The sequence below is a fragment of the Anser cygnoides genome, chromosome 1 (genome assembly GCF_040182565.1).
Source record: "Anser cygnoides isolate HZ-2024a breed goose chromosome 1, Taihu_goose_T2T_genome, whole genome shotgun sequence".
Lineage (NCBI taxonomy): Eukaryota > Metazoa > Chordata > Aves > Anseriformes > Anatidae > Anser > Anser cygnoides.
The window spans coordinates 184,264,562-184,485,848 of NC_089873.1; the positions used below are offsets into that span (position 1 = coordinate 184,264,562).

General features: G+C 42.5%; 9 protein-coding genes across 31 annotated transcripts; 4 read left to right on the forward strand and 5 right to left on the reverse strand.

Annotated features, from left to right (window-relative positions):
• Nucleotides 1-17,502: 17,502 nt before the first annotated feature.
• Nucleotides 17,503-63,756, reverse strand: ATP7B (ATPase copper transporting beta). Of its 12 annotated transcripts, XM_066989539.1 has the most exons (24): nt 63,386-63,756; nt 62,863-63,029; nt 62,390-62,516; nt 59,669-59,727; nt 41,185-42,412; nt 39,373-39,603; nt 38,093-38,256; nt 37,155-37,316; nt 35,181-35,257; nt 34,641-34,815; nt 33,831-34,064; nt 33,547-33,638; nt 33,307-33,434; nt 30,967-31,121; nt 30,626-30,760; nt 29,616-29,810; nt 27,842-28,024; nt 26,156-26,354; nt 24,713-24,859; nt 23,189-23,331; nt 21,745-21,948; nt 21,515-21,632; nt 20,643-20,745; nt 17,503-19,651 (listed from the first exon to the last, which is right to left on the reverse strand). In XM_066989539.1, exons 3-24 carry the CDS (start codon nt 62,496-62,498, stop codon nt 19,387-19,389), a joined length of 4,506 nt encoding a protein of 1,501 aa, XP_066845640.1. In that variant the 5' UTR covers nt 62,499-62,516; nt 62,863-63,029; nt 63,386-63,756; the 3' UTR covers nt 17,503-19,386. The 12 variants fall into 12 exon arrangements, with proteins under 12 accessions (XP_066845640.1, XP_066845649.1, XP_013035109.3 ...); XM_066989548.1 differs by lacking the exon at nt 62,863-63,029; XM_013179655.3 differs by having other exon boundaries at nt 62,863-63,756.
• A 68-nt stretch (nt 63,757-63,824) lies between these two features.
• On the forward strand, nt 63,825-69,063 carry ALG11 (ALG11 alpha-1,2-mannosyltransferase). Its single transcript, XM_013179668.3, has 4 exons — nt 63,825-63,939; nt 64,828-65,061; nt 65,799-66,730; nt 68,660-69,063. The coding sequence occupies exons 1-4, from the start codon at nt 63,845-63,847 to the stop codon at nt 68,929-68,931; spliced, it is 1,533 nt and encodes a 510-aa protein (XP_013035122.3). The 5' UTR covers nt 63,825-63,844; the 3' UTR covers nt 68,932-69,063.
• Nucleotides 69,064-69,844: 781 nt separating this feature from the next.
• On the reverse strand, nt 69,845-95,476 carry NEK5 (NIMA related kinase 5). Of its 2 annotated transcripts, XM_066989600.1 has the most exons (24): nt 94,817-95,476; nt 94,570-94,710; nt 92,667-92,763; nt 91,947-92,044; nt 89,873-89,956; nt 89,696-89,766; nt 87,593-87,679; nt 87,114-87,168; nt 85,366-85,566; nt 85,200-85,281; nt 84,495-84,622; nt 81,398-81,475; nt 80,705-80,904; nt 79,814-79,880; nt 79,356-79,475; nt 78,425-78,508; nt 78,216-78,320; nt 76,456-76,536; nt 75,538-75,606; nt 73,802-73,925; nt 73,477-73,605; nt 72,406-72,543; nt 71,138-71,246; nt 69,845-70,748 (listed from the first exon to the last, which is right to left on the reverse strand). In XM_066989600.1, the coding sequence occupies exons 2-24, from the start codon at nt 94,684-94,686 to the stop codon at nt 70,526-70,528; spliced, it is 2,547 nt and encodes an 848-aa protein (XP_066845701.1). In that variant the 5' UTR covers nt 94,687-94,710; nt 94,817-95,476; the 3' UTR covers nt 69,845-70,525. The 2 variants fall into 2 exon arrangements, with proteins under 2 accessions (XP_066845701.1, XP_066845702.1); XM_066989601.1 differs by having other exon boundaries at nt 72,406-72,519; nt 94,570-95,476.
• Nucleotides 95,477-96,435: 959 nt separating this feature from the next.
• NEK3 (NIMA related kinase 3) lies at nt 96,436-110,606 on the reverse strand. 3 transcript variants are annotated; one of them, XM_048068313.2, is made up of 16 exons: nt 110,336-110,606; nt 109,699-109,927; nt 108,866-108,959; nt 108,537-108,634; nt 106,976-107,059; nt 106,242-106,309; nt 106,030-106,116; nt 104,866-104,920; nt 102,790-102,990; nt 102,389-102,458; nt 101,661-101,704; nt 100,663-100,765; nt 100,126-100,269; nt 98,314-98,448; nt 97,548-97,674; nt 96,436-96,621 (listed from the first exon to the last, which is right to left on the reverse strand). In XM_048068313.2, exons 2-16 carry the CDS (start codon nt 109,813-109,815, stop codon nt 96,555-96,557), a joined length of 1,494 nt encoding a protein of 497 aa, XP_047924270.2. In that variant the 5' UTR covers nt 109,816-109,927; nt 110,336-110,606; the 3' UTR covers nt 96,436-96,554. The 3 variants fall into 3 exon arrangements, with proteins under 3 accessions (XP_047924270.2, XP_013035161.3, XP_047924269.2); XM_013179707.3 differs by having other exon boundaries at nt 100,126-100,272; nt 110,412-110,605; XM_048068312.2 differs by having other exon boundaries at nt 100,126-100,272; nt 110,336-110,605.
• A 2,349-nt stretch (nt 110,607-112,955) lies between these two features.
• CKAP2 (cytoskeleton associated protein 2) lies at nt 112,956-125,195 on the reverse strand. Its single transcript, XM_013179529.3, has 9 exons — nt 124,986-125,195; nt 122,771-122,858; nt 121,063-121,135; nt 118,533-119,350; nt 116,965-117,154; nt 116,224-116,391; nt 115,616-115,688; nt 114,703-115,132; nt 112,956-113,876 (listed from the first exon to the last, which is right to left on the reverse strand). The coding sequence occupies exons 1-9, from the start codon at nt 125,032-125,034 to the stop codon at nt 113,639-113,641; spliced, it is 2,127 nt and encodes a 708-aa protein (XP_013034983.3). The 5' UTR covers nt 125,035-125,195; the 3' UTR covers nt 112,956-113,638.
• Nucleotides 125,193-145,422, forward strand: VPS36 (vacuolar protein sorting 36 homolog). 3 transcript variants are annotated; one of them, XR_007165045.2, is made up of 14 exons: nt 125,193-125,411; nt 126,156-126,224; nt 130,400-130,470; nt 131,706-131,820; nt 133,252-133,341; nt 134,594-134,680; nt 137,820-137,852; nt 137,962-138,039; nt 138,451-138,585; nt 139,459-139,524; nt 140,045-140,109; nt 140,697-140,841; nt 143,082-143,158; nt 143,245-143,294. XR_007165045.2 is itself a non-coding variant. In XM_048068314.2 (14 exons), the coding sequence occupies exons 1-14, from the start codon at nt 125,316-125,318 to the stop codon at nt 143,336-143,338; spliced, it is 1,161 nt and encodes a 386-aa protein (XP_047924271.1). In that variant the 5' UTR covers nt 125,193-125,315; the 3' UTR covers nt 143,339-145,422. The 3 variants fall into 3 exon arrangements, 2 of the variants coding, with proteins under 2 accessions (XP_047924271.1, XP_066845756.1); XM_048068314.2 differs by having other exon boundaries at nt 140,697-140,781; nt 143,245-145,422; XM_066989655.1 differs by lacking the exon at nt 140,697-140,841 and having other exon boundaries at nt 143,245-145,422.
• A 9,335-nt stretch (nt 145,423-154,757) lies between these two features.
• On the forward strand, nt 154,758-179,794 carry THSD1 (thrombospondin type 1 domain containing 1). The gene is made up of 6 exons (XM_013179695.3): nt 154,758-155,097; nt 158,584-158,767; nt 160,182-160,320; nt 165,281-166,240; nt 173,744-173,902; nt 177,479-179,794. Exons 3-6 carry the CDS (start codon nt 160,263-160,265, stop codon nt 178,852-178,854), a joined length of 2,553 nt encoding a protein of 850 aa, XP_013035149.2. The 5' UTR covers nt 154,758-155,097; nt 158,584-158,767; nt 160,182-160,262; the 3' UTR covers nt 178,855-179,794.
• A 1,045-nt stretch (nt 179,795-180,839) lies between these two features.
• LOC106035094 (fibrinogen-like protein 1) lies at nt 180,840-194,513 on the reverse strand. Of its 3 annotated transcripts, XM_013179697.3 has the most exons (9): nt 194,364-194,513; nt 194,031-194,089; nt 192,718-192,799; nt 191,173-191,383; nt 189,855-190,014; nt 185,540-185,637; nt 185,371-185,459; nt 184,018-184,208; nt 180,840-183,004 (listed from the first exon to the last, which is right to left on the reverse strand). In XM_013179697.3, the coding sequence occupies exons 3-9, from the start codon at nt 192,787-192,789 to the stop codon at nt 182,815-182,817; spliced, it is 1,011 nt and encodes a 336-aa protein (XP_013035151.2). In that variant the 5' UTR covers nt 192,790-192,799; nt 194,031-194,089; nt 194,364-194,513; the 3' UTR covers nt 180,840-182,814. The 3 variants fall into 3 exon arrangements, with proteins under 3 accessions (XP_013035151.2, XP_013035150.2, XP_047924341.2); XM_013179696.3 differs by lacking the exon at nt 194,364-194,513 and having other exon boundaries at nt 194,031-194,282; XM_048068384.2 differs by lacking the exons at nt 194,031-194,089; nt 194,364-194,513 and having other exon boundaries at nt 192,642-192,772.
• A 6,448-nt stretch (nt 194,514-200,961) lies between these two features.
• LOC106035104 (phosphatidylinositol 3,4,5-trisphosphate 3-phosphatase TPTE2-like) lies at nt 200,962-219,327 on the forward strand. 5 transcript variants are annotated; one of them, XM_066989658.1, is made up of 19 exons: nt 200,962-201,072; nt 202,046-202,137; nt 203,948-204,025; nt 206,317-206,364; nt 206,912-207,073; nt 207,439-207,558; nt 210,269-210,368; nt 210,993-211,056; nt 211,567-211,631; nt 212,243-212,303; nt 212,517-212,598; nt 212,682-212,770; nt 213,860-213,921; nt 214,917-214,997; nt 216,005-216,110; nt 216,780-216,877; nt 217,234-217,329; nt 217,736-217,806; nt 219,056-219,327. In XM_066989658.1, exons 2-19 carry the CDS (start codon nt 202,088-202,090, stop codon nt 219,156-219,158), a joined length of 1,536 nt encoding a protein of 511 aa, XP_066845759.1. In that variant the 5' UTR covers nt 200,962-201,072; nt 202,046-202,087; the 3' UTR covers nt 219,159-219,327. The 5 variants fall into 5 exon arrangements, with proteins under 5 accessions (XP_066845759.1, XP_047924248.1, XP_013035164.1 ...); XM_048068291.2 differs by lacking the exon at nt 200,962-201,072 and adding an exon at nt 201,402-201,547; XM_013179710.3 differs by lacking the exon at nt 200,962-201,072 and adding an exon at nt 201,543-201,679.
• Nucleotides 219,328-221,287: the final 1,960 nt, after the last annotated feature.

Consider the following 221,287-nt stretch of genomic DNA (forward strand, 5'->3'; position numbering starts at 1 on the left):
CAGTGAAACACATGGTGGATGTCGAGCAATATTTTATGTGGTGTGAGCACAGACCTGGTGCCTTCTGCTGATAAAAGCAGCTGTGGCGCAGAAATTGCTGTTGTTCTTGCCCTGCCTTTCTGCTATGTTGTTTTTTTTCCAGGATGAACTAAACTCAGATGCTCTGCTCTTCTGAAGGCAGAGCTGGAGAGGCTGATCTAGAGGCAAATCTCCCTGTGACCCTCTGCACATCCAGGAGAGTGGGGAACAAGGTCAACAGTGACAATTTCTCCTCCTTTCAGTCAAACCAGACTATGATTTTTCTCTTGTATGCTAGCATTAGCAGCTCACTCCCCTTATGGGATATAATCCCATATATATGGGATTTTACACTGAAAAGACTCAAGGACACGGTGTAGAAACCTTTACAATTGCTGCTGAAGAATTGAGTGACTTCTGCAACTGTCAGGCATACCTGGGCTGTCACTCAAGTTCAGTCCTTTGTGATCTGCTGTGGGATAAGGCTGGGTGTCCTGATTAATTGTGCTCAGGACAAATTATGCACTATGTCTATCCTGAAAGATCCATGAATATTTATTGCTCAGTGAATAACCAGCCCATAAAAAAGCCAGCTGATTCAGCCATGGTAGGAATGCTTTGCAACTTTTGTTATTATTATTCTATTATGTAAGCCGGAGATAAAAATGACCTATTAGACCATTCAGTGCAACTTCCTGCAAATTCAGGGGACTTACGCATTCGAGCTTTATCATTAGGTGCTATAGAGAGAAAGAACCTTTCAGAAAATAACAGTATGCAAAAAGCACTTGTCACTTAATATATTTTAATGTCAAAAAGCCAAGAATTTATCTCAGTTATTCAAATCCACATGTCAAATTAACATCCATTTAAACTAAAATTAGGTATGTTTTCTCTCACAAAGAACTCGAAGCACATGAAATGCTCTTATGAGAGCTCCTATTCACTTCCTCCTGCACAGGAGAGCAGAACAGCGTTTCTCTGGTGAGAATGCTCTCAGTATAATACAATGGTTGCGAAACTTGAGACATTGCACATTCCAGCAGAGAAGAAACCAAAGTTTAGCCAGGAAAAAAAGGGTGTACTCATACAGTTTTAAACTGCTGGTAGCTCCCCCCAAAATACTGCACCCATCTGGCATTCAGATGGCATCTGACATCGGTGCCATTCGGTGGCACTTGCTGGGGTGACATTGCTGGAGAAAGAAATGAGCCATGTACCAAGGGCTTACAAGGGTTGGTATTTCTCAGTGGGAAATTAGGGGACACCTGCTCAGCTCTGGACTGAGGACGAATTTCAGGCATGAAGCCAGTCTCTACTGACTTTCTGGAATGATGAAAATGAGAGGAGCAAATAAAACAACCATTGTTGTGCTTGAAGTTTGCCACCTTTAAAACACACAGATGGATGCTGTAGAGCTGTGAAATTCAGAGTAAAAAAATACATGAATACACCTCTCTTGATAGAGTTGTTTGCGAATATGGCATAGGTTGGCTGTTTGGGGCAAGAAAGAAGAGGACATGCCTGAAGAACTGAAGAAGTTTAAAGCACGGGCTCACCTAAAGGAGGGTGGAAGGGCCTAAAGAAGCTGCCAGATCTACCTGTGTCTCAAAAGCTGCTATACCTATAATGCTCTGTCCAAATGCTTGCCTAAACAGTTTTTGATTGCTTCATCCCTAACACTGGTGTGGTACAGCCACCACCTACCCTCTAAGGCTTCACTCATTTTAATATTTTTATGGTGTCTGAGGTGAGTCTCCCTAATTGCACTTTTGATTTCCTACCTGTAGTCCTGTCCACAGCAGACATGGAGAAGTCTTTCTCTTTACCCTGTATTTATTTGTCTGACGCCTGTTTCTGTCTTCTCTATCCAACTCTCCCTAGACTAACCTGTCCATCTCCTTCTGTCCTCCTTCACTGACCATGTGCTTTAGATATCTGGAAGGCTTCTGTCCCTACTTCTGGCCCTCCCTCCACAGGACTGAAAAAAATGAGATAAATTACAGCATCCAGATGCAATCCCAAAGATGCCAAAAGTCTAGGTCGCAGCAGAAGATACTGTATTGCAGAAGGTATTTGGCAGGAAAAAAGAAAAAAAAAAGTATAATTTGTGTAATTTCAGAAGGATAAAACCTAAATACAGGGAAACATGGTGAACCCAAACACACCTTATATGTTGGCAGTGCCAATCATTTAAAGCCAATAACCCTCCTGCTCTCCCTTTGGTGCTGTGGGAAGGTCTGGCTTGTGCCGGAGCTCACCTGCCCTCTGGTGTGGGCCATGCACTTCTTGTTATCCTTCCCTGGAAATCCTCTGTAAATTGGAGAAAAATATGGAAGTATTTTGGAAAATATTACAGAAAAAATATGTCTGGGCTTTATCCACACTGAATGCCAGTCCTGACTTCAGTCACAAGCCAACTGATGCTGATAAACCCAAAACTCGTCTTTCTAACTGACATTCAAGAGTTTTTCCTTTTAAAATTTCACTGAAGGCTATTTTGTGTTCAGGGCCACAATGGTGGAAGTGATGGACTGCAACTTTGTACCTCTAGAAACACGGAACAACCCAAAGCCCAATGGGTCTTACAGAGGGATGGCAGCAACTTCCTCACAGAGCAGTAAAGAGATTGAATCATTAGTGCCAAATCAGCATAAATATTTGAATAGGAGAAATAAATAGCTCCTGAGCTCACCTGCACGTTTGTAAAAATGCAGTCATCAAAAAGCATTCCTGACGCATCTGTGGAGCTAACCCGTGGGAGATGCAAAACAGGAAAAAATGGTGAGGAGTTATTTAAGGCAGCTGACATGTCTGCAGGTGTCAAGCTGGAACGGTAAGAGACACAGAATAAAATTAAATCTATTCAGTATATGTATGTATATATATCTGTGTGTGTGTGCGTACATCTATAATTTCCAACTCTTCATGACAGTCATTGCATAGGAGGAGTGTAAAAGAGCTGTGACTCATGCAAAATTGGAGGTATGGAGAGCATCCAGTCAGAAATACAAATCCTGCCACTCTGCCAAGAAGCAAGACTGAATTGTTGAGGAGTGGATGAAGAGAGTGTAAGAAAAAGAGAAGGAGCAATTAGAGAAGAAACAAATTAGAATCAAATAATAATAAAAAATAACCATGCTTTTGACCTTTAGAATTCAACATCTACTTTGAGTTGAAGAAGAGAGGAACCACTGAGAAGATGTATTTTTTAAACAACTCTGTAATGCTGAGAATCTCTCCTCTCTTTTTTCTTTTTCTTAATTTTCCATTACTTATTGATTGAAGCAGGAGAATGACTGGCAGAGAGGGAGAGAATTGCAGATTCTTGAAATTTGGGGACTTTGGGGGAAGATTTTGGTCCTGATCCAGAAGTTTTCTCAGTCTATGCAATCCCTCAGAGTACTCAAAATATCCCAAGGTCTCATCTAAATCTGTATATAAAAATACAAAAAAAAAATAATTATCTAAATCTGTATTTAAAAAGCTGTGATTCTTCTGGATCTTCAGGATCTTCAGAAACCATGGTGGCAGTTTTAAAGATAAACACACCTTGGATTTTGGATCTTCAGCTTTGCACTACACTATCAGTGACACAAAGCCACCAAGCAAACAACCAACTTTCCTTGGCTGCAAACTATCCTCTTCTTTGTGATTTTTTTGCCCCCTGCTCTACTCATTGAGCTGTACTACCTCTGCTCTTGGAAGTGGTGCTTTGGTTACTCCCAGCAGGAGCTGTGCACCTAATGATGGACCAAATCGCAGCACTAATGCTGGGGACCTCAGCATGGGGCTGTTACTGCATCACCTTCATTAGCACCCCATTCTTCACCATGCCGCTCAAGGACAGCATGCCAAAAATTAATTAAGGGTAGTATCTCACACAGCTATCCATCCTCCAAGTCTTTAACGTGAGTATAGCATCACGATTTTCTTATCCCGTGGCACAGCTTTCTGAGCATTTTGGCGTGGGAGCTCTTCCAGTAGAATTACTGTTATTATTATTATTCATGTGAACACATTTCCAGGGCTCTGCTCAGGTAGACTGAGAACACTGAAATAAAAGTTGGGTTGAAAAGCTGTTATTTAGCTGCTCATCCTGCCAGTAGATTTCCAATTCATGCATGTTTTGTTTTTTTTTTTTCCCTTGTCCTTACAGGTGGACCCGCACACTCGCACCCTGACTGCCTTACTACAGGCTGAAGGAAATGAGTAAGACCAAAAGTAAAGCAGGCGCCTCTTTTGTGAGCACGCACAAAAAAGCCACTTTTCCCATAGCGATGTTAAGCTGCAGCCCAGACACAAAGTCACACCGCAGAGAAAGCTATAACTTCCCCAGTCGTTCCCTGCCATATACACACTTCATTTTTCAAGTGATTGTTACTGGACTTGCATCATACCAAGATACGTGGCATTTTCTTCTCAGCGCCACTCAGACTTGCATCTGTGCAGCCTGCAGCTGGGTTTAATGTAAAAAGGTGGCCCAAACAGCAGCCCGAGGGAAAGTCATTAATACTGTGAAATAATTAAGAGATGAAGAAACAATTGCATGACCTGACCCTTCACATGGATCAGCCGAGGAGTGAGATCTCCCCAGGAGCAGATGTAATCAAGGGTGGATGGAGACAGACCCAATTAATAGTGTGGATACAGCTTGAAATACCTCTCCCTCCCTCCCAAGCACACCTGGCCCTGGTAGGGAGCAGAATGGGGAGAAGGACTTTGTGTAAACTGATGTTCCTTCTAATGAAGGCATAAATAGCAAGGCCTGCAAGGATCCCTCCATGGGGAAGCAACAGCCCTGCACCAAAAGCAGCAGCGTGCTTTACACCCAAGACACATCATGCTGCCCGTTCAGGGGTTTCTGCCTTGGAAATCCAAGGGTGACCACTGCCAGGAGTCCCCAGGGGACCACTGCTTCCCAGGGCGCACCTTCCTCAACCCTACAGCCACTTTCTTCCCACAGCACCAGCTCTGGAGAGCGTGGTGGGCTTTCGTGTGCATCTTTGGCTGGGTGGGTTCGTGGCTGGAGGGCAGCAGCTCCTTGGTGCTTGGTCTCACGTCCCCACACCCAACTGTCCCCACAGAACATCTGAGTGCTCCACCCACCTCCTGGGTTCTTTCCAGGCACAGGCCCACGGACCTGGTGCACTCACCAGCAATCGTGGAGGACTGGCGCGGGCAGACACAAACTGAGCCAGGAGCCAGGTCATGGCCATGGCTTGATATACATGGAAGGAACAGACCAAGCCCAGATTTTAATGCCAGAAACATCTTTACAATCCTGGTATTTTTAGCATCCAATCCAAGAATCTCACAGAACAGCATTTATAACCTACTCCAACCAGAGTCAATTCCAAACAGATCTGACTGGGGAACAGCAGGTGAGGAGATATCTACAACATTTCTGCATAAGTATTCCCACAGGTTGCTCTTTTTGCTACTCCTCTCTCACAGGCATCTGTGATTCAGCTCCCATCACAAGCACTTTCTACCAGCTGAGCATCTGACACTCTCCAGCAGTTTTATCCTGCAGCTCTTCTGTATGCTAAGGACTAATGTTGTAGCAGCGTGACAGGCTGGAAAACAAGCAGTCTGTGCTACCAGCGTGCATGGCCTGGGTGCACACCGCTGCCATACTGGAAGCCCAGGGGCACACCAGTGTCCTTTCCCAGAGTGCTGCAGTTTACTTGGGAAGGAAACAGGCAGACATGAGAGACACAGATAGGTCTGGATATCAGGGTAGGACAATGACCACACTATAAACCTAAGCTCTGCACTTAGGATCCACAGAGTCACAGAGTGACAGCACAGCAGAGGCTGTCAGGGAGCTCTGGAGGCCCCCGGCCCCAAGCCCCGCTCCAGCAGGGCCCCCCAGCGCAGGGTGCCCAGGACCCCGTCCAGGCGCCTTGTGCCGCTCTCCCAGGAGGAGACCCCACAGCCTCTCTGGGCAGCCTGGGCCAGTGCTCAGCCGCCCGCCCAGCACACAAGTGCTGCCTGGTGCTCAGAGGGAGCCTCCTGCCTGCCCCTTGGTGCCCACTGCCCCTGGCCTGGTATCCATCCAGCCTGTACATCAACAGCTTGTCTGCAAAGATCTTGTGGCAGACGGTGTCAAAGGCCTTAATAAAGTCCAGGTAGACAAGTCTAGGTAGTCCAAAGATTTAAAGGTTGATATTCAGGCACAAGATGTGACTAATGCACGAAAGGCCTGCATACCTTCAAGGGTCTGGGCTGGGGTGACCTGTCTGACAGCAGGAACACGTCTCTCAGAGGGCTGACCCTGGGTTTTGGGGGCACTACACACGGCAGTGACCAGAGCCGCCTTCTCCTCTCCTTGCCTGAAGCCACTGCTGAGGTCCCAGATATAGCAGCAGGCCAACCCCTCTCCTGTAACAAGAGGAACACAGTTTTTACCCAGGTACTATGATAGTACACCACAGACATTATGGGAAACCTGTGGGTTAGATTTCCTAAGGAACAGCTAAGTCATCCCACAGACAGCTCCGCTCCAGGTGGTCGGTGTTGGCACTGTCACTCCTCCAAGACCCACGCTGGCAGCAGCAGCAATAAATGTCACCCTCCGTCACCCTCTGCTGTGCTCTGTCTCTCGGTTATCATACCATGTGTGATATGCAGGGAAATGCAGGCAAAAATATCAAAATAAACCAGGCAGAAGTGCTGGTTGGAAGGAGAGTCTGTGGCCAGGAAAACCCAAAGAGACAGTAGCTCCAGTCTGGACAGCTCTCCTCATAACGTGCCTATTTTCTGCTGAACAGCAAACAGCAAGAAATATATGCAATGTTTGGCTGCTAAAATGATTTGCATTTTATGTAGTGGTGCTGGACCACTCTGTTGAGTGCTGGCATGTGAAATTATCAGTTCACAACCTCAAGTACAGAGACAATAGCTGGTGCAGCACACATTGCCATTGGTGCGTATTTTTAGACTGTTGTAGGCATTTGCAGCCATTTTGAAGTGCCTCGATAATTTTGCAGACTTTTTTTTTTTTTTTTTTCCAGCGGGAATCAAGATTGCTTCCTGAGGGGTCATATAATCAACAGTGTGCAAAACAATAATCAAAGGACTCTGCTTTCCCCTCAGGTCAGGGCAGGCCGTTGGGGCCTACTGCAACGCTGAGGCTGCACAGCCATGCTTTCTGCTTGTTTCTCTGAAGGGCTTTGAGATGTCAGACACAGCATTTTTTTGTGACTCTGCCCACTTTACCATTTACTTAAGCATCCTCACTTCACTCACAGATGCTCGCATCCAACAGCTTCTTGGGGCCAAGGACACGTGGAAGAGACTTGGGCTGTCGGTCAGTTTTGATGAAATCTGGATTTGTTGGGAGAGCAGAGGCAGTGAGGGCAAGAGAAGACTCCAATACACAAGAGGTATTTGCCATCACGGAGAAGCTTTTTGGCAGCTTCCACAGAAAATCCACTCTCTGCCTTGTCTCCAAATTAAACACTAAATGGGCCAACATAATTATCACATGTTGATGGCTTTTAATACCAATAAAAATATGTGCATGTATGTGCATTTGTGTGTATGTATATGTGCAAACAGGCATTTCTGGGTGTATAATCATACCCACAATGACACCCAGACCTACCAAAGGCCTGGAGCAATTCAGACATCAACATGGAGATCAAGAGGGACCAAAGAAACAAAAACAGATATTGGGAATTAATTAGGAAGAAACAGAGAGTAGAGCAGAAAAACTAAGTATGGCACTGTCAAAGTCAATATGTGTGTCATCTTTTGGACAGTGTATGTGGTTCTGGGCTCTCCATCTCCAGAAGTGGAAAGGATGCAGTGGTAAGAACCTGAGAAGTGGGAAACGTGGGATGGCTCTGGCACAGCTATAGGTCTATAAAGGTCTATAAAGTCCTGAGTGGCACAGAGGAAGCTGCTGGTCTTCACTAGGAACAAATTCAGGAGGCACCAAAAGAACCCGTGTTGGCATGGACAGCATTCACTGCTCCAGGTGTTAGGTGTTTCCTGTTTTTCAGAAGTTTATTTTTAATCACTAGGCTTTTCCAAGTCTTCAGAGGTTTGAAGCATGTGACCTTAAAAGTAAGAGCAACCTTAATTCTCCTTCAACCAAGTTCTGCAGCCGGCAGCAGTTTCGTGCTGAGCACCAGCCAACCAGCCATTTCCATGGTGCTAGAAGTTTTCTGGCACTTAAAAATCCATCAGAGAAGTCCTGCAGATTTGTTAGGTGATTGCACTGTGAAAATCCATTCACATTAAAGGGTAACATCTGAACCGAGAGGGACTTCCAACGTCACAACCAGCTCCATGGTATGTCCACAAAAAGAAAAGGTAGCAGCATGACCCTGGTGACAATAAACTCTCATCGTTTGGATGATTATGTCCTAACCAACCCCGTCAGTGTCCGTGTTTCTGTGTTGGATGCCATCAGTAATTCTGTCCCCCTTCACTGATTAGTTATTGTTCATAATGAAAATCCACTTTGCCAGTTTACCACACTAGGCAACCTCAGTATATTCATCATCACGGCATCCGAATATCCAGTGCTGAAATTGCAATCAAAGTGAGAGATGATCCGTGATATGATTTTTCTCTCATTCCCCAGAGCTGGCCAGAAGGAAACAGCAGTGAGAGACAAAATAACCCTCTTGCTTTTACATATACCAGTCACAGCCTTCGGGGAGCTAGAAAAACAGACCTCTTGTATTGAACTGTAAATTGTTGGTGCAGGATTATGTTGGACTATTTACATTTTACTACATTGGCTCAGCATAGGCCTTTTTTTTTTTTTTGATTTTAATAAAGGAGTTGGCTTCTGAATGTTACCAGCCAAGCTCTTGAGGATTTGAAAAGCATGCCCAACCAGTCTACAAAAAGGAAGAGCTGCAGAGGTGGAAGCCGTACCCCACCAGGCTTGCAAGGAGCCAGGCTGGAAGCTGGCTACGTATCCTGGCTACTGCGGGTAGCTGTTGTAGTTGTTAAAGAGCTCGTAGCTATTCTGCCCAAAGCACGGTGAGAAGACAACTACTTACAAGTACTTATTGAGGGGGAAGGTCCAGATGGCAAAATACTACATCAGCAATAAGGCTGCACCAGTAGTCCTCTTGTGACATAGCTGTCCCATGACACAGTTCAAAATACAGCTTAGCTCGGATCTTGCTACATTTTATGGATTTTCTCAAATACCTAAGAGTAACTTTGGGCACAGATAAAGATAGATTCTAGCAGGGCTTAGGCATGGCCTAAAAACAGCACTATTTTTTTCTCATTATTATTTTCATCCTTAAAGAGAACTTTAAAAGTATTTCAGGAACATTGAGTGTTTCCCATGAATGCACAGGTGGATGTCCGGAAGCTCTCAAGCAGGCATCCTCCAGGCCTGGCCATGCCATCGGGAGATGATGCCGCCCTGGAAAGACCAGGGGAGCAAATCATTCAAAAAGGGCACAGCCATGTAAACGCTTTCTGAAGCAAAGCATGTGGTCATCCATAAACATATTTCTTTAGTGTGCCCATGAGTGTTGAAGAAGACCTGCTCATCGTGGCAGTGAAACAATGAAGTGACTTGGAGAGAAGCTGGTAGGTGTTGGTGGATGTTCATGACCTCATGTAGGGGCAGGGACAAGCAGGTCGTTCCCGTGTGGTGAAAGGTGTAGCCCTGGGGGATGTGTGATCCCAACACAGTGCCATGTGGTCCTCAGCACAGGTCCAGCGATGGTGGGAACAGGACATCTGATGTGGACACAGAGACTGGATGTCCACGGGGGGGTTTGTGGCTGAAATGCCTTCCCCAGCTTTCTGAGGCCATGGGAAATGCTGGTTCCTGTAGTCAAGCCAAGCTTTTTCTGTAGGAAAGCCATCTACCAAGTCCTTGCTAATTGCTTTTGTGGTAAATTCAGTGGGGGCTGAATACCACTAACAAGGATAGCTGTTCTGCAGTTAATTATCTTCCGAAGGAATTGGGATTCAGCCAAATGCCAATGAAGTCAGAGGGAAATGGGAGCTGCACCACGCACGAAGCAATGAAAGAGCTTCACCAGCACTCCAAGAGCTGTATCGTTCCCTTCACAAAACCGGGTGGATACATCTTCCTGCAGTTCTTTGCAGGCACTTGTCACACCAGAGCTAGCCATTCCTTCTCCAGGTGGTGTCACTGGCATCCTGTGCCAATATTTTAAAAGAGCAACTTACCTAAGATGAAAGACTAGCAGAAGGTGGAAAAGTTAACAGCCAAAGAGAATGGCTCATCCAGCACATGGGTATTGACTATTTAAATAAACAGCCCAGAGGTCTTGCCTAGGTTTCCTTCGTATTTCAAGAAAGCTCAGCCAGCCTCCTCGTTTCCAAAACACCCAGCCTCATTAGAAACACCTTCTTTTAAGAAATCACTTGTGTGGAATTGCTTTCAGAGCACAGGAGGGGGTAAGGCAGGCAAGCTTGCTGTGGGCAAATAGATGAGAGCCGTAAACATCAGAAAAGGGAAATGTATAATCACCCCAATATAAAGCACTCTCACAGTCACTACTGAGTTACTGGGAAATAAGCAGTTGCCTTCATTCCCCTTGATTCTCGGCTGCTATTAGCCAAATGAAATAATTAAAATTATTCAAACCAGGCAGTTCAAGATTCCTTCCCATGCTCCTGCTCCACTGCCCCACCTATCCCTGTGTCGAGGATTTACAGGTCTGAAATTTGTGAGAAGAGACCCTGCAAATATGCTCAGGGTTTGGTACAGTAAGAGTGCATGGGATTTACTGCACGTACTGTCTAAAGTTTACCTGCAGAGGGACCATGGCCATTTCTTCCAGTTTCTAGGAAGAAAAAAACCTACCAAATCTGACTTACATCAGTCCCAGTCACACCTCGGGTAATACACCTGAGTCCTGCTCATCTGACCAAGATATACCTGACCAGCTTTATCAGGGGCAAGAAAGGGGAGATGGACCTGAAGGCAGTGCGTGATGGGGGCAAAAACCCCAGCCAACTGTGTCAGCTTTGCTCCAGCCTGTGCTCCACATGGGCCTGGAAAATAGAGAGCGGGACGATGCTGGGATCTGCCAAAACTGTGTAACACCCACCAGGCACATCCCGAAGGTGGAAGCCTCCTTCAGAGACTGCAAGGAGGTTTTTTCTCTCTGTCAGTAAGGCGGGAGAGGGGATATGAGACACTGGTGACTTAGGCTTGGTTTCTTCAGACTCAGCCCTTAAGCTGCTGTGCGTGTGCCTCCCCTGCTGCATTTCCAATCGGTGTGCTACGTATGGGACACCAACAAACCCGGAGGGGAGGATGAGAAACAGAGAAGTTAAATATTGTCACAGGCGGCAAGGTTAACTCACCTGCATACAAAAATCTCAAAATAAGAGAGTATAAAATGTGCTAACAGCTGCTGCAGGTGAAGCAGCCCTCAGGGTACGCGTGCCAGCACTTCCCAGGTACTTCTCTGGACGTGCCTGGTGTGCGAGCCATGGTGTCAAGAGCTGGAATCACTCAGAGCATCACAGCTGTGCTTTGTTAGATCTGGGGTGTTAAAGGTGTGGGGTTTTCTTTGTGTGTTTGTTTTTTTGGTTGGTCTGTTCTTTTGTCGTTTCTTTTTGCCGAAGCTGGGGTATGCATTGCAAAAACGCTGTGGCCATTTGCAGCACCAAACGCGCACATATACAGCACAGGAGATCGAACGAGGACAGCGTTGGTGATAGGTGCAGTCATTCTGATTACACCTGCTGCCATCTCTAACGAGTGTGTTTTAATTCCGAAAGAAGTAAGTGGAAGGACAGCACTCACAGTTAGCGGTGTCATTAGCACGGACGGGTAAATGCAACGCTCGGGTATTGCACATGCTTTGGCAGAACTTTTCATCTGCTCCTTTCATTACTCTTCAGGTTTCTTATTAGAGGCTTTTCCGGCGTGTCTCTTTTCTGACTTATTCATACAAGAATGACGCCAAAAACGCTTGAAGAGCCGGTGAGGATGGCGAGGGGAAAAAGCTGTTGGAGAAACAATCATCCATGCCTGAATCAGAGACTAATAATCTGTCTGCTGGTGAGCTGTTCGGTTTGTTCATGTGCTTTTATGAAGCTAAGCGAGCTCTTTTAAATTTCCCTTTTTTAATTATTTATTTTTATTTTTACAAACTAGCCAAGCAATCGTGAGAACAAGGCAGGGCTGTAGCACAAAACGTCTGCTCGCTGCTGGGGCAGGCACTGCTCAGGTCACTCAACCCCTGCCGTGGTTCAGCCTCATGCAAAATACAATCAATGCTTTCCTCGTGGAAAAGGTTTGATGTCTTATTGCTGTGAAGCCCCTTTGTCTCAGGGCTTTCTCTCATTACTTTGACGATTGCTCAAGAGCAAGCTCGTATTTCTACTGCCTTATATTTGTCCAAATTGTTTAGCACAAATGCTGCTGGTGTAGACTTTCTTACTGCAACTTGACCTTGGCCAGGGTGGCATTGGCCAGGTCACCTTTACAGCCAAAATCTGCCTCCCTCCTCGGCATGAGGAAAGCAACACACTGCCCAGAAGCCTTCCTTCCCTACCACTGCTTCATCCCTAAGATGGAGAAGGCTCAACCTTCGTTTTCTGCAAGCAGAACAATTAAACGACAGCCTCTGAGTAAGTTACTTGTGGCACGAATATATTGGCAGCTGTATAGGTTGGTTTTTTTTTATCCTCCTGCCACACAGAGAGGATAAAATTCCCGACACAAATGGCAACTCTGCAGCAAGTACCTGACATAATTACAGTAATTATATTGTCTCCGCGCTCCCTTATGAATCAGTGACAGTACGGGCTTAATGAGCTGCTTCCTGTTCGGCAGGTTGCTCCCAGCCTCTCGGATTTGCAACTGCAATGCAGAGGTGTCTCAGAATAACATTAACCCTTGCAAGGGACGAGACCACGCTGGGGATGTGACCCGTGCACAGCCGGGTCTCCCTTCCCGCCAGGAAAGCCTCCACAACACCCTGTACTAAAGCACCCAGCCTTCCCTGCAAACCCGAAGTCCCCTGCCCTTCCTGCTGGAGATGCTTAGCCCTACAAACCAGCCCACTGACACACCGGGAATTTAAGAGGGTCGCGCCGTGTCCCCCAAGGGACCTAATTAAATCCACAGGCTTGAGCATGGTGAAGGTATAGGGAGGAGCAGACTCCTCATCAGATGCAATTAAAATCTGCTTTCTTATTAACATAATAAGGGAACGGTGCCGGAGGAGGTCTCAACAGGAGAGCAGAAGGAAGCCTCACGCCTGCTGATAGCCCGATGGGGACAGGGCATGGCAACGCATTGCCCCAAAGAGCAGAAATGTCTAAAAATATAATAGAAGCAGAGAGAGAAATGTGAATTTTAAAGCAACTTGCTTTAAGAAAAGCTAACACCAACCATCCTGTATCAATGGAGGCTATCAACCGTGTGTATCCATCCCCAAAGTGCCCTTGGTGAGCTTCTCCCTGATGGGTGCCCCGCGGTGCTGCATTGCCGGGGGACTGCTCCTCTTCCTCTTCAGCAGGCGGTGTCAAGGGATGGAGGAGAGCTGGGTTACGAGGGCTGAAATAACAGCAAAGAGCTACAGCACTTTGTGACAGTGGCTTTTCACAACAGTTGGCACTTGCCAGTGGCCAGACATGTCCCACACTGTGTTCGTGGTAAAAAGAGGTGACAGTGAAGGACAAGTAATTCAGTGAACTTCTTTTAAACCCAGATCATGTATTTGCTTTTTAGAAAAGTCATTTGGATTTTGGATAGTTCTGTAAGTGTTTGGAGGCCTCAAATATTCCAATTTATGCCTGCATTTGTGTGATAACTCTCACGAGGTGTGCAGCTATGGTTCGGAGGAGCGTTGAGCACGTGCCACTTATTCAAAAGGACTGACAGAAGGGTTGACAGTCAATCACTGATTGATTTCAAAAGGATTTACATTTGGGCTTTGGTGCTCTCCTACAGCGTGACTTCGCCCAGATTATGATTCTGCTGAAAACAAAAGCCAACCAAACAAGAAGTCTTGCACCCTCGGGTACCTGGGGAGCTTAAACTTCTGCCTAAAGGTGTGGGTTGGTGCTGAGCATGCAGCCAGGGACAGGACGCTCAGCCTTCCTGCAGCACTGCTCATCTCCTTACATTTCAGCTTGTCAAAGGGAAAAAAGAAAAGAAAGCTAACAATAATTTTAGCAGACAGCACATGCGGAGCTCAGGAATCACTTAGCTGTCAAATAATACAAACAAGGTAGCAATTCAGAGCTCAATGCAAATAAATGCCTGCCTGAAATCTTCTGTTCCCCAGCTAGATAATGTCAAGCCAACCCAAAATTTTAGGCACGCTGTATTCTTTGGCTTAAACTGCCCCCTTTGCATTTTCCTTCCCCTCGTGGCTAATGAGTCAATGAGCACTGACTGTACTGGATTTTCAGATGCTTTGCAGATTAACGGGATTCTCTGGCTTGGGCCAAGCCTGCAGTGACATCTCGTGGTCCCCTGCGGGGTGGGGTGCTGGCTGCCAGGTGGCACAGCCCCAGCCAGGGCCACACAGCCACCGGGGCTGCTGCACTCACCAGCACTCACCGATAGTAACCAACACTCACTGATAATAACCAGCACACATCTCGCAGGGGAGTTGCCTGAGCCTGGGGCAGCTGAATGCCCAAGTGAGGAAACAAAACCTCACCTCCTCATGCAAAAACCCTTCCCCTTTACCTGCAGCACCGGGGGAAACTTCAGAAATCATCCTTTTGTGCTCGTGAAAATCAGATCATTGCACAGAGAGCCTGCAGCTGGGCTGTGCTTGCCTGCAAAACCCCAGTGCTTTTAACTCGAGACAAGGAGAGGAATCATCTCCCTCCTCCTGCCTTTGTACCTGTCTGGGACTCACATGTGAGCGGGATGCTTTGCCCTTCGCCACTTCTTCTTTTGTTGTGGCTCTCAAATAGTTTCCACTGAAAACCAGCATGCTTGCTGGTGGCATCTTAGTAAAGGAAATTAAACCAGACATTTCAGTGTTATCTCATTTACCATCCTGCGCTCCACCGTATTATTTCACCACCTACTCATTTGTTTTCTTCACGCACAAGCCCATTCAGAGAAAATACGATCTCTCTGAGACTGTTTAGTCAGGGAGAGGATGCAATCAGCCTGCATAGAAATCAGGCGGTCCGTTTGCTTGGAACACAGGGAGGGAGGAGGAAATCAAACAAAGGGAATCGTTTCTTTTCGGTGAACTTAGGGCACCAACATTCTTATGCGAAACAATAGCATGAGAATGAAAATGGTTGGAAAGCACCACTGAAACACTACTCCTGGTCTGCTGCACTAAGAATCACGTGGAAACCAAAGCAAAAGATCTTATCCTTTAGATGTCTTCTGTGTTCATAAATATATACATAAATACACATACAGACAAAGACTCACTACTTTTTTCCAGGGCAAAATAACTAAACGGCAGTCAAGATTTAAAGAAAACAATGTCACCCCTCCAGTATGGCTGCGACATTCCTGTGTGTATCATCAGATAAATCAACTTTTAGGCTCAGACCTGCAGCATTTGAGTCATGCCAGGGGAACTTGCAGAATTTAGATACCTAAGACCACAATTGGGATTTGAAAAGCCCCTCCGTGCTCTCCAATCCATCAAAACGTTTAACCCCGGGAAAAGGGAGATGTGTAGTGTACTGGTGAGCAGCCAGGGCACTGAGCTTAGGGCTTACCTGAAGAGCCCTTCCTTTCAGGAACCCGCCTCCAGCCCTTTTCCTGCGCCTGGCTCCCAGTCCAGCAGAGCACCAGTTTGGGGCCAGCACCGCGCTGTGCCAGGGCTCTGCAGGCAGATCGCTCTGCTGAGGACAGGGAAAGCTTATAAGTAGGTTATGCAGAAATGCAGATACTGTCCTATGCCTTGTACACCCCTCCAGCGAGTCAGCTCAGATTTAACAAGAGCATAGGATCACGAGTGTCAGGACTTGCACTTAAATTTTTTTTCTTGCCTACACGTAGCGAGTCTAACTTCCTTACAGTCTAACAGGCAAGTTTCACAGCAGTTTACAGTTTAAGACGCTACGCAAATACAGTTACAAAATCTGTACATATTGCCCGGTTTATGAATGCATTAAATAAATGTCATTAAATAAATGTCAGAATACATTAAATAAAGTCAAAGCTAGTCTTTCTTCCAGTCCTTTGGCACCTCTTGAGAGCAGGATAGTGTGTTCAGTTCAGAGTCCTCTCTTCTGGTGATGTGCCAGCTCATTTTCTTTCCACAGAAATGAGAGAAAGCACAGCTGGAGACCACATTGAGAGGTTGTCCAAGCAGTCACCTGGCCCCAAAGCAGGATTCAGGATTCACCTCTGGCTAAAGCATTTTCGACAGGTATGAGCCTGACTGCCACACATGGCCAAAGAGCCCCTCTTGGCAATCTCTTCCCTGCTAGACAGTTCCTCCTTAGCCACTGATCTAAATCCTCCTTGATTCAATAAGCCTATTATTTCTTCTTCTATCCACCTTGAGCACAAGCCTGAAACGATGAAAGGACCAAATTGTTCTTCTTGTATTTGAAGACTTGTAGTTCCTTTAGGAATGCTGTTGGCAAACCTACTCAAACTCTTTCAGTCCGCTTACATTTCTTATTCTCAGGTACTTACGTTCCCATGTTTTCTAGACTCCTTGTAAATCTCATTGCTCTTTTCTGAACTGTCTACGTTTCCTAACAAGCATGGCATACAAAACCAGACCTGCTGCTTCAGCTGATACCTCACCAGAGTTGTTTTATGTCACGTAGATGACAACTGTTACACACCTCTGTGTATGTGTCCACACTGCAGCACCGCAGCGCTGCTAGAATGGGTCACAAAACAAATGCGAGTCAACTACTCGACCTTTTCCTGCCAAGCTGACCTTTAATTCCTCTCTGTCCTCTCTGCAACATTTGTCAGTCCTGTCCAATTTCTCAGGACAATTTGGAATTCTAATTCCACCCTTCGGCATGCTTACAACCTAACCTGCCTCAATGCACAGTATAATTGTCTTTTTCCCTGCTTACTCTGCCTGAACTTGATCTCAAAGCAGTCACACTAATCAGCCACAAAATCTCTTACCCAAGTACACTGTTATTTTGAATGTGTGTATAACATGATCTTTGGCTTGAACTGTTTTTCAGATGTGTTGTTTTAATAAGCAGTAGACTAATCTAACCAGCAGACTGGTCTGAAGTTCCAAAAAGTGGTGATCAAGTCAACCATATAATCAAGTTAGCCTTAGTTCTGCTGCAGTGTATCAGAGAACTTCTTGCAACTTCAAACAGCACAAAGATGTGACCCAACAGACTGATTGGCTGAATTTCTTGGGTTTCCTTTTGTCCGTGGGAAGCATGCTGAGTCACACTGAACCGCTTTTGCACGGCACGTCACATAAACCAAATGCTCATTGGCAGTGACATCTTGCATATGCATCCTGCGGTCCAACAGTTACTGCTTACACTTTTTTTTTTTTGGTGCACCCCTACAAAAAACAACAACAAAAACCAAGACACACAGACGTTTGTTTAAAAAAACACCATTTTTTTACTGTAAGCACTGGTAAGGAACACAATATAGTGAAACAGTAGACCACCTTCCCCGCAGGGCCGTCTGTAGGCACCTGTGGCACGTTTGAAAAGTGCGTGCCGTGAAAGTAATCTCTGCACATATAAAGAGATTTTACAGTTTTAAAACTGATTTGTATTTGTATTTAAGACAATGCTGTTGACGTTTTCTAAGGACAGCTCAAAAATAATATTAAGAGGAAGAGAGAATAGGAAGACCTGCCTGATGCTTTAGGAACAGTCTCTTTCCTGACTTGTAAAAACAAAAAGAAATTAGGAGGAGCGGGATTGAACCCCCGTTGGAAACAGTCTTATATATAAGTCAGTGAAATTAAATGCTTATTTCACATTGCTCAGCATGGTAATTTCTGTTCTTTCGCCTTTTAGATCAGATCATAAAACTGGTCTGCTTACTTCAGAGTCCCACAGTCTAGCAGTACAGCACCACGGGACCAGATTCAGTGCACTGAAGCAGTCGATTGCCCTGACTGACTCCAAAAGGTGTTAAGGGATGAATTTGACATTCAGAGTGACAAAGTTATTGCCAGCTTTGGTAAAGATGTTAAAGTGAAAAACATTTGTTCAGCACCTTCATTTCTTACTAAACTAGAGAAAAGATGAAAATTAAAACCAATTCAAAACATGAAAACCCATTTACATTAAAATTCAAGCTATTACAGATCTTTTTAGTCCAAGCCCTTCTGTCATCAGAAACAGTAAATTATACAATGGCAAGTAGAAGTCCAACATTTTAGGGCCGCTTTTCCACCACGTCCCATTTAACCTTTTGACTCCACTTTAATCAACACGCAAACTGGAGTTAACATGCAATGAACCAACATTAGACCTAGTCCTGCTTTCTGTCACTCCATGGTGAATACCTCCTTCACTCACGCTGATATAAATTCTTCGCTCAGAGGGAAGAGCCAGCCAACTGTCCAATTGTCTGGGACTTCAAAGGATCCTGCAAGGTATCCACAGGAAAATGCTGTGCTAACTTGGACCAGGAATTGCATTAAGAATGGAATATTCCTAGTGACTATAAGGAGTTTGTCCCAAACAGGAATATCTGTAAACATAGTAAGAAGTCAGAGAAGATATCTTGTGTGAAGAAAGGGGAAAAAAGAGCTGATGTGGAGCAAAAGAGAAAACCCAGGAGAGCAGTGGGAATCACTGAACAAGTTTAGCAGTGGAAATGTGCACCAAAAGGATGTGGATACTTGAAAGCAAGTGAAAGTCTAACAAGGACATTTCACAGAGTTCTAGTCAGTGAAACACTGAAGCATTTTTGGTCCAACAAGATGCACACGAATCCTAAGTATAAAGTGCTCTCACAGTGATGTGACTAGTTTGGATTCTGCTTAAAAATACAGCTTCCAACCACAGAGCTCCTTATGCCACGGATGTTTTCACTTGGACACTGAAACTAGTATTTGGAAGCTCTGAAAATAATTTTGCTTCATATACTCTTCAAAGAATAACGTTAGAAAGAGTGAAAAGTATGAAATTTGGTGCCCAGCAAACAGTCCAGAAGAGAGAAACTCCATTCAACTCTGAAATTACAATTTTACATTATTTCACTATTTGCTGTGTGCAAAGGAGCCAGTTCACTACAGAGCCCCAGATTCTTTCAGCCACTGGACGTAACTGGTGACCTGAAGGAATCCACAATCCACACAACCCAACACCAGACTGAGTTGCAATCATTTTGTGAGCTGAAGGAATAGCTTCACTTATAACCTTGAAGATCTTGATGGCATAACTCAGTTCCTCTCGTCACTGGAATGTTTCCTGCTGCACTAAGAACACAGCGCTTCAGATGTACTGTTCTTCATCTCTTCCGTTCATGAGCAGCGACCACTTGTCCCCTTCCTCCTCAAAAAAGCCATTATGTCTGGGCAGCTTGTCTGAAGTCAAGGAAGAGAGAGACACTTGACTAATCTGATCCCAGGGAGCTGGTCTGGATGAATCCCTCCTCCTATCATCCATTCCAATGTGAACACTGATTTGGGAAGGAGTAAGTGGCTTCATGCGGCCTTGAGCTTGTGCCTCATAACTTTCTGTGTCTGGCTTCTTATAACTAAGAAGAGAGAGAGAAAAGACATTTTGTACCAAGAGGTCAACGTGTGGAAGTGACTTCGGCATTACAATAAATCAGAAACTTCTGATAACCTGATTGCTACCTGCGCTTTAGAAAAAATATTAATGGCTAAGAGCAGTGGTCACAAGGCATTACGACAGTTCAAACAGTAAACGAGAAGGTCTCTCAAAATGAGGTTTTTCTTCAAGACCGTGATCTCATTGAGCATTCACAGGATCAGAATCATGATGCAATAACAGACTTCCTACATTAGTTGACACTACACTGTACACAACAGAAGACCCAAGCTACAGTAGAAATATTTGAAGGTTTGGACTAATTTTAGAAACTCTAAAAATTCTGATTTTAAAAAGATGCTTGTTCACAAAGCTCTTAAAAGTAGGTCCATTGCAACTGCACCCAAAAAATGTAGAATATAAAGTTAATAGAATTTGAAAAATCTTGTTATATTTCAAAAAGTCATTCACTTCCAATAAAATAAAAATAGGATGCTTTCACCAGTTGCAAAGGTCAAAAGAATAAATGTACTTTGCTTCTCTTTTTCTCCTTGGCTAAATTAAAAAGACTAAATAATAAAAACAGGTGCAAGTCTTTCAAAAAACCATTTACTGCTATGTTATGGAGAACTCCCACTTGAATTATTTGTTCAGTTGATATTCACAACAAGAACAGCACCGATCATTACCTCCCTTGGTACTGAACTTGGTTCACAGTCTCCAACACAGCTGCCCTTGTGGCATCCACTCACTATTTTAGCTGATAATTAAAGAACACTCAATATAGTCTTAGTCCCGGTGTGTTCACGATAGTGACATCCATCTCTTTTGGAGCCAAGAATTAGACAGAACATCCCCGTGCTAAAGGGCTGTCAGGTGTTTTTAGGTATACAAAGCCCAAACTACTGTCTCGTTTGAGTGCCAGCAGCAGCGCTGCCGACAGCTCCCCAGTTGCTCAGTGTAAGCCAACTTGCCATTTCAGCTGCAGGGAGGACAGCACGACGGACACAGAGGAAGCTGCCATTGCAGCTGATCCCATCCAAGGCTGAAGCACCAGGCCAACGGGCATGAACACACCTAGGAAAAGAGCATACGGACGTCAGCCAGGGCAGCCTGTCCCAGTGCAAACATTTCTGTCCCTGCATATCACAGAACAGAGCAACGTGACTTACTGAGACCTCTAGAAACACAAATAGATAAACATGTATTTACTTACTTAGTTTTAAATACGTCCCTTCAGTTGCAAGGGACGGTCTTTGCACAGTTTCAGCTACAAGACTGCAGCCACAAGGTAAGACTACTTGTCCCTTCTGCACATATGAAAAAAAGCAAAAGCAATAGAAAGACAAAGCAACAGGCCAGACAAATGAGGGAGAACTTACTGACAAAGAAAAAGAGAAAGAGAACTGCTGAAAGTAAGTTTTAAGTAGGAATATGGAGCACGAGAAGATGTCTGACAGAAGCAGAGAGAATCTAAATAGTACGAGAAAAAACGTGCAGTCCAGGCTGAATAGAAGAGGAAGCACCAAGAAATGGGATGATCTCTCTCATTAGAGCTGGTTTAGAATTTACTAAAACTGATCCCCAAGTACTGCTATGTAAAATAAGAGCTTTTTTTTTTAATTTTAACATACAAGAATTCATTAATGAAAACTTAAAATTTGGAGAATATAGACTTCTACCAGCATTAATATAAATGTACATAGATATTTTGTCCTCCCTCTGCCAACGTTTAGATGCTTCAGGAACCTCTCTTCAGCTGCTAGAGCAGGAAATCCTGCAAGAGGCACCACAGAGCTCAACTGTGCTGCTGTCTTCCTCAGGCTGAGCTCCAGCAGTCACCCACCTGCTGCTATTGGTATTCCAAGCAGATTATAAATTAAGGCAAGAATCAGATTTATCCGTATCCTTCGTACTGTTCTCTTTGATAAGTGAATACTGGCAACAACATCTAGCAAGTTGTTCTGCAAGACAGAAAAGCATTGAAAGGTTTCCACATGCTTTCTTCAGAACACCGAACTAAAAAGAAGAGCAACAAAGTGATGAAAGAAGACAGGTCAAAACTGTAGTGCTCACTCGGATAAGAACAACATCTGCTGCTTCAATGGCAACATCAGTGCCTGTTCCAATCGCAATTCCGATGTCGGCCCTGGCTAGTGCAGGGGAATCATTGACTCCATCACCAACCATTGCAACCTTCCTCCTCTCATTTTGGAGCTCCTGGACCTTTGCAACCTTGTGAGAAGGAAGAACTTCAGCGAATACTTTTTTGATCCCAACCTACGTACAAAGAAAGAAACACATGCTTGTTGGTGATATTCTTCATGCCAAAAGGAAAAGCAATCAAAGGAAGATCACCCAAACTAATTCTGGTCCAAGGCAACACTTGCAAGCGGCACAGAAAGCCGACGAGCAACATGCCTTTGGTGTAAGAAAGGGATTGATTACAGTCCTCTTCATCAACACTGCAGAGAGGCTGACAAACCATGCACTGCCCTTGGCATCGTGCCTCATAGGGCTCCTGAAGCTCTACTGCCCTGGCAAGTAAGGGTTTGATGGCTAAAACAGACAGTTTTCAGCTAATCATGCTGCTTGACGGATATGCACCAATAAAAGTTTCAGGGAAACGCACATAAAAGTCGTATACAATCAGGCACTTACACTAGGGAAAACACAAATGTTAACATAAATACGCAGGTCTCAGGGAAACTGAAAATAAAGCAGATGGCTGGGTAAGTTTACCCATCCACACCTCCACTAACCTGGAGGTGCTTAACCAATAGCTTAGTGCTGCAGGTGAAGAACAGAGGTGGATGTACTAAAGAGGGCCGTGATAATACCCCTGGTCGGGCTGCCTCATCAGGTAGAGAACAGCTTTTCACTACAAGAGGTAGAAGTCAGCTTTTTACCTTTCAAAATGTAACATTTTTCCCCCATTTTTCCATTGGAAAAGAAGTAAGTGACAAAATTTCAGTGAAAATGTTAAGTTGGCACAGACTAAGCTCGTTTGAAAACTTCACCTGAGTGCCCGGAGCCGTAAACCAAAGTCTGTTTCTGAAAAACTTCTTCCCTTAACAAAGGAAGGTGGGGTGGGAAAGCACTTTAAAACAACTGAACGCAAAAGGTGAAAGAGTGAATTAAAATAAGATCCCAACTTCCAAATCCCAACTTCCCTTACTGGGGACAGCATTGGACCTTAAAGGCACTTTCCTTCATCACTAACGAAACGTGACTGCCCTTCAGTGGAGGGAAGCAGGAGGCTTCAGTTCAGCAATGGACTAGTTACTGCAAGGAACTCTGTGCCCCTGGAGAAGTACTGAATGCTTCTCTTCACTGAGATCCTAATGCAGTCACTGGGCTTTACTATGCCATACGACTTCACCTGATTTTCAGTCCAGCTCAACAGAAGTTAATCTTTCTTTAACACATCCATGGAAACTCTGATTGCTTACTCCCAATCCACTGGGATAAGCAGATCCTTCGAAGCCCATCACACGTTTTTTTAAACGCAAAAAGGTACCTGAGTAGCAATGGCTTTTGCAGTTTTTCTGTTGTCTCCTGTTATCAGCACCACGTCTATTCCCATGTTTTTCAGCGTGTGCACAGCAAGGGCTGCCTCCTGCTTGACAGTGTCTGCTATCGCAATCATTCCACACAGGGTACCTTCACAAAGAAGCATCCTGCGTTAAAAACAGCTGTGGGAAGCAAAGGGGCAACAAAAGAATAGGACTTTCCCTCCATCACACCGCGGTGGCTCATAAAGCAAAATTTTCTGAGCAATATCGGCTTTCACAAGCCTGAACTCCCCCATCTGAAGTTTTCTAAGCTACGGCCCCTTTCTTACACACACATACATACACACCCCTCTAATTTACCTGTTCAAAACTAACAATAAATTCCTTTGATAAAACTCTTGGACCAGGAAGAAGGGGAAAAGAAGCGGGTAGCTTTTAAACATGCCTGACTCATTGGTTTTATGGTATGGACAAATATGATTGTGGGCCAGAGAGAGTTTTGTGCCCAGGTCACATGCTGAAGCTATTCTTCCAGGATGCAGAGTATGTGTTTTTATATCCCCTAATCTTTCAGGGTTGGATCTCTACTGCAATTAATTACTTCTCTACAGGAACGTTGTGCCTATCTTCCAACACATCGACTGAAAGGTATATCCGTGTTTTCTGCACATGACTTACAAAAATCCCATGCTGTTTTATCACTGCGTGTTACCTTTTCAAAAGCAAGGCCTTAAGAAGGTTTTAGTCCCCAGTTCCTCTGGTCACTATCACTACCAATAATAGGAACTCCAAGTGTACATCAGGGTCCTGATTTGCAGCATTTGATTTTGCTGGACCCTGATGGAGCCCCAGTGGAGACATGCAAAGGCCTCTGAAAATTACTCTGTGGGCACATCAAGATTATATATTCACTAATCAAATCAGAGGCCCCAAATCAAGACCACAGGTACACTGGCAATCTATCACCATTACAGCAGCCTCTCGTGTTAAGGTACTGTCTAGGATCCCTTTCTGTGTAGCACAAAACAGAAGCCCTCTGGAAAATCTCATTTAGTCTAATCTAGTGTTTCTTTTATACTTGAACAATCTAACGAACTGCCACGTTTATTCATGAAGTATTTTGAAATCAGTAAAACAACGGGTCAACCTGAAATCCTTAAGTGATGTAAAGTCAGGGTGGGCAGGGTGGGACATCAGTTTGTGGCTGCATACCCTGCACCAGCACTGCTTTTTGGAAGCAGGAGGTTCAGAAATGAATATTTAAATTAAAAATTACCCAACAAGATCTTTAAACACTGAAAGTAATAATTATTATTTATAACATTATAAGTTATTGTAATATTATAATATCACAATTGTATTATTATATATATAGTATATATATTGTATTATTATATAAATACTGAAAATAATAAGTAGTAGTAGTTTCTTGACACTAAGTTACCAATGAATTGGTTCCCTTTGTTTTTATCCCTTCCACAGTAGAACCATTTGACATTTATTAAGTCTCTTCAAAGAACAGCAGTTACCATCTATAGCCACTAATACGGCAGTCTGTCCTTTGGTTTCGTGGTCTGTCATTGCATCATTTACATCATTCGCAATGTGCAAGCCATTGCGTCGCATCCACTCACGATTTCCAATCAGTACCGAGTACACATGGGAAGCTGATGGACCTTTGTGGGGAGAGAAAAGAAAAATGAGAAATTTACAAAAACGAGACATGCCAGAGACATTATGTTTGAGAACGACAGTTTCAAGCTGCATTAGCATTGAAACACTCTGCAGAGGTTTTGTGTGTGTCTTTGACTGGGAATGGCCACATCAAAGACACTTCATCTGGGGGCTTATCAAATTAAATGAGGCTTATTTGAAGTGCTGCTGTCATGGCCAAACCCAAATGCATAGCCACTACCTGATGACAGCCTCATAAAACTCTTCTCCTTCAAGACTCACTTCTGAGCCCGTTTATACACAGAACTGCGTCATGAACTTAATGGAAGTATTTGCACATATTTGCCTTTGTGAGTTCGCATTGTTTTTCTGGATAAGTGCAGTGTGCACACTTCCTAAATGTCACGCCACATTGTTCTCACAACTAACAACTTCTTTCAAATATAAAGGCTATTTTTGGTAACAAAAAAAGTAGTTTTGTTCTAACAAACAATGAAACAGTATGGAGAGCACTTCATTAAGAAGTCAATCCAACTTCACAAAAGCCATCTGAAGCAAGAGAGAAGACATTACATCAACACTATTCACAAATGGCACAGTTCTGATGATTACACTTCTTATTTTATTTAATTCTTCTAATAGCTTTCTCAAAAAGGTCAGAAGAGACACAGTCTTCAGAGAACTGATGAGCTTCTTAAGGAAGGCTTTCAATATGTATTCTTTCTCTCGTACAATAACAAAGATCAAAGTGCCTTTCACAGAGCCTGAAACAAAAATAAATGTATTGGCTAAATCAAAAACATCAGGCACTGCAACTTTTATTGCGCATCTGCTGAATGTTTTTGTTGTGTTTTCGTTTTAATTAAGTGCCTTGAGAGATATTGAAACAGAAAACAAAAGGTCCAAGTTATTACAGAACTAAAAAGTAGGACATAAATGTAGCAATAAGATAACGTATGTTAAAGGTAATTGCCCCAAGTGAGATCATGCTAATTGTCAAACTTTGCTCTCTGCTGGACCATTCTTCTGTCCAAAAGGGACCTTGCTGACTATGGCTTATTGCCTATGTATTGTACAGACTTTTGGAGTACTCAGCACTGTAGCATCTAGATCCTTAATTAGATTTCTGAACTCCAGAGCAATTGAGAGTAGGGGAGAAGAGAGTCTGAATTTTCATTAGGGTGTATTTTTGTCCCTCGTGTTCTTTGTCTTTCTCTCCATCTTTCTGCTGTTTCTAGTCTGGCAGGATTCATTGGCCCTTGCATTGCAACCAGCAGTCCCTTTGGGGGCAGACGTACCTTCTGATTCAGAGAGCGCGATCAGTGTGTTATCTTCCAGAGGAACGCTGCTGTCCCCACTCCTGTTAGCGACCGGCTCACCCAGACCCTCCTCGGCCATGCCCAGGATGGCCTCAACACCGCCAACTTTACAGCTGATGCCACAGCCTGGGACTGCCTGGAAGTTGGTGCAGTACCCCAGGCTCTGAGTGCCAAGCTCCTGCAGATGTAAGCAGAGTTCACCGTCAGTACCGTGTGGTACAAATATTAGACAACTCCCACCAAAAAGAGACTTTATTCTTCCTCTTGACAAAGACTTAAAGCAGCATAGAGCATCAATAGTGCAGAAATTAAAACAAGGATGTTCTAGATGTGCTGGGGTTTTCAAAGGCAAAGAAGTTACAGTTTGGTTCATGACCTCAGCCAAGACTAGGAACTAAAAAGAAATACTACAACAAGCCATACAGCCTCTGGAAAGAGGCAACTTCTAGTTAGCTTCACAGACAAGTGGCTGTGTGGCATTAGCCCTTATGCATATACACACACACATATAAGGACAGTGAAAACCTGCATCTAATTCCTGTGATCTGCTGATCTGGTGGATGATTCTACTAGGGAAACTTTTTTTTTTTTTTTTTGTGGAGTGAAGGAGAAGCCAGTGGGTACCTTCAAGATGAGAAAATGGATTACCAGGACCCTATGGGTTGTTTTTTTTTCCCCATTCTCTTTGCAATTCATTCATTTATAACCAAGTTATTCTGGCTTATCACTTGAAGTCAGAACTATGTGTACCTTTCAGTGACCTCATTACAATGCCAAGATGATAAGGCACATGGTAAGAATACCTTCAAACAGTATAGCATTTGAATTCATATAACCATAAGCCAGTAATAATTGGTGCATGTGACAATGACAGAAGTATCAAGGAAACTAAGACAAATTTGGAAACAGAAAATGTTATATACAAAAGAGGCAACTGAATCGCTACCTACACTCTTTTTTTCCTTCTAAATTTACATGTTAACTTCTAAATTTCACCACTGAAAGATCTATCATTAGTAAGTTTCAGATTCATCAACTAATGACAAGAAGCCCAGTGACTTTTCTTAGCAGCAAGAAGTTGGTTATTTTTAAAGCAGGTTTCCTACGCTGGTTTCTATTTGTGCCTTCATTCTTCCTGAAATACTTGATGAACACATGCGATATGTAAGTGACCTCTAAGGATCACGTGTGAAAACGTGAGTAATCTATTAATTCATTTGTGAGATTCACACGTATCACAGGATAGTATTCACGTTTATTTTAAAGCTTTTTGCTTAATCTATTCAGATAAGCAAGTGACTAATAGAAGTGACTACTACCATCAGGTAATATGTGAAATGTCACCACATATTTGCTTCATGATGCTATTTTAAACATAAGCATTCTTCCTGCATGTATTCTATAATCCTTTTTTTTTCCTGTTATTTCTGGGAAAACGTCATAAGATCTTGCTTGAGGACTCCATAGAATTACCAGAAAACCAAAGCTTAGAATATGCCTTCTAGGTATCATCCAGAGTAAGATGCACCATCGTAAAATGCGCCAGCTTTTCAGCCTATTACTTTTCAGGGAGGCCTGTCCATCTGGAACTTGCTCATTTCACACAACATCGCTGCATTCACGTAGATCCCTTCAAGCCTGAGGTGAAACAGAAAGGCTAAGTACCTCTTTGCAGTATTTAGTGACTGCCACTCCTAAAGGATGCTCACTGCTGGCTTCTGCAGTGCCAACCACCGCCAGGACCTTCTTCAGAGAGAGCACAGCTGTGTCTCCCAGCAGAAGTACCCTCATCACTTTAGGAACTCCACAAGTGATGGTCCCAGTTTTATCAAACATCACAGTCTTGATCTGCAAGAAAGAAACCACAGTTATCATCTAAGCTGTGTGATCATAGGGATGCTTGCATGCTTTAGGCACATAAATGCAGGACAGAGATCAATAATCAGTTTACTGTAACCATACCAAGATGAATAAACCTACAAAAGCCAGGAATTCCTGTACTGTGAACTGTCTGTGCAATAGGACTCCTTATGCCTTCTTATTCATTGCCCATATAGCTGCTGTATCGTGCTGTACCTGTATCAGGATCTCAGACAACACAGTCACTGCAGGACTTGTCTGTGTGTGTGTACGTATTCCCATGCAGGATTCATGTAATGGCACCTTACCCACTTTTACCATGAGGTATGCAATACTAGGAGGGCTTTTTACAACTGCTGTTCCAAATGATTAACAATAGCATTTAGGAAAGAGGATTCAAAGTTGTTTGGAGATAGAGCAGGTGGGAGAGAATTCAAGAAACTGCAACAAATTCAAGAAACAATGATCTAACCAAAGCCAACCTCACCAAATTCAGCAATCACTTGTTAGCCAGACCTGTGGGTCTTGAGGAATCCACAAAGAACCAAGAAACACAGTCCCACATCCACTGAAACCCAAAGCTAAAGTCAATTCTAATCTTGAAAAATAAACACGGGACAGAGAAACACACAAACCAAAACCCTTAAAGGCAGCACTATTTCCATTCTCAGCTATTCCAACCCATCAACCCTGCAGAATCCAACAGGTCACCTAATTTGCCAAGCCCTGACCCAACTTTTCTCTGTAATCCAAAAGTTAAAAACAAAACAAAACAAGCTAACACTAATTAGAAGTATTTTTCCTGTGGTTTTTTTTGTAGTTGTTGTTTCATTTTGTTGTTGCTTTTGTATTTGTTGCTTTTTTGTTTTATTTTGCAGAGCCTCATAAAGAGCCTTCTAGCCTTTCCTACCATGTCCAGTAAAACAATAATTATTATCAGTCTGATTAACTTATTCTTACTATCCTTTTCACTTAAAATATTCTGTTTATGTCCAATCTAGTCTCCCATAGCATAGTTTAAACTAATCTTCTTTTTACTGGCATTGGACATGTCAAATCCTTCTTTCTCCTCCTCCTCCTTTCATCAGTTTTCTGCCTTTGAAAGGATTTTTCTGCCTCCCCTCCATCTTTTTTTTTCATTTTAAACTAAAACAACTTCAGATCATTCCACTTTTCTCTTACATCTTACATTTTAAACCACGATCACGAACAAGATACACATTTCACAGCAGCCCTCTGAGAAAATAAGAAAAGTGCTGGGATATCAGGCTTTCACGGATGAGAATGCAAAAACCAGAGACCTCTCAAGGCCGTGCAGAACATTAGCAGCCTCACAGGTATTAGACGGCAAAAACTGTTGGCTCTCAACGCATTGCTGTGACTACTTTGAATTGTGGAGAAAGGAGGTCAAGGTCATCATCTTTACCCTCATGATCAGCTGCCAATGGTAAAAAAAAATAAATAAAATAAGAAGTGAAAATGCTGCAGTCTTTCTCTGGATCAACGGGATTTCCTGCAAAATTGTATTTTATGTTGCAACAGCTGGGTAAGCTACAGAAAGTACAAATGAACTATTAACCTTGTGTGCCATTTCCAGGGGTTTTCCACCTTTGATGAGAATACCGTTCTGCGCAGCAACTCCTGTGCCCACCATCACAGCCGTTGGGGTAGCCAAGCCTAAAGAACAGGGGCATGCAATGCTCAGCACAGTGATTGACGTTTGAAACGCAAACCGCAGTATCAGTTCAGCTTTTGTAGCGTGTTTGTTCTGATTCTGCAAGAGAGAGGGGGGAAAAAAAAGAGGTGCATGTTTGCTGATAGAAGGTAACACAAGTGCAGTCAATCATATCCAGTTCAAAAAAAAAACCCACACATTTACCCAGAAACCTCCAGCAGAGGAAAGCAATCTATTATTGTTACTGTAATGGTAGAGAAACATCAATATTATGAATTGTTTATGGCATTATTTTGTGGCTTTCTTGCTGCTCAAGCACACATATGCTTCAGGACTTTCTGTCGAACACCACCTATTTAAGCAATACAGCAGAATTACCCTCACATTAAGGGGTCTGACAGAGTGACCCTGCTCTCAGGCTCCTGGACAACTGTAACTTCCTGGCGTTCCCTTCATAATCTACCAAAGCCGAACCCTACTTCCAGGTGCACGGATCACCACAGTTGCTGAGCACAGCAATACACATCCTAAAGATAAGAGAAGCTCTCCTTCCTTCTAAAGCCAAGCCCACTATCTGCCATGGAACAGGATGTCCAACAAAATATCAAGCATAACAGAAATGACTCAGCGCCTTTCAATACAGTTATAGATAATGCTTAATGTTTAATCCAGAAGGATTAAATAATTTCAGTTTATAAGAACCCCACACAGAAACAAGGGCTAAAAGCACAGGTATATTTATACCCGCAAATATATTTTAATGAGTTTAATTATCTACTCCATGTAGAAAACACCACACTGTACAAAGACATTTGCCATGTTACAACATCAAACCCTGCACACGCAGAAGGTATATTAATTTCATTGGGAGATTTCACTAACATCAAAATCCAACTCTTAACGAAATTACTTACAGGAAAATATTTCTGAATGATATCAAATTTTATAAAACCAATTGTGATCCATACTATCAAAGTCACTGTAGAAATAATGATGATAAATGGAACAAAATATCCACTAAACCTATCTGCCAGTTGCTGGATAGGTGCCTACAAAAAGAAAAAGAGATATTTACATGTTTATGATCAAAACACAAATATGCAGAATTCATGAAAATAATAGTCTTTATCTGATTCTTTTTTTGAAGTCTGGAAAAACACAGTTTGCTGAATGTGTAAATATGTCAAAATAAAGAATTTTTTTTTCTTATTTAATCAAAATCTGTGAATAAGGCTTACTTTCTACTACGTTTTACCTTTGACATTTGAGCTTCTTCCACCAATTTCACAATCTGTGCTAGAGTGGTATCGTTACCAACATGGGTTGCGTTAACAAGAACTGAGCCATGCGCATTTATAGAACCAGCGATCACTGTGCTCCCAGGCTTTTTAGTGACTGGCATGGCTTCCCCTGGAAAGAAACAGTAAGAATAAATGTGCCAGACCAGTGCAAACACCTCTAATGACAGTGAACTTATCCATTAGCACACAGCACATTGCATGCTAGCAAAATCAGCACGCTGAATAATGACATGAAATCACATCTTGTCTGTCTTCTGAAGATATGTATAAGTGGTGTCATACTTCTATAAACCTTTTTCTGGGTTTATTTTTGCAGCAAGTGCCTTAGCAGACATCTCTGGCTCTTCCTTTTCAGCCTGCCTGAGATCTAGGGCTCTCATTCTCCGACCTTCAGAAACATAATCCCCAGGCTACAAACACCAGTGCTCTGTCTTTCCATCGCACACAGTACAGATGCCTGCATCCTGATATTTGAGTGGGCCCTGGTATAAATCTACAGTCTCTACTGCCAGATTTTCCAAAAAAAGGCCATGGTTTCTCATGCCTTCACTGGAACTTTGAGACAGGTGGGAGGAGAAGCAATCTTTCTGAGGATCTTGGCTAAGAAATGCATCACAAAATAAACAGCCAAAGGGACAGGGCCACTGTGAGAGAAGATAGTTAATTTTGGGGCACCCAAACGCAGGTTATTAAGGTAACAGAAAAGATTTCGGATAAATTTTCTCTGTATATAATGTTTATGAAAAACTGTCATTTGGCACCAGCAGAGGTTAAAAAAAAGCACAACCTGCGGACTGTGAACAGGAAGACCCAGCACAGCTCCTCAAACCACAGAATGTGGAAGTAGTGTACAACAAACAGATGGCTCAGCCACCTCTGTTTTCTGTGATTCTGCTTAGCAAATGGGTCAGAAACTAGATCTTATGCTTCATTCTTTCCTTTCCTCAACCAAAAAAAAAAAAAGTTAGCACTACTATCCCAGCAGGTAAAGTCAGCATCAGCCATCTCATTCCTTTCTCAGCTTTTTAATAAATCACTTCATTACTGAAGGAATTTGGCAAGGCTTTATTTGATTAATTGGACAATAACCAGTTTAATCTTCAAAAGCACAACAAAGTTGATCAGTCCTCTAACAAATCCAGCCTGCTGCCTGAAAAACACTACACTGCTTGGTGCGGTAATCACCAGCAACTGTAGAAGCTGGGGGTGGATGGAAATCCTACACCTTTCCCCAGAACAAAAGAGCCCGAACACCTGGATTATGACAATCCCTCTTTGCCATTTTGCTCTGAACCTCTGAGCTACAACTTGTCCTGACCTTTTGTCAGACCAATAATGGAGGAAGAAGTGTAAGGTTCCTTAGTCCTAACCCTCCAGTATGCCATCCCTCAAAAGGGCCAGGAACAAATTGACCTTAAAAGGAACTGCTACAAATTTCTCCAACTGATATTTTGTACAGCCATAGGAGTTTAGACATTCTGTCTCCATTTCTTCTAGCCTCAATTTTCAAAGACTAGAAAAGTTACTTCTGTGGCAAAGCTCCTATTCTCACATGGTCTCTCCAAGAATCTCTAGAAAACCTTTATTTTCTGTTCTTAAGGTAAGTGATAAGGACTGGTTCTCCTAAAATTAAGGGCGTCCCTCCTCCCCAGGCAAAGGAAATACATAACTACATCAAGCAAGCCAATGACAATGTAAAAGTTACAGATCCTTTAAGTTATTTATAAGAATTACACAATCAAACAAATCCTTATTATATTAACAAAATGAAATGAAAATTTCAGAAACTGTGAATAAGTCCTGTGACCCTTAATGAGCCCCACGTCATGAGGTTTGCTTTCTCTCTCCTTGCTCACTTGGCAGTCCCTGTTGGAAGCCCTGTCTGATGTCCACACATATACACCCCAGTATTTCAGCTGTACGTCTCCACTGCCCTTTAGAAGTTCTGAAAAGGTACCATCTCTACAAATATATTCCTGGGGAAACTGCCAACATATCTCTGTAGTAATGACAATAGTGTTTAGCCTCCATCCATCCCATCAACACATCAGTAAAAGTCACCAAACTGAGCTGAGATGCTTTTTTTTTTTTTGGTTGGCTTTGTTTGTTTGGTTTTTTTTTTGAGGGTGCATGCAGACACAGGATTTAGATTCAAGCTCACAAAGCCCAGGCACAGAGTTCATTAAGCTGGGAAGCTATTAAGACAACACCTTTTGTTTTGGGGCTGTTTTCTTTTCTTGTAAGAAAATGTTACAGAAGATTTCACATCCCTGCATAAGTTTAAGGGAAATTACCAGTAATGAGAGACTCATCTGCCATAGAACTGCCTTCAATGACCTTTCCATCCACAGGGAACTTTCCACCAGGAACAACTTTTACAATATCACCCCTTTGAACCAGTTCAACAGCTACTTGCTCCTCCCTGCAAAAGATACAAGTAGAACAGACAGATCATTTAGGCCAACAGCTCCAAAAGAATAATGCTTTCACATTAACTCATCAAGCCTAGGCTGAGTTTTTTTGGTCATGAATACCTGATGATAGAGTGATCAGGTCCAAGAGTCACCACAGTGGCTTCCGTGGCTTGAAGAGATATAAGTTTAGCAAGAGCTTCTGAGGTCTTACTCTAAGAAACAAAGATATATGGTTAAGACATACTGAGATATATAAATGTTGATGCCTACTGAATATGATGATACACAAACTCTAAATGACCATAGTACCATAAATATCAGAAACATCTGACTCCAAATTAATCCGAATAGTTTTATTCTATTCTCATTATAAATTCACAGTATTTTGTGTGAAGATGAGTTACCTTTGCTATGTGTTCAAGCCATCTCCCAAGGGCAATGAATACAAACAGCATTGGAGGAGTGTCAAAGAAAGTGACAGGACTTTTCTCTGCCTTTTCAATGATGGCCACCATCAGGATCACACAGGAATACACATAAGCAATCGTTGTGGCCAGTACGATGAGCACATCCATATTGGCCGTCTTGTGCTTCAGTGATTTGTAAGCTTGTAAGTAAAAATACCATCCACCAAGAAACTGTTGGTGTAAGCATGGACAAACTTGTATTAAGATCACAGCAGTGAAAGCAAGGAGCACATAATACCCCCTATAACAGAATTATGAACATGCAGTAGATAAGGGAAGGGATTGCTGTCCCATGTGAGCTTTATATTGATGCAACTTCAGTAGAGTCATCTACTTGGAGGTTGATTCCCTTGTCATCCTCTCACTCGCCCTTCCTTACTCCCTAAACAACTCTACCAGCTAAATACCACCCTCTTGTTAGAAATGCAAAATAAACAAAGCACAGAAGTTGAAGGGATTTACCTGTAGTTCCCCAAACAGTTTGCAACCAATCAGGTATTTATTTGGTTTAACATTACTTTCCCCTCTTAGAAATGCAACTGGCAAAACCATGGCAGGAGTAAGCGCTGTGAGCAATTACAGAATTGACATTTTGCAGAAAAGTCCCGCTTAATTCTATATAGGTGGTACAGAGAAGAGTGAAGGTATAATCCGTTAAACCCTTCCAGTCTCTTCTCTTTATCAGATCAGATTATGTAAATGGCAGATGAATAAAAAGCAAACCCTGAGGAAATACTCTGGACATACCTGAACAAAAGTGCACAGGACAAAGAAGAGAAGATTTAATATAGATAATCCAGGAATGAGATTCTGTTCCAGCACCATAGACCCATGGTGTCCGCCGTCAGGTATTAGCATATAAATCATTAGGATTAAGACAGGGATACCAAACACTAGGCTGCACAAGAAAGACTTCCTCCACCTGAAAAGTAGAAGCTGTAAATCCCCGCTCATGGCACACCCCACAGTACCCAGGCCAAACACCATGATGACAGTGCAGAGCAAGGGTATTAGTGCTGTACAAACACACAGCTTTGGGATATTTGGGAAAGATCCAACACTTCAGGACAATTTCAGTGTCTCCTACATATTTAAATGTAGAGAGCTTTATCTGTTAAGAACTGAGGCTAATCAAAGTAATGAAAGTATCTGAACCGAATAGCAAATCATAAAATTAAATATGCTTTATACAAGGATAAGCTAAATTAACTGGGGAAAGTAAGGATGGTGAATTACAAGAGATGATCTACATGCACTCATTACTGAGAGAGGAAGAGAAATACTTACTGCTGTATTTCTTTTTTATGATCCAAGTTATGTGCATTTGGAACTCTTCTAGACACAGAAGCATGAAAGCCAATTTCCTTTTTATTAAAAGGGGAGGGAAGATGAGTTAGCTTTGATTAAACTAACTATATTACTCATAACATACTTAAATGACACTACTTTTAGAAGAAATGTCAGAAAAGGACACTGTTCCATATTTAATAAATGCCATTTTCTTATTTATTTTCAGATCCTGCCAACGCGAAATCATATATCAGCCAGTACTCAAAACATGGACTATAAAGGACTTTTGTTATCTATACACAGAAAAAAATCATAATACAGTAAGTATCCTGGTTTCTTAAGCACAGGCATCTCCCATTGCTGGAATTCTGCTGCCCTCCTCTTCAAAGGTATTTTACGCACTTTCCTCCCCACTGGCATCAGTATGAGAGAGAGAAAACACCACAAAGGAAGGAAAAAATGTATACAAGTCTCTGGGCTAGTAAACCTTGCTAGCACGGATGCATTAAAACGAGTCCAGAGGAGGGCCATGACATGATCAGAGGGCTGGAGCACCTCTCCTACGAAGACAGACTGAGGGAGTTGGGGTTGTTCAGCCTGGAGAAGAGAAGGCTCCAGGGAGACCTCATTGCGGCCTTCCGGTGCCTGAAGGAGAGATAGGAAGGACTCTGTCAGGGAGTGTAGCGAGATGACGAGGGGGAATGGCTCTGAACTAAAAAAGCGCAGATTTAGATTAGACATTAGGAAGAAATTCTTCACTCAGAGGGAGGTGAGGCACAGGCACAGGCTGCCCAGAGAAGCTGTGGATGCCCCATCCCTGGAGGTGTTCAAGGCCAGGCTGGATGGGGCTTTGGGCAACCTGGTCTGGTGGGAGGTGTCCCTGCCCATGGCAGGGGGTTGGAACTGGGTGGTCTTTAAGGTCCCTTCCAACACAAATCATTCTGTGATTCATCTTGTTAACAGTGCAGTTCATAGATACATCTGAAGCTGAAAATCAGGATTACCAGACTCAGTTTAAACCTGCAAAGCTAACTGCAGAACAAAGCAAAGGTGCAAAAAGCCAGTCTGCCTGACACTTCCGTGAGCTACTGCATTGCAACCACTCCCCCACAACCCTCAAAAAAAAAAAAGTAAACTTAATAGCTGCATTATTAGATGCTCCTGTAGCAAGATGTACTTCACAGAACTACTCTACCAGCCTGAACAGTCTACTACTTACACGTTAACCACTGCTGCCACATCAGCTATACAGACAAAGAGCTTTTTCTGAACAAGTACTCTTAAGTATATGAGAGGAAGACAGTCTCTGCTGTTCTCCTGACTACTTTCTGTGTGTGGCTCATACAAGTTCTCTTCTCTTCTGCCAAAGCAAAAGAAAAAGCTTTGTCGGCACCTGAGCCATGATAACGGCAGATTTTATGATCTCTGCGGTTACTGATAAGCCAGGATTTTTTTCCTTTAGAGGCTGTATCACATCCTGTTTTGATTTAAGCAGTTTCTCTCTGAATTAATATGGGAATAAATGCCAGCGCATACAGAGATGTTTAATACTCGTGGTATGAACAGAGTTTAGCTCCCTGCTGTTACAAAACTCCTTTTACAGTCTCTTCCAGTGACAAGAGAAAGTAGTAGTTTCTTCTGAAGTACCACTTCACTGAAACAACTGGAAATTGTTGATTCCACACACAGAACAGCCAGAATGGATATACAGGCACTTTTACCAGACAGAGGTTTTAAAAGTTTGGGGTTTTTGTAATTTTTGGGGGGTGTTTTTAGAGCAACAGCCTGGGATGCTGTGTAATTCTGTGAAGCACAGCAGCTTCACCACATAGGCAAGACCATACACATACGGCAAACACCATACATTATCTGCAAAAGTCTGTGACACTCCCCAAATACCAGCTGTTTTATTTTTTTTAATTTCACCTTATAATTGTTCTTTTTTTTTTTTTCTCTCTAAAGCCTACCTACCTCAATTATTTTTATAATGTCTCGAGGTCCTGTAATTTCAGGATCAAACTGGATGTGAGCTTTGCAAGTAGCAAGTGCAACTGAGGCGTAGAATATGCCATTTGTTCTCATAAGTTTGGATTCAATGTTGTGAACACAAGAAGCACAAGTCATCCCTGTAATCTGAAGAAAACACAATTTTAGGTACATTTAGCAGCGTTTGAAATGAAAAGCAGCCTCTTCTCACTGTCAGTGTTAAGAAGGACCAGTCAATTAGCTTTAGCATTGTTGATGCAGGTTCAAGGAAGATAATTATTTCTCTTTTCAAGAAAACACTAATGACTGTTCAAACTCTGCTGGTAGTGACCAAAGCCCTCAGCATGAAGACTTTATAAAGCTGTCTTAAAGGAAACAAAGCTGAGAATATAACTGTCCACTTTTATTATAAAATTCTGCAACCAGCTAGCTTACTGAAATTTCCTGGTGGCTTCAGTAAGAAATGCTCCCACTTTCTGATCTATTAGCGTAACTGCAGACTGTTGTTACCTTTCTTACAATAGGTGTATGTCAGAGAATAAAAAGACTTTTGAAGAATCTGTCCTCAGTATGAACAATTTACTAATCTTACCCAAAATTCTCAGGCCTCTACTACAAACCCCCTAACATTCCCATCATGTGTTTGATGATATGTATTTTCTGTTCCATCTGTTTCATTTCCTCTTGCTAAAAAAAAGCCTATTTTATACACACAACTATTACTTTGTTTCAGCACCTTTTGACAGGTCCTTCTAAGATAACTTGATTTTCTCTTTTCAGCAATTAAGAAAAATCAGTGTCACCTGACAGAACTGACCTGCTGAGGCAACAACTCCTTAAAAAAAAAGGAATTTATAAGGAGCTGCTTCTTCTAAACCTGACATTTCTAAACTGACATACATTTTCAAGCATACATTACTTACAAGAAGCTCCACATTTCCTTCTGTTTCTGCATGATCTTCTATGACAGTTGCCTCAAAACCCAAATTCTGGATCAGCTGTGCTATTTCAAGAGGCTGTATGAACTCTGGCTTGTATTTTATCTCTGCTTTACCTGCCATCAGGGCTACCAACACTGAAACAATTCCTGTAGTGGCAATAATAAAAAAGGTTAGATAACATAGTTCGTTTGTGAGGAAGAAAAATAAAATATTACAGGTGATTTCTGATGTGGGCTGTAACAGCTTAGAGTCTTTTTATATCTAGTGATCTCTCTCTGCCTCCTTCTAGCGTTGTTCCCTGGTCACAGCAGCAAAGATTTTACTGAGATGCAACCATAACACAGTTCCCTTTAGCAATGACAGGAGTTGCAACAGGGACTCTGGAAAAAAGATGAGTCTTGCTATGGTGTAATGAGACAAAAAGAAAAATCATAAGCAATTTCTACACTGTTTGCTACAAGCTCTACCCTGGACCCTCTAAGTTTGGAAAGCCCTAAACAAATTCCACTGCGCAATGTTAGACCTTTTATTTTATTTTTAAACAAATCTAGTCTTAGAATCAAAAAACAAAGCATAAAAATCACAGGCAACAAAAGTGATCTGAAGTGCTAGATGTTTCTTGATTTGTATATTGATGCAGTGAGCATCACTGGGAGACTGCATCCATAAGCAAAACCTTCCTCTAAGGCATGCCAACATGAGACTGGGGACACAGGAATCTGTACGAAAAACCTTCCTAAAGCATTGGAGCAAACAATACTATGGCTCATCAGTTCATGTTCCGTACAGTCAGGGCAGATGTAGCTCTCCAGAATGCAGAGTTTGAACCTAATAAGCCTTGCTGTGCCTCAAGTAATTACCCAGGCACTGGAGCCACACATTTATTTGCACTTGCTTGTGCAAACATATGCTGAAGAACAAGTTTCACATCGCAAATGTGTCAGAGCTCTTGACAGCTCTGGAAGAGATGGATTGCTCTGTAAGGCCCTGCGAGCACAATGAGAACAATGACTCTGTTCTTGTCTTGAGCCTTATTTGAAATGTCCATCATATTACAACAACTTCCTGTTGCAAAACAGTTACGTCCACCGGGTAGGTCCACCAGTGCAGCAGGATAGTTAAACAGTGACATGGTTAAATTAGCACTAACAAAGAACGTGAAGTCTATGCAACCTCAAGACGTTCTACCACAGACTGCACAGAATACCTCCTCCAACCACTAGACCCATTCAGACGCATTACAGGAATGTCACATTTATTACCGTCTTCTTTCTGCAATTTTCGTTCGATGGTAGACACGCACGATGCACAGGTCATGCCAGTGATTTGCAAAAAACACTTCTTGGCTTCACTGGGCTGGTTTGGCCCATCAAGGTGAGGACCCTCCAGAAGAGCATCTGAGGCACGATCCTGGCGAGGAGACTCCGGAGCTCGAGGCTGCACCGCGGCATCGCTGGCGTCAGGCCGATGCTTGTGTTCTCCTGTGCCAGTATCTTGAATAAACGCACAATAAAGTGAACAAACACTATTTGAGGCGCGATACGATGAGACAAAACTACAAGCAGGCCATATTTATCAGTCATGCAAAGTCTCAGTTGTTTGAAAGGTGATATGGCAATCTTGGTTTCTTCATGGAAATGATACAGATTGCTACTGTGTGTGTAACAACATACACTCACCTGCGCTCCTTACATGACCATGTAACCCTGCACAGCCCCTTTTCCACTTTCAGATGGCAAATGGCTCCCTCCAATTTCAACGCCTAGACCTGACAGCTACCTCTGCTCCATAAAGATCTATTGGGATCTAGAGGGGCCTTATCCAGCACAGAGAACACAGCCCAACCCGACGGTCATTTTGTCCTTGCTGCCTTCTACACAGAGCTCATAGCACTTCATCTCTACCAGGGAAAAGGACGAGTTTCTCAACAGGTTTCTCCTTCTGGAACAATGTTTATAATGCAAGTATTGCAAAATGAGTAGTGGGAGGATTTGCAGCGCTCAGACCTCCACACACACAGGCCCACTGTGATCATCTTTGTTCTTTGCCAGGTTACAACCACCCAATAACTAACTCTTCCAGCTGCACTCACAAACCAGATCTCTCAGGCAGCATATTTGTATAAAGGAGCAAGAGTTGCCTCTGAATGTGTTAAACACAGGGGCTTCCCTCCTTTCCCACAGATAGATCAGGAGCTCTCCTACCAACAAATTACGAAACAAACAAATCAGAATTAAATGTCACATATGGACTCCTCCTCATTTGTAGCTGTTCCATAGGTTCAGAGGGATTGGACCCACAAGAAAAGCTCACAGGACTGGGTATATCGGGATTAAACCAATTCATTCCAGGTAAACTACATCCGTATCTGAGAGGAAATCTGTTCGGAGCTGAAGCAAGTAAATATTGCCACTTTTGGAATTCACCAGAGAGATTACACACCACAGCAACTTCTTAAACATTGAGCACGTGTACAAAGTGTACAAACTGCGCTGCAGCTGACATGTAAAAGCACTGCCTGCTTCCCACCAAAGCGTACATGAAGCACTTACTTTGCTGAAAGCAATGCTTAGGTCTTGGATAAAAATACTGAAGAAATAAAGGATTAAGACACTAAGAAGAGATTTTAACTAAGTAAAAAGTGGTTTTAAATGAAATGTATTTCTTTAGGTTTGTACTTTTTTTGTATTTTGGAATGTAAATTAAAGCATTCAGCTTGACAGATCTACTTACAGCAGCCTGTAGGAGGCTGGAGTAGTCCACAGGAGGAAACCTACTGCAGAGGGTAGGGGCATCTGCCACTTTGAAGACTTTGTGCCAACTTCCAAGCCTTTAGGTTTCATAATGCAAACTAACTCTTCTACCTCCTAGTGCAGCTTTTTTTAAGAGCTGAAATGAGGTGCTTCACAGCTGAAAGGTCTCTCCATTGCTAAGTGAGATCAGATCAGACCAGACCCTTAAGAAAGGTAACACCAACACAACATTTTAAGAGTTATCTCCAGAAGAGAGCCTCAACTCAGATAGCTCATGGCCTAGCTTGGCACTCTACCCCCAGAAGAGAAAAACACTGTTACCTGCCAGCAGGGACACATCAAACCCCATATCTTCTATGGCAGCTCTCAACTCCTCTCCATTTGTGACAGCTGGATCATAACGTATGGTCCCAGTCTTGCCAGCTAAAGAAACTGCTATGTGCTGCACACCTTGTCTCTGCGATATTGTCCCTTCTATGGACTGCACACAGGAATTGCAGGTCATACCATCAATCCTAACAACAGCCGTGCACGTCATGTCGTCCAGTGGCTCTCCAGCAAGACCGCATAGCAAAGCAGGTGGTGGAGATGCTTGGTTATTTGCTTCTGAATCATTAAGGAGGTGCACTTTAAAGTTTCCAGGTGGAAGGGACTCAATAGCTTGCTGCAAAGCTGACAGGGTAATTAAATTTGGGCTGTACTGTACAACGGCACATTTATGCTCCAAAGATACGTTAATACTTTCCACGCCTGGAAGAGAGGATATGTTTCCTTCAATGTTTCTGACACAGGACTTGCAGTGCATGCCTTCTATCTGTACAGTCACGGTAGCTGTGCTACACATCTTGGCAGCCTGTGGACCCAACCCGCTGCTCTCAAGACTTGCCGGTGTCTCCTTGGGGTCTGCGCTCTGCAGGCGCCCAAGATCAAGCACGCCAAGCTTCAAAGGCGTCGATTTACTCTTAACGGTGCAGTCGTACCCCAGGCTACTGATATGGCTCTTGAGTTCCTCGGGCTGAATGATGTAAGGCTGGTAAGCGATGATTGCCTCCTGGTTAGCGAGCGACACCTTGATTTTTGCCACACCATGCAGCTTCTTCATCTTTCCTTCGATGCTGGTGACGCAGGACTGGCACGTCATGCCTTCTATCCGAAGCTTTATTACCGCTTCTCTCGAGCACGGTAAACTTACAGACGCTGGTGTCAACCTCTCTTCTGCGATGTTAGCGTCAAAGCCCATGTCCTGAATTTCCTGGCAAATCTGTGCAGGGCTTATTTCTGACTGCAGGTACTTTACTAGGGCATTATTCTGTTCAAGGGAGACTTTAATACTCACGATGCCCTTCACCTTGGAAATTCGTCCTTCTACTGACTGCACACAAGACTGGCAAGTCATCCCCAGAACAGTGACTGCAACAGTGCGCTCTTGGGAAGATGGTGAAGGCAGGGTTTCAAAGCTCTCCTCGTAGCCCATGTTGTCAAAAGCAAAATTCTGTTTCATTGTAGGTTCCAGCGCACAGCTAGGAGGGGAATCGGTGTTGGACAAAGCCTAAAGAGAAAAATAAAAATAAAATGTATGTACCTTTATCACTGTAAAAGCAGCAATATTCTTCATAAGCCCTCAAAGCAGTCTACTTCCATTAAAATATTTCACAATGTTAACTTACACTTGGACTACACTACCAGTTAGCTATGCAGTATGAATCAGGCCTCTGACACTTCTCTTGAGCAACAATTTTAGAAATATCCACATTCCCAATCCAATCATTTATAACTTGTGCGCTCCTGCTGTGCAGCCCAAGCTCTGCTCTTCGCAGCAGACTGTCACCGGCACAAAGGGTCACAGGAGAGCGCACACTGAACATCTCTCCACAAACATCAGGAGCCAACAGTTTGGCCAAGCCACTACCAAAACAAAATAATACGCCCACAGAAAACAGATTTAGGAAATGCCAGAGCCCAAAACCAGGCAGGACCAGTTGCATGATACCTGCAACACCATACGTGTACACACAAGGGTCTGGATAGTCTGCAAATATACAGATCTTTGAATTTAAAATCTACTCTCAAAGATTTTAAAAGACATATATAGGCAGATGCTTCCACTATATTTTAATCTACCTCGTTGTGAGGTACCTAACAAAGATCAGATATTGAGCTCCAAGAGCTCGCTGGTTTGATCCAACACCAATTTTCCGAATGTCACAGCCATTACTGAAGTAGATTAGCCTGAAGTGGATTAACCATCAGTCAAATCATGGCCCACAATACTGCAATTCTACAGTTCAGTGCACTCAATTCAATTGAAAAATGCAATATTAATAAAAATTATAAAGGCAATGTTTCTCACGGAAGAGGTAATGAGAGCACAACTCTCCGTCATCAAAGGACATCGCAATGGGGAGGACTTAGAAGGGGAGGGACGAGCCCAAGATCTCCAAGTTTCATGGAAAGAACTTCAAAATTCATGTTTGGGACTTGAGGCAAATTTATCTCCTAAAGATCTAGATGGAAGCTACTATGACAAACCTATTAACTTGCTTGTGAAGGGCTCTCCACCGCTTAATAAAGCAATACGTGTCTTCTTTCTGCTAAAGAGAAAAAAACAAACAAACAAAAAACTCTCTCCTCAGTACTGCAGCACAAACGAAAAGCATTCAGGCTGCTTATTAACACTAGACTGCTCCCAGTTCATTTCATGCAGCATTCAAAATTCATTAACTTGATTTTGTTTCATGCTTAGAGAGCTCGGGAATAATGATGTCTGGGTCACGACCAAAAAGGCAAAAATTAAAACTAAGAAATTTGCTTTCAGTCTTCTCTGTACTGCATTTATTAGAACAGAATGAGAATACTCCCTGGGAAAACAGAAGTGCTGGTAAACAGACAGAGGCCACTGCTTCAGTCGTGTGAGTGCAGCACTCCTCTGAATCTCATCTTCAGGTGAAGGCAGAAATGGGTTTCCTGATGATCCCATCACCTCCTGCTCTACAGAACAGTTCCCTGAGTTTTTGCCATGGATGTTTATGGAAGCCTCTAAATAAAAATCGAAAGCAATCGAGTCTTCAGGCTTGACTCCCATTAGCGGTGCAGGCTCAGTTCACAGAACCACAGCAGGGCAGAGGCTGTCAGGGAGCTCTGGAGGCCCCTGGCCCCAAGCCCCGCTCCAGCAGGGCCCCCCAGCGCAGGGTGCCCAGGACCCCGTCCAGGCGCCTTGTGCCGCTCTCCCAGGAGGAGACCCCACAGCCTCTCTGGGCAGCCTGGGCCAGTGCTCAGCCGCCCGCCCAGCACACAAGTGCTGCCTGGTGCTCAGAGGGAGCCTCCTGCCTGCCCCTTGGTGCCCACTGCCCCTGGCCTGGCGCTGGGCACCCCTGAAAAGAGCCTGGCTGCAGCCTCTTTGCCCCCTGCCTGCGGGGATTCACAGCCCTGGGTGAGATCCCCCTGAGCCTCCTCTTCTCCAGGCTGAGCAGTCCCAGCTCTCCCGGCCTCTGCTTGCAGGAGAGGTGCTCCAGGCCTTTCGTCATCTGGGTGGCCCGCTGCTGGGCTCTCTCCAGTGTGTCAAGGTCTCTCTGGTAGTGGAGGGCCCAGAAGTGGACCCAGCACTCCAGGTGTGGCCTCACCAGCACTGAGCAGAAGGGAAGGATCACCTCCCTCAACCTACTGGCAACACTCCGCCTAATTCAGCCCAGAGCCATCAGCCTTCTTAGCAGCAAGGGTCACGTTCAGCTTGGTGTCCACCAGGACTCCTGCTTTAAGGCCACCAGGTCGAACATGACCCCAAGATAACTAGGAGCGACGGCCACCACCAAGCCATGGATGCTTTGACCAGCCTGGAGCTGCAGTGTGCACCTTCAGCTCTGCAGCGTTACAAGGCAGCCCCTCGCTATCCTGGCATGAGCCCACCCTCTGTGCCTCCTTCCCTCTCTGCTTGTGGGCTCAAGGCTACACTCCAGAGATGCTGGGGAAGAGTTATGTAAATATTTTAGCTCCTGTGTCCCTTTTACTCCTGCACACATGGCAGTCCCTCTCTCCTTGCACTTTCCTCCCCAGAAGTTACTGAAATCCTCAACATAAATAGAAATATGCAGCCAGCCCCTCCCCTCAAAATGAAATACAATTGATTAATGGTCCTTATTTAAGTGCAGAAAAGACAATTCCATGCTTATTTCCTCCTATTTGTGCCCTCACAGTTTAAAAATAATACGGAGTCATATATGGGGAAAAAAGCCTGTTTGAAAAGTGTCTCTCACACACTTTATTTCAAATGCTGCATAACCTTAAACATTCATTTATGTTCATATCTACTTTGAGAAGCCTATTTCAATACTGTCCTTTGTCTCCTCTTCCCTGTCTCCAACTCCCATGAGATTTGGGTCATAGTGAGAAGCTCTTATCTTCATGAACACTCAGCAAAGCAAAAAGATTCATGCGTGCTACAGGAGCTCACTGCGTGCATTTGCTTTTCTTTGTATAAAGGCATTTGTGTTCCTCATTCTTTGATAAAACTGAGGAAGAGCGGGGTGAGACACGCAGCCTCCTCGCCTGCTCCTATCCAACATGTTTCTGGCAGCAACCTGCAGACGGAAAACAGGCAGCATCACAGCTCTTGGGTCCTTCGCTGCGTCTCCTCCACCCCACACTCACTAAACATCTCCATTTTCCTATGCGCCTACTGAAATAAAAGTGATTCAAATTACATAAAGTGATAAAAGGGTATTTACTGGCACCCAGTCTGCTGAAAAAAACATAAAAGCAAGGACTGATTTTACTATTTCAATGCATTTTTTGTCACAGGAACATCAAAACTTGGCCATCAATTGATGTTTTGGATAAAAAGGTGTACCAGCATTTAGAAGAATAGGCAATATTTTGTTCATTATTTGACAAAAACTGGTATTTGTGCTCTGTATGAGAAACATCCTTATACACATTTTTTTATTATTATTAACAAGGAAAAAAAATAGAGGAGAAGTGGGTATAAAAAGAAGAGAAAAAATATCTCCCTTAAAAAAAATCAAAATAATTTGAGAATCTCTCCCCCCTCCAAAACAAACAAACAAAAACAGAAATGTGAACATATTCAAACACACTATCTAGAAAGTCTTCAGTATTTTTTAACAGCTTCAAAAAATGCTCCCAGGATAAGGAGCATAGCCACATCTACAGGCATGTCTGTGCCAAGGGGTGTTTCTACACTAGATGAGAGGACAACAGCAAGTTCACGTAAGGAGCTGACCGTCAGGCATACAGAAATGTGCACATTCCTACATATAATCTCTACATTCCAGCATGTATTCTTCCTCAGGCACACACTAGGTCTCAAAAGAGGGTTTCTTGATAGCAGCTATCAGCTGCACGTTAAATGGCATCCAGGAGACTCTATCAGAGATACCACCTGCAAAAAAAGCCCAATCTGGGACACCCAGGTAACATCACCGGTACCAAGGTCACCAAACAAACACCAACACTAAGAGAATGGCAGCTGGTTAATCCTGGTGCTGCACAGCCTGACTCTTCCAGGCATCACCCCTCCTGCTTGCTTCTGCCCAGAAATCTGAATGAATCAAAGAAAAGTCATCTGTCTGAACATCTCAATCTGAGCAAACTGGCTGCAGCGACCAACTCTTTTCGCCTAACATGCCAAAGGAGGCCTGCTTACTTTTAAGGGGACGTGTACACAAAGTCTGTTTGCTCTACAACACGCCGGCATATTTTTACAATGACTACGTAAAAATTATGTAAATAATGAAAACATGAAATTAGGACAATTATTTCCCTCCCCTGTTTTGCACATAAAAGTTGCCACTCAAAACACAAAACAGAGGGAGGATCTGGTCTGAAAACTGAGAAAACCTAATGAAAGCTGAGCCGTGAAGATCATTTAAACAACAGCCCTTAAATAGAAAAACAATTTTAAAAAAAGGGAAGAAAGTTAAGTAGGGTCCCATTGGAAGAGAAGCAGCAATAGCTGGAGATGGCTTTAAAGGAAATGCCAGAGGTGAAACTATTCCCATCTACAGCAGGCAGCTCCGCCCACGAACCATCTGAAACCATTGACATGAATGGGTCTGATCCCAGCTCCCAGGACAAGGATTTCAGAACAAACCCATTGGTGTCAAGAGTTGCCCTCCTTGCTGTCTCAGGCAGGAGTTGAGCCTCTGTGCCTGCCCTGGAGAAAATCTGGGCCTGGGGGCAGCAGGAAGAGGCCAGAGGCTCCCGTTCCCCTGGCAGGAAGGAGATCGTTGAACAAGAATACGCCGCGGGGCTGGAATAACTTCTCGGGAGAGCGTGGAGGTGGAGCAGAGCAGGGTGACACTGCTGGATTGGGAGTGCCCGAGTCTCAACTCACAGCTTGATGCGCAGCAATTTGCCCTGTGGTGTCCAGAGCTCGGTGGCAGGTCCAGGGGGAGAGGTGTCTGCTGCCTGTGGCCTGTGCAGCTGGTGGGGCAAAATGGCCCTCAGAGACCCAGGCTAACCAACGTCCCCGAAAACGAGCTGCTTCTTTCGGGTACTCCCATTCAGAAGTACAAAGGCCAAGGGTTCAACACAGCACTGAAGGGCTACAGAGCAAACCTGAGGAAAACAACTGAGCTGGAAGAAAAAAAGACGACAAAAAAACACACCGCACTGGGCAAGGCCCTCCCTCACACATGGTGACCAGCATGTGTCACCTTGTCATCCCTTTCCCCCTCACTTCCCCTGCCAGGGAGGTGCAGCCACCTCCCGAACACCGGTGTAAAGCCCTCAGTCTCCCAGATATGACGCTGAGGCCATGCTGGCTGCACCCCACAGCTCCCCAAGCATCACCCACACTGACATCCCCACAAGGGGAGCTGGGGCTGCCCTCAGACATCCACCGCCTGCTGCTGCCACGCTGCTCCTGCTCCTCATCTTTCATAGCCAGGCCACACCATCTTGTGCCTCAAGAATCCTTGCCGCAGTTGTCCCTCCTTTGGCTGGGACACCAAATTTCATATCCTGAAGTTCAAGAGCTGGATGCCTCATCACAATTCCAGGCAGTCAGCTGGCACGGAAACGGGGCTCGGCCCGTTGAGCAAATTCCCGAGATTCTCCCCATCTGCTTGCCCACAAATGCCAGATCTCAGCCTCTCACCTGGTGTCTCTGAAGGTTTTGAGCTGCTCTTTCCCCCAGACATCCACAGGCTGAAACCAGCTATTGCCCTCTTCCCTCGAAGCGCACAACTGCCGAAGAATTAACTTATCTGCTGCTTTACCTTCCCTGCTTTGCTCTTTCACAAGCTGCTGATTCATGGCTTTGGATTCAGGCAGGCAGTAACGCACAACCGAAAAGCCACATACTAGTAATTAAATACTTCAGATGTTTTCCCAGTTTGTTATAGGTTGCCAGCGAACAACAAAATGAGGACAGAACAACAGAACAGCCTTGGGAACGTCAAAGGTCCAGAGTCTTCAATTTCATGCCTCTAACAGCGTCATTTCTGAGTGGGCCGGAGGCAGAAATTCAGCTCTCTTCCTCCTGAGCAAATCTCAGCGCAGCCTGTCCATCCATCTTGTCAGCACATTCTGTTTAGCTGCATCAGGTCATAAATGGTTGTTCTTCCTTCCTTCTTCCCCCTCCACGCCTCAAGAAGATCAACACGTGAGTACCCACTAGTGTTAGTACCTACTTCTAACACAGCTTTTTGTTTTCCAAACGGTTCCTGAGTCTTAAACAAGGAAAACACAACAAAACAATCTCCACCTGGAAATTGTGATTAAATGAAAATACTACTTTAAAGCCATGTAACTTTATGGTGGTTTTGTTTTCAAAATGCTAAGCTGCCCTGATGCTTCTGGCCTGGGTTTGCTTATCCCCTTTTAGGAACGGGATTTTCCAACAGGACAGAGGATGGGGAAATGTTTATGCGGTTGCATTCAGTGTTACTGAAATGATACCCATATACACCATACTTAATAAGCCTTAGAGACCTAAACAAGTGTTTTTAAATTAAAGAGAGCTATATAAACCATACTAGGCTCAGTGGGAAAGGGAAAAGCCTTGTCATAAATGGATGGTTTCTAGCTTCGAATTAGAATCAAGCAAAACGCCTTGTGATGTTCTTCACTGCTCCGATATGAGCAGCCCAATATACTCCAGCAAACTGAATACAGAAGAGATCTTTTGGCAGAACAAAGTAATTTATGCCATGACTGTTTTATAGCAAACATTTATAGTGCGAGAAGTAGAGACAGGCAAAGCTTTCACATATAGTTGGTCTGCCCTCGCTGTTGTTTCATCCCAATCTGACTATTTATTTAAGCCATTTTAGTAAACACAGTTTCAAAGAACACACTGTTTATTCTGAGAGGTTGTTTTCCTTAAATATACACTGATCCAAATCACATTATTATAATTTGTAACATAAACTTTTAAACAGCAAAACCTCTTTTTTAAGTAATAAACCTCATAATGTTTTTAGCAGCATTGATCTTTCTAAACCTCTTCTCCATAACAGCCAACCTCCAAAATTACAACTCTGAATTGCAAACTAAATAAAATGTTGCCACAGGTATATTATCAAGAATTTTTGTTAGTATTCACTTACTAGTTATAAATAAACTACTTACCTACAATTATGACCTTTTAACGTTTCTAGAATTCCAGAGAATAACCCAGTACTAGCTGATGTCAAACTACTCAAGCAATCACAGCTCTAGAGGAGAAATATTTCCTCACTAAGAATCACCACTCTGTATTATTAGAGGTGGAGCTGGAAAAACGCTCATTAGCGAATACAGCATACCTCATTATTAATATTTGCTTTCAAAGATTGATTTCAGAGGCTCTCAAGAGGACTTGGCATTTGTGTACTACTTGTTGCAGGGCACAGATGCATGCTGGGGATGGAAATAATTTAGATAAAGAAGGTTTAGCACATTAATATACAACCCATGTCCAACATGCTTGGTTTAAAATTCTCCACTTCAGCAACATCTCTTCCCTCCCAACACAAGCAACAGCTCACTGACCTGTCTTTCAATTGTATTGACTTCTGGCAGTCCTAGGGAGTTATTTTGCAAAACTTTCTCTTCTTTCTGCAAGTTACTGCTTGCTTCTACCGTAGATCCTGCTTTGGGTTTTTCACCGATAATCAGTAGTTCAGGCACATCACGAGCTGCCTGCCGCTTACGAATAGACACCAGGGTTATGTTTTTGTTGTTTAAAGTAGCTAAGCAGGACAGTTCCCTTCTTATTTTACTGTCCCCTTTCCTCTCCATTATCTTTGCAGGCTTTAAATACTACAACGCCAAACGAAAGCTTTAGGAGAGCAGTTAGGCAGTGTGCCTTATCAGCAACTCTTCTTTCAGCTACGTTTACAACGGCTTGGGGAGCTCTGCCCGCCTCATCAGCGTGCTCATTAGGCATTCCTAATGAAATCCCAGATGTAACCTGTGATCTTTGTGTACGCTGCCCGCTGCACTCAGCTACCTCCTCTGACTGCCAGTTCAAACGCTTCCCACCAATTGGCAGCCCTCGTGCTTACCAAACCGCAGTCAGCGCCGCTCGGCTTTGCGCACGGCGTCGCGGGTGGCTCAGCCAAGGCTGCCTTTCACAAGCTGCTCAAACATGACCTGTGTGCAGCCAGCCGGTGCATAATTAACTCAGACACCCAGGCGTTAGCTCCCTGTGGCCACGGGCACGACCACGGCTCCTGCGAAGGGTAACGCTGCTATGCCGCTTGCCTTTTTCGTGAAGTAACCAGGGATTTCTTGGATTTTTATCCAGGAAAGGGTCCCCTCTAACACTTTAAACATGCTTATGATAGCTAAGATTCCTAGGCTGAATGTCTTTCATTTATTTAGGGCACAAGGACAGTCGTTCCTGGTTTCAAAAGGGAAAAGAAAAAGACCGAGCACCATACTTATGCTTTTTAAAGCGCAGCTCTTTACCATCCCCAAGCTTAACTAAAAATAAACAAACAATCAGAAAGCTAAACCGGCAATTAGTGCCACGGAGGAGAGGAGAAAAAAAAAAGAAAAAAGAAAAAAAAACTATTCCCCCTGGCAAACCCAGTTCCCCTTAGATCCTCTCATCAGCTCCAGGAATGTCTAATTAGACAGCCATACGAGGTAGGCACCATCACTACAAGTGTCTAGAGCCGAGCTGGATGTATTTCCCTGGGGCTGCCTGCCCCAAATTCACAGCGCTGTTCTAACCTGGCGAGCGGGACCTCAAGTTTCCTGAGCATCCAGCAGTGCAGTCCACTTCTAAAGGCACCCCTAAACAGGTACCTAAAGACTGCCCATGAAGGGAAATTACACCATATAGCCAGTGCGTCAGCAATTCACACCCCCCCAACTATGCACTGACCTCACTGCACAGGCAAGCCTTAAAAGGATCGCTTTACATTTAATCAGAAGCTCTTGGATTTGGAAAAAAAAAAAATAGATCACCAAATGTACTCCCATGCAGAGATCAGCACACAGGATCAAAGTCTCGGCACAGCTCAGACACGGCAAAGAAACCTGAGGACACGCATGGCACTCCAGCTGTCTGGCAGGACAAAGTCAGAATCCTTTTAGTTTTTTCCCTTGACATCTCTCGCACCCCTGCTCACACCATGCAACGAATGCGAGTTCAGAATCCTCTTATAAAAGGAAGGTCTTCTGCCAACGAAGTGAAAACCAAAATATCGTCAGAGCACCATTTTGTGTCACTGTCTTAATACACAAGAACAGTGATAACATTAAACTGGAAAAAGAAAAGTGAATTTCAAAATGTTTGAGAAATGGCACTTCAAAAGAGCTTTACAAGCATGTAACGATGCCAGAACAATTTAGGACAGGTCCGACTGAAGCTTTGTTAGCTACGAGGTCAGAAAGGGAACATCCCAACAGAAGCTCTCTCTCCGCTCCCCATTCTCTCCCAAGTGACTGCAGAGACCCAACCTACATAATGTTTCCAAAAAAAAAAAAAAGGAAAGAGGTAAGGAAAAAATCACTCCCATGTCAACAAAGCCAGGCGACCATCCTTGGGACCGTGCCTGGGAGATGGGCTCCCCAAGCAGTTTGTCAGGTGCCCAGCTGGCAGCACGGAGACGTGGATCTCGGTGGAGCCTCTAGCAGGGTCACGTACAGTATTACCTGAGCTCAGAAGCGGGGGCTGGAAACGATCCCAGGCTGCTGGCTTTTACTCAGAAGGAACTTTTCCTTTTCCAGACTGCTCAGATCTTAAGTACTGATAGTTTTACCACCACGCTACAAGGCGTAAAGCATCTGTTCTGTATTTATCAATAGAACTGGTTAAAAAGGCACCTGACTTCAGATGGAACACTTCTCTTAAAAGTTGTCTTTAATTCTTCAAAATATTTCATCTTTCTGACTTTACCTGGCTTTGAAACAACAAACCGAAAATCCTACAGTTTGACTTATGTGAAAACATTTAATTACAGTGTCTTTAAATACTAGGGCTACATCTACTCATTAAAGATAGACATCCAAGTTAATGATCTATTTTTTGTCTTTCTAAGGCAAAACAATTCTCTGACCCCAAATCAAAGATACTGAGAAACTCAGCTCTGCATACTAATTTCTATTCCAAATAATGGAAAATTCAAATTCTAGAATATCTTAGGGAACAGAAATTGCAGTTTCTGGCCAGCTCTAAGGTATATACTCAGTCCACTCACCTCAGATAGTATCTTTATTATTCAAAATATCCCAAACCCTACCTGGCATGTTGCTACAAGTGACTAATATTCATGAGATATCATGTGATGAAGCTTGCTGTAAAACAAATTTGAGGTTCACCCCAGGCTGAGGTTCAACTTTGGCTGAAGGAATAAAGAGATATTTAGTAAGTCTTCTCCCCACCTCCTCTCATCCATCCCCCCAACTTCTGAGCAATTCTAAGGTAAAAATCTATTTGCTTGTTCCTAGAAGTAGTGGAAAAAAGTTCTTACTTAATGCCCTCATGGTCCTCCTCCTTCAGCAGCACTGAACGCTGACTTGGAGGTGGAGGAGAAGCACACGAGGCTGTGTTTTGAACACCTCTACAAGGTATTTATATACATAAATATATATATACTTTTACAAGGTATTTACCTACATTAAAAAGAATTATTTTGCTGGGAGAAGAGGACAGTTTGCTACAGCTCTTCAGACGAAAGGGGGTATAAGATGTATTTCAACACAGCTAACTGATGTGAAGCTGTGGGCTCCAGCAGAGATCTGTGGCAATGGCGAATGAAACCCGTGCAGCTGAGGTACCAGCACCAGCTCTTGGACAAGCGCTGCCACTCACAAAGCAGAAACACCCCAAGCATCTTGTAAAACAAAACCCCATTTCAATGTACCTTAAAAAAGCAGTCTGAAAGCTCAGAGGCCCTGCCCTCTCCCACCCCCTCCACAACTCTCTCGTGGCCCAGGAGCCAGGTCTGAGGGATGCGATGTGGCACCCCAAGGGCAGCAACGTCTGCTGGAGGAGCAAGGCAGCTGCTTGGAGTTACCCACCCAAATTGTTTTCCCCATTCCTGCTCAATTAATTGTCCCTTTGGAGCTGATGCTAACTGTGTCAGCTGCTAACAGCAGGTGAGCATTTTACTGAGGGCTGAAGGAAGGAGCTGCTGCCTGTCTCACCTGGTAACAACAATGTGCCCTGGTTGGAGGCTAGATGTTGCACAGCTGAGAAGCTTTACCAGGAAGAATCACTCAGGGGTGGTAGCATGGGATTTAGACGGCAAATACAAAATCTGGCTGCTGCTTTTGCAGCTCTCTGCTAATGCTGGAGGAGATATTTTCATCGTCATTCAAGAAAATACAAAACATACCAAGAAAATTAAATCCCTTTGACTTAAAGCCTCAGCAGCTCATAAAACGTGTTTTCCCCTTTATGCTACTTGCTACTACCTGAGAATGTATTAAGCCCAGAAAAAGTACATGTCTTTGTGTAAATTATGCTTCCTGGGTGCATTCATCCCTGGCTTTATAGGATGACTTGTCCTGTGCCTAATCCCTCTTGTCCTTCTTGTCCAAAGCAAGTATGTTAAAATATTCTTAACAATGCCTCGAAAGATGAGAAGCTTGGGAGCAAGTTAAAAATCAGTAGCCTGGAGATAAGGGGGTCATATTGCCATCACCTGACAGGCAGACAAAAGGAACCGGTTCAGATACCTGAACATCATGTCAGTGTAAAGACAGAATTCAGTATTTACACTAAACTAGAAAGCCAGTCTGCCTTTGAATGTAAAAACATCATTTTTCTACTCTCCTCATCAGATATCTGAAATACAATCCATCCCAAGGCATGCAAACAGTGACATCAGGCTAAAAAAAATAATAGTAATTTCACATTTGACTGTGTTTTGGGTTCTTTTAGACTGTCTTCAGGATGCACTCCGCTAAACTTTTGGAAATTCTCCCCCATTAAGATAGAGGCAGACTGATTTTGTTTTGCATGTGTGTGTGACTGCAGAAACTGGAGCTTTAAGAAGAACAGAGAACTGCAAAGCTCCTAGAAACATTACAAACAACAATGCTGCTAACTCTCAGTTATCAACAGGCTGCTACAAACACCTAGCCAGAGTGTGAAACAGAATTTCTCCTCCCTCAGCGCCCTCTTTAAGCCAAAAGAGGAGCAGTGATTAAATGCGTGCACCACTTCTTCAAGCAAGCCCCTGCTCTTGCCCAGCAGCTACTTTCAGCCGGATGAAGCCACAGCTGCAGCTGAAAGTTCAAGGGAAGCTTGGTCACATTCACGGTACAGAGCCACATCCTTGACTCTTCTGAACTAACTGGCATACTCATTACAGAAAAAAAAAAAAAAAAAAAAGAGACCTTTTTATAACTTAAGAGGGAACAAACTGGACAACTTTCCCTCTTCGATGGCATTTGCTCTCAGTTTTGAGCCATGAAATCAGAAAGATACCTCCTTGGCTACAATGTCCTGAGAAGGTTGGCAGCCATCAGATACCCAAGTGTTTCTATAAGGTGAACGATATTCAGATTCCTCTCAATAGATAAGGAAGCGTGATCACACGTAATAGCATTTCTTACGCTGTAAGAAAAAAAAGGAAACCTTTCAAAACTCTGAAATACAAGGAATCAAATTCCTACCTGCCATGAATAAAATTGCTTAAGAGTTGATGACCTCATTTCAAATCAAATCAGCTCAGACTTTGGCTCCAGCTTTTCAGGAAGCAGACTCAATCTTCTCTAAATATTTAAAAACGGTTGTTTGCTCTAAACCAGCAGGACTCGGCAGAGAATCTCTTTTGTAACAGGGCCCAAAAACGCAGACTCATTTTTTCACTCCACGGCTTCTTCACGACTGCAAATTGCGTGGACTTGGTACTTTGTCTGCTTTTAGCAGCGTTGATTTCAGCATGATAATTTCTGTTATCTGTATTTATAGTGCAGGAATTTGTTTTCAAGTGCCTGGAAACTACCACGCTGATCATATTACCCCCGGAAAAGGCACACCTTTTGGGTCAGAGTTTAAGTGCAAAGAACAATTGCAATCGGGCTGAATTAATTCAAGTCCAGCTCCCCAGCAACATTCGGCCGTGTAGCAGGCGTGTGGCACCTCGTCGGGTGGTGGTGGCACGAGTGTGGCAGAACTTGTTGGGCAGTGCCACTACAAACCCAGGATCTGCACTGCTGCGTTCCCACTGCCCTTAACTCTCTGATGCTGTCCGTGCTTTGCTGCACCCAGCTCAGAGCTGGGGTTTGGTTATAAAATTCGAGCAAAAGCCTTTCTGAACTCCACACAGAGAAAAAGAACCCGCATTTTTTCCACTTTGACTGCACTATTTTAAATACGGCTTGAGAATGAGTAACATTACATAAGTAACAATTTTAGAAGGCTAATTTGAGACGACAAAAAGACCTGTTTATTACCCGTGAACTGTATCAGTCACTGCTAAAGATCATAACTTTTGTCAGCTAGCTTGGCCATCTACATTTAGAAATAAGACTCAAGTTCTTAAATCTAGTTTTGTTTCGTAAATTTCCTAGTATTTTTTGTGGGTTTTTAAAAATACGTTTTACATTTGTTTTGAATAAATACTGAGTCTCTGAACTGTGATTTAAGTAACTGGGAAGCCTGAAGGTTTTTTTGTTTTATTTTGTTTTTTGCTTTTTTTTTTTTTAAGTAAGCTACTGTTGACCTTGTTGCAGGCAAACTAATAGCACGCCCTCTCAAATCTTGTGGTCACATTTGACACGCTGAGATTTCAGTTTGATGAGTCGCCTGACACTGTGTAAAGGACACAAAGCCCATCATATTTGTAAAGCATGAAAAAAAAAAGAAAAGGAGAGGAGAGGTAGAGAGGAGAGAAGAAACCAACTTGGATTTAAGCCTGTATTTCTGGTTCTGCAGCTACTGTTTAATCCCAAGTCCCACTGCTCAGCCTTTGAATAGGAGCTTGTTTCATCACCTTCACTTCAAGAGAAAGACAAAGCAGGGGTTTGTGTTGGCACTATGAATGCCACATCTAAAATACAAACATACTGCCTTTTTTAGGACAGCCTAGATATGTAAGGCAAGCTCAAATTCAGCTTCTCTTTACTGTTGTTTCTGCCTATCTTATATTGACAGCTGTCTAAAACAACTTCTTTGCAGAAAGAAAGGCCTCTCCAGCAATTCCCAAATCTCTAAGAAAACTTGATACCATCACTCCTCACCTCAGCACCTGGGGTCCTCTGACATCCAGTCCTCACCCAAACCCCCATTGCTCTCCTGGTGTTCCAGATAAAACTGCCTGAGAAGCAGGGCTACCACTTTCAAGATCATCCATTTGGTTCTTTTACTCTTTTTCTTGCCCTCTCCCCGTGGTCTGGTTGCTGTTACTGGGTAGAAAAACACAAGAGGGTTTGGGGACCTCTCTGTGGCCTTACCCTTGCGGAGGGCAGACGCTAGGCGACCCTGCCAGCAGGGGCTCATGAGGACACGGCTGCAGCGTGACTCCGACAGCCTGCCTGCGAGCCCGGGGCTCTGCCACAGCCCAGCCAGGCCAGCACAGGGGCCCTGCTCATTTTGGAGCCTCCTGAACTGCAGCTCTGCCCTTGGGCAGCTTTTTCTTCCTGAGTGGAGATCAGAGAGCTGCCAGCCCCCCAGCTGGCTCCCTGTGCCCCGGCAGGCAAGAAGCGAAGAGGGGAACTTCTGATGAGGACGCTACAGGCACACAGGAGCATTCGGAGGTCCAAACTGTAACATGAGAGTTGCTGTTTAGCTAACCTATTTACGGTGTTTTCCTGCAAAATTCCTGTTTGCTCTTCAGGGCCAGGAACAACATTGTGCTGTCCAGGTCTAATACCCGGCGTGAGCGCGCTGCCAGCTCTCGGTCAAGAGCCCCAGGCAGGGAGGTCGCAGCTTCTATCAGTGGACAACATGTACTTCTCTACGGGTGACCATGAAAACACGTAGACTTTGCCTCGATAGAGCAACACTGATCCACTGCAGAGGTTTATAGGAACTAAGAGGAGAGAGAAAATATAAAGATGAAAAGATACTTGCTGTTATTTTTTTTTTCTGCTGGAATATCTGATGATAATTCCGTAATTATCTGATGATAATTCCATCAAGTAACGAGTGGCAGCCTATGAGACGTGGTGAGGAAGAATGAAGGTAGAAATGTCATAGCTACAGTGACACTGAGGGATGGAAGGCAACAGCAAGGCAACTGCTACTAATTTTAAGCTCTCTCTTCAACTCAAACATATGCTTCAAAAAACACCTGAAGGAAACGGCAACAGAGCAAACCTCTTTCTGTTTACAGAAAAAATGTATCTGAAACATGTAACACCTGGACTGAAAGACGCAGTTAAAACCCTGCTTTGAAATGTGTACAGCGTTTCTCAGGTTGTTTTCTGTGGTATATGCACTTGGCTCATCAAAACTGACTGTAAAAGCAGTCCTTATTTATTGCATGAGCGCCCAGAGGAAACTGAAGACATTTGACTCCTTAAAAAAAAGAGCTCCTGGGAGCTTACAACTGTGAGACAAAACACTTTTGGGCAGCGAGATGGATGGTATTTCCATCTCTCAGCCATCTTGTCATTTCCAGAGTTCACCTCAGCCTGTTCTACAGAAAAAGGATGTCTCCTCCAAGGACACGTTTAGTCAAAACTGATGCATTCTGCAGCTCGGTATAAAAGAAGGTAACCATCCTGAGAGTTGCCAAGCAACCTGCTGAGATTTATTCACTGTGCTCAATTCCTAGGAAGCAGAGATGCCAATCCATGGAAATTCAGGGTCAATTCATTTATTATTCCCTCCTGTTACCTCTGCTTGTTGAAAGAAAAGGTACTGCGTCAGGGAACGACTTTTAAGCAGCCCTAGTTCCCTCCGCAGAAGAGAATCTCTGAATCTGCACCATGGGAAAATTGCCACCCCTTCAAACTTTCTTTATCCCCAGAATAGAAAAAGGTCAGAGGAGGTGGCAAGGCACAGTGCCTGCATCTCTCATGTAATTCTCTTCTGTCCTGCTCTGCAGCCAGTTTCTGGCTATTTTCTCTTCCCTGATCCGTGCCAACGAGCCAGACATGAGCACAGAATGCAAATCCTGACTCGTCCTGGATCTGCATGAAACAGTTTGGGTTTGCAACCAAACAGTACTCCCCCCTGCCTCCTGAAACAGGCAGAGAGACGCACACACAAATGCATGTGCACAAACGCATCCTGAACAAGTCAGGGCAGGATTTTTCCTTTTCAGTCTGTGAACCCTTTAAAGTCTGATGGTAGGGCTGAAAAAATAAATAAATAGCAACTCAGTGAAGTTGTGCATCTTCCTGAGCGGCTTCATAGTTGATTTAAACAGATATAAGTTGATTTTCTTTTCAGTTGGTAAGTTTCATAGTTGATTTTTAACAGATACAATTTAAGGTACTGCTGTGAGAGAGATGATCCTTCATGATCTCCTTCCTGTCCTGACTAGGTGTATATGGCCACAGAGACATCAGCATCTGCATAAAGGAGGAGGAAAAGAAATGGGGGTGTAGGTCTGCTATCACAGACACTCAGAAATGCTCCACGGCCCCTCAGGAACCCAAAACTTCCAGCTGAAAAGGCTGGGACTTAAAGTGAGTCTACGTGTTCCTTTGCAAGCTCAGGGATGTAAGCGGTAGGGCTACAACAGTTACCACCTCATTTCTGCCTGTGCTCTGAGTTGCTTGAACGTTTCCTTCACCTGCCCTGAAAATGTCAGACATTTTTCCTGCTGCTGACTGCTCAGGAGAACTGACAAGAGGCCATGGGAAGTTAAAACACTGGCCCGGTCCACAGAACTAAACTCCAACAGTGGAATTGATTTGTTTTCCTATGTAGTCCTTGTCCAACTGGGACAACTTGCGCGAAAATAATTTTCTATTAATCAAAACCAGTGGGTTCCTGCAGCTGGAAGATGCCTGGTGATGCAAATAAAGGTATTTTATAGGAACTCTTGCAAAAATTCTGTGTAGATCCAAGCTGCTTAATACTTAATGTTTCTGCAATTCTCCATTGATTCTGACAAAAAAATAGGGCAGTTTTTGCTCGCAAACACACAGGGCAGGCATCCGTGCCCTGGAACATCTAGCTAAAAAGTAAAGCTGACAGTTAGAAAAACAAAATCCTAGAATTGCAACTTAGTTAGAAACTTTAATATTATAACATAAGTAAGAACAACCCCATGGTGTTTTGTCCTAAATATATATATGCTACAATTTATTTCCAATACTTGTTTTTTGCTTCATGAACGTTTAGTACAACTTTATTTCTGCCTTCTGTTACTACGCAACGAAGAACAAATGTACTGTAACATTCAACAACCTAACACAAGAAACGTGCAAAAAAGGAGAAACTTACTGTGTATACGAACGATATAAGATTCCTCCTGCTAAAAACAGTCCCCGGCATTTTGGCAGCTAAGAGAGAGAAACTTGTATGAGAAACTTAGTACCACACAGGGTGTATTCCAGAAAGAAAGTAACCAGCAGTACAAGAAAGTATAAAAGACCACATGACTGTCATATGAATATCCTTACACAATATTAATCCAGTTTCTTTGTGTTTATCACTTGCCAGTGGTCTTACTTTTTACCAACTTTCTTGTACGTGGAGCACTCAGCAAGAATGAGAGTTACAAAAATGTACTTAAAAGCTACCTCCAATGCCTCACAGGCTTGAGGAGAACGCATTGTGAGTGGATTCTGCTATTTGTTTTGAATCCTGCTTACTTGTTTGCATGGATCTTCCTTCAGAGTGAGGACCTTAATAAGGAAAGCAATTAAAACAGGACAAAAGTGCTTACAGAGGCAGCAAAAGATGAAAAACTCAGTACATCTCTGAGCAGGTAAGAACAAAGCCAACTTCATGACAAGGCTCGTTTCATTTCTTTGGCATGTCAGCCACGTGGAATTTCTACAGACAAGATGTTTAATAGCATTCCCCCTGCTGGAGTAGGAACGCTACAGACAGCCCAGCACTGCTGTTGCTGACGTTATTGGCAGTACCTTAAATGCATTCATCCAGTATCTTCTGCTACATATGCATTAAGGTGGGGAAGTTGTGAAGTGATGACAACCCAGTTAGTCTGCGTTGGATATTCACACATTAAAGGTATCCTTTGCAGTCTCTAAGGCTGTCTGCAACACAGTTTTCACATTGCTCACATCAAAAGATGAATACCCTGTGATTAAAAAAAAGCTAACAAAAAAAAACTTTGAAAGTATTAATACAGCTTGTCTTTAATTACCCCTAGATGGACTACAGAAAAAATAAAACAGATCAGCAGACCAGAGCATCTCTCCTGTGAGCAGAGGCCAGGAGAGCTGGGACTTCTCAGCCTGGAGAAGAGGAGGCTCAGGGGGATCTCACCCAGGGCTGTGAATCCCCGCAGGCAGGGGGCAAAGAGGCCGCAGCCAGGCTCTTTTCAGGGGTGCCCAGCGCCAGGCCAGGGGCAGTGGGCACCGAGGGGCAGGCAGGAGGCTCCCTCTGAGCACCAGGCAGCACTTGTGTGCTGGGCGGGCGGCTGAGCACTGGCCCAGGCTGCCCAGAGAGGCTGTGGGGTCTCCTCCTGGGAGAGCGGCACAAGGCGCCTGGACGGGGTCCTGGGCACCCTGCGCTGGGGGGCCCTGCTGGAGCGGGGCTTGGGGCCTGGGGCCTCCAGAGCTCCCTGACAGCCTCAGCCCTGCTGTGGTTCTGTGAACTATAAATTATTAGAACTAAGAACACTATTTGGTACTCCCACCACCATGCAGATTTCTCCCTACAACGAGCAAGTTTACATGCTTCCAAAATAAAGAGAGCATCCCAGGCAGTCTGAGGTGACTATAAAATATGCACAAAGATCTGCAAAAGAAACAGGGGCCCCACTGTACTGCACTCTTCTCCTGCTTAGCACTGGTAAAGATCTGGAAAAGTTGCACCAGACTATGTATTTGTTTATGCAGATGCTTTATTTCAATGTGGCTGAGCTATAGGTTATATGCAGCCTATGTATAGGTTATATGCAGCCTTAAAAGACATCATGTTTCCTGGATTATTCTACATGGAAGTACCCGTCAAGAAATAAGTGTACATTATAAGGAAAGCACCATGAAGCCTCAAAAAAAAAAAAAAACACCAAAAAAAATACATCAGAGATAGCTTCTCCTGCCAAAACAATTCCTCTGGCCTATCTGTTGTTTGCCTTGGGAGCAAAAGCAAGACAAGAACAGTTCTACGAATACTTTGCTCTTGAACTGTCACCAGGAAAATTACGTGACTGTAGAGGCTTTGTAGCACTAAAGCTGGCCAGTCGATCTGCATCCGTGCAAAAATTTTTCTGGGAAGTGCCAGACCTATGTCCCACAGTGGCAGTGCTGTGCACAAAGCATGCCTGGCTGTCCGACTCCCTGAACAAACTCTGAGGCTCTCCCTGCTGGAAAGTTCACGCACTGCAAATCCAGTTTGCTGCCACAAGGCAGCTGTTTCTGTTGTGCCTGTGGAGATCAGCCTTTTTCTTCCATTTGCCAAAATGCACAAACATATACATTCCTTAAGAGGAGATTTTAGGAACTCACAAAAAAGTGGTTATACCATTTCAGGAAAAGCAAAATATTTTGTTGGGCTCAAGCTAAAACATACTCCCGACATTTAGGAATCCCTGAAGAAATGATATGCCTTGCACTGGAAGCTCTGTAGGCTAAATCCTCATTTCTCATTCCCACTACCACTAAGCTTGCAATGAGCCTTGACTGGAAAGAACAAGTTTCACTTTTCTAGCCATATGAAGTCAAAGGTGTCTGATGACTGAACAGAGACTTAAATTCAAAACACAGCATCTGTCATGTATGGCTCTGGCAACAAAATGGTATGTAGACGTCTACCTTTTTTTTTTTTTTAACTTGCTTCTCAGAACTCATTCAGTCTCATCTTAATTAAGCCGTGGCTAACTTGTGATCCACCAGCTTCATAAATAAACTCAATCTAAGACTCATACCTTCCAAGGGAGTGGCTATAAGCTCCTTTTCAAGTCAGTGGAGAGACACACAACTTTCATCATCTAAAACAGACCGGACTGCTTGTTCCCTAGAAGAACTATACCTCTTCTCTGAACCCGGGCAGTTAGCTTCAAATGTTGACATTGCAAGAAATGTGTCTCGAGTTGAGAGGTGTGAATCCAGCACAGATCTCTTCTGCAAGCATCTGACATGGTTCTCAGGCAGCTGGTCTGTTGGGGAAGAGAAGAAGATTAAGGGAGAGTAACTAGGGCCTGTTGCTCCCAATGTATGAGAAGCGTTGGATCAGGAATGAAATGTTAGAAATGTTAAGTCACTCTGGCCAGGCTTCCCAAGATAACTGTTCCAATGTAACTGCTCACATAAAGGCAGAGATGCCCTCGAAAAAAGTACAGGCAGTTGTAATTAGGGCAGTGAAGGCATTTAAATAACATCAGCAACAACTACTACAACTCTAACTTTCAAGGGTTGACACGTTTCCAACTTTCACCCCCATGTGAGGCTCCCTGTAAGCAGCACACAACCCAGGTGGGTCAGCACCAACTAATCATTACTTACACTCAGCTCTTTCCACTTCCAACACAGCAGAGGCTTTGTCTCTTGGCTTCAAGCTATAGCAATGTTCAAATAAACTCCTGGCCCTACAACATCTGCTGATCAGGAAGCCACAGGAGGACCTTCACAAGCATCCCAAACAGCCCCAAGACCTCAAAACACACCAAGAGCTATGACATGGAAGAGAGAGCTTCAGCCTCAATGAGGTTGAAAGATCAGGGTTTGGTAGAGGTAAAGCATCTTTGAAATACCTTCCAATTTTGGACAGATCAGCTCTGCAAGAGACTGGAGACAGTCTTACCTGCAACAGATCTGCCTGCACCACTACCACCCACTGAACCATGTCCCTAAGCACCACGTCCAACCTTTCCTTGAACACCCCCAGGGACGGTGACTCCACCACCTCCCTGGGCAACCCGTCCCAGTGCCTGACTGCTCTTTCTGAGAAGAAATGTCTCCTCATTTCCAACCTGAACCTCCCCTGGCACAACTTGAGGCCATTCCCTCTAGTCCTATCACTGGTTACCTGCAAGCAGAGGCCGACCCCCAGCTCCCCGCACCTTCCTTTCAGGTTTTGGCAGACAGGGCTACAATGTGTAAACGCTCCCCCTCATCTAGCTCTCGGCAGCCTCACACGGTGAGGGGGCACACACCGGGTTTCTCACCCCGCTCCCCAGGCGGCCATTTTAGGCACACGAAGCCTCCCTGCACGACGCAGCTGCAGCAGCAGCGTTTGGAAAAGCAGCACAGCCCAGCTTATCACTACACCATTCCTCCGGTCTGTGAGTATCCCCCCAGTGGAGACAAAACAGAAGGGGAGGTAAAAGAGGAGGTGAAAACCCGAGATCCAGCAGTACCCACAGCAAACCCCACAAACAGCGCCCCCCTACTTTTGCCCCCACCACCCCCCTGCTGCCTTTTTCCCTCCCCTCAGGCGCCCATTCTATGCCCCGCCCCCTGCCTGTCCATCTCCCGCGGGGAGCCAATGAGAGGGAGACGCAACGCCCGCTTGGCCCCGCCCCCCGGGCTGCCTCCTCTTCCGTCAGGACGCCACAAGATGGTGGCGGGCGGGACGGGCAGGTATGGGAGGAGGGGGCGGCACCTCTGTGGGGAGCGGGCCCCGGGCTGGGGCCACCCTCAGCTGCCTCAGGGAGGGGAGCCCGGGGAGGGGAGGGGAGCCCGGGGAGGGGAACGTGGTGCTGGGCTGTGCTCTGAGGGCAGGCTGAGCGGCTCTACAGTAATGCAGGGCCTAAAGGGGCTGGCTCGGCTGAGGGAAAGCTCGAAAAAGTCTGTTTAAGGGTTGTTTGCTGTGGCTTTGCAGCCTTTATATGGCTTGTAGCCTTTATATGTCTTTATGTGCCTTTATGTGGTGTGTATATGGGTGTATAGTGTGTAATGTAATGTCTGTGTATGTCAGCATGTTATCCTGATACTATATATGCCATGTATATATATATATATGTATGCACAAATATCTAGTATTAATGCTCCAGAATTGATCATCGGAAAAAATCTTTCCCCAAACAACACGCTTTTATGATAGTCGTTGAAATGAACCACCAATATCAGTGATCTAATTCCCGATATCGCCCCATAGCTCTCTACCCATAAGCCCATCTCTCTATCACAGAATCACGGAGTCATCTGGGTTGGAAGAGACCTCCAAGATCACTGAGTCCAACCTCTGACCTAACACTAACAAGTCCTCCACTAAACCATATCACTAAGCTCTACATCTAAACGTCTCTTAAAGACCACCAGGGATGGTGACTCAACCACCTCCCTGGGCAGCCCATTCCAATGCCTAACAACCCTTTCGGTATGAAGAAGTTCTTCCTAATATCCAACCTAAACCTCCCCTGGTGCAACTTTAGCCCATTCCCCCTCGTCCTGTCACCGCGCTGTGTCTCTTCTATGTAACAATTAATTATTTAACTCCTCTACTTAACGATTTCCCACTCCTTTCAGGTTGCTGTGCTCGCTGCTGGTCCCGGCGTTGTTTCTCAGCGGAGCTCTGTGCCTCTGCGTGGCGGTGCTGCTGTGGGCAGCGCGGCTCTGGCTGCAGGCGAGGAAGCAGCGGCTCAGCCCGGCAGGGAGGGACGGGCAGCGGCCCGTGCTGGTGGCGTTTTTTCACCCGTATTGCAACGCGGGGGGCGGAGGGGAGAGGGTCTTGTGGTGTGCCATAAGGACGATCCAGAAAAAGTAAGCACACGTTTATCAAATACAACATTTCACGCTCAGCTTCTTATGGTATTCTTTATGCAAATTGTGTTATTTTTGCATATTTAAATGGGTATCGTTAATGTACAGGCCCTAAAGGTTTTCTTTTTAGATCTGTGTTTCACCTGGTTGCGCCTTCTTGCTTCAGCACTCTGCCCGGATTTTATTCCATCCTGTGTCTTCTGCACAACTGCGGCACCTGTCACTTCTTTCCTCCTAAGCCGAACCGCTCCTCTCTCATCGTTTTTTTTTGGTATCAGTATTGGACTTTTAGGGACACATCAGTTACCTGCACACAAATTCTAGTTTTGATACTCGCCTCTTGTTGCGGGAGACAAAGTTAATATCTGAAGTGGATTCAGCATTGGCACAACCCCTGGCTTTGTGCAGCCTTCTGCATTTTGTTCATGCTGTGTGCTAGATGGACATCTAATGTAGTGCAAGGCACTCTTAAGTCTGATATTGATTAATACGGAGCTCATTTATCTTTTACTCTAAAAAAAAACAGTCTTCAGTCATCATGCTTTACTGTGGGTCAGAAAAAATAAAATAGAAGTATAAGGGAAAGAATTCATAGAATCAGTTTAGTTAAATCAAAATCATTACAGAGATGTTTGCTTTGAACATTCTTTTGGATTAATTTTGAATGGATAATGTTTTAGTTTCATGTTATAAAACTTTATGAGAACGTGTGAAATCCTTTTTCCTTACTCTTACAGGTACAAAAACGTAACGTGTGTTGTTTACACTGGTGACAGAGATGCCACTGGAGAAGAAATAGTAGCAGGTGCTTTCAGAAGGTTCAATATTAAATTAACTCATCCTGTGAAGTTTGTGTTTCTAGAAAAACGCTATCTCGTGGAAGCTTCTCTTTATCCTCACTTCACTTTGCTGGGACAAAGCTTAGGCTCTGTGTTCCTTGGCTGGGAAGCTCTTCTGAAGTGTGTTCCTGACATTTATATTGACTCGATGGGTTACGCCTTCACGCTCCCCCTCTTTAAATATTTAGGAGGTTGTCGCGTTGGATGTTACGTCCACTATCCCACCATCAGCACCGATATGCTGTCTGTGGTCAGGAATCAGGACACCAGGTTTAACAACGCAGCCTTCATTACAAACAATCCGCTCTTCAGCAAATTCAAACTCGTCTACTACTACTTGTTTGCGTTCTTGTATGGATTGGTCGGTTCTTGCAGCGACGTGGTTATGGTTAATTCTTCGTGGACGCTCAATCACATCCTTTCCATCTGGAGAACTGGGGCTTGCACTAGCGTGGTGTATCCGCCGTGTGACGTCCAAACTTTCCTGGATATTCCACTGGAAGAGGAAAAGAGCACCGCTGAATGTTCAGTTGTTTCCGTCAGCCAGTTCAGGCCTGAGAAAGATCATCCTTTGCAGATCAGAGCCTTTGCTAAGCTGCTGAAAGAGAAGGGACTGGGGCAGCAGCCATCACTGAAGCTTGTTTTAATTGGAGGCTGTCGTAACCAGCAAGATGAAGAGCGTGTAAATAACCTGAAACGTCTTTGTGAGGAGCTGGGAGTTAGTGACAACGTGATGTTCAGAATAAACATTCCCTTCGAGGAGTTAAAGAAACACCTGGCCGAGGCCACTATCGGCCTGCACACGATGTGGAACGAGCACTTTGGGATCGGTCAGTATCTTTGCTTGTTTTTCAGCCGTTTGTCTCAGCGGTTAGAACGCAGCTGGGGAGGGTTTCACTGCGTGGTTAAGACTCTTTGGGGTAGTGTCTGAGCACAGAGGTGTGCACGCCGAGCAGGTGCCCAAGGCCCTTTCCTGTCGGTGGTGATATTGCTGAGGTAGAGCCTACAAGGCCAACTGAGATGACTGACTGCCCCGTGAGGCTGTGGTACAGGCTGGGTCACTGTGGGCATCACAGACTGTATTGATCACGGGCATCCTTTAGGCACCTGAACAGACAAATCCCATCTGAGATGCCTCCAGCTATTGCTCTGAGGACCCGTCGCCCTAAGGTCCTGCGTTAGGCTTGTCAGACTCGCGCAGATGCCGTCTGTACCCTGTGGAGCCTCAGAAGGCTGTAGGTTCTTCCATTTAATCATAGAACAGGGGCACAATTCGCACTCACACAATCTGCATCGTACTAGCAAGCCCCCTGTGGATGCCACCAGGCACCCTAGGCCACCTCATTGCACAAGGCGCCTGCGCTGAGGCAATGAAGTCCTTAAATTTGTCAGTGCAGCACGGAGCTGGATCCCAAAGAGGAGTTGGGGCCTGGTTTGCACCGTGCTGTCGCACAGACGTAAGGGGTTGGGCAGAGTTTATTGGGATTAGTTGAGCCTCCCTGACTTCGAAAGGGAATGTAGGATTGCCTGTGCCATGCATCTACATCAGGGTAAGTGAGCAGCCAAGCAGAGGGGTGCTGTGCTTGGCTGTAATGTCACCAAGCTGCAGGCAATGTCATCAGACTTTATTAGCATACAAGCAAGTAGCAGGAATGCTAGCTTATATATAGTTTGTAGGAATTTGGTATATAAAAAAAAATCTTACTCTGGAGTGTCTCCCAGAAGCAACTGCTACAACATACAAATAATGGCTTCTCATATTTAAGCCCCCATAAAAGTTTATTCTTCCCCCCCCCCACCACAAAAAAAAAGTGATACAGTTGCACTGTGCTTCTGAATTTCAGCACGATTTGACAATAATCTCCAATGGATTTGTACCTTTAAAAAACATGTTCTAAAACTTTAGGGCATTATTTATAGTTGGCAATCTTTGAGCTAGTGGAACTTAATAAAAATCAAATCAGAACTGAGAACAATCAGTAATTAAAGTGATCTGAGCTCTTATTTGGAACCATAGAGGAAAGATGAAGTTGATGTATATATTGTGTGCTGTTCCTGTCTTGCTGCTTTTGACTGAGGAAAGCTTTCTATCAAATACTCGTTTCATTAATACTTCTAACATTAAGAATACAGAAGCAGTGGTAATTTGGCAGGACAAACGTAGATCTTGTTAGAAGCTGTAAAGATGTGTTTATTTGCAAAATACTGAATTTCTGCTTGAATATCATCCAACTGATATGAGTCCAATCAGCCTTTCTCTCAGATTATCGTTCTAAATCTTAAAAACATTCAGTCTGACTGAGAAAATGAATGCAGCTACATGCAGCTTTATTTTGTAATTATTTTTTTTCAGGCTGCCACTAAACCATAAAAGCAGGTTTTTGTTTTCAGTCCAGCTTTGCAGTGTTCTGCCACAGAACTACTTTCTGTCCTCATCTTTACATTCATTTCAATATCTAGCTCTTTATTACCTCATAATGTATCTCTTATAAATCACGTGTGCTACAAGAACCCCAACTTAACCAGTTACATCTGATTTCAAATTTCAATTTTATGTTTAAGGGTAACTATGATTTCAGTCCTTAGGATTTGTTTTTCCCATAAGACCATTTACTGTGTATTTTACAAACTGATGTAAAACTCCAGCCTGTAGTAACTTCTAGGAGAATTTTATTGCAGTCCTAAAGTTGCAGTGCACAGTCAAAAGCTGAAGTCTGTGATGTACCCATTCATATCAGCATGTTTTGTATCTTTCACAGGAGTGGTTGAATGTATGGCAGCTGGCACAGTTATCCTGGCTCACAATTCTGGAGGCCCCAAACTGGATATTGTGGTACCCTACGAAGGACATATTACAGGTTTCCTAGCAGAAAACGAGGACAATTATGCTGAGAAAATGGCTTATATCCTTTCTTTGTCTCCTGAAAAAAGGTTAGAGATCAGAGAAAATGCTCGCCGGTCTGTGTACAGGTTTTCTGACCAGCATTTTGAAGAGACATTCCTATTATCTGTGGAGCCATTATTTAAATAAATGTATGCGAATAAAAATGCATATGAGTAAAAGTATCTTTTTATATTTGACCAGGTACGACCTGTAAATGTAAATATATGTAATTTATGATCCCTGGGTCCCGTTCAATAAAGACACTTTTTTTTTTCTTTCTGTCAGGATATCTGCTTTATGTAACAGAAATATTTTGCTGGGAAATACTTTACTGGGAAATAAATGCTTCTGAAAATGTTGTGTTGACTATGTGACAGTACGCTGTCGTGTACAGTACACAGTGAACTGCAAAACCTTCTGAATTCACAGTGCTTTCCTGGGTAACAGAACTACATCTGTAAGATCTTTTGTTTTAATATTTTGTTTTCAGTCAGTCTTTACACATTTCATGCCACTTTACCTACAGCCACACTTTTTTAAATCAACGTTTTTGTTTGATTGCTCTTGTACCCAGAATTTTTTTTTTCTAGCTGTTAACTAGCTGTTTCTCAAATGGGCTTGAATGAGATTTCGTTACCTACAGCGATTCCTCTAGATTAATCCTATGGTATTTGCTAGCTTGCTTTTTGATAAGTGTAATAATTGCACTTGTCTATCCTCCTTACATTAGCTATTACCTCATGTCCTTTTACAGTATGATAAATGGTATTTTTCTAGCCCTATTCTACTGAAAAGTTTTCTGTTCCTTGGGAATAGAAGGGTCTAGATTAGAGAACATAATTAGATGGTATTCAAATAAGAACGTTAAAGCTCTAAGCTACTGCTTATTATAAAAGAGAACAAAGTGAGCAACATATTAAAAAAAAGCATCTGCTTTCATATCAAAAGTGGAGATTTTGAGCCATCACAGCAGTATTTTATGTTGCATAGCAAACTAAGAAGTGCAGAAAGTTACTGAAATCACTTCAGAATGTGTTTTTTTTTGTTGTTTTTCCTTTATTTAAACTTCATCTGAATTAATGACACTGTGAAAATATGGCTGGAAGAACTCATTGTTCAACCATTGGAACCCTGTCCTATGCTAGGAACTGGGGAACACGCGATTCTCATGGTGCTAGTAAAACCTTTTACTCCTACTGTATACAACTGCTCAATAGTTGGAAGTACTGTGTGCAGTCAGTGCTATGCAAATTAAACTATTGGAATTATAAAGCTTCATTAGTGGTACTCAGATTATGAGAAGCTGGAAAAGTTTCTTAAAACAGGATGTTGATTGATCTACAGAAATAAAATCCACTGAGTAGGAGCCTTTCTGAAGTGATACAAAAATGGTTAAAGAGTATGCAGTCAGAAATTTGCCCAAACGAGTGTTGTCAGAGACGTCCCAGGTAGCTTAGAACAAGAGAGAAAAGTGCTTTTTAATCTGGATCGCAATTTTTCAAAATGTAGACATCTAAAATTAGCCTGATTTTTTTTCCTTCTAAAAAAATGGCAAAAACCCTTTCAATTTTAATTGAATGCTTAACTCTGTTGAAAAGTAGCTGATTTACTTGGCATTTAATGTCAGCTACCTGTTTTTTTAAAATTTGTCATTGATGTGGTTAAAATTTCAAGGATATTAATGGTCTGAAACAGTAATCATGCTGGTGCTCTACGTAGCTGTTGCTTCTTGCTTGACTTTTTAATTATTTGTGTCAATACTAAGGGACTCACAGTTATTTTCTAGATCATCATCAGCTTTTCCAAACAGTTTGCTAGTTAAGCTCATCTTTTCTTCTTGTGTTTGACCTTTATTTATTGAAAGCATGGAAGACTCTATGGTTCTCTCTGCCAGAGAAGTTACCACTTTTTCCAGAGATTCTTCCAGCTCATGTCTCAGTTCGTCTTCAGAATCTTCAAAATTTCTGAAAATTTGAAAGAAAGTTTTATTAATTCTATGTATCTGTTACGAGTGTTTCTAGTTTCCAAGCCTTTGAGATTGTTTAAAATGTTTTTTAAAGAATATGCAAACTACACACAAACTGCTTCTTCACCTTTCTCTGGAAGATTGTTTACCTATACTTATAAGGTAAAAAAAACAGTTGCAAAGCCACGTTAACAATTCTGCATAATATTTTTAATGTCAGCATTGGCATTTGACATTATAGAATTGAAAATCAGATTAGCAGACTAAAACAAATTTTCTTCATTTATAAATTTAAAAGAACTGAGAAGAAAAGCTTTAGGCAATGCATGCTGTCATCTCATGAAAACTTCAGGTGAATGGATTTTTCTATTCAAGTGCTTGACTTACGTGTCATCATCTGATCTTGGCTCAAGTCTACCATCATCAACAGCAACACTGGAGCACCTTTCTGAGTCATCTTCCTTGCTTTCTTTTGGCGACAGGGTTAATTTCCCTTCTGGAAAGGGAGAGAACATTCCTTTATTTGTATGTATATTAGCTAATTATAAAGGTATATGTAAAGTAATAGAAAACAAGTAAACATTTGATTTTTTTTTTCCCCAGTGACCAACAATGTAAGTACCGTGCTTAACTGACTTGATCACGCATGTTTTAGTCAGTGGTTTATAACTTCTGCTCAGCGGCACCTCGCATGTTTGTAGACTTTAACCACAAAACTAGAAAGGGTAAGAAAGAAGGTAAATCTGATGTTGGTGGATTCAAGTTCCCAACATGAGGGCCTGCACTTTCAGAAGAAAACTTAGGGGACTGCTGTTTGGGAAAGACTGAAAATTACTGCTTGAACGCAGTAGCTATTATTCCTTAGAAATACTCATTTTCAAAGACTGAAAGGCAACCTCAACATGAAAGGAGGGAGAACAATGACAAGAGTTATTGTTTTAGTACCTAATGGATAAATTCTGTGTGTAATCCACTAGCAACCTCTCAGTTTGGGTAACAATGTACTCCACGATGTCAGCTTGAGTAGCAGGGCAGAACTGGGTGTTGAGGGAGTGTGGTATCTTAATAGATGTAACAGATAAATGAAAAAGAATTTAAGAATACCTGCATGACCTTATTCTTGCTTTAGTCCTATGAACTGCTGACATTAGTGAAAAGTGGTTTGAATTACTTTTTGCTTTTCCTTTTTTTTCAGTGTCAGCTGTATCAGCATGCACCATGCTGTAACGTCAGTCACCACGGTAGTTTAAGCCATTATGTACTACAGTTTACAGCTTTTCTTCAGAAATACCTATGTTTGCATTGTTTTTTACAGGGTTCTTCAACCTCAACAGTTTCACGGGCTAGATCCGTGTTTGTGGTATCTCCCATCTTATTGGCAGTACCTCCGTCTACCGAAGCAAATAAAAAAAGCATATATGAAGTAATAATTGGTAAGCAGGGCTTGCCCTTTCCCCAGCTATTGAAAAAGTCCTGAAAAAGGACGTTCCTTCACTGCTACATGACAGACAGCAGTGGTTGCTGGCAGAGGCTGCCCATGCTTTTCTTGTTTGTCAGCTGCTTCAAAATGTTGGTTCTTGTCACAGATCCTCTGCCAATGGTACAGTAACACAATAAGGAAAACCATGTAAAATTGGCAGTAATGGACATCCTACCTAATTCTTCTTCAAGCTGGATGAAGGAGGCATTAGACAGCTCTGCTTTTGCTAAGATATTCAGGAGAGTCCCAGGTGCTGTTTGTTTCCATTGCTTCCTGTGTTCTGTGATGTCTTCAGGCAGAATGACACGGTCAGCGGAAGAAAAGGAAGGTTCTCAGGTCACTAAATCATCACTGTGGCTTGGCACTTTTGCTAGAATTAGACTTTCTAATTTTGACACTGAGTTTTTCCTTTCGTGTAATGCTGGAACCTGATTTTTTTCCCCTTGTGGAATATTTTCTCTCTTTTTTTTTTTTTAATAATTATTTGATCTGATTGATAGTGTAGAGGAAAAAAATAGTCTATTTATTTAGTCTGAAAAATAGACTATTTATCACTAAAAACTTCTTAACACCGGTTTTAATGCTAAGTAATAAGCATATTAAGAATATACAGGTGCAGCTTCATTGAGCTGTCCTTGTTCTCAAATTTAGCGGCTTCTTAGGGCTGAAAAGCTTCAGAAGTTCCTGTTTTTCTTGTTCGTCATCTAAGACAAAATGAACAAGAAGTGACACACTAACAATGCTCTGCTTTGTCTTGACTATCCATGCCAAAAATTCAGGCTGTCTCTGTGTGTCTGGGGTAGTGGGAGAACGGGGGAATGCTGGAGCCCCTTGTTCACAGCACCCAGTGACTGGAGCTGCCTGGCACTGTCAGAAAACGAGCAATTCACCTCTGCAGAAAAGGAGCATCACCACAAACATACCTGCGTGAGGGTGCAGCAATACTAGTGTGGTGTGGGAAACCAGAACTCCACCACGCTCTTGGCTGGCTGGCCACAGACCGCCTAGGTCTTGTGTATCATAACTCAAGGCCCAAGGAAGCGGTGGTGGTCACTTGCATAGACTGGCATTTTCAGCCCGTCACCGAGACCACAGAGTGCTTCAGATAAAAGTCCTTCTAATTAAACGCCTGTCAGATCATGTGAACATACTGGTATGGAATTGTTAGCAAAAGTATGTAAGTAGTCTGGCTGAATTTTAGTAGCTCCCTAATTTAACTTGCTGGAAAACATAAAAACCTTCTTACAAAATTCATTTTCAGCCATAGGATGTACAGATGTGACATCGGCATTGGCTAAAAAATTCAGTAGTGTTTGGGGGGTTCCAGTTTGCCACTGCTTCCTGTTTTCTTCAGTATCACCTGCATCACTGGACCCTAAGGGGAAGAAAAGAGGAGGCAAAATTACTTCATTTTTTAAAAATAGATTTCAGTGGAATTATAATGTTGATTAATAGATATAGTGAGAGAGAAACATCAGACAAATTTGCTATAGCCTACAGTTACTGAATTTACCTTACTTTTAACTAATTTTCAGGATTAATCCTAAGTATCCCATTTCCTTAAGAAATACCTGTTTGGTATCCAGAAAGTTCTTCCAAAGCCCCGTCCATGGGATCTTCATAAACTTCCACCAGTCTCTCCTTAAGATTCTCCATATCCACAAAAGTTAACATCTCATTGGCTTTATCTTGTACCTGAAAAAACAATAGAAAGAGAAAACATATATTTGACAATAACTAATTTCTTCTGTGTTCACCAACCATTCTCGTGTATGCACAGGCAAGTTGTGTAACCAAACACAAAGCAGCTGGACTTGAAAGTCTCACTGTGAGCTGTGTGGCCCTGTGATACAACAAAATGACAAGAAACAACTGACAAAACAGTGCTTAATAAGTGTACATATACTGGAAAGAAATTCTGTTTGTTGCTGTTACAAATACTTTAAACATTCTAATATAAAAATATCGATAGGTAGCTATTACATCCAATCAGCTAAAAATGTCATTTGAATAAATGAAATCACATCATGTGTGTAGTCTCACTTCTGTTATTTCCAAATAACACCTGGTTCATCACAATAATTTTGCTTTGTGATGTAATCATAGTAAAAAGAAACAGCTGTGCGAATGTACTATTGAAATAACACAATTATCAATCTAAGCTTTTAGTATTATTGTGGAGGAGGGTATTTCAATCAAAGAATGGACAGGAAATTTGTTGTAATACAACCAAGCTTTCCCCAGAAAGGATGGAAAAAACTTTATGCAAGCCAAAGAGAATGACACGTGAATGAAAACAAAACTAAACAAAAATAAGTGTAATAGGATGTTGGCTTAAGAGAATAATTTAGAATAACAGTTGTGTATTTCATGCTGGAGAAACCCTCCTCTCAGTTGAAAAATCCCCTTTCTGAGCCATGGATAGCATGACTAGATTGTCAGGTTCTCCCCAGAAACTATAATAGGCAGAAAGTTAAATTATGATCCCGTTTCTCTGTAATGATACTGACTTTCTTCGTGCACAGCTCTACTAACGCTGTTCCTACTGATAGTATAAATCCTGCATGTGTCTTGGCCGTGGTCATCCCCTCTGTTTTAACCTATCTTGAAAATGAAGCAGCACCAGAAGGAATAGCCTGAGAAGACTCAGTTTCTGACCTTGGACTTGTGTAGTTTATACTCTGCCTGATGCTACTGGTCTTGCTTGCTCTTTTTGGTCTGTTACATGCATAAGCTTCAAGCACAATAGAGCCCTCGCAGGAATTTCTGGTTTTGTAGTGTTCACCAGTATGGGCTGAGTCATAGCTGTAGTTTTCTAGCGTATATAAACTGATAAGGCTTTTGCAGAGTTATGTTTTCTATAAAACTGTACTAAGTTCTCATTTTCAAGAAGTAACAACCACATTTTCAAAAGCAGTATAGCTAATAATTGCAGAAGTGGCCATTATCATTTCAGAAAATACTCAAAGAAATGTACTGAATTCACAAATCAAATTTGGCATTTACAGACTAATTCACTTTTGAGCTGTGTTTTTCCCCTCAGCCCAATTTACAAAATGAAAATATCTGCACCTGTTCACCACTTCTCATGTGAAAGATTGACCCAGATACCATCCAATTTCTCAAGCAATTATCTCCTTGAAGAAAGTCAGACATATGCAATATGTCAACAAAGCCTCAACATGAAGCTTCATTATAACACAGGTAGAGGATGACAGTAATATAAACAGTTAAACCTTACCTCACAGAGCTACTGTCATGGTTTCAGATTACTAAAGAAAATGCTTTGAATATAACTGAAGCCTACCTCTGCTTCTTGAATGTTGTCTTCCTCAGGAACACATTCATCTAAATTAATTTCAAACTTTATTCCTCCCTGAAGAAAATTCAGACACTTCATTAAAATATATTATTAAATAAAAACATTTAATTAAATGTACACAGATGACATGGAATTTAAATGGAACTTGAAAGTTATTTTTCTCTTAAAATAACTTCAATTTTCTTCTGTTTATCAAGATAAGTTGAACAAACAGGACAAAAATAGATTGCTCTGAGGTACACCTTACGGCTATTTTCAAATGACTGCATCCACTAGAGAAGGCTGGGACATTTTAAGAAAAGATGTCTTTGATAATCGTTTAATTCAAATCCTTGCAATACACGGAGTTGGTTCGTACAGTTGGTTCTCAGCCATTATTAATATTTGAACACTGCGCTGCTTCAGTGCAGAATTTCACAAAACACCTTTAGACCACTTCAGAATTATGTTATCTTATTATCTTATTATCTTATCAGAAATTTTCCTAATATCTTATGTGCATTTCTATTCAATTCCCAGCCCCTTTTACAATTTAAAAGCACTATGGAGAAGAAAGTTTTACAACAATATGTTAAGAAATTAGCAGCCTGACATAGCTTCACTTAGAGTAAACAGGCAGTTTGATATAAAGGTAAGTGAGGACTGATTACTGCCTGAGAAGATTTAAAGGGAGCCTCCCTCAAATGACCAGAAAAGCTCTGCTGTATGTTTCTTTTCTTAGTGATTCTATCCTGTCACAGGAACTTTTAGCAAACAGCATTAGACCAATACTCTTAATTGATTCTCAAATAACTTGATTTCCAGAGCTACTGTGGCATAACAGAATCATTTGAAATGTACACATTTAAGAAGAAAATGGGGAAAAAAAAAAAACACAAAAACAAAAACAGTAAGTATGGATACCTTTGTGCTATATTCCTTCTCCAAAATGTTTTGATCTTGCCTGTCCTGGAGTCTGACTTGTTTAAAGTTTTCTTCCATGTTCTGGAGGGAGAGAAAAAAAAAACAACTTTAAAATGCACTCTTTGGAACCAGTATATGTATATACCCTATATAAAAAGACTCTTTTTAGTAATAAATGTTGCCATTGATTTCCTTTTATATACACCAATAAGAATAGTTCATTCATTGCCTTATTTAGATTCTAATGCCAAAAGACATAATTCTGGCTTATCTAGCAGAAAAATAGGATTTTTCAAAAACATGTTTAGAGGATACAGTACTGCGTCCAGAAATAATGCATCTTTTCTTTTCTATGATCATATGCAAGATGACTCAAGCTGATTTCATTTCAGCAGACTTTGGAAGTGATGAAAATCAAGATTATAATTGAAACCTATACCCATACAAAGTCTAGCCATGCTTCATATTATCCTGTTTGCTGGTTAACACCTAAAAGCTATTTAATTACTCCTCTGCATATTCCTAAGCCCTGTGTTAGAACATGCCACATAAAAGCAAAGTAAATAATTACACACAGCTCCTTCAGTGACCTCCTGCTATGAGGACATGTCCTCAACCTCAGGTGAAGCCACAACAATTCACAGATTGTACTTTTTAGAAACACCTACGCAGTTTCTCCAGTAGATGGAGTGCCCATGAATTAAGGTGACATCAAACAGGTGTAAAACCTTTTTTTTTTTTTTTTAATTATGCATTTCCCATGGGAATAACATTTCTGTCCCGTTGTGGCTTTGATGGCATATGGCATAGCTTATCCCACCAAATGATGTGTGGCATCATTTTAGTAAAAGCCAGCTCCGGGATCCATGAATATCACTGAAGAGTGTCCTACTTAAAATGTCAGCTTTGGCCTGAGTTGCAGCTGCAGTAGGGTAGCAACGTCTGTCACCAGTTTATGTGGAGGTCTGCCCCTTGCTGCTGAACAGTGCAGGAAATCCTGCGCTACATGAAGGAAATTCTGACTGAAGAATCCTATTAGCTAGATCAGCGTTGTTTCCCTTTCAGAATAAGCTGGCAATTTGCACAGTGAGATAAATTTTAATAAGTTGAGGCTTTCATTCCATTCACTTGAGGAGAAGCAGACTTGTTGCCGCAGAACTCCATGTGGTCTGGACACCTCATCTGGTTTTCATCACACCAGTATTTTAAAGTAAAAATGGAACAATTCTGAAACTCCATTCCACTGCCTGTGTTGGTAGTATTTGACGACACAGAAATGATGGATTCCTGTAGCTGAAATCTTTGGCTCTGCTTCTTCCTCCCACTTCTCCCAGTCTTCTGTTTAAGTAAGGAATCCACAGAAAACTGGAATGTAACATACACCCTACATTGGATCCTTACAGGAAAAGTAATTATGTTCTACTCTGAGCTCGTGTTTACTGTGTCTCCTGCACAGGATTCTCATGAAGGTCTGCGCTGTGAGTGGTTTCTTTACTTCACTCAGAAAGCAAGGAAAAGAAACTCACCACAAAAAGAAAAGAAACGAAAGTACCTCCCAATAATTATAGGGGAAAAACAATTACCAAAACAAATCAGAACTCATCCCAATAAAGTTTCCAGGCTATTCAAGAAAGGAACCTAGGAAGATTTTCAGATGCGGTGCAAACATCAGGTACGATTTAAGCTTTAGCATTTTTCAGGACTCTCGCAGAGTGAATCAAAGGCCACGCATAAAAAGTTTTGTTTAGACTATGAGATACCTCAAGTGATTCTTCTTTTGTTCCAGCCGTATCCGTGCTTTCAGACTGGTTTTCAGCTTTCCCTTGCCTCACCAGATAGGTTTTATCTTGTATTTTTTGATTGTCCTAGGGAACAGGTTTATAAAATTTTCATTTCAATTACTAATTAAGTGTACTACCTTAAAAAAGGAGAAGAAAAAATGACTGCATGCAAGTTTGAGCTTTGCTACCTGGAGTACTCCTGCTCTGAATCTGAATTCTTTTATATTGCTGTGGTATTCTTCCCGAATTTTCTGTAACTGTTTCAGGTATTCCTATTAAACAACATTAAGGTAGAATACATATTTATTAGAAAGACATACAGAAATAGCACTAACTCAACAAAATATTCTATGGCTATCAAACTGCGTATATGTGAGAAAAAGGGATCTGTGTCCACTATTGCCAATTTTAAAGACTGCTTAATACTTCCTATTAGAGGACGTTTAGGAGTTATAACTGTTCCAGACTTTAACCCTTTTGAAGCTTTTCTGAATGTTTTATGCTGGATTTTCTGCCCAGTTACACCTAAAATAGTTAATTCCAACAATAAACTAAGAATTGTCTGAGTAATGACTCAAAAAAATTCACAATCTTAAAATAGAGGACTGAAAATTAGGAGGACAAAAAAATTATAAACCATTTATTGTATTGCAACCTCCTTCCCAAAATAAAACAGAAGTTTATTGTTTCTGTATAAAATAATTTCCTAAAGTTAAAATATGGAAGCAACAGACATAACATACTATTATATCATATTCTAAATGTTACCATATGATTTTTGAGCAATGACTATACATACATGAATAGTCAGGTAAGACTATTTTCTGTGATTTGTAAATGTGAGGATCTGATGTCCTCCACCATTAGTTTGTTCAGTGAAGGAATTCCTCTAATCTCAGCAGAACTGAAATCAAAATCAAGGTCCTAGTTTTTAAAAAGATTATGGAGGTCAGCTTTTGTGCAAGTCTTCACTGGTTTCTGCAAGATGGAACCAGATGAGCACAGAGCTTATATCTTCCTAGTGGTCCAATGGAAAAAAAAATATCTCACATAAAGAACACTATTGTCAAGGAGTGTAAGAAAACAGCTTTAAGCAACTCTGGAAAATATTTTATTTACCTGTTCTTTCATTTCATTCTTTCTAGGCACGTCCTGATGATGCAATTTGAGATGCTCTTCCATTATTTTCTGCTGCTGTATTTGGTCATGATATGGGTCAGCAGAGGATGGCCGCAGTCCCTGTGGGTGTACAAATAAATCCCTGAGCAAAGGAATTTTCATTTAGAATCCCTTTCTTCAGGGCCTATTCAGTTCACTTTCCCTCTTCCACTGAAGATTGATGTAAGACAAGTGTGTATTTTTGCAGGTAAGAGTCATAGTAGAATTTTACATTGCTACAGTTTGATATTAGAAAATAAAACCTCAAGATGACCATTGTAGAGCAGATCAACAGACCTGCTAGAGCAGAGCTTTCTGTCTGTCAGTGCTACAGTCTATTGGAAAGACATCAATTCATCTCTGGGATTTTCATTCAGTTTCTTTTACAGATTTTATTCTATGCTTCAGTACTTACTTACCAGCTGTTTTTCCACTTTAATCTTGTACTGCTGGGCTTCAAAACGCCTTTGAAGATATTCTGCAGGCCTGAGAGAAGAAAGCGATGTTCACATACTATATTTTATTTCACAGCTTCTATCTTCTGCACAAATAATTCTCTACCAGCTGTGTTTGCACTACGTGAACATATGTGTAGGGATAAAATATGTATAAATATGGAACAGTAAAATAACAAACAGAAAACATACTGACTTTGGGCGTTCCCCTTGCCATTATTTTGGTTACATTAATCTTCTGAAGAGCAAAGCTCTTCTTCACCTTCTATTTGATAAATGGTACGTGAAACTGTTAGTGAAAATAAAGTTATTTTTCCTGATCCTCTAAATGAGTGGTCAGTCATGGAATGGACAGACAATCTCAAAAGTAAGACAAAGGTTCTGCTTCTGCTTTGTAAAAGAAAGGCTTTAAAGTACACAGACTGCTGGAGAACGTGCCTTTATATCTGAAAACAAAATGTAAGATCTGCAGGAAGACGACATTTGTGTGGCCTGCCTCCCACTCTGTTCCCTCAAGTACAGAACAGCTTTTGCTCTTTAGATCTTTCTGATTCTGGTGGGAAGGAAAGACAGTGCTTATCCTGTGTTTTACTCCACATCCAGTGAAACACTGAGATTTGGGAGACATTTTGATAGTAAGATTTCAAACATCAGGACAATACAATCAGAAAGAACTTCTGGATAGACAGAAACAGGAGTTAGATTGTACAATAAACTTAAGTAATAAAAAATAAAAATCAAAGAACAAGGAGAGAAGGAACTACACTGAATATGCCATGTTTACAGTGCTAGTTAATCAGGAAGGCTGATAACTGCAGGACAATTCACTACCAATAAATAGTGAGAAATAGTTACCCGTCAGGTGGGGGAGGTGGAGGTGCAACTTGTCCTTTTTGTTTATAGTATTCCTCAACTCTTTGGCTGATGTGAGAAAGGTCATAATGTGCATTACCTTTCCTCTGCAAGTTGTCAAGTTTATCATAGTAATGACCATAATGGCCATGCGCTCTAGTATTCTCTGGCCTTTCTGCCATCTTAAATCTGGAGCTCTGTGGCTGAAAATACAATGAAGAATGTTAATTGCCCTGTTTTCATTTGTATCAATACCAGTTTGAACTATTTCCTGTCCTCCCCATTATAAGCTGCATGGTAATAAAGGCTGTCTACAGTAGAGTTAGTGTTAAGTTCTCCAAGCCCTTTCTTAAATAACCCAGAAACTTCCTAACTTGCTACATACAGGGTGTATTTAATCTTACTGTGGTCTTTCCCTTTTCCCCTGCTCCATCAGCTCCTGCGATTAAGCAGCAGCCCACGCTGTGCGAGTCAGTCCACATGGGGCTTTGCACCCTGTACCTTGGTTGCCCTTGAGCCACGCCATCATTCTGAAGCCCAAAGCACTGAGTTAATTCCAGGGGAGTTGTATTTTGACATGTGACAGCAAGGGGAACCTGGGATGTAGTTGTGGGCAGTAAACATGCAGACTGCTGCTTTCAGGGGAGCACTGTGCTCGTGCATAATCTCGTTGATTATGTGCCTGTGGGAGCTTGCCTTTGATTTCTCCAAGTCCTCACTGTGATGAAACATTCCTGTATTTCTACTTTGTGACAAGACTGTCTTTTCCATCTCCTAAGAACAATGAAGAGAAAGGTGATCGTCTAGCTGCTGCTGCATGATAAAAAAGAACTGCAGTAAGACATCCACAAACATTTCCATGGTGGGAGGCTAAAAATCACTACATGGTGTACGAGCAAATGCTGACTATTGCTTATTTTTCTTGCATAAATTATAAAGCATCTCGGTATCCTTTCATTAGATGGTAAATACGTTAATTGTTGCTCCTTAGAAACACTGAAAATAGAGTCATCTACCTACAGCATAGTCCAGATTATATATAGTCCAGAACAATATAGATTCATATCTATAGAAGAAAATTTTCCACTGCCAGTAATGATCCCAGGGACGAGGTAATTTCAGAAAGTGTACGTGTTGTCTCTCCCCGAATGAAGTTTTAGAGTATGGTATCCAGAACTACGGCAATCTCAAGCAATAGGGAAAACAAATCAGACCGTCTAAATAAGAGGGTTGAGAACTATGAGCAGTGAAGCTTGCACTCTTTCTCCCCTCCGAGAAGGTCTGCAGCAAAGAAGACATACCCCTGGTGGAAGAGGTTCAGGGTAGAGAATTCTAGAGCAAACTGGACAGAAGTAAGTCCACTGGCCCTGATGGGATGTACCCACAAGTGCTGAGGGAGCTGGCAAATGTCATTGTGAAGCCACTGTTTATTATCTTTGATTGACTATGGTACTGTTGTGAGAGGAAAGCAGATGTCAATCTTATCTTCAAAAAGGGCAGGAAGGAGGACTCACGGCACTACAGGCCAGTCCGCCCCACTGGCAGCAGGCAGGGTAATGGAACAAATTATCCTGGAAACCATTTCCAGACACATAAAAGACAAGAAGGTGATCAGGCGTAGTCAGCATGGATTCACAAAGGGAAGATCATGCTTGACTAACCTGTTAACCTTCTAAAATGAAATGAGGGGCTTGGAAGACAAAGGGAGAGCAGTGGATATTGCCTGCCTCACTTCAGTACAGTTTTTGATGCTGTCTCCCGAAAGATCCTCATAGAGAAGCTGATGAAGTATGGGCCAGATGAGCAGTGGTCAATTGAAAACTGGCTGGCCCCAGAGGTGCTCATGTTACAAAGCCTCGCTGGAGGCCAGTAGCTAGCAGCTTACCCCAGGGGTTAATACTGGGCCCAATCCCGCTTCACATCTTTGATAACGATCTGGATGATGGGGCGGTGTGCTTTCAGTAAGTCTGCTGATGATGCAAACCTGAGGAGAGCGGCTGACATGCCAGGGGTCACGCTGTCATCCAGAGGGACCTCAGCAGGCCGGAGAAATGGGCTGACAGGAACCTCATGGAGTTCAGCAAGGGGAAGTGCAAAGTCCTGCACCTGGGGAGGAACAACCCCAGGCATCAGTACATGCTGGGGGACCCAGCAAGGAAGAGGACCTGCGGGTCCTGGTGGATAAGCTGAACATGAAAACAGTGCCCTTGTGGCAAAAAAAGGCTAACGGTATCCTGGCTCGTATTAGGCAAAGTACTGCAGCAGGTCAAGGGGAGTGTGGCCAGTTCTGTCTCCCCCCCAGTACAAGAGAGACTGGAGCTACTGGAGAGAGGCCAGTGAAAGGCCACGGTGATAATTCAGGGACTGGAGCACCTCTCATGAGGAAATGCTGAAAGACCTGGGATTGTTTAGCCTAGAGAAGGCTCAGGGGGAATCTCATCTGTGTGTACAAATACCTGAAGGAAGGGTACAAAGAAAATGGGGCCAGGCTCTATTCAGTTTTGTTCAGGACAAGAAACAATGGGCACAAACTGAAACACAGCAAGTTCCAGCTGAAAATAAGCAAAACATTTTTTACTGTGAGGGTGACCAAACACTGGAAGAGAGAGGTTGTGAAATCTCAGTTGTTGGGGATCTTCAAAAGTCATATGGATGTGGTCCTGGACAAGTGGCTCTAGGTGTCCCTGCTTGAGCAGAGAGGTGGACAAGATGACCTCCACAGGTCCCTTCCAGTCTCAAATATTCTGTGATTCTGTGAACCCTGAAGCAACTCATTCAAAGCATGACACTATGCAAATATACCCACAACCCTGAAAAAAAAAAAAAAACACACAAAAAAAAACCTGTTTTCTTCATTTGGATGATGAAAGACTGTGGGAACTTACCCAGTGATAACATAGAGCATGTCTGGCAGATCCAAACACTGTGGACAAAATTCTGCCCCTGATTACAGCAGAACACGATGAAAGGAAGCTCAACCAGCATCTCTGCACTCGCATGGATATGCACAAATGTAACTACGAGGAAAACTAAGTCCTACGTTCTGCATTGGGCCAGCACTATCCTCAGGTATCTAAGTGACTGCTTGAGGGCTGCAGTTTTGGGAATTCCACAAATCTCTACATCAGCTAATCTACCGTAACTGCAATGTGCAATTACTGCTGGGAGCTCCCGGATCCTAACTGTGCTTTGCTCTGGTTCGTCAGCACCCAAGAGAGCACTACATGCTCTTGAAGATAAATGTGAGGGTGTGAGACGATGCCAAGTAAGAGGCTAGAGATAGCACATAGCTTGAGGAAACAATGAGGTAGAAAATGAGAGAGGGACACAGATCAGACACAGATCACTGTGAGGAACTGGGGCTTCCTGCTGTAAGGTTTTATCCCAGTTTGTTTTAATAGTATCTGAAATGAGGGCAGAGGGCACCACTAATCTTGCCCACGAATGGGCCCTCAGGAGGTGTGACCTAAAAGAATCAGTACATTTGCTTTTATGGCAGAAATGCAAACCCAAAGTTCATTTGCCCTTGTGCAAACATAAATGCAAAGTGTGCCTGACTGCTTTTGTTACAAAGGACCAGGCTGAAGCAGCCTGAACTCCGTCTTTCCCACTTAGGCTTTCTAAAACACCTCTTTTGAGACTTCTGCAGTCCTTAACTGTCTCCACTGACTTGCTGTAGGCATTAGGTTGAATTTAATTTATCTTAAAGAAGCCTTTTAAAGGACATTTTCTAACAGCAGGAATTTGCCTTCTAAGATAATTAAATGTTATCAGCAATGTGGATGCACCATACCTGAGGCTGCTGCCCTCCTGAAGGTTTCCATTCATTCCTTTGAAAGAATTCCTGTGTCTTGACAGGCGCCACCATTCCAGATTCCGGAGGAACTTGGTCCAGGACTCTCCCTTTTTGAAGCTTACATTCTTTTTAAAAATAAAAGATTAACAAGTTACCTTCTGTGCTTCCTACATGATTATTGATCACGCAGTTGCAAACCATAGTAGGGTGCATATACCTAACACTGACAGGCTGAGCCAATAAACGCTCCTTACATCCTTTCATCATACTTCACCACACCTCACAGTTCCCAGGAATTCTGCCTTTCATTCTTAGAATGACATGTTTTTGAAAACATTATGATTTGTCACACTCATGTAGAGTGGATCTTCGTACTTAGTTTTGCAAAGAAGTACACTGAATAGAAGGGAGACCTCTATAAACCAGAAACGTATCACAGCTTTTCTAGCTGAATGCTGCAAGTGATCTGGTCTCAGAGCTGTCTTTTCCTGAACAGGAAGGACAGTGATTCAATGTCTAGGGTAAATGCTTCTGCTGCTTCAGTTCTCTCCTTTTTTTTTTTTTTATTTCCAAATTTGTCTGAAACTCTTGTATCCAAATGTGCAGCAAAGACTGTTGGAGCAAGTTATCACCATCAAGTATATCACAACTAACAAATGTTAGTGTAGAACCAATGTTAAAATCATTAAATATTATCTTTACCTTGTATCAGCTTGGCTCCAGGCTGTGATGCTGAAGGCTTTCTTTTGTGTATCACAGTGAGACTGAGCTCTTCCTGTGTTAACTATAAACAAAAAAGTATCTGATAGAATTGTTTATACTACAATACGTATTTTTCTCTTGGCAAGCAGCAGTACAAGGCACTCACCTCAGGGGGCAAATATCTGAGAACAAGCTTCTGCAAGAAGGGCTTCCTCAGAATAGAATTCATAGATGGCCGATCTCTTGGAGATACTTTAAACAACTGGGAAATTAACATCCTCAGATCATACGAATATTTGGGAGACACGGGCTGAAAATATCCTCTGCAAATCTTCAGCACCAGCTGGTGCAAGCTATTGCCTTCAAACTTAATCATTAAAAGCAATAGAAAGAGGACAGTAAGTACTGCTGGTTGGAAACGATGGACTAAACATCCAAATTTGAAAAGGGTACTTGCGGACAGAAGCCCTGTGCTATGCAATCTCTTCACAAATAATTTCCCCCTATCCATAGTTTGCTGTGAGAAATTAACATAACTACTCTCTATCTACTTGCTGGTTATGTTCTCCTATTTAAGCTACGTGACTCAGCAGGTCTGATAGCTTTGGTACTCGGAAGAGGTTTTTCAGAGTGTCATATGTCGTACAGTGTCATACAATAACACAGACACAATTTTTCCAGAATTAAACATCAATAGTTTTGCCAAAAGCTGTTCAGCAGAGACCTGCACACATACTGCTTTCACAGCATTCCCCTTCAAAGCCTGAGTTCCCACAACTTAGCCTCTGTGGTCTGCGTTCTCTCAGGAACCAGGGTACAATCTGATTTTTAACAACTGATGCCACTCAGCTGACTCTGTCCTCTCTGTTCAGAAGATCTCTTAATATGTCAGCATCAATCTGCTTTTTAGGGCCTCAGGCAGGCAAAACTAATTTTGAAAGCAACAACTTTCTAAAATTACCATTTTATTTGCTTGGATAATTTGAAGGTGTTGTAACCAAAATTTGCTCTTGCATTTCCTTTCTACATCAGCATCTAGTTCCTGCCTTCAAATTAAAAACATGGGCAGCAATACGAAATGAGGTTGGATCAGGTGATCTTGGAGGTCTCTTCCAACCTAAATGATTCCGTGATTCTGTGAAACAGAATAGCTAATATTCATAAGAAGAAATAATGATGTTTTCTCACTTTGTGAAATCTGGAATTTTCCTCCCTTGTTCTCAGCTCAGCACAATTGCTCTCCCTTCCAGTGCTGCTCTGCTGACTTTGACCATATTAAAGCCCAGGTCAACTTCTGCTGGGCCCAGGAATCCGACCCTTTTCCTGTTGTTGGGATTAGTTTCTGCTTTGATCCCTTCTCCACATTCACAGGCTGACGATTACTTGAGGCTCAGACCATGCAGAGGACAGCACAGTTTCCTGAAGATGCTATCTCAGTTATCTTTTGACATGAATGTGCTTCCAAACAAAATACAACTTTTAGGAAAATGTTTCTTGAGACTTGAAATGCTGTCCAGGGAAACGTAGGTTTCAAACTCTTTAGCAAGTACAGGTTAGTATTTTCAATTAGAAATGAATAAAATTTTGTGCCTAAAGCCTAACCTTGAAGTATAGCTTTAATTCTTTCCATCTGCCTTTTGAGAAAGTATAGCACTTATTAAAGAGTAAATATATGTTTGACATACATATATATATACATAAAAATTCTAGAAATACAATATAATATATTGTATTTTAGTATGCTCATAAAATTCAATACAAAATATTAAACACTGGCAGTCATCCTTTAATATCAAGAAGTAAATTGAAAATAATTCTAGTAGCTGTCTATGAATATTGTTATAACTACATATATCCCAGGCTGTTCAGTCTATTTTTAGTAATATGATATTGATCTGATTCTAAGATACTTACAGGATGCTTTAGTGCACACAGCTCATAGAGCACACAGCCAAGAGACCAAATATCTCTGTAAATAAAAGGAGTTCAAGTTTCAGGAAAAGCCTATAATATTTTCATAGATGTAATCAATTTTTTTTTCAGCTCTCAAATTTACTAGCATCATTCCATTGGAGATTAATATTGGTGCAACTTTCGATATTTCTGAGGATGCATTGAAAAGAAAAAAACTTAAATTTATTTTTTAGCTCTGGCACCCATCTTTCTACAGTACCTAACTAGGTTCTATTATTATTATTGGAAAAGGCACATGGTATAAATGATGCCTGCTTCATATTCTTAGCAGGACTGAAGAGCAAAGCTATCTCTAGCTGATGCATGTGAAATTCCTGGTGCCCTGCAGAAATACAGATTTAAACCATGACATTATGGTAAGTTCTCTTGTGCCTGCACACCCTCATGAACAAGCGTATGAAGAAAACAGAGAGACTCACGTTTTATTGTTATATGGTCGATTTTCACAGATCTCGGGTGACAGATAATAAGGCGTCCCTACACAGGTATAGGCAAACTCCATGGTGCTAATGAAACACAATGAATAAAAAGGCTTACACATTGTATAAGTCTGCAAGCAATTGAGTTAGAGCCTGTGGGGGTTATTATTTCTGCTCTCAAAATAGTTGAATAATAGCTTGATGGAACAACCCAAGAAACACAAAAGCACTTCCCATCTCTGTGTAAAAATGACCAACTATTTTAATGCAGTGTTTGCATTTCAACAGAAATCACAAGAATTCTCTTTTCCCCACTTTTTACCAGCATCGTAATCAACATTTGCAAGGAACGATGATCATTAACACATAATTCTGAAAGCTGTCAACCACACCTCAAAATATTCGAAGTCTCCAACATACTCATTGAAATAAGAAGATCGTAGGTGCCAGTCAGTCATGCAAGCTTGAAACTGTGGAAGGAGGAACAACTGTCCAGAAACTAAAGCAGGAGTAAATGAATTCTATTTCCATCTTTGCTGCTGACTTGCTATGTAGGTATAGCCGAACAACACCGGTTGGATTCGTTCCACTTGCTTTTAGTTATCTACCCTGTGGATGTCATCAAGAGTCACTGGGAAGTCAGGGAAGAGAAACAGTACTCACAGAGTGTGGTTCCTCTCACTCTACAGTAGGTGTCAATAAAAGTTGAAAGTTACCCTCTTTATAGTGGATATGATATGAAGTCTGACTGCCCGGGGTGTCAAGGATACCTAACAGAAAGTAAAAGTATTGGGCACTATCTAGAATTCGGAAGTGGAGAATTGAGATGAAAATGCCTTTGTGTATCACAGGGGACGGGAGGAAGAGGGACTGAGAAAACTAATTCACTTGTTATATGAGAAAAAGTACATTCAAGCTCCAAATATTTTTGTCTCTATAGTCCCAGATACCTATTAAATACTCCTCAAAATGCCCGTACTTGCACATTCACATTCTGAGGTTTACTTTCAGTAAGACTTCCCAGCTCTGATGCACCACCAAACTTTCAAAGTTATTTAGGCTTAATTCCAAAGCAATCTGATGGGGCCTTGACAGAAATTACCTATGCTGTACATTCACCTGAAGAATGCATTGAAGTATTTTATACAGGTACACAGTTAAGTAAGTCTGAAGAGAGTGCACAAACTGTCTACGCTGGGTAAAGTCTTTATTGTGTAGGCAGAAATGAGATTCAGCTTAGATTGATTTAATTTAAGGATAGGAAAAGTTGCAACACGTGAATTGCAGGAGGTGGAGTACAAAGCAACTGAGAAGGACTGACAATAGAAGGACTATCTGCAAAATGATCATCAGAGGAAATCATCTTTCCACAAACTGTGGAACTTCATTGCCACAAGATCCTGCCAAGGTCAAAGATATCAAGAGGCTCAAAAAAGAGATCAAATTCAAGCACTGTCCTTCTGTTAGCAAGCCCCCTGGCATGTTTTGACCACGTCAAAAAGCACTCTCCTAGACAATGTCTGGCCACTATGTAGGTTAGGCCAACCTTGTCCCCAGAGTCAATAAAGATAAGAACACCCTCTTCGGCAGAAGTTTAGCCAGGGGGATGCAAGCCATGGCAAAACATTTACTCTAAGGGCTAGAGAAGAATGGGTTCTGGCTTTTTTTTTTTTTTTTTAAATATAGGCACAGTTTTGAAGAACATACTAAGAAAAGAAATAGTATGACCTGAACAAACTCTTTTCTTACACTACTTCCAAACGTTTAATGCTGTTCACTGCTTTTTCTTTTCATGAAGCACCAGAAGTGATCATCAAGGACTGCAAAAAAAAGAGTTGTACCTCCAGAGTTTCTCTATGTCAGTTCCATAAGGAACAGGGAAAGATTGAGGGAAAGACGCCCTAACAAGAGTCCAGTTACAAGGATCTGTGGTTATGTTCAGGACGGCACATTTTAGGATACCAGAAAAAAATACAGTGACAGACCCGTGATATCCTAGACCAAGCACAGTCCACAAACAATTTGCACATTCAGGTTGCATTCTGACCATTCAGAAACAGTCACGTTTGGTGTAGATCATAGACTAATGAAAGAGGTGCTTACTTGGTCAACTGTCTTGCTATGCCGAAGTCCCCAAGCTTTGCTATCTTTCCATTATTGCTAAGAAAAATGTTCTGCAAACAAAGAAGAAACTGATATGCAAAAATAAAACATGGCACGGCTTCTTAAGCAAATTTTGACATGATAAAATCACCCCCTCTCCAGTTCTAGTTTTACTACCTGGGCTTTTACGTCTCTGTGTAAAATCTTTCTGTCATGAATATGCTTCAGGCCCAAGGAGATCTGCACAAACCAACTCAAAATCTACAGTGAAAGACAAAAGAATTAGATATCTGATAAATTTGATATGTAGATAAATTTGCATGGCTCTAATTTCCAGTAGGACATCTTACTGAAATATGTACAACGAAGACAACAAAATCTAAAACATGTTGAACACACACAATATATAATAGTAAGAAACAATATTTTTGAATGAGCAAAAATAAAGCCATAGTTTTGCTTTCCTTTCTCAGTGCTATCAGGAAACCATGGAAATAAATACCAACTCCCACTTACTGTATCCCAGTCAAGTTTTCACTGACTATGACAAGACCATTACTTCAGCAAGGACTGAATAATCATGTCAAAGAAGAGTTAAGAACGCTAGACCATTATTTAGAAATGAATTCGAAAAACAAGCCATAAATGGGTGGTGTCTTCTTAATCCTCAGCAGTGGAAGTCATACCATGCATTTATAGTATTTGTAATCATACCAAATGTGATCCAGGAAAGAAGAAATAGAGGATGAAGGTCTGCAATGTGGTTAAACAACAGAGGTATGAAGAAACTTGTGATAGTAAGTAATCACAACAGGTTATCCTTGCCCCAGGACAGCTCTTAAGCATGTATTTAACTCCAGATATACGTGATTTATTCAATAAGGGCTGCTGGACTTAATTCAGAAACAAAAGATGTGCTTACATGCTTCTATCTTAAGGACAATTGATGGTCATGGAAGACTTTAATTCAAGCAATAATCTTTTATCTAGTAATGCTTAACATTTCACAGATGATTTCCTGAATAGGGCTGATGTCATAAATGAGACTTTCTTAGACATATACTTGAAAATATAAAGATTTTTTAATAATGTTACATTAAATTGGGCAATTTGCTCTCTGTTCTTGATTGTCAGATGCATCTTTAGTTTCTATAATCCCTTCTTCTGTCTGTATTTCCTTTGTCTTTCTTTGGATCTGTGATTCTGTGATTCTGTGGATATGCATCATTCTGTCTTGGCAAGAGTTTTATGTGTGTTGGTTCCCTGTTTTGTCTTTTCATGATCTGTGACTTTGTCCTCTTTTTATTTTCTCTCATGTTCTCTCTGCCTCTATTATGACTCCCAACTGGATCATAAAATCCACCATTGCTGAACCAGTAATTCACTTCCAACTGACTTCTACACTAAGGAGTTTCTATTTTCCTCTAAAGCAAAAAGAAATGTCACAAAATTTATTTTTTTTTCCTTTTTTTTTTTCACTTCCATACTTTAGAGTAGATTTTCACTAACACGTTAGATACTCTCTGTCTAGTATCTAGGTAAGTTTTCATTGCAACTGCAAAAGTGAAAGACTACACATAATAAATATCCTTAGAGTTCCGAATATGAAGTCCGACATATAAAAGATTTCCTTCAGCAAGCTAAAGTTAGTTAAAAGATGAAGGAATAAGTTAAGGAGTAGTAGGAAATTCTGTTTCTGTGAATTGCAATACCTCTCACATGCACCTATTTACAAACTGAAATACCTGTGAACATGCTCCAAAAGCAGTCAGAATTCTGGCCTTGTTTCTCTGTGTCAGTTTAACAATTTAAATGGCATCAGAGAACTCTTGACCCAAATAAAATGAATGAGAGATTTACCACTGACTAGTATAAAGCACGATATGTCATGACGCAAATAGCATAAAAGAATGAAAATTTCATATATAATACATCCCCTAACACCTCTAAAACACCTTGTCAAAATGAAGTCTTTCTGGTTGAGCAGGTGTACTACTAAGATAAAGTGCCTCCAAAATAAAAGGAGCAATAGAAAGAATATAACTAGCATCAAAATACTGTTAATAAATTAATTTAAGATCTTAAACAAGTCTAAAAGGAAACTCTAAATTCCCACTAAAACTATCAAAGTTTCTTTAAAATGTTCAGGTTTTTTATAACAGGTCAGAAAAGAAACAGTAGCTAGCAGTGCATAATTCAAACAATGTGTTTTACATAATACATCCTTTCCTCTAAAGGTAATTTCTTTCACCTGATCCTCGTCAAACAGTACTCCATGCTGCATATTTATCCGCTTCATTAGATCTCCACCATCACAGTATTCCATCATGATATATAGCTTGTTGTTTTCTGAAAGGAAAAGTATTTCTTGCCTTTATTCCCTTATTACTCATTAATACAGCAATAAATTATTCAATTCCACCTGAAACATACATTAATTGTATGCTCTCTATGGACACCAGCCTTCACCTTTACTTCACAGGCCCTCCAAAATCCAGCATGAGCCTCAGCTGGAAAGCTGCTCCACCCCTTCCCTCAGTCCCAAAGTCCAAGCCAAACCTTTCCTGCAACCTTACTGATACCCCAAAATATGTTTTTTTCCTATTTTCCTATTTTCTAATTCATTTTATTTCCTATTTCCTGCTGTGCTCAAAAACTCTCTTTTCTATTGAAGCTCCTGAGAAAGTCTCACAAAACTCTGGACCTCTGTTGAAGGTCAAGGGAGGCAATGCAGACACCTCAGGATCTAGTGTTTGCTTCAGAGTACTTTTGGTCCCACCTACCCACCCACAAGGAGAAAAAAAGTGATGACTGAACCTGGTACCTTGTGTTCAATTTTAGGAGTTGGCACCTAACCCACTGATAAGTAAGGTGCTGGGGATAGGCCTATGGTTGGGCAATACGAACAAACTAGGTTTTGCTGCCTTTCACTCCTATAGTCACAAATAAAACAAAAATGTTAAAAGTAAACCTTGCAAAGAAGCAAAGAAGGTGACTATATTTGCATGCTTCATCTTGGCCAGAAGAATGACTTCTTTCTGCGAGGCTTCTTTTTCTTTCACAGGCATCTACAAAGAATTAAGGAACTATATGCTAGCAATGATGTATTTAAGTCTCTTCAATAATAGTTACATTGCTGTCAAATCATTCCCACAAGTACGTAAAGATTGTGCCAAGGTGATGCAGAAATACCAGAACATATGATGTACACACATTTGCGGCATATGTTTGTAAATATACTGCAACATTATCAAAGTAAAACCAAATTATGACGTTTTACAAACAGGCAAATGTCTACCTTTAAACTTTCTACACAAATGTTATTACCAATTGTTGGTTGAGAGTTGAGTTGGTGAATAGAGGTAAACTCAAAAGTTAAACTGCCCTTACGTATTAGAATAATAAAGGTCTAGGTGAGTCTGTGTTCCTAATAACGTTGATTTCAAAAGAATAAAGTTAAAAACAAAGATCTTCTGTTTTACAGTTGTTATGAGTTCTTGCAACACTTCAAGCAAAATCTTTACTCTGTTATAGTAAATGGAAAACTTATATTTGGTTCATTGTAACCACACTTTCATCAATATTATTTCTTATAAACTCATGTTTCAGTGATTCCATACTGATTCTATTAAAATGTCCTCTTTCATTTACAAAAGTAAGTTTCTTACTCTCATTCTTAAGAAATAATTTTGAAATGTAATCCTTAAAGATTCAAAAATCAAAAGGTGAAAATAAAGACACAATCAATCATATAAATGACACATAGACATACCACATACTAGAAAGACACTCTACCACGTAAGAAAAATCTTACTACTTTGAAGTCAGAATTTTCTGTAACCACCTCTTGATTTTTAAACAACTGTGATAAGCAATAACACTTTATTAACTTACATTTTTCTATTTTGCATACATCAAAATATGAGATTAGAAATAACCATATTACTGGTCATGAACACAGCAAAACTATTTTTTATTTAGTTGTCATTACTAGTATATCAATTTTTCTGGGTTTGAATCTGAAGGTTATGTAGCTTTTCCTAGAACTGACACATAAAAATTCATTCTTCTGTTATGATTCTCTAAAACATTAGAAGTTCACTAGTGTGGCCCAGAATGTAAGAGCTGTCACATGCAAGTAGACACTCACTGAAATTGACCTCTGAATTCCCTGTACTGAAATCACATGGAGTTTAATTGTGTGTCTTTTTGGAACTGGACCTAGGAGTGGCATTACTCTGACACCCGAGCTAGCCACCCTAACCTGCCTTTACAGCCCACAGAAAGAAACATGGCTTTTATGGCCCAATTCACCTCATTCTGAAACAGAAGTCTAAAACACACGCAGTAAACTGTATCCCTTGTTCTCCAAGAAAGGGAGTCAAGCCAGGTAGGTGAGACAATGACAGCTACAGAATGGACATTTCAAATTAGATGAAATGAATCAAAATGCCCTATGCATAAATGAGAATCAGAAAGATTGTTGTATATTACTCTCATGCCTGAAAACATGCATGTTGCAAAAAAAAAAAAAAAAGAAAAAGAAAAAGTTTAGAGAAATGTATCACAAAATCATAGCTTGTTATTTCAGTAGCAATAGGTTTTGTTGTAGTTGAATCATCTACTATAAAGCTTAAATCAGGTAGTGTCATGTATGGTAGGTAAAGCTTTGAAAAAAAAAGAAAAAAAACTGTTAATATAAAAACATAGTTATGTTTTTAAAATCACTAAACAGGCAGTCAAAGAGTAGTCTTTGGAAAGTTTGTCATCAAGATGCAACCACAAACGTGACACCCAAGCTCATATGTTAGCTAAATCCAGTTGTCGTAATTCTGTAAATAACTATTGTTATCATCCAGGTTTTGTTGTTTTACCTTAGTTAAATCAATCTCTTTGATGACACATTGCTCATTATCCACTTTTCCTTTTGCCAAGAATATTTTGCCATAAGATCCTTCTCCAATTTTCTTAAGGATTTCATATTTATCCATGATGTCTTTATCTTAAAGCAGTGGCTAAAACAAGAGTCCCCAGATTAGTATTGCATGTAGTTGGTGTTATAACATCTGAGTTTGTCTACTGAAATAGAAACTGCCTTTTATTACTGTATTTTTTCCTCACATTTTTATCACATTTTGTCACATTTTTATTAATGATGCAGATTCATCCTCAAAATGTCATCTCCTGGAAGACTGCAAATTATTGTGGATCTGAACCTTCCTTAAGCAGCAAGTTTATGAGCGTCTCATAAAGGAAAGCATGAAACATGGTCCTAGCAAACCCTAAAATTAAAAAATGAGAAGGCAGCAGAAAGTATTATGGTATGGTATTATGGTATGGTATTATTCTTAGAGGTCTTTTCCAACCTTAATAATTCTATGATTCTGGGAAGTTTGACGTTATTTATTGAAGTTAACAATACTGCACACTTGTTCTTTTAATGGAAAACATAAAATTATAGTGCATTTCTTGTTGAACTTTCTATGGTGCAAATGACCAAGTAGCCTGGGTCATTACCACTGGGTATTTGCAACCTATCCACAAGCAAACTTAGAGCGCTAATACACACGCACACTCTCAAACCGTTCTTATTAGTTGGGCTAAGTTTTAGCCAGGAAGATTTGGTAAGACACTGCACTTTTGCTGTCAGGAAGGAAAGCCAGGCTCGGTAACAGACCACCTCGGCCTGCGTGAAGCCATCTCCGCGGGCCGGGGCCCTTCCCGCCCTGCTGTGGTGTCGTCGCCATGGCGACGGCGCGCACCGGGCGGGCGGCCCCTGCCCGGGGCCGCCCTCAGGCGAGGTCCGGGCGGGGGGACGCGGTACCTGCGTGCGGCCGCCGCCTCCGGAGCCCCCCGCGGCCAGACGGAGGAAGAGGAGGAAGACGAGCGGCCTTACACTGTCTGCCCTGCCCTCGGCGGGGTGTGGCGTCTGTGGCACTGCCCTCGCACCCCTCCGGGAGGAGAAGGAGGCTGGATTGCTTCAGGCAGCCGGCGCCTTCTGCCCCCTGTGAGGGGCTTTGGGTGTGAGCAACAGAGAAGCGGGAAACAGCCCCGTTCCACACCTTGACGTTTTCTAAAGCTTTTCATATTTATTTTTTCAGTATTATTTAAACACAGTCCAGAAGCACCTCCCAGGGAGAACTGTACTGGGGTCATGTCTACACTTCCCTGTCAGGCTTCTCACCACTAATGACTATTTAGTACCCAACAGCCAGCCCAAATAGCACCATTAAACTTAAATTACACGTAATGCTTCCTGCAGAAGTTTATCTCCTTATCAAAATGGGGAAAATTGTCCTTTTTAAAGAACAAAGTAGGTTTCTTCCACAAATGCAAATGGCGTATATAAAAATCTTGTCATGGAAGGCAAAAGTTCACTCTCAGGTATTGTCAGAGGATTAACAGCTGCGTGAACTAAGCCTCAAATAATTAGCATAGCTAAATGTTCTCCATAACATGCCCTTCAGACAAAATCAGTTATTCCTACTATGCAGTACTTCAAGACATAGTCAGGAAGAAAAACTTCATGCACAACTGTCACTTTGAAATAAGACAAAGAAGGCAATTTAAACAATGCTGTTAGCGCTAATGCCTTTGGCTGAACATTTCTACAAAGCTATTACCCACTCTAAATATATTTAATATCTACTTTTTTTGTTATTTGCAAGTGTTCTAGCTAGAAAGGTTATTTATTATGCATCCCTCCCCTTAGTTTGCCCTACAGAAAACTTGCACACAGGTTTTTTTGACCAAGACCATTTTACTAGTAACTACAACTATTATCAACAAATACAATTTGGATTATACATATTGGTTAGCCTAACTTTCATTATTGTCGAAAAATGCCAAACGTAAGTTTTCAGTCACTGTGTTTCAGTACCATTTCCAGTTCCGACACCCAATCTGGGTCATCTTCTTCAAAGTCCCTAAAAACAGATTTCAAAATGTTATTTTGCAAAATAATCCAACTTCATAAATACATATATATTTAAATTACACTATAACTAGGAGAAATACTGTTGAAAATCTCAGTGCAAGAGACTTATTTCCTGCACTACTGCAGTTAAGGAACCAGTAGGGGTTCCCTTTTGAATTTACCCAAGTAAGTTTTTATCAGAAGCAAAGAAACGTACACCAAGAAACTATATGCATTGGTATTAATGGCTTGCAGTTGAACTGCAGTAATACGTACTTAAGTAGTTCATGTCCCAGTGCCACCAAAATAAACAATGACATAGACTAAGGTTTTGAGATCCTAATACCCACCCCCCAAAGCTACACACATCTGTAAAACACAGCATTTCTGTTCAGAACATGTTGACATACTCTGCTTTTTCAAAAACAGGAAAAACTGGTCATGAACAGAAAAAGAACATAAAAATTGAAAAGTTTGTAAAAATATGTCTTCAATAAGTAGGTTCGAAAGTGATTTTATTGCACTATGCATGAAAGAGTAAGAAGATTAATACACAAATACAGCAAACATACCACTAGTGAGTGGTGTTGCTGTTGTTTATCTGATTTCAAGGTCAGAGTAGAAAGATGTTTCATGCAAGAAGGGTTTGCGCATTACTGTGGATATAACTTCATCTCCTACTTTCATTTTTGCAAAGTCACCAGCAAAAATAATCTGCTAATAACAAGCAACCTGTTTAATCTCAACATCATCAATAACTATAAACGTAGCAAAGAAAGTATTTAAGATACTAAAATGTAGTAACATTTGATATCATTATGTAAGAGAGAGATTAATTGAAAAAAATACTGCTGTTATTTAAGGGGATTTTCTTTTTGAAAAGTCACTTTAAGGAACTAAAGAAAGCGAAAATACAAGGATGTTATTTGGACATACGTGTCATCTTCATCAGATCTAGGCTCAAGTCTTTCAGAATCTATGACAATAGCTTCGTGTTCCCCATCTACTTCATCAGATGCTTCAGTTTCATCAGAAAGTGGACCTCTTAATGTATTTCCAGAAGCTTTGAAATGATAAAAATGAGCGTCATCAAAATCCTTAATTTTAGAAAAATAAAATTAGACTTATAAACACGTCTTTCAAATTTGTCTCCAGTTTTTTGCAAATTCCAGTACAAGCTGTTACCTAACTGGGGAGATAACTAATAAAACTGAAGTGGACCCCAAGTATTCATGACTACATTGATGCATATCTACAGACTACTATTACCTTTTGCCATGCCATCTTACTATCCTGTCTTCAAAATAGGGCAGTACTGACTCAGTGATGGTGGATTACCTTATGGGGTTGCAGCCCCATTACTGCACCTCCCTAACACATACACTGTGCCGGATGGAGACTGTATGACTCTGCAGTCTCTGCATTTATGTCACAAACTCATTCAGCCTTCGAGCTGCAAGTGAAAGTCCTCCATAAAGAGATGTACAAAGACTGGAGATGTACAATCACTCAGGAATTCTTGGTTTAGATTTCTTTTTTTTTTTTTTTTTAAGTCCACTTTTCATTCGGTAAACAAAACAACAACAACAAAACAAAATGTGCATTCATGTTCATTTCACAAAAGACTATCTCCATACATAGGACCTATGTATCGTAAAGTCTCTACTGATAAACATGTTTGCAAAAATGTTTGGGGATTTACCTGTTTTATAAATTGTGTATGTTTTAAATGCTAAGCTGACGTCTGTGTTACTGAGAAAATTCAGCAGGGTCCGAGGTGTTTCCTTGTTCCACTGCTTACGTGGCTTCTTTTCACTGTAGTTTATAACAGAGCCATCTAGGTATAAAATCATTAATAAATACTTCTTAGATGAAAAGGCATTAGCAGCACAAATTGCAAAGAACACATTTAAGAAAAAGAAAAAAAGGGAGAGAAGTTGCAGTCTGTAGCACCACTGGCCTCTCCTAACATACTTCAGTTGGCAACATCAAGAGGAAAGAGAATTAGAGATTGTAACATTGCCACTTTCTGTTATGAGGGAGCCAGCAGAAACCAAGACCTCATGTGAGGAGCCAGAGTCTCTGCAAGCTTATTTGGTGTCTCTTATAAAGCTCACAAAAAGGAGCCTGTGGCCATTTTTGTGCCTTTTAATAGCAGAACACCTAAATACATGCATTTTTCTGTCTTCTTTCACTGCCCTGGATATTATCATCACGTAAGATTTGCATCTCAAATCTCATCTGATTACTCAAATCTGTATTACTTATTTCGCTAGCCTTTATGCATACACATTTACTTAGAATACATCTCCAAAATCAAATGAAATAATTGTAACAATCTAATATGGTAGGGGTCAGTTTAAAACTGAGACATTTGTCAGAGGAAATCTCATATTAAACATTCTTGTTAAAAGCTGTTAATACAGAAGAAGGAAGAATCTCTGCCTCACATCTGAGGTACATCATCAGTAGTTCTTGTCATTAGCATTATCTGTATATTAAATGACTACAGAAGTAGAGGCAGAGATGTTATATGCTCCCAAGAGAATGCTGTACTTGAAAGACCAGCAGCTGCATTCTGCATCAAATTAATTTTGGACAGTATCTTCAGCGTTACCCCCACAAATGGCATGTTAAGAGGAGGGTTGGTAGCATAACTTTTTAGTGATGATTACAGTTTTAGGGTTGCTAATGTTATCTCTGGCTTTGCAACCCTCCCGTCACCCAAGACCACTGTCCTGGTTCCAGTTAGGACAGAGTTAAGTAGCTCATAGTAGCTGGTAGGGTGCTATGTTTTGGATTAGGATGAGAAGAGCGCTGATAACATGCTGATGTTTTAATTGTTGCAGAGCAGTGTTTACACCAGGCCAAGGACTTTTCGGCTTCTCGCTCTGTCCTGCCAGCGAGCAGGCTGGGGGTGCAGCAGGAGCTGGGAGGGGACAGACCCAGGACAGCTGACCCAAACTGGCCAAAGGGGTATTCCATACCATCTGGCGTCATGCTAAACAATATATAGGGGTGGCTGGCCGGGGTGGGGGGGCCGGCTGCTCGGGAATAGGCTGGGCATCGGTCAGCGGGTGGTGAGCAATTGCATTGTGCATCACTTGTTTTCTTACACATTATTATTGTTAATACTATTATCATTATCACTATTATTATTATTATTGTTATTATTATTTTCCTGTCTTAATAAACTGTCTTTATCTCAACTCACAGGCTTCACTTTCCCGTTTCTCTCCCCCATCCCAGAGAGGGAGGGGGGAGGGTGAGCGAACGGCTGTGTGGTGTTTAGCTGCCAGCCGGGTTAAACCACAACAACCACTAAGAAATTGTTTGTCTCAAATGTATTTTTTCATCACAAACACTTCTGGAGCGTTGGTTAATAGAATATTTTAAAATTATTTTTACATCATTTTAATTATTACCTGTAAAGCTTTGGCTTTTAAAATTTGTGAAGAAGCACTGATATTACTTAAATTAAAGATGCATAAAAACACATTTAATTAAATCTTACTTTTAACCTCTTCAGATGTAAAACTGGCAGAAAGCAAGGAAGCATTTTCCAGGACATCCACTACGGTATTGAATGACCTCTTTTCCCATTTTCTCCTATGGGGATGTGACAAATCAGTAATTCCTGGGAGGACTTCAGAAGTTTCTGCTGTAATTGCAACAACAACAAGATGATAACCAGCATCTAACCTGTTTTTCATTGTCTGTTCAAACTAGTACTAAGAGTACAGCACTTCGTATTTGATTCTATGGCTATAAGTCAGTACCCCTTTTAATAAGTTCAGTAAAAGGGTGTAGAATAACCCCACGCATTTACTCCGTACGAAATGTTTTCAAACAATATTTTAACAGTTTGGCCAAGATTTATATTATTTTTAAATCTCAGATGAGCAGTAGGAGTCAATATATTAATTCTAGAAGTAGCAGGCAGTGGCATGGTTTTATATATATGCTTTACCTGTTTAAGTGGCTGGATCAATGACATTTAAATGTCACTGCATAGAATGACATTCATAAGCCTTAAAACTGTAAGACTTACCCTCTGCATCAGTTTTCCTTTGCTCCTTTGTGCATTTATTCAAATCCTTAGAAATATTTTCACTTTTCAAGTTGCTATGCTTGCTACTTTCATCTTTACTTTGCTTTAAAAGAATAAGGACCACATTAATCTTTATCTTTGTTGTCCAGAAAAACAAAGCAGTATATTAGCATGGCATTAATTATTTTAGTTTTGCTACAAGAGACCTGGCCTAAGGATCTGAAAACTAAACTGCTGACGCCATGAAGGCAATGGCAAGTGCTACTGCACTACATCTATTATTACACTACATTTCTTGATGTGTCCCTTTCTTGACAGACAATCTTAGTTTTTGAAGCTAAGCACAAATGTAGTGATTTTTTTTTAAATGTGAAAATAGTAGCAGAATCGAGATAAATGAGTCATATTCCAAAAGAAAACAAGATGCACAAATATTAAGCTTCTCAGATTGACAAGCCCATTTTGAAAAAAAATTGCCCTCCTGGCAACACTCAGCTTGGCTGGGACACGCTGTGCTATAATCTATCCAGAAGTGATTTCTTGGTCATCTGTGACTGACTTCCCTTCACCTGAAATCTCACATGGGCACTAAAAACTAGTGAGAATTATGTCCAGACTGGACTGTTCCTACAGCAGCCTGTTCAAAATGTGTCCCAAAAGCAAAGAAAATGCACTATTTTATGCAGTATCCCAAAATTTAGAAAAACAAGAGAGGTGTGGGTTTTTTTGTTTGGTCTTTTTTTTTTTTTTTTTTTGATAGGGTTATAATGAAATCCACTTTGGAACTCAGCTAAATGTGGAAAACATCAAAATGTTACAAAGGTGTGAAACTGAAACTGCAACTGAACTTTGCAATTTGAGTGCAGATGACAGCTGACATACTGGTCTATGGTTTGGTTTAGCCTACTAAGTTTTCAAAATGCCTTTTTTTTTTTCTATAATACAGAACATTTTAAATTGCTAAAATGTAAATGTTATATTTATATCTGAATACTTACCTTGCTTTCTTTCTTATTTGAGCTTCCACCAGCCGCAACACTACCTGACACATTAAGGGACAGATACAAGAGTTAGTACATTTGGCAAACATCTGTGGTAAGGTGATGTTTGAGAGGTATGACATCATTACCACTGAACCAGGTGATGAAAATTACTCATATGTCAACATATCTCAATCTCACCAGGGAGTCTCTCTACTATTCAGTTCCTCTGAACCTTTCTGCAGTAAAATAGTACTGCAAGTATGTACAGTTCCAGGTGCAGCTAAATTTATGCAGAAGAAAAAATAACAAATCCTCTATAAAAATTAAATAAGAAAAATAACTTGCTTCACCGTATTCTGGGAAAGATAGCCCTGGCATATTTAAAACAGATGCAACAACTAAAAGTTTTTCTTGTTTTAAAACTGGGAAGTTTAATTCTAGCAGAACTCTAAAACTTAAAAATGTATGTATTGCAGCTCTGCACTGTATTTCTGATGGACGGAAGCTAATGATGTACAGCACTCAGCTATGCCCAATTAAAAACCTTCTAATATGAAGCCTCATGTTGGAATGTAACATACACCCTTCAAGCATTTTCCATACAAGTTCAAGAATGTTACATTTTGAAATAATTAAAACTTGATTGCAGCATAATAATATTAATGTTTTATAGTTGTAATTAAGATCTTACAATTCCTAGGCGTTTTATCATTCCTGTATCAAGAAAAAGGTTGCTGACTTACCTTGTGGTCTCAGTGTCGTGCCTCCATGTTTCCTGGTTTCCTTTAATGTCTGCTTGAATTCGTCTGCCACCTGGAATGTGTATGCAAAGACACTAGTACAGTACCATTCTAATCTTTCTCAAGTTATTGTATATGTTATTTGTTAAAAATGGACTTACAATACAATACGAAAGAATTGTGACAGCTAACAATGTCTAATTTTAGCGGCATCATGTCAATACTCAACTTTTCTTTTTAAAACAAATCCTTCCTACAAATATGTTTACAGCTTTTAGCATAGGACCTACACAACAGTACATTTCATTTGTTATATATACACTACCAAATTACAAAATAAATCGATTTAGTATCTAAAACGCAGATACTATTGTTCAAATCCAGAGACAAAGATTATACCGTACCTCAGGAGGCAAACAGTTTTTGATAAATTTGGTCAAGCAACTTCTTGCAAGAATTGTACTGGCTGATGGACGATCCTTGGGATTTCTCTTAAACATCTGTTTTATTAGATATTGAAGTTCATAGGAATAGTGACACGGTAGTGGATTGTAGGATCCTCTGCAGATCTTTAGGATGAGGTGTTTCCAGCTTTTTGCTTGAAACTGCGTTAAAAGTAAATGAACACTAGAGCACAGAGTTTAAGAATAAGGTGAGAAGAAACTGATGTAATTTAAGAGTACCTTTAATATTTACTATGCAAAAATGTGTGGTATGCATCTACGTAGGCTCTCTATAACCACACTGATTTAGATCCTAATTTGAGAATTTCAGGCCTGTAATTCAGAGGTGTGGAATAATGACCCTGTGTGAACACATCAGTAACTCCTTCATGTTTTTGAATGAAAAAATCTGGTTTTAGTTAAAACTATATGCAGACTGTGATCACAATACTTCTTGCAAGTAATAAGCTGTGTAACTGGTAAGAAGGTAGGGTTTACTACTATAAAGTTAGCATTGTTCAAATCTTATTTTTGTAGTAAGAAAAAAAAAAAAAGAGATTAAAATTGGATCATCTACTGTCCTCTACTTTGTGTGCTTGAAATCAGAAAGAAACTGCAAGAGTGAAACTGTAAGTCAGTGAAGATGCAGATTTTGATTCAAAAAAAAAATCAACATTATCTTGTAAAGGCACAAACATTCTCTTGCCAATCTGTAAGAGATAGCTTAGGCTGTTACTTTTCCCAGCTGTTATCAGTCTTCACTGAGGAATTACTGCTATCAGGCACAAGTCACTGGACAACTGCAGTATTAGTGGGGACAGCTAAAACCACAGATGGCAACAACCTGAGCTAAAATGGCTGAGAACTTCTATCTCCATGCAGAAAGAACGTTCTTACGGTAGACTCCATTGGCTCTGCAGCCAAGCATCCACGGTGCGCAGCAGCCTTTTACATAGCCTCAGACAGGCTATGCAAGAACAGATACGACCGTCGCATAAAAACAGATGCGTAACATTTCACTGCTGCCAAAAAGGAAAAGATGCTCCACTCCTTGACATCCCAGCTCTAAGCACTGCCTAAATAGCTGTGACACTGCCACAGACCTACTCAGGGTAACACACATCCGTGCACATGTCCTTATTACTCAGTCACAGGCAGTATGAACTTCTAAACTCTTGTCCTGCTAGCAGTTGCAGCTGTAGAGAATCCTTGGCGAACACACAGGATTTCAAGGTATAGTAGTAACAATGAAATGAAACTGATGCTAACAAAAAAAGTAAGGCAAAATGACCTTAAATTAGGACAGCCCCTTTTTCTTGCCGAAACAACGTATCCTGATAAGGCCTCTCATGTTAGGCACGTGTCTGTATATAGAAGCCAGAGGAAATTACCACATAGGGAGCATGGCATCAGTGATGTAAACACAGCGTCCCAGAAATGACGGACCTATAGAACCATATATTCAGCTTCCCTTTGTTCCAGTACAACAGTGACTTGTTTGATTTGACTGGATAAGCAACAGGTTTATCAATTAATCACCGATGTGAAGCACCAAGCTGTTTATTACTTATTATATTTGCCTTATTATATTGACTTACTATATTTTTGCCTCCATCTTCTGGGATCACCTTGATCCCATAAAATGCAATGCTTGTTCCAACCTCCCTACAGCTATCTTGAACCAGTCTGGCACCCGCTGGACTTAGTAAGCCCCAGATCACCTCGCTGATATTTAAGAAAACCAAGCAAGCAAGCAAGAAAAAAAAATGTTTTCTAAATATTTAGAAGAATGATTGTTTCACCGAAGGGTTCAACAGGTCCATAAGCTGCTGAAACACAGAAGGCACGTAACGGAGAACAGTTGGGAAGGGCAGAGCAGTACTTCCCTCTTTCAGAAGCAGTAGCAGCAGCAAATACATCAGTCAAATATGTAATTGGCTGTGAATCCATCAAATCCATTCATCAAATAGCAATTAGCTGCTATTTAAATTTTAAGGAATTCCAACAGTGCTCTAATAGCAATAAAGCCATACTTACTGGATGTGTAAGAGTGCACAGCTCGTACAGAATGCATCCCAGAGACCATATATCGCTGTAGGCATAGAGAAAGATGAGAGAAAATTGGAGCCTAAAATTAAAATTTAATAGCAAATAAAATAGCCCAGCAAAAGTCAAACCCACTATGTGTACACAATGGAATTAAGTAAACTAAAATAAATGTAAGTAATCATAAAAGTCAATACAATGTGTTTAGCCTCTCCAGTGGAAAGAATCTTGCTTATTTTAACCCACCCTACAGTAAATAGGGATGACTGTCGTACAATTGTAGTTGGCTTTTTATTCCCAGAACGTCTCCTAAGCAATTTGCTTTGATGATATTTATCTCTTTCTGTACTGCAAAGCCTTTGTGCTACATGGCCCTAAACAACAGATGGCAGCCACGGGATCCTAATTCCGAGAGCTGGAATTCTAGCCCCTGCCAATAAGCATCCTCCTACTGGGAAACGATCATGTTCTTCCACGGCAAGCAAGTACTGCCACCTGCAAAAGAAGGAACTCGATGCTATTCCTGTGAGAGAATCAGATCAATCTTAAGCACTAGAAGGCTCTCTTCCTCCCTGTGAAAATGAGTCATTTCGGAAATCAGATTCAGGTACAACTAGGGTACAGAACACACCCAGGGGAGGGGATATAAAAGGACACAGTAATTTGGAGTCTGTGTGGAAGCTGTGAACACGCTACTGCTAGGTTGCTCACAGAAGTTCTCACATAAGAACTGGAGTAACTGGGCTCTATAAATCTAAGAGTCATTGGTTCTGTATCCATTATCCCTGAATTATCAGGACAGGCAAGAAGAGCTTAAAAACAGGACGAGCCAAAAGAAACATACACGTATGTATATGTGCACGTACATACATGTATGTTTGTGTGTTTGAATGTGTGTATTTACTCTCACAAAAGCACAGGGATGTCTGGACACCTGGTTTTGAACTTCTAAGGCTTAAGTTACTGTACTTTCAGTTACCTAAGTAAAGAGGAACTAAGGCCTTTCCACCCAAAAAAAAACCCTGAAGTTACCCCTTGCTCAGTTCAATACTTTCTCCAAACCAAATACAGATCAGCTACACAGCCAGATTTAAATAACAATAAAAAGACCTGTATCAGTCAGGCATTATCTGTGACCACGAAAAACATGAATACCTTTTGTTGTTGTATGGCATGCTCTCCCATATTTCTGGAGGTACGTAATAAGGAGTTCCCACATACGTGCAAGCATATGCCGCAGGACTATTGAAATGACAAAGAGAAGTCACATGAAATGTAATGCTTTAAAACATTTTGTACTACTTATATACGATACAAAAAAAAAAAAACACTTTACACCACTGAGATCAGTGGAGATATCCACATACTGTGCAAGAAGACACGCAGATCCGAAATCTCCCAGTTTTACTTTTCCGTTTTGAGTGAGAAAGACGTTCTGCATTTCAACAGAAGAACAGTTTTACATACTTAGATTTTTTTAGAATGTATCTATTTTTCTAGGAAATGTTTCTGCAGTTTGTATACAAAGAAAAGAAGAAGATGGTAATTTCTGATATTTTATATTTCCTTTTACTTGCTTCACCTAGTACTTCTAGACAAAAAAGTTAAGAACTACATTTTGTTTAAAGGCAAATGGAACAGTTATATAGGCCCAAAGCCACAGCATCAGTAGCAGAGAAAGAATCAGACCTTAGAAATGCCTTAATCTCAATGCTGTACTCAAAACCCTAAGGTCACAGTTTCTTCTGATTTTCTATCTTTCTGCTAGGAAATTGTAAGAAAAAAAAAAAAGCCAAGACATTTACAAACTGTTTACTCCATACACATTTTTCATGCTTCTGTTACTGTTTTATATTACCTGCAGCCTGCCACAAGCAATTGGTGCTATCAGCAGTGTGGATATGAAGGGTATAGCTATACTTAGATGATGTTTAAGGCCACGTTACATCATTCCATACACCCAGCAATTTCATCTACGTAATATTCTTTAGTTCAAATGAAGAATATAGCATGTAGCAGTAACAGGAATTTATGGAAGAGGGATTTGAACATTTGCATGCAGAAGAGCTTGTAAATGGCAAAAAAAACTTGCACGCTTCACCTTGGATTTGATATCCCTGTGCAACACACGTTTATCATGAATGTGTTTCACACCCAGGCACATCTGCACAAACCAGTGAAGGATCTGAAAAGAGTAATGGAGAGTTATAATGGTTCATTACTGTATGTAATGATTACTTCACCAATAGACTAAAAAAAAAAATAAAAAATATGCATGTTCAGAATACCCGGCAGTTAGAAGTAACTCCAGCACAATGTCCTCCAGTTCCCATGAAAAGACTGAATTCTTTAAGGAAAAGCATAATTTAAACATGGCAGAAGGCATGCTTACTGCATCTTGAAAAATCTAATAATATATAACGATAACAAAGCTAGGGAGTCAGTACAGGGCACTCTCTGATGGTCATTATCACAGAATGGTTTGGGTGGGAAGGGACCTTAAAGACCATCCCATTCCAAACCCCTGCCATGGGCAGGGACACCTCCCACCAGACCAGGTTGCCCAAAGCCCCATCCAGCCTGGCCTTGAGCACCTCCAGGGATGGGGCAGCCACAGCTTCTCTGGGAAACCTCTGCCAGTGCCTCACTACCCTCTGAGTGAAGAGTTTCTTACTTTTATCTAATCTAAACCTACCCTCTTTAGTTTGAAACCATTCCCCCTTGTCCTATCACTACAACCCCTGACAAAGAGTCCCTCCCCAGCTTTCCTGTAGCCCCCTTTAGGTACTGGAAGGCCGCTATAAGGTCTCCCCAGAGCCTTCTTCAGGCTGAACAACCCCAACCCTCTCTCCCCAACCCTCTCAGCCTGTCTTCAAAGGAGAGGCTCTCCAGCCCTTTGATCAACCTCGTGGCCTTTCTCTGAACTTGTTCTAATACGTATAATTATAAGCATGCCAATTACAATTCCATAGCAAATAAGTAGATTAAAAAGTCTTGCACTGAGATAATATATTGTTTTTAAAATGAAATGTATTATATTTAAATGTACAAAATAAAGTTCCTAGAGATACTTGGACAATCTAAGTATTACATCAGGTGAGGATTCTGCTCTTTTCATTTGAACTGAGATGATGCTTCTAAACGACAGGAAGTCATTTTCAATCACTACGGTGTAACTTTGAACCTTCTCTGAAGTAACTTTATAGCTTCTCTGATAAAAGGAGTTAATGCACGCTGAATGCTTCAAATGTTTTACTGCTACATATTTTATTTAGTCTCCTGGTTGTTTTCATTTATCTCATCAGAGGGCCTTATTTGCTTCCAATTTGCAGTACCTCTTAATGGGCTCTAACTTCTGACTGAACTTTGTGTTAAATTTTTCCTTGATTGCATAAATTTATGCATTCAAACCTGTCTGTATTTTTAACAGTCTGTGCATTTTGCAGATACAGACCGCAATTTTTTTCTTACTCCTTTTACAGTCCAGTACTTATCTTGTTCTGCTGGAAATTATCAAAGTAGTGTTTCTCTTCTATCTCTAAGTATCTTGTCTCATTGAAGCTGTTTGTATATCTATGGCTTGTTTTATGCGACATAGTATGCTTCAGTTTACATGAAGAAGGATTGCTAGGTCCTTGTTTCAAAACTATGTCTTTTCTTACCATGTCTTCAGGGAACAACTTTCCTCTTTGGTGCTTAATCTTTTGCATTAGATCTCCATCATCACAATACTCCATCACTATATACAGATGTCCATCAGCTAAATTTTAGGTAATTTAAGAATAATTAGTAATTTAATGAACAGGATAAATATATTATTGTTACTATAAAGCTCCAACTACATGCTATATATTATCTATCATAATAAATATGTATTATAAACATGTGCTTTGTTTACAACATTTATGATAAACAACAAAAAAAGTAACATTGATCCCCAAGGAGTACGCAACTTTAAACAAATACAGGTATTTTAAATTGTTATATTTACCTTCAAATGATTCCTTATAGGCAACAATATTTGGGTGCTTCATTTTAGCCAAAAGAATAGCTTCCTTCCTAGAGTTCTCTACATCAGATGAAGACTGCAAATTTAAGTACATTTATATAAAGGTTACTCTTGTAGATTTTCATATATACACGATGGACCTCATTTCTTTTAAGAACTGTTCTTCAATTTACTTTTTTCAGTTATTTTAACAAGTCCTTTAGAAACTTGAAAACTCCATCATTTTTAATATAAGGGGTATTATTAATTAAAGACCTCTTCCTGGGTGTCTTCCTAGTTCAGTTAATGATTTACTATTTTAACAGCATAGAACTATGTAACAACAAATCAGCACACACTGACTTTGGAACATCTGACAGCTGTATTGTGTGAACTCAGTATAAAACCAAGTGCCCAGGTACTAACTTACTTTCAGCCTCACTAAATCCAGTGTCCCCCATTTTGTGATTTTTTTGGTTACCTAAATGCAGAGCAGGTAACCTGAATAACTGCTTTTCAACAATAACATAAGGCTAATTTCTTCCTTAGGTATTACAGATGAAATCTAGATTCTAGTGAAGTTGATGGGAATCCAGTCAAATACATCAGGGGAACAAGCATTTAATCCTATCACCACACAGTTTCTGAAACAGAACAGGTTTTACTATTATTGTGCATATCAAGTCAGACACATGTGCAGCCTAGCTATACCCCATGCCGATGCCTAATAAACAGAACTCTCAGCAAAGGTGTTCAGTTTCCAAACTGTACTGAGAGTTATGTTTGTTTGTTTGTTTTTAACGTGGATAGGGAGGTGATGCGTTTGTAACACTTACCATAGGAAGTCTTATTTCCTTCATTGCGTACTTCTGGTCAGTAATTTTGTGATGAACTAGGAGAGCTCTCCCAAAGGATCCCTCTCCTAATACCTTCAGTACTTTGTATCCTTCCATTTTTATAAACTTAGGTTCAACGCTTCCTTTCAAACATTCTATTTCACAGGATTATCTTCTAAACTTTGTCACGAACTTGATTCATTTTTTTGACTTTTGTCATTAATACAACCTGCATGAGAAAAAAAAAAATAGGGCAGTTGATAAATGCGGTATATTGGTACCTACAACTGTTCAGCATTATCATAATACAGTTCTCATCACTGTTACCACGACTGATGAACACCTCAGGAAATTCAATTCAAAGCAATCTTTTTGTTCCCTGTGCTTCCACAGATAATGCCAAACAAATCATAGAGGCACAATAACGTACATGATAAACTTCAGGCTTTCAGAGACGATTCTCACCCAAACCAGCAAGAAACTGGATTGCGTACTGCTGGAAAAGGCTGATGGTGCACACATGCAAAGACCCCTACGACTGGCAGATGCACAGAGCGTGCGGTCTGCTTAAAATGCAGGTATTTTTAGCTTTCTATCTATGTTTCAAATATTACTTTGCATACATAGCAGCACTCACAGCTTAAACGGCTTGATGAATTGTTTTCAAGAGGAGCATCTCAGGGCACACTGGGGGTTCCCGGTGGTTTCAGTACCTGCAGTCACGGCCTCGCTGCTTGGGTGAGGGGAGCCGAAGCCTCCGGGGGGACCCGGGGGAGCCCCGAGGGGACCAGGCGGGGCCGAGGCCGGGCCCCGCGGCTGCAGGGTTGGGGCCAGGGCCGGGTGGGCCGGGAAGGCGAAACGGCCGCGGCCAGGCTCTGGGAAAGGCCCCGGCCCCGATCCCGGCCCCGGTCCCAGCCTCTGAGGCGGAGCCGCCTGGGCAAGGCGGGGCCCGGCCGCGGCGGCGTGTGGGGTGTGTTGAGGGGGGTCTGAGCTGTGGGATGTTAGGGTCTGAGCTGTGGGGTGATGGGGGTCTGAGCTGTGGGGTGTTGGGGTCTGAGCTGTGGGGTGTTGGGGTCTGAGCTGTGGGATGTTGGGGTCTGAGCTGTGGGGTGTTGGGGGTCTGAGCTGTGGGGTGTTGGGGTCTGAGCTGTGGGATGTTGGGGTCTGAGCTGTGGGGTGTTTGGGGTCTGAGCTGCGGGGTGTTGGGGTCTGAGCTGTGGGATGTTGGGGTCTGAGCTGCGGGGTGTTTGGGGTCTGAGCTGTGGCGTGGGACTGGGGAGCTCCTCGGAGCAAGGAGGGGGGCTGAGACCCGGCGTTGGTTGACAATGAGCTGCTCCAGATAGCACCGGGCCCCCCGCTGGTGCCTTCAGAGTCTCTTAGGAGTCTGTTGCGTAAAAGCCAAGAGAAAAGACTAACAATGGAGGGAATAAATAAGTAAATAATATAATAAATAAACGTAGAGTTTGGGAAAGGTATAACAGAAGTGGAGCTAAAGCTGTTTACAAAGCGTATAATTTTCTGGTAGTTCTGTGCACTGGAGTTTTATTTTGTTTCCAGCACTGGGTAAAACATTACCTCTTTAGAGTGCTCCAGAACTGTTAAAAAAAATAAATATGTCACCCCAAGCCTCACTTGGTGCAGCCACAGTCAGAGCACTAAATAGACCAGAACTGATGTGACACAGACATAACACAGCACCTGATCCTGTGAGGCAGCAACGTTGAATGCTCCAGAGCCAAGAACCAGCAGCACCGCTTTATACCACGTCCTGACTGGGCACTGTCTGCTTCAGCATCACACCCTGTAGTCATGAAGTTCCCTCAGTGGATGCTTGGACTTCCCTGTCAGCGTTCAGGAGAGGTCTCTGAAGAAAATATAGTGCGACAGTATACATCTAGCAAGAGCCCAGGCTTGGAATGAACAGAAGCATGTCTTTTCTGCAAATAGAAGGCCCTTTCTGGATGTAAAAAAAACATGTCTTTTTAGGACTGAAGGCTAAATGTAAAATATTTCATGATATTTTGCTTTGACAGCTCACTTTCAAAAGTCAAATAATTTACTAAAATAATATAATTTACTCAAGTAATCTACCTGGACTTTTGCAAAGCATTTGACGCTGTCCCATATGACATCCTTGTCTCTAATTCGGAGAGACAAGGATTTGACAGATGGACCACTTGGTGGGTAAGGAATTGGCTGGATGGTCTCACTCAGAGTTGTGATCAACAGCTTGACGTCCAGGTGGAGACCAGTGACAAGTGACATTCCTCAGGGGTCAGTATTGGGACCGGTGCTTTGTTGGCAACACGGACAGTGGGATCGAGTGCACCCTCAGCAAGTTTGCTGATGACACCAAGCTGAGTGGTGCAGCTGACGTGTTGGAGGGAAGGGATGCCATCTGGAGGGACATGGACAGGCTAGAGAGGTGGGCCTATGAGAACCTAATGAGGTTCAACAAGGCCAAGCGCAAGGTCCTGCACCTGGGCAATCCCAAGCACAAACACAGGCTGGGCAGAGAATGGATTGAGAGCAACCCTGAGGAGAAGGACCTAGGGATTCTGGTGGATGAAAAGCTTGAAATGAGCCAGCAGCATGCACTTGCAGCCCAGAAAGCCAACCATATCCTAGGCTGCATGGGAAGAAGCATGACCATCAGGCCAAAGGAGGTGATTGTCACCCTCTACTCTGTGCTCCTGAGACTCCACCTGGAGTACTGCGTTCAGCTCTAGGGTCCCCAACATAAGAACATGGACCAGAGGAGGGTCACAAAGATGATCAGAGGGCTGGAGCACCTCACCTACAAAGACAGGAGTTGGGGTTCCTCAGCCTGAAGAAGAGAAGGCTCTGGGGAGACCTTATAGCAGCCTTCCAGTACCTGAAGGAGGCCTACAGGAAAGCCAGAGAGGGCCTCTTTGTCAGGGAGTGTAGTGATAGGACAAGGAGGAATGGCTTTAAACTAAGAGGAGAGATAAGGAAAAAAGTTCTTCACTGTGAGGCTGATGAGGCACTGGAACAGGTTACCTGGCGACAATACCTCCTTGGTTGTTCAAGGCCAGGTTTGAAGGGGCTTTGAGCAACTTGGTCTAGTGGCACGTGTCCCTGGGGGGGTCGGAGCTAGATGATTGCTAACGGCACTTCCATCCCAAACCATTCTCTAAGTCTATGATTCAAATTTTCAGAAATCCAGTCTCAGGACTGTAAACATGTTCCACAATTAGTTTCTAAACCAAAGCCCCAAAATAAAGAAAAAATACAACTCAATTGATTAGTTTAATAAATCTACCATATTACAGACTAATGCAAACCAATATTATAACAGTCACATAGTAATTAGTGTATCAGACCCCATCTAAAGTAGATTAACTGATCACGAATAGTCCCTGTAGTTAATGCGGATTATACTCAGTTTCATTGAAATACCCCGTAAAAATGGATACTGCAGTTTAAGCTAGTTGTACAACTTACTAGCTGGTTTCAGTTTTCAAAACTAAATGCTGCTGTAGTAAATACTGCCCCACTGGAATTCCTAAGTTATTTTTGTTCCTTAAACTAGAAGTTAGAATATGCAATTCTAAAGATTTATAGGAATTGTAACAGGAAAACAGTTGATATCAACATTATATTACAATCACTGAACTGTGATATAAGGTGTGTTACATCTAATTTTTAATTCAGTATATAATGTCAGTCATATTTAACATGATGACCCTGATGTTTATAAGTACCAAAACAGACCAATATATTTACCACAAGAGTTTGAAAACACAGAAGAATACACATTTAAAAGTTTAGTGACTCATACAGTCAAATTTCATCCTAAGCCAACCTCACAAGTTTTAGATACCACCTCTCTTGAAGCTGCTAAAAACACAAAAATCCCACCCAAGCTTCCTTAAAAAGGATCCAATCTCTCCCCCCCATGTAGTGTTGATACTAATTTTTACTCTTCCATTTCAGCAGTTGCTTCCTTCAGCTCATTGTTCTGTTTGTGGAGAAGTGCAGCGGCTTTTGATTCCAGTTCTCCCAGTTGTTCAAATGAAGAGACACACGAATCTTTATCTTTAGGAGTATCTGAGGACTTGAACATCTTCTCCCGAATGCGTAGGGAATATCGCAAAGGAGTTACGATTTTCAGGTCTTTAGCATTGGAGTCATTTGCCTCATGGTGCATCTTCACACTTAAGAAAATTAAAATGTTATTTAATATAGGCACACAATCATACAAACCAGCTCCGTAGCATCTATCAGAAACAGGTCATTACTCCTGTTCAACACTTCCGTATTCCCATAGACAAAGGAAACAGCAAACAGGCCCTTTCCTATCCATGCAGTTAAAGCTAGACGTGCAACTCTTTTCTTGGCAAGATATTTTAATCTGGTAAAACTCCTGAAAAGTTTCTAAAGGAAGATTCCCCCCCCAACACACACAGTTCCATCAGAAAACTATTCTTCCCGTTGTCAGGGACAGCAGACAGCTGCCAGGAGCCCAGCTTCAACACATTCCAAAACAGAGCACAACTTTCTGGAGTCTGTTATCTCAAATGGACCTTTGTGGAAAAGGAGAATTGAACTGTTATCTGTTTTGTCCTGGGATTACCACCTACATTCTTGCATCAAGATACAGTTAAGATAATCTTTACATGACAGTTGCATCTTGTTTACTTTCTCTGCATTTTTTGACATACAAACACATTCATGTTTGAGAAGGGATAGAATAGAGACACCAAATTTCTCTTACGTAGCACAGTGTAGAACAAAGATATTTGATTACTCTGTAGTGAGGAAATTCAAAGCCAACTGTTTCAATTGAATTCAAGGAAATCCACAAATGTATTTTAAAAGACTATCTTTTTTGAAGGAACAAGAAGCAACCCCAAAAACTTAAGTTCTCAAGTGCTTGTAACTAGATGTTCACAGAAGCGGTGCCTCCCTGTTTCAAAATGGCAAAACTTACTGTTGCCCCAGGTACTGCAAACTTTCCTTAGTTACCTTCTGTAATCTTACCTTTCCAGGTATGGTGTGGTAGATGGGTTGTATCTCGTTACGTAAGTTGTGTCGTTCTTCTTCTCAGGAGAATTAACTGCTTGGGCTAGCTCTTTCACCCCATCTTCATTCTGCTCTTCCGTTTCGCGTTTTCCTTTGTTTTTTGTATGCTCTTTAGCTTTGTGCTTCTTATTCTTTTTTGGCAAGATCTCTTCTTCTGGTTTCAAATCTATTTCTTCTTCTATTTCTTCTTTTTTGATCACTTCATTGCTAGTCTCTGCCTTCTTATCATCACTCTCTGCTTTCTGGTCTTCAGAGTTGAGACTCTTGAAGGTCTCCTGAACCTGCTCGAGAGATGAATCGGGTTCCTTGCTGACCTCCTCTGCTTCTGTCTGAGCTTCTATCTTGCTGACCTCTTCTGATTCTAAATGAGCTTCTATCACAGCACTCCCTAAAAATAAAATATTGAAGAAAGTACAGCTGTGAGGAGTTACAGCTGAAGTGAAGTTAATATTTTTAGGGAGATTTCTGTACTCTTAAAGCTTTACATAAGAATGAAAGTAACCAATGCTATGCTGTAGCAAGACTATGCATCTGCTATTGAAACGGCTTACATAAAGGAACTAACTTTTAGCTGACGAGATTTTTTTTTTTAATTTACTATTTGATACTCAGGCTAAAAAGGCTGCAGTGTTGATTTGAGAGAGCTTAAGCAGAAAGTTTGAATATGAAAGCATCTCCACTACCCATCTTAACATGCCCACAGCCAAAAGGATTAGCTTAGACAAGGTTGTTTTCATATTAAGTACAGAATGATCACGATCACAGAGAAGCTTCCGTAAAAGAATCTGATATAGGCATAAATAGTGTAAGCAGTTAATTTGTGTTGCCAGTCATGCCAGACATTTAACTACAATAAAATACTCAAACTTACCACCCTCAGACTTAGTCAGGCTTACAGTATTTTTCATAATATCTATTAGCATGCGTCGTAGTTCATCTTTAGGCTGGAAAAAGAAGTTTTATTTTAGAAAACAGTTCCAAAATTATTTACTATTTCACCTTATTTGGCATAAGTTACAGGGAAAATGGTACATACTACACAGTGTTCAAAATCCTGTAATGCTGTTCAAACATAAGTCAGAACAAGAATGAATCCTGTACTTTCTGTATTGGGTGCCCTAAAGCTGTATTTGATGCCCTAGTATCTTGCTGGTAATAAAGCAAAGGAACTAAGCTGATCAACAATGTAAAATTAAGTTCTGTTTGGGGTTTCTAGTAACACCAGACGTCTCAATCCTTTATTTCTTTAGGCAGAACATCATAAGGTATTTTAGTGATCCTAAACCTTTCTTCCTGCAAGCAGTTAGGATCTACAGTTGTTACAGAGCAAACCAAATTCAAATCTGTGCATTCAGATGGGTCAGATGACTTTTCTGTCACACAAGCATTTATTAAAATCAGAAGTACCTGTATTTTACATGCTCTACACTTTCATGCCTTTTTGTTTGTTAATCTCAGTCTACATGACAAGTTGCTCACCATTGCTCCTGCCAAAATAGCCTCCTCATAGACAGCAAAAAGCTTTTCAGGAGGGCCTGTCCGTTCAAGATGCATCCAGCAGATCCAATATTTTGCAAGCTTTTTAGCCCCAGGCGCGCTCTGTATCAGATCTTGCAACACGGCACGTACTTTATCACCTTCACATCCCTAGAAGTGACATGACAGAAGAGAATCAAATGCAGTGAACATCCCTAGGCACTGTATTTTATCTAGTTTTGACCTAAATAGTTATTTTTTTCAAGAGCGACCCTGAAAGTTGAAGATAGCAAGTATTTACAAGACAGAACTATGAACTTGAGCACAATTGCCATTCAGCTATTCTTCCAGAGGAGAACTATTTATACTAGCCCTTTTACATCCAATGCTGTCTAGTCCATAAATAACTTCAGAACTTCTTTAAAAAAGACTTTCCGAAATCCAGACAAGTTTCTGCAAACGCAAACATGTTTCAGATGAATTACTTCATAGCTACTCTCATTACTTAATATCTCTTCTAATTTATTGTTTTACTGTTATTGCCTCATCTCATTGGTAGTTCAATGAGTTAGTGAAGTTGAGCAACAACTGTTTTTTCCATTTGTCAGCAAAAACTATGATATTGCTTAATTTGGGCAGCAGTTAATCCCCTGCATCTGATTCACAGGTCCATCATCACGTCCATAGGATTTTCATGCTGTAGGGGTCTATGCAAATAGAATTTGTAGGCAAGAGATTGAACACCTGCTCAGTTAACTGCAGACATTCCGCAAGAGTCTTCTTGACTTTTTCACTGTGTAACACATGATCTAAGGAACCGCCAACAGAAGAAAATTCTTGTTCTTCACTCTTAAGCCGGGTTTCCAGAAACACAGATGTAGGTGGCCTCTTCATCACTTTTCCTCTAGATGCCCTCCATTCAGCCAGGCGAATTCTGCATTTAAGAACATTATTAGCGGTAGTGAAACAGAAGTTATATTTTTTATATTAACTGACATTAATTGGGTAAGTCATATAAAGACATACTTTGTGGGGAGTATCCAGGAGGCTGTAGCGAGGTGGGGGTTGGTCTGTTCTCCCACGTGCCCGGTGACAGGACGAGGGGGAATGGGCTAAAGTTGCACCAGGGGAGGTTTAGGTTGGATGTTAGGAAGAACTTCTTTACTGAAAGGGTTGTTAGGCATTGGAATGGGCTGCCCAGGGAGGTGGTTGAGTCACCATCCCTGGAGGCCTTCAAAAGACATTTAGATTTAGAGCTTAGTGATATGGTTTAGTGGAGGACTTGTCAGTGTTAGGTCAGAGGTTGGACTGGGTGATCTTGGAGGTCTCTTCCAACCTAGATGATTCTGTGATTGTAGAGATGGTCCTCTAATCCTCTCCCTTTAATCCTATGAGGCATCCTAAGAGGCATATTGTTGCCATTTAGGTCTGCACAGAAATTTCAGAACCATGCACATCACCCCACCTACTTTAGGTATCTGACAAGTCAGAATTCTTTCATCTCTCCCTTTTCAGCAGCAGCAAGAGTCTTAGGCTACAGACCCTGATTTTCTAGAGGGTAAAAACCACCCCTGATTTATTGGTCTGTCATCTCTCTTCTGTAATCTCCATCACCCAGTTCAGAGCAGAAAAACTAGAACAAGACTCTCTCTAAAGACACAAAGCATTGAGAACAGCATAAGATGACCCTGTCACACAGCCTATAAAACCTGAAAATCATGCATGAGTGTAATTCAGTTCATAGAAACTTCATTTCAACCCCATCACCCTACAACCAGAGATTTTGGTAAATGCAACTTTTTCCAAGGAGCTCTACCAAGAACACCAAACAACTTCTAGATTACAGAATCTTTACCCTATCATCTAGGCAGCATTCACCAAGCTGAAAAATATTTCATTGGAAAGTGCTCTCCTCAAGTTCATAAACATCCTTGCTTCTACATACATCTTGCATCATTTTTTATATTTTTAAAAGCACCGCTGTGCATGGGCAATTAATTTACAGAAGCATCTGTCATGCTTAAGACTGTCAGAACAGTTTGCCTAAAAAACAGAGTGCAAACAATATATAATTTTCTAACTGCACAGATACAAACTGTAAGCCTGGAGAGCTGCTGCAATTAGTCTGAATCCTAATTTCATACTATTAAATCTACGGTTTTAGTCTGCTGCCTTTCAGCATCAAGTTCAAACACTCAGTCCTTATTTTTCAGTGCAACTACAGCAAGAAATAGATCAAGTTAGATGTTCTTGGAAAGCAGGTGTAAACACCTCACGAGATCAAGCTATAAAACAGTGACTAATCCAGTTACCTTCTCTCTTCTGCTGACTCTTTCAGCAAAACAGATTTCCTGTTGCTGTTAGTTTTAGAATCCTGTCCCGTCTTCATACCAGGAACAACTGGAACTGCTTTTGCTGGGGCTTCTGGTTTTGCATCTTCACAGAAATCCACAGGTTTCTTCACTCCTACTACTCCACGGTCAGAACTGTTAGAAGCAGCCTTCAGTGGCTGTGGTCCCCTTCTGCCAGTCGTGTTTCTTTGGATCGTTCCTTTCTTTGGTACTACAACAGATGTCGACTGCCTTTTATTCAGACTGGACTGTGAGTTAAGAGCAGTTTTGTCAGACGGTTTGCTCTGTAATGGGAGGACACCGTTAGATTTCACAGAATTGGGATGATTTGTGACTTTGCTGGTCTTCAGAACTACATTGCAGCTGCTTGTGGACAAAGATTTCACTGCTGGCTTGGTGGCAGAAGTACCAATTTTCTTGTCTGGCAAAGAACTCTTTTCCCCTTCACTTTTTGGTGCTTTTCGGAAGGAATTTATCTTGGATTGGATAACTTTGCCACGATATGTACCAAGCAATGGTTTCTTTGTTAGGCTGACATTTGAATTCTGTTTTTCTGCAATCAGTTGCTTCTCTTTTATGCTTTTTATATACAAGAAGGACTTGCTAAGTGTTACGTGCTGAGATTTTATTTCAGTGACTTCATCGTTGGACGTAAGATCTTCAGCATTATAGCTTGTCCCGGATGCCAGTGTTATCATAGAAGATTTTAAAATAATGTTTTCTTCTGAAGTTGTACTTGATTGGTCCCACGAAAGTTTATTAGCATTCTCTTTGTCCTCCTGAAGTGAAAAGCACATCCACAGAGATGTTAGATGTATGTTCATGCTGCATGTTACTTATGTTTCTAAGAGACTTTCAGCTGTTTACAGGACTAGAATATTTAACAGTAAATGCCAATTTAAAGGAGGCAGTATCTCTAAAAGTAGTGTATATACACACACCAAAGTAGAACATTTGTCAACTATTATTCCAGAATTCACATCCAAATTTCAAATAAGGATTCTTTTGAATTCTGTTTGGGAGTAAGGGGGCCCAACCCAAGGGCTAAACTCTTCTTACAGAAAGAGAATTCCTTTAAAGCAACTGTCAGCTTTTAACTGCCAAAACTGCTTTCCAAGAAGAGTCATAAGGTACGAATGAATATCTCAGCTTGAATAACCCATCACTTAATGGCAGCACCACTCCTCCCCTTAGCATGGATAGCCGACTGACACCAAGTAGTGAGTAAAACCTTTAATTAGGTCATTAGGGTATGCTACCAAAAGAGGGAGAATTTGTTACTAATGAGATGTAGGATGCTGGAGATAAAAATGGGCGCTTGAGTTTTATTCCACATTCTCCCCTGCTAGAGGTGATGAGAAGTGGGATCTAGTCTCTTCCTCCAAAGAAGTTGCTCTACAGCAAATAATACAGCATTGTCCAAAGGGAAGCTTATGGGATAGTGAAAGATTCAAAAGCAAAGAAAAAAAACAACACCACAACACAATGTTAACAGCACACAGAAGTCTACAGAAACTGTTATTCTTTTTTAATGAAATATCCTTGACTGTAAGAAGACTGTTCTGCATCTCATTCTCCCATCTGTCATTCACAATTAGAAGTTTAGGCTTGGCCAGACCAGTAACTAGTTCTCAAAATACATGTGCCACTATTTATTTATTTAATACTATGTGGAATCCATGTAATTTAACTCAAAAATCACAAGACATTAAAATGGACCAAAATACCTCTCTTCAAGAAATTTCTAAAAAAAAAACTTCACACTTTGGAAAGCACTCACATTTGAAACTTTTTCAACACTCAGTTTTGAGATTTGAAGCTTTTTGCTTTTCTCTTCAAACAACGGTAGGTTTCTCAAATCTTTCAGATGCCAAACTAAAAACAATCTAAAATGAATACTGGTTTGTGTCAGGTTTTTCTTCACCCTTTTCATGAGAACAATTCTGGAGAGGAATCTGCTATTTCTAGCAGCACAACCACATACACCTTAATTCTGGAAAACTTAAACAAAATGATATAGGAGAAACATTCCTTTGCACTCACATTAGATATTCAGCATCTACTTCTGATTGCATTAAGTTTGGAAGCATTACAACTGACAAACCACATGTCTAACAGTTGTTTTTTTAAGTAACCAAGCACGAATTCTCTGCTGATGGAAGATCTTGCTCAGATTTTATATAGCATCCCTGAAGGATGAAAATATATCTAAAAAGTTCTGAGAGTCCCAAGAAAAGGTGACAAAACTGAATAATTATTGCCAAGAATCCCTTCTCCAGTCAGGTACAAACTGAGTACCATTATGATCCATTACATACAGTCCCGTGGCAGCTCTCTAAAAAGCAAATATTAAGCTGTCACTGAATAAAGTTTTAACTAAATTCTAAGTTCTCATGCTCTGGAAGTCAGTATCTTAAATGTGGTTTAAGTGAGAGGAATGTTGTAGCCACAGAAACAGAGTGCCATCAGTGTTTGAATATCAAAGACTTACCATTTCTGGCTTTGGAGATGCTGACAGGTTTTTGTCTTGCAGTTTATTGCTAGCTGCTCGCCTAGTTCCACTACTGTTTAAAAAATAAAAAAATAAATCTTAAACCATCCTGCAATGTAACAGAAGAATGTATTTTGTTAAAGTAAGTTCATACGGTCCAGAAGGCAGCCTACAGGCTGAATTCACAATGAAGCATTTCTGTTCAGAACGGGCTCTTCCCTCAGAAAAGACGAATGCTAAGCAAGCACCGATTGTGGCCCAGATTGCAAAACATCCCTTTGTGCACCATAGAGAGCTGGCAAACCGAGGCAGGGAAGAAAAGATAACAGACCATATTTACTCCAGGTGTCATTCACACGTTTAAGGATGAGCACCGATCTGCATGGCATGATGCATCTGCTACAAAAGGTCAAATTTCCTGCTGCAGTTAAAGTGGAGGGAGGAACAGCTTCCTGCAGAAGAAGCTGAAGCTCAACTACTGCAATTATGAGGCCAGGCCATTTGAGTTGAGTCTGAATAAAGATACGTCAACAGAGATGACTAGTCTACACTGTGGAACAGTAACAGCCTCAAGAAAGGGAAATATCTGCAAAATAAAAGCATTAGTCATACTCACAAGCATGATGGCTCTGAACAATGAGTTAACTGAAGGCTGTGAAAAACCCTGGAGCTTCATAGCCAGAGAAGAAACGGAAAGCAAGGAAAAGTAGTAAAGTAGATCAAACTACACCAAAATTATTGGCCCAATTAAAGTAGTCAGCACTGGTTTTCTAAAGCAAGACAGTTTTCTACAACATTAAAGCACTTGCCTTTTCCAGCTACACAGAGCAGGTATTTGACAGATTATTTATCCTTGCCATTTATGTGTATTTTATATTCAAAGGTCACTGCTCAGTTAGATTTGTACTACCAAGTTCTGTGTGCTGTTGAACACTATGGGACCTTAGCACTTCAAGTACACGACATGGTAAACAACACCTTCCATTTCGATAGGAACAAATTTCAAAATTAAATTTACCACTTACAAAAACATTGAAGTGACAAAGCTACACCATAAACTAATGTTAAGCTAGAATCCTCTGTAATTCACAACACTGTCTTCTCTAAAGAAGCTTTTCTTGCTTATTGGGAAGTCTTATAATGAATGTCCAAATATAGGTCAATAAGAAGTTAAGAAGCACTAATACTGGATGATAGGTGTCCACATTCTGTGTACAGAAAGTTACACCTATCTACTGGCCATCACACAGCCTGGGCTTTATTATGACATATTTGCACTTAGCAGAAAATATTAAAGTAGTAGCTACAAAACGTAGTGAAACTAGATCAACTGGGTTGTGAACACACACAGCATAACCTGAGTAGAAAGAGGGGAAAAAAGGTGTTTGCAGAAGGAAGGCTGTAGAGGTAAATAGTAAATTGGCATCTGAAATAAAACTTATGCCATGAAGGTGTCCTGTTCTTAGTCTCCAGTAAAACAAGTGACACACTTCCCAAGTTGCATCTATTAAGACAATGCATTTGTTTAAGAAAACCTGTCAGTACTTGCTCTCAATAAAAGGACTTTCAGAAATCCACTTGTTCACCAGTCTTATTACATGTTCTCACCTTTTGATTGAGGTTCTTTGTAAGAGCTGTCATTCACACCTTTCCCACCAAACATGCCACCTCCTAAAGGAACATAAGCTATAGTAGACAGTAATAGTACCTGATCGGTGCCTTGTTTTCTTGAATGGGCACGCCAGAAAAAGTCTTTTTTCTTGACAGATATTCTTCAACTTTTTGTCTTCTCTGTTCTAGTGGGTTTAAAAAGAAATATTACATTCTATTACATTTTCATCTACACCGGTAACTCCTCTTAGAAAAATGGAAGAGTTAGGAAAATGTAAAGTTAGGAAAGCATCAAAATATTATAAAACAGACGCTGTGGATTAAAGAAACCTTTGGGTTTATATTCACGTTATGTTTCAAACATTCTCTCATTTCTTGAGAAAGGCTATCTTAAAGGGGCAACTGAATTTAATTTTGACGTTATTCAAAATGACTGTTTTGCTCCTAAGCTAAAAGGAATCTGACTTTGTGATAGGAAGACATTAGGCTCTTTCATCTTTTCTCGATGCTTGTCCATACCATGCCATTCAAGTACCTGCTGCTGGTTCAGTAAGCCCACTTTTCACAGTAGTATGTAAACAGATGTGAAAGGCACACACATGAACCCATCTGACCAGCTGTAAAATCACTTGCTTCTCTTTCAGACCAAGAATGGGAGTTAACTACAGTGTAAAATTAATTTGAAAAGGTCTTAGGCCAGCCCTCACTGTCTTAATACAGAAAGTCATTCCAGAACAAGATGCTATTTCCCATGTTCTTGCTGGTTGATTACGGAGCAGAATGTCAGTCCTTCACAGGTCTACATTGCTGATCTTTAAATTTTAGACACCCTGTCTCCATATGCGACCTTGGCTTGCTGGAAGCAGCTGGGATAGGATGGCCCTGCCCAAAGCGGAACCGAAGCACCCACACAGTCAGTCTGGACAGTTAAGACTTCAAGTCTTGCAACTGTTTCACATGCAATGGGATGGGAGAGCAATAAGATAAAGCATTAGCCACTGACTCTAGAGAAACAACTGGTTTATGGCATTCAGGAACTCATATTTTTGCACCTTTCTCCAACAGAGAGAGACTCATTCACCAGTGCAAAACTTAATAAACTCCCAGATAAAACAAAACTTCTGCCCCTCTAAGGCAGGCATGATCTCCCTTCCAAACCTCTATGTGCATATTCTTTATCTTTCATATTTTGTCTTGCCCATCATTCTTGTTTCACACTTCAGAAATCTCCATCAAGATGTTCCCTCAACACTGAGACATTTCTGTGTTACTGAAGTTCAGACAGTAGAAATTGTTAAATTATTGTCTTTGAGACCCCAGTGTTAATCCTGTATGGCAATAAAAGAATTAAGCACTTAATTGAGCACTCTGGGGTTAAAAATAATAACAATGAAAAATTGTCATCCCACAAAATGTGGTAATTGTCCTCAGAGCCTCCTCCTAGTATGGGAGAGCTGAAAAGGGCAAGTTTTCTCATGCCCTGACACACCAAAGCCTCAAACACACAGCCAGTAGGACAGACTGAGACCTAGGTGTCTAAGTTAGGAAGAAGGAAAGGAGCTTGCAGAGGCAAGTCCTGCAGAGATGTCCCTGTCAAGAATGCCTGTAGACATGCATGAAGGCTGCTACAGCAAGCATTCTGCTACTTAATTTCAGGTTAATTTCAGATGGAGAACAATGTTGTATTTGTAACTGAGCATTTGCATTAGGATTCAGCTTCTGTTTGGCTCATAATAAGCCTAAAGCTTTTTCCATTGCTTTTACCATTTAAAAGAATATTTAAGATGGATTAAAACCTGGAGCCTTTTTCAAGAAGTGTTTTTCTGTTAATGCCCTGCATTAAAAAAAATAAAAAAATACAAAGCAGCAAATGATTTGAAAAAATACTTAAAAGACTGCTTACATGCTTAGTGCAGTTAGTTGTGCAATTAATGGAAGCGTGGGATGTGCAAGGTGCCCCTCCTGGAGCTCAAACTATGCTTTTGCAAAGTGAATTTTGTCTGGCCGTGGCATGCCCCTCCTTCTGAAAGAGGCACTGATCCTAGAATACTACCTGCCTCCTCCATCGGCCACGGGCGGAGTACCTTGCACCTAAACCTTAGGTATACTTTTCTGACGGGGTGAGGGGCTGCAGTGAGGGACCACCACCATCTGGGCACCGCCAAGCTGCCCTCACACCTCCACCTCTGCGCGAAAAGAGAAACCCCGAACCCCAACGCGGGCCCCACAGGAAACAAGAGAGAGAAGCACAGCACCCCAGACACACAGAGCGGGGAACGACCCCTCAGAGCTGCGCTTCCCCGCAACCTTACCTCGGAAGGCCGGCTCGGCCCTGCGGCTGGGGGGAAGCCGTGCCGCCATGGCTGCCGCGCCGTTTGAACCGCCCGCCGCGGGGCTTGAACGCGCCAATGGCCGCCCGCCCCTCCCGCCGCCGCCCTAAGATGGCGGCCGCCGCCGAAGCCGCCGTCAGGGGGCGCTGCGCCGCCGCCCTTCTAAAATGGCGGCCGCTCCTCAGGGCGCCGCTGGGGGGAGTTGTGTTAGAGCGGCCCTGCTTGCTCGCTTGTCGGCCGGAGGAGAGCTGAGCGGCCGCGGCCCGGTTCTAAGTCGGCCCCTCGCGGGAGGGGAAGGGAGCTTTGGCCGCCATGGACCGCTTCGCCTGGACCAGCGGGCTGCTGGAGCTGGGGGAGACGCTGGTGGTGCAGCAGCGCGGCGTGCGCCTCTACGACGGGGAGGAGAAGGTGATGGAGGCGGCCCGGCGGCGGGCACCCGGCCCAGGTCCGGGAGGGGACGCGGCCGAGGGGAGGCCGAGCCCGGGGGGCTGCGGGGACCGGCGGGGCTCGGCCCTGTCAGGAGCTCCTCAGGGAGGGGATGTGGAGCTGTGGGGTCACGGGCAGCTGCTGGTGCCGTGAGGAGCCGTGGTGTCCCCATGTTTTTCACAAATACTGATTGCATACTGATAAATCCAGTCATTTCTCAACGATAAAACAGGGAGAAAAAACGCTCCTATATGATAAGCAAGAAGATTTCAGGCCAGCCCTAGCTTGTTCTTATTAGGTTGCTTTTGTTTTTGCGGAACTTCTGCTTTCTACTTCTGCTTTCTCTGTCAGCAAATAGTGTTCCAAAGCCAATAGCCCTTTTAAAAATATGATAATTAGGGATGTTTGCATATCTTGCACGGCATATGGAGGGAGGATCCTTCAGGATTTCCTGGGGGAAAGTTTATGCAGTTGAAAAAGGAAGCTTGTGTATATCCATATAATCCCTTTATACTATTTTTTTCTATTTTTTTTTCCATTAACATAATTTATTGTGTTTTCTGGGGAAAAAAAGTGTTCTCAAAATAATAGCTTTTTGTATCTGGTTCCAATGTCATCCTAATGTGTGGTTCCAATGTTGTCCTAATGTGTAATGTTTCCAAGTTCAGTGTTTATGCAATGTAGTGGTTGAATCTGTTGTTGACCTGTTTTATTTTTCTTGTTTAGGTGAAATTTGATAGTGGAGTGTTACTACTTAGTACACACAGACTACTTTGGAGGGATCAGAAGAACCATGTAAGTCCCACTTTTGTCTCTTCCATGTCAATCAATTGTAAATTTCATAATAAGCAACTGGTAGCTTGCGATGAAAAAACACTGCACACAGATTTTTGTTCCTTCTGTGTGTGTTTTGTCTTACACATATAGTCCATTTTTTGGTTTGCAGTGGAAAGACAATTTTGTACCAGGAATGTTCTTTCACCCAATGCTGCTTTAATTAAATTGCATGCAGAGATGAGGAGGGGTCGAAACAAGTCATGTAATTTTTTCTTCTTTAATGACACACATATAGAGAAGAAGAGTCTAGCGCTATGTACTAGAAACTGTTGGTTTTGATAACGAAGGTGAAAATGTCATGTAGGTTGTCATCTGAATGCTTCTCCCATGCTCCTGGTCTAGCAAGACTCTTTTTTCCTCACTGCATTTCCAAGTCCAAGGTTCCCTGTTTCTGGTCCCAGCAGATAGTCCTAGACCATGAATTGATGACAGGAGTTGTTTGGTGGCAGTATTATTTTGTACAGGTCTTATATTTCCAATTGCCTCTGGCTGTGCTGAACCATCCCTTCAATAAGCCAGAACATCTGTCTGTGCTACTATGGAGAATCAATTTAGAGGTTAAGCGGCAGTGCTAGAACTGTCAGTGTTAGAACTGCAGTGTAATACCCCTGTTGGATGCTTTGTATCATCAAGCCACAGCCTGAGTGTCCAGGCTAGAAATGGGTATGAAAAAACACAGACAAGTGAGAAGTTCTAAGCATAGGCTGAAACAATGTATACCACCTTACAGCTGCAATTGGAAAAGTCCTTCTGAGAACCAGCTTGAATTATGTTTGTTTTGGACACGGTCTTTTAGAAACTTCAGCCACGAAAGCCAAAATTTAGACAGAGCATGCACACGTGAGAACTTTTCAAATGTGTATTATACTCCAGTGAACTAGCTTTTAGCAAGAGTTGCTGCAGTGCCTCTGCACTCCAGGGTAGGGCTATTCCCTACCAATTATCACATCCTTGCTCCAGAGCAGGGAGCTACCAGAGCCTTCTACACATATGGTCACCAAAGATGTTCTGAATTTTGGCAAAGTAACACTTCTTATTTTCCTGTAGGGATTGTTTGCAGGAAAAGCAGACCTATTCATAGTTGAAATTTTTCAAAATGCTTTATTTTGAGACCTTGTCCCCAGGTTGGTATTACTGTTAAGTAAGTCAGAGGTTGATTGTCCAGGTCATGAGCTATTCTGTAAATAATAGCTAAATAAATGAATGTTTTTTTGTTTTGTTTTGTTTTTGAGCAGTCAGTGTGAGTTAATTTACCTCTTTTAAGCTATCTATTCACCCCTTATTTCTTCATTAGCATCTTTTTGTGACAGGTGCATGTACTGCCATGTGCATTGCTTCTAATCTTCGCAGTCAGACTTTATACTTGCCTGGAGTAACATTGCATATTTTGGCTTCAGCAAGTCAACAACTTCAACAACTGTCCAGATCTTCATTTCTCTCCTTCTCAACAAAAATATGACATTTCTCTTATCTTGCTGCTACCTAGGCCACACAGCTCCTTGTACTCTTCAAAGATCATCAAATTTACTTAAGAAACTTGGAGAATAAGAAAATAGTTTTAAGGATTAAATTTAACTCAGCAAAGACTCAGACAAGCTCCAGGGCTGATTAAGAGAAGGGGCAGAAATACACAGATGGCAGAATGTTATAATATGGCAGAAGTTACCCAGTTCTGATCTAGTACAGGTGTCCTGGTTCCAGTTAGGACAGAGTTAAGTAGCTCATAGTAGCTGGTAGGGTGCTATGTTTTGGATTAGGATGAGAAGAGCGCTGATAACATGCTGATGTTTTAATTGTTGCAGAGCAGTGTTTACACCAGGCCAAGGACTCTTCGGCTTCTTGCTCTGTCCTGCCAGCGAGCAGGCTGGGGGTGCAGCAGGAGCTGGGAGGGGACAGACCCAGGACAGCTGACCCAAACTGGCCAAAGGGGTATTCCATACCATCTGACGTCATGCTAAACAATATATAGGGGTGGCTGGCCGGGGTGGGGGGCCGGCTGCTCGGGAATAGGCTGGGCATCGGTCAGCGGGTGGTGAGCAATTGCATTGTGCATCACTTGTTTTCTTACACATTATTATTGTTAATACTATTACCATTATCACTATTATTATTATTATTGTTATTATTATTTTCCTGTCTTAATAAACTGTCTTTATCTCAACTCACAGGCTTCACTTTCCCGTTTCTCTCCCCCATCCCAGAGAGGGAGGGGGGAGGGTGAGCGAACGGCTGTGTGGTGTTTAGCTGCCAGCCGGGTTAAACCACAACAACAGGTTAATTCTTTGTCAGTAAAGGCATTTTTTTTGTTTGTTTTTAACTTTAAATCCGTAGTACACAAATGACTTAGTGTGGTAAATGAAGCTGATTCTTTCTCAAGCTTTTAGGAGTGAAATGTGTAGCACAATGCCCTTTTATTTTCATGGTGAATAGTTGGCTAAGCTCAGTTGTGATACATCAGCCTTAGAAACCTTAGCTAGCTTACTGAGAATAAATTTGTAAAGTCTCTTTTTACTGTATCAACAATCTTTACTAATAAGTGGGGCTGCTTCTTGTTAGGGTGACATTGCATAACTTGTCATAAAAACACCTGTGTTTTATAGCTGCTGTTACATACCATCTGCAGTTGAAAAGTATAGAAAATAAGCAATTTCCAAAGGAAAAATTAAGCAATTCTTTTAAGTTTGTTACATAGCCAGGTTTGCACAGCATTACAAATCATAAAATCATACATAATGTCAACACAGGATGTTAGAGAAATGTATCCAAATAAACTCTTTGATTTCATCTATCCACAGCATTTTTAACTCGCCTCTCATTTAGTATCACTTCTTGGGAAGAGGAACACTGGGAAGGAAGGGGTGATTCTAAGTCCTTGTACTTACAGTAAGCTTATAACATTTTGGCTGTGAACTAAATGAGTGAATCACTTTAAAAACGTAGGTATTGCATGTAATTGGACTCTTTTTCAGAAACTTATTTTGTTACAGAAGTGGTTTTTTGCCTATATTTAAAATGTCTGGAGTTCTGTGTTCATTTTACAAACTGCTATACTAGCAGCTAACTCTGGAGCCACAGAAGAATCTAAATATTATCTAATATCTAAATATTAAGATTTTCTAGAACAGGAAGTACAACCCTTGCTTTTTTTCCCCAGTGAGAGTTTTACTCATTAGTAGGAGTTCCTGCATGTAGAATTTTCTAAGCTCTGATTTAATGTGCATTTAATTGTTCCATGCAAAGAACAATTTTGGTAGCAGGGATTGAGAGGACCCCATAACAATGTTCATTGTAACCTAGTGTTAGGGACAGTCGTGTGGTAGATGGAAGAGAGATTGAAAGAGGGAACGCAACCCATGTTTCTGGCATTCTGGGTGACTGTCAATCACCAAGCTGTCTTGTGAAAGAAGACATTCACCAAAACAGGACCAGGCACATAATTAGGCTTTGAATTGCTCCCTTGAGCAACTTCTGTCTCAAATATATGTAAGAAGAGTTTAGCCTGGGTAGGTTAGTCTCTCACAGATGCATACAGTCTTGTTTCTTGCTCTGCTTTGTGTCTAAAGCATAATCTCAACACAGAGTTATTGAACTAAGTCCATGAGGATTGGATAGATGGAGACATTCCTACTTGGTCTATCGCCACTCAAAGGGTAATCTAGCTTTTAGACATTCAGCACTGAGAAGACTGGTGCTTTTGGGTAGCCCTTTGGCTCCCAAAGTAACATCAATGCAAATGTTTTGAGATCCTATGAGGACTGTGCACCAACAGGGATAAGCCACATTCATGTGGAAATTTTAGTGTTTAAAGTTTGAACTTAGATACTGAAGTTTTGCTGATTTCCTGAGGTTTTTATAAATTTAGCCCGAAGTGTCAAAAATCAACACATTTACGCTTAAGTTTATTTTGGTCATCTAGAACTCTCCTTTCAGCTTGTATTATTTTTTTTTCTATTTATATTTCTCTTTACTAGGTTGTTTTTATTCTTACCAACATATTTCATGTGGTGTGTCTCTGGAAGCACCTGCAGAAATCAGTACTGTTTGTGAAATGGGAAAAGAAAACACTTAGTTTAAGAGAATGAAAAGTCAGGATATGGCTTTGATTTCTCTTGTGTTTGCATTGATTATTCTAGGAATGCTGCATTGCTATACCTCTGTCTCAGGTCGTCTTTATTGAAGAGCAAGCAGCTGGGATAGGAAAAAGGTAAGGTGATAAACATTCTGTTTTTTCTCAGATGGACAATTAGTCACATATACGTTACGTAGTAATGCATGGTGGGTTCTATTTTTAACCCAAGTTTCCAGACTGACAGCCACTCACTTAAGGTCAAATGCGTAAGAGAGTGGTATTTGATGCAAGTTATTAAATAACCATCTTGTAATCACTGAAGTATGTATTCCACCTTGCTGTTTTCTTTGAGTAGTCATCAACGTCACAGTGATGTTGCCGAATCTAAACTTGAAAGCTAAGTTTAATCATTTATACCACAGAACTGGCTGGGGATAGAAACCCTGCCAGATCCCATATTATGTAACTTTACGTGACCATGATTGATTGGTTAGCGAGGAATTAGTGTTTCCCCTCAACTGGGTAACTAATTCAATATGTTATGTGTGTGAAGAAGTTTTGCAAGAAAAAGATTAACAGGAGAAATTATGTAGTTGACATCTGCTTGCAGCCAGGTAGATAGATGCAGTCAGATAAATAGAATACTGTAATATCCAGGGGGTACCCAGAACAGATCAGGTAATTTACCTATGCCAGAGAAGTCAGATAAATAAAGACCTGCAAAAAAAACTGTCTGTAAAATGAAATGGGAATGGCAGATTTGCAGCCATGCTGTGACAGTGGCCTAGTATATTCCTAAAATAATGCTATCTCAAGGTTTGTTTTGGTGATGGATGTCATTTTAGACTGTTATTCCCATGCACATTAGCTTTGAATGTTGGTTTTGGACAAATTCACATACAGTGTTTGCAAGTGGCATATACAAGCTAGGCAGATTAAACATAATATTGAGACCTTCCATTTTCCTGTGACAAAGATAGTTTATTTTGGCAGTAATTACTGCAAGTCAAAAGCCAAATCAAATGCACTGCTTGACAATTAGCTTTTACCTTAAATAACATCGTCAGAATGCCTTGCTTGAAATCTGAAGATCTGTTGCATTTAATTCTTGAGAATTGATGGTGTCTACATTTAAAACTTGTGAAATGTTGTTTTAGAGGGTATAGAAGTTTTAATGAAAGGTATTTAAATAAGTCAAAATACTTAAATGTTAATGCACAAATGTAAAGCAGAATTTGACATTTATCAGTTCGTACATGAGATAAAGCTGGTACATTTTTTGATTAAATGGTTAACTTAGACTGTAGAAAAAGGTTTTTTAGATAATAGAAAAAATCTGCTTCTTCCCTTTTGTTTTACTTATTTTTTAGTGCCAAAATAGTAGTTCATCTTCATCCTGCTTCCTCAAACAAAGAGCCTGGTCCGTTCCAAAGCAGCAAATATTCCTACATCAAACTTTCTTTCAAAGAACATGGGCAGATTGAGGTAAGTTTTGTACCATGCAAGCCCAGTACATCAGATCTTTGGACATGCCTTTCTCTTCTTGCTGTGCTAGTGATAATTTTCCGTGATCTTTCCATGTTGACTTTTGAGGTGGAGCTTTTTCAATACATCCTTTTTGAAGACAAACACTATGAGCCTTCAGGGTTCTATGCTTTGGTTAAATAACATAAATATAATTCCAAAAATGTCAGGAGGTACTGTTAGGCTTCATCCTAATTTTAATAGTTTTGATAAAGTCTTATACTTCCTATATTGTTTTTTTAATTGAACACAATATTTTCCAAAATGATGACTCTGCAATCATTAGATGTTTAACAGAATCAAAGATGTTTCTCTGTACCTAACCCTCTACTGAATAGGAATCAAACAACTTAATCATCTCTCTTATTTTATTGCTGCATGATTTTGGGTGCCTCATAGCTTTGTGTTCTTTTGTTTTGCTTTTTACCTACTGCTAATCTCAAACACTTTTAGCATTCTAAAAATAATGTAATAGACATTAAAAAGTGTTTTCCTTTTTTTTAAAAAAAAAAAAAGAGTTGTCCTCTAAAAAAAAATTTCACAGTACAAAATCCTCTCTGGAAGAGACTGAGAATTTTGACTTGGAAAGGTGAAAAAAAACATACAGTTTCACTGCAGAAAATGAGTTTTTAAGTTGAATTAGTTATAAAGGTCTTATAAATGCATTTGCTTCATCAGACTTGCTTTTATTTCTTTGTGATCAGACTCCAATTTAGGACAAGTGTGGATTTATGCCTAATTATAATTGCATAGGTGTTTTGCCTGATCATAACTTTATTTTAATGTGAATGTTCTTATTTGAAAATCAAACATACTCTGCTTACTGGTGACCTAGCATACCAGTTACACGCCAGATCATTTTTTTTATGACTTCAGAATACCTCAATGCGAACTTTGAACAACTGTAAGATTAGATTTTTCTCTAGATTTTGCTCAGTGGTCAGCGCTGACAGTTACCTAATCAACTTATGCCTCCTTGTAGTATGAACATTAAACAAATAACTTGGTATGTCAGTTACACCTGACTTTATGCTATTCTGTTAACAGATCAATAGAAATTGGATTGATCAACTTTCCTTCCTTTTCAAAGCAGGCCTTTGAGCAAATGCTGACATTTTTAGCTTTAGCATGTTTTGGAACACTTTGAATATCTGAAAAAGTATTTTACAAGAGAAGTACTCATGGAAGTTTCTAACTGCAATAGTAACCACACCTTTCCTTTCCAATTGTCAAAAATTCACTGTAATGTTGTAGTGTGGATGTGTAGGTGTTACTATGCTTCGTCTTACAGTGAAATCTGATTCATCTGGGAGATGAATCAAGATGCTAAAATACCCAGACATACTCCGCATAGTTTGTGAAACATCTGTTGTCATCCTTCAATGTTTGCAGTTCTATAGACGATTCTCAGAAGAAATCACACAAAGGAGATGGGAGAACATGCCTACCGGTCAGACCTTTCAGGTTACCAAAGATCCACAGGTATGTGCAGAGCTTCTGATATCCTTCTGTATGTTACACGTCACTTTGTTTAGTTTGAAATCATTATCTGCATGTAATCTTGTTTCCAGTTAATGCCACCCCCCATATAGCGCATCTGTCAAATATAGAACATTAAAAAAATAATTATATAATTGTTTGGAACCTGTATGTATGTGATTTAAATTTATATTCTAATTGGAAAGTTGTTATTATGGAGAATCTTTGTCATATGTTAGATTGCCTTTTTTTATTTGTCTGCATACTTCTAGGTTAAAAACTGATAAACACGTGGGTGTTTTTTCTATATATGAGTGTGTTGTATATATGAATACATAGCATATGTAGTAGTATGGATGAAATAGGATGATTTAATGATTGCTCAATGTCAAATCATGTATGTCCTCCTCTGTAAATATAGTACCTATCAACACAGTTTCCCCATCCCTGGAGGTGTTCAAGGCCAGGCTGGATGGGGCTTTGGGCAACCTGGTGTGGTGGAAGGTGTCCCTGCCCGTGGCAGGGGGTTGGGACTGGGTGGGCTTTAAGGTCCTTTCCAACACAAACAGTTCTGTGATTGTGATAGTCACATTTCATAGACTGATGGGGAAGCCTGTACCCCGTGCCACAAATCACGTAATGAAAATGCCTTGCTTCCTGTTCTTACTGGGTAACAGCAAATCATTAACACCCATGCTAAGCTTTGCAGTCAGATTTGAGGGCTGACACTAATGCTGCTTAAGTGCCATGCTTTCTAAAACATTTAGCATCAAATAAAAAGTTCACCATCACCTCCATGCTGATGTATCTCAGCAAGGAAAATTAGACTGCATTTAGCATTGTGTTTCTGTGGCTACATTTCTTTAGATTCAATTTCATGTGGTACTCATGTTTAGATGTGTTCATGCATTTCCATGGTCTGTAGTATAGATGTTCACATGGACTTGGGAGGCTTTAATTGGGATGAACTGAAATGCTCAGTCAAGATCAGGCTATTAAGCATATTGAAATTAATAGCTTTAATATAATAACCATTGTCTATACTACAGCAAGTTCATAGTTGCTTTATGCATATTGTTTAATTTTTGACTCTGATTTAAAAATGTACTCTCAAGAAATACATGAATTATTGTATGTATGGTATCAGCTCCTTGGAGGAATATTTCTGTCTTCTAATACAAGCTTTTACACACTGAGGCGGATGAGAAAACTTAGCGTTTCCTATTTTGATTCTTTACATTATTTTCTTTTGCAGGCAGGAAGAACAAGAGCTATAGGAATTGTAGGGATTGAAAGGAAATTAGAAGAAAAAAGAAAAGAGACTGACAAAAACATTTCCGAGGTAAATACTGCTGTAGTTTCAAGGTCAGCCACCTGTCTGAGCTATTTACATTTATTCACACTTTCTTTTAGGGGCAGCTGAGACTATTGTTTTTGTTGAGAAATCTGAATTGACTAAGAGTATATATTTTAACATCATTTTTAATGGGTTTTTCAAAATATATGAGGGGTATTTCTTCATGTACACAGTCCTTTCCAGAAGACTGTTGTTTGGAAATACTGCTGTGTGTTTATGAAATTAGTTTCGATAGAATTAGAAATCTGAGTTCAGTGAGTTTTTCATCAGGAGAAGCAGAACACAGAGGCAGCTACAGAAAGAGACCATTAGAAGTGTCTTTTTGCGTTTGTACGGCTAAGGTTGGTTTCAGTTGAAAACTTAATACATATTAAGAAGAATATGCTGAACTAAGGGCACGTAAGTGTGGTGCAGTTATGTTTTCATCATATAGATATTCATTTTTTTTAAATGTTAGACTTAGGTTTATAATTATAGCAGTGTTCAGTAGTCGAGGCGCCAGCGAGATGTTACAAGTATCTATGCAAAGTACGTGGGCTGGATGGAGACTGTCCTTTTTCCCAGAAACAGGACAGTAGTTGAACTTCAGATGCCAATACCGATGGACAACAGAATCCATTAATTTCGTCACTGAAGATCTCTCAAACTTATCTGGGAGCAATATCCTCAGAAATAGTCTGATTCTGTCTTGTTAACAGAGATTGGTACGTAGATTGATGCAGAAGTGCTCATAAACTGTTGACAACTGATGATGGATTCTTACGGTAAAGCTTTATGGGATTCAGCATGCCGTGATTAAAAAAAGGCATTTGCTATTCTGATGTATAAGAAAAAAAATATATAGCAGTTTTGTAGGCAGAATGTTGTTTCAGATACTGCTAGAATGTTTTTTTCTGTTTATGAAGAACAACATAGTGAATGAAGTTCTGTGTGTGGTTCAAAAGGCATTGTGGTTGTATGCGAGTCCGTATAGTTCAAACGGTATTGTCTGGTTATTTTTTCCGTTTGTAGCTTTTTCAGAGAGTAAAAGAACTCCATTTGTAAGCGTTGTATGAACGGAGGAAAGTCATGACTTGTAAAATCCTGCCTTCCTCCAGCTTTAAATGTTATAGATGACTTAATTTTAAAAAATGGTGCCCTGGCTTCCAGGAAAAGGCTTCCTGCATCTGCTGTTCGCTGCTGATAAGAATCCGGTTCTTTAGCCTTTTGTTTATCTGAGGAAGTTCCTGTTAGGTGTGTGCACATTCCCCTTTGTTTCCAGGCCTGCCCTCATGAGTCAGCCGGGGGAGGAGTTAGACACAGCATGCTGTTTATTTAGCTAAATCAAGGGTTCTTTTGATTAACAGTGTTTTCATGCACGTTGTAGAGATTAGAAATAAGCTGGGAAAAGCCTTTTTAGAAAACTTTGATATCACTTACAAGTACAGTAGAAGGATCTAAATTACACTAAAGATTGGGAAATTTATTGTAAGTTACTGTATTTGGCAGATTGGGATGCAAGAAGAAATATTCCACTTAATTTTGGATATGTAACTGAGGTACCAAGCGTTAAGAGGCTAGACTTCTGCAATCAGTCACTTGCACCATTAGGAGGGATTTGGATGAAATCCAAATCTCTGTCCCTTCCCAGAGACATCTTTCTTCTCTTCTGTGGAGTCTCAAACCAACAAGCTTCTGACTCAGGTGCCTAAATGTGAATGGGAACAATACAGCGTTACTGCATAAGTTCTGCTAAAACTTGTCTCTCTAGTGGGGGATTAGTCAGAATGAGTTAGGAAGATACTAAATTGCACAGAAGCACTGGCTAGAAATTGTTGGCAAGATGCATCTATTCTCATTTGATGTACTGTAACTGAACTACCTTCTTTATTTGCGGCTGGAGAGATGGGGTGCTGCTGTCAGGCAAGCTTTACTTGAAAGGGCTCTAGAGCTTTTCCCACACCAGTTGTTCAAAAAAGGTGGTTTGGAAAGGTTCACCACCCAGGCAGGTTGTCATGTGCTTGAGAGAGCTGAGCTGAAGGCTCAGTGTTGCTGAGGCTGGCAGAAATGAGAGTTGCTCTTAAATAGCTTAAACCTATTTGTTAACTTTTTTTGGTTGAAATGCACCATATTTTTTTTTTAATGCCAGTTGGTTATCATTACTGAAGTTTTTACCTTTTACTATACTTTCAGCTTGCTTTTATATGTTTTATTTCATCCTGAAAATGCCCTTTGCGGATAGTTGTAGATCTGTTGCATTTGAGACCATCACAGTTTGCTAAGATTAACAGACTTGAAGCCATCATGGTCTTATGATGAGTGTCCAGTTTGTTACATAGCTTTGTGGAAACGATAAAATTTCTCAGACTACAAAAAAAATGTACAGATCTGTTTTTACTTAAGCATGTGTTTGCTTTCTAGGTCCAACAACTAGAGTTTTCAGATGTTTTTTGATTTTTTTTTTTAATATTAATTTATATAACTCTGGTTGTCTCATGGGCATTATTTCATTCATTTTAACTGTTTTTGTTTATTATGGGAGCATCACTATTCCTTTGTGTACATAAGTGAAAAGATGTTGACATGTTTTCAGAGATTTTGTCTTTGGTGTACATGTGTCTCTACTGTATACGTGTGAAAGAATGTATCCTCTTGGTTATTTTAAAGGAACTACAGACTTTCTTACTGACTTAATAACATCTACTCAATAAAGTAAAATTGTCTTATCAGGAGGATTTTTTTTTCTGTAGCTTTAGATCTTGCTAGCCGTTGTCCAGAAACAATAGATCTCTTTGAGGATTAACTGGTTGAAGAAAACCAACCTCAATATCTCACTGGTCCTTCCTATTGTATGGGCTTTATAAACCATAGTGAACTAATGTTCACACTAGAAAAGTGTACGATTGTATGATTTTTGTTTTCCTTCATTCCTTGTTGTTTATGGATTATATTACTTTGATTTGTAGACCTGTATGAAACAAACTTCTCATACATCAAGGAACTATATATAACATATAACATACTAATCTATAGTGGCAGCAGCTCTTACAATTAGCTCAAATAGGTGTACAAAGGCAGCTCACTGTATCCATGAAGCTGAATGCTGTAATGATACTGATTGGGAATGTCTTGCTTTTCATTTCAGGCTTTTGAGGACCTTAGTAAACTAATGGAGAAGGTATGGCATGTGTGACTCATCGCAGTAGACTTATGCTTGTTTTCTCAGTTTTAAACATGTTTTCTCTGTTGAGCTGAAAGTTGATTTATCTATGTGTCTTCCTTGATAGGCTAAGGAAATGGTGGAGTTATCCAAGTCAATAGCTAATAAGATTAAAGAAAAGCAAGGTGACATCACCGAGGATGAGGTAAATGAATCTTGTTTCTAGAATCAACAGAAATGTTCCTATGCAAAGCAAAAGCTATCCTTCTAATAAATTGTATGTTAATAAAGAATAATTGAATACTTTTTCTTTTAAATTCTAGTTAAAGAGACTTCACTGTTTGATGTTAGTATTTATTTTGACCCTCTTTTGTTAAACAAAGATTTTGCTGCCTTTGCATAGAGAATGATGACAGTTTTCTGCTTTTCATTGGTGGTTTGCTGCTGAAAAATAAATTGTATTAGTGTTGCCTTCACTTTGCTAGTAATTGACTTTATCGGCAGTAAACCAATTGGATTTACTCACTGAAACTGTCTTGTAATAATAAAATCAAAGTGTTTTAAAAATGAGAATCATGCACAGGCTGATGTACTTCTAATTTATTTATTTGTTTAGACCATTAGGTTCAAATCATACCTGCTGAGTATGGGTATAGCTAATCCAGTCACTAGGGAAACGCATGGATCTGGTACGCATTACCACATGCAACTGGCGAAACAACTAGCTGGAATGCTGCAGACACCATTAGAGGTAAAGAACCTAATTTTGCACCAGTGTTTTCTGTGTGTTGCTGAATTTGGATGTAAATGTGTTTGGGGTGTATTACAGTGCCTATTTTTAAAGGTTCAGAGTTAGCAGCACAGTTTCGTATTCAGCGTTTATGGAAGGAATCTATATCCTCTTTCCAATTGAGAAAATTTAAGTGTATGAATTTTTGTTTGGAGTAATGGCATCTTGGTTTCTAATTCATGAAATGGTGGTGGTATCTAGTAAATCACATTAGCAGCCTTTCTGTTTGAACCACCTTTATTTCTTCCCACAGAGTATTTTTTTTTTTTAGAAAGAAACAACAGTAACTTTGAAAAGATAAGCAGTCATTCTTCAAACTGTTTAAAAATTCTATACTTATTCTCTCTTAGTAATGCATCATATTTTAATTTATCGGAAGCTCTCAGAGTTCAAGATTATTGCCAAAAAGCTTGATTTCCTTTTGAAACTTCAAAGTCTATATGTCTTCTAAGAAACATATAGTATGTTTTGTGAAATAAATGTGCTACCTGCTATGATCAGAAGGACAAACTATCTGAAAAGTAAGAGCTGTAAGTTGATCGATAGATTTAATATATTGAAATTCTTTGTTCCCGTGACTTATTCTTTGTGGTAACTCAAAGTAACTCTCAGTTTTTGGATATAGTATCATTTTTTTTTACATTTTAAAATGATTAGATAAAGATATCATCTAACAAATTAATGCTAGAAATACTTGGTATTGTCCTGGGTAGCTTTTTTATTAAAGGCCATCGTTTAGCTCCTCGGTTTTCTGTTTAATCAGTCAAATGCAAGTTAAGATACTGCGTTTACTAGATTAATACTATTTCTCTTACCAGTCTTGTACTTACACAGGAGAGAGGAGGAATCATGTCTCTCACAGAAGTGTACTGTCTGGTAAATCGTGCACGAGGACTAGAGGTGAGAAGTTGATTTGTCTTAAATATTTTGTAAAATGTACTTCCTTTATAAGGTAATTGAAGAAAAAGTGCAAAAGTATTCCCTACCAATTGCTCACTAACAACAGGAAGTGATAAGCCCTTCATTAAAATGAGGAATGTTCACCATTTTCCTTTCTCCTCCTTCCACGTAATGGTTGTGTTCTCTGTAGTTTGTCATAATGTATGCTGCCTTTTACAATACTGTATAAAAGAAATAATCCGTCCTTATCTAGAAAGAAAACTGTAAGGACAGAATACTAAAGAATATGGATTGTTTTTCCAAAGTACATCAATTTTCTCTGCACACAGGGCAAGAAAGAGCATTACAGAAAACATAGCAAGGGATCAGGAAGGAGTGTAGAAGCCAAGAGAGTAGACAACAGTATAAAAGAAAAAAAAGAACAAAATTATGTAATCTGGTGTATATTATAGCTGTAGTTGTTGTAACTTTTACTGATACTGGAATTGCAAACTCTGAATAAACGTTTTACTATTTTTAGTTGCTCTCACCTGAAGATTTAGTAAATGCTTGTAAGATGCTGGAGTCACTGAAATTACCACTAAGGTAAGAGATTTACAGATGTACTTATAAAACATGGTACTCGCAAGTCAGGCTTAATGCTTTACCTGCCTACAGCAGCTATTTTTTTTAAACAAAGTCATCCAGGAGCTGCTTAATGCACCAACATCCGCTCTATATTAAAATATTAATTTTTAACCGTCTTTCACTTTGTCTGCTATGGATATGTAGAATATGTAGCAGTAGGAATGAAATAGGATGATTGAATGATTGCTCCGTGTCAAACCATTTATGTCCTCCTTTGTTGATATTGCCTATCAACATAGTTCCCCATCCCTGGAAGTGTTCAAGGCCAGGTTGGATGAAGCCTGGTGTAGTGGAAGGTGTCCCTGCCCATGGCAGCGGGGTAGGAATTAGATTGTGCCTTCTGGCACAAGCCATTCTGTAACTTTTTTGAGACTGAGAAAAGTATTTGACTAATGCTAGGCATGTGCCTAGCTCTTGCCTGTCTCTTCAGGCTTTGAAGATGCTTTTAATTTTAAGTTCATTTTACCCAGCTTTTTTTTTCTTTTTGAATGTGGTTATAACCGTGTGAGCGGATTTTTTAGTAACTTTGACTCTCCTGATTTTAGGCTTCGGATATTTGACAGTGGTGTGATGGTGCTTGAGCTCCAGTCTCACAATGAAGAGGAAATGGTAGCTTCTGCTTTAGAGACAGTATGTGAACTTCACTTCCTTCAGTGTTCAGACTGTGCTGGGGATACTTAAATACATTAGGTATAAAAATGTAAAATACAGGACCTCCTTTTGAGGTTTTAAAATACAAAATATTGCACTTCCAAAATCTTCTAACAGTAATACTTAAATAGCACTTCTCATCTTCAAATGCTGTGCAGGCAATAGTCTTAGTCATTGCTTTTTCCTTAAGGAATAAAACACTTTTCCATCTCTTTTCAAACTTCATTAACCTTTAACCTTCCTCCAGATCTTTCACGCTGTAGGATAAAATGCATGGTGTATATTAAGCATGTAACTTAACAAAAGTGGACTTCAGTCTCTGTACACAATGTGCTTAAAGGTAGTGAAAGTAGCTCTTAAATGTTGATATGGCTAGTTGGTTTGGGTTTATTTTGTAAAATAGCTCATCGTGTGTGTAACACTTTATACTGAGTTTGCTGTAAAGAGCACTCAGTTGCAGAGTAATTGATGGAGAATTAAGCTGGCTTCATCAGGAGAAAAAAAAGTAGCATAGATTGCTCAGGGTGGTAAACATTCATGGTCTTGCTATGTCTTGACTCTTTAAAGTGCTGCTGTCCCATTAATATGGTGCATTTTCCTATATGTTTTCCAGTGGGATGTGAATTTGTTTTTCACAAAGCTGAATGAAAGGTGGTTGGGTGTATTTAAAGTTAGGCATAAGTCAAAAAGGACTTTGACTGACTTGGGCAGTCAAAGAAGAAAAAGTAGAGCTATCACAGGCATCTTCTCACTTGATAAATCAAGTGGACTCTTCAGCGTGGCTTTCTGTGATTGGTACTGTTAGAGCACTCTCTCACCAAAAAGATCTTTTAGATAAGAGGAATGTGTATAGCTGTCTAAAAAATACCTTCTTCAATTATCAAAATTAAGACACTTAAATATTTCAGTATATGTTAATCCTTTCAATTTATTTTGTTACATTTACAGAAAAATACCTAGTCCATTTCAGTCTTTTAATATATATATATATATATTTCAAATTAATTTGTTGCCTTCAGTAAGAGGGCTTATCACGGAAAGGAAAGGAAAGGCCTTTTCTTAACAAATGAGGTCAACCACAGAAAGCAACAGATGGTGGATTTGTTAACGAGGTGCCTTTTTTCTTTTATTTTCGTAACATGGGGCTTTGACTTCATAGAAAAATGGAAGGGAGAGGCTTTGAGTGAGGAAGGCTAGCCCATAAGGGAAAGGGAAGATGTGATCAGAATAGTGGCCAAAAGCTCCCTGTGCTTAAATTATAATGTGCAGTAACTTGAAACTTCTGAGAAAAAAAAAGAAAGGAAATCGCAGGATTTCAGAGAGGAGAGTGATGTGGTTTAGAATGGCTGGCGAAGACAAGAGATGATGTGGAAGTCAATGGGAGCCGAAGTCACTCTTGATGAGAGTGGTGGGTTTGGGAAGGAAAAATAGTTAATGACCCATATGCCATATTAGATTGTATAGCTGGCTTCCAGTACTCAGATGCAATCATTTATGGTCATGAAATCCGAAGTTAGGACTAATTCAATCTGAGTTTCTGCAGAAGGAATACTGCTGCTCAGGGAGTGCTCGGAATGACGCAGAGTAAATCCCTCCCCACCTGGTTATGTGGGAAGCAGGAAATGGCAACTACATGTGGATGTGAAAGTCTGCTTTAATCAGTGGAGAAATGGAAGAAATAATTTGTAGCTAATAAATCAAATGTCTATATAGGAAATTCAATGCTGTAATAATCCTGGACTTAACATTTTGTATTTTAAGTGTCCGCATGCCAACCTGTGTGAGAAGGTTTCATTTTCACATGTATCAACCAGCGTGATTGAGACAATGGGACCAAAGTTTTGAGTCCCAAGACTGAATCTGTCTTTTCTGTTATCTGAATGTGATGGTGGCTTTTACTGATCCCACTAGTAGGCCATAATGTAGGGTGGAGTAAGGAGGTTTTGGGATTTAATACAGCCAGTAGAGATACCTTAATTCAACTCAAATTCCCCACCTCCCTTTAAGATGATGTGGATTTCTAAATGGATGACCTGTCCTGCCCTGCTGGCTTTTATTTCCTCACTTGAGCTTCACAGTCTGCAGAATCACTTAGTACACTTGAGCTGTGTAAATACTAGTTGTTACAGAATACTGCTGTCTGTGAGCTATTTTTTAAAATGCAAACAAACTAGTTGTCTTCACAAGAGTTTTGCTACCAATTTATCACTTTACAAGGCTAGACCTGACTGAGTTGCTATTTTAATGCCCTCGTTTGTTTATCTGTTTGTTTTTGATAGGTCTCTGAAAAAGGTTCTCTCACAGCTGATGAGTTTGCAAAGCTGGTGGGGATGTCTGTTCTCTTAGCCAAAGAAAGGTAAGTAATAATTGTTGTGTTTAATAATGCCTTCATTATCACGTTGTCCTCAACTAATGCAACAAATCTTCTTTTGCTTTCTTTAGGCTGCTTCTCGCTGAGAAGATGGGCCATCTTTGCAGAGATGATTCGGTGGAAGGCTTGAGATTCTACCCAAATTTATTTCTAACGCAAAGCTAATGTAGTTTGTGTACATCTGCTATGTAACAGTTGAACGTGAGAGCAGAGGGCAAAACCCTTGCCACAACTGACTTCAAAGATTTTTTACTTTTTGTCAACTGCAACAGTGGTGAACATTGCAATGCTTTACAGTTCTCAGGTATTTCAAGTGCTGAATGAATCTTCTTATGCAGAACCAAAAGAAAATAGGAATCACTAGGTCAGAAACATAGTAATTGTCTCAAGCTGGCTAGCTCATGTTTCAGGTCTTATTTGATGTGCTCTGTAACTTCTCATTTCAAGAAAAATGTGATGAAGATTCGACACAAGTGAAAGTGGAGAGAATACCCCTGTAGCCTGCCATGAGCGTCGGCACCCAGAACATAGGTTATTGCATACTCCAATTTCAGTTTATTTATGTCTAGAGCAACAAAGCAGACAGATGCATCCATAGCGATAAGAACAGTAACTTTAGTGTGTACCGAGGTATAAGGAACAAAACGGTGTAGCGTAACCCCTTCTCCCTGAAGTGATGAAGTATTCTGAGAGGATCTTGGGATTCTTTACGCTCTGAGACAGAAAGAACCTGCTGCAGGAGAGATTAACAGATGTTATGTGAATCTAGAAAGCATTGTTCATTTTGTCATGTCTTATGCTAATATCTCAGACAGAAGCATTGTTAGTACAGACTTCCTCCCTTCTCTTTCTTTGCCATCTCCCTTCCTGTCTCATTGTGTTGCACTTTGGGTGCACTTTCTCTGTCCTCTCTTTACATCGTGCGGTGTAGTAGCCTCCTGTCACTTTACCAGACTCAGTGCTCTAATGTGCTTGGTTTTTGTCCTGTACTTCAATGAAAGGTCAGGCTTCATCAGCCTGTTACTGTTTCAGAGAGACGGTTCATTTTGCTTGTGCCTCGTATGCCAAAATTAATGTACTTTCAATACTGAAGGGAGGAGGAAGACTATCGCCCTATGTTTAGTAGTCACGAGTTAACATTTTGTGTGGTATTCCTCACCCTGTGTTCAGACTGAATGCAATTTGCCCTCAGCTTTCATAACTCCAGTGGAGTTGTTCTATTACTTGAAAATCTGTCATGGTAATAATGGTCAGTGGATGTTTATGATCCACGTCAGTTAAATTTTCAGCTTTTTGAAATGACCAGTTTTAGTAAATAAAAAAATTAATTCAAGTTATGGGCAAGGACAACATACATGCAACTGCATTATGGCTGTAAAGCCAAATCAGCATCACAGAAAAGGTGAGAAAGGTGTGTGTGTTTGTTTTGCAGCCTGAAAACGTTGTCAGAGCTATTTGTTACCATAGCTCAAACAGGGTTAAGAACCTGGGAATAATGAGTTCAGTGTGGAGATCCCTACAGTGCTGATGCTTTTGATTTGTCAGATGTTCATTTAAATCTAGAGAACTGTATCCTCTTATCCTTGTCACTAGCAGACTTTTATGGAGTGCTTTCTTTAGGGCAGTTTTCCTCTGTGTTTCACGGAAGTGGCTAGCACTAATGGATTTGGTGCAGCTGAAAGAACTGTGCCGCACCATTCTTACTGTGTTAACCATCCAGTACCGTCTGTCCAGGAGCCGTATGGCCTGCTGCTTTCCTTCATCCTCCCCACAACCCACGGAAGAGATATATGCGAGGTACTTCGGGCAACATCTGTCTAAGAAAGGACTGGAAGTTAAGAAATGCCGAAGCAAAAAGCTGGTTCATGAAGGCTGTTTCTTGTGCGTGATACCCAAACCTGCCAAGGGGAGACCGGTGGTTTGTGGGCCTGAACCTCTCCCCACAAGGGGGCATGTCTTCTGCCAGAAAGCACAAAGACAGAAAGGAAATGCAAAGTGTAAACTTCCAGCCTCTGTTGCTCCAACCCAGAGCATTTCGGTATCTTAATTAAGCAATAACAAGATGATGTATTTAGAATGATGGTACCTTCTTGAGCGTTTTGTTCCCAAGATTTTCCTCAATTTTTTTTTTCTTCCTGTAGGGAAGAAATCTAGTGGCCAGATCATATAGCTGGTTTAAAATTTAAACATAAACAAGAGAAAATGACTGCCAGAAAGTAATAAAAATTAAAAGGTTTTTCTTAAATAGACTGTTCTGTGAGTTTTTTCTTCCTAAATGTTTTGGGGCAGCTTTAAAGTTTTTACACATCAAAATCTTGTGGTTCTGTTCTTCTTCTTTTTTTTTTTTTTCCCCTCCAACCTTGATGTTTCTATGAGATATTTTTGCTGTGTGATTTCTACCCGGAAGGGTAGAGGTCAGGTTCAATTTAAAATTAAAAGGTAGAACTAAATGTAGCTAAAATGCCCTGGTTCTGTTGCTTAGTAGCCTGTGACGTATCAGAGGTTAAAATCACAAAACCGTAGATGCCCATGGAAGCACAGACTGGCTCCCTCGTGACATCAGAGTCAGACCCACACATACACTGGCATTGGAAAGGCCTTGGACACATTTAAATTTCTTTTCCCAGCTGAAAGACCACAGAAATCATGTATCTGATACCCACAGTGAGCCAGCTGCTAGTAGAACAAGTATAGTGGCATTATTTATGGGTGTGTGATACCGTGGTAGCACATCAGGTTGTCTGAAGTTGTCAGCGCCTAGTCCTGTTTCCATTGGTAATACTAGCAAAAAAAAAAAAAAAAGCGAAACAAACTATTGACTATATTGATGCAGGATTATAAAAGAGGAGAATACAGCAGCTGTCATTTCCACAGATCACTACAGCTTGATCTGTAAGGTGCTTATATGAACCTCGTTTTCTTACATGTTTTGATCGTTCCTAGGACACTTGTATCATACCACGATACATGAACGCTATCTCGCTTTGCCAGGATGTCCAATTATGCAGTCCTTTGAACAGAGGCTGGTAACAGAGCTCCATTCAAAAAGCCCTTGTTCCTTTATGGAGCAGTCTTAAATGATGATTATGCTTTTCATTTGAAAACACAGGCTTTTTTATGCCTCTGACAGGAAGAGGAGGCTGCTCAGGAATCTGTACATCTCTTCCGTTTCTCTTTTGCCTTTGTTTTCAGGAACAATTACTTTATATTCAGCCTATGGAAGCGTGGATCAGATCTGAGCTGTATTTCTGAAGTGTTACATACATGTGTATGTATGCATATTTGGAAGTCCTTAGGAGTGTATCTTCAATAATTGCTACTGGTCATAGAGTGATTAGCTAAACTCATCAGTGCTCAGTTTTTCTAAGCTTTTGCAGTTTGCCCAAAGGACCTGATTCTGTGTGTGTTGTAAAATTAGTGGAAGTATTGTCACCGAATTCATAAAGACTGTAGCGGGAGCCAGCAGGAGCGTGTTGCCACCAGGAGAAATTTCCTGCTTCCTAAAAGCTGGGGTGCTTTCATTTGGAACCGGACAGTTCTTTCGGCATCCATGAACAGGCAGGAATGACGGATGCAAAATTATTTGTGGACTTGATATGAAATCGCTTTCTTTGGTATGAAGCCCTCCCCAACTTCTGAGCTATGTTCACAAATCAGACTATTATGTTGTTTCTCCTATTTTAGCCGTTCCCATTTCATCCTAATTCTCAGTGCTTCAGTGATTCAAGTGTCAGGTCTTCCTCTGCTCTCTTCTAGAGAACAAGTCTTAAGAGGAGCCTGTAGCTGTAGAACTTAGGAGCATGGTTTAGTGGTGGACTTCTCAGTGCTGGGTTAACGGTTGGACTAGCTGATCTTAGAGGTCTCTTCCAACCTGAATGATTCTCTGATGCTAAGATTTAAGCTCTCATTTTGTTGTCCCAATAAAGCTGCAAATAGCCTGTTGGCGATATTTGTCTTTACTTTAAGGAGATACTTTTCAGTACATTTTTTTTTTTAAAGTATTTTAAGGAAAGACTTTTTGGAGCTGAGCCCAAGTGGCATACCTCCCAGGTAGGTGTCCTGGCCAGCAGGCTTGAGAGCGATTTTTTTTTTCTTTGTGGATTGGAATTAAAGTATTATCTGAGTATTTAAAATAAAAAATAAAAAATTGGGAGAGAGCGGGGAGTCCTCGGTTTCAGAACACCCCATAGCCTGCTAGTTAGCACACACTCATGAGAGGTAAACCTGATAGAAGCCAGCTTGCTTCACATCCCAGCTCCAAACCAAAGGCTAAGTATGATTTTGGGTTTCCTCTTTCCCTCTGGATTGTAAGTGCTGTGACTTCAGATTCCTCCAGAGGAGGGAAACATTAATCCCTGCTCTGCCATCCTCACAGCAGCGACTGACAGCGAGCTGAGGGTAAAAGGGGCTGGTACTGCCAGAATATTCATGATCCCCTTCTGAATTTAGCCCTTTGCTTCTACTTCTGGCATGAGTTCAGAGCATCCAGACGTTTTGCATTGTTTAATTCACGTATTTTATATACTTGGACGTTTTCACTTAGATGGCAGAATGATCTCAAGGGAGTAAGTAAAGGAGGAGACTGATGTAATCTAATCTAAATGCTGTTTCACTCTCTGTACTTTGAAGTGAACAGTCAAACAAAGAAATCAGTGCTCCTGTGCCCCTCGATTCACATGTGCAGAATACTCCCGGAAACTCGAAGGCAGGACTTGTTATTTTAACCAAAAAGTTTGCAGGAGGATACACGCCGTGTGAAAGCACTCTCTTATGGGAGGAACTATAACGGCAGCATGGCTGCACTGAATAAATTTCTCTGTTGCTGCTTTGGCATTTGTGTTGTGGTAATTTCACGATTCATTTTAAGTAGGTAGAATTCATTTCAAATGTTGCCTAAACGTGACAGCATTTGACGCTGTCTATGAGAAACAGCTGCTCTTTCAGCCAGACTCGGCAGTTGCGCGTGCGGCACAATTCCCCTGAGTTTCACTTAAAATCCGACAGAGAATTTGAGGTGTGTCCTTAAATTGCAAAGGTATTATGGTCTGATCCACCCATTAAATGGGAAGGGCAAAACTCCCACTGACTTCACACCCAGCCTTCGTTGTAATCAGATGCTGACCAGCTAACAGCTCTGCAAAGAGGTGCCTCAGGTAGGGCTGGGCCCTGACGGCAAGGAAGAGCTTAAAAGGTGGTCAGGAATAAGATCCCAAAATGTTTTGGTCTTTTCAGCAGAAATACTAAACGAGCCATAAGTGATGCAAAGTGACTGGTTTTGATCTCTCTGCCTGTCTATTGTTTTTTCCACAGTGTTTTGGGAAAGCCCAAGATAAGGATTTTTTATTTTATTTTATTTTATTTTCCGGCTGGGACACTGATCCATTTATAGGTTATAAGGCCAGAAGGAACTATGACCGTCTGTCTTGACCTCTCGGGTACCAGAAGCTGTAGGACTTCCCTTCGTTAACTTGTGTTTGAGCTAGAGCTCCTCTTTCATGAACAAGAGGCCTTGGTTTCTGGGAAATCCCACCACAACTCTTGGCAGCTTTTTCCAGTGACTATTACCTGTTGTAAAAATGCTCTCAGTACACGTAATCAGAGCTTGCTTAGCTTCAGCTCCCAGGCACTGGACATTATATTTAAAGAATCTGCTATCACAGGTGTGTTCCCCACAAAAATAAACCATTTGGAGTCCTTCTTCCTCTACGTTTTCTTTTTTTCTGCTTTTTCCAAGGTCTTCTACAGCTACCTAATAACCACATAAATTGTGCGCATCAGAACTGAACAAAGGAAACGGCATTGCAGAAGTACTAATTGCAGGGGCAATTTGTATTTTTTGCCGTATATCCCCAATTTTTTCTCCTCCCAGCCTCCCAGACTGCACGCCCATGCTATCGAACAAGTGTTTGAGCCCACGTCCCTGCTCAGTTCGCTCCCCACCCGCACGGCTCAGATGCAAGCGTGAGTCAGGCTGCAGCCTTCTGGTGGGCTCTCACCCCCACGGGGATCTTAAGAAAGAGGGAAAGTGGGGTTTGGGGGTGGTCCCCTGCACGAGCTGCACCGGGCTATGTGCTCTGCAGCCCCCGTTCCCAATGAAAGTCCTAAGCTAGACCTTTTCTTAAGCTCCGTATTAAAACTCTGAGCCCAAAACCACAGCTATTAACGAACAGCATTGGTAGAAAGTCTCGGGGCTTAGCGTGCTTAAGCCTGCCCTGCAGGATCGCTGGCAATTTACAGAAGCTTTCCTGAAAATGTGCTTCCTCCTTGGTTGTCCTTCAAGTTATGCTTATTGCTCTCAGCAAAACTCTTGGTGTATTTCACTTGAGAACCTCATCATTGATCCGGTATCAAAATGAAAGCTACTCTCTCCCTGATTTTCCTACAAGTTCTGTTTCCTCATAGTGATTTGACCTAGATCATATATCTTGTACTTGGTCATAATACTTTTCAGTGGGATAGTGGCAAAAAAAATAAACCAGCGTCTTTCTCTGCTCAAAACCTGTGAGCAGCCGCACAAACTAACTGGATGTGACAGTGGGAGCTCATGGTTAGTTAACAAGAACCTGATCCCCAAATCCTTTTAACGTAATGAGTGCCCAGGACGGAGCTGCGCGTCCTGTAAAGCACGTTCTGTGTTCCTGGATACGTAATTTTAAGGGAGATACTTTAAAATCTGTATTGCTTGCTAAAGCTCAGTGTACTCACTCAGTGGTAGTGACCTGTCATCAGTACTTGTCCTCCCGATATGTCTGTTATCTGAAAACTTGAGCAGGGACGATGCTGTGTCCTCTTTTAGGTCTCTAGCAAAAGTTTTAAATTGCTAAATCCACGCTTAGATCTTTAGGTAAATACGTCTTGTATGAAGATGACACATTAAAATGACATTTTGAGACCAGTCAGTCAACATTTAATCCCTTTAATGTGCACTGTGCAAATTTCGCAGAAATTTCCTTGGTAGAAATGTCAAGCCAAATGTTCTACGGAAATGCAAACATTATTACATCAAAACATCACTACCTTTGTTCACCAAACATAATTTTATCTAAAACACCTTTTCCACCAGTCTTCATCAATTGGCATTGGCAGTGGTCCTCCCCTTTTTTATCACCAGCTTTTCCATCACTATGCCTGTATTCGCTGTAAGGCTACCAGGTTTGTATCAGCCCAGGCTGCTCTCTCTAACTGCAAACAAACCAAAACAAAACCCCGCACGTGAGTATTCTTCCAGTGGTCTGAAACTTCCGCAGCATTTCCAGGCTGACTGATTGGAAAACCCATGTTACTAATTGTTGGAGACGAGTTTATCCAGACCCACTGATTTTAAATTGCTGTAACTTGAGCTGCTCTTATTTTACGTTCTCAGATTTGTATTGGAACAAAAAGTATTTGGAATATGTCTCTATCATCTGTTTTTCCCTCAAAACAGAACAGAAATATTTATTGAACATCCGTGTTTCTTTTGCATTCCAACTGACAAGTCAGTTCTTTCACACAGTAGGACAGTTGCCATTCTTTCATTTAAAATGCACACTAAAATCAGGCAAACCTTTATCACTCCGCACTGCTGCCTGCAGTCTCGCGTTCGTTTGAGTTCTTAACCAGATTTATGCATCTGATTTCTTCCAACTGATGTAAATTTTGCCTTTCTTCTCATTATTTTTATGTAATTGAAATGCTTTCTATAGTTAAATTTTTAGTATGTGTCAGTTCTCTAGTCAAGACTAGTTCTTTTAACCAGTGCAACCTTTATTTATCTATTATTTTTTTTATTTTATTTTTGATAACTTGAGAAATTTTCTTGAGTAATTTAGAGTTATCGTTCCCAAATGGACATACTTCAGTTTCTCACTGCTTCCAGCCTTCTGAAGTTTCCCCCTAAAACATCAAATATTTACATTACTGTTTCAGACCTTACCTTCTTCATTCATGACAGATTACTAGCTTGTATCGGAGCCAGCACCACTTTGGGGTTTTACAATTAATTCTTCTTTGTCAGTGCGGATGAGGGCAGATAGAGATTTGTCTTGTTTGCATGGTTCACTTCCTGAGCTAGGATATTTTTAGAACTTCTATTAGGAAGCTTGAGGTCACTTTAATATCCACAAGCGACTTTCAGCATATTTTGCTCAGATAGATAGAAAACACACACACACCATGTCGCATCTCTTCCCCCTACACATGGCAGAGAGGTGTTTTGGTAGCCAGCCATTCTGCTTTCCGATCCGGTGGTGTGCAGTCAAAATGTGCTAGTACACGATCTTGGGTTTATGCCAAAGAAAAAAAAAAGGCATTTTCTTCTCAACCAAATTGTGCTGACAAAAAAAGAGAGTCAAAAACCAAAAGAGCAGCCTGTGCCTGCTGAAAACCAACACTGCCAAGCTGATGGAAGTGCTTCTCACCTAAACGCCCTTAATTTGGTTCAGGTAAAATCAAGTAGCTGTGTTTCAGCGGGTGGTAGGAGTCTGTGTGATGGATCTGGCCCAGCCATTCTCCCTGTACCACTCTGTCCAGCCCTGAGGTCAGTGATGACGAGTGGCAACGTTCAGCTCACGGGTGGAATTTTTCCCTGGCACCCGGCAGGACAGTTGCCCACTGCCACTGCCCGTAGCTACACGTGCAAACATTTTACCTGCAGCTGGAAGACAAGTGATCCTGTTTTAACAGGCCAGGATCGTTTTCCTCGCCTGACCTCCCTGTGACGACTGCCTTGAACGTTTCAGTCAGGCAGCCCGATGGATGCTCAAGCGTCATCACTTTGTGTTCTCCCCATTGCTTATCACACCTGCTGCTAGTGCTACAGATAAGCAATTAAAGGTCACTTTCTCTTTGCATCCTTTGGTGTCTAAATTCATTTTATTCTCAACTTTATGGTTCTGGGCTGAATGAGTATTCATTTGCTCCCTCTTTCTCCTGTCCCTTCTGTTATTAGTTTCTCGCTCTCCGGGGAAACCAACTTGAATGGCAAGGAACCAGATATTTTTATCTGCTGCTAACCAGATGCCTCAGAGATCAGCTCTGCCGAAGTATTTTAATGAAAAATATGTTCTTGATGAAATTTGGACGGCGTGTTAACAAAGACAGATCTTAGTCCCTAGCATCACAGCAGGTGTGTTATGTGCAAACACAATCCAGTATGCTTCAAAGGGTTTAATAATGTACTCTGTGTATTTATCCTGCGCTCATCCTTCTGTTCTCTGGGTTCTTTACAATTTCTATCATGTAATCATAGAGACGATCTGTGGTTTTTAATCACTATTTTTGGACTGTATCCCCTTTTGGAAATGTTGACACAAAGGGGAGATGGGTCTAACGCAGGCATGAAGAGGCAACACTGTGACCCGAGTTGCAGTCTTGATCGCATTTCTGGCTTTAAACTTTAAGAATAATCTCAGTTTACTCTGGCAGAAAAATGAGGACAAATGAAGCCTTTTTCATCAAGAGTAGGAAATAAAGATCACATATAACTTGTAAAATACTTTAAAACCCTTGGATCAAAGGCAGCATAGTAAGTGCAAAGTACTGCAATATGAGTAAAGCATATTGCTGCATGTTTCAGGCTCTTTCCTGCTTTGCGAATTTATTTTTCCTCTGTATTACAATGGAGGAATGACATTTTTCTCAGTGATTAAATTTTTTTAAAATGTGTTCATAGAGGAAAAAAAGCCTGGCAAAATGCTCACCAATATAAATTTTTTTTTCAGATGTTAAACGTAGGCAGCAAGTGAGACTTGAGTTTCAGTCCTGGAAATTCATAGGAACTTTCAGAGCAGGGAGTCATTAGCAGCATGCTTCCTCTCCTCTCAGCTTCCTTATCATCAGTGATCTCTTTATAGTATTATTTTCTTTATTAGCAAGCATGATGTATTAGCAATTTCATTCAAAGCAAACCCAGAATCATGGCACATCCACTTCTACCAGTTGGTACCTTACACGATCAATATGAAACGAGCTTCTGGCACGACCATTCCTCCCCGGTGGTACTGCCTGGAGCTGAATTCCTGCTGCCAGGCTACCTGCACAAACCAGGACCAGACACAGGGAGCTCCTCGGTGTTCAAAGAAAGGGTTGAAGGATGTCATCATGGGGCACGGCACAAACTGAGCAGTCCCAGACTCTGCGGTGTCCTTCTGATGGTGAAATGCTGTGACCTTTCTTTATTAGGCTGGTCGCACACACATGCATATTTCTTCTCTTCTGAAACATCAAACAAAATTTACAGACAGCAGAAAGACTGAATTAGAAGCTGAGTTAAAAAACTGCACACACGTGTTAAAAAATAAAATAAAATAAAAAAAAAAGAAAGAATATTAACAATTTGGATTATTCAAATCAAAATGTTTAAAAACGTCCTGAAAAATCTGTATGGCACATGAAGAATTTACTCTTTCCCTTCCAGAATATATTCCGAGCTCCTCAGCAAGTGCTGCTCTGAATGTTTTTGACAGTACTCCAGATGGCAGTCTGCCTTTGAAGCTTTAAACACCGCAGACCACAGCTAGCATATGGAAAAGATATTTAGCATGCATTGATCAAAACGGAGTGAAAGTGAGAAGGCAGGGGGCGATGGAGCCGAACACAGGCTGCTGGCTGTAACCTGCTGCTGGGGTTCAGCGTTCAGGTGAGGCAGGGAGACTCGTATTTTATGGAAGTTTTATTTTCTCGGTCATATAGATGACAGAAGTTAGCTAGGAATGACGGCTCGGGTCGAATTTTGGACACAAAAAGTAGAAAATTGCTTCCTCTTGAGTCTTTATGCCATGTCCATGCTCAATTACTGAAACGGGGAAGATTTTTTTACACAACAGTCAATGTAAGTGCCTCTTCAAATCCTTTTGTAGTTTTGCAAGTGTGAGGGGATACTACCCATAGGTATGTATTTAAGTCACAGGCTACACATCTGGGAAATAAATATGATAGTGGCTTGAGATAAATGCGTAACTTTGTGCAAAAATAAATGGATTATTTTCTTTTAGAAGTTTCTCCACAAGAGGATAATTTCATTCCGCATCAATGTGTCCTGTCATAACAGTCCCTAAACATTACTTGTGAACTCTGGATAGGAGCAACACCCATCCGTACGCAAACTTTGGCTGCAAACAGGCACTCGAAGCTGCTGGGGCCGCTCGTCCCCGTTGGTGAGATCATTTGGTGCCTTGGTTTCACTGCTGCTGAGCAGTACCCTTTGGTGTGAGACAACAAAACCCGCGGGCCCTCAGTTCAAACTCAGAACTTTTTGAGCAGAGAGGGATGGGGCAGAAGGGGACAGATCTTATGGTGGTGCCTGGCTGCCGACGAGAAGAGGAGGCTCCCCACAGATGGAGACAGCCGCCCAGCTGCCGGCAGGGCGGCTCCTCGCCTCACACAGCCCCGTCAGAAAACGCGGCCACGAGGCCGAGCCGGGCCCTCAGCGGGGCCCGGGGCCGCCACACCCGTGCCGGGGCGGGCTGAGGGCGGCCCTCAGCGGGACGGCTCCGGCCGAGGGGAGCCTCCACAGCCCGGCAGCGGGCGGGCAGGGCCGGGCAGGGCCGGTCCGGGGCGGTGCGGGGCGGCCCCGGCAGCGCCTCGCCTCGCCTCGCCTCGCCTCGCCGCCAGGGGCGCGGGCTGCCCCCGCACGGCGGCCGCCGCCAGCCGCAGCGCCATTTACCCCGGCCCCGCCGGCCGAGGGAGGGAGGGAGGGAGCCTCGTAGCCCTTCGGCCGCTCCTCCTGCCCTGCTCCTCCTGCCCTGCTCCTCCTGTCCTTCGCCGCCGACACCTCAGGCAAAAAAAAAAAAAAAAAAAGAAAAGAAAAGAAAAAAAAAAAACCTTCGTATGGGATCGCTGGGAAGCCCCGGAGACGGCTTTCTGCTCGTCGTGCAGGTAGTCCCGAGCGAATTCCTCGGTGTTTCGGCTGCGTCGCGACCGTGCCCGGTGCTCCGGTCCTTAAGGTAAACTTCTCGGGCGGGGGTGGGTTTCCAGAAAAAATAACGTAAACGTAAAAATTAATATATGCAGGAGAACGAAAAGATCAAGCGGCTGCGCTCGTCTCTTACCCCACGAGGTATGTATGAGGTATCTTAACGTATTTAATTTATTTGCATTTGTTATTTGTTACCGCTCGGACATCTTCCCCCAAGCCTCCTTATGCCTACTAAACTTATTTTCACCGCACGTTTTCCAAAGTAAACCTCGTCCGTGTGCTCGCTCCGCTGTAGCCCTCCGGTTTCAGGGGCTGGGCATCGCTGGCCAGCTCTTGGCTTGCTGAGCCGTTGTCAATAGGGGCTGAGAAACCCCAGGATTTTGTCATCTCAGCCCTAAAATATCGATGAAAACGGGCTTTGCCAGCTAATTATTTGTTCCCCTGCACGCAGGGAGATCTAGCGCTGTCAGTTCCAGCCTGGCAAATTTAGATGCATGATTTTAATAAAGCCATTATCTGATAACAACGTCAAACTGTCTGATGTGTAAATAAGAAGGGAAGATGCCTGTGAGGATGGCAGCCCGAGCCCCCCGCTGTGGCAGACATCACACGCGTACTTTTCCCCCTCAACTCAATTCCTCCCCGGGAGCAGCGGCACGTTTTTGGCCGTGACCGCTCCGCGTGGTCAGCAGCGATTAGATTGGGATAAAACGTGACGCACACCTGAGGGGCTCCCGCTTTCATGTCAGGGGTGGAGGATAGATGAGCAGTTCTGAAATTCCCAGCAGGTGGTAGCGCTTCAATCGCCGCCTCATCTCGCACCGCAATAAGCAAAAATAATTAATGTCTTTGCTGACGGACAGATAAAATATCTTAAATTTACAGAAATGTTGCGGATACATGCTTCTTTCTTGCTGCTCGTGCTGCTTGGCCACTTCCTCAAGTGAAACGTAGGAAGGATTTAGGGACTTTCAGGATTGGAGTTGCTGTTTTACTGCCTGCCTCTCTCATGCATAACCCGAGTTGTGCAAATTCCAGGTTGCAAATGTGACTGCAAAATGTTTATAAATTGTAAACCCCTTGTAAAACCCATTGCAAGGGATTTGCAATGAGGAGGGCCGAGGGTACCCAGGGTCAGGGTGAGATACAGGCTCCAGTGCATTTGTATTCTCTTTAAGCCCAGTGTTCGTTCGTGGGGTAGCTGATTGATTCCTGATGGTCCCTTATTAACTGCAGCCTCTCTGCTCTATGAAGGGGGAATGGTTGCTGAGTGGTACATTGATGAAGCTAGGAAGTGGTTAGCTGTGCTAAACCAGTGGGTTGTGGCACTCTGAGGAGCTGACTGGTTTGTGAAACATCAGATCTGTTCTGTGGCCTTTGATACTGCTGGAAAACCTACTGGAAGTCATAAATCCAGTCGGTGTTGTTGTAAAACCCATGGACTGTCCAGAATGATTACAAAATACTTAATTTTAATGACCTAGAGAAATAGGGGTATTATTTGAATAGGTATGTGGCACTAAGTTGGTATATAACCTGTCCTATTACTTCTTTATTTGGGGAAGAAAAAATGTTGTAAATGAAATTGTATCTTTGGATCGTACATGGCTCCTGACACTGCAGTGCCAACACACCTCGCAGTTCATGGTGGATTTCATCTCATATTACCTGTACCAGGCAGTGAAGTGCTATTTCCAGTGAAGAGCCAGAGGAAAGCTAAGTGATGAGACCAAGACCATACAGGAAATCTGTTGCAGAGCAGGGACTTGAAGTTTTCCTGTGTCATTTACATCACACACAAGCCCCTTGGTCTTCATTCCCAAGGCCCTTTATGGCTCATCCTCTCCTTATCTGTCATTTCCAATTCACTTTGGAGAGGAAGTCTTCCATTTCCAGTTAGCCCATTATACCGTCTCGTGGAACAGAAAGCATCTTTTTCTGTTGCTGTGTGTCTGCTGCATCTCACACAATAGAGCCTTAGTCCCTGCTTGTCCACCAAAGTAATAAATTAAAAAAGCCAATTATTCAAAGTCTGATAGCCGCCTCTGTTCAATCGCTGCTCATCTCATCAAGTTAATGAACTCGAGGTAAAATATCTGCGTAGCGTAGAAACCATTTAAGATACATTGTCTGCCTTGAAAGGCAAGATTTTCTGCGGGTGCTGGAAGGGGAACAACAATAGAGCTGGGGGCAGGAGGTGAAGAAGTGGGAAATTTTTGAGAAGGAAAAAAAAAAAAAGGAAGAATTGTAGGAAGAAGGTGGCTGAAGGGGAAGAAATGTGAACCGAGCTTAGAGGTCAGTGTAGCGTTTGCACCAAACAGGGTGGAGGGAGAGAAAACTGGAGAGGAACAAACACGTGGAGAAAGAAGGAGGGGAAGGAGAGGAGGAATGCTGTGTTAGAAATGGATGGGCAGTTCTTAGGCTGAAAGCTGCTATTAGAAATCAGCTGGCAAAGGTGTAAAAGCTCAGAGAGACTTCGTGCGTGCATGTTAGCCTTGGATTTGTTCAGGGGAGCCTCAAGTAGGTTGGTAAGTCGGGGGCTCCAGCTGCATCCAGTGACAGCAGAGGGAGAAGTAGCCCCGGGCCGGACTTGGCGAGGCACCTGGTGGAAGCGCTTGGAAGTTAGTTTTGGTGCTGTTTCAAATACTCCAGTTGCAGCTTGGGTGTTGCCGGCACTGCCCGCCAGAGCCTTTCCCTAAGCCAACCAAGATAACACAGATGAAAGGGTAAAAGGGAAGAAGGGTTGGGGTCCGGTTCATGAAATGCCCAAAGGCCCTGGTGCTGGGCTGTGTCCACAAACTGGCTTAGAAAGAGCCTCTCCTGGAAAGTTCCTGCTATAAACACGGAGCAGGAGAGAGGGGATGGGGAGGGGGGAGTGGATTAATGATGCGATTTGCTAACATCATACATCTGACAGTGGCAGAAATAGGAACAGAAGTCAGGTCTCCTGTGTCTCACTCCGGTGCCCCATCTAATGAACCATGCTGCGTTTCCATCTGTCAGCTCGACATAAGCAAATTAAAATGTATGGCAACTATCTCAGGAGTATTCTCCTGCCCGGTCTTCTTTCTTTCTTCCCTAGGATGTATTCCTTCTTCCGTAGCTTTGTTTCCTTTCTGCTGTGTGTCACTCGTTAGGCTCAGATTAAGGTGGTTTGAATTTTACCTGACGCTGTGTGATTGTCTAAAAAACAATATTTGTAAAAGACATTTGAAAAATACGTGGCTAAGAAAGCTAGAGATGGAAAGGACCCATTAAGGCATCCAGCGCAATTGTGATTACTGCCCATAAAGCATTTTTATTTCCCCTCTTTAGTTCAGTGCAGTTTCAAGCAGTGCCACATAACTTCTACTTAACTGTTTACCTTGAATGATTATGCCAATGGCCAAAGCATCTCTTGCAAATATTATTTTTTAAACCTGCTTTTTCTTTCTTGGATCAGTCTTCTTTTTTTTTTTTTTCCTTTAAATGCCCAATTAGAGGTTAATGATGGTTAATAATGGTTAAATCCCAGGACCACCAGCGTACCAAGCCTGCGACACAACACCACGTCTGTTGACAGTAGCCGGTGCCGCGTGCCGCAGAGGAGAGCCAGCTCGGGAGTCCTTTGGCAGGCAAGCAGGGAGCAGCAGCCCCTAGGAGCAGGCTGGCCCTCCACCACGCTCTGCCATCAGCCTGCCCCTGGCTGGATGCACAAGGTTTGTATTCCTGTAATTTACGGCACAGGGAGTGAAACTGGGTGTTTGGGGTATCGCCGTCACTGCCTAATTCATTCTGGAGCCCGGTCAAGTTCATGGGCCAGGTGGTGATGATTCCCCAGTAAATATGTACAGCTATTGTCGTAATGGGCCTTCGCTGAGCAAGGCTGTGCATGCTCCCGTTAATCTTTTCTTAGAAATTATTCTCTCCAGCCACTTGAATTAAGTGTATATGAGAAACCGGAGAGGGAATTGGCACAGAGCAGACGGGCGAAGAAGCTAAAACAATTTAAAAAGCTTTCAGATAACACATGGGCTGAATCTTAGGTCAACAACTCTTAGGTCAATAACTCAATGTTATTGTTGAAATATCTCATTATTTTTATGATTCCTGAAAACGTACCTGATCTTTGTCGTGCCCAGTTCTTGCGTTTTATGTTTATGTTCTGCAATTTTTGTCTCTCCTAACTTATGCGTGCTCCGGTGCCAGTTTTCTCTCGTAAAATCAGGTTGTAAGCTGTATTGAACAAGAATTTTCTTGCATGTTTGAGTGACGGTAAGCACAGTAAGGCTGACTTTCAAACACTCCTATACAATACAAAAGAGAGCAATTCTTGTATTTTGAGAAGGACTCCTTTGAGCTCGATCTTCTCTTTTTAGATTCTCTCTTGCTTCTGTTTCTGGAGCGAACTGTAGGTTTTGCTGCTGTCATTCTGCTTCCAGCCTGTTTTATATGATTGCTATGAGACTCGTAACGATTAGTTTAAAGCACATTGAAATAAAATTGTGAAACTTTTCAAAAGGTTCTCTATTTTTGTTGGCATAACCAATGCTACATAGAATGTAAACTTGAAAAATGATGGAGGAAAAGTTGGAAGTTAGCACTTTCTCCAGCTAATCAGTCTGAGTGACATAAAAAGCAGTTATATATCTTTTACAGAGCCAGTGAGATAATATAAATAATTAAATAATATTAATATTAATAACTAAATAATATTACTAGACCTGAAAACAGGGCAGTTTGAATTGTATAGCAGCAGTAAACCTCCAGTATCTACAGATGTTGAGGTCAGAGTTACATTTTGTATAAAATACTTCTTATTTTGCAGTTGTGGGTGTTGATCTTAATGTAAGATATGCACAAAAGCAGTTACTGCAGTGCAAAGGTAAATTGTTGTGACAGGTCTTTATTGTTCTGTCTCAGGACTTGACATTTAAAGATGGAAAATGTACTGTACAATGAATTGTAGTTGTGCTTATCCGTCGATCCAATATTAATAATGGTTAGGTAAACGAGAGAAGGGTGTTAATTAATGGTGTGGGCTTTTTTATTTTTTTTTCTTACTAGTGGGATGTCTTTCCTCTTGTATTTTACGAAGCAAAGTCAACACAGCTGAATTTTTTAAACTTTCAGGTGTTCTTGAAAAACGTGCCTGCACTTTGGAGCTGAAGAAGGACATGAGGAGTAAAAGGACCTGGGATCGCACTGGTCAGAATGAAACAGATGTTGAAAGATTTTTCAAATCTATTGCTAGTGGTGCTCTGTGACTACGGTGAGTACTAGAGCTTTCAAGGGAAAACTGTGAGACTCATATTCACAAGGTGGTTTTGGATAGTGTTGTTTGCAGGATATCCGCTGAAATAAAAGGTCACACAAGCCACCATTGCACAGAATATAGTCGAGGTCTTGTGCAATATGTAGGTGGAAAAGACAACTCAACTTGCATAAGCTGCCCCTTTGGATCCAGCAGGAACCTTTCCTGCTGTGAATTTGCTCAGAGAAGCAAACAAGATAAATGAGCACATTTCTGTGGGCATCATCAAGGGGCTGGCTGTGTTAGAAGCAGTAACAGGAGCTCTGCTCTCTTTTGAGACTTGTATTCCGTAACATTTAATACATATCTTGGAAGACAGGTCTGTTTTAGGTGTCTGTACCAGGGTGGGAGGAACCACAACATACAACTGCCCATTCCTCTCCGTTAACTATAAAAGGAACCTATGGGAACATCGACAGTACAGGCAACTTCCTGTGACTGTGTGAGACCCCATCTGATGGACCTAAGCTGGCGACTCAGAGGACTTTTGAGAACAACGAGGTGTTCTCTCCTTTGACCACATAAGAAGCCAAAGGATGGGATTCGTATCCATTCAATTTTAGTCATGTAAAATTAGGCAGCTAGTCTGATGCAATCAGTGTTGTTTGAGTCACAAAATGGCACATCTCGAGGGCAGCTCCAACCCATCTGTAGTCTGAGATGTGTGGGTTGAGAAGGCACCTCCTCTCCTTCAGCTGTCAACGGAGATTAAACACCTAGTTTAGCTTAGACAGCTACAAGTCTGAGGGGAATCCTATGCAGGGCATCTATCTTTTCCAAGAACGTACTAAGTAGAAGGTAGGTTTGCAAAGATAATCAACTCCGTACTACACAGTGATTTCAGTGATTTAGAAATCTTGAAAATGGGGCTCTTAATTTGTAAACAATGCATATGTTTTCAAAAATTACATTCATAATTTAAAAGCAGGTGTTAAGGAGAGAAACGGACCGAGAATGTGTGCAGTTTGCTTTTCTTGTGTACGTGAGAAAATACGCTCAGCTACCTGTACCTCTGTTCTTGCTCCATCTCCACTCTAGAACAAGGGATCACTGAACACTACCAAGAGCCTAGAATTGGCCTCTTAGGTGAGCTCAAGCCTAAAAGAAGTGGTGACTTTTGTCTGTGGCTTTTAGTACCACGTGTTGTTTTAATAAGACAAAGTTAGCTGGCTAAGTTAAGAACAGTGCTCTGAGTGGGTAACGCAGTGAAGATAAGTATTGAAATCACTTAATCCAGAAAGTGAGGTGAATGATTGCAATATCCACTGGTTCTTGGTGAGCCAGTCCTGCAGGCATTCACAACTGGTTGACTCACAGGTAAAAGCTATTGTTTGAGAACTTTATAGAGAGTGGCACAGTGAGTAATTAAAAGGTGCAGTTAAAGAGCTAAATCTCAGGTGCATCATCTTTTCCCTTATTTCCAGTGAAAGGGTAGTCCGTAATTCTGAAAATAACTTACAAACAGTACGTATCTTTGAGTATCACATGTGTACATACTTTTTAGAGAAATATTTCCCTCATATGTGTCTCAATTTTACACCAATACTGCGTTTTAAATGAACAAGTATATTGTGGAAAATTACTGTAATGCTACAAGAAAAAAAAATGGTTCTAGCATACAACAAAACAGTATTCAGTATTCTCATTTCTTATCAGTTTTTCTGATGTGTTTGTTCTTCGTAGCTCTGTTGTGCTGATGGCTGACAAGCCAACATCACAACCCAAGTTGGCTTGAACACAATTAAAAATAAATAAATATCAGAACAGCACCCTCAAATAATAATTCTCACTCTTCAGAAGAAAAACAAGGATTTTCCTTTTGATCTTTCTAAGAGGGAGCTCTTGCAAAGACTCCTCTGGCAGGTTGTTGGCGCCACAGCCAGACTCCATTCAGTGGGAGACCATTGTAATGACAACCAAAAATACACAAACGCATTGAAAGCTGCCCCTGACTGGCTGTCCAAACAATTGGGACCAGGTTTTGGCTTGTGACAGGGCCATGCACGCGCAGGAGGCTGGAGGGCTGCTGAAGGAGCACGCGGGGGAAGCTGGCTGCTTCTGACTGGCAACTTGTGGAGCATTATGGAAAACTGCTGCATGGGCCACTTATGAACGTGAAGTTGTTTTATTAAACAAAGAGGGGAGAAGGGATGCTGTGACCTGAGGGGTGCCAGGCAGAGCTCTGCAGTGCTGTAGCAGCATCCTGCAGTAATGCTCGCTTTCCTCACTTCCCAAGTGATCCATATTAGGGTGGATGGGAGCTACACGGCAGTCCCCTGGCCTCTCTCCAGTCCTCCCACACGCATACACAGCGGTGTTATTTCTTCTGGTGTGGGCCAGTCCAAATAAAAAATAGTGCAAATGAGTAAGGAGAGGAGAGTAGTAGGTGTAAACATCAGTGCTTTTCATTACTATCACATCAAAGTTTTTGTTGAAAATTTGAAGCCTGGAGTTGAAATTTTTCACGCTGGGTTTTTGCCATGGCCTGATTTCTTTTTCCCTCATTACATTTCAGCCAAGTTGAATCTGGCCAATTCCTTTGTAGAGAAATGCATCATTTTGCCCACGTTCAAAGAAAGAAAAACCCAGCAACTTGCAACCATTTCGCTTGGAAACTCTAACGCAGCTCTGGGAACTTCACGTTAGAGAGCTCATGAAGCTCTGGGACATGCATTTTGTTGTCTGTATGAGGATGTGGTCAGACTTGGTCCATTTCTAAGTCCTTGCAGATGAGTTAACAACAAAGCTCTCTGAGGGGTTGAGCGTGCTCCAACTCCCTTTGCTCCTCTTGCCAGCCCCACACAACGCTGTGCATGCTGCAGCCCAGGGCAGCAGCTTTCTGCATGTTTCTAATGTCAGGCCCTGGGTAGAGGTGCTTGTTCTGTGCTCTCTGCTCCCCTTGCTGGCATGCTGGAGGTGAGCAAGAAAGGTGGGAACTTGCTGGAGTTGAATTGTTGAGGTTGCAAGGAGCCTCTGGAGGCCATCTGGTCCAACCCAGCGCAGGGTGCCCAGGACCCCCTCCAGGCGCCTTGTGCCGCTCTCCCAGGAGGAGACCCCACAGCCTCTCTGGGCAGCCTGGGCCAGTGCTCAGCCGCCCGCCCAGCACACAAGTGAGAAAGGCCAGGTAGTTCTGAGAGGCCCAGGTAGTTGTTCAGTTGATATTTGACGAGTTTTCACCTTTGTGTCTGTGCCCTGGTTCCTAACACACTGAACAAGAATGGTGACGTTTCCTCATCTTTCAGGGCCATTGCAGGGATAAACTCATGAATATTTCTAATACACTGATATACTATGATAAGAGCACAATAAAAGTCCATGGGGGAAATGAATAATTCTGTATTATCAGGATGGATTTCGGATGGTGTGCAGTCAATAATACATGGGACCACCATGGAAGGACAAGAATAAAAGAGCCCTCTGGTAACAGGCACCATCCATCTGCCAAATGAAGCAGGATCTTGTGGAAAAATTGGTATTGACTCATGCAAGTTAAAGGCCGACTTACAGCACATGTATGTGAGAGCATACACATGATTTATGTGTGTAAGGCTGTGCGTACAACCTTCACCCAGACGTTAGGGATGTGGTTGGAGCTGGTTATTTTAACTGCCTCTTACAGCTGGTGAAGAGTAATAGGCTGTTCTGGCGCATGCCGATGTAAATGGCTATAGCTGGTCAGATGAATTGCTTCCTGAAAACTTTCTCTGCTGACAGGAAAGTGAATCCAAGGGGACGAACTCAAATTGAAGCTTGCAGTGGTAGTTGTCTAGTATTCTGTGAGATGAGTCCTGCTACTCCTAAATGCTGAGTGCTTGCCTTGGCACTTGCAGTGTTTTTCCAGCACAGCTTTCTTTGAGGTAATCTTAAGACATATGTAACAGATTGAACAAGTCAGAGTATTGTTAGTCGATACTACTTACTAACGGATTGCTTTAGCTGAAGTCTTACAGTTGCATAGCACCTTCCATCCAAGACTCAGAAGCCTTTTTCCAGGCAATTTATTATATAAAGATGTCTCACAGCACATTCTCTATCTAGAATAAATGTATGCAGTTCCCATTTTTCGGGTAACCTTCCTACGTCTGAAATCCTTAAGTTTCAAGCAATGCAGAAAAGCTAGCTGAGCTGAGAACAGAAATGTGATCTTCTCAATCCAGTGCTTTAGATATCATCTATCCCCACTAGTTACAGCATGTCTCAGGATAATTTGGCAACTTGCACAAACATGGTCATGCAAGAAGTGCGTTTAAAAAGCCTGTGCCATTTATAATGAAATGATGTCATTTAGACATGTTGCACCACATCTGAGACAAGAAAAGTGCTGCAGTCACCATCACTGTTATTTTCAGCTCTTTCACTCAAGTGTCTCTGTGATGCAAATGAGCAAAATGAAAGATTCATAAGACAGAGCAAGAGAAGAGGCTTCAAAAAGCATCATGCAGACTTCCTATTTTATTTAATTTGAGGGACATTTTTCATGTTTCTGTATTAAGAAACTACTTTTTTTTTGTTTTTATTTTTTTTTTGGCTAAAATAAGTAGAACAGCTGGCCATTGTGAAGTGGGCTTTAGGAATCTACAAGTGAAAGAAGTGGAGATTTTCACGGTCTATCCCTAGAAATGAAGTTTTCTGTGAATCTTTTTTTTTTTTGAAACCTTTTTTTTTAACCTTTCTGAGCGTGTTGCTACAGTGAGCTTTGAGCTGTTCCATATCACATCCCTGCACAAAGGGGAGGTGGTGAGCTTTAATTGCTCTAGTTACAACTTTTTTTTTTTTGGTGATCTGATTCACTTTTAAAAGTTTGAGCACGATTTCTTAAATATCCACTTTATAAATATGTATTTTCTTCTGTAAGTTGCATAAGCAGTGGGTTGTCTCTCTGTTTCTTAACACTGTTGTTACACTGTTTTCCTTTCAGTTCTGGGTGAAGCCGAGTACCTCCTGTTGGAGCGCCCAGGTCATGTAGCCTTCAGCAACGACACGGTGTCTGTGGAATATCGGTACTACAGCAGTGGTAATGTGACCGCAGAGAACCTGTCCATCCTCTTGCTGGATGCCAGCACCAACGAGGTCATTGCAAGAAAACAGCTTCCCGTGAATCAGTCCCAGGGGGTGGTAGAGTTTGAGTGTTTTTATTTCATGAGTGCTGGGGACTTTTTGTTCAGAATGGTCTCTCCCAGCGATAATAGCAGTGGTGCTGCAAGAGGAAGAACGTCCACCCTCCGCGTGGAATGGCCTGTATTTCACATTGATTTGAACAAGACCTCGGAGCTGCCTGGAAGCTCCCTTCAGGTTGGACTTTTTACAAACGAGCACTTGTGTGCCATGAACAAGACAGTGGTTTCGCTGGATGTGATATTCACCAGCGCCCTTTATGAACTAGGAAGAGTAAGCTCTGATGAGATGCTGGGCGTTAGAACTAGAAAAGGAATCCTGCTGTCTAAGTCCCAGTGGGTAGAGTTTGATTGCCCGCATGTTGGTCAAGAAACTTATATTACTGTGCTACTGAAATCGTTAGCAACACATTCTGTTATTGCCTCCATGGGACCCATAGATCTCCTCCACAAATTTGGATACAGGCTGGTTGTGGCACCAGAAGCGGTGTGCAAAACTTTGGTTCAGGTTTTCGTAGTCATGCCCCCGTGCACTTCTATCAGTGGCAAAATTGTCGTCTATAAAGAGGCTCTCAAGCATCCTACTCTGAGAACATCTTGGCTGTATGAGAACACCCTTCACCCAGGAGACAACAGGACAGAATTTAACTGCACTTTGTTTGATGTGGGGAAGAACAAATACTGCTTTGACCTCTATAATTTCTCAAACCGAAGCCATTTCCCAACGAGAGTTAAGGAGTGTATGATGATCCAAAGGAATATGGGTTTGTACCAACGTTTGTTTTCTTTTAGCAGAAATCAGCACTCTTCCCGGCCAACGTGGGTAATGATAAATCGGTTTGATTGTAGTGTCTCTTATTGAATAGCTGTCTTTTGGGTCTTCTGCACCAGCAAAAAATAGTTGTAAAGGCATATACAGATGGGAGCAAAATGGATTAGACTTGTGTAGAGGCGTACACAAGGACATTTGGTAACAAAGGCCACAGTGATAGCTTAAAACTAAACTTAAAACTAGACTTAAAACTTAACTAAAGTGAAGGCTAAGTACCAACCAAAACAGTGTGGGACATTTTGAATGATGGATCCATCTAGTTCCAGTAAAGCTGAAACTTGGCTTTCTCAGTCGTTTAAGAAGCTACCACAGTAGATCTGACCCACTGGAGATATCTATACTGCATTTAAGTGTCTAGAAGCCAAATGTCCAACATTAAGTAGCTGTCTCGCTGTTTAGTTGAGAGAGGCAGACATCTCCCAAGGGTGATTCATCCCATCCTAAGATGGGTAGAGAAGATACAGGGGCTGAATCCTTGTCTGGCTGTCTTTTTCTACCTTGTTTGCTCTGGGCGTTTAAAATCCTACCTGCTAGATAACGCAAATTTCGATGACATGAATCAAGATTTGGCCATAGCAAACGACGCTCTTGTGTCGTCAGTTGGGCAGCTGGAGGGGTTTTTGCAGCAGCCTTTCAAGCCGTATCTCTGCTGCTGCTTAAAACAGATCACAGTCCATTTCCCGACCCATAAAGCCACCTGCCAGAGCATGGGTCACATCCATACAGCTAAACTCTTTTCTTCCAAGAAAATACTAGGTTCATACAACCTGCCATGTGGGGACAGTCTGTGTGGTCTGTGGAGTCCTTTGGCCACGACCAGGCATGCTCTGGGAGAGTGCTGGTTGGCAGAGGCCAACACCGCATCCAGGAGTATGAATGATCACAGTTAAGGATGGTCACAAGACAGAACTTGAGCCCATTTCTCAGTCCTGATTAAGGAATATCCATACGTTCTTTATTTTTTATCTCTACAACTTACATATGTGTAGCATCATAGGCAACTGGGGGTAGTAGTCCATGGTTTGGCAGGGTCTACTCACCACAGTAGCACGGCAGAGGAAGCAGATGAGCCAAATGTCCTCTGGTTTGTTGAAAACTGTAGCAAGGGATGGGCTGCATGTGTACAAGGGGACTGGGGCTGGGTTAGGTTGTGTTGCCCACATCCTGGAAGAGAAAAGTAAAGGCTCTGAAGTTTTGGAGCAGGCTTGCATCCATGGGTTATGAATTAGTCTTTCCCATGGGCATACTTCAAAGAGCTTGGGTTGAAAGGCTGGAGATGTATTCGACACATCCCCACCCTGGTCTTCCTGCAAAGGAAGTGCAGGAGCTCGAGCCAAAAAAGGGTCCTTGCACCTCCTGGGCAGGTCTCTGAGTGGGATGATCAGGAGACAAGGAGCACAGGACGTGGTCCAGACACAGCCTACCTAAACTAGGTTTCTGGTGTTGTGTGGTTTGTACTACTTCATTAATTCTGACATTGTGAGCTCTTTAATTAACACTCTGTACTAAGAATGACCTCTCTTTTCACCACATGCCAAGCCGGGTACGTAGTTCTTCTCTGGAGCTTAACTTTCCATCTGTATTCTTTGTTGGTGCTCTTGGTCTTTGGCACAGGAAAGTCCACCTAAAAATGAAAGCACACTTCCTTCATCGAGATAATTCTCAAGGAAAAAGGAAGAGAGAACTCTCATTCTTTCTCTGTGCTTGGGTGGTATTTATATGGCACGCAGATACTATCTAGCTAATTGCCCTGACAGATGAATATGTAGGATATGACACAGCTGCGTTTCTGTGCCCAATATTTGACTGGTTTTAATCGTTGAAATCCACCTTAAGCAATGCCTGCAAGTCGCTTTGTTTCCCGGAGCTGCACGTTAGCACCACAAGTGCAGCGGAAAGAAATCAGGCTGCTCGTGAAGAATGCCTTCAAGTCAACAGCTGGCAAGTTGGAAGTGTCACGTCGACGAAGCCGATGAAAGCGAAACCACGTCGCCTTAAAGAAAATGTCAACCCGAAATTAATTAGACAGCAGCACGTCTGCCTTCGTGGCGGTATCCGTGAGACTTCAAAGCCCCCAGGCAGCGCCGGAGAGGAGCGGGGTGTTTGGGGAGGAGTGTGGCGGCCCGAAGCGGGGCGAACCTCCGTGGTCTGTGGGGGCTGAAGGAGGCCTTCTCCTGAGCCCCTGGCCCTGCGGCAGGGAAAAGGAAAGTAGGTGCATTTCATAACTCAGCTCATCTAGCTCCAGCCTCCGGTGAGGGGCTCTTGCTGTGCTGCTCTCTGCCAGACGAGGCAGCTGTTTGCTACCCATCGTCTTCCCCCTGCAAGGCGTTGGCACATCCAAATTGTGTCGGTCCTTCCTGATAACCTCAGTGTTCTTTTTGATAAACTGAACAGATCGAGTCCTTAACTGAAAGGCGTTTTCTTCAGGATGTGGTTAATGTTCTGGCTCTTTTGGGTTCCATTTCCATTTCTTTTAGCAATCCTTTTTATTTGATGACACGGGTACCGGCTTTGGGTGTCATCTTCTAACGTCCTCCTCCCTGATGCCGTTCGAGCAGTAGCTCGAGCTCCCTCCTTACTGATCCTCTGCTTTTACTTCCACAGATTGCCTAGCTGATTTTTGCCGTAGCTTTCACCCTGGAAACCCTTGAGCTGTTCTTACACATGACCTTTTAGTTCCGCGGTCTATTCTGCGGGTACAGCTTGTATTCCTTCTGCCTACATTTTGCATTTGGCTGATGTACAATCCACTTTCTGTGAGTTGTCCTAACTTACCATGGAACCTGCATTGCTGCGTGCAGTTCTGGTATCTCCTCGTGTCATCACAGGAGTGGCATATTTTCTCAATAACAATTTTGTATTTATTTTCCTGTCACCGAGGCAAGCGTTGTATAGCACCAAACATTATCCTTATCCCTTTGAAATCTCTCCAAATGCATTCCCGCTCGGTGATGATTTTCTGTTGACAATTGCATATCAAATCTGTCACTCCGCCAGCTCTTCCTCTGTTTAGCATATGCTCTGTTATTATGAAACAAAGATACTCTCTTGTAAAAGATGAAAGCTCCTAAATCATTAAAATTATCTTCATCCAAACCACAGAAGATGAGATAAAGTTGATTTTGCAACACCTGCTTTGCATAGATCAGGCATCAGTTATTTTCCTGACCCTTCGTCGATCCAGCTCTTTATTCCTCATCCCTGGTAGGCTTCGGACAGCCCGTGGAAGAGGAATCTGTCTGTCTTGTGTCTGGAGGAGGAAGGAGAAGGCTGCTGGTCACGCTGGGCAGGCCAGAACAGCAGCTCTTCCAGCAGGAGCCATCAGCTTCAGAACAACCGTCACAAAAAAATCCCCAACCCTGTGTTTTCCAAGGCTGTGAATCTATCTATTAAACATAGGGAATAAGTTCATTAAATGTGAGCCTGTGCCCGTGGAGCTTTCTGTAGACTGCAGCTGGAGAACCTGTGAAAAAATAACAGAGACGTGAGTCACTTCATTCACCTCGGCGCAGCGTTAACGGCTTCACGGAGATGACTAAGAGAGAGCCATGCAGCTAAGATTTTCCCCACGCCTGACTGAATTGTCTGAAAGTCTGAGAAAGAAAACTCTGCCAGGTCATTTTAGCCAGCAGCAGAAGCGTTGCGGGCTCATTCATTTCAACACGTTATCCCGTGCTTTGCGTGGTGGGGATTTGAGTGTCCCCAGCAGTGAGACTTCAGCTCTCCTTAGGAAGATGTCCCACATCCTAGCTGGTGTCTGGCTGGAGTCATTTGGGATGGCTCTGATAAATTACTCAGTAGTGCTATGCCATATAAACGGGCATATTTTCTTCATGTTTCCAGTGTTAATTAACTTTTTAATTAACTTTTTTTTTTTACAGTTCTTAGTTACACTCCCAAGACCAGTTTCAACCCTGGTGCAAATCCTAATGAAGTCTGTTGCGCTTGCTGACAGCAGGGATGAATTCTGTTGCCTTCTCTCACATCTGGTTTTTGCTACCTGCCCAAAAAAGTACCGGAAGGTCCGCAGGGCACAAGTAGAGCTGTTGCCAGCAAAGGGAAGGAGGAAGGCAGGAAAAGCCCTTCTGGAGGGAGAAGCAGTCACTAAGTGTGCAGTAAGAGGAGTATCTAGGGGTCAGGCGTGGATACAAGACTTGCATCAAACTCTTGCTCCCTGCGTGAGGCAGTGTGAATCAGCCCTGCCTGCTATCTGCGCGAGGATCTGGGAACCAATTAGCTCTGTTGCCTCAATCCATTTCTGCCCTGCATTTGTTTAGAAACAGCCTAATGCAGGGAGGCTGGCTTTGTGCTCCAGCCTGCTTCGCTCCTGGCAGTGAATCCTTAATCTCCACATCCCTGGCATGTGAAGAATAAATGGGGTGTCGTGGACTCGCCGGGATAGCTCCTGAGAAAAGATTTCAGACAGTGCCCCAGAAGTTCTTAAAGATGTCTGTTTGTGGGGAAAAGACTATAATTAGCCCAGGCAGAGTCTGGGTTTTCTTCTTTCAAGAGGATGATCGTCCTTTCATTGTCCAAATGAGCAACCTGTTGGAGCATGCCACCGTTTCAGTGCGCCCAGGCTTTATTTCCATGGAAGTGGAGAAGCACGGGATGGCTGAGAAGGATGGTTTCCCAGGTCTTAGCCAAACACCACCATGCCTGGTCTCAGGACCTAGAGACTGATCTCAGCTTCCACAAGCAGCCTGCAGTCCCCCAGGCTAGCAGGTTTTTGCATGAGCCTGTAAATAATTAGTGATTTTATCCCATATTACTGGTCTTGTTGGAGTGCTTCGACCTACCTCGTGTGTCCGGGTGACGCTGAGCGTCCCGCACCGCCTGTGCTGTAGGACAGCACTGCAGGCTCACGGCCCTACTAAGGCCGAAACACAGAAGTTTGGGGAGAGGTGCTTACGCAGAGCAACAATTAACGCAAGTTAATTGCATTTATCTTTCATGTTGGCAGATCTGCCAACTGTCAGCTCTTTCAGACTAACTCATCAGTTAGCTATCTCCACGTCGATAATTGATTCCTCAACTGCATATGAGAAAAGTTCACACTTATTAGAGCTAGTTTGCAGTACGTACCGTCTGTTTTTTTCCCCTGGCACTTTGGATCTGCTTCTCTTAAATGGAGGTTAATTATTTAATTTCCTTGGGGGAGAATAAACTGCTTCATTTTCTTTCACATTCTGGTAATTGCAGGAGGTTGCAGAGCGGGTTGCGGGGTTTAAATCTCCATCTTTCACAGGAGCTGGAGCATTTCCTGCTCTCCTGCTGCTGAAGGCGCACAGTCGTTGCCCCAAAGCTATGGATGCCAAGCGCTGAGGAACTCTGTGCCTTCTGCTGAAGGTGAAGTCAGTGAAAAGTGCCTCAGAGCAACAGGCACGTCATAGGTTTGACGTCAAAATTAGAAAATTACCCATCCTAAGCGTACGTTAAAGCTCACAGGCATGAACGCAGGGGCTGTTGGGCACCCTCTGCTTTCAGCAGTGTTAGTAGTGGAGGCATCCAGAGCCCTTCTGGATCTGGCCCTCTCTCTGTCATTAACAGAAGCTAAGAAGAGCAGGGAATGTGGAGACAGGGAACTGAGCGAGCTCGCGCATTGGAAGTCATGGGGCTAATTTCTCAGCTGCTCACACTAATTAGTTTGTGGGGGGTTACATGCTTCTCCAGACAGCCTGCCTCCCTCTGCCAGGGGTGGGGGCACCGCCGGAGTCCGTCGTGATATCAAAACATCGTGAGACCCCCAGGTGCTGGAATACCATGAAGTCTTTTGGAAGAAGGATCGGTTGGCTATTGATTATGGCCACTTTTTATCTGCCTTCGGTGAGCACTCTGCTCACTGGCTGGTGTGAGGAGGACCTCAAATACCCGGAGAGGTCCCTCGGCGTCGCGTGGGCTCGGCCCGCCGTGCCACCAGGGCGTCTTGCCATGCCAGTCCGCGCTGCGTGCGAGGCCAGGCAGACGTACTCCAGCGTGCATCCGCACCGATGTGCCTGGACATGCTTTACAGCCCTGGCTGGCAGCACGAGCGGGAGCTGAAAACCTCCGGGCCCCATCCTGCGAGGCACGTGGGTGGCGTCATGTGGGCGAGGAGCCCCGCTGGTTCTCTCGCGCTGCTCACATGGATGTTACCTCGCGCTGGCGTGCCCACAAAAGTTTGTAGGACAGGGCCCAAAGCAGTTGAAATGTGACATTTATTAAATAACGTCTGTATTTATTTTTGTTAGGGACTTTAAAAAATAATAGCCTGCTACGAATAGAGCAGACAATATAAGGTGAAGTCGCAAAGCCACTTCCAGTCGCCAAACACGGTCTGGTCCTGTAACATCACAAACTGCTCACTGATTGGGAGCGCTGTGGCATCCTAGCAGCAAAGCAACTAGGTAATAAAATTGAATACCATGACCTGTGTTGGCAGTAGCAACCATAAATTATTAAAAAGAAAAATCTAATTTGCTTTTTGTGATTTATCTGGTTTTCTGGTTTATCTCTGAGCAGGGAAATGGAGCAACTGGTCTGTTGTTTTTCTTCCTGATACATTTTAAAGCCAGGCCGTTGAGTCGACTGACCCACAGGACAGTTCCCAGGGTACTTGTCCTTAAAGACTGCACCTGGACTCATCCCTTATTTTGGGATTTAAAGTTACAGTCCTGTCTGAGTGTCACAGCTTTCAGTGTGGGCAGGGACTGTCCCTTTCTGTCTCTGGGTCCTCCCTGCTCTGAAGTTTGAGTGCTGAGCACTGGATGAGTATGTTACCTAAGCAAAAAAGGGATTGCATTTAAAAAACGACAACATCTGAGTTAGCATTAGAACCTGAGCCTGCCTCCACTTAAAATAAAATAAATAAACCTGCGAAATTTCATCTTCAGTTAATTGCCTCTGTATAAGCAATAAAACAATAGGGACCTGTAAAGCTGTCAGATGAACGACTCAATAACACATTTGTGTGCTAAGAAGATCACAAAGAGGAAAAGCAGTATTGCCTCTTCATTAGGCCTCGTAGGCTTCTCCTCCTTTCACAATCACATAAATCAGGAGTAACTACACTTCAGTCAGTGAAGCTGTTCTGCTGTAAAAGCAGTGTTTGTCAGGTAGGAATTGGGCTTTATGAATATATAAATTAGGATGCTGTTAAAAAGATTTGTGGGTTAATTTCCATTTGCTGTTGTTCCGGGCAGCTCCTGCCAGCCTCAGTTAGCGGAGCGTGGTGTAGCGTGGGGCGAAGAGAGGAAAGCAAAAGTGGGAGCCGTGCCCCAGCCTCTGATGGGAACGGGAGCAGGTCCCTGGATCCGCTTGCTCTTTTGGTGTTGTGGTTTGCTTTGTTTGGTTATCTATTGCTTTTCTTGAATAAGAGAAGACAGTTCGATGCCTTCTTTGTCTTTAGAGGTGAGGCAGACGTGTTCCTCATTGCCGTGAGCTTGTGTGTTTGCAGAAACGTGGAGCCTGTGGCAGCCCTGGAGCCCCTGCAGCGTCACCTGCGGAGATGGCGTCCGGGAGCGCTTCCGAGAGTGTCTCACCTCCTCGCCGGCGAAACCAGGCTGCGCTGGATCTCCAAAAGAGACCTCCTCGTGTTCCCTGGAGGATTGTTTGAGTACGTAGCTCTGCTGTCTTCTGCCTTGTCTCCCCTGGCAAAAGCAGGTGGTGTGTTATTTGAAGGGGGGGGGCATCACATCCCTGTGGTTGATGGGGTAGGGCTGGAGCATACATGTGTTTGTGGGACAGCCGGAGGCAGGGCTCCAAGATTTAGGCATGCTGTGGGTGCCGTGGAAGTGGTTGAAAATCTCCAGCATGGCTGAGGGTTTAGGGAAGGGCCGGAGGAGAGATCTCAGGCCCAGGGGAACATAATCTGAATCACAGGTTAAAGATTCCAGGCAGTGGAAATCTGTTAAAAATGTAATTTTCTGGCTTGCAACTAGAGGAGGCGTGTATTTTTGATGTAGTTTGGAACAGGTGTGGAAAAGCCTCGCCAGCAGTGAGAGTATCTGTAAAAGAGCTTTAGATGTGTGTAATTCCTAAAATGCATGGTGTGGTGGGATTCATGACAGCAGCTGACGCTGAGAAGTTCTCCAGTGTCACCTGCACAGGACCTCATGTTTTTTCCAGCTGAGCCTACTCTGCCACTTCCCTGTTTCCTGTGCTGCTTCGTAATCAACTTTCAATTTTTCTCTGCTTTGGTGGGAGAGACCAAAGGTCCGCTGGCTCAGAAACTGGCTGGTGTACCCGCTCCAGTGCCTCCGTGTCCCACAGGTGCCACAGCCTGGCAGGGATGGGGACGGGGAGGCAATCAGGGCTGTGCAGGCTCCTAGGCTCTTGGGCTATAATTTAACAAATTATAGCTGTAAGCTGTGGCAAAGCGAGCGGTGCCTTCTCTCTTGCTTTGGCTGCTTCCATGCCGCTGCTGGCAAAAGTGCAGTGTGGAGAACTGGAGTGGATCCAGCTGAAAGACGGCCGGTGTGGGGATTTAGGGAAGTTGCTTATCACATGGCCATTGCAGTGTTTGTGCCACTGAAAATGGAAGGACAGCAGAGGGGTAGAACATGTAGCAGCAAAATGCAGGACTACTTTTTCGATGGGAGTGTTGGCTTGAACCGGTTTCAAGAGGTTTGCTGAATGAAAGCGAATAGGCAGGAACGGAATGTGTTGTGGAGCACTGTAAGAAGTGGGTTAGTATTGAGCGAGAGGTCAGTCGAAAGGAAAATATTAAATTAATAAATAACGATGAATATTAAAAATGCTATTCCATCAAGGCAGGTTTTTGCATTTTGTCAGTTTTCATGCAGCACTTGAGATGTTTTAACAGATTATTGTTAAGGTTTCTGCTGTTCTTCATCACTAGAAAATGCTGGCTGTGCAGGTTTGCTTACACTGTGAAGCTGCAAGTGTAAGCAGAGAGGAACAGTTCAGATGTTTAGGGGCACGGTTTAAAGCTCGTACCCTGCTCTAGGGCTGCTTGTCTTTTCTGTGCCAGTCTCCCATCAGAGTGCTGAGGGCAATGGTGACACCAGAGAAAATCCATGGGTTAGGTGGTGTTTTTCCAGAGTTGCTACTGAGTTCTCCTGTTCTGTGCCTTGTATTACCTGCTGGAGGGGTCAGTGAATACTGAACTGGTTTGTTGATTGAACTCGGCTCCTTTTTGGCCAGTTTCACACTCTTCTGCAGCTCGGAGGGTGGTTACGGTGCACAGAACTGCTGCGGTCTGAGGCACCCCAGGGCAGGGTCTGCAGAGCGAGCGGACCTGAGGAACCCCCTCACATTCCTGCCGGGTCTCTGGTTTAATAAAGAGGGTTTGTATAGAGTCAACCCACACGCACAGGAGGTCTGCATCAGCACCCGTTGCCAGAGAATCATCTGGAGAAATCACTTGCTTCTGCCTTGCAGATGGTTTTTAATCATCCAGCTCCCAAGCCAGGCTGCTTCTTTTAGAGAGCTCCGCCTATCTGGTTCTGCCTCGTTGAGTCTGACGTCGCCCAGGCAGTGTCTTGACACAGTGTCCATCATCTGTCTGAGCTCGGGCTGGCAGTGTACCCCCCGTGCTCCCCCAGCTGTCCACCCCTTTCCAGAGCAGGCTGTTGTGGTGCAGCTATCACTGCAGTCGTTAGTCCAGCAGATGGAGCAAATGGCTGAAGAAATGAAACCAGCGCACGGCCTAAGGGCAGAGGTAGGTTGGGTGGCAAGAGGAGCAAACCTGGGTAACTAGATCCAGTTGATACAGCACAATGTGCATTACAGATAGGAAACTGTGTCCTTAGAAAACAACTGTGAGAAAACGGGACTGAGAGAAGGATGAGCAATGAATGGATTGCTCTGCACCAGCGCTACTGAACAGGGCAAACGTGGCTCCCACCTTCTCTGTTGAGCTCAGAACAGCAGTGCTCCTTGTTCTCTGGGCATGGTGGTGCTGGGCTCAATGTCAGTTTTAGGGACCCTCAGAAAATATTCAACAGGCAGCGTCGTTGTTCTTCATGCTGATGTCGAGCTCTCAGAGCGACATGAAGATCAAACCTAGGATCATGGCAGGATTTTTCAAAGGTCTTGGGGCTGTCTCACAGCCCTGACTCGAAGGAATGTGCCTCCAGCCCACCATCCGCTGCCTTGCACATCCACTGTTGTAGCAGCCTGGGACCTTCTGGCCTGCGTTTGTCAGTGTAATACATCCTGCACACTTAATAGTTCACTGCTGAATGAGCATTTTTTTTCTGGATTACAGGCAGTACATTCAGACTGATGTCTACTTCTCATTTTTCTGCACGTGCATTTTGTGTGGTGGGCAGGCACTGTGAGGCAGGCAGGAGCAGCTAGCAAGGCTTACAACAGACTGTCCATAACCCCGATGGGAGGCTCTGGGATCTGGATAAAACTAGGGACTGGGGGCAAGGTTGTGAAGTGGTTCTGTCTGAGCTCACTGCTTCATAACCAGCTCTTGACGACCGCATGTGGTGTAATGTACAGGTGAGAGGTTTAAATAGGGCTGTGAAAAGCTTTGAGATGTTGATATTCCCAGTTAGCAGAGTATTCTGCCCCGTTTGAAGGTCCATCTCTGGTTCACAACAGAAGAGTCTTAATACCAGAATGCCCATGGCACCAGAGCAATGGAACCTCAGTTGGGATCCTGCTGAACAGGGGAAAGGTTTTTGCCCTCTCCAGGGACACCACTGGGCAACAGCTGAAGAAGCGCCCCCAGATGGCTGCTCTGAAAAGTTATGCTTCCACTGCCAGTGCTCTCTTCAAACTGCAGAGCTCACAAGTCAATAACTCTCACACTTCTTTAAGCCATCCTAAAAATAATTTTGGAGTGATACCTGAACTACTAGCATCACTAGGGTTATTTTTACCCCTTTACAGCACTTCTCACCAGGAGATCTTGATGTACTTTGTAAAGGAGGACAAGTATTATTATCCCATTTTACACAAATATGGGAGTGTCTTATAGAAAGGGCAGAACAGGCAAAGGTAACGATTACATCTGAAAGGTCTTCGGGTCCCTTGATTTAAAGTGAGTAATCTGTTCCTGCCAGTTCAAAGTGATCAGTAGGAAGTCACCTACAGTGAGCAAATCTTACTGTACTGTATTAATTAATTGCTTTTGCTTTGTAGTATCCATCCTAAAATACCAAAATGCTGATGACAGTGCAGCTCTGGTGACAGACGTGTGTGCTCTTTGTTACAGGTATCAAGCCTTCCACCCCACCTTCTGTCCAGCCAGGAGAGGACCAGAAAGCAAATAACATAGTCACCATCACAGGTATCTCCTTGTGTTTGTTCATCATCTTTGCCACCGTCCTCATCACCCTGTGGAGAAAGCTCTGCAAAGCTCAGAAGTGCAGCGCCGCTGTGCGTCGGAACTCCGTCCACTCCCCTGGCTTTCGGAAAAACTCCGACGAAGAGAACATTTGCCAGGGCAACAAGCAGCGGGACAGCTTCACTGAGGCAGGGGATGCCCCCGTTAACATTCCTCTGACCTACAGGCGAAGCCTCCAGTTTGCCCAGGAAGACGATGTCTCTGGAAGCGAGAGCTTTCAGCCAAATGCCCAAAAAATAATCCCTCCGATCTTCAGCTACCGCCTCGCACAGCAGCAGCTGAAAGAGATGAAGAAGAAGGGCCTGACTGAGACCACCAAGGTGTACCATGTCTCTCAGAACCCCCTCACGGACACGGTTGTTGGTGCCACCACAATGCTTCCCCTGAGTGCAGAAAACCAAGAGGAGGCCGTGGCGAACAAATTTCGGATCAAATCTCCATTTCTGGACCATCCAGCTGGTCAGCCCAAATTCCCGGGAGAGGGCTGTAACCCTAGGCTGGATTTTCCGTTCTCCCAGGCCAATCCTGCGATGAGCCCCACGCAGACCTTGGTGAGGAGAGCTCATTTCAAACACCAGGATAACAGAGGGGAGGTGTCGGAGAGGGGCTGTCACAGGAACCCGCAGTTCAGAAGAACAGCCAGCTTCCACGAAACGAAGAAGGCCAGGCCTTTCAGAGAGAGAAGCATGTCCACCCTCACGCCCCGGCAGACCCCTCTTTACAACTCCAGGACCAGAACGTGGGAGCAGGGCTTGGAAGACAGAGCACGGCCGAAACTGAGAAACGCCAACCCGACTTGCGACAAGCTGGATCAAGCCCACGGCACCGTGCCGCCGTGCGAACCGCAGGGCCGCGGCACGAGGTGCCACCACAGGGCATGTCCCCCAGGGAAGAAGCTGGATCCTGTCACTGACCGCCAGCCTGCCGGTCAGGAGAGGGCAGCTGAAAAGGCCGAGCCCAGCCGAAGCAAGCGGGGCCCTTCGCCCAACCCCAAAGGGGAGTGGCGGAAGGAAACGGGGTCAGCTGGCAAAGATAATTACCAGAGAGGCCTAACGATCAGTCCTGCCCAGTACCGAAAGGACAAGTGCCAGAGCTTCCCCTTGGACCCTGAGTTTGCCTTTTATGATAATACCACCTTCGGTTTAACTGAGGCAGAGCAACAAATGATCGACCTGCCTGGGTATTTTGGCTCAAACGAAGAGGATGAAACGAGTACTTTAAGCATCGAGAAGCTGGTGATCTGAGGGACTCGGTGCGGCCCTACAGGAGGGGCGTGTGCGGGAGAGGATCTGCAGAATCTGCCGGCTTCTGATGGAAGGAGCAGTGGGAATTGTGTTTCCTCCGCTTGGAGAAGGAGGGAATTCCCAAAGTCTGACTTGTGGGAACGCATTCCTTCCTAATTACTGGAAAGTGCTTCCGTAGAATTATTTTTTGTATGTGTGTACCTAACAATACACACATAATACCCTGGGAAAGCTTGTGTCAGTGAAGGCATGACACAGGAATAACCCACGGGGGTTTATTGCATAAATCAGTCACATTTCATGCACCCTACATAACGAATCCCGTTGATCTGGCCTTTTCCACCTTGTGAAAACCTCGTGCTAGTAGATTACGGTATCCTAAAAGATCCGTTGTCCAGTATCCTCAAACATCTCTCCTAATTAGTGAATCATTTCCCATTTAGAAAACACAAACCCCAAGTTGTGAGCAGTTTTCATCATTTTTGTGGTCATTATTGAACTAGATTGATTGCCTGCGATTGTTCAGATAAGTCACATGGTGCTGTTTCTTTTAGCTGGTCGGATGAAAGTGCAAGCAACTGACACTGAACATTTGGGGAGAACTTAAAATTGAGGGGGTGTTCTTCATTATTCAAGACGGATGTTTTCTTTCTGCCAGTATTTATTCCAAGAAAATACAGTGATGTTCAAATATTTCCAGGAAACGAGTAGAAAAGAGCATGCTACCGGGAAGGGCAAAGAAATCCGACGATCAAATTTTAGCCCTCAGAAATGTTACTGGAGCATTTAAGCACCTATAAAAGGCAGTAAGAGAAGTGTTTAATCCCACAGCCTTTCTATAATCATCTTTGCCTTTATTAAGCATTTCATTTTGTGTGTGTAAACGAATTGACAATAATACTACTGCAGCAAGCTCAAAATAAATTATGAACAAAACCAACGAACAGCACATTTATTTCGTGAATACCCGTTTTGCGAACAGAAAGGATAAGGGCTTGATGTCTGATGATTCCCAGAGAATCTTAAGGTGAAGTACAAAAATTACGTTGTTTTTTTCCTGCTTTAAAATCAGAGCTTAAAAAATTGGTGATTACACGCGGCTGCAAGTATTCAGAGCTGGGTTGAAACCCCAGTTGACAACAGAGACAGAGCTCAGGCCAGCGAGAATGACTCAGAGAATTTGCTTGCCATTTGTTAGAGTAACCGCCTCTTCAGAGAGTGTGCAAGGAGAAGGGGGTGCTGTTGGGCACAGTCACTAAAAGAAAAGGTGCTGGCAGTTCAGGATGGAATGAGGGAAGGTAGGTTCAGGCAGAGAACTGTCAGTCTTCAGAAAACTCTCCCAGAAAGAGACTGATTTTTATGGGAGGGCTCGCCAAGGGAGGGTAGTCTCGGAGGAGCCAGCATCTCAGCGTTTGGCCGCCGGAGTCAGACTCAGCAGCTTTCTCTGGGGGTGACGTTTTCCAGCTGCTGCCGGAGCACAGGATCTGGCTCCGGGGGTGCTGAGAGTCGCCTCCTCCCCAGGAGCTGTTCCAGCACGCCGCGCCGCTGACCTGCAGCCCTGCGCAGGGTCAGTACCAGCTGCGTGTTCCCATTAACTGCCAGCTAGAAGTGCCTCTGAAAGCCTTTTAGAACACGTCCATGCTTGAGGACCAAAGCTAATCAAACATAACTAGTCTTTAAATTGACTTAAATGAGCTGGAAATCAGCCCTCTCAGGCAATTACTGCTTAGTGTACTTACCACCCCTGTGCTAAGGTAAACGTGGCTGTGTGAAGCGTGTTTGCCCTGAAGCAGTGATCCGTCAGCTTCAGAGCTACAGCACTACGAGATATATTTACAGCCTTGGTGAGCCTCGGCGCAGGAGATCCCGGAGAAACGGGTGATCAAACGTAGAGCACAACAACATTCAGGAAAACATAATACAACTTTCAGTGGGAGTTACCTGAGCATGATGGTAGCCTTCAGATCAAATTAGTACTTGGCTAGTGTGATTTTACACTATTTATTGAGATTAAAAAGGTTCTGGAACACTTAGGGTTTGTTGTAGGAGCTGTAGGGTCCTGCCCAAAACCCTTTGACTCCTTCATCTCCAGCACTGGAGGTAGGGCAGAGGAGGGGATGCCCTGCTCTCTTCTTTCTGCAGCCTCTTCTCAACAGCCCCATTTACTGTCTGAGAGAGGAAAAAAAACCCAAATCTTGGTGCTGACTGAAGGCAGTCCAACTGTAATGGCTCTGGACTGAAGAGGCTTTACATCACTCGTGGCTGTGGGGGAGCTGGACTGGGTGGCCTGCTGCTCGATACTCCGCTATCAGCTGGGTCCTTGGCTGCTCAGGGAGCTATTGAACCCCTAATGCTGGCCGTTTGTAGCTGATTTCCAGCACGCAGAGGTGACTTTCACCTGGCTGTAATCTTTACCCTGCTTCCCTAGCCCTTCACCGGTGCGGTCTCGCCAGGACATGGGCTTTAGGAGCACATCTCGCTGGAGCACGGACCCATTGTGCGCTGGTGTTCATTTGCAGTCATTGGGAATAAGTGAGAACGGGGTTTAACTGCTTGAAAAAGCAGAGGGACCAAATCAAGTTTTACACTGACTATTCACATCTGCGTTGTCTTCAGGACAGCTTGAGCCATGGAAACCAAATTTACCTTGCAGACCCTCTAAACTACCCAGGACAGCAGGTGCAAAAACACCAGAGACAACAACAAAACAATGAAATTCTTGCATTACGAGTCTTCTCAAGATTTTCATCCTAACTTCTGATCAACTTCCTACTGTTTAAAAACAGATACAAAGCATTAAGTCCTACTCAGATGCTTTTATTTCACAATTACGGCTATATAATACAAATTATATATTATTCTAAAAGCAAATAAATGGAAATGAACTACCAGTTTAAAACTTACTGTAATTCAGAAAAAAATAGACTTATCCTACAACATGGTAGTTACATTATTTGCATCAAGCTGATATTACTGTTCATTTTTAACTGCAGTTATTGTGGAAAATAAATTTTCAGTATTCTATTTCTTTCAGTTATTTATGTTGCTCTTTAGTTTCACTCAGAAGAGGCAGCGAAAGAAGCGTGCCTTGTGTTTCAATCACTTTCCACTTTGTTTCTTTACTAAATCAAAGTAGTCTGGTAAATGACACGAGAACGTACAAATGAATCACGACTGCATTTTTCGAACTCCTAAGAATATCTGTGCTCATCTTAAATTTAGTAAAATCTGCCTAATTTAAATCTGGGACTTAAATTTGGTTGGCAGCACTGCGTTTGATTGCATTAGCATGTTACAGTGTGCTATATAAATGGATCTGCAGAGGGAAGCTGTTGGCAATGAAATGCAGTGTGAACATTGTCCACGTTGTGGGGACTTGCTCCAAAGCAGCCTTGGAAGAAGCCTGACTTCAAAGTAGTCTGGATGGTTGTTAGCTGTTGGGGCGTATCCATCTTCTGGTGTGGTTTCACACACTCTAGAAGAGTTCTGCAACTGGCAGTTGGTGACCACAGTGAGAGTTACCTAAAAACGTGTTCCCAACCCAAGTCAGAACACTAGTGAAGGCACAACAGGTGAAGTCTGACTCCTTATCACTTTGTGGTTTCCATTCTTGTAACTCAGGCACTGGCTGTTACAATCAAGATGAGAAAGATTTAGCCCTGGAAGGGTACAGATAGCTAAAAGAACACTCTTGAGCATTCAGGGTCCAAGCTTTTCATAAGCACTCTACAACGAAGTCCCAAAAACTGCTAAAAAAGAAAGCCACGGTTATTTCAGGACTGAGATCCATATATTTTCCATTAGACTGTTGGCTGGCTGTGCTCAAACAACTTGCAACTTTTGCCTCGGCTAGTAGAAACAGACGCAACTACAGTTACCACAGTGCAGTTTTGGCAATTGGCAGCAGCAGAGGGCTGGCTATTAATGTACACAATTCTTTACTTCCCAAAGCAGCAGATTTCAGCCGCCCTGACTGTTCTCACCGTCTCCACTCTCGCTGTCAACAAAGAACGGAGCCCGGATTTTCATGGCCACGTATTTGAGCGAGTACCACGTCCCGTGCCACGTAGACCAGATGATGCCGTTGTCGTGGGATCCGTTGTACCTCCCTGTTTTGTAGTATCGCCCGTTGAGGTTTACGGCGTGGCACCTTGTAACAACACAGAGGAGGTAAAAAGGAGACTGTTTAGCATGGAAAGACGTTGCGTCATCACAGCAAGGTACAATTTTCACACACCATACATTTGGAAATACTAGGGGTGGGATTCATGGACACGTCCAGACACCTAGATATATCCGTACTGAACTGGTTATGGTCCTACTATAGGCTATGGAGAACTGTTTAATACAATCCTTGGAGCCCAGAGGAGTATGGGGGTCATCCTAACGTAGACACCTATTCTGGTCAGGCAATTCAACCTGTTGGCTACTTTGAGTGTACCAACCAGGGATGTGATTCAGATACCTAAACAGAGGTGTGTGATGTCAGTTGGTAGCCTTCAGCTCAAGTATAAGCAGCTAAACATCAACACCTAAAAATGCAGATGTTTTTTAGTGAAGTTGAATTTCACCATTGATGTACATTTTTGTAGGTCCACTGATTCTCACTTTGTTTGTGATCAGGACCTAGCCTAAACAAAGAAGAGGCTCATCCTGCCCTAAAGCAGAGGAAAAACGCCTGATAACGGGGTGTTTACACTCCCAGGTCTAGTGAACCCACAACCCTATTAGTTGATGTATGGGTCACGCCCAACCAGAAAATGTACAATCAGGAACAGTAAGGGGTAGCTCATCCCCTAGACAAGTTCCATAACAAAGAAATTCATTTGTGCACACTTCATCTTCCAGTGGCTATGACTTTTCTTTCTTGGAATATAATCCAAAGCACCTCCAAGGAACTTTCAATCAGGCTTTTTTCCCTCTGGGACACTTCTCCTTCACTTTTATTCTGGCCCATTTTCTTAAAATGAATGCAACTTACCTGCTTGGCTTCATAATGAAAGCAGCAGATGGCTTTCCTGATGGCCTGAACATGGCAGACTTAGCCATGTGAGGTGATGTGCTCGCAGCAACCTCCGACTGCTGTAAGGCGTGTAAGGTGTCTCGGCTGTACAGTCACCCACACCCTATGCCTCTTCCCAAGGGCTCAACCATTCTCCATACCTGTTAAACCACCAACCACCCTTGTTCTCCAACGCGCAGTTGCCTGCCAGGAATCGATCGTGATCCTTGTCAGATGTGGTGAACTGCATCCCTTTGTGAGAGGCTGACCACTGGTCTTCAAAATTGCTCCCACCAGACAGAGCGTCGCCGGCGTTACCGGAGTAGGTGCCAAACCATAACCTGTAGTTGTCCTGCAACAGTATGTGAAACACGCCTTTGGTATCAGCTCTCATTTTTGAGATTTCCTCTGTCCATTGTATCCCCTGTCAAAGACATGACTGTTGAAGTCACAGCTGACTTTTAGCTCCATGCTTTAATGGTACTCGTGTAGATCACCACTGGATTTAAACTTCCAAAAGCAGTTACCAATTACTACTGCTGCTTAAGAGGGTTTCAGGTTTTATTGTCTTTTAATACTCATTTGATACTCTACACAACAATCTGGAAGGCTTTCCCTGGCTCGTTGACAACACCTGTTGCAGGAAAATGTGCCAAGTAGATGCTCTCACAAACTGCTCGTGGTTCAACTAGGACAACTCCTGTAGGAATTTTGCTCCTCCAAGGCCTGGAAGCCATCTGATTTTTAGCTAAATGGTCCTGTTCTGGTGGGAATACTTAGTTCCAGTGTGCACAACTAGCAGATCTGAGAGACATTTGATAAGAGAGGGATGATTACTTCTGTGGTGAGGCCTTTTCCTGTTATTATATTCCACTTTTATAAAAAAAGTAGTAAGGCTATTTTCAAACCTTTTCATAAGAAAGCTCTAATTGCAGACTGAACACATTGGGGTGGTGAAGAAGTTGGAACTAGAACTGATCCATGCAGGGAATTTGGGCTACTTACAAATAGGGTTCAGAGATGCAATCCTACAAAGAACTGCCCCTGCACTGAGCAGGATGCCGTCTGTCCAAAGCTAGAAAGCAAGCATGGAAATACAGGAATGTGCCTGGCTTTCTCTGGACTTTCTCTGTGTGTACCACTTAGGGCTGCAGTTACCTCTCTTCAGGACAGGAACTTGCAACTGCTCTTTCAAAGCTTTGATTAGAGTTTTAGTTTTTTTGATTAGGTTTTCTTTTTAAGCAAAGTAGATGGGTTTTGTTTTAGTGTTGTTTTTTTATGTGATAGCCTGGGACACTCTCCTGGGAAGCAGCAGAGCAGCGCCCAGTTTCCTTGCAGAGGTTCTAACCTGCATCTCCTCCCTCATGGAAGGCTGTTTTAACTGTGAGGCCAGAGGTAAGTGCACATGGGATCTCCCCACACCCTGTGGCAGAGAGCTGCCCGACGCTGTGCAGATGCAGGTGCCCCACCCTCAGAGATAAAACAAGCAAATCACCACTCTCTCCATTTCTTACCTGCTCATTGTTGAGCTGGAAATTTTCATAGACTGCATAACGTCTTTCCCCATGCCAGTCCATCAGGTCAATCTTTAATGAGCTTTCTCCTAAACACAGAGTAGTGCCTTTTTAGATCAACTATCACATGCAAATTGGAAGGAAAACTCTGGAAGGAAAGTACTTGCACCTCTACTGAGCAGGTCATAGATGTGATCGTTGCCCAGCCAGTACTCATCAGTCTTGCCTTGGAATTTTCCAAATCCCAGTTTGTAATCATCCCACTTCCTGAAGCAGATACAAATATCAATTTCAGCATGCAGGGGTAACAGCAAGTGTCATAGAATCACAGAATGGTTTGGGTTGGAAAGAACCTTAAAGATCATTTAATTCCAACGCCCTTGTCATGGGCAGGGACACCTCCCACCAGACCGGGCTGCCCAAAGCCCCATCCAGCCTGGTCTTGAACACCTCCAGGGATGGGGCATCCACAGCTTCTCTGGGCAGCCTGTGCCAGTGCCTCACTGCCCTCAGAGTAAAGAATTTCTTCCTTATATCTAACATAAACCTACCCTCTGTTACTTTGAAGCCATTCCCCCTTGTCCTATCACTACACCCCCTGACAGAGTCCCTCCCCAGCCTTCCTGTAGGCCCCCTTTAGGTACTGGAATGCTGCTGTAAGGTCTCCCCAGAGCCTTCTCTTCTGCAGGCTGAACCCCAAATCCCTCAGCCTGTCTTCACAGGAGAGGTGCTCCAGCCCTCTGATCTTCTTTGTGGCCCTTTTCTGGACTCATTCTAATACATCCATGTCCTTCTTTTGCTGGGAGACCCAGAGCTGAAGGCAGCACTCCAGGTAGGGCCTCACAAAAGCAGAGCAGAGGGGGAGAATCCCCTCCCTCGCCCTGCTGGCCACGCTGCTTTTGATGCAGCCCAGGATATGGTTGGTTTCTGGGCTGCAGGCACACATTGCTGGCTCATGTTGAGCTTCTTATCAGCCAACACCCCCAGGTCCTTCTCCTCAGGGCTGCTCTCAATCCATTCTCTGCCCAGCCTGTGTTTGTGCTTGGGATTGCCCCAGCCCAGGTGCAGGACCTTGCACTTGGCCTTATTGAACCTCAAGAGGTTTGCACAGGCCCACCTCTCAGGCCTGTCAAGGTCCCTCTGGATGCCATCCCTTCCCTCCAACGTGTCGACTGCACCACTCCGCTTGGTGTCATTGGTAAACGTGCTGAGGGTGCACTCGATCCCACTGTCCATGTCACCAACAAAGATGTTAACCAGTGCCTTTCCCAGTACTGACCCCTGAGGAATACCACTTGATACTGTTCTCCACCTGGATGTTGAACCATAGACTGTAACCCTTTGAGTGCAACCATCCAGCCAATTCCTTACCCACTGAGTGGTCCATTCATCAAATCCATGTCTCTCCCATTTAGAGACAAGGATATCATGGGGGGTAGTGTCAAATGCTTCGCACATGTCCAAGTAGATGGCTGGAGTCATCTCAGTTGCTCTTCCCCTAACCACCAATGCTGTAACCCCATCACAAAAGGCCACCAGATCTGTCAGGCACAATCTACCCTTATTGAAGCCATGTTGGCTGTCATCAATCACCTCCTTATTTTCCATATGCTTTAGCAGAGTTTCCAGGAGGATCTGCTCCATGATCTTGCCAGGCACAGAGGTGAGACTGACTGGCCTGTAGTTCCCCGGGTCCTCCTTTTTTCCGTTTTCTAAAATGGGGGTTATGATTCCCCTCATCCAGTCAGTGGGACCTTCCCCAGACTGACATGACTTTTCAAATAGGATAGTTAGTGGCTTACTAACTACATCAGCCACTTCCTTCAGGACCTACAGAGGTATCTTATCAGGTCTCATGGACTTGTGCACCTTCAGGTTCCTCAGATGGTCTTGAATCTGATCTCCTCCTACACTGGGAGGTTCATCATTCTTCCAGTCCCTGTATTTGCCTTCTCGGGCCCGGGCCACGTGGCTGGAGCTTGTCAGGGAAGACTGAGGCAAAATAGTCATTAAGTACCTCAACCTTCTCCATATCCCGGGTGACCAGGTCTTCCGTTTCCTTCCAGAGAGGGCCCACAATTTTCCTAGTCTTCCTTTTATCACCAATTCACCTATAGAACCCTTTCTTATTACCCTTGATGTCCCTGATCGAATTAATTCTAAATGGGCTTTGGCTTTCCTACCCTGACCCCTGGCTGTTTGGACAATATTTGTGTACCCCTCCCAGGTTATCTGTCCTTGCTTCCATTCTCTGTAGGCCTCCTTTTTCTGTTTAAGTTTGGTCAGGAGCTCCCTGTTCCATGCAGGTCTCCTGGTGTTCTTGCCTGACTTCCTCTTTGTTGGGATACATCGCTCCTGAATTTGAAGGATGTGATCCTTGAATATTAACCAGCTTTTGTGGGCATCTCTTCCCACCAGGGCTTTGTCCCAGGGTACATTACAAAGCAGATCCCTGAAGAGGGCAATGTCTGCTCTCTCAAAGTCCAGAGCAGCAAGCTTGCTGTGCTCCCTCCGTGCTGCTCTCTGAATGCAAAATTGCACAGTTTCATGACCACTGCAACCAACGCTGCCCTTGAGTTTCACATTCCCCACCAGCCCCTCCTCGTTGGTGAGAATGAAGTCCAGCACAGCACCTCTCCTCGTTGGCTCCTCTGTCAAATGGAGAAGGGAATTGTCATCAATACATTCCTGGAACCTCCTGGATTGACAGGATTAAATGTCAGTTTGTGACACTTAACTGTGGTAACAAGTAAATCTTCAGCTGCATCTTTAGGTCCTTTTAGAAAAGTATCTCATTCAGCACGAGCTGAGCTGAGATTTGTCACTCTGCCTCAGAAATATGTATGACACATCTTACTCCCTCGCCTGCTAACCCTGTGCACACACATATATTGGAATCAATCCTTCACACTGCCAGATACAGTGCCTGCAGAATGAAGTTGTAAGTTAGATGGAAGAGGAAAGTGGTAGCTGTCATATTTGTCTTCAGCAAAGCATCTGATATCGTTCTTCAGAAGGTCATAATTCATCTTCACTCCTGACTGGAAATTAATGTTGCAGTCTAAAATATACTACAGTCTTAGATGCATGAAGTGAAGTAGTGAAGAATCAGAAAATGAACAGAACCTGCAAACAAAAGCTTCCAGATGAAGCTGAAAGGAAAATATCTGGGTCTGCTTTGTGTTCCTGTTCCACTTAAATCTATTTTTAATTCATTGACCACTCTCACCTCTGCTTCTTTGCAGTATCACTGTCTGCATGTGCCAACTTGTCCTTTAAAGATGCATACTTACTTTTCATCACAATTTCTGGCTTCATAGTTCTAAGAGAAATCTCATGTTGTTCCTTTCTCCTCATCATTTCATTATGTTAAAATCTCCTCTGATATTTATGGGCTATCTTTGATATAAACCTATATGTCCTGCGTATTGATATTTCCAGTTTTAGTAACCCTGTGTTTATTCCCTCTCTCGGGTTGTTAGTAGGGATTTTAATTCTGCCTGACCTACTTACCAGCCAATGCTACTCTTCAGGATGATTTTCATTGGCATAAATTCACCTTTGCTGAGAGCTGAACTACCACGGCTAGAGAGCTACCACTCTCTGGGCAAGCTATCTTAGAGCCAGACAGTTGAGGTAGCTTTGCAATGAATTGCACTCTATTTAAGAGATGGTGGACACACCCTACAAGTGTGTGTGCTGCAACAGTGAATTAATCTGCAGGGGGACATTTCTTCTTCATAGTGCCAGTAGAGCATCTCGCCTCCTAGAGATTTCCAGGAGGAAATAATTTCTCTGGGCTTTTGCATAAAGAAAGGTTGATTTGGACCTGTAGTTTTGCATCTTTGTGAATGATCTGAATATGAAAATAAATTTTACTTCATGCTGAACATGATTCCTGATATGAGAACAGATAAAACATTAAGTGGGCCTCAGTCTATTTGCTGACGCAGTTATCTGCCAATTTAGAGGCTTTGGCAGACAGTTGTCTCCTATCATGACAAAATAGCCTAGATATCAGGAAAAAATTCTTTACCATGAGGTTGGTCAGACACTGCAACAGGCTTCCTAGCGAGGTGGTTGATGCCCCATGTGTGTCAACGTCCAAGAGGCATTTGGATAATGTCCTTTATAACACAGTTTAATTTTGGTTAGCCCCAAGGCAGTCAGGAAGTTGGACTCAATGATCTTGTTAGGTCCCTTCCAACTGAACTATTATGTTCTGTACAAACAAATATGCACACACATACACATCTACTCAAATGCAGGCAAGCCATGCAAAAGGCATTATAAATCCATCCTGAAAATGGCCTCCTGCTACCAATACGTACCCACACTTTGCCCTAATGCAAAGAGTTACCATAATTAAAGTCTTGTCTTGCATATCCTGCTTCTTGAACTTCGGGTTTTGCCACCAGCAGGGCCGAGTGTGGGAGCTGGAGGCCTCACTGAGGGACCTGTTGATGCAACCACGAGGCACTCACCTGTTGAAATTCTCTTTGCCGTTACTCCGCCGCTGAATTACGGTCCACCCACCACCATCAGACATGTCACAGTACACCAGGAAAGGCTCTCGATCTGCTCTGGGCCTGATCCGGTAGTAGCCGTTTTTGGTCTTCTTCCTATTATACACCGCAGAGCAGTCTGGGCAGAACGGTATCAGCTCGTTAGATGGGGGAAAGCAAAGGGCTACGTGCAGACAAGAGCAGACATGGTTCAGAGGCCGTACACGGACACTTGGCCAGTCTGTGTGAAGCTCAGTAAGCCCAGCAGGGCCAGAGCAAATGGGTCAGAAATAAATTAGTAAACTGCTGTGTTTGCATTGCAGCTGGGCCTGGCGTTGAGCAGCAAGGCTTCAGAGCCTTTACAGCCCCCTGAGAGGGTCGTTCCCAAATGATCAGTGGGACGGGACAGATGCAGCTCAGACGTGAGCACTGTGGGACCAGGGCTGGCTCTGTCAGCAAGCGCCAGGCAGAGAGCAAGGGATGGCAAGGGGGTTAGCTAGGCCCAACTGCTCTGAACGTCTCAGACTCAGGGAATGGTGCAGACCTTAATATCATTTGCAGTGAAGCTAATTTCCATGTGGAAGATTACCTCAGCTGTACTTTGGACTGGATTGGGGGGCCTGAACTTTCTAAAACCAGAGGCTAAGTTCCGTGACTGGCTCTAGCAAGGCTTCATACTTTCAACGTAATGCTCATCAAGGACAAAATCTTGGCCACAGCCCACGACTCCAATCGTACATTATTATCGAAGTGACAGCAAGGAACAGAGCATGCACGTGTGCTGCTGCACGGCAGAAGTGATGGAAGAGCTGAAGAACAGGGAAGCTGGATTCCTCCCAACAGGTTTCAGTGCCTGCAGCTGGGCCGTGCGCTTTGGGCTCCCAAAGTCACTGGGGGAAAATGGGCTTTTCAAGAGCAAGACCCATCTTTTCCTACAGCAGACGTCTAAGGCAGGTCTGACGGAAAAGAGCTGAGAGGTGCCTTTTCCTCTCTGCACCGGAGTCTTGGGATGCAAGCCCAGCTGCACATGTCTGTGTTGTACCTGGGTGGTAGCTGCCTAAATCTGGGCCAGCTGACTGCAGCCCCAGGGGAAGTCTGCTGGTATCAAGGCCACCAGTCTGCCCTTCGCCTTCCCGTGTATCTGACTGCATTTTAAGACTATCTGCTTTAAAAATTAAAAAAAAAAAGAAGTTAAATAATTTTTCAGCAGAAATAAAATATGACACATGTGGCACTGAAAGACAAACTGAACATTTCTGCAAGCTGAAGTTTCCACATATGCTACTGCAAAATGTACCTTGGTCATAGACTATCAAATTTCCACTGGTTGTGGGTAAAAGTGTCTCATGCTGCATGCTCCTGTTGCTTGAGAACAGACCGCTTTTCGTTTTATGGTAAGTGTTCTCCAGAATGTCCTTCAGCTGCAGTTCATATAGGTAAAGCAAATCTTGAAGCTGTTTTAACCTTTGTCTTAATTTATTGTTGTCTAGGAGGCAAATATCTTTATCCTATGGAGAAGAAAAAAAAGAAAGAACAAAAAGCACACTTCAATCACTGGTAAGAACAGAGGGGCAGTGAGAGAATGATGTCTCCTCTACTGAGGATCAAGACGATTCAGTCGTAGCCCCTCCCTAAGGTACATGAATCTTGCAGCATGGGCTGTTGAGTTGAACCCAGTGGAAAAGTTTTTTGTTTTGTTTTGTTTTGTTTTTTCAATGGTCTTGCCACTGATCTGAGCGTTGCAGAATATCGTCAGATACGCAGAAAATTACTTGGGACAAAAGTCATTCAGCTTGATTACCATTTAATGAAATCAAAGGGAGTTTTGCAGACTATGAAACTGCCCAGGGAAATCAGAGGGGAAAAACCTGGTTCTTGCACTGCAGCCAGGCCAAACCAGTGAGGTTACAGAAACATCTTGTAAAACTGGAAGATAAAAGAGCTGAAAAGCAGTGAGCCTACTGGGATCAGTGGAGTAACTTCAGAGCTGCATTACTGTAACCAAGACCAGAATCTGGCTCAGGCTGGCTGGGATAAACATTTTCAGCAACAACCTAGTCTGTGGCGGATATTACTCCGTAAGTAACATCAACAAAACAGAGCAAAATCTCCTCCAAGACAACCAAGAAATGGTGTGCACAAGAATTACTTGCTGTTTTTGCTCTGAGCAAGCTGGCTTGAGCGATACCAGAGCAAGACCAGTTTTAGGCATAAGAGAAACGAGCAATTGCCCAGGACAGCAGGCTGCTGAGCGTGCTAAAACACAATTGCTGAGCTGCCTGCTCCTTTCCTCAGCCTGTTTGTTTTCCTACACAGAGGAGGATTTCCAGGTTGGAAGCACATGGGAACCTGCTGCAGACAGCCCCAAGCTCACCTAGCTCTCTTTGCCAAGCTCTGTACCTCCTTGAGTTGGCCCAAGAGTAATTTGCTCATCACATGAAAACAGATTGCCTCAGACTATGACTAGCTCCTCTTTCCCCTTTCCCTGCTTTTTGAATTGCAGTGAATAAAAAGAAGGCAGTTTTCCCTGAGGGAATGGAGTGGAGTATTTTTTTACTGGCCATAAAATCAAATATATTTTTAAAGGCTTTTTTGATGTTGTTTTTAATTCTTGGCACTGTCAGTCCAGCCATGTGGAGAGTTGCCCAGCCCATAATGCTGTGAAAACCCTATGTTATTAGGACCGAAAGAGTAACCTTCCTTTAGCCACAGGCAGCTCTTTGCTCTGCTCTTGCAGGCCCAAGTCTTTTGTAGGGGAGCACCTACCTCTGCATAACTGGAAATGATAACCCACTGGCATGCCGCAGAGAAGCTGTACAGACTCTTGCTGAGAGATACGCACCGAAAACCTGTGTGCAGGTGAGCCAAAGCTGACCAGAAGGAGCAGCAGCCACCAGGGCATCAGCAGACCCATTTCTTATTGCCTGAAAAGAAGCATTGACAAACTGCACTGGCGGCTTCTTACCCCCCCATCACAATCACATTTAATTCTCCAGGATTCATTAAGGAGGTGGCTTGAAACTACAGGCAGGAAAAAATAGGGAAAAAAATGCATGTTAGTGAGAGGCTGAAGCACCAGTGCAGTGTGCTGACGCAGGGACCTAGGCTTTGGTCCAAGCTCCCTCTTCCCTGGAGGAATAAACACTTGGTGCAGCTCTCCAGCAGCCTCTGCCCTTTCTCCCAAGTGCCCACGCACACAGGAAGTTACTTAGCAAAAACGCCTCCTTGGAGTACTCCTTGCCAAAGCAGTTGGCCAAAATCTCATTGTTCTTATTTGAGCTCCCCAAAGTTGACAGGAATTTTGCCTCCTGGTTCAGCGAGCATAGGCATTGCCCCTCTGTGGTCCACGGAGCGCTCTGTCAGTATGGGAGCTGCAGAGTGGGCACAGAGCGGGTGTGGGACAGTTTTGCTCAGATTTCAGTAGAAAAAATGAAAAAAAAAAATCTTTGCTGCTGGCCTGCCCCAGCACACAGACAGGGCTTCAGCCTGAGAGGCTCAGCTAGAAAAATGCTAAGCGGCCACCACTGGGAAGATGCAGCTGAATGCATGTGAACAGTACAAATTGTTCGCAGTATGATGCTGTAAGAAAATATATCAGAAAGAATAAAAGAGCCTGAAAAACAGGATAAAACAACTCCCCCACTTCACATCTGGAAGTGCTGCAGAAACTTGGCTACCCAGATCTATGTTCCCAGTGGCTTGCTTAGTTTCAGCTACGACTCTAGGAGCATCACCCCAGCTGCTTATGGAGCTGGCAGAGCTGCCGTGGCAGGGGAGCTGCCTGAACAGCCAGGCAGGCCAGGGCCCAGAGCAAACAGAGAGAAGAAATTCCCTGTGGAAATCACTGATAAAAGATGCTGCGCAGGTTTTCACTCCAGCACGTGGCATTTTTTTTTTCAGATGGTAGAGAAAAGAGTATTATAGCATGGTTCACCCAGCCCACGACCTCTGGTACTTCTCATTTACGCTGCCCTGCAGCTGGGTGCTGGTGCTGTGGTCAGAATCAGGCCCAATGCAGAGAATGTGCGTGGAGGCAAAAAGCTAACAGGAAGGATGGATGTGAGCAATGGCTCCTGAAAAATAGATAGTGAAGACCGGAGGGGAAAAAAAGCAACTTTGTCTATGCCTTTATCAACATATATTAAATCCACATACCTGTAACTCGCCTTTCCTTCAGACCTCCTTCTGATAAGATTATCTCCCTTAAAAGTCAACTGCAAAAGAAAGTGGTAATAAACCTGGCTGTATTTCTAGAGGTTGAATAGATTTTTCCTTTCCAGATGGCCCACATCAAGTGCTCAGAGGGACATTTCAGTGCACTAGGCAGTTCCACACAAAATACACTCGCAGTTTTACCCAAACCCTTATTTATCTGCTGTTACCCAATACTCATCCTGCTGCTTCGCAGTAAGAATAAGCAACAGTTACGTTTTTATCAGCGGTGCTCTCCAAAATAGAGGACTCTGCTGGTTGCGCACCATCACCCACCTTATTTGACTGTGAAGCTCAATCAAGACTGACTTGTTTAAGTGTTTATATGAATCACTCAGACTAATGCTCCCTGTGGGAGTTTTATCTCACATTTGATACAGCCAGGCTCGTTTCAGTAAGTCTTGCAAGGTGGAATGAACACAGCTTTTGTGTTCAGTGTTTCTTTTGCCGTTTAATCAGGTTTATATGTAAAAGCACAGTACAGCTGTAATGCCAAAAGAGCTGAAAATTTGAACCAAGAAGTGAACAGGGGAATATTAAGCAAGATTTGCTATTGGACTGAAATCTCGGAAGGTTTGCAGTTGCGTAACTCTCCTCAGAGGTGGATCATTAGATTTGCTAGTTAACATAAACAAGGACATTTGTGAAAGTGCGGGAAAAAAAACAACAAAACACAACAACAGATGGGTGCCTCCCTTTGTGTTATGGACAAGGAATTACGGATTATTTTAAAGACAATGCTCCTTTTTACAGAGCTGCGGTCAGAGGAGAGACTGTGGGGCCAAAAAGCAAGGCGTGTAAGCCCATCAGAAACTTCTGTTTTACTCTTGAGTAAAGGAGGACTGCACAGCTATTACAAAGTACAGCAATGCTGTTTATTTCTTAAAAACTGCATTCCTCTTCTCCCTCAAGAGCAGCTGACCCATTTCACTGCCAAAAGATTATGTAAACAGTACTTTTCTTCTCACTTGTTCTCTATCCCTGTTTTGAGGCGGGTTTTGGAAGCTGTTTTGGAAGCCCCCGAGCACACGGGAGCTGTGTGCTGTTTTCTGGGGCTGTGTCGTTTAGCTCTTCTTGTGCTTTCAGCCACAGCGCCTCTTTCTCAGCTCGAGAAAGCCAGACAGCACTTGAGACACCGTGCACCAATTTATTCTCTTGTCTACGTGGCCAATGTGCATGTCCCCAGTGTGTGATGGGCCCAGGCCAGCAGTGGCAGCACCGGAGTCGTGGTGTGGGCATGGTGTGGGCAGCCATGGGCGTCCACAGGGCCAGGGAGCAGCAGGCCCCAGGCCTCCAAATCTTGCTGGTCTCTTGTGGTGGTAGAGCTGCTGACCCAGTAGGGGAACAACTTGTGCATATACGTTATGTGACTGCAAATTTGCAGGAGTAGGACTCAAAACTCAGCCCTCCATCAGGAACCCCCAAAGGCCTCTCAGAGCCAAGAGGCCTGGAGTGCTCTCGTGCTCTCCTGCACCGGTGGTAACCTCACTGATGTCTGCAAGTGAAAAACCCAGTCAGCTGGAACATGTTTCTTGCACGTTTCATGGTGAACTTATTTTCACAGGCTAGAAGAAGCTTTAGGAACATCTGAAGCACCGGAGAGGGGCTGCCACGGGGTTGAGTTCATGTGAGGTGGCTCTAGCAGGAGGGTGTGCTCATGTACTGCTTCACTGGCCCTGAGGTAAAATAATAAAGTCATCATAAAGAATGTGGACAGTGTGATCACTAACGTTTCCTCACAGATGTTGAAAGTCTCTAGGCAATGGGGCTGTAAATGCTTTTTTTTTTTTTTTTTTTCTGGAATACACATGCTTCACACATATACTGCAGTGCAAATTCCTGTTTAGTTATTTGGAAGGAGATCAAATTCCCTCTTCATAAGACACTCAGTGATCTTGTCAGCAAACAATAACCATTTCATTAACCAAAAACCTCCCCACCCTGCTTTCCTCCTCCCTCCTCCCTCCTTCCAGCAAAAGTACGTAGGTGCTGAATAACAGTCATAAAAAAGCTGTTATTCATACATTAAACGCACAGCCAGCACAGCAAGAATGCAAACTGGTGGATAAAAGTGAATGAATAGAGGGGCTCTGGGACAGCTCTTGCTATTCCTGCAGATATGGTGTGTTGGGCAGACAGAGCTGCCCAGGATGAAGACATGAAGATGACACTGAGTGGACATTCACCTCCTCTACAGGGACTGATTGAACACTGCAGCTGGAAGACTGGTGGCATCTTGAAACTCTTCCAAGACAAGTTTATCTCCCAAACAAGTTCCCAGGTGTTTGTTTGTTCTTAAAGCAGTAAGGAAGAAATGAGCCAGCTGCCCCAGACTCCAAAGGAGTTAGAGACTTGAGGTTTTCATAACAAGAATCTGACTACCTACTAGTGCCCTAGGAAAATTTGGAGTAGTCCACAGCCAGCTCCAGTCAAAACAGCTCATTCACACTGAATTCAGGTGCTTTGTGCATTTGACATTATTTTTGTACCTCTCCATCACATTCCACTTGAACATCCTGCTCACTGGGGGAGACCACAGACCGAGTTTCCTTAGGAAAAAATTCTTTACTGTGTGGGTGGCCACACATTGGAACAAGCTTCTTAGTGAAGCGGTTGATGTCCCGTTCCTGTCAGCGTTCAAGATGCATTTGTTAATAATAAGATGCTTTAACTTTTGTTAGCCCTGAAGTGGCCACGCAGTTGGACTAGATGACCTTTGAAGGTCCCTTCCAACTGAACTGTTCTGTTGTTTGCAGGTACTGCAGGTGTGGAGGTACCAGCAGCCTTCAGGCTCTCCATGTGCGAGCTACTATTCATCTTCTGTAGGAATGTGGGCTGCCAAGTTTTTTAAGACGATGTTAATTTATGAGGTCTGAAACATTTTTTTTTTTATCTAACGATAAAGGGTTTCATCAAAAGGATGTTAAATTTAAAATATTAGGATGACTTCAGCCACCGTAGTTTCAATATATTAAATAACCGAAACCAGCATATATGTATTAAAAGTCTGTGGCTTGTTAGCAAGGAATAACCACAGAAATCTATGTACAAAGAAGGAGTAATGGTGGCAGACCATGAAACATGCCAGATCTGAATGTTTTGATAACGTTCAAAGAGCAAAGACATAATTCAGTCTAACTAACGAGTCTGTATGAAGCCTATGAGTATCTAATGGGTTGATACAACAAACATAATTAGTTCGTAAGTTCCTGAGGGCAAGCACAGGTCCAAGCCGATCTCGCTCACATCAGGAATAGCTTTACCAAAGTGAATTAGTCACAAGGCCAGAGGGAACATGTGGATAATCTGTGATCTACCTACCTCAGGTCAGAGAACTCCCCTGACCTAATTCATTCCTATTTGTACTGGAGCATCTCTTTGAGAAAAAGACGTTTTGTTGTAAAACATTCGGTGTTGAACAACCAACCACAGACTTTTGCATGGTCTTTCACTGCTTAATTACTCACATTGTTAATTATTATTGTTTTTTGCCCTGAATCTGCCAAGTCACATACTCTAGCCTTTTATTCTCATGATGCCTTACTCTGCAAGCTCTCTTCTGCCAAATTTGTGTTTCCCTGCTTAAGGCTAGGTCCAAGTAAATACAAGGCATACTCCTGCCTCTTGCTGGGATCCCAAATCCTGGTTAGCTGCTTAGGCTGGGGGTGTGCGTGCTGGGGGAAAGCCGGGGGAGTCATGGAGTGAGGGGCTGCATACAGCATGTCCTGGGCAAGGCTAGTCACCACAACACGAACACATCCCCAGGGAAGAGCACTGGTGGGTAAAGCTGGCATGGGGAGGGAGGAAAGGCAAAAGCAAGTTCTATTCTTGGGATGATTTAATTCAGGGGAACCTAATGCAGAACACACATAGAGCTGCAAAGAGCTCTGGCTGGTGTATTGTGGTGCATAGTGGAGGTAGTCTCAGTGGGCTCACTGGGGGGGGCTTGAGGGATTGTAGTACCCCTCTGCCTAGATTTGGGAGTCTGATCTGCTACATGCAAGGGCAAGCAGCAGAGACATACAACCAAGACAGTCCAGGGCACACACACGAACAAAATAACAGGTTCTGAAGATCTCTGCAGTCTAACAGCAAAGTGCCCAAACAGTTTATTTTCCTCCAGGGTTAGGCAAGTAATGTACAAGGAGTATTTTTTATTTTTGTTTTTAAGATCAAAACTTTGATGCTTGAAGTCTGCCTACACCCCCTGCAGGGTTCCTAGACCTTTTTCTAGATCCAGCCCTGATCAAATGTGATTAAGTCAGCCCTTATCTTTTATTTGAAAAGATGGACATCTTTGAGCTGCTTGACTCCCTTGTGATGAGGATTGCTTCAATTTCTTACTCACAGCATAGCTCTTCAATCTTTTTGCTGGAGTTGTGGCTACCAGAAGTAGAGAGCTGAGAAGACACAAAAGCCAAGTAAAAAGCACAGGCAGCATTTTCAGCCCGACATCTTTCTGTTTCTAGAGCCAAGGCTCTTGTTATGCATTTTGCCACAGAGCCACATGCAACAATCAGCTGCAGCTGGCTACTCCCTACTGCTACTCCAGGTGTTTTCAGTCACTTGTTTTCACAATACAGCCACTGGTGCTCTAAGTCTGATCTGCCGTGGTGTTGGTCACTGCTGTCAGGATGACTGTGATTTGCAATACATGAAAATTTAATCAAGAAGTGCTTGTGAGCTTTTTGACACATGCACACGTTCCTCATTCTGATGTCCCTTGGTGACTGTCGGTGGGTCTGTAAGTCAACCACGGACTTCTTTTAAAGAGGTTACATCGTCCTTCAGGTATCAAGGGCTGAAAAACAACATCCTGAGGCCCAGTGTACTGAGACTGATAGTGAATGTATGTAAATACAGCTTGCTCACTCATCTGCACTTACAAAATATTAGTTTTCTCAGTGCTAGGCAGCAGCTCTTCTGTCCGCTTTTCCGGTCTCTGTGTCAGCAGCAGACTTTATCACTGAGGCTTTTATCTGGGGGCATGGTTCAAAACAACACTACACAACATTAAACAACATAAGACTGTTCTCAATCCCTGCAGAACCTCTCTGGGAATGAACTGCTTAAGCATCGTTCTTCTTTTACAGTTATTTTAAGACCAGTGTGCTGGGTTTTCACCAAAGTAACGTGAACAAGACTGATTTTGTGTCCTTCTACCTCTTTAATCAAATCTGATTTTCTTGCTAGACAATTGCTTACAGAAGCAACAAAATACCTTTATTTTATCAGTAAAACTTATAATCTCATTTTCAAAATATGAATTAGTTTGTCAGGAATTATTTTCCATAATCCCATGTTGATTGGCATTATTATCATCATCACCGTGCTTCTTTATTATTTTAGTGGAAGCCTCTATCTAATCTGCTCTCATTTTCTTTGGGAGCAAAGCCAAGCTGACAGACTGTCATCATAAGGTCATCTGATCTACCTGCTTTTAACTGGCAGAGAATTGATCCCCCCCCACTTATCTCCATATTTCTGTTATCCTAAAACATAATAAAAATGGAATCATTTTTCTTGTCTGTGTCTCTTAGAAGTATCAGATATAAACGATCCATACTTACTTATTTTAAAGTCTGTCGGGTTATGAGATTCTGTTTACCACCATTCTCTGTTATTTTTGGAATTTAAAATATGTCATCACCTCTCTGAGATATGCATACTTTATCTGCTCCTACCCAGTATAACTGTATTATTTACTGAACGTTTCAGTCTTTCCTGTATTTTGTTGACAATTCTGTTACTTTACACTCATGAATAATTGTCCAGGGATCAGAACTGGATTCTGAGGGTTTTTAAATGTCAGTGTCATGAGTTAAAGAGCATAATATAATGAAAACCATCTACAAGTCATTAATTTAAAAAACACTTTTTTAAATGAAACTTGGGTCATGTTTCTACGTTTTTATCCACCAGCTGAGAGCTCAAACATCATTTTTATTAAAGCAGAAAATGGTGTTTCTACTTTAGCCATCTGACTTCAGAAGTTGTAGTTTTAAGAAAATAGATCGACCATTGGGAAACTCATGGAGACACATCAGAGCTGGCAAATCTGCTACAGCATCACCAGTGCTATAGGATTAGATGCACTGAAAGCAAAAATTATGGTGCTATCATGGGCAATAAATGAGAAAAATGAGAAGTTTATTTTTTATTTTTTTAATAATTATTTTTATTTCGAAGGGGAAGCTTTCTATTTATTCTGCTGTCCTGAACTGCTCCATATTCTCAGAATGCTCAGAACAACCTTGAAGTCCTAATAATTTTATTGCTTTGGGAATATTTGATGGTATTTTTATAGCTATAAAGCCTGTACTAGGAAGGCAACAACTTTAAGAATAATCGAGTGCTGTGTTCAGCTTTGGGCCCCCAGCACAAGAAGGACATCGAGGCCCTGGAGCGTGTCCAGAGAAGGGCTACAAAGCTGGTGAAGGGCCTGGAGCACAAGTCCTGTGAGGAGCACCTGAGGGCACTGGGGGTGTTTGGTCTGGAGAAGAGGAGGCTCAGGGGAGACCTCATTGCTCTCTGCAACTACCTGAAAGGAAGGTGTGGGGAGCTGGGGGTCGGCCTCTGCTTGCAGGTAACCAGTGACAGGACTAGAGGGAATGGCCTGAACTTGTGCCAGGGGAGGCTCAGGTTGGAAATGAGGAGACATTTCTTCTCAGAAAGAGCAGTCAGGCACTGGGACGGGTTGCCCAGGGAGGTGGTGGAGTCACCGTCCCTGGGGGTGTTCAAGGAGAGGTTGGACGTGGTGCTTAGGGACACGGTTTAGTGGGTGACACTGGTGGTAGGGGATGGTTGGACCAGATGATCTTGAAGGTCTCTCCCAACCCGAATGACTCAGTGAAGGCTGGGGCTGCTGCCGGCCACATCTGCCAGCGCTCAAGCTGCGCCGGCTGTGGGAGCCGACCCGAATCGCTCTCTTTGAGCTCCCTCTGCTGCTGAGCGCGCTGCAGAAAACCTGCTTCGGAGAGAAAGGGTGGGTGACACGGTGCGGGGCGAGAGGTTGTGGGGTGACACGGTGTGGGGCGAGAGGTTGTGGGGTGACACGGTGTGGGGTGAGAGGTTGTGGGGTGACACGGTGTGGGGCGAGAGGTTGTGGGGTGACACGTCGTGAGGAGACACGTCGTGGGGTGACACGTTGTGAGAGCGGGCACGGGGCGCCAGCGGCTGACGGGACGGGCTGGCAGGACCAAGCTCGCCCCAGCACCCGCGGGCTGCGCCCCCTCCTAGGACCGGGCCGGGGGGACCCCGGGTCTCCGGGGAGGCTCGGAGGGGGGCATCGGCCGGGCCCGGCGTGCGGCGGCCGTGGAGGGGCTGAGGGGAGGCGGGCGGCGGCGGCGGCGGGGCCGTCGCCATGGCAGCGGGCGGGCCCGGCCCGGCCCGGCCCCATTTTAGCCGCGGCCCGGCGGGGGGCTGGAGCGTGCCCCCGGGGCCTGGCCTCGCCTCAGCGGGTGAGTGGGGAGGGGGCGGAGGAGAGGGACGGGAGGGCCGAGCCTCAGGAAGTTTAACGCAATTTTCCGCTGAGTCCGCGGGCGGGTGGCCGGGCTCGACTTTGAGCTGGGAAGGCAGGCGGCTCCGCTGAGGTGAGGGCGGCGGGGGGCTCCCGAGGGTGGCCGGGGGCTGCTGGGCTCCTTCCCTTTCTCCCTCCCCGCCCCCTGTGGGGCCATATTCTGCCCGGGGAGCTGCTCTCCTCAGCGAGGCGACCCTCGCCTGCCGTGCCCATGGCTTCATCCCTTCCTCCGCCGCCGAGGTGGGGTTAAGGGGGTGCGGGTAGGTCGGGGGGAGCTGTGGGCATCCCTCCTGCGCTTCTTCAAGGCTGTGTTTCCTCCTCTGTGAGGAAAAAGAGTTGGGAAGGAAGCAGAAGCCTGTCCTTCAGTAATATGAGTGAAGCTACTGTAGGCACAGATGCTGGTACTCACTGTTGCTTGTACGGGTCTCTCTGTTATTAGATGTGCTTCTTCTAAGACCAGCAGAGCAACAAAAGAAACAAAATGACGACTGTGAGGTATGAACAAGGGTCAGAGCTCAAAGAAGCCTCAAGGTGAGTGAAACAAACTGCATCAGTATGTGAGTTCAGAACTCGTGCATGCTGTGTGCGGTTTTCTGCCTGGTTTCTTAATGCTTTGATCATAACAAAGAGGAGGCTTGAAGTTTATATACTGTATGGTTTCCTTTTTTTTTTTTTTTCTCCTTCCTTAAAATACTGTTGTTTGAGAGGGGTGCTGTGTATGAGAGGAATGTGCTCTTGTGATTAACTTCTTACAAGAAGTCAATTTTTTGCTAATCTTTACTTACAAATTAAAAACTTTGTTAAAGAAGTATAGGCACTGGTAGAGCTTAAGCTCAGGGCAGTAAGCCTTGCTTTCTTCTAGCCTCTGGAAGCCACTGTCAAGGTATCCTAAAGGTAGTGTCTAGCTCTGCTATCCTTACAAGTCTCAAGTTCCCTTCAGCTGTGAGTAGTTAGAGAAGCTTATGTTCTCTTTGGATAGTATGTGGGTAGAAATTAAGTTTTTCTAGTATGCCCTCATTTTCTTGTCTTCTACCCTAGTATTTAAAGACTAGATGTAGTAGCTTGTGGCAGAGAGCTTGTTATAGCTTGGGCAACAGGTGGGTGTAGAGTGCTCAGTAAAACAAACTCCTTCTTAGGAAAGCATTATCCAGAACTGAATCACTGTGTGAGAGCACAGTGAAAACAGTGTGCTTGTCCTTGATTTCTGTTTTCTTCTTGTGTTAGAGATTGGCCTCCTAACCCAAAACACTACTACTTCTCATTCTTATTGGGCTTTTTCCTCATAGTAGAGGATAACAAGCTGGCATTCAGTGCCCTTCATGTGTCTTCAAGGACAAGCAAGTGGTCTGCTACAAAAGTGCTGTAGCAGCAGAAACTTCTTTTAATAAGTGAAACATTTCTGCCCTATACTATGTGGATAACTCCATACTGAGTGTCTTGTAAGAACAGCTGAGAAGCAAAACTGCATAGCCATATATTTACAGAGCTTTGCTCCCTTTCTAGGAAAAGAGTGCAGATACTGGAGCTGGAAAATAGTGTGTAGACAGCTGCTCCTGTACAAGTAGTAATGATGCCAGAGGCAGAGCCACAGCAAACACTGTGGCCGTGCTATTATGCAGCATAGTATTTCTATATAGAATACTAAAATCCAAATTCTTGGGTTTGGATGTTACATTTTACTTTGTCTGAAATCATCTTGTGACCTTCAAGGCTCTTCAGGTGGCTAAACAAAATCTTGATCCAAAGAGACCCTGTTAAGGAAGCTATGGTAAGCAGCCCCTGCCAAGAAAAAAATGCTACTCCAGCACTAGCTCAGCTGCTGCCCTGCTCCTGCAGTTTCCGGTTTGGTATCCTGCTCTGCACAAAAACATCTCTGTGCTATGGCTTCTCCTAGCAAGCATTCCTTCTCTGAACAAGTAGCCTACTGTAATAGCATTAATATTTTCTGGACTCTGCGAAGTAATTTTGCATATCCATGTTTCTAGCAATTCCAGAGTCTAGACTGGACTCTAAAGGCCTCAGTAGACTCTCGGATGCCTTACTTCAAAGCCCTTTATCCTATTGCTGAACACAAACGTCTTCCTTTCCTCTCCCTAAAGAAAAACTTCTGAAAGATGGATTGCTAAGTGGAAGTAGGTCAGCACAAGCCAAGGGCTTCTGCTGTGTCAACATACGGGAAGCCTTTCTTCCCTTGGTACTGCTCATGTGCTCTGGCCCTGGTTGCTGTTCCTCACTGCTCAGCTGACAGTAGTTAATGTTACTGGTTCTGCAATAACAAAGGGTGGCAATGTATAAAGTTGACATCTGTATTGGTATGTGACTTGTGCTATTCCTTTGCCAGCTCTCCAACAGCAGAAGAGCCCACAATAAAGATTGATGATGGTCGTGACGAGGATAACGAACAGGACAGCTGTTCCAAGTAAGCTAATGATATACTAAATGCCTTGTTTACCCCCAAAAGTGAAGATGCCTGAACCAAAATGAGAAAGCAGATGGCTTGCTGGAGTAAGAGATAAGCCTTACTGATCTTGCTACTGATGCCTTGATACTTATCTTAATGCTCAGAGCATTACATCACTTGATACTGATGCTTGTTCTAGTACATAATAACAGCAAGCAACTTCAGGAAGCTGCTTCATGCTTATGGAGATGAAATCTCAGTCCAAGAGTTAGCTACAAATATATCACATAATGGAAAATGGCAAGCTTAAACTGCAGTGCGTAAACTTTCCCAAAGAAGTGAACTTGAGAGAACACAAGAACCAATGCTGCTCAGAAAATGAGGTGAATGAGTATCTGGGGCAACTGGCAAGCATTATGCCCTCAAGATTGAACTGTCTAAACATCCTGGTGATTTACTATGTTCTTGAAGCAGTTCCTTTTTTTTTTTTTTTTGAAAGTAACTGCTTCTCTTCTTACTAGACTAGATTACTAAGTCTTAGCATACTTCAATCTTAGTCGGGTCAGTGACATGCAAATAATGTTTCACTCTTCCTGCAGCTCGAGCAGTAAGATCAGGCCTGTTATCCCTGTTCCCTTAGGTGATAACATGGTTTTAGAGAATTCAGACCTTGGTGGTTAGAAATGCATTTCATAAAGGCTTTAAGCTAAGTAAACAAGCAAATGTTGGGCCATGTTCTCTTTAACTGACCTGGGATGTCAGCAGGCCAAATATATTTTTCGGTGTGCCTAATAAAGGTGCTTGTCCTTAGGTTGTGGAAGTTGAAGTCTTGGTGTACCTGGTATACTTACACTGCAGGATTTGCTGTATGAAGACATAAAACCACCGTTAGTGTAACTAATGCAGCGCTTTCCTTGGATACTAAGTGTTCCTAAATGGGAGGGGAACCTTTTACATGCTAGGCTGCCTTGAAGACAAGGCCTGCTATTACATTCTTGACTTAGATAGGGAAAGTGGGTACTGCAACCTGCTTAAAGACGTGGATGTCTGCTGGTTCATGGCTTTTGGACTTCAAATGTGCTAATAAGAAATGTGAGCTAACTCAGTGAGCCCAGCAAGATGCTTCGTCTTCGCTTCAAAGATGCTCAGTGTTGTCTTAACCTTAACTCACTAACTCAGTGTATGTACCAAGTGAAATGTAATGCTTAAACTACCCTAGAGAAAAAACGGTAACTCTGATAGGATAATTGGGGTGGAATATGCATTATTGAACCGATGAATACTTCCTGTAACAGTGGTATCTCCAGTGGTGTGGGTGGGGAGGGAAGTACCATAACTGTATAGCAGAAAAGGACAAATGTCACAGTACTGACAAAGTACTGGCAGATTCTTCTTGTGTCAGACCTTTCAGTAGGTCCTACTGTTAATGACATATTTGGAGGAGGTATTTATTTTAAGTGGTGAAGAAAACTCAGTGCTTATGGTAGTAAAGTAACCCCTAGGTTAACAAACTGGCAGTATGCTGGTAACTAATCTGTTAAACCATCAGAGCTTGGGGTATGCAGATAGTGTCTTTTATGTTAATTCTTGTTGTATAGCCTCAAGTGATTTGTACAGCTAATGAGACATAGCTCTGCAAAGGTCTAGCCTTAAACCAGAAGGCTTAGAGCCTACTGACTAGGGAACAAGTAGTCTTCCTTAGCTGGAACCCTGCTAGGGCTGGAGGTAATTTTTAACTGGAAGCATTTGGCTGCAGCACCTCATTATTTTTAAGAGGTACTGGTCTTCAACCTGAAAGACCAAACTGATTTCCTTCTAAAGGTAGAAGAGGGATTTGTCTTCCTCATAACCTAAGAGCACAGAGATGACAGTGTTAACAGGTACTTCTTCCCAGGCCTGAAGAGAAATCCTCTCATTCTGATACAATAACTAATATCTTGATCAAGATATTTCAAGAGATGATTATGCTTTAATCTTCGTCTTGATCAATAGCTGCTATGCGAATCTACTTGAAACTTGTTACTGGCCAGACTTGTAGTGTCATTGGAGCTGTGGCACTGAATAGTGTTGTCAATACACAGTACTGAGTTTCTAGGGGTTGTAGCTGATAAATATTCTTTTGTTCAAGTGACAAAAATGTTGTCTTCAAGTACTGCCTTAACATATTTCATGAATGCAACTGGAAAAGATCTCTTAAATCATGGGTATAGAACTCTGGAACCAAAGGAATGAACTTAGTACCAGTGCTCTTGTAGCTAAACCTGTAGCAAAATGTCCCTTGTCTTGATGCTGATTCTCTTCTCTTGCAGTACTATTAGGAGAAAAATTTCCCCGTTTGTGATGTCATTTGGATTCAGGTAAAACATCCATCTTGTAATGATATGGAAGGGGTGGAAGCAGTCTTTATTTCTAGTGTAAGAATTTGGAGAGTTCCTTAAGCAATAGGGACTCCAGCTTGTTCTTCCTGGGAAGTACGGAAATAAAATATAGTTACTTCTAAGGGACTGCATTCCGTCGTGAGTGGGAGGCAAGGTGAATATGCTGGAGGACAAGCTGATGCTTCTATGCCTTAAAGTGTGCAGGTTTGTGCCACTTCTGGATAGCTGTGGAATTATTGGTGTGTAACTACAGCTGAGTCTGCAGTAACCACACAGTTCCGTGTGGATGTTGTACTTTGCAAATCACTTCAGAAAGTGTGATTTGAATCCTTTGGCTCTTTATACAAGCAGGCCTTGATTTTTATTTATTTTATTTATATTATCTTTATATATATTTATATTATATATATATAATATATACACACACGAGAACCCACAGTTGGACCAGCTTAAAATAAAAACAGGGTTTGTGCCCTCCAGTCAGTATTTCTTTCCTTCTTCTCAAGTTGACTTATATTTTTTTCAGGGTATTTGGAGTTGCGCTTATCATTGTGGACATTGTAGTTGTGATTATGGATCTGGCTATCCCTGAGAAGAAAAGGGGCATTAGAGAGATTCTCGAAGGCATTTCCCTGGCTATAGCACTCTTCTTCCTCGTCGATGTTCTCATGAGGGTGTTTGTTGAAGGGTAAGACCTGGGCAAAGATGAATTCAGTGTGGCACATCCTCAAGCTAGTAAGGAAGCAGTACTTTGAGGTTGGGACTGTGAGCGTTGCTGGTCCATAGGCTAAGTTTCTGGTTATCTTCTCATGGCTATTGCCATTCTATAGACTAACCTGTAAAATGCTTCTGATCCAAGTGAGCACTTAAACTGTCAGTCTTGCTATGACTTGTGTTGTAGACCAGGTATTTTCTTAGTGGGTCCTCAGTGCTTAGTTTTCCGAAGTGTTTGTCTCCAGCAGAAGCTTTGTATAGGCTCTCTTCTTCCTGAACCTGGGCTTCAATCTTTGTTGCCATTCATGAGTGTTTGTCTGAAACTCTCCTTTGTTTCAGCTTCAGGAACTATTTCCGGTCGAAACTGAATATTTTGGATGCGTTCATAGTAGTGGGCACTCTGTTAATTAACCTGACCTACTCCTTCTCAGACCTTGCTGCGACAGATCAGATGCCAAGGTAAGAACAGTACGACAACTGTTAGATGTGAGCTCTCTTCCTGACAGGAGTCTAAGAATTTTCTTGGGCGTATCTAAGCTGGATGAGTGCATGCTAGATCACAAATGTAGCTACGATAGGACTTCACAGTACAGGTTTCTAAAGGATAGGAAGATTTAACTTTGGCCTACAGCTCTGTTGGAGCCTGTCCCTGTCTCAAAGGCAGCTATGATCTAAATGTATTTATTGGGGTGACTTAAAAATGAACAGTGAGGCCTGCAAATACCATTTCTCAAGTATTTAGGGATGAGGGTATAAGCAGCAGCCTGATGAAGAGTCTGAAGTAGAAGGTCAGAAAGAAGAGTTGGATTGTAATAGCAAATGGAACTGACAAAGTAGACAGTTGAGGAAGGATCTCTATTAGTGGATCTTGAAACAAATCTTGTTTCTTTCCCCTTGTTCCCCCAAAAGTCCCATGGTAACACATGCTGGATTTCTCAGCCATCCCCTGGGGAAGGGAATCATGCTACTTATGTGCATAAGCTGATTCAAGTCGTGCCTCCATCTGATTTCTGTGCCTCGCTCAGGCGATGTCCTTTGAGATGCATCTATTTGTGACGGAGGCAGGAATGCACCTCTCAACTAGTTTATCTGCACTAAGTTTGGATTACAGTGAGACTCTTGCACCAACCAGGGGAAGAAGTAGAGCTGTTCTTAAAAAAACAAACAAACAAAAAACTTAGTGGGTATAAGGTGGGAAACATTCCTCTAGAAGAAATCAACTCAGTCTAGTTATTGAACCCAAAGTTGGATGAACTTGAAGGGAATGCTAGCACTTCTTAATATGCCAGCCAAACTTCTGTTTCAAGAAGCAGAGCTATGAAAGCACTGTTTGCCTCTGACTGCTTTAGCTGCATTTGCAGCCCCAGAATCATAAAAGGCTGTTTCCCTTTTAACCCTTATTAAACACCAACCTGAGTTGAATGGCATATCTCTGGCCACAGTTCTCTAAAGAATCTCTTTTCCTTATGGAGTCCTGGGCTGTTAGTAGTAAGCCTGATCCTGCACTGATTCTTCCTGCTGGATGTTGGTGTGCAAGTCCCCTGTATTCTAACCTGCTGAATTTGGAGAGGATTTTGTACAGGCCCAGCATCACACAAAGGGTTTTTTTTAAAAAAAAAAAAGATACTCAGCTGAGACCTACTGTCTCATCCACGCAGCTCTTGAGGCCTTCCATAATGCTTTTGTTAAAGGCTCTTAGCCCTGCGCAGACCAAAGCATTACCACCTGGCATTAGATGGTATTTCAGAACTGGCCAAATATCAGACTTTGAGGAAAAAATACCCTTCCCACCTAATCCTCCAGTTGCATCCACAAATCTAACTTCTAGTAGCCTGCTTGTTTTTTTTACTCTTCTTTCCTCATAGCCCTTGATTCAGATGCAAACAGTAGCTGTAAAGCACTTCATCTCAGAAGAGCTAGTCTGAGCAGCTTTTATGTGGATGAGAGCTTGCGTGACAAGCCAAATTTGTGTGGCAGTCCATAGAGGTAACGTCCCCTGATGGAGTGATGTGGTGTCTATTCCTAACCTGCTCTAGTTAGGTGAGGGTTGGGATGAGCTGTCTGCTGACTTCTAAAAGGACACTCAAGGAATAAGGCTGGGTATCAGTTTGGGAGTTAATGCCTAACTAACTGGCTTTGTGAAGGCCAGAAGGCAAGCTGCTGGTATCCTGCAGAGCCACTTCTTGCAGCAGTGGTTCAGGCTGAGGAGAGGGGCTGTGGAGTCTTCGCTCTAGTGCTGGCTTGTCCTTGCCTGGCTGCTAGCTCAAGGCGACTCTCCTGAAACAACAGCAGGGTGATCTTGGGCTAGGAGTGAGCTGGGGAGAAACTGAAACTTGCCTCCAGGTGTCCAGGACAAATGTGTCTTGTTGGCTTCTGACAAGTTCTGCATCAATGGAGAGCACTCTGTTTTCAACCAGAGGTGGTGGGATAAAGCTTCCATAACACTTCCTCCCCCCCCCCCCACTGTAGGTATTCACCAGTATTCTTACCTACGTATATCAGGGCCTAAAACACATGTATGTGCTCCTTAAAATATATGTTCGTATACCTCCTTAAGGAACAGATATTGGTTTACACTAGTCACTAAGGGTATCCTAAAGCAGCTGCCCCTACTCAGGTTGTTTCTGTAGAGCTACTCACATAAGCATCTTGCCAGATCCAAAGTTCAATGGCAGTACAAAGTTTCTCAGCGAAACTTGTTCAGGTTGCTGAATGATTAAACAAAAGGTTTATAAACTGCTCTGTCCTCAGGTTTCTTATTTGAGGCATGATGTGTCTGGCTTGTTCAGCTTCTCTTTTCAGCTGTTTTTCATGTCTGGTTCCACTTAAATGTACTCTTAAGAATAAGCTCGAAGGAACAACAACGCAGTGATGATAACACTAACAGTGTCAAGGGAACTTAGTGCTTGCTGGACGGAGATACTGGGAAAGTCTATTCCAGCAAGTAGGTGTGCTTCCTAGTTCTGTTCCATGTTCAGAACTTGTGTCCCCAAACCCTTAACAATAAAACTATGGTATACTTCAAGCCTTGTGTTACCCTTTTTACCAAAATCAATGTGAGAGGTACTAGTTCAGTATGTGAAACAAAACTCTCTCTGAAGTAACTCTTAAATAGCTTTAAGCTTTGCATCTAAACTTAATGTATTTTTATGGTGAATCTCTCATCTAGAATGGTCGCTCTCCTTCGAGTTCTGAGAATTGTCATCTTAATTAGAATATTTCGCCTGGCCTCACAAAAGAAACAGCTTGAAGTGGTGACCAGGAGAATGGTAAGTTGGCCTAGTAATAAATCTAGGCAACTATTGTTATTTTTAATTATCTCTTTCTCTAGGAAGCCATCAACAGTGAGCAGCAAGACTGCCCACAGTGTGTTGGTCTGAAACTAATACTACTACAGAAGCAACATGTTGGTTTTGTCTCTGACAGGGTATTGGAGTTATGCTTTCAGTTTCAGTATAGCTAGCAATGCTTGCCTCTGCCTGAGCAAGCAGCTCCTTGACCTGGAAGACCAGTGTGTCAGGGGTTGTGACACTGTGGTGTGTCTTGATTGATAATTACTGGCTTGTGTGGTACACACACTGTTTTCCATCGTATGTGGGGAGGTTGGAGATTTTTAATGCTTCTGGCACTTATTTCATGTGAAAACAAAACAGCTGTCTGGTGTTGAAGCCCTATCCATTGTGAATGCCTCTGTCACTTTCGGCAGGGCACTGAAGTGAAACTTGGAGCTTTAAACCCAACCCCTTACACAGGAATAAACAGTTGTGGTTACGCTGCCCTTAACTTCCTTCCTTCAAGTTAGGGAAGTCTAGATTTTTTTATTTTCCCTAGTAATAGGCAGCACTTGTTGACTTGTGTTTTTTAGGAAGACTAACTCTGCTCCTTTTTCACAGGTCTCTGAAAACAAAAGGCGTTATATGAAAGATGGCTTTGATCTGGATCTCACTTATATTACTGGTTTGTAGAAATCCTGTAGCAGCAAATAATACTTTGCAGCATGTTACATTCTGCTAACATTGAGTGCTTCATATGAAGTACAACTTTTTCAGCAGACTACTGAAACTTAAATGTGAATTTAAATCAAGCCTACTCCTTTTCTTTAGGAGTTTGAAATCCGTGTTTCTAACCCTGTTCTTCTCAAGGGTTAACCTTCTGGTAGAGAGGGCGTACGTGCTGTATACAACGATAAAAATTCTCCTGAGGCCTAGGGAAACAGAGCTTTCGATTGACTTAATGTGTTTGCCTCCAGTTCTGTGGTGACTGCTTAATGGTAGCTTATGCTTCAGGAAGTTCTAGTGCCCTGCTCTAGCTATGCAGAATGCGGAACAAAACCTCTTGGAAATGGGTAGGTGGCTTTCCTAGCGAGGGTCAGTCACTTCATGATAACATGCTCTCTGTCATGTAGTTCCTACATCTGGGGAGGGTCTATCTCCCTGTTATTACATCTGACTGCTGTCTTCTCCACAGATCGTGTTATTGCAATGTCATTTCCATCTTCTGGGAAGCAGTCTTTCTACAGGAACCCTATAAAGGTAAAAACCGCTCATTATCAAGTTCAGTATTACTTAACAGTGTTTTGCTTCAAGGTTTGCACATGGACTAGATTATCAAGTCAGTCCTAGTCCTGCTGGCTTAGCTGGTTGGATGTTTAAATGGTGGTCTCCACTGTGCTGCACTGCTTGTATTGTAGTGTCTCAGCTGAGCCAAGCAAGATGTGTCTTGTTGTGGACACACTGGTGACCTGATGTCTGGCGGCTCTTGGGGAATTTAGCAGAACCAAATCAATTCTGTCCCAGGCCAGTAATAGTGTGAGGCATATGAATGATCTTACCATATAGGTGAAAAACATTTTAAATGTCTTCATTAAACACTTCTAATATCTAAATGTTAAATTAGACATTAAATCCCTCTTCAGAGCTCTTTTGCCTGATGTCTTAGAAACCTAAGTATGTAAGGCAAGGGATTTGGTCATGGTTCTCTTACACCAGATAGGAATCTGAACTACTGGGCTGAAAAGGCCTGTTGTCCAAGGGCTGTTTATAAATGCACTTGCTGAGTTCACTTTGGGGATGAGGAATGAGGTGGCGATGGAAATAAGGAGTTACACTAGCTACTCTGAACTTGTGTCTTACTATTGCTCTAGGAGGTTGCAAGATTTCTGGACACCAAGCATGCAGACCACTATAAAGTCTACAATCTCTGCAGTAAGTATGCTTAGTTGCTGACTGTACTGAAAAACTGCAAAACAGATAAACATCTCTTTAGAGTATGTTGGTGACAATACTAGATCTTCAAGAACTTTCTATCAAAAGTACTTAAAACACTGGTATAAGCTCAGACCAGTGGTCTTGTGTCATAAGCAACTCTGTTCCAAGCCCATTCCCCTTCCTGGCCTAACTCCCAAATTTTCTTTACAGGTGAAAAAGGCTATGACCCCAAGTACTTCCACTACAGGGTGGAAAGGATCTTTATTGATGACCACAATGTCCCAGCAATACAGTGAGTCTTGGCAAGAAATACTTGCATTGTGGTAGCTCTTTGTGGGTGCTTACTTTGACCACAGTAATCTTCCTCTTATCTAGGGACATGCTGAAATTCACTGCCAGTGTCCGTGAATGGATGAGTCAAGACGAAAAGAACATCATAGCAATTCACTGTAAAGGAGGCAAGGGTAAGACTTGTCATATATAATCCATGTATGCCATAAATTACCTGTTCTTATCCTAACATTTTTAGTGTAAGTGTAGTCTTAAACCATGGCATAAGATGGATTTAGAGCAACTTGACAAATTCTGCTGTTCTGACCCCTGACAGGAGGAACAGGGAGCTAGTGAAGCTGTTACTAGTAATTGTTAAGCAGCTGTTTTAGCTCTGCTAGCTAGTCACTCACACTGAATATCCTACACTGTAATATACCTCAGGCTTCTGAATTTCTGTGGGAATGGCCTAGGTGCTGCTGAATCCTGATTTCAGACAAATAAGAATAAGGTATCATGAGAAAGCATAATATAGTGTTGTGGGGGCGGGCTTGTGCAAGCAATTGCACATGAACTGATCCATGAGTGCTATCTGCAACCCATAGTAGCTCAGGAGCTGTTGAAGTGCATAGATAGCTGTGCAAATAAGCCAAGCGACCCTGCAAACATCCGCCACATCTCCAGCCACCTGCTGTTACTGCTACAAATGCTACAAGTGCTTGGCTTGAACCAGATGGCTGCAGAAAGGTTTTTCCCACAGCTGTAAAGCCTCCTAAGCTAAGCTCTATTTCCCAAACTGAACACTGAAGCTACCTGCAGGCCAAAGGCAGCCTGGAGAACAAGTGTAGGGAGGGGGTGATGACCTCAGACTTGAATTCAAGACTGAGACAATACTGGAACCTCTGTGCTAGTAGTCTTAATGCCCTACTTAGTAGGGTTGGGCAAAAATTGGGGCGGAGAAGTGACTCTTGAGACTTAGACTGGCATTGCCAGTGCTTTAGTCTGATCTGTTAGGGTGTACTTGACTCCATACCCTGCTAAATGGAGGATGTAGTTACTGGCCAACTTGTTAAAATATCTTAAGTAACACTAAAGAGTTGTGGGGACTGCTTCCAAGAAGTAAGTTGACAAACTGTGACTTCTCTTCGTCTTCCCAGAAATAGACACTTGACTATTCAAGTGACACCAATCTCCCATTCTCTATTGAAAGAGATACGACTTCATTTTTCACGCATAATCCCCCAAGTCTTATAGTTCAATCTCTTTTACTACTTTTACTACAGGTAGAACTGGAACAATGGTCTGTACTTGGCTAATAGACAGTGACCAGTTTGAGAGTGCAAAGGTAAAAACTAACTTTTATTTTGCTTCTTTCCATATTCCAAATGCCCCCTTTAGAATTTGTACAGAGTATTAGTGCATTTCAGCAATTAGTCGAAGTCTATAGCTGAAAAAGCATAGTGTAAACAACCTGTATTTTAAAAAATCTTGCAGTTCTTGCTACTGTGGAAACTCATCTCTGAAGAGTACTCTTAATCAGGAAGAACTGGTAATGTAGGATGCCAACTTTGAAGTGCTTCTTTTAGAGGCATAATAGACAGAGGATCTTGAGCAACTTGTCTTAAGCTATGGGTGCCTTCTGAACATGCCCTACTAAAGCCAGTGTCACTGTTTAAGTGGTCTTGTGTAATTCTCTTCCCTACTCTCTTACCAAGTGATGTGAGATGTCAAGACAAGACCACAGGCAGTTCATGATTATAAGAAGCCTTTCTATATATTTTGGGGAAAGGGAAGAAAGACCAGCAAGTCTGCAGTCAGGACTTATGCACGTGCTGCTTTGATACACTGTGTGTGGGATCTTGACCTGGAAACCTGGGTTCTAGATGGCCCTGATCACTCTAAGTAGCTTGAGCAGACTATATATCAGCTTGGTAACTTGCTTTTCTCTGATTTTCTCTGAGTTTGGTTTGTGGAGATGCAAACTAATGCTCAGCTTCTTTCTGCCACAGACCACCTGAGAAATGTATGTGGTTCTGTAGGAATTGCTTAATAAGCATATAGTTCTCTTCCTTCAAAGAGCTTTATTATCTCTCAGTTCTGGATGACAGATAATGTATCTGACTTCCTAACTAGTAATTCTATATTCTAGTTAAAATTCTAAAAATTCTATATTCTAGTTAAAAGCCTTCTTTTAGAAGATACCACAACAACTATTGCACACCTTGTATTCATTTATTGGAACTGACTGGTATGATTCTGGTCTGTTTTGCTATACACTGCTCAGGAAGGGGAATGGTGGTGCAACAAATGTCTTAACACTTGAAAAAAATCTCTGTGTAGGAAAGTTTGGACTACTTTGGGGAGAGAAGAACTGACAGAAGTACAAGTACTAAGTTTCAAGGAGTTGAAACTCCGTCCCAGGTAAGTCTGAGCAGGTCCATTAACAGCAGCCGAACCAATCCTAGCCTTGTGAGCACTGAAGCTGCCCCACCTCTCCTGCCTTGTTTTAGAGGCATAGGTTTCTGCTATATGCTTAACTCTTGGGCTTTCTGCACCCTTTCTTTAGGGGTTGGAAGATTGTCAGCTAGTTGGGTCGCATTGCGTTCTTCTCCCTTCCCTTGTTAAAGTAATTCCTTGTACTAATTCCTTAATATTGTGAAATCAGACTGGTATCTGGGATCACAATCCTCTTAAGGCTGGAAGGAGCACATTTAGTCCAACCCTGCTGCTTAAGCAAGGTGAGCTAGAGCAGGCTGTCCAGGATCATGTCCAGTTAGAGTATCTCCCCAAACTCTCTAGGCAACCTTTTGCAGTGTTTGACCACCCTCACAAATGCATGACCCTAGGAGACAACTGGGCTGTTCATCAGCAATGCAATGGAGCCTGGCCTGGGGAGAGGGCTGTGGTACTGCTGTGGTTGGGTGGAGGAATGCATCCTCTGAAGACAGTGTTCACAGGGAAACATTAAACGTGCTATTGTCTCAGACCACATCTTCATCTTGATTCACTGTATGCTGTGAGATGAAGCTGTTGGTAGAGGTACTTTAGTTACCAGTACAAAACTGAATGGAAGTGTAGCCACCTCTCAACGTGTGCTTCAAAATAAAAGCATCCTGGAGCTTTTTAAGAGGCAGAATGTTTAAACCTACAACAAAAAAAAGCTCCCTGCTTCTTGCTGAACTCAAAAGTACACAATTGTTCTTACAACACCAAATATAAATAATTTAAAAATGGAGGTGTTGAACTTGTGTAGAGTTTTAACAACCAGTTGTTTGAAATGTGAAGGGGAAAGAACAAGACTAATTTCTTGTTAGCCTTGGACTTGAGGTAGCTAAGAACTTGGAGCAGATCTACTTAATCCTGCTTCTACCTAGAATTAGATTGTATGGGGTTAACTGCATAATGTGTTTGGGTTTTTTGCATTACAGAGTAGGTATGTTGGGTATTATGAGATCCTGAAAAACAAGTATAACTTCAAACTCCCACCAGAGAGACAACTCAAAATAAAAAACCTCAAAATCTACTCTATACATGGTAAGAACTTTTGAATTTGGGCACTTCTCTATTTGGTAATGGTTTTGTGGTACAGGTAGCTGATCTCTGTACTGTCTCTCTTACTAAATCCATAATAAAAATGTAGGCTTACTGGGATATGAGAATTCAAATAGCACAGGTTAAAAACAGCCAAAAACCAACTCTCCAACATCTTGGAGTACAGCTGTCTTGTGTTCTGTCATTTTCTGTGTGTCTGCTAAAATGATGGCTCACATGCAACCTGCCTTGTTTTGGGAAGGGAATCAGTTATATCAGTAGGATTAGTCGATAAGGTTTCTCAGCCTGTTATAACTTTGTGTATATGTACTGGTAACCTTGATGAAAGGCTGAGTACTAAAAGTACAGCACTACTCATTCTAGGGGGTAAACTGCTAAACTGCTGTACTTCAGTTAGTCGAACTGTATTCTACATGTGCTGTTCCTGAGCCACCAGTAGGATTCGCTGCTACTTCAATACAGCTTTCAGCCACTCAAACTTGAGCTGCTTTCAGGTCTTGAGTTCTCTAAAGTCTGTAACAAAGTCTGTAGCAAGGCCTTCTTCAAAAGGCTGTTTTCAGTGAGAGTGATACACTTGGCTTTGATTACCACTTTGTTTCCAGGTGATGTTATGTGCTCTGGTACAATGTAACACTTTCTTCCTCTTCCTAGGAATTGGGAAAGGCAATGGAACTGATTTGAAGGTGCAGATAATAATGAGAAAGCAAGTTGTATTAGAATGTGTGTGTGCAACACAAGGAAACTGCAAGGTGAGTGTACTATGAAACTGTCAGCTTCTGTGACTCAGCGTTGTCCTGTAGAGGTTGGATACTGGATATAAAAATACCTTAATAAATGGGTACTTTAAATTGTGAGATGAAATAGCTAGCTTTGTTGAACAATAGGAAAAATTATATAAAGTAGTAGTAGTAGACTTCCTAAAAGTTGTTTAAACATTTAATAATCACTCTGACCTGAAAAGCTGAAATTGTTGTTGGCTGTTCTAGCACTACTGTTGTATTTCTATACCACAAATAAGTAACTTCCAATTGCTATCAATTGGTCCTCTGTCTCTGCAGCAGCTTTTCATAAATGCAATATTTTGTTTTGTGTGTTTTGTATCCAGCTCTTCTTTGACTCTGATAGTGACTCCGTAGTCATTGGCTTGGAAGACAGCCCTGTGATAAGTGGGGATGTGAAAGTCAGATTTGAATCTCATTCTGTAAGTACAATGGTGTGAAGACTGTCGCTTGAATTTGAAGGCCTGCAATGCAAACTGCAGCTGGGTCTTGGCTACCTCAGCTCTGTGGGGCCAAGTTTGTTTCTTCCCCTGCCACCCCTGCTGTGTGGGGTGGCCCCATTGTAGCAGCTGTAGCAACAGACATCTTAGTTGAGTACCTGCTGCTTCTAATGTGGGGCTCGTACTCTTTCATACTTAGTTTGAGTGGCCTAGTCCTGAAACAAACCAAGTGAAAATGGTGTTCTGGGTGTGATATTTGGCTTTTCAAGTGTACTGATTCTGCCACTGTTGCTCGTGTAAACCAGTCTGCTGGAGACAGGTGGGTGCTCATCTGCAAAAACAAGTCCAATGGCCTAACGGAGTCCTTAAACAGAGACTTTCCTTTTAGGATCTTCCAAAAGGCTATGATGACTGCCCGTTTTTCTTCTGGTTCAACACTTCCTTTATTGAAAATAACAGGTAAGTGAGCATAATGACTGCCTTTAGATCCTAACTTCTTGTCTGAGCAGAGCTGATGGTTCCTAAACATGGTGCTGAGAGCTGAAATAGCTGGCTAATGAAGTCAGTCGTAGCTTCTGTGTGGGTCTCTGATTCTCAGTCCAAACTTGTGAACCTGCAGTTGGCACATGCTTGTACTGTGCAAAGTGGTTTAAATGTGGGATTTATCTTAATCAGCTTAATCTACTGGGCTGTTTCCCAGTACTCTAAGTATTGTTAATTAACTGAAACTCCAAAGGTATTACTAACTGCTCAAACCTCTACAGTGCAACTGACAGAGGCTGGAACTTGAATTCAGCAGGCAAGTTAGGTACTAATGCTTGTGATCCCAAAGGAAAGGTTCTTTAACTTCCTGCTTTTCATGCCTTTGTCAAAGTTTTTTAAAAAAAAAAAGTAGCTTTTTCTAGTTGAGGCTAGAATTCCTGGGGGTGGTTCTGCCAGCAACAGCTGAGCTTGTGCTTCTTGCTAGGGGAGTGATGTAGAAATGCAGACGTGGGATCTCTTTATTCTGGGATCTCTTTATTCTGTCTTGGTAGACTGAAAGGAACAGGGAACTTGAAGTATCAGGTATAACTACTGTTCTTTCCATGACTGATATAGGACAGTTTTTATTTAATTCTTCCTATCAAAAGGAAGAAGAGAGTTAGCCACGAGTCTGCATTCATAACTTTAAACAGAATACCCAGAGCCAGCAATGCACTCTGCAGTCTAGGTGCAGATACCCAGTTAGACCCAACCAGTGGCAGGAGAAATGTAAGCCTGCTGTTTTGGCTCTGCAGTTGGGCTGTATCAAAAGCTGATGTGCTGGTGCTATCAGGTAATCACTAGAAATTAATTCAGTAAGCATTGAAAGGGGAGAACGTGGCTGAGCTTGACTGAGTACTGAATCCAATGCCCGGCGTTAAGAAAGTCAGTTGTTAAACCTACCACATGCATCCCATGAGAAGGCCTGGAGCTGGAGGTAACATTAATTCTGCTGTAACAAGCTTGTGTCTTGGGGCTCTAGGCAGGGGGAAAACCACCACCGACTGTCAGGTTGGTTTTATGTTTCTCAAACTACTTCAGATCCAAATCCCTGTGCGTGTCTGTCTGAATCTAAGATCTGGGGCATGTTTAATACTGCAGGGCTAAACTTGAAGTTTTTTTTGCTGTCTTGAAGGAAAAGCCTATCTTATGGGCTAAGACATGCTACTGAATCACTGTCTTTCAGGCTCTACCTTCCCAGGAATGAGCTGGATAATCCTCACAAGTCTAAAACGTGGAAAGTCTACAGTGAGAAGTTTGCTGTGGAGGTGAACTTCACTGAACCATAAGGGAAAGCTGAAAGAAGGAAAACACTTAAACTTGTCTCTCTTCCTGAAGACTCTTTTGCTGCTTCGGTAAAGCGAAGTGGTCTGGCTGTGATGTACTTAATGTATTTCTATGTAGATACAACTTTCTCAAATAAACTGACCTGAAGTTCTGTTGTGCAGAGCAATAATCCCCTGGAGAATTACTTAATGTCGCTGTCACGTTGTGCTAACGAGCTGTTGGATCTGTGTAGATGTGTTTACATACAGGTAATCCCTTCTCTACTACCTGGCCACTGTCTCTAAGCAGGAGCGTTCCCGTGTTGGTGGGTGGAGAACAGCAGTCTGGGGTGCTGCTGGAGTACCCAAGGCACCTTCCCCTAGCATCAGGGTTTCTGTACCGGCCCCTAGAATTAAGGGGATCTTGGAGGTGGAAGAAAAGTATTCTGGCACAGGCAGGTGAGCGTTCTTGTGTGGAAGTCTTGATGTTGGACTCCTCATCAGAAATCCAGTGCTGCCAGGTTTTGAGCAACACCTGGCCTGGGAGTGACTGTGGGAGATGGGACTGCACAGCTCCTGCTCTGCCCTGGACTTCCCAAGGGCTGAGGTGTGACACAGCTGGGTCTCGTCAGCTCAGGAGCATGCCAGCTGCTTGGGCTCAGTTAGCCAGGCCTCAAGACCGGGATGAGATGGTTTTGGTCTGTGCTTTTGTAGCTTCGCAGTAATACTGCAGCTGCTTGCTGATCTCCCTCCTGAGCTATACATAAAAACTTTCAGGATGCTTATTCTGTTTCCAGCAGCTCTTCTGTGGATACTGTTCAAGCCTTCCTTGATGTGAAGCAGTCATTGAGGTTAGTTTCTTGGTTGTGTTAATTCTTATAGTTAAGAACCACGAGAGGCAGGGGACTAACAAAATTCCGAACTTCTATTGCTAATGCCCCATTAGCAAAGTAGGCAGAGATTCTTTACCTTTCACGTGCTTAACCGAGGCTCATGGCCGATTATGAGCTCATGGTGCTTGTCTACCAGTTCTTTCTGTAACCCATAAACATCCAGTGGTTAGAAAATAGGCTGTGAGGCAGTGACGGAGGCCAGAGTGCTTAAGGGAGGGCTGTCCCGAACAGGGTGGTTGACCTAACTTAAGGAAAACAGAAAGCTTTTCCTCAGTTGGATGTCCTATGGTGGTGTATAATGCTCTACACCCGAAGCATCCATCTAGCTGTGTTAAATTAATCTTAGTGAACAGGCAGTCTAAAGAAGTAAGTAAGTACTGTCTGGCTTGAACTTTTGATAAATTAAAATAGGCTGGGTGTTAGGGAAAGGTTCTGCACCCAGTGGGTGGTTGGGCACTGGGACAGGCTCCCCAGGGCAGTGGTCACAGCACTGAGTCTGCTGGACTTCAAGAAGTGTTTGGACAATACTCAGCATGGTTTTTTTTGGGGTGGTCCTTTGGGGGACCCATGAGTTGCAGTCTTGCTTCAGAGGCTGTAAGAACCCTATTAAAGAAGGCACTGCACATTAAGCTTAGGAACATGGTCTTGGAACTGCCTCTCGAGGCTCAGGGTTGGCAGTGAAGTTAAGACAACCCCGGCAGTGCTGCTACCGGCTAGAGGAAAAGGAAGAGAAGTCCCTTTGTTATAGGAGCGAGACCGAAGCTGAGTCACTAGAGGGCGACCGAGAAGAATGCTGGTAAGGCCTTTGTCTGGACCGAATGTACTTGGAGCTGGAATATGATGCCACTTTATTGCCGCTAGCGGTGTCTGCTGACCAAGTTCCTTTTAGCTTAGCTCTGGCAACTGGATAGCGCTGCCCTGGGCTGCCCTTTCTGAGCGGCTGCGGGGCAGTTAAGGTTCCCCTTCTTCCTGCTGTGAAGCAAGCTACTCAGGTGATGGGGCAAGAGTAAAGGCTGTAACAGCAAAAAGAGCAGGGTGTTTTACTTAACTGCATATTTCACATATTTCAGCTGGGGGAGAGGGGAGAAATAAGCAAAATAGCTGTACAAGAGTTGTTGCATTGCGTGTCAGAAGTCCAACACCCCCTTTTCAACCACTGCTAACAATACTGCTGCAGCACATTCAGCAACTAACCTCTGGCTTCAGGGTAGTGGGCGCTCATCCTTCACCCCTGGACCTGAGGTCACCCATGTCTGTTCT

What these genes read in the sequence shown, in the direction of transcription:
- ATP7B (XM_013179667.3), bottom strand. Translation starts at nt 50,103, where the DNA reads ATGGAGAGGAAAGGGGACAGTAAAATAAGAAGGGAACTGTCCTGCTTA. An exon ending in TCAATACAATTGAAAGACAG is followed by an intron (nt 42,413 to 49,854) that starts GTCAGTGAGCTG and finishes TTTTCTCTTTAG; the next exon opens with GCTTTGTCCAACACCGATTC. An exon ending in TCATTCAGAAATATTTTCCT is followed by an intron (nt 29,811 to 30,625) that starts GTAAGTAATTTC and finishes TCTCTCTTGCAG; the next exon opens with AATCAGAACAAACACGCTAC.
- ALG11 (XM_013179668.3), top strand. Translation starts at nt 63,845, where the DNA reads ATGAGAGGGAGACGCAACGCCCGCTTGGCCCCGCCCCCCGGGCTGCCT. An exon ending in GTGGCGGGCGGGACGGGCAG is followed by an intron (nt 63,940 to 64,827) that starts GTATGGGAGGAG and finishes CACTCCTTTCAG; the next exon opens with GTTGCTGTGCTCGCTGCTGG. An exon ending in ATAAGGACGATCCAGAAAAA is followed by an intron (nt 65,062 to 65,798) that starts GTAAGCACACGT and finishes TTACTCTTACAG; the next exon opens with GTACAAAAACGTAACGTGTG.
- NEK5 (XM_066989600.1), bottom strand. Translation starts at nt 94,686, where the DNA reads ATGGATAAATATGAAATCCTTAAGAAAATTGGAGAAGGATCTTATGGC. An exon ending in CTTCTTTGCTTCTTTGCAAG is followed by an intron (nt 92,045 to 92,666) that starts GTTTACTTTTAA and finishes TTTTCCTTTCAG; the next exon opens with AAAACAACAAGCTATATATC. An exon ending in AGAAGGAATATAGCACAAAG is followed by an intron (nt 75,607 to 76,455) that starts GTATCCATACTT and finishes AATTTTCTTCAG; the next exon opens with GGAGGAATAAAGTTTGAAAT.
- NEK3 (XM_013179707.3), bottom strand. Translation starts at nt 109,815, where the DNA reads ATGGAAGGATACAAAGTACTGAAGGTATTAGGAGAGGGATCCTTTGGG. An exon ending in ACAGGGATATCAAATCCAAG is followed by an intron (nt 106,310 to 106,975) that starts GTGAAGCGTGCA and finishes GTTGAAATGCAG; the next exon opens with AACGTCTTTCTCACTCAAAA. An exon ending in AGATCTGATGAAGATGACAC is followed by an intron (nt 96,622 to 97,547) that starts GTATGTCCAAAT and finishes ATCTGTTTTTAG; the next exon opens with GGACTTTGAAGAAGATGACC.
- CKAP2 (XM_013179529.3), bottom strand. Translation starts at nt 125,034, where the DNA reads ATGGCGGCACGGCTTCCCCCCAGCCGCAGGGCCGAGCCGGCCTTCCGA. An exon ending in CATCTCCAAAGCCAGAAATG is followed by an intron (nt 119,351 to 121,062) that starts GTAAGTCTTTGA and finishes TTTTCACTTCAG; the next exon opens with GAGGACAAAGAGAATGCTAA. An exon ending in GAGTCAGCAGAAGAGAGAAG is followed by an intron (nt 117,155 to 118,532) that starts GTAACTGGATTA and finishes TCTTAAATGCAG; the next exon opens with AATTCGCCTGGCTGAATGGA.
- VPS36 (XM_048068314.2), top strand. Translation starts at nt 125,316, where the DNA reads ATGGACCGCTTCGCCTGGACCAGCGGGCTGCTGGAGCTGGGGGAGACG. An exon ending in TGCTGCAGACACCATTAGAG is followed by an intron (nt 138,586 to 139,458) that starts GTAAAGAACCTA and finishes GTACTTACACAG; the next exon opens with GAGAGAGGAGGAATCATGTC. An exon ending in TAGCTTCTGCTTTAGAGACA is followed by an intron (nt 140,782 to 143,081) that starts GTATGTGAACTT and finishes TGTTTTTGATAG; the next exon opens with GTCTCTGAAAAAGGTTCTCT.
- THSD1 (XM_013179695.3), top strand. Translation starts at nt 160,263, where the DNA reads ATGAAACAGATGTTGAAAGATTTTTCAAATCTATTGCTAGTGGTGCTC. An exon ending in AGTGGTGCTCTGTGACTACG is followed by an intron (nt 160,321 to 165,280) that starts GTGAGTACTAGA and finishes TTTTCCTTTCAG; the next exon opens with TTCTGGGTGAAGCCGAGTAC. An exon ending in GATGATCCAAAGGAATATGG is followed by an intron (nt 166,241 to 173,743) that starts GTTTGTACCAAC and finishes GTGTGTTTGCAG; the next exon opens with AAACGTGGAGCCTGTGGCAG.
- LOC106035094 (XM_013179697.3), bottom strand. Translation starts at nt 192,789, where the DNA reads ATGGGTCTGCTGATGCCCTGGTGGCTGCTGCTCCTTCTGGTCAGCTTT. An exon ending in CACCTGCACACAGGTTTTCG is followed by an intron (nt 191,384 to 192,717) that starts GTGCGTATCTCT and finishes TCTTCTCCATAG; the next exon opens with GATAAAGATATTTGCCTCCT. An exon ending in GGCAAAGAGAATTTCAACAG is followed by an intron (nt 185,638 to 189,854) that starts GTGAGTGCCTCG and finishes TATCTGCTTCAG; the next exon opens with GAAGTGGGATGATTACAAAC.
- LOC106035104 (XM_066989658.1), top strand. Translation starts at nt 202,088, where the DNA reads ATGACGACTGTGAGGTATGAACAAGGGTCAGAGCTCAAAGAAGCCTCA. An exon ending in ATGAGGGTGTTTGTTGAAGG is followed by an intron (nt 207,074 to 207,438) that starts GTAAGACCTGGG and finishes CCTTTGTTTCAG; the next exon opens with CTTCAGGAACTATTTCCGGT. An exon ending in CACAATGTCCCAGCAATACA is followed by an intron (nt 212,599 to 212,681) that starts GTGAGTCTTGGC and finishes CCTCTTATCTAG; the next exon opens with GGACATGCTGAAATTCACTG.